At 44.1% G+C, this 267,059-nt stretch overlaps 4 protein-coding genes across 20 annotated transcripts; 2 read left to right on the forward strand and 2 right to left on the reverse strand.

Annotated features, from left to right (window-relative positions):
• Nucleotides 1-694: 694 nt before the first annotated feature.
• On the reverse strand, nucleotides 695-28,792 carry SPOCK2 (SPARC (osteonectin), cwcv and kazal like domains proteoglycan 2). 2 transcript variants are annotated; one of them, XM_023547059.2, is made up of 10 exons: nucleotides 28,589-28,792; nucleotides 13,264-13,309; nucleotides 12,902-13,016; nucleotides 11,254-11,368; nucleotides 9,191-9,305; nucleotides 8,637-8,753; nucleotides 7,951-8,169; nucleotides 6,410-6,472; nucleotides 4,730-4,867; nucleotides 695-4,597 (listed from the first exon to the last, which is right to left on the reverse strand). In XM_023547059.2, the coding sequence occupies exons 1-10, from the start codon at nucleotides 28,775-28,777 to the stop codon at nucleotides 4,452-4,454; spliced, it is 1,263 nt and encodes a 420-aa protein (XP_023402827.1). In that variant the 5' UTR covers nucleotides 28,778-28,792; the 3' UTR covers nucleotides 695-4,451. The 2 variants fall into 2 exon arrangements, with proteins under 2 accessions (XP_023402827.1, XP_064125772.1); XM_064269702.1 differs by lacking the exons at nucleotides 695-4,597; nucleotides 4,730-4,867 and adding an exon at nucleotides 4,878-6,135.
• A 157-nt stretch (nucleotides 28,793-28,949) lies between these two features.
• On the reverse strand, nucleotides 28,950-180,064 carry ASCC1 (activating signal cointegrator 1 complex subunit 1). 15 transcript variants are annotated; one of them, XM_023547052.2, is made up of 14 exons: nucleotides 178,266-180,064; nucleotides 176,155-176,311; nucleotides 174,877-174,909; nucleotides 174,648-174,747; nucleotides 173,097-173,194; nucleotides 165,642-165,820; nucleotides 142,070-142,180; nucleotides 119,063-119,199; nucleotides 103,266-103,385; nucleotides 99,853-99,906; nucleotides 73,704-73,828; nucleotides 59,705-59,790; nucleotides 35,662-35,820; nucleotides 34,496-34,900 (listed from the first exon to the last, which is right to left on the reverse strand). In XM_023547052.2, exons 2-13 carry the CDS (start codon nucleotides 176,264-176,266, stop codon nucleotides 35,704-35,706), a joined length of 1,272 nt encoding a protein of 423 aa, XP_023402820.1. In that variant the 5' UTR covers nucleotides 176,267-176,311; nucleotides 178,266-180,064; the 3' UTR covers nucleotides 34,496-34,900; nucleotides 35,662-35,703. The 15 variants fall into 15 exon arrangements, 14 of the variants coding, with proteins under 14 accessions (XP_023402819.1, XP_023402820.1, XP_023402817.1 ...); XM_023547049.2 differs by having other exon boundaries at nucleotides 176,155-176,299; nucleotides 178,266-180,063; XM_023547053.2 differs by lacking the exon at nucleotides 178,266-180,064 and adding an exon at nucleotides 177,768-178,042 and having other exon boundaries at nucleotides 176,155-176,299.
• ANAPC16 (anaphase promoting complex subunit 16) lies at nucleotides 178,066-189,861 on the forward strand. 2 transcript variants are annotated; one of them, XM_003408887.4, is made up of 4 exons: nucleotides 178,066-178,197; nucleotides 182,976-183,144; nucleotides 187,961-188,035; nucleotides 188,957-189,861. In XM_003408887.4, the coding sequence occupies exons 2-4, from the start codon at nucleotides 183,003-183,005 to the stop codon at nucleotides 189,064-189,066; spliced, it is 327 nt and encodes a 108-aa protein (XP_003408935.1). In that variant the 5' UTR covers nucleotides 178,066-178,197; nucleotides 182,976-183,002; the 3' UTR covers nucleotides 189,067-189,861. The 2 variants fall into 2 exon arrangements, with proteins under 2 accessions (XP_003408935.1, XP_023402829.1); XM_023547061.2 differs by having other exon boundaries at nucleotides 178,190-178,291.
• A 31,841-nt stretch (nucleotides 189,862-221,702) lies between these two features.
• On the forward strand, nucleotides 221,703-224,430 carry DDIT4 (DNA damage inducible transcript 4). The gene is made up of 3 exons (XM_003408888.4): nucleotides 221,703-221,836; nucleotides 221,934-222,195; nucleotides 222,468-224,430. The coding sequence occupies exons 2-3, from the start codon at nucleotides 221,994-221,996 to the stop codon at nucleotides 222,959-222,961; spliced, it is 696 nt and encodes a 231-aa protein (XP_003408936.2). The 5' UTR covers nucleotides 221,703-221,836; nucleotides 221,934-221,993; the 3' UTR covers nucleotides 222,962-224,430.
• Nucleotides 224,431-267,059: the final 42,629 nt, after the last annotated feature.

The raw sequence follows: 267,059 nt of genomic DNA on the forward strand, positions 1-267,059 counted from the left end.
AAACCAAATCAAACCGGTTGGTGTCAAGTCAATTCCGACTCATAGCCATCCTACAGGACAGAGTAGAACTGCCCCACTGAGTTTCCAAGGAGCGCCTGGTAGATTCAAACTGCTGACTTTTTTAGTTAGCAGCCGTAGTTCTTAACTACTGTGGCACCAGGGTTTCCAATATGGGGTGGGGAAGGGAAAGGTTCATACATAATATGTTCAATGAAGAAAAGCAGGATAAAAGTTTGATCTCTGCTTTGTAATGTAGATGTGTTTATTTGTACATATACAAATAGAGATTGCATGTCGTTGTGTGCCAACGAGCAAATTTTCGGCTCATGACAATCCCATGTCTTACAGAGTAGAACGGCCCCATAGGTGTCATCTAGCTATAATCTTTATGGAAGCAGATCACCTGGGCTTTCTCCATATTGTTCCACTGGGTGGCTTTGAACTGCCAACCTTTCCATTAGCAGCCAAGTGCTTGACCTTTGAACCACCAGGCCTCCTTAGAGATTACATATGTTTTCAATTATACCAAAACTATGTCTAGGCTGTTCCTGGTCCTCCCCTTGCTAAATCGGGCCCTCCTCCCACCCCTCCCTCTCCCAGGACTCACACATAAAGGCAAATAGGAGAAATATGCCTTGAGAGACTGTCTATAGGACCTCATTTGTGAAGGCCATTTTTTGAAAAATAACTCCAAGGGGAAGAAAAAGCAGAATTTTGCCAGCAGGTGGTGTTTATAAAGTTTTTATTTTCTGTTTTCTTAAAAATAACATTTGACTTCTTTTATGCATGTGTGGAGTGTACTTGTTTCCTTAGGCTGAGTAATAGGCAGATAAGACAACACGAGGCAGGGGCCCCAAGTGGAGGCGTGGATGGAGCGTGAGGAGGGGGCGCAGGGGAAAAAGGAGAGGGTCAGGTGATCCATAGGATGCTTGAATGCCCATCAATGCACACACACGGTCTAACAGTTTGTTCTTCAATTTTTTTTAAACATCTAAAATTACTGAAAGATACTATTTCAGCACTTAAATATACAGACGGAAATCCAAGCACGTGAACACAATTCTTAACTCTAAGCTCAGTTATTGCACATGACACAGTTTAAGTAGGCTTCAGGCTAGAAAGCAGCTTGCTCTGCTTGGGACTTCCTTGGGATGTCTCCCGTCTTGTTTTGCACCCCTAGTGTCTCTTCCCTTTGACCCCTGCCTGCCCACAGCCTGACAATGACTCCAAGGGTCAAAGGTCAGCCATGCCTCCTCCTGAAGGGCTGAGGGCTCAGAGCTTTGGTGAAATGGAGGGTTCTGATGTTGATACCAATGGGTCCCACTCAGAGGTGAAGTTGGAAGCAGGCGGAGATCATGAAGGGCAGAATGGGGGGGAAGAGCATGTCCACCGTTGCGACACGGGTCAGGCACAATGTCCCTCATGCCATCATCAGCTTCACCTCCCTCCTCTGTCCTCCTGAGCTCTCTTGCCACTACTCCTTCCCTGGCACCCTTGGGCTCTCTCTGAGTGGTCCCTCAAGGCACATTTATTTTCTCAACCCCAACCAGACTCTTAGACACGCCCACCTCTCCCAGCACCTGTGGGCCAGGGAGGCCTGGGGCAACCAGGGGCAGGTCAGGGCCAGCCAAGAAACTGTTCAGTAGGATTTGGTTGGGTTCTGTTCCATGCAGCCTACTTCCCCTGCCTGCCTCACAGAGGGCATCTGTGTAGGGAGCATGGAGGGGTGGGGGCTGGCAGCGAGGTCAAGGGCATGAACCCACTTGCTGAGGAAGAACTGACCTGGAACTTTCTTTATGAGGACACCTCAAGCTCTCAGCCAAAAAGTGACTTGGATGAATAGCTGTTTGTGTCTACCTTTGGGGTGGCCTCAGTCTCAGAGCTGGGGGAGAGCAAAATGGGAATCCAGAGATGGGGCGAGCTGCCCCACCAGGGTCTAGTTCAGTGCCTTTCGCATTCTTCCTAACACATATTTACAAGGTCATAGGAGGTCATAGAAACGTGCACAACCAGAAGACCCGGAGCCAGCCAGAGCACATGCGCCCCGGGGTGGGGGGCAGTGAGAGCACGGGCGTGCCCTGTCTCTGCACTTCTCCCCACCCAGGCTCCCCACCATTCTCAGCAGCTGCTCCGAGAACAGTGCTAGTAAGTCCAAGTAGGGCAGAGGGAAGAGACAGGCAGACTCCGATCCTAGCGAGAGCAGGAGGTTTCAAGTAGCTCCGGTAGTGGCAGTGGAGCGGGCTGCTCCAGAGAGCGGAGGGCTGACGTGAAACAGGTTTCCCTGGACGAGCCTGGGGCCGCGGGAGGGAAGCCCGAGGACAGGGGAGGGGCGAGGAGGGGGGCAGGGGGGCTGTGGGGGGTCTGGGACAGCGCGACACCGTGGGGGTCAGAACTGTGCTGCGGAATGACAAGCAGTTTACAGGGCTAAGTGGACCTGCATAATTTCCCCCAAAAGAGGACTGGGAAGCTGTTGACTCCAGGGTGGATCAAGGGGCGGACAGGGTGAGGGTCTTCCGCGAAGTCCCGTAGGTGCTGGCGGAGGCTGGGAGATGCTTGGGGGAGCCAGGCTGTGATTCTTGCTCAGGAGCCTCGTCACACTGACCCCCACATCCCATACCCCACCGGCACAGCCACTCACCAGCCTACAGGGTGTCCCACCACACACGCATAGGCCACTCAGGATAGCCCCCAGGCACGCACATACACATGGCCCGCACACATGCACACACGCAAACTTACACACACACACACACACACTCACAGTGCTCACTACCCCAGAAGGTATCAGGGGCCCAAGTCTGGGTAAGAAATCTTTTGCCAAAGTTGTTCAGGAATTTGCCTCAACAGGGACAGCTGGACATATAAGAAAAAAAAAAAGGGGCTCCTTCTCATCAAACCTGGCTCCCACCTGGTAAGGAGATTTGGGGGAACAGTGAGGTGTGGCTTCAGAGCCCAGCTTTCCTCAGTCCTGCCCCCTCTAACCTGTCACTGCTCCCAAACACTACACAGATTCAGAACAGAGCTGGGGAAGCCCATCACTAGAGCAGTCCTAGGGAGCCTCAGAGGGGAGAGAGGAAGACCCCAAGGGCTGAGAGGAGGGGGCTGGCAATGGCCACTGGAGTCTCTCCCTTGAGGAAGGGGAAGATGGAGGAACAGCAGGGGCTCCAGAGCAGGAAGGCTGCAGCTCTCAGCTGCTCTGCTAAGGGGTCTCAGGGACAGCCCTTCTTGTGGGTCTGGGAGGGCAGGTGCATTTAGTTAAGGGGTCAGGGAGGAATAGACACACACAACCCCCCGAGCCAAGACCCAGGCCCCTCACTTGCCATTTCTGATCATCAGACTCCCTTGAGTGAACAAGGGGACCCCCAGCACGGGGCGGAAGGAGGAGCAGCACCTCACAGATATACCATGTGGGAGCCAGTCAGCCGTCACCTGCATGACCCCTGCCCATTCCCCTCCAAGAGGGCAGCCCCAGTCCAGTGCCCCCATCCGAGACCCCAAATCAATCTCTAGCACAGAGAGGGGTCAGGCGATCCCTGGGTGTGGCATTGGGGCTGGCCCCACCTCCACTCCTAAAAACTCCACCCAGTACCTGCAACTGTGGACCCCCCCTGCTGACCTGCCCCCCCCTTCTCACCCCACTCCACCTTCTCTCATGGGAGGGTCCTCAGCCACTCTGCAAGGCCTTCCCCTCCACTCATCTCTCAGCTTCTGTCCCTAGCTCTTTCTTGGCACCTGTGGTCACCCTGCCTTGGGATAGGAAGGTTTCTCCAGTGCTTGGGAATCGAGCACAGGGAAGGGGCTTGCTGTGGGTGGGTGTCCTTGCGGGCCTCATCTGAGGCAGGCGAGGATGTCACAGCCACGTTGGCCCAGCCTGTGAGGACACCCAGACAGCAGAGAACTCCCTGCAACCGGGACACTCTCTCAGGCCAGAGCTTGACCTCAGAGGAGGGGGGAGAAGGGCAAGCATGGACAGGAGGAGGCAGGACTGTGGAGCCACCGTAACAAATCAGATCAAGGAACCCCAGGGTGTCAGGTAGAGCTGGGCTTGGTTAGGGGCTGTGACTGGGGGCATCTCATTTCATCAATTTTGGCCTTGTGAGTGTATGGGTACAAATGTATGTATTTTGAAACCAACAACTAATGGAAAGGAAACAGTATGTGGAGACCAAAGGGGTTGTTGGGTGGCTCTCTGCCAGGAGCAATGTGGGCCAAGGACACGTTTTCAGCCGAAGCCGCGCACATGTGCTCACACACACGCACACTCACGCACCCAGGCACACATGCCACACGCATGCCATGCACACTCACACGTCCAGTCTCCCCATTGGAGGCAGGTCCTTCCACCGTGTTTTCTGGATCCGTTCGGTTCACTAGGCTGCCTGCATCTGTCCAGGTCTCTGCCAGCCCATCTGCCCCAGCCGTCAGCACCCTGCCCGGCTCCCCGCAGACATCTACCAGATGTAGCCTCCGTCATCGGCCTCACCAGCCTCTCCTTCTTCCTCCTCAGCCTCCTCGCCGGCTTCCTCCGTGTCCTTCTCCTCCTCGTCCTCCCAGCCAACGCCGCTCCCAAAGTCCCCGGAGAAGCCCACGATGTCATCTGTGATGTGGACACAGAAGAGGCAGGTTAGGAGCCGGCTCACTGCCAACCCCCACCCCACTTAGCTGGGACTCCCCCCACCCTCACAAGGCCCACAGGAGCCTCCACAGACTCAGGCCCTGAGGCCCTTACCACAGTCAGGGCTCCCGTGCATGCGGCTGCCTGTCAGCTCCAGGCCCAGCTGGTCCACACACCAGCAGTCGCCGCTGCTCTGGTCACACTGCATCTTCCGGTAGTAGCCATCCTCATCACAGCTTGGGATGAAAACACCTGAGGGGGCACACCCAGCAGGATCAGAGCGTGAGCCCTTCAGGGCGGCCCAGGGGCTTGGGTACAAGCTGTCCACACCACAGTGCCCAGCCACTCCAGGTACTGACCACGCAGGGCCCACACACTGGAGGTGAGGAAACCCCTTTGCTAAATCTCCTGTGCCAGCCCCTGTGACGCTGCCTCTCCATGGGAGCTCCTTTGCCTCCAGCCTCCTTGACTCCTGCCCCAGGTCTTCTAGGACAGCCAGTGTGATCTCATGTCCGACGCCCCCAATTCCTCCTCTGTGCCATCATCCGGCTGCCACCTGCCTTGAACGCCCAGGCCTCTCTCCTCAGCCCCTCTGAATCTAACCTACCTCAGGCCCAGCCCACCTTCTTCAGGCCTCAACCTACTGCTGCTCCTCCCTCCAGTCACCAGGTGTCTTCTGCAATCAACACCTCCAGACCAGGGGTGGGGGATGTGACACATATAAAAAACAACAGTTGCCGTCAAGTGGACTCTGAGTCATGGCAACCCCATGTGTGTCAGAGGGGTTTTCAGTGGCTGATTTTTCAGAAGGAGATAGCCAGGCCTTTCTTCCAAGGTGCTTCTGGGTGAACTTGAACCTCCAACCTGTCAGTTAGCAGCCGAGCACATTTGCAATGTCCAGGGACTCCTGAGATACACATACAGACTTACAATGCCACGTAAGGATGGGTGCCATAAGGCACAGGAGCAGGCTTGGGGAATACGGATGAGAGGGTTGCTTCCAGGGGGAGGATTGTGGTGGCTTCCTTGAAGGCCACGGGGCTCACAGTCAGTGCTGGGTTTCACGTGTGCTGGTCTTGTTGTCCCTGCTAAATGCCAGGCTGCTCTCAAGGACGCAGAAGTCCCTGCATGATGTGGACTCCCAAACTCCTCTGTCCATCAGCCTTGGACCCTTTTCTCTGTCCCCCAAGAACATACTTTCTCCCGCCCTTGGCTCTGCCCTCAGCTGTCTCCTTCTCACCTGGCATGTCTCCCCTTGAGCGCCAACTCCTCGGGACTTTGCTGACCCCTTAGACTAACTTAGACCCCCTTGTCCTGTCCCCAGCACCTGACCATCTCCTCCATGCATGTCCCAGTGGGTCATCTGTATTTCTGTGTGGGTGTTTCCCCCACCAGCCTATGCACGCAGTGAGGATGGGGACCAGTCTGCCTTGCTCGTCACTCTGCTCGGCTGGGCTTGCTGCTGCTTCTCTCCCGGGCTGCCATTCACGTGGCTGTTGACCCCATGAGCGAGTATCTGCCTGCGGAGGGGCCTGGCTCAAGCTCTGCCCACAAGCAGGGCACAGTAAGCACTTGAATGGAAGGTTCTGAATTCCTTCTGCATCCCAACCCCCAGCCTGGCATGGCTGGGCACCAAATTAGTGCTTAAAACACACTTTTCAAAGGGCTAATTGGGAGACCCTGCCCACCACAAGGATAAAACCAGGGAGGAAGGTTCGCTCTTCTGACTTCCTAGGCACCCTCAAGCACCCCTCCCTGCCTCCTCGTCTGAGCGCCCCACCCAGGACCGCTCACCTGGCCTCTTCTTGGCAGCTTCCTGGATCTGGATGCGCTCCAGCTCCGCCAGGCAGGGGGGCTCTGTCGAGAGAAAAGCAACCTCTGACAGGCTATCCCTTGGTGCTGGTGGGTGCACTGAGCCCTCCCCCTCCGCCAAAGCTTAGAAACCCAGGCAAGATGACACACCCAGGCACTGATACAGGGTGCCCCAGGGTGATGTTGGGAAGCACTGAGTCCTCTCAGGTCCCAGAAGCCTGTACGGGGCTCTGCGGGACGAAACACCAGCCTCCAGCTACAGGAAGCCACCCACATTGCTGTGGGATGGGCTGAGGGCTCCCAAGAGCCAAATGCCCCAGGCTCCCTGAGGGTGCTGGGGGCCCATGAGTGAGTAACCAGGATTCAGACAAGGTGGGTGACCGCACAATACTCCAGGGTGAGAGGCCCCAGGGGAATGTTGGACAGAACACCCAGGCCTAGAAATAACCAGCGACAAAAACCTCAAACTTGGCTGTGACCTTGGGAAGCCCCTGGCCCCCCAAGCTGGAGGCCTGACTATTCAATGAGAGCAAGTCGCAGCCTCCTGCCCAGGAAGGCCAGTGAACAGAATGGATGCAATGCGTTTCAGGGGCCTTGAGGGTAAAAGTGCTGGCACAGTGCAGGCAACAGGAAGGTTGGGCAGTTAGGGGCGACAAGGCTGATCAGAACACCTCATGTTTGCAAGGGATTTGTGATGTACACGGTGCTCTGCACACAGACGATCTCATGTCACCCTCACACAGTCTCCGAGGAAGGTATTGTTATCTCCCAACTCAGACGAAGAAACTGAACCTGGGAAGATTTGGTGACTTGCCCAGGAGCCCAAATTAGCATGTGTTGGAGCCCAAGCCAAACCTGGAGATACTGTACAGCTTCCCCTCTCAACAGCAGGGCAGTTGGTGAGGCAGGTCACCGGGGCCAACCCCACTCCAGGCCGGTCGGCTGACCCCTCGGGAACCTGTTTCCCCACCAAGGACGTTGTTGCTTGGTCCAGATGATCTCTAAGCCCAAGGGTGGCCCTGGTCTGAGGTTTACACAGCTAACAGGTGGCCCACATCTCTAACGCTGATGATAGCCTACGTGATCACTTCTTTGGGGCAAAGAATGTGAGCTGGGTCCAGAAGTGGGATCACTGAGAGGTTCGTGTCACTTCAGCTTCAGGTCCTCTCACTTACACAACTCCTTCCAAGGCTCCCGAAGAGCCCTAGGCATTTTATTTTGGTAGTTTTTAATATTCTTTCTTAATTTAAAAGTGTATAAGCTTCAGGGCCCACAGAACTTGGATCCACCTGGGAGCATGCCAAGAAAGGGAGCTAAAAGTGTTGGCTTCTCTGGGCACTAAGAGACTTGAGAGAGTGCCGGGTGGGCAAGCCAGAAAGTTCTGGGCCTGGTCAGCTGGCCCAGAGGGAACTTCTCTGACTTTAGGTCTTTCTCCCCATCATTGGTTCTTAGGCTGCCGCCTGGAGTAGCGGCAGAGCCCACACGGGAGGGCTGGGGGCAGCCGGGCGAGGGGACACACTCACTCTCCCTCCAGAAGCAGAAGCACCACTCGGCAGTGGAGACCCGGCCATCCTTGTAGGTGTCGCAGGAGTTGAAGAAGGGACGGATGCAGACCTCGTACTTGTCCAGGTTGACGGCGGCCAGCTCCGTCTGGTCCAGGAAGAGGTCGGCGCTGGTGTCCAGCTTGGAGAACATCCAGCCAATGGAGTCCTTGCAGCTGGCCCCCAGACTTTTGTCCAACCCTGGAGAGAAGGCCAGGGCTCAGACAAGGTTGAGGTAAACTGCTCCGTCCATCTGTCCCTCCATCCGTCCACCTCTCTGTTAGCTCCAAGGCTCTGCTCAAAGTCAAGGCAGCTCTGAACCTACCGTGGGATTTAGAAACTCAAGAATGGTGGAAGGTCCATCCCTCTACCTCTAGATCGGACTGCACCTAAGCAATTTGAAACTCTGCCTTGAAAGCCCTTCAGCAAAAACAGCTCCTACCCTTCCCCTGACTACCCATTTCAGGGTTTAAGCTTCCTCCACCCATCTTAAAAAGTTCTTCCTAATAGCTAACCCATATCGCTCCTTCTGTAGTTGAAGTCTACTTCCCCTGTTCTGGGACTGGACTCTTTACGGGCCGAGAGTCTGGCAGAAGGGAGCTCAGAATTGGTGGGCCCCAGTGCCCCTTCCCTCCATCTTCCCAGGCAGAGCAACCCAGCTCCTGTACCAGTGGTGGGGCTGGCTCCGCTGCTGGAGCCGTTCTGCTTGGAGTTCTCGTGAAGGAGCTGGAACCAGTCCCGCAACCGATCCCCCAGGTCTGCCAGGTCCTGACCAGTGCAGGTCTCTGCAGGGGGCAGAACAGGGACAAGGGGGTGGAGGGTGAATATGGGGTGACACCACAAGTCTGATCTCAGCTTGGGATGCTGCTCCCAGGCCAGGAGACTGTGCAGTGGTCAGGGACACAAGGTGCGGAGGGAAGTTAGACCTCAGGTGTGTCTTCTCCTATCCTCCACCTTCCTAGCCCTAGGAACGTTCAGCTCCAGCTTCCTGTGGCTGAGCCCCGCCCTCCACCCCACCTTCCAGATACCCAGGGAGAAGAAATGAGGCAGAGACCCCAAGCTCTCCTACTCTGTACTAGCCAGGCCCTGCCCCCAGCCTCAGAGGTCCCTCAGGCCTTTCCCTGTTTTGACCACTGGTCCCTGCAGAACCTCTCTTGCCATCCCTGAGCCCTGAAGGAGGCCCCGCCCCGGCCAGCTGTGGCCCACACTCGCTCTTCTCTACCTGGTTTGCCATCAGTGGTGGAGGTGGCAGCCTGCTCCGTGGGGCAGGGGCAGGGGCCCTCACATCTCACCGCCAGCTGCTTGCTGCTCAGGCACGCCTGCTGCTCCAGCTTACACTGCGCAAGAAGAGAGGCCGGGCTGGGTCCCGCAGCTGGGCACCTCAAGCCTACCACAGCAGCTGCATCTGCCTCTCCGTTGGAGACAGGAGGGAAGCACCCATGAACAGCCCTAGAGACAGCCCTTCTACCCTCTACAGACCAGGGCGCACAGTAGTAAGGGGCAGTAGGCCCCGGAAGGGGGCCAGGGAACAGTCCTTGCTGTCGAAGAGCCCAGAAACCCCACTCTGCACCTGCCCACTCTCTCTGAATAGTTTTCTTTCCCAGGACACCCATCTCCCTATCACTCCACCAATCCACTGCCTTCAGGGCCTATCCTACTTCTCATCACGTTCCCTTACATCCTTGTGTAATCTGCTGTTGACCCCTCCCTTCTGGAACCTTCCCTCAGTGGCCTCCCACAGTCACCTCCAGCAGGCTCTTCTCAGTTCTCTTAATAACAAACAGCCACCGTCTATTGGGAGCCCTGGTGGTGCAGTGGTTAAAAGCTACAGCTGCTAACCAAAAAGGTTGGCCGTTCAAATCCACCAGCTGCTCCTTGGAAACCCTATGGGGCAGTTCTGCTCTGTTTTATAGGGTCGCTATGAGTCGGAACCGACTCGACAACACCTAACAACAACAACAATCGTCTATTGAACATTTGCCTGTTCCCCAGCCTTCACCAGGAGACGCTTCTGCCTCAGTTGTCCCCTGCAGCTGGCTTCTGAGAGAAGCTCCTCCATTCCTGCCACTCTTCACCTCCCTACATGACAGCAGCCATAAACCTTGGACCACAAGCTCAGCCCAAACACCCCCTGCCCTGGCTGTGTTGTGTGACACAGCATCCTTCTGCTTCTCCTTCTCCCTCTGTTGGCTCTGCCTCTGTCTCCCTTTTTATCTCTCCTAAATTTAGCTTGGAGTCCTTGGGTGGTGCAAACGATTAAGTGCTCAACTACTAATTGAAAGGTTGGTAGTTCAAGCCCACTCGAAAGAAAGGCCCAGAGATCTGCTTCCAAAAGGTCACAGTCTTGAAAACCCTATGGAGAAGTTCTACTCTCCACACATGGGGTTGCCATGTGTTGGAATCAAATAGACTCCACGGCAACTTTTGTTTTTGCTTTTAAATGTAGCTTCTGCCCTAGATTCATGCTGTCTCGCCCCACCTTCCTAGAACTCAATCCCATCCAGCTGGCTGCTCCCTAACAGCCAGCACCCTCTACGGCACAAGCTACTCCCAACTCCTCACTGCTAGTGCTACGCTCACAATTACAACCTGCATCTCAGTGCTTATAAAGCACTTGCACAAATATTAACCAGTTGCCCTTGAGTCGATTCTAACTCATGGCAACGCTGTGTGTTTCAGAGTAGAACTGTGCTCGAACTCACTCACAGGAGAAAACCCTACAGAGCTCGAACTCATCGACTTTTTTAATTTTGTTTTTTCACGAATATTGTCTCATGAATATTGTCCTCACAAAAATCCTGTAAGGTGGGAATTTGTTCCCCCAAGCACTGCTCCTCCCACATCGTCATCTCAGAAAGGATTCTTTTCTCCTTCCCCAGAACAGCCCGTGCTTGCTGGGGAAAACCAGGCCAACATGTAGAAGTCTGCCTGTGGAAAGGTTTTCCATCCTGTCTTTACCCCCCAACAAGTGGGTCTTCCCTTCCATAGCCCTCAGGACTTTCCTGAGCCCTTACCTCACCTACTCTGACTTCAGTTACCAGTCCACGTGTCTCCTCCAGGCCCCACCCCCTACCTGCACCTGTCCGAGGGCAGCCCAAGGGCAGGAACGCGCAGGGCCTGAGCCGCAGGTGACCCTCCTATGGGTGTCCCTGCAGTGACCAAGCCTGTCTAGCTCTACGTTGACACTGGGAACCCCCCAGGAGACCCAGCTGAGTCATCCTTTCTGCTCCCTGTGGTCTCATGTATGTCAACTGCCCCACCCCACCTGGGGGCAGGGCTCCTCACCACTGAGCTGTAAGTGTGGCCATCAGAGCCGCAGACAGAGGCAAGATGGGCCATGTGACAGGGCTTGCAGACAGTGTCTTTGTTTCCATGGAGTTTCAGGGTAGGCTGCTTGATCCTACAGAAGGAGAAGGGTGGGGAGAGGGCAGGGAGGGAGGCAAAAACGAGAGAGGGACAGGAGAAATGAGGATTTAGGGGACCCATTCCAATAAGAAGTTGGTGTCAGCAACCTATACCAGATGCAGCCGGCTCCTGGCCCCTGCCCACAGGCAAGACCCTCCCCCAGCTCATACGGGTAGAACCAACTAGGCGGGCACAGACCCCCTGGTCACTCTTTTCCAGGGTGTTACTGAGTCCAGCAGAGCCTTGAGGTAGAATGCCAAGTCCAACTGTGAGAGGTAAAGGAAAGTCGGGCTTTGCATATCATACCATTTCAGAGGTCACAAACCTGGGGGCCACGTCTGGCCTGCAGATCTGTTTTGTTTGGACACCAAGGTTGTTTTTTCTTTCTTTCTTTTTTTTTTAATTGAACTATTTGCCAACATTTACAAAACGGGAGAGCTAACATAAAAATCTGGATGTCTGGCCTTTCTTAGAAAATGGAAGATTTGCCCATCATGGCCCTGCCATCCAGCTTCCCTTTACATCTGGCCTGCGCTCTCCAGAGTATCCCTCACCCATCCCTCCTCACTCATTTACATTACCTGCCAGGCCCCTGTTGGCATCTAAGATTACACTCCTCAGTCTCTGTTCTCTGATTCTATGATTTAGGAAAGAGGGGAGGAAAATCGAGCCTTTTCTGGGGGTCTTGGAGTCAGGCAGGTTCTTGTCATTGGACTGGAGCCAGGGCCTCCTCAAATGCCCCTCGCCTTCCCCCTTCTGGGAGTCTCAGAAACTATAACCTTAAATATGTCATGACATCATTGCATGTTAGAGGTAGAAGGAAGCTGAAATGATCTGGTCCATACCTACTTGTCTTACAGACATGGATATCAGTGTCCAGGGAAGAGATGGGACTTCCCTTGGGTTCCACAGTGTCTAGGGATTGCTGTCATAGGGGGTGGTGGTTTTAAAATACATGCACAGATTCTTTGACATTTCTCTCTTCAAAAGATGGAGCCTAATGCCCCTTCTCAAGAATGTGGGCAGTACTTAATGACTCGCTTCTAACAAATAGAATATGGCAGAAGTAATGATGTGTGATTTCCATGACTAGGTCTCTCTTCCTTGCTCTCTGTCATATCACTCCTTTCAGGGAAAGCCAGCTGCCATGTTGTGAGGATACTCAAGCAGCCCTATGGAGGGGCCCATGTGACTAGGAACTAAGGCCTCCAGCCAATAACCAGGTGAGTAAGCTTAGAAGCAGATCCTCCAGCCCCAGTCATGCCTTCAGACGACTGCAGACCCAGCCAACATCCTAATCATAACTTCATGACAGACCCTGAGCCAGAACCATTCAGCAGGGCCATTCCTGGAGTCTTCACCTTCAGAAACGGTGTGAGATAATAAACAATGCTTTAAGCCACTAAGTTTTGAGGTAACTATGGTTTGTTTTGCAATAATAGGTAACTAACACAGAAGGAGAGGATCAGTCAAGACTTTACTCTTTGGGCAAATCCTCTCAGGAACTCCCAGCTCCCCAGCTCCTCACCTGTGCTCCAGCTTCTTGCGGCTGATGCACATGGCCCGCTGGTAGCCCTGGGCGATGCACACCTTGTGGCGGCTGCACTTCACCTTCTGGCAGGGATCCTTGGTGGTGTCCAGGGCTGTAGGGTGGGGAAAAGGTCACCTGGGAATCAGTGCCAGAAAACCCAGGAATCCCCAGCCCCACTTTTGAGCTGGAAGGCTCCTCCCTCCAGCAGCCCTTGATAACCAGAGCCTCGGCTCAGAAGTCCTGCCCCATCTGGGCCTGGCTGCTCAAGGAGCCCCCAAAGCCAGGGTTGGGACCTGCCCACTGGTCTCATGTCCTCATGGGTGCCAGCAACCTTCCCCTACCAGAGAAGGGCACGTTACCTTCATCTCCCTGCTGATTGTCCTCCCAGCTCTTGATGTAGTCATCCTAGAGAAAGACAGAGTTGGGGAGGAGGAACGGGCACTTGAGGGGTCAGCCCAGCTCCAAGGCCAAGGAGAGGAGGGCTGGGCCACCACTCCCACATGTAAATCTGCCCCCGACCCTGGTGGCTTCCTGGATGTCCCCTGTCCACCCAGGCCCTGCCAGCTGCCTCCTCCAACATCTCTCTCTCTAAGCCCAGGTCCAGAATCCCTTGCAGTCTCTCCCACAAGTTCCTCATTCCCCCTACCCCATATTGGATACTGGCAGGGAAGAAGTCAGGGCAAGGGTGTGGAGGGAGAAGAGGTGAGAGTGGGGTGTGCTGTACTCACCTCCACCTCCTGGGGATCAGGAACCACAGCAGGTTATGGTAAACGGAGCAGGAAGAGAAAGGGAGAGAGACGGGGATCTTAGTGGGAGGCCCACCCTCGGACCACAGGATCCCAGGGTTCCCCTGGCCTCACCATCTGGCTGTGCTGCTGGGCGATGGCCTTTCGTTACTGTGATGGGTTGAATTGTGTCCCTCCAAAATATGTGTTGTAAATCCTAACCTCTATGTCTGTGGTGGATACCTGGTGGCGTTGTGGTTAAATGCTATGGCTGCTAACCAAAAGGTCGGCAGTTTGATTCCACCAGGCTATCCTTAGCAATTCTATGGGGCAGTTCTACTCTCTCCTACAGGGTCACTCAGAGTTGGAATTGACTAGAAGGCAATGGGTGTATCAGTGGTTATAATCCCATTTGAGAATGGGTTTTATTTGTTATGTCAATAAGACAGAATTAGTGTAGGGTGTGTCTTAGATCAATCTCTTTTGAGATATAAAAGATTAAACAAGCATGTGAGAAGCAAAGATGGGGGAAGAGAGATGCCAGGCCACATGGAGACAGCCCAGGAGCACAAGTTCAGAGACAAAGACCTTCCTCCAGAGCCAACAGAGAGAGAAAGCCTTCTCCTAGAGCCGGCACCCTGAATTTGAACTTCTAGCCTCCTAAACTGTGAGCAAATAAATTTCCCTTTGTTCAAGTCACCCATTTGTTGTATTTCTGTTATAAAAAACCAAACAAACCAAACCCGTTGCCATTGAGTCAATCCTGGCTCATAGCAACCCTATAGGACAGAGTAGAACTGCCCCATAGAGTTTCCAAGGAACGCCTGGTGGATTCAAACTGCTGACCTTTTGATTAGCAGGTGTAGTTCTTAACCACTACGCTACCAGGGTTTCCATTTCTGTTATAGCTGCACTAAATAACTAAGACAATTACTACTGTCCTCTGACGAGCCGCCAATTGGGAGCCAGTCTTCCTGTCTTCACTGCTGACGGTTTAAGGCCTGGGCCCACTCAGGGCCTGGCCCAGGAGCAGTAAGGATGGGGCTGTGGTTTTGAGAGTGTAAGACCCCCTTCCTCTACTCCTGGCCCTGCAGCTGGTCCTAACAACCCAGCCAGACACCACCACCAGGACAGGTGTCTGCAGGCCCGTATTGCCCCAGAAGCAGTGATTCTCAATGTCTGTGCCCTGAATGCCCCAGAAATGCCTCTCTCCCCCTTCTGCCAGGGTCCCCTCTGGCAGGCCCCTTCCTGACACCTACCCCCCACGTGAGTGCAGGGTGGAAGGACCCCCTCCTCAGGCTGAACGGGGCCTCTTTATCACTCAAGGGCTAATGCTGCTGATGGTGGAGCTCAGATGATGGCGAATGGTGGTGGTGGGGGCATGCTCCCTCCCAATGTTGATGGCTCCCCAGTAACCACAGTCCTGCTCAAACCATCAGATTTAGAGGATCCTGAAAGGCCCTCAGAGCTCATCAGGATGCAGGGGAGGCCAGAAGGCCCAGAGAGGGAAACAGCCTGACCCAGGTCCCACGTCACAGAGTCCAGGTCTCCTGGCGCCGGGACAGGGTCTCACCACAACACACTGTCCCAGCCTGAGGCCCCTGGGAGACCCGGGGGAGATGGCTTCTCACCTGCTCTGGCTGCAGGGCCTTCCCATGGGCCCGTGGACTCCAGAGTGGCCAGAGGTAGAGCAGCTCCCACCCGACCTCACTCCCTGGCATGAGACCCTCAACTCCTTCTGGTTCCTCCCCCTTTCCCCTATGAGTCGGGAGCAGTTGCTAGAAACCAGCCAACAGATCCAAGAGTACTCCTGGTGGAGGCTCTGCCAGCTAGGCAAGAAAAGGGCTTCTGGGGCCTGGAGAATGGCTAGCTGCTGCCACCTCTGGATCAGGCTTCTGGAGGGGGTATGGGGGCAGGAGAGAGAGGGAAGCCATGCTCAGCTGAGTGCCATCCCCACCCTAGGGTCAGAGATGTGCAAGGGCAGGGGGCAAAGGCAACACTGTGGGTGGAGGTGTGATACACTGCAAGGCTCCTACACCAGAGGGCACCCACATGGGGGCAGCCACTGGCACAAGGAAGGACACCCACAAGGGCTTTGGGGCCACTGAAGCTTCCCCTAGAAGTTGGCAAGCATCAGAAGAGCAGGAAGGGAGGAGGGCATTTGTTAACACGGCCTCCACAATATGTCCCAGCCTGGGCAAAGGCTGGAAAGGGGCAGAGCCATGCAGGCTGATGGAGTGCACTGTGTAGAGGTGGGTACCTGGGTATGTGCCACGCACAGGTGTGCAAGTGCATGTGGGGCTGTGGTGCACGCAGGCACGTTCATGGGCATGACTCATACAACATGTATGTGTAGTTACATGTGCATGTGTGCACAGGTGCCCACTGACAAGCGTGTGTATACGCACAGTGTGCACAGCAGTAGTGCATGCTCAGTGTGCGTAGGAAAATAAGGACACTTTGAGGCAGTCCCCCCAATGCCAGATGGTTCTTATCCAGGAACGAGGTAACAAAATCCACTTCTGTGAGCAGCCTCCAGTTTTTACACGTGGGCACCAAAGCCCACTCTCAAGCTTGGCCTTCCTGCCTTGTCCTCGGTGAGAGATGAGGGGCGGGGGCAGGGAGCCACAGCCCATTTCCCTGTGACAGCCTGGCTTGCCTGGCCTGGGTCTCTATTTCTGCTCCTCCCTCTTGAAGTCTGTAGCTTTCATGTGCCTCTCTGTGTGTTTCTTTTTCTTCCTCTCTCTCTCTCCTCTGTCTCTCTCACTTAGTCTCTCTCCCTATCCCTTTACCCTACACAAACATGTCCAAGGAGTCCTTAAGGCACAAGACCCAGCAGACAGGAAGGCCTGGGACGGCACTTCTGGGCGCTGGACACACCAGCCTGGCTTCCTGGGCACCCACCCAGATTCCATAGCACTTGACCTGAGCCCTCTTGAGCTTCTGGGCAAGCCTCTGAGGAAGTGACTTGAGACACAATTTCCCTCGATTCCCAGTAGGAGGCAAAGGCAGCAGCTCAAACTCAGCCTTCTCCAGGAGATCCTCAGAGATGGAAGGGTCCTCACCCCAGGGTCTACCCCAACCCATGTGGGGAGCGGAGGCTGAGAGTGGCTGAGGCCAGGGTTACAAGGGCTGGTGCAAATGTAGGGCTGGACCTCCAGAAAGTTGGGATCCCCTGGGAGGGCGGTGGTGATGAGGTTGTAAAGAAGGCAGCAGACGTGGCTGGATTTTGTGAGGCTGGCATGAGTCTCCTGCCCTCAACCATCAAGAGTTGGGTGCCCCATAAACCCTACCGCCAGCACTGGAGTAGGGAAGGGCCATGGCCTGTGCTCCAGGCTCTGACCCGAGGCTGTCAGCCGAGTGCCTTAATGTCTTCTCACTCCCTACTCTGGCCCTACCCTGGGCCTTAACCTCCCACCAGGCTGTGAGCAGAAGCCTCTGGGGCTCAGTATAAAGTGGGTTCTCACAGGTCAAGACCAAGAATTTCTGACTAGAAATTCAGGGGAGAGAAGGAGTTCTAAGAAAGGCTTTTCACCAGCCTGCTCCTTTGCTAGATGCCTTGTGGTGAGTGGTCTCCTTCCCTCCCCCCAAACCCTGAAGCATCAGCAGGGTAAGATGCCTCTCCCTGATTCAGCAAGAGTAGGTCATTTGCCCCACCCACCTGCAGGGATGGAGCCCCTTCTCTATACAAGTGCTGTCCTGGGTCCTAGCTAAACTCTTTGTCCCTGCCATGGTGGAACTGCGGTGAGGACTGTGGTGGACAGGGTGGAGCAAAGCCTAGGCGTTTCTTGACCCCAGGACCCTCACTCCCAGGAGAATGGGAGCAGCCAGCCAGAGAGAGGGCCGAGGAGGAGAAGCAACCCCTGGCGTCGAGAGTCCCCTGTTTCCCCTTACTAGTTGACCATGAGCAAGCACCTTGACCTTAGGCGTCTCAGCACCCAGCTCATAGGATTACTGGGAGATTAAAAAAGATGGTGTCTGGGAGGGGCTGGTGTCCCAGAAGCACTCAATGATAAAAGTTGTTATTACTGAAGAAGAGACAGTGGACTTCAGGTGGAGAGCGCAGGGGAGGAACAGGAACATGGGGATAGGAAGCGGCCACGTGAGGAGCCCCTGAAAAGTGAAGGCGAGAGGCCATGGGGAGAACAGAGACCGTAGGGTTGTGATGAGAATTGGTCTTAGCAGTGAGGGGAGAGGGGCCATAAGGAAGTCCTGGGGCAGTCTAGGAATGGCCCTCTGGGGGCAAAGCCCAGAGACACACTTAGGGGACCCTGAGGTCAGGTGTGGGCTGGTGGCATCCATAAGGTGAAAAAGAGGTGTTTGCTGGCAGGTGTGAATAATGCCTCTCAATGCAGTGATGTCTATTTATGGCACCCAAGTGGGCTCATTAGCAGCTGCGAGAAATGGCCTGATAAGGGCACCAGGGTCCCCTCAGGAAGCAGGAGCCCTGGTTCTAATGCTGGCTCGGCCGCCAATTGTGTCCTCGCCTGAAAAACAGGGATTTGGCAGGGCTCATATCTGTAGTGCTCTGAGCAAGAGCCAGACCAGAGGAGGGTGGGCCATGGGCTGTGACCCACAGTTCGGGGATAAAGCAGGAGCATGTCTATGGACCCGGTTAGTGTGGCCCATCACTAACTGCAGCTGTGACACCATAAACCCAGCAGTCTCAGAAAGAGCAGACACGTGAGGGAACTTCTGGAGTGTACTGATGCACCGTGGCATGGATTTAACGGTGCTTTTAAATGAAGTCCTCTCCAGGTTCTTTCACTGGCTGTCTTCATTTCGTCCCCATGATCCTGCAAAATAGGCAGGGCCAGTAGACCATCTCTATTGAAATTGAGAAAACAGGCAATTAAAACAAAAAAAAAAGTTTTTTCTAAAAAAAAAATGTTTTTTTAGAAAACTGAGGCTCAAGAAGCAGAGCAACCAGCCAAGGGTCACAAACCAGATGAGTAGTCGAGCCAGGACTCTCCTGTCTGGGATCTGACCCCACATGCGTGCTGCGGCCCGTCTCCCTCTGGCCTGGGTCTTGCTCCAGAGCACTAGAGATGGGCCTTCCAGAAGAGAGGAGCAGCGTCTCATACTGAGAAGTGGTGGGCAGAGGTGGAGAGGATTTTGGACCAGGAGTTCACTTCTTTCCTAGCTCTTTGTACGTGTCCTTGGGCAAGTCACTTCCCCTCACGGGCTTAAGTTTCTTTCTCTGTGTCACATGGCTCTAGAATCATCTTTTTAAAACTTCCAATGTCCAAGGGCCCTGGCATCAGCATCTCTTGGGTGAGGCCTGGCATTGGTAGAGTTTGCACTGGTTCTAAGGAGGCAGTGGAGTGAGAACCACGGCACCAGGTCTCAGGTCTAAGTCCCCCCAGTCTGCATCCTGCATCTCCACCCGTACCAGCTGCCGTCAAGTCGGCTCCAACTTCTGCTGACCTTATGTGTGTCAGAACAGAACTCTGCTCCACAGGGTCTTCAATGGCTGATTTTTTTTTCAGAAGCAGGTCACCAGGCCTTTCTTCCAAGGTGCCTCTGGGTGGACTCGAACCTTTAATTGTTTGGTTAGCAGGCTAAGTGCATTAACTGTTCACACCACCCAAGGATTCCATCTAATACTTTGCTTATGTTCCTGGTTTCTTCTCCTCTAAAATGAGCCCTCGGGGATGAAAAAGAGAAGCTGCCCTTCCTCCCTCCAAGCATGCCTCAAGCAAAGCAATTGAAGGATTAAAAACCACAATGTGAACAGTGGTTTCCTCTGAGGAAACACAGAGAATACAGAGAATTTTGTCACCTTTTTTTCTGCCTTTCTCCCAATTTTCTAAAATTTCTATGGTGGACATGTAATATTTTTGCAATGAGGGAAAATACAATGAATACTGTATTTTAAAAACCTTTCACTGGTTCCCTAGTACCTACAGAAGGAAGTGTCTTCTCTTGATTGTTCCTGGTTACCCCAGCTCCAGGTCCTCTCACGGCATGTTCTGGCACGTCCTTCTTCCCCTTCCGGAGTGAGGGTTCACATCCATCCCCAGAAATTCTATTCATCTTTCAAAACCCGGCTTAGGCACCACCTTCCCCAGCCCCTCCCAAATCCAGTTTTCCTCCAGGCCAACTGTGCCTTGTGTAAATCTATTATGACTGGTTATACTGCGAAGCTATGTTGTTGCTTCTGCTTCTGTCTGTCCTGTTTAGGTAGTGTGTTCCTCAGGGCAGAGATCCTATAAAGTCCATCTCTGTATGCCCTGTACCTAGCACATAGTAATAATACTATAAATTACAGCTAATATCTTTTCAGCATTACCATGTGGGAGCCATTGGCCTAAGTACTATACATTCACTCTTACGCTCAATCCTCACAACAGCCTTCAGGGAACTTGTTATTATTCCCATTTTTCAGGTGATAAAATTAAGGCTTGCAGAGGTTAAGTGACTTATCCAGGCACAGCAGAACAGTATTGGTACCCAAAACTGTGATTCCAGAGTCCAGCTCCTAACCAGGACTCTGTACTGCTCCATGTTAGCTGATGACAAAAGTCCCGGGCTAGGGGCTGGACCCAAGAGGCCCAATGCCGAGCCCTTGGGTGGTTTCTCCCACTACACCAGCTCTGTCTCAACCTCCAGACAGGAGTCCCCTAGCAAGGGAGAGGAGGGGCTGACTGTGGTGGTGGGAGACACCTGGGTCCTCCCTTCTCCAGGCACTTTCCAGAAACCCCTTTGCACACCCCTGGTTGGGCTGGTTTGTAGCTAACCCATCTCCTGCTTTGATCTCTGCTGCTCAGCTCGGTTGCTATGGAGACAGGCCCACTGCACCAAGCTGGGGAGAGATGGTGGTGAGTGCGCAGGCCTAGTCCTGCTTAGGGGGCACATGCTGGGTGATTCCAAGCGCTGATTACTTCCTGTCATTTTAATTAGCACCCAAATCACCCGCTCACTTCACAGCTTGAATTAACCCAGTCTTTACCAGCCTTTCCATCTGGTGGGCAGGAGGGGACGCAGCAGTGAATCACGCAAAGGAAGAGCAGCCTGCAAGGCCCTGATTTATTGGGGAAAGATCTCCACCTGCCCCTTTGCAGCACAGTCAGGTGGGGACTGAACCCAGGCATGGAATCAGGGCACGGGCTTCCACTTTGCCCTGGGCAGTGAGACTGCAGGCTGGAGAGTCACTTGCCCCGCTGGACTCCACTTCCGTGTCTATAAAAACAGGGCTAACCCCCTTGCCTTCCTCACTGGTGATGGAGGGCCCAGTGCAACAATATCTGAGAGTACTTTGTAAATTGTGAAGCTCTGTACATTGAAAAGACACAAAACAGAACCGCTGAGCGCTGGGTTCTTAGGCGCACACAGTGGGAGCCTGGAGGGAAGTGTGAGCTGAAGGCATTTTTGGGTCTCATAGTCCACAAAAGGCCTCCCATACAGGCTTTTGCCATTGTCTCCAAAGGAGGATATAAGGCTGGAGGCACACTGACAAGACTGAGAGAAGACAATCTTCACAAGACTTTAAATAAACTACAACTTTGTAACCCCACTATGGCATCACTTTATTTTTTAATAGATCAAGAACCTCTAAAAATGGAAGTGGGCCAGGACCCTCTCAATCTCCCAGAGGCCCTGTAACAACAACAACAAAAAACCATTGTCCCAGAGTCAGTTCCAACCCATAGTGACCCCATTTGTTGCAGAGCAGAACTGCACTCCAGATAGCCAGGCCTTTCTTCCAGCGTGCCTCTGGGTGGGTTCGAACTTCCAACCTTTCGGTTAGTAGCCCAGCACTTCACTGTTTGCATCTGTTCCTGGAGCTATTTCCACCTCATTCCTCAGGGAAGGGAGCCTCTAATCAAGGATGGAAACCTGTGGCTGGGGCCTCCTCCCACCTTCTGGAAACAGCAGCAAGCACACAGAGAGAGGGAACGGGGTGAAGCAAAGTGGGGGCCACTGAGGACCGGCACCCCCAAGACATATCCAAATGCCCAGACAGAGTGCCCTTGAGGAGGCAACTTTCCCCCTGAGGGAGTGCTAAGGCCCCCCTACACCCACAGCTCCTCTGACTGCCACAGGCTGAGGAGGGGCAGTAATTAAATATTTGCTTCTCTCTCACAGAGGGAGGGGCAGCGGCTGTTTGTCAGGCCTGGACAAACAGAAGGAGGCTGGCATCTGGGAGACTCTGACCGGCTCCCACCTCCTCTCGCCTCTGAGGAATTTCCTTGGAGGCCAAAAGTGCGTCTATCACTCCCTGCATGCCAGCAGCTCTGCCGGGCTCAGGTATGCCCAGTGCCAACGCCCACCCATACTCCCCTGCTCCTAAGCTCTCAAGCTACTCCAGGGACAAAGCTATGGGTGCCATGGGTAAAACATCTCGAGCTGCCTCAGGACCTCAGGGACATGGCGGTGGGGGTGGGGGAAGGGCAGGATTTCAATCCCAGGGATCTCTGAGGAAGGTCCCAGGGACTAGAGCTGAGGAAACCTGGACACCGTATAGTGGAAGAACATTCGACCACAGGGAAGACAGGTTCTCAGGGCCTGCCCTGCTGTGGTCCTGTTTCTTTATCTGAAAAACAGGGTCGGGGCGGGGGCGAGAAGGTGGTTAACCTCCATTGTTCTGTCCGCCCAGCTCTACCAAACCCAGAACTTTGAGAAGAGTGGACAGGAGTCTGAACAATGTCAGACCGATTCTCTGAGCTGTGCAAGGGGACACAGGGTCAGGGAGGGAGCCAGGCAGAGGGAAGACGCAGAGGCTGGGCTTGTTGTGAGTGCTGAGTGCAGCCTTCTCCTCTTCTCTACCTGAGGGAACCCGTTCTTACTCACCCCACAGGTATACTGGGGTAGTACCTGCTCTGAGGGCACTGAGGTGGGGAAGGGGCGGTGACCTCTGAGCCCCCTACCCCAGGAGAAAGGGGAAGAGGGCTGTAGCCAGACGCAGGCCCACAAGGCACATGTGCTGAAGGACAGGGAGCACAGGGGACAATCTTCCTTGGAGTCCTTGTTTGCTCCTACAAAAAAATCCTACAAAAGAGTGATTGGAGAGTTAGGGGTCCTGGGTTCTAGGCGTATCTGCCTCAACTTTTCTCGGATTCAGAAAGAGGACAAGATCTTCTCAAGTAACCAACAGCTCAGACCAGAGCCCCATCCTCCCTTGACCCCTACGGCCTATAACATTTACCTCCAATGCCCGAACTCTCAGTGTTGCTACCTGGAGCAGAGACCACCTAGAAGAGGAAGGCCGGAGGAGATGACCCCTCAGATCCTTCCTTGCTCTCATGTTCCACAGTGCACACATTTATATTGAGCACCTACTCTGCGTGCAAACACCCTGTGCAAGGTTCTGGGGATAGGATGGTAAGGTATCTATACCCAGCTCCTGCCCTCAGGAGCTTACCATGGGTGGAGCATGACACACAGACATTAAAAATCACAGTCAGAGAACTCTGAAGATACAAGCCCACAGCACATGTGATGCCTCGAGGCTGCACCCAACATGTGCCAAATGAGTTTATGGCCAATAAAAACTACAGGAGCCCTGCGGAAGGGGCTATCTCTGCAGCTGCGTGCTGGTCAAGTCTCTGGGAGGTGCAGGGGTGGGGTTCAGAGGCCAGCACGCTTCAAGAATCACGTCACCCTATAGCCATCAGCTGGGCCCAGGGCCGCCCGCCAAGTTTAGACTCTACCATGTATCTAAGGCCTAGGCCTGGACACCTATTTCCCTGTCCATGGCCCTAAGAAGACTCACATTGCACCTGCAAAGAAGCATAAGCAAGGTGGCACGCCCAGCCCCCACCTGGTGTTTGTCCCGAGGTGCTGTTCAGGCCCCATTTCCCAGGTTTCTCAGCCTCTAGCTAAAACATACCCCACCCTGATGTGGTCACAGATACTGAAACCGTATCTCCTTCCTCAGGAGTAAAAGGGCAATCCCTTCCTTAAACCCAAAGGCTTGCTGGCCAGCTTGTGGTGGTGGGGTGGGTGAGGTGGGGTAAGTTTACAGCAGAGGGGCAGTTGAAGGGCTCTAGTGCCATCCTCCAGAGTCACAGAATGCCAAGGGCGCAGGAAATTATTTTGTTTATCCTGCCCATTAACTTGATGGGAAGACCAAGGCCCAGAAATGGGAAGTAGCTCGCACAGCTAGCTCTTTCCTCTCACTAGGAAAACAAGTAGAGCACTCTCCCTGGGCCCTTGGGGACTTGGGGTTCCATAGAGCTCCACTGCTCCTCCTGACAGCCTTCTGTCTTCTTAGAAAATGGGAGGGGATGTTGGCTTTCCAGCCTCTTCAGACTGTCAGGAAGATAAGAGGCACATATGATAGACCTCCCCATCATTAGGCAAAGAGTGTTTTCTTCTTGCCCTCTCTTCCCAAGGCTTGGAGCACCGCACTTACTCTCTAACCTTTGCCTCTGGGATATGCCAGCCCCTCCAGTGTAGGAGAGGAGTTAGACACCAGGGCGGTGGAGGAGGCCAAGTAAGGACCTATCCTCCTATCCCAATTGTGGAATCCATTGTGGCCTAGTTTCAGGTTCTTGCACACCCACATTCGTCCCCAAACATCTGCGCAGCTCACTCCCACAATTGCATGTGTTCAGGTGTATGCTGGGGAAGGGAGAGGGTGGTGATAAGGGGCCCCTTTGGGGTTAAGACTTGCTATTGGCCTACTTATGTTCATAAAAGCATGAGAATTATTACAGGTGGCCGGCAGGCAGTGGTATCCCAGGGCCAGACCACAGGATGGTAGTGAAGCACCTGGCACACGGTAGGTGCTCAAATCTGCTGCATATGAGTGAATTAGTGCACATGACTGGAGACTGAGGCATGGGGTCGGAAATGCTGATCTGTCCAGTGGTTTCTCTATGGGGCTGGAGAGTATTGCCTGGAATGGCTGCCCTCTGACAAGATGCCTTCATGTTTATGCTTTCATTCCAGACTCCCGTTCTGAAACCAAAGCTCAGAGGGGTTATGTGATGTGCCCGGCATTATGTAGCCAGACAGGCAGAGCCAGAACTTGAACCCAGACCTGCCAACTCCTAGGCCAGGCCTCTCCTGATCCCACTGTACGCCTTGGCTCTCTTGGAGTGTCACTCAGCTGGGGACTAGGGGCAGGCTGGTGGCAAACTGCTGAAGATGATGGGGGCTTTGGCCTACCTTCCTAGGAGGTGCTGCTCTTGCCCAGGGCATCCTTGGAGGCTTACCTGGCACAAGCCAAGGCAGACTTTTTTCTTCACGGTAGACTCATCCTTCCCACTTTCACTAAAGGTTAGGCCTAGTGTTCCCGGAAAAGCAAAGCTGAGTTAGACAACATGGGTTCAAATCCCAGCTCTGCCACTTTCTAGCTATTGACTCTTGGCTAATTACCTAACTTCTCTGTGCCTCCATTTCTTCAACCATACAAAGGGTAGACTAGAAAGTAAAGGGGAGTTCCTGAGTGGTGCAGTTAATGTGCTCGCCTGCTAACTAGAGGTTGGAGGTTTAAGCCCACCAGAGTCACCTTGGAAGAAAGTCCTGTGGTCTACTTCTGAAAAATCAGCCGCTGAAAAGTCAGTTCTACTCTGGAGCACATTTCTATTCTGACACACGTGGGGTCGCCAGGAGTCAGAGTTAACGGCCACTGGTTAACTTGTTATAAAGGTAACTATCTCACAGGTTGTTGAGAGGCACAAGAGAGGCTTCCTGCAGGGACCGGCAGATGTAAGTGCTCACCACAATCAGCGAGCCAGTGTATAGGAACAGACTGCCTTTTGGTGCCAAGCACTAGGCTGGGCACTCATAAATGTTATTAAAACTTAATGGAAATGGAGTACAAAGTAGAAAAGAGCCAAGAAGAAAGAGAAGAGTCCATTTTTCCCAGCCAGGCTCTTTGGAGACTGCCCTGAAGAACACTGTGTGATGGGCCTGTCTCCTCTCCAAGGTTTAGATGCTTTGTTACAAAGACCTGCAGTCAAATTCTAGCCAGCCCTGCGGGGAATGAATCCAGAAATGGGAACATTGGGGAGGAGGGCTCAGAAAAGCCCAGACTGTCCAGGGCAGGGCACAGCTAGATCTGTGAGCCAAGGAACCTGGCCAAGCCTGGCCTCACCCACAACCTCCCATCTCCTGACATGACAGTCCCTCCTCCGTCGCAGCAGGGCACCGGCATTAGAAGAGATCTGCCCAGGCACAGGATGTGAGTGCCCTGTGCCCCACTGGAGGGAGGATTACTCAGTTGCTCAATCCTGCCTCCCTAGAATCCTAGTACTCAGAGAAAGAATGCTGAATTGCACTCCCCCCTAACCAGCTTTGACCAGTTCCACACTGGAGCAAGTCCCAGGCTTTCTTCCTCTTCTCCATTCTCCTGGACCCCTTTGACATGACTCCTTCCATCTTCCCCCCTCAATTCTGTCAACACCATTTAATGAGACGTTTCCCTCACCCACGCTTTCGACTCCCTCATTCCTGTTCCCCAAGAATCTCCCACTCCTGCCTGGCTCCTTTCTACCCAGCCAAACTAGGGACCTTGTGTCACTTTGTGATTAAGAACAAGGTTCGGACTCAAACTGGCAACCACTTGGGGGTTCAAAAGAAACTCCTAGCTGTCATTTGAGGAGCCAAGGAGCACATTTTTAAGAGAGCCAGCTGTTTGAAATGGAAATGTATATAAAGTCCGTCATTACTGTGCACATGGAGGGCCTTCAGGTCTTAGTGTAGGAAGCAGGGCTTCCGCTGCAGAGAAGGGAGAGCAGTGTGTCCTGCTGGCAGGGTCCCTGTGTCCAGGTTATGCACTGCACAACCCCACATCGTGGCACCCTAGAGTTATGCCTGCAGTGACTCTGAGCTAGCAGCCTTCTGCGTTTCTGCAGAAGCTGCCAACCCACCCCAGGGCCAGGCCCTCCTGCTCAGCCTCCCTCCTCTTCCTCTTCTCCCTGCCCCTTATTCCTACAACCACAACCAAGGCTACCTTAAATGGGTTTCAGAGGAAATCTGCCCTACAAACGGCGGAGCCCACCTAAAATAGGAACACATGCCCCAAAGCTTTCCATGAGTCTATGCAGGTTCGGCAGAATTTGGGATCTGGAATCTGGTGCCTTTCTTCTGATGAGCTGGGAGGAAGGGGAAGTGGCTGGCATCCATACAGGGAGACAGGTGGGCAGCCCTGTGCCGTGGGGTCGGGCAGCCCGTCCTTCATCCTCACCCGCAGAGTGGGCTACGGAAGCAGGTGGAGGGAGGGAGGAGGGGAGGAATCTTTCATTTTTAAGCCTTTACTCTTCTGATTAAGCATCTCTTTTTCCTCTGACCTTCACCGGTCCCATCAGCCAGCGAATCGGCAGGAGGCCTGGGCCAGTGACACATGGATTCCTGATGGGCCAGCGTGCTGCCGCCCCCTCGCTGCGGCGGCCCGGTGCTTCCAGCAGCGGCGGGAGACTGCGCTCATCTGTGCTGGGCCTGCAGGTGCCGAGGCCAAGGCCTTGCAGGAGCGCCGGCCGCTGTGGGTGGGGCCGAGCGGAGGCCAAACCGCCCTCTCTGCGCCCAGACCACTCAGCTGGGAACCCGGGCCCCGGAGTCGTGCGTTTCCGCCCTCCTGCCCCCAGGAGTTACAAGCTGCCACTTTGACTTCTGAAACAGTCACTTGGCTCACGGTAACAGAAAAATCGTAGCTCTGCCGTTTGGCAGCGTTTGGCTGGGTAGCCTGCGAGCGCCTTAAGTACACTCCTAAGAAACGCCTGGAGGCACGTAATTTGGCAGAGAAGACGAGAAAGGGCACGGTGTGGCCTGTGTATGAGCAGGGTCGGATGAGAGGGTTTGGGAAGTGAGCGGTGAGAACCCGGGTGGTCGAAGAGGCTGCCTGGGCGCAGGGCGTCAACCAGCACCAGGTCGCCGGGATGGGCCTGCAGCACCCGTGGCCACCCCCCACCCCCACCCCCGGTCTCGGGGTCCCGGCCCCGCCCTCTGCCCTCCCCCGGCCCCACTCCCCCGTCTCTCCCCGGTCCCTCCCCGGCTGCCAGGCGGGAGCGGCCCTCTGGGAACGCCACCTTTGATTTCCCGTCTGACCTACAGGTGCCGTAAACAAAGTGCTGCAGCGACGCCGGCTCGGCCGCAGCCGCCGCCCCGCCCCCACCCCGCAAAGTTCGGCCCAAGGTTAAGCTGGGGGCTCCGGCAGCCGTCCATCAGGGGGCCCCGGACCCAGCTTCTGGGCTGCTCTCTGCTTTTCCAGCCCACCAGGCTACCGAGTCTTCCCTCCGGCTCAGAACCGCTCCTCTTTCTCTGGGCCGGGCTCCCCCCTGCACGGTGGGTCCTGCAAAACCGGCCCCCGCTCGCGCTCACCCGGGTGCACGGGGACTCCAGACCTGGTTCTGGCGGCCACCCGGAGGTGGCCTTGGGCATTTTTACCGCCGTCGCCCGCCCCCCATCACGGACACGCCTTTCACCATCTCGCCTTATGAGGGCCCCCCAACTCAAAGCCCCGACCTCTGTCCGCCCTCCCCAAAGCCCAGGTAGGAAACAGAGGGCACCGGCCAAGGCGATGCTACAGTCCCCTCCGGCCCCACCCAGACCTGCCCCTCTGCAGTGTCCCGTATGTGGAGCCTGCAGCATCCACCCAGCTAGGGGCAGGCACCCAGACCGACGACAGAAACCTTGGGGAGCAGGTCTGGGGGCCCACCCTGCACCCCCTCTGCATCCCGCACCCCTTCTCCGCCCCCAGCCAGCTGGGGAGACCCTGTTGCGAGCGCGCGTCCCCGGAGCGTCGTCTCCTCGCCCGAGACTCGCTGGGGACGGCGTGTAGGATGGGAGGTCCTGGGAGGTGAGGACACTGGTAGGGGGCCCTGCGCTGTGACGGCGGCGGCTGGCCAGAGCCGGGGATGCGCGTTGTTTACCCTCGGTGCAATTAGCTGGCTGGGCTGCGGGAGCCACCGGCTGCGACGTGCAGCGGCCGTCCCCGAGCCCAGAGCTCTGCCCGAAGCGCCCTCCCCGACCCGCGCCCCGGGCCCCGGCTCTCGCGCGCCTGAGGACTCACGTCTCGGAAGCGGTTCCAGTGCTTGATCTTGCCGCTGTACTGCGAGATGGACGACAGCCATTGCTCGTCTTCCATGAAATTGCCGGGGGTCTCGCCCTCCTTGAGCCCTTTGGCGTCGCCTTCTGCCAGGGCGGCCGCGGCAAGGAGAAGCAGCGGCAGCGCCAGCCGCCCGCAGCTCGGGGCGCGCATCGTGGTCCGGGTTCGATCTGGAGTGTCTTGACTTCTGCAGTATTTTAATGTCCTTCCTCCCACTCCGCGGTTGGCTCAGCTTCCTCTGCCCTCCTCCTGCGGTCTGACTCCGGTGAGAGATGGATGGTGGGTCGCAGCTGAAATGTGACCTGGTTAGGAGATGCACTTGTCTGAAAAAGCCCAGTGCTGGACGCGGAGAGGGAGAGAGAATCAGAGAGGCTGCGCCAGCAGGGGCTGTGTCTGTAACTGTAGCATCAGCATCACGTTTGACATCATCATACCTGGTTAAAAAAAAAGGGGGGGGGGTTAGAATTCAAAGCGAAGCACTAGATCAGAGCGCCAAACGCCAGCCAGCTGCAACTGAGCCCAGCTCAACCCTCAAGGAGTCGCAAGCCAAGGAATCAGAATCCCGAGATGTCCCTACTGCCTCTTCAAGGGTGGAGAGCACGATAAAGGGACCCAACGTGTCCCCAGGGAAGATGGGAATTGGGAGAACACACAACTCTCAGTTACAAAATCAACCAGGCTCAGGTGTCTTTTTCTCCCCTTCCCTCCTTCCCAGAGGGGGCCTCACCACAGCCCTGACAGCTGGCTTCCTGCGAGTTATGGCTCCACGGTAATGGGTGGCTTCCTTAAGACAAAAGCCACAGAACAACTGGCTGCCTCAGACGCTTGCTCCCCAGCCCCACATGCTCTTTTCAAGGGAAGGCCTGAGAACTGAATGGCTGCTAAAACAGACAGATGTCCTCCTCCCCAAGCAGCTGGTTAGGGCTGTCACCCCTTTTGTTCCTCAGGCAACCCTAAAAGGCAAAATGTCTGACCATTTCATCTGCCTTGAGGCTGCAAATCTGGAAAAGGTACATTTACTCATGGTTTTGCCTTCAAGTTGATCTTAGTAAGACACTGAGGGAAGGGAGGGCTGTTTGGGGGTGTTCAGGTTTTTGTGAAAACTGTGACCCTGGTGATTGCCTGTAGAAAGTGTTGACATGCCAGCTGGGAAGGCTGGAGGCTGGGCGCAGTCCCAGAATCAGAACAGAAGTGGGGGTGAGGTTTACATTACAAATAAATTGAAGGGGAAACAGAATCTGACAGGACAAGACACTGAACTTTTGGGACCCAAGCCCTAGATTGTGTTTTTATAAACAGGCTTGGATGAAGTGTTCTTTAAAAAAAAAAAATTGAAGGCGATGAAAAACATGATCTTACTCAGTAGGAAAAACACCGGTTACAAGGTTCATAGTCACTCTGAGTCCGGCCTGCCTGGGAATTTTGAAAGCCTCGGTGTCTTGGGCTGGCATCCCCTTGGGAAAATAGAAAACAATAGCTCCTTTTCCTTGTTTTCTTTTTTCCTCTCCAGTTGAATTTAGTAGGGGTGCTGCAATGAGGCCTGGCCACTGATGTCTTCATCTCACAGTAAATAAAGCAGTCTTACTGGGTTGGGAGGTGGTACTAAACAGCAGAAGAGCACAGCTTTGCTGGCATATAAACTGGTGATGGAATTCCACTTACTAGCTGGGTTCTTGAAAAGGTACTTATTTCTATCTATAAAGTAATGGCAATACCACTTATCTCACGAGATGGCTGCAAAACCACCTACTCAGCACAGTGCCTGAGGACAGTGGGCATTTAAAAATGTTAGTTCTTCCCCCCTTAGGTGAGGAAGAGAAGGCTATGGTGTCCCACAGTTTTGAAGATTTACCAAAGTTTGCCATCTTTTTCCCACCATCTCATTCCTAGTCTTTTAGCAAAGGTAATTATCTATCTTCAAAGCAGTGAGGAGATAGATCCATAGCTCTCCCGTTCCAGTACTATCTCATAAACGGAAGCCCCTGGTCTTCTATAGTTACCAAACTTGCCCAATCAAGAGTTTGGAAAGGTGCTGACCAGATGGCCCATCAATAAGACAATACTTGTTTCCAAACCTTTGAAGGTCAAAATGCTTCCCACACTACCGGGCAGCTCTTCTAACGGAGCTGTCTTCAGTTATCAGGCCTGTGCTGAGAGCAAGTCAACAGCAGCAGCCCAGAACTGGTAGCTAAGCTAGAAGTGAAGCAAATAGGAGGCAGACTCCAAATTTCCCAGTGATAGAGAGAACAGTTGCAGAAAATGCCCAATGCTTTTGGTTTATAAAGAAGAAGAGGTTTTCCTAAATTTTGAGAGTTATAGTGGATCAGACATGAAGGAGCTGCTGGGTGTATCTGTTAAATGGTATATATGTTCTATGCATTTTTTGTTTGTATTTAATATTTAGCAATGCAAAACAGAGGAAAAGAGAGCTTTTGTTTCCTAATAAGAAAATCTAAGTTTAACCACATCTTTAAAACCACTTAACTCCATTGCTGGATGACCCCACAAGCACAGAGAGATAAATGCATAAAGATGTTCACTCTAGAGTTGTTATAAATAGCCAAACCTGGAAACCAACTCAATGACCATTAAAAAGAAAACAAACTCAAACTCACTGCTGTCGAGTTGACTCTGAGTCGTAACGACCCTTTAGTAAAGAACTCATTAAATATATATATGCAATGGAATACTGGTCAACATTAAAAATAATGATGTAACTCTGTGTCTGTTGACAACAAATGTGATCCACTGTGTATGGCTGGGTGAGAAAGCCTGTTACAGAGGACCACATACCATGTATCCATTTGGAAGTATAACATAGTGCAGCAGTTCTCAAACTTTCTGGTCTTGGGAGCCCTTTATACTAAAAAAACCCCCAAAACTAAGATGTTTAAAATATTATTTTAAAACAAAAATGAACCCATTACATATTAACGATATATTTCATGAAAAATTATATTAAAAAAAAAAAAAAACTAGTGACAAGAGTGGCACTGTTTCACATTTTTGCAATCTTTTTAAAGTCTGGCTCAATAGAAGACAGCTGGATTCTCCTATCTGCATTATAGCTGGTAGAATCAAAAATAGTGAAGAGTACATCTGTATACTGACAACAGCTTGAGTTAATCTCTAAACACACATATTTATACCATAAACCTACCAACTTAGAAAATTCAAGAAAACACAAAATATACAAGCACACATTCCATTAACCATCAGAATGATGATGTCACTACGTCGTAACTTCTGGAAAACCCTCTGACTCCTGAGGCAATGAGAGCGAAAAAGGCAAATAACACCTTAGTATTTTTATGAAAATAGTTTTACCTCACAGACCCCCCCCCGCCCCCCCAAAAGTTTCCTAGACACTTTCAGGGGTCTGCAGGCCACACTTTGAGAAACACTGGGACAGTGGTTAAGAAAAGCACTGTTACCAGATATATGACCTTGGGCAAATGTCTTAACCCTACTAAGCCTCAGTTTTATCACCTGTAAAACAAGTATAATAACACCAACCTCAGTGGGCTGTTATACAGAATAAATGAGTTAATACTCAAATAAATGACAAATGTGAACACTCAACTATAATAATATTAACTATTATTTGTGAAAAATTTCTTAATGATATGATATATGCATAAATGCACAGAGAACAGTTGCTTCTTGGTGATGAAATTTATTTTTTAAATGAAGATTTAAGTATAACATACATAAAAAGTATAAAGTATAAATTTATAGCTGTATACAAAGTATAAATGCATGGCTTGATGATTTTTCACAAAGTGAACTTCTCTTTGTTTAAATGAACATTTTCAAAAATAAAAAAGTTATTGAAAAATTCAAGCTCACAAAAAAAAAAAGTCCAGACTTACTGGTCTGACAGACTGAAGAAACCCCGAGAGTATGGCCCCTAGACACCCTTTTAACTCAATACTGAAGTCACTTCTGAGATTCACCCTTCAGCCAAAGATTAGACAGGCCCATAAAACAAACAACGGTGCAGGTAGCTGAGCCATGCAGAGGAGACTAAAGGGGCACACCAGCCCAGGGGCAAGGACAAGAAGGCAGGAGGGGACATGAAAGCTGGATGAACGGACATGAGGAACCCAAGGTCAAGAAGGAAAGACCGTTGACATGTCTCGGGGTTGGCAATGTCACAAAACAATATGTGTATTAATTGTTTAATAAGAAACTAACTTGCTCTGTAAACCTTCATCTAAAGCACAATTAAAAAAAAAAATTATTAGAAAACAACTACAACAGCAGCCACTTGACTCACCTGGGCTTTCACAGCCATGCTCCCTGCTGGTATCAAGGTGAAACCTGAAAGGTGTTCCACTGACTCGATACATTTCTGGTACCATCAGGTCCCCTTTGGCTCCAGGAAAAATCGCACAGTGCAAAAGTAAACGGGAACCACCCTGTGTGCCATTATGACACTGAATTCTAGTCAAAGTCTAGTTTGGTAAACTCTGGAGCTCACTTAAAAAATTAGTCATTGTAAGTAACATTGGTAATGTCTCTACCATGGGCATGGAGTTCATTTGGGAGTAACTCATTGTGGCCCCCTCAAAAACGGTCAAAATTACTTTCCATAACAAAGTTCCTTGTGCAACAACACAGGTCTTGCATAAGTTCAACAGTAGTGGGAGACTGTTCCCTCCCTCTCTTATAGGGTGAAGTCTGAGGGTGAAGTCAGTGCCTGAAAAGCCAGCTAGAGCTATGGTAGGGGCAGTTTCACTCTGTCTCAATGTGCAATGTATGGGAAGTGGTAACATTCAAAGAAGATTCTATTATAAATACGGTATAAAACCCTCCAACATTTACCCCATTATAATTTTATAAGAAGAGCCCTTGGAACTTAATTCTTTTAGTTCCGTCAAAAATGATTTGCTCTGAGAAACCCTAAGAATATGGTCCCCAGACACCCTTTTAGCTCAGTAATGAAGTCACTCCTGAGGTTCACCCTTCAGCCAAAGATTAGACGGGCCCATAAAACAAAAAGAGACTAAATGGGCACAAAAGTCCAGGGGCAAAGCACCAGAAGGCAGAAGGGACAGGAAAGTTGGGAATGGGGAACCCAAGGTTGAGGAGGGGAGAGTATTGACATGTCATGGGGCTGGCAACCAATGTCACAAAACAATATGTGTGTTAATTGTTTAATGAGAAACTAATTTGTTCTGTAAACCTTCAACTAAGTACAATAAAAAAAAACTACTCTCCATCACTGTTGCTTTTTCATAGAAATTCTATACCAAAACTACCTGTTACTCCCCCTCCTACAGCTGTAGTTAAAACTAAATTTTCTTTAGAACTACATTGTCCCAACGATTTGTCTACAGACTTCCGAAAAGACAATTTAAAATATGAATTTTAAAAATCCCAAGTAATGTCCCCTTAAGAATTTAGTATCTGATACATATAAGTTACATTTTCTAAAGAAAAAACTTCTTAAATTTCCTAAAAACATGAGTCTTAAAGCTCTGACACCCAAAAGAAGGCACCTGACCAAGACTGCCCAATGGCAGTTGTCAGGAAGAAACTACTGAGAGAGGCAGCACCAAGATGAGGTGAGGGGACTGAATTCCACTCTCAGCTTACTAGTCAGTAGTATCCCTGGAGCACTCAATCCCACCTGCCATCTAGCAGCGTGAGCTGAGGTAAAAATCTCAGTTTACGAAATGAATACCACCAGAAGAAAGCAAGCCAAGGCCTCCGGGAAAAACTAATCTTACTGGCAGCTATGTGAAAATCCTGAACGAACCAGGATAGCGAAACTGGTGAATAAGTGGTGGCAACATTGTATCCCAACAGGCACGGACAAAGGGGGTCAAATTAGGACCATGTGATAATAATAAAAGAAAAACACAGTTACTTTGGAATTTCATTTATTCACAAATGATCTGTGCACCCACACTGATAAACAAATCTCTGAGTGTTACACACAGCCCTCACAATAGAACGACCTTGACACATAGGGTTCAAATCCAATTTATCTAATAGGTAAGAATCCAGTAACAACCAGGAATGAGGGAAAGGGGACATGGAGGGAGGAAGAATGTGAGGAGGGAAAAACAGAGGCAACGGAGAGGCCGGAGGTCCCCAGGAGGAGTACGTAGCGGGGCGCGGGGGCGGGGCGGGGGGGGCAAAGCTGGAGCTGGGAGCACTCCGTCCCTCCTCTGGTCTGCAGCAGGGAAGGAGTACCTCTGTGACTGACACTCTTCAGACAACGTTGCATAGTTCTGCTGATATCATGGCTGTTCTACCGCTGCTGCTCTGAGAAGTAAACAGAAAAGAGCTACAACATGCGATTCTGTCAGCAGCATGGGAAGGCGAGGGTGGAGGAAGGTGAAGGAACAGGGATCTAACAACTCAGAGGGTATCAACTTTAGAAAAAAAAGGTCAGATCAAGCAAGTAAAAGGTAAAAGCTTGAACAGTTGTTTTGCTAAAGATAAAATTCTTACTATCTGGGTAGAGATGAAAAGTTAGGGTATAAAGGGAAATGAAAAATGCAAACCTTCTAGAAAATGTAGATAGTCCATCTAGGTTGAGAGATTAGTAAAACCATGTCTTTAATTCTCTATTATAGTAGTGATACAAAATAGCTTAATGCCTTGGGCAAAATCATAGGTACATAAGAAATCAAGTGATTCTGACCCGCAGTGGGCTTCAGAAGTAAATTTCCAGAGAACGGCTTCAGAAAGAAAGATTGTTGTTGTTGCTGTGTGCTGTCAAGTCAATTCCGACCCTAAGGATGGAGTAGAACTGCCCCAAAGGGTTTCCCTAGGCTGAAATCTTTATCAGAGCAGATAGCCAGGTATTTTCTCTTAAGAAAGAAAGGTAGACCCTGTTACGATGAACAAGGGTCATGAGTATAAGTTCTCCTGGTGCCCACAACCATCTTAACTGATGATTTAATGACTGTGGACAACCATCAGAGACCATGTGAGTTCATGGGGAAACCACCCAGGAAGGCCACCATCCAAATTTCCACACCCCTCTTTAGCAATTAAAACGAAGACATTTTCCTCAGCACCTCATGAGGATATTCAACTTCTAGTGCTTTCCATGATCCACGTCAAGAGAAGTCAATCTGTCCGCAGGAGGCGTAGTTTCCAAAGCTGTCTGCTGTGAACCTCTGAGAGACGTGAATGGAGTTGAGCTTTAGGGCACCAAAGTAGAAGTTCTCAAACAGCTAAAAAGGAGAAATAAAAACCATAATGAATATCTAAAGAAAATCACGTCTGAAATACTAATCATTAGATTCTCTAATAGAAACACCAAACCACAACGACCCCAACAAACCTCTCATGCTTGTTCTTTTCAGCATTTATTCTGAATAATGATCCTGGAGAGTAGGATTAGGGGTGGGGAAAGAACAGCCAGGCCTTCCTCTGATTAATTTTAAAGTCTTCCCTAATAAGATGCACTACAGAAAGGTCTGGAAAGTCAATTTTAAAATTAATCTACTGAATGTATATGACCAAGAACTTGTAACAAACATCCTGGGGCTACACCCCAAATCATAGGGCCTGGCAAAGCTGCTTCTATGACTTTCAGTTACTGACCATGAATACCCCCGATCAGGGTACCAGCTTTATTACAGTCAGGATAAAAGTCAGGTATAACACATACCTCTACCTAGTCAACAGCATTTCTTAGGAGCACTGATCAGATATAAAAGTAAATAGAAGATAAGGCTGCTGACCCACAGATGATTCTAACAACTCAGTGAGGCATACAGAACACTTAAACACACAGAACAACCAGAGGGACACTTCTACTGGGCAGCAGAAAAAATGCAAATGATAATGTTTATCAAAAACCTTTAATTAGCCTTGGATTCAAGCCAGTGTCCTAAAGTAGGTGCTCTTCACTGCAATGCTTCACTTCAGAAAAGCTTTCAAGTTGTCAAGGGAGGGATGAGCCTTACTCTAGAAGGGACCTGCCCTTGTGGGGATTAGCACATTTATAAGGCAGAACCCAAAATGACATCAGAATTCATCCCAGGAAAATTAAGCCACATTGCTAGGATAAGACGTGTTAAAGAGACAATAAAAAAACGTATTAAAGAGAAAAGGGCTTACCTTCTTCTGTTAGGATACAAAAGTTGCTCTTTTTGGAAATGTCAGTAAGATCCCAAGAAAGCCTTTCAATACATGTACCCAACAATGCTTGAGTAGAACCTAGGGGTGGGGTCTTTCTACTCCAGTGCGTGACTGTCTCTTCATTTATTTTTATACAGGCTGTACAGACACATACTTTGGCCACTGTCGCCTTTCCTTTTCCTGCAATTAATGGCCTACCAAAACGCCTGGGGTTCAGTAAAGGCTAACTTTATAAAGCCCAGTAAATATCGATTCTTCAACATGACATCAACTTGACCCCAAAGATCTACTTAGAGGCTGTGTGCTGCGTTGTCTGGTCTTTCAGAAAGGTGATCAGCTCCTGCCTCCGCTGATTTACACAACATCTCTTGCTGGGTTTGGCAGCCCACTTAGACCATATCCACCCCTTTGTGTAAAGAAATTCAGCCCGAAACGGTTATCTGCTAATCCCTTTGCTGAACATTAATGTGGAGTGAAAGCCACGTCCATGAGACTGACAGATTTACAGCTTGGCAAACTGAAACCTCCTCGGCACATAAAAGACATAACCAAAGGGGCAATAAAATAACAGACAAAACAAAACTAAAAGGGAACTCATAATACTTTCAACAAGTTACTTTGGAAGGATTGGCAGCCTATGACTCCTCCACCATCTCTTCGTGCCTGTATTTCCATGTGATGGAGATGCCACAGCGGCAAGCAGGAATGGCCTACATGTGACTTACCTTTGCTTATGGGGATCACCTTCAGATGGCAAGATTCTCTTGGTTTAGATTTAAATGTGGCAATAATGGAGTCAGCTGGGATGTAATTTAAATGCAGTGATTACAAAAAGTAAGAGAGAAGACTGAACAGAAATTCTCATGCCCCACCAAGGCTGTGGAAAGAATACTGAAGTCAGAATCTAAACTTCCTCCCAGAACGTGGCAGCTGACCTTGAACAGGTTATACCACGCACCATCGTTGCTGTTAGGTGCCATCGAGTCAATTTTAGACTCCTAGTGACTCCATGTGACAGAGCAGAACTGCTCCATTGGGTTTTCTAGGCTGTAATCTTTATGGGGGAAACCCTGGTGGCATAGTGGTTAAGTGCTATGGCTGCTAACCAAAAGGTCCACAGTTCAAATCCAACAGACGCTCCTTGGAAACTCTATGGGGCAGTTCTACTCTGTCCTATAGGGGGTTGCTATGAGTCGGAACTCACTCGACGGCAACGGGTTTGGTTTTTTTTTGGTAATCTTTATGGGAGCAGATCTCCAGGTCTATCTCCCGCAGAGCCACTGGGTGGGTTAGAAATGCAACCTTTCGGTTAGCAGCTGAGCGCTTAACTGTTGCACTTACCACCTACTATTTTTAATATTTTTATCCCTATCCCATAAGGGTTCTGCATAACAAATGCAGATGATGGTAATGGGGAAAGATCAAATATGACAAACAAGTCGAAGTGATACTGAAACATCAGGTGTTTCCTATTATTGTGTTTTTTAAGATCTCTCTGTTCTCCTTAGGAGCCCTGGTGGCACAGCGATTAAAGAGCTTGACTGCTAACCAAAACGTCAGCAGTCCGAATCCACTAGCCACTCCTTGGAAACACCGTGGGGCAGTTCTACTCTGTACTATAGGGTCACTATGAGTTGGAATCGACTCGATGGCAACAGGGTTGGTTTGGTTTGGGTTCTCCTTATCCTTGTATTTCTTTTACCTAATAGGTTGCCATCTTCTCTTGTACTTTTTGATAATGTCATATTTAAATGGATTTCTTGTCCACGAGTCCCTAGTGCAGTGCCAATCTTCATTTTAGCCTTTCCTGTCTCCAAGTTCTTGTTCTCCCTGTGTATTTACACTACACATGATTTAGAAATAATTTTTCATGGCTATTATTTAGTAGTATTATAGCTTTGGTCTTTAGCCTTTCTTTTAGTTCTATCAATTATTTCTAGTGACTCATTAGACCATAAGCTACTTAGACGGAGAAGCTTTCATATTATTCACAGTGGAATCCCCAGCACCTGTAACAGTATCTAGTAGATTGGATATGATCAATATTTGTTGGACGTAAGTGATGACTAAAACTAATGTTGTAGATGTCTGTATACCTTATGTCTGAAAAGATAAAACTATGTCATGTACTTGCTGAGACTGGATTTACAGGTCTAATTTATAGGTCACCATCTAGGAATCCCTGAATAAGACTTACCAATATTAGATTACCTCTCTTCAAGAGAAAAGGGGTGTATCTCAAGTCTAGTTAGTTCTCAAGAATCTGTAGTTAGTAATGGAAGTTTCACGCACTCCAAATTTCTGTGTGTTTCTTACTTGCCAAAGCCTAGATCCCTTCCTTAGCTCTAGTTCCTGATCTGGAACGTCCCGAGCACTTGATGTTATGCATCCGCTGTGCAAAGAGGCAGGTCATGTGGTTCCTGACTTCCGCAAGCTTATGTACCTGCTTAGGGGGTAACCATCAGTGCGTATCAGAAGACAAGAATGCTGATGGCACGGGTGTGTTCACACTGCGAAAAGTCACTAAGTACTCTGTAATTTGTGCATTTTCCTATATGCATGGTCCACTTCAACTAAGAGTTTACCTAAAACAATAAGGGGAGCAAAGGTCAAGTGTGAGGAGGGAAGTGCAGGCACTAAATAAGTGCAGTGAGAGCTAAGGAAACAGTGGACACTGGGGCACCTAGGAAAGCCAGGGGAGGAGATAGGAACTGAGCTGGACCTGGTGCCAAGTACAGGACTCAGGGAAGAGGCAGAGGGTGGGCAGCATGGAGGAGAAATGGGCGTGGCTGAGATGTATGGAGGGCTCCCAGAAAGAAGCAGTGAGAAAGGCTAAGGCTAGAGACAAATGGAGAGCAAATCAGGTTAAGAGGGGCCCTGAGGACCAGGTTCAGAAGTTAGACTTCATCCTAGACAGAGGGGAACCACTGAAGGTTTTTGGGTAGGATGATGGCCTGATAAAAACCATGTTTAAGGGAGATTAATCTGGGTGTGGCATACTGTGCTGACTGGAAAAGGGACAAGAGAAAGGGAAGGAAAGGAGATCACTGCAGCAGTGCAGTCATGAGGGAGATACTGAGTGTCCCCAGACAGCAGCAGTGGGCCTGTGGAGATGGAGGCACATGTGAGATGCTATAAATGAAGCCCACACAGGACTCGGTGACTTTCTGGATGAGGGGAAGGGAACAGGGAAAGCAGATGAGAAAAATCATGGAAGACAGGGTAAACGCGGGTATATAAGGATATCACTGATAATAAAAGAAAGTTTCTGAAGGAGCTATTTCATGGGAAAAAACAAAAAAAATTCAGGTCTATTTACACACACTCATGGCTATTTTTTTTTTTTTTTTATGGCTATATCCTTAGCTGTATGTGTCCCAAGCACTTCGCTAATCTAGGGTTTTCTGGAAGGTTCTGAAGGTCTGTATTAAAGACAAGAAATCTGTAGCACAGTTAAGTGGAAGTATATCACAATAAAGGCTTTACAACCAGCCATTTTTCTATTGCATTGTAGTTTTTTTTTTTATCTATTAGGGAAATGAGCCCTTTGTGTTAAGAACTGCAAATATATTTTTCTCCTAGTTTGCCATTTGTCTTTTGACTTTGCTTACGGTGTTTTTTTTTACTATCTGCCATGGATTGAACTGCATCCCCCCAAAAACAACTGTCAACTTGGCTACGCCATGATTCCCAGTATTGTGTGACTGTCCACCATTTTGTCATCTGATATGATTCTTCTATATGTTGTAAATCCTGTCTCTATGATGTTGATGAGGTGGGATTAATGGCAGTTATGTTAATGAGGCAGGACTCAATCTACAAGATTGGATTGTGTCTTGAGCCAATCTCTTCTGAGATATAAAAGAGAGAAGCCAGCAGAGAGACATGGGGATCTCATACCACCAAGACAAAAGAGCCAGGAGAAGAGTGCATCCTTTGGACCTGGGGTCCCTGCGCTAAGAAGCCCCTCGACTGGTGAAGACTGATGACAAGGACCTTCCCCCAGCTCCTTTCCCTGGAGCTGGCACCCTGAATTCGGACTTCTAGCCTACTGGGCTGTGAAGGAGTAAACTTCTGTTTGTTAAAGCCATCGCTGGTGGTACTTCTGTTGTAGCAGCACTAGATAACTAAGACACCATGTATATTTAAAATTTTAATTATAAATTCAAATCTATCAAACCATGAGATTTTTTAAAACAAAGTTTACCCAGTGCCAGTACTGCCATATATTAAAAGACCAAGGTGAACAATAAATACAGAAGCACCGACAATGCTAGTAAAGCCAGTAACAGCCAACACTTACTGAGCAAGCTTACGTGCCAGGAGCTATGCTGCAGGATCTATGTGGTTACCTCACTGCATCCACACAACCCCAAGAAGCAGATACTATTAATCCCCATTTTAGAGTTGAGGAGTCTGAGGTTTGGAAGGCTTACATAAGTTGCCAAAGGACACACAGCAAGTAAAGGGTGGGAAACTGAGGTTCAAAGCCAGGCAGTCTAACCCTCCCCATTCTGAGTTCTTTAGCCTCTACCCTCTGTCGGCTCTTAGTGTCGGTGTACCCCTTAAAACATGGCCCTATTTAAGCCCCAGTGAGGAATCCTGATGCAGACAACTCCCAAAGACTCAAATGAACATATTCTTTCACTTTTTATTTCTGTCTCCACTGCCACCTCTTATCCTGGACACGGTTTAAGAATCGGATGGCTCTAGCTCAGCTGGAAGAATTTTAATTGGATTCTGGATGGTAAAAAAGCACAAATCAACTAAAGCGCTCCATGTAATTAGGTACCTGAATGGGAAAAGAGGAAAAAGCTTAGCTACAAGTTTAAAAAAAGACACTTGGTTGCTCTTTCTAGCCTAAAGTAGTTCATGAAGAACAAAGTGGTCTATTGTTTAAAAAATAATAGCCCTAACAGGAAAATTTTTAAATTAACAAAGAATCATGTCGAGGTATTTAAATCATGTTGAGTTTTTTCTCCTTATTGTTGTTTTGTAACAATTCCCTTGGGGGTTTTGAAACCAAAACCATTTTCTATCTGGAAACATTTTGTCTTTGACACACACACAAACACAGGGAGCCTGACTGTTATGGAAGCTGGCATTTTTTAAAACCTGCTGTAAAGGAACATAGCAATAAGCAGCTACACCAAACTTTACAAATATTTGATAAAGAAATAAAAATAGAATTTAAGACTGCCAAAATTTGTGTTACCACCAGTAAATCAAAAGTACTGACTTGAGTGATTTAAGAAAAAATTTTAAAACCTAAGCAAGACATTTGAAAACTTATGTACACAGTTGCTACCTTTTACGGAGCACTCCTGATACCTTTAGAGAGAAATAACAAACTTTTCCTATCACCAAGTAACAACAGAAATGTGGACCCTCAGGATGAAAGACGTTTGGTCAAAGCCAAGGCCTCCCTGGCAGAGGATCCCCAGATCTTATCCAACCATCCTGCTGTCTCCTGCTTGCAGGGCTTGTGAAGCCTACCATTTTCAGCTTGGACATGCTTGTTTCCTAGGGAGAACACAGAGGGAATTACTGATTTCTGGTTACGTAGTAGTATACACCAAAAGAAAACAAATTGCAGGATTTAAGGGCTAACTGTGCTCATTTTTCTTTGCCTTCATTTCAGATCTTTTACTCCTTCCTCCAAGCATAACCACCAAAGACCAGAAATAACTCCAAATGTGACTAGGCTGCAAAGATGAGACAGAAAATCTCAGACAGAGAAGGGCAGGGGAGTGGAGAGAAACCTTCTCCTACCTGTGGCCTCAAGCCACAAAACTGAATGAAGGGCCAACAACATAATGGCAAATGTGTGGGGATCCCTGCCCATCTGCTCCCCAAATGAGGCTCATTCTTTCTTCAATCTTAAGCAATGCAGGGTCACTCTCTTCAAGGCAATCTAACTACTTGTGCTGGGTAGCCTCAGTGAACTACTTGCTGTCCAATACGATTTCTAATAAGAAGAAATTGAGTTTTGAAGTCCAAAATGAAGATTTAAGATATACAATTTAGAGTCACTCTTGGTATAAAAAAAAAAAAAAAAAATGAGTTAAACTAATCCTTGTTGTTGTGTGCCACTGAGTTGGTTCTGACTCATAGCAACCCTACAGGACAGAGTAGAACAGCCCCATACGGATTCCTCCGCTGTAATCTTTACAGGAGCAGATCCCCAGGTCTTTTCTCCCATGGAGCTGCTGCTGGGATTGAACCACTGAACTTTTGGTTAGCAGCCACACACTTAACTCACCCTTAGAACAGAAAACTCAAAACCAAACCAGTCGCTGTTAAGTCAATGCCGACTCACAGCAACCCCACGTGTTGCAGAGTAGAACTGTACTCCAAAAAGTCTTCAAGGCTGTGACCTTTCAGAAGCAGGTTGCCAGGCCTTTCTTCTGAGGTGCCTCTGGGTGGGTTCAAACCAACAACCTTTCAGTTAGTAGTTGAGTGCTTAACTGTTTATGCCACCCAGGGATTCCTCCTTAGAACGTAATCTGGTGCAAGTGAAAATAAGTACTGGTTGTTTGATTAATGCAAGCATTTAGAAGGATGTTCTGGGTCACATTTCTTCCAAAGAAAGGATGGTTTCTATTGTCTTCCTGTATGCAACTGGGCTTTTTCTTTTTTTTAATGAAACCCAAAGTAAACAGGAACAGCACATGAATGCTACTTTGATGTTTTCCCGGTGCTTTTCTTCCATAATCTGTTTTTCCAAATTTCATGTCTCACAATTATCCCCATTTACAGATAAAAGTAACAGTAATAACACTATTTTGTACTTAATAATAATACTTAACCACCTACCTCCCTACCAGGGATGGTACGAGATGAACTGAAGACAGTCTGACAAGTACTTCGAGCTCTTTGGGGAGGCACTCCCAATATAAAACTGTGCTGTGGTTAAATAACACCTTTCATCTAAGGATCTAAGTGTTTCAAAAAGCCCAGCTCATTAACCACTCAAAAAATGGCCATGATGTCTACAAGGGCTGAGCATTATTATCCCCATTTAAAAGATAAGAAAGAGAGACAGGCTAGGGCCACTCATATCCTGATGTAAATGTAAGATACAGGCCAGTAGTATACCCTGATTTCTTGACTGCTGTTTCCACGGGCATTGATTGTAGATCCAAGTAAAATGAAATCCTTGACAACTTCAAGTCTTATGCATTGGGCAAATGTGCTGAAAAAGACCTCTTCCAAGTGTTAAAAAGCAAAGATGCCACTTTGAGGACTTAGGTGCACCTGACCGAAGCCATGGTATTTTCAATTGCCTCATATGCACGTGAAAGCTGGACAATGAATAAGGAAGACTGAAGAACTGATGCCTTGAGAATTATGGTGTTGGTGAAGAAAACTGAATATACCATGACTGCCAGAAGAATGAACAAATCTGTCTAGGAAGAAATGCAGCCAGAATGCTCCTTAGAAGCGAGGATGGCGACACGTTATCTCACGTACTTCGGACATGTTATCACGAGGGATCTGTCCCTGGAGAAGGATATCATGCTTGGTTAAGCAGAGGGCCAGTAAAAGAGAGCAAGACCCTTAACCAGATGGACCAACACAGTGGCTGCAACAACGGGCTCAAGCATAGCATTGATTGTGAGGATGGTGCGGGACTGGGCAGCATTTCATTATGTTGTACATAGGGTCACTGTCTTAGTTATCTAGTACTGCTATAACAGAAATATCAGCAGTGGATGACTTTAACAAAGAGAAATTTATCCTCTCACAGTCTAGTAGGTTACAAGTCCAAATTCAGGGTGTCAGCTCCAGGAGTAGGCATTCTCTCTCTGTCAGCTCTGGAGGAAGGTCCTTGTCCTCAGTTTTCCCCTGGTCAAGGATGCACTCTGCTCCTGGTGCTGCTTTCTTGGTGGTATGTGGTTCCCAACTCTCTGCTTGCTTCCCTTGCATCTCTTGAAAGATAAAACATGGTGCAGGCCACACCCCAGGAAAATTCCCTTTACACTGGATCTGAGTAAGGGTGGTATTACAATCCCACCCTAATCCTCTCAACATAAAATTACAATCACAAAATGGAGGACAACCACAGAATACTGGGAATCATGGCCTAACCAAGTTAACACACACATTTTGGGGGGGACATTATTTAATCCATGACCAAAAACCAAAACCACTGCCGTCAAGTGGATTGCGACTCATAACGACCCTATAAAGACAGAGAAGAACTGCCCTACAGAGTTTCCAAGGAGCGCCTGGTGAATTTGAACAGCAGACCTTTTGGTCAACAGTCATAGCTCTTAACCACTACCCCACCAGGGTTTCCCAATCCATGACAGTCGCTGTGATCTGGAACTAACTCAAAGGCTCCTGACAACAGTATGACAGTCGCTGTGATCTGGAACTACCTCAACGGCACCTGACAACAGTATGACAGTCGCTGTGATCTGGAACTAACTCAATGGCACCTGACAACAGTATGACAGTCGCTCTGATCTGGAACTAAGCCAACGGCACCTGACAACAGTATGACAGTCGCTGTGATCTGGAACTACCTCAGTGGCACCTGACAACAGTATGACAGTCGTTGTGATCTGGAACTAAGTCAACGGCACCACACAACAGTATAACAGTTGCTGTGATCTGGAACTAACTCATTGGCACCTGACAACAGTATACCAGTTGCTGTGATCTGGAACTAACTCATTGGCACCTGACAACAGTATACCAGTCGCTGTGATCTGGAACTAAGTCAACAGCTCCTCACAATAGTATAACAGTTGCTGTGATCTGGAACTAAGTCAATGGCACCTGATAACAGTATGACAGTTGCTGTGATCTGGAACTAACTCATTGGCACCTGACAACAATATACCAGTTGCTTGATCTGTAACTAACTCAACGGCACCTGACAACAGTACACCAGTTGCTGTGATCTGGAACTAAGTCAACAGCACCTGACAACAGTACACCCTGAGAAAGCACTGGCGGGTCAGTGGCACAATTCTTGCCTTCCACACTGGTAGTTCCCAGACAATACTCGTCATGCACAGCCAACACCCAGCTTGTCAGTGGAGCCTTGTTTGTTGCTATGATGCTAAACAGTTTTCAGTGGCACTTCTAGACAAAGACAGACTAGGAAGAAAGGTCTGGTGACCTACCTCTAAAAGTCAGCCAATGAAAACCCTGCGGACCACGATGGTCTGATCTGTAACTGCTCGTGGGGATGGCGCAAGACTAGGCAGTGTTTTGTTCTGTTACGCATGCGATCACCGTGAGTTAGCAGCCGACTCACGGCAGCTAATAACAGCAGTTTACCGTGTCTACAGGGCAATTCAAATAACAACTCTGTACCAAAGAATGCCTAGTGGGGGAGACTGCATATACGATCAGAGAGTGAAGAAAGTGTGTTCCCTTGGTTTGTGGCTGAGAATGAGAAACAAACAACGTGAAAAGCTATAATCACAGCCCTTGGAAAATCCTAATTGAAAAACGACAAAACAAATAATGGTGCATATCAGAGGCATTTATCGTGAAAGAGACCTTTAAGTACAGGATCAATAAGACTTTAGGTAGTAGACAGAAAGGCATGGACACCAGACTAGAGATATAACGGACTGTGAAAAACATCAAGGGCCTTTGTCACGTTGCTAATCTGACTTAGAATTAGGATCGCAAACAAAATTTCTTCCAGAGCTTTGTTTGTTAAAATTCCCTACATCTAAAAAATGATTCTGACCTCATCCCAAGGTATCACGCAATTCAAATTCTCGAGCTTTCCTGAAGCTTGCATTTTTCTTCTGGCCATATCAGTGATTACTTCTGAAGACAGCAAATGTAGGGGGTATGACGAGGCAAGGAAGAAAATGAAGCTCCAACACATCCAGGGGTCAGAAACGCCTCCCGTCGGTTTTTAAAATATTCATATAGGCTGGACCCATGTGGAGCCTTTCTAAATACCATCACAAAGAAGCATAGCTGAACCTGTTCACCCTAAAGTGCGCCATGTTCCTACACACAACTACCTGGAAACCAAAAATAGAAATTTCTTTTCTACGGAGATAGGAGACAAAAGATTGTTAAACGAGGCTTTAACGCTGTCCCATCAATGACTATGGTACACAGTCACTCCTTCTTCAATTTCTGCATCTTTAAGTAGGGCGATACTTTACAGGGATGTTCTGCAGTTATAGTAAGATAAATTATAATTTGAAATTCTGTGCTCTGATTATTATCATCACTCACTGACTATAACCTCCAATGCATCAATCCAGGAATCACAGAGTTCCCTTAAAAGAAAAAAGGAGGTTTATTAGGAACTCTGACAGTTTACAGTCTTTGCAGTCATTATCTAGTCTCACAGGGCTATAATAATTTTAAAGACTGAAAGAGGAACACTGTCAGGGATTGAATTGTGTCCCCCCAAATATATGTGTCAACTTGGTTAGGCCATGATTCCCAGTATTGTGTGGCTGTCCTCCATTTTGTGATTGTAATTTTATGCTGAGAGGATTAGGGTGAGATTGTAACACCACCCTTACTCAGGTCACCTCCCTGATCCAAGGCAAAGGGAGTTTCCCTGGGGTGTGGCCTACACCACCTTTTATCTCTTAAGAGATAAAAGGAAAGGGAAGCAAGCAGAGAGTTGGGGACCTTATACCACCAAGAAAGCAGCACCGGGAGCAGAGCGCATCTCCTTTGGACACGGGGTCCCTCTGCCTGAGAAGCTCCTCAACCAAGGGAAGATTGAAGACAAGGACCTTCCTCCAGAGCTGACACAGAGAAAAGGCCGTCCCACGAAGCCAACGCCCTGAACTTGGACTTTTAGCCTACTTTCCTGGGAGGAAATAAATTTCTCTTTGTTAAAGCCATCCACTTGTGGTATTTTGTTATAGCAGTACTAGATGACTAAGACAAACATCTACTTCAGAATGAAAGAAAATATGGTCAGCACATAGTTGTTACCCGGGAATCATCTCCAAATACAGCCCTGCCTGTCAAAGATGCCACTTATGATAGTGTATAACAGCCAATAAAAGAGGGCAGAATGTACACCCAGGAGGCCTGGGGCACCTCAGAGCTAAGAGGCAAGGTCCAGGTCATTTTGTGGGAGGAGTAAACCTTACCATCTTTGCCTCACAAATTTTCAGCCTATCAGCATGTTAGTCCTGCCTGGAGCCTCTCCACTGAAAAAGGACCAAAGATCTTCTGTCTAGCTAGAGCAAGTCCTTGTCTTCACCAACTGAAACAGCGCATGACGTGACAGAGTCCCTTTCACAGAATGGGAACAGGAACCCCCCTGACTCATTCTGCTCCCCCAAATCACCTGTCCTGCTTGCAGGACAAAACGAAGAACGTTAAGGGCCTGACCTAAGGAGGTGCCAGGCAGAGTCAGACTAACAGAGCCAGAGAATGAAGGCTCTAAAACTCTCTTCAAATAATCACTCAGGGTTGCACTTTTTGATGTTTGGCCTGAGCTTCACTGCTGACGTAAGGATTATCAAGTTTAAGACTCTGCTGGCAAAGCCAAATGACCTATTAGAGAGTAAATGAAAACCGCTATATACAAACGGCACGCCAGGCAGCTCTGCTGAGCTCAATACTCAAAAGGCCAAGGGACCTCCTCTCCCTGCCGAGCCTTTCAATTAAAAAAAGTAGCAAGAAAAAATATGAGGTGGGGGTAGTCAGGCGCACAGACCTGAAGAACCTGTACCCAGTCTTGGCACACACCAGCACTCTCAGCCTGTTTCCACAGCAGCACGTAGAAATTAGCATCAGAGATGGGCCTCCGGGAGTTCAGTTAGGTGCAAAGTTCCTTCCAGAGAAAGTCTTGCCTGGGGCATAGATAGCACTACTTTACCAGGACAAAACTGCCCCTGGTGGCTGCTGACCTGCAGAGGCACTTCAACGTCCTGAGTCTGTGACCACCAGCCCTAAAGCAGGTGCCCTTTCAGAACCAATTTAGGTAATGTTTCTGCAGATAAATTATTTCCCTCAGAAGAATGCCTTTTAATGCTCATCAAAATTAGTTACCACTCTTGTATTTTCAGTTTGGCCATCTTCCCTCAGGCATTATTCATAATGGTCCCTCAAAGAAATTCAACAAAATATAGAGGTTTGATCGGTTGTATTATGTGTTAGAAATGAAGTGCAAGTCAGAAGAAATGCATCCCTGAAGGGCCGCGCTGGAGACGGTGGCAGAGGTGCAGTCTTCTCTGCCTGCAGGTCTGTCGCTAAGAGATCTCAGGGAGGCCAGGCATAAAAAGGGCTGACTACCGTGCCAAAGCAACAAATTCAGATAAAGAACAAGGTGAGAGAGGAGAAAGCAAAGTCATCCAGCTCTCTCCATTACCGCTCTAACTTTTCCAACTTGGAAATAGCATCTAGGAGTCAGAGAACAGATTCGATGGCCCAAGGCAACATCAGGCACCGGAGGAGTATACATACACATAAATACCAGCTGTCCAAACAATAGCTGGTCTGCAATAGCTCCGTGAAAGATGGGAGAGAACGCCACATGCTACGGGAGGATTTTCAACTAAGTCACCTCATTAGACAAGACATGAAACACCTCGTCCTCTGATCCACAGTAAGCACGCCTTCTGCAGAAGCACTGAAGCACTGAATGTTATGACACGAACTTGCTTTTTTATAATCCAGTACAGATGGCCTCCTTCCCCCTTTGCAAAGGTGTGGGCTAAATGTCAAGCAAGCAGAAGGCCTTGGAAAAGGGATAGGGCTATCAACACTCCACACACCGTACGAGCTGCAAAGCCACTGATTTAAGAGATTGGTATCAATGTTTTAACCTAGAGCTCTGCCTGGAGTTCAGGTTGATTTATACCATGACTTTTCTCACTTTCAATCTGTAGCAATAATGTTCACATTTGAGTATTAACTCAAAAACTGTGTCATCACTGGGATATGGGGAAGAGGGCATCACTTCTTCATAAGTCATCACAGCTTCACGGCATAGTGGACTTTACCCTTGTTTCTTTTCTCTATTCACCAATGTCTTCTAAGATTTGGAATAACATTTAAGCATCATTGGCACCAAGCCACCCAATCCAACACGGTTTGTTTGGTCTGATCTCTGAGCAACAGGCTGCCTCCAAAAGGACAGTGCCCTGTCACCATCTCTGGGTTCAGATTTACATCCTGCTACTTGTCTGTTTAAGAGCAGTGGTGTTCAGTGTAGAATTCTCTCCTTCCATGTGGGAGACCCAGGTTCAATTCCTAGCCGATGCACCTCATGCATAGTGACCACCCATCTACCAGTGGAGACCTGTAGGTCGCTATGATGCTGGCCTAGTTTCAGCGGCGCTTCCAGACTAAGACGAACTAGGAAGAAAGGCCTGACGATCTACTTCCAAAAATCAGCCATGAAAACCTTATGGATCACAACGGTCTGACCCACAACCACTCATGTGGATGGCACAGGACCAGGCAGCATTTCGTCCTATTGTGCATAGGGTCACCACGAGTCAGCAGGCCGACTCGACAGCAGCTAACAACAATTGGTCTGTTTCTGCTGTAGCTGAATACACACAATGGGCCCAAAGCGAACCTTAATCCAACTCATCTCATTCGTCAACTATACCCAGAATGATATGAAGGGACCCCTAGAAATGAACACATAAAAAAGATAAATATTTCTCACAACAGAACAAGCACCCCAATCAAAGAGCTCATAGGAAGGAGATCAGAGGGGCCAAAGACAATTGACTATTTATTCTCCCCCAGCCCCATCACACCAAGCATCTAGCTCAGTGTTTTACATTTAGTAGGTATTCAGTAAATATTACCAAATACTGACTTTTCATTCTGATGAAAACAAAATGATTTTAAGAAAAGTGATTTTAATCTCTTTATTTTTTCTACTCTCATTGTCTTTGCCAAACCATGGCTTATTTCCTGTTATTGTAGAGGTTAGACCTTTCCAAATCAATCATTACCTGCCTGAGCCAAGACAACACATGGAAGTATTCCAGTACTGCTGCAAAGATGAGTAATCAATAAACACAAATTTAAAAGAAGAAGGAGAATGGAAGGGAGAGAAACACATCATGTATGAGCAGCCAGCCAAGCGACAGGCCAGGGAAGGTACATCCTTCCAGAATGGGTGCTGGCTTCTGTCAAAAAGCAGCCAGTTGCTGATTTTTCAGTTCATTTTAACAATGGTTTCACCCACTGACAGCCATGTCTTTGGCTGCCCTCATCAGTGTTTTAAGACTTCACTCTCCAGGCAAAGTGACACGTAAAGCAAATTCGGAAGGAAAGCTCTAGTGAAATACTGCCTGGATTTGAATCGTCCCCCTTCACAAACAGCCTAAAATAAGGACTTACAGAATCAAACTGAAGCATTTCAAACCGCACTTTGTCCTTATATAACCGATGCTCTGAGAAACTGCCCAATCAATTGTCAGAAACCTTTCAGATGGTTTCACATTCAGTATGTTGTTTCTATTGTTGGCAAAATACAAACAGTCCGTAATAATTTTCTATAATTTCCCATTTTTTATGAGCTTTGTTTTATTTTTTAATCATCAAGAATGGAGGCAGAGCCATATTTTATCAGGAATATAGCAAAGCAAGTAGCAGCCATATTTTGGCAAGGTTTATCACAGGCTCCTTCCTAAACTCTACATTTTTCCAATATCCATGCTAATTGTAAGACTAGCACAATTTACTTACAAGGTCAGTGTTCCCTATTTTTGGTTCAATAATTTTTTATTAAGATATTCTCTAACAGGCATAAATGAAATCGCAAAAGAAAAAACTGTTAATGTTTCAAGTTAATTACTGCATACCACAGTGAAGCACACAATTAGTTTTGGATATATTTTGAAATAAAAGGAAATCATACGTAAATTCAAGCCCATTATTATCCATATCAGCTGAGTCTTGCTATGTGGAGTAATAAAGCTGCAATTGAATTTAATTGAAAAATAAACTTTCCTTACTAAAGAAGGACTGTGAGTGTGAGCTACAGGTATATTTAATTGGGACTCTCTTTCTTGACCTGAGTAACTTCATTTTAAAAAAGGAAATAAACATTTGCTAGAAAAGAAATCAAGTAAACAGAAATTCAATAGGATTCACTGTTGTTAACCGAATACTTACGATATAATTAGTGTATCTTGAGGATCTACTGAATATCAGCATCATATCTAATCATAAAGCATGAAGTTATGTCAGGCAAAATAAAAGAAGGTTAAACTAAGCTCTAACCTCTAAGACAGGGGTCCACAAACTTTTTTTCTAAAGGGCCAGGTGGCCATATGGTCTCCATCACAGCTGCTCAACTCTGCCTGCTGCAGTGACAAAAGTAGCCATAGGCAATAGATGAATGAATATGGCTGTGTTCCAATAAAGCTTTATTTATGGACCCTGAAATTTCAATTTCCTATAATTTTCATGTGTCATGAAATAGTATTCTTTTGATTTTTTTTCAACCATTAAAAAATTTAAAACCCATTCATAGCTTGAGGGCCATATGAAAACAAGTGGCAAGCAGTATTTGGCCCTTAGGTGGTACTTTGCCACCCCTTGCTCTAAGAGTTTTCAATTTGAAGTACTGGGCAAAACATATCAGCTCTGATATTTGTTCTACTCGTGACACACAACAAAATCTTCTTCCTCTCACCTTCTAAAATCTGATTTCTGTGGAAGACAATTTTAGTCAGTCAGTCAATCCAGAAAATTTTCCTGAGTGCTTGCCAGGTATAAGACACATTGCTAAGCACACCAAGGGGCACGTAAGAGGTCTCTGCACAAGCCAAGTGGGGAAAGGAGGGAGGGAGTTCAGAGATAGAAGACAATGCCATCAACTGGGATGGTTGGTTGTTATCTTCATATAGGAAATTATTAAACTTTGAGGAATAGGTAGGATTTGGTCAGAAGAAGATTATAATAAAAGAAAAACAGAGAGAACAAAACCTTAGGGAGTAGACTTTTTAAGGAGTGAATAAAAAAAAAGGAGACCCAGAGACAGGAAGAAAACTAGAACAACAGAAGCAAAGAGAAGAGAGCATCTGAAGGAGAAAAGGGCTTAACAGTCTCAATGAGGTTACTGGGGAAAAAAAGGAAAAGTAGGCCAAAGCACTGAACAAACTGGGGCTACTGATGACTTGTGACGGTGCTGTTTGGTAGAAATGGGAGAGAGACTGCAGGGAATTAAAAAGGGAATAGTTTGAAAGGGAGGGTGACAGGAAGAATGGCTTTATAGTATTCAATCAGCTTACAGAAATGGATTCTCATTTCTTAAAATAAAACAAAAACCACTCTGAGAGATGCAGCTACCTTCTTAGTAGCTTGCTCTGAGGTAAAACATTTTAATCAGGAAGTCGGTACCTTAAATGAATTAAATTCTTATATCCTTTGAAATCAAATGGCCCAACTTTTATGGTAAGATCAGCAGTTAATAAAAGCTGCATCTATACTAAACACTGCAACAAAGCACAGCCAAGACTTTGATAAATTTTTCCAGAAGGTGGTTATTAAAAAACACACACACACACACACACACACACACACACACACACACACACAACAAATGGTCAATGTATCATTCGTCTCTCAAGGTGTGCCTGACTTTCTTTGTTTTAAAAAATGTTTTTTTTTTTGGACGTAGTTTCAAACTTACAGCACAGTTACAAAAATAGCACAAGGAATTCCTGGGTACCTTTAATCCTTTCCTTTTTATAACCTATTTTTATTTCAAACTTTAAGGATCCTTTGGCTAAATTTTCTCTTTTTGTTCTTTCTGACATGGATACTGCCAATAAACTTTAAACTTTGGTCATTAAGTTTAAAAATTGTAGGAATCCAAACAGTTTAGTTAATACTGTCCATCATTCATTCATGAGTTGTAGGAAAGAAAGTACAATGTAAGTTCACTTAGCAGAAACTATTTGGAATTCACTGAGCTTACACCCTCAGCGAGATGGACTGACACAGTGGGTACAACAATGGGCTCAAACAAGCAACAATTGTGTGGATGGCACAGGACCAGGCAGTGTTTTATTCTGTTTTGCACAGGGTCACTATGAGTCGGAACTGACTCAACACCACTTAACAACAACATTTAATCCATGGACTGTCTGTCATCGGTTCCACCCCATTCTCTCTACCCTCTCCTTCTGAGACTCCAATTACATGTATGCTAGATCTTCTCACTCTATATTCTTCTATATTCTATTTTCTCTGTCCATGCAGCATGCTGGATCATTTCTTCTGACCTAATTTTCAGTTCACTATTCCCCTCTCCAGCTATGCCTAATTTGCTGCTAAACCTATTCACTGAGCTCTTAATTTCAGTTATTGCATTTTACAATTCTATCATTTCTATTTGGTTCTTTTTCAAAACTGCTGTATCATTAAAAAAAAAAAAAAAAGGTTTCTAATTTCCTGATGAAAAGCTTTAAGTTTAGCTTTTATTCCTCTGAACATAGTTGGCATAGGTGTTTTTGGTCTAAGTCTGATAACCTAGTATCTTGGGTCTTTGTGAATTTTGTATGCCTGCTTTTGCTTATGTTGAGTGGTTTTCTCATATGCCTAGTTATCTTTGACTAGGTACTGGCCATTTTGGGGGGGGGGGAATTTCTTGGAGGAATATTTTTAGGCAGAGGATGATGGTACCTTCTGCCAGAGAGGACTTTGGTACGCTACTGCCAAGTTCTTGGGAATACTAACAGTCCAACACCCCCTTAATCTAAGTTCAGGGCCCAGGGTCTCTCCATTTTATCCTTTTAGAAGCCTAACAGTCAATTTTTGCACCACATGAGAATCCTCTTTGTCATACTTTCCCTCACATTTTCAATCAATTTGTCACTTTTTCCTGGACTTTATCTTCCAATCCTTTACTGAATGCGTGTGTGTGTAATTTCCAATGACTCTCTCATTCTCTAATTAATCCTTTTCCATAACATCTTATTTTTATTTTTCATGTAAAGTTCTTCATAAAGCTGTATATTTGCTTCTCTAACAAGCTGCCTCTTTCGTGTGATTGCTAAGAATAATGTGATTGCTTTCAATGCTGTGGATAAAAGCTATCACAAAATATTAGTATATATAAGTGAACTGCATTTAATAAGTGTCAGTAGTGTATAAGCATTCAAATCTTAGTGAGGAAGTTGTTACCTGCTTAGTGATTTTATTTAAATAAGATAAAAATTTCAAATCATAAAAATACCAGGTAGTCAAAACGACACCATAGCTGCTTGTGATAATGAGAAACAGTGATTTTATTCTAAATTCAACTTGCTGCTATTTATCTTGATACAACAGTGCAATGGAACATTTAGCGATAGACATTCAAGAAGCCCACTGCCGTCAAGTTGATCTCGACACATTGTGGTCCTATAGGACAGAGCAGAACTACCCCATAGTGTTTCCAAGGAGCAGCTGGTGGATTTGAAGTGCTGACCTTCTGGTTTGCAGCCATAGCTTTTAACCACTGTGCTGCCAGGGCTCCATCTAAAAAAGTTGAATTTTGAGAAACAAATCTAAAGGAAAGCCAGGTGACAGAGAAGTAACTCCTAAGAATGGTATATGATATGGCTAAATATTGAATTGGATAATGAAAAAAAAAGTTTTATTTCAATTGAAATAACACTTTTTAAATTCTAGTCTTCCTTTGTAATCATTAATATCTTAAAAAAAAAAAGTTACGACACAGTTCTAATTCTTACATCTCTTACCTAGAAAAAATAATTAATTTATCTTCTGAATACTTTTCTAATACTTGAAGCAAAGTAATCATTCAAAGTAAGTCTCTTCACTGAGCATGTTTAAGAACTCAACAGCCTTTGTTATTTTAAAACAGACTAAAGAGTTGCCCAAGGAGGGACATGGGAAGCAGGTTCCACTTTCCGACCTTGGTAGTAGCCACAACAATGGACTTAAACATACCAACCATCATCAAGATGGCATAAGGTCAACATGAGTTGAAGCAGACTTGACAGCAGCTAACAAGTAGTTACATTGTTCACTTTCTAATTATTTCTTAAACTGTATATGATGTTTCATAAATTTTTCTATAAATATGCTATATTTCATCCCAAAGAATAAATAGTATGCATTTTTAAAAAGTGTCCTTTATTAAAATTTCTCTAAGTAAAGCAAACTAAATAAAGATCTCATTTAAATTTATTCACTCTAAGACTTTAGGGGCAGAGATGGGGCAAAAGCAAAAAACGAATGAATGAAATACTTGATTTACTCTCATTTAAATCTTTCAAGAAAAGTCCTAGTGTGGCTAGACAGATTTAAAACATATTTTCATATTTAAAACATACTAAAAATTAATATATCTAGTATTGCCAAGTCTCTCTCTAAATTTAAACATTCTTTGATATAAAATGGAAAAAGCACAAATTCGTCTCCCTTTTTTATTGGATTCTATTTTCCAGGAATTTTTTTAAAGTGTCTAGAGAAATGGCATTGCTATGGTACCCTTTGATTTTGGACCTATCGTACTTTTTATTCCTTCCCAAATATATCACTATGCCTTGATTTGAACCAAATCACCCCCTCGGGGGATTACAACCTAGGGCTCTAATCCCGTCTCTTTCCTCTGCTCTTAGGAGCTACGCTTTTGCACAGTTAATACTGTACCCCAGTACCATCTGCTGATAGCACAATCTTGGAACATTGATTCTGTTATTTCAGGCCATGTCATATGTCCCCTAAATGGACTGTCATTAAGATCACTTCTCTCTCCAGAAGCTGATAGTTAATGATTACTGTACATCTAGCTAGCAAGTGAGCAGTTATTTTCTGGTGGTATATCTTTAGGTCAAGCATGATTTCTCCAATTACAAGTTTATCACTGCCTTATGGATATACAAACAGAATCTTTACTGCTATCTCTTAGATTCAAAATGGAAACTCTCTGAGGAGATGCTAACCTATTAATCTGGCCTGGGTCTTCATTCATACATTCTCCTTCAGAGCTATCTGTCAGTTTTCCAGAAAAAAAAACTACTATAACAAAATACTTTTGTTCCCTTTCTGGCTTGAAAGAGAGAGGAGACAGTTCTTGCAAAGTCCTTTTTAGGGTAATAAAATTCTTATTTTAACTAGGAATTACCAGACACTCGTCTATTATAGCTGCAACAACCCTCAAAAGAGTTGTACAAAAGAAAAATGTGGCTTCCACTTCCAAGTCACCAGAGATTTTTTTTTTTCTTATTAAGGCACCCAGAACACATAACATTACACTGAGCCAAAAGGACCGATCCTTTGTGGAGCAGAATAGCAATTGGCTGTTACTCATTAGATTCTTACAGCAATGAGCAATGACTTTCTTTTTCATTTTGTTTCTCTGAATAGTAGATGAAGGTGATTTTTTGTTTCTAACACTGCTTCCCATCACCAGCGCTCCTGATCCTTGGCCTGTGTAGCTATTAATATGCTACACACACATGCTTGGGCTCCTTAACGGCCAATACATTTAACCTTTCTGTTTACTCCAAGTCAGTTCCCATCATGTTAGTGAAATTGATTTTTTTTTTCCTTCTGTACATAGTAATCTTATTTGGTACAAAAACAATATGTAATCTACTGATTTTCTGAATCATATTTTTATGTCAAGAGTTTCAGGGGCCGTGTGTTCTCACTGAGCAAAACATGTTCATTTGTGGTAATTCCAAAAGGTGAGCTGACTACAGTGCTTCACAAATACAGTTTTTACCTTGTGAGTGTGTTGGGGCGGGGTAATTGTTGGAGCCCAAAATTTACCTTTTATTCTCAAAGAAAAGTTAATTTCCTTGACTGAAAAGGTAAAAGACGGTATTTTGTGGAGATAATGACTAAGCGGTAGAATAGCGGATACCGTATCAAAGGACGTGCTGTCGTAACTACCTGTGTTCAGAGGCATTCCCCTCTGTACTCAGAACTCGCCCTCCTCACTTTGTATTGTGACTGCCTATCAACCATCTGCACCTGCAGAGACAGGGAGCTCCTGGTGGAAGGCAGGGGTGGTGTCACAATGATTGCTTATCTCCAGGGCACATGGCCTGGCAGGTGATATACAGCCAGTGAGTATTTCTGTTGCTGTTAGTATTACATTCAACTCAAAAGTCTAATTCTTAATTGGCCACAGTTTTAGACTAACTGATACTCCCACTGCCCTAACATTTATGAAACGAATTTTAATGAGACATTATACAAGTCCAGACAGATATGCCCAATTTCAAATGTCTAATGAACTCTACCTAAACATTAAACACCTTTATGGAAGGCAGCAAAAACAATGCTAAATTTGCAAGTTGTGAGTCTTTTTGCTCTGATTCAGACTCTGCTACTAACTAGCTGGGTACCATTTGATAAGTCTCTATAACTGCTTTGGATCTTGTGTCATTAGAGATTAAAGTAGAGAATTCAGTGCCCTGGTAACACTAGTCTCCAAGTGCCCTGATGGGCCCAGCTCTAAATTCTGACGAGGCATGAACCAGTACGGGTACTACTGATATAGCAGGTCCCTGCCAACACTAGAGGGAGCTACACTCATGTCATCACTGGGGCGGCTCAGAGCACCTCAAGGCAAAGCATCTTGGAATGGAAAGCTGATTTTCCAGACTGAGAGAAATTAAATATCAAGTGAGTGATCATAGTGTTCACACAGCCACCCCACAGGCTCTTTGCCATCACCTCTCTCTACCAGATGTCAAAGCACCTCACACCTGAGCTGCACCTTTTGGGCTTTAATTCTAAGAGAACCAAATTGGCTTTGAGTCATTCCCACCTATTTCTTCCCCCATTCAGACTACTGTCTTTCTGAATCAAAGTTAATAATGACAAAAAAAAAGCAAACTAATTAATGATATTACTAGAAAAGCTGCAGGGGAGGGAGATGGAGGAAGATAAAGTTCTTATTCTCATGTGACACTAAAGTTGTGGCCTGGGAACATCAGTCAAGTTAACTGCAACTGAGTTCAACAGCAGCCTGCCATGCAAATCCAAAGCTATCAAAACTACTCTGGAAACAAGAGAAATTACTTCACAGGATACCAAGGAAAGGAAGGGACCACATGCAATGTGGGGGCTGGAATGTCTGCCCCAGTGAGTGGCTGTCACCGCCATGTTGGGCTCTGTGGTAAGAAGCTCAATTAATTAGAGGCAATGATGTCACATTAGGCATTTGGCAAGAAAACTGCCAAGTGACAGGTTAAGGGAATGGAGGATGGGGTAGAGAAAGAAAAAAAGCATTTCCAAAGCTGAAGCTTATTCTGAAGTTATTATATTCATACTCTCTCCCAGCTCCGAAAACAACCTTGGCCTTGAAAATGTCTCACGTAACCTATTAGAGAAAAAGTGAAATGAAGAATCAAAAACCTCTCCAATAGTATCAGCTTGTTTCCCTTTGCTCAGAGCACAAAGGCATGTTAACCTGATAAAGAAGGCATAATTTTTGGATATTACAGAATGTGGTCTGTGGGAGAAAGATAAACACGATCCAGAAATATTTCTTTTATTTAAGTTTCACATTTTAGCTCAACACTCGGGAAAGCAAAGCCTCAACAGTCAGAAATGGGCCACCTAAAATTTAGGACATGGGCTGTTCTTGAGTAAAAATAGACTATAAAGCAACTGTGGAGAGTAACTTTGTGGGTGAAGAGAAAAATCTACTAGGAAAAAAAAATTCGTTTTCACTTGAAAACATGCAAACTCAACCTTCTAGAGGTAAAATACAACATAACTCACCAGGTTAAAATCACCTTGTTCCTATGGATCTGAGTAATTGGGATATATAATTCTTTCTTAAATCATCAATTTCAAGTACTCTAGAGGGTCACAGCCTTAATAGAGTCAAGAGGATTTCTTTTTTCTTATTAAAGGTTAAAAAAAAAAAAATTAACAGCACTGTCAATCAATAATCCTCTCAGGAAACAAGGAAAATATACTCTGTTGTGGGAAGGAGGATGACTGATTTTCCACCCTTATTCAGGATACCTGCCGAAGGATTTCCAATTCCCTCGGCTTCATACTGACCTTTAAAATGTTTCGGCCGTCAAATGATTCCCTTTCCTTGAAGATACATTTGCCATCCGGTGTGTAAAAATTGTACCTGCCTTCAGCTGTAAATATTCCAAATACAATGTTAGAAAAGCAGCTTGGGTTATTTTATCTATTTGTTTTCTCTTGGACTTCTATAGGTCCAGTTATCACTATCTTCATCAACTGGCAGAGCGACACGTAGAGGAAAAAACATCAGACTATGAATCAAGGCCCTCAACAAGATAGACTGACACAGCGGTTGCAACAATGGGCTCAAACATAGCAACAACTGTGAGGATGGTAAAGGATCAGGCATTGTTTCGTCCTATTGTACTATAGGGTCGCTATGAGTAGGAACCCACTCAACAGCACCTAACAACAACAACATAAGTCAAGAGACGTGATTTCTACTCCCAGCTCTGTCATCAACTCATTCACTACCATTTATTCATTCAACATTCTCCAAGTATTCACTGTGTGTCAACTATGTAATGAGCTACATTCTTTGGCAAACTGTGTCTCTTTTATGGACCACAATTCCTCATTTACAAAGTTAGAGGTCAAAACTAGGTGCTCTCCAAAGGTTCACTGAGGTCTAAAAACTCAAGATTCTGTATAAACTGCATGCAATTTTAAATACATAAAAATACATAAAAGTTCACACATTAGTCAAAAATGCTAGCAACTATGTTTTGTGCTGATTTAAGAACTCCCCCAAAATAAGAAAGATACCTTTAGTTACAATCCTTACAGATATTCTATACAAAGATGCAGCAAATCTATGGCCTTCACCTAACCGAAGCTGCACTTTAGCTCCTTGCATTAATTTAATTTGCTAAGAGCCCTGGTGGCGCAGTAGTTAAGAGCTCAGCTGCTAACCAAAAGGTTAGCAATTTGAAGCCGCCAGCTGCTCTGGGGGAGAAAGAAAAGATTTACAGCCTTGGAAACCCAATGGGGCAGCTCTACTCTGTCCTATAAGGTCACTATGAGTCGGAATTGAATCAATGGCAATGGGTTTTTAATTTAAAAAAGGTCCTTAAAGAATAGCAAAGGAAAAATATCAAAGGAAAGGGATAACAGGAAAGAAAAAGTGAAACATTATTCCCTGTCCTTTCCAAGAAAAAATTAAAAACAAAGAAAGTCTACAGTATAGAAACTTCACAGTATCTGCAAGAATTATTTAAACTCAGGATATTTTCTGAAATATTAACCCTTTCCTGTCTACCAAGAGACTCTCAAATATATTTGTATGCCATTTTTAAAATTTTTTTTTATTGCATATAAGCATGGAACTACTAGGTCAGGACTGATAAAAGTACACTTGGAGTTCTAACAGCTCTATGGGTGTAATATATTTTAACCAGCCTATGGGAATTACACATGAGTAACTATGGGACTGTTTGATAAGAAGCATTCTCTTAATCAAAGGTCTCAATCCCATACATATTTTGCAACTTAATATTTTGCAATTGGTCCCCTATTAGGAGAAAAAAAAGAAGTTTTGAAAGAGGATTAATACTAAATAAATAACAGAAAAGGAAAAAAATCATTTCTGAAGACTGAAATCTTTAATGACAGCTTCAAAATCTACAAGTAGCATTAGCCATCAGAGAAATGCAAATCAAAACCACAGTAAGATACCACTTCACACCCTCAATGCTTAATGCTCTCTGCTGCCAACCAAAAGGTTGGAGGATCGAGTGCCAGTGGCTCCTCAGATTGACTACCAAAAAATCACCCACCGAAAACCTTGTGGAGCACAGTTCTACTCCGACACACCTGGCGTAGCCATAAATCAGAGATGACTCAATGTCAACTGGCTTTTCACACACACAAGGACGGCTAAAATTAAAACGACAGACCATAACAAGTTAACAAGTTTTGGGAAGGATGGAAAGAAATCAGAACCCTCGTATACTGCTGGTAGGAATGTAAAATGGTACAGCCACTTTGAAGTCTGGCAGTTCTTCAGAAAATTTAAATACAGAGTTAACCATAGGACCCAGAAATTACACTCCTAGGCAACAGCCAAGAGATAGGGAAACACACCCTCACCAAAACTTGAACACAAATGTTCACAGCAGCATTAATCATAACAGACAAAAAGTGGAAACAACCCAAATGTCTACCAACTCATGAATGGAGAAATAAAATGTAGTATAGTCATTTTTTATTTATTTATTTATTATTTTTTTATAGTCATACGATGGAAATTTTTTTTTTGAGGTAAAATTCAGATACTATACAATCAACCATCTTTAAGTGTACAATTCAGTGGCATTTAGTGCATTCCCTGTTGTGCCAACGCCACCTCTGTTTTCAAAGTTTCTCATCATCTCACCTCAGAGCACCTCATGCCCACCAAGCAATCACTGCCTACGCCCTGGCGCACTGCTCTGCTTTTCCTCTCTATGGATTTGCCTAATCTGGATACTTCATATAAAAGCAATCATATAATACGTAACTTTTCGTGTCGAGCTTCTTTCAACTGACAATATTTTCAAGGTTCATTATAGTTGTAGCACATGCCCCTACTTCATTCGTTTTTACGGCTGAATTATTTCATTGTATGTATATACCACAATTTGATTATCTATTCTTCCGTTAACGGACATTGGATTGTTTCCACCCTTCAGTTACTATAAATAGCGCCACTATAAGCAGTCATATACAAGTTTCTGTGTGAATATATATTTTCTTCTCTCTTGGGTATTGTCATGGATTGAATTATGTCCCCCCGAAGTATGTGTCAACCTGGTTAGGCCATGATTCCCAGTACTGTGTGGTTGTCCTCCATTTTGTGATTTTCCTATGTGTTATAAATCATAATCTCTGCCTGTGGTTAAAGAGGATTAGGGTGGGATGTAACATACTTGCTCAGGTCACATCCCTGATCCAATGTAAAGGGAGTTTCCCTGAGGTGTGGCCTGCACCACCTTTTATGTCACAAGAGATAAAAGGGAAGGGAACCAAGCAGAGAGTTGGGGACCTCATACCATCAAGAAAGCAGTGCTAGGAGCAGAGCGTGTTCTTTGGACCTGGGGTCCCTGCGCAGAGAAGCTCCTAGTCCAGGGGAAGACTGATGACAAGGACCGTCCTTCAGAGCCGATAGAGAAAGTCTTCCCTGGGGCTGACACCCTGAATTTGGACTTCCAGCCTACTAGACCATGAGAAAATAAATTTCTCTTTGTTAAAGCCATCCACTTGTTGTACTTCTGTTATAGCAGCACTAGATGACTAAGACAGGTATGTACCTAGAATCAGAATTTCTGGGTCATATGGCAATTCTATTTTAAGTTTTTAAGGAACAGCCTGTTTTCCAGACCACTGGCACCATTTTACATTCCCACTGGCAATGTACAGTGGTTCCTATTTCTCTATACCCCAGCACCACTGTTATTTTCCATTTTTATTATTATAGCCATCCCATCCCAGTGGATGTGAAGTGCTATGTCATATTGTGTTTTGGTTTTTTAATTTTATTGTGGTAAGATACACATAACATAAAATCTGCCATTTTGATCATTTTTAGGTGTACAATTCAGTGACATTAATAACATTCACAATGTTGTATAACAATCACCACTATTTCCAGAACATTTTCATCATTCCAAACAGAAACTCTGACCCATTAAGCAATATCTCCTCCTTCCCTCAGCCCCTGGTGACCGTAATTCTTTCTGTCTCTATGAATTTGCCTATTCTAGATACCTGATCCACCCCTCGTCTGTCAGTCTGTCATACTGTCACAGCTTGTGTGTTCCTGTGCTGCTGGAAGCTATGCCACCAGTATTTCAAAAATCAGCAGAGTGACCTATAGTGGACAGATTTCAGAGGAGCTTCCAGACTAAGACAGACCAGGAAGAAGGACCTGGTGGTCTACTGCTGAAAAAACTGGTTAGTGAAAACCTTATGAAGAGCAGTGGAATACTGTCTGATATAATGCCAGAAAATGAATCCCTCAGGTTGGAAGACACTCAAAATATGACCAGGGAAGAGCTACCTCCTCAAAGTAGAGTTGACCACAATTATGTGGATGGACTAACGTTTCAGGACCTTCATTTGCTGATGTGGCATGACTCAAAACAAGAAGCAGCAGCTGCAAACATCTATTAATAATCAGAACATGGAATGTATGAAGCATGAATCTAGGAAAATCAGAAGTTGTCAAAAATGCAATGGAATGCATAAAGGTTACAACCTTGTAAACCCTATGGGACAGTTCTACCCCGTCCTATAAGGTCGCTATGAGCTGGAATCCACTCAACGGCAACAGGTTTGGTTTAGTGAGCTGGACTGGACTGGTACTGGCTCTTGTGAACTGGAATAATCATACGGTCTACTATGCCAGGAATGACAAATTCAAGAGGGATGGCATTGCATCCATCACCAAAAAGAACATTTCAAGATCTATCCCGAAGTACAATGCTGTCAGTGATCGGATAATATCCATATGCCTACAAGGAAGACTGTTAATACGACTATAATTCCAATTCACGTACCAACCACTAACGCCAAAAATGAAGAAACTGAACGTTTTTTACCAACTTCTGCAGTCTCAAATCGATCAAAGATGCAGTCAAGATGCATTGATAATTACTGGTGATTGGAATGGGAAAGATGGAAACAAAGAAAAATCAGTAGTTGGAAAATATGGCCTTGGTGACAGAAACTACGCCAGAGATGGTACGACAGAATTTTACAAGACCAACAATTTCTTCACTGTAAATATCTTTTTTGGAACAACATAAATGGTGACTACACATGTGGACCTCTCCTGATGGAATATGCAGGAATCAAATTGACTACATCTGTGGAAAGAGATGATGGGAAAGCTCAGTATCATCCATCAGAACAAGGCCGGGGACCGAAAGCAGGAAAGGCCATCAATTGCTCATATGGAAGTTCAAGTTGAAGCTGAAAATTAAAACAAGTCCACAAGAACCAAAGTACAACCCTGAGTACGTCCCACCTGATTAGAGACCATCTCAAGAATAGATTTGACACACTGAACACTAACAACAGAAGAGTTGTGGGATGACATCAAGGATATCATACATGAAGAAAGCAAAAGGTCATTAAAAAGAGAGGAAACAAAAACAAAGACCAAAACAGATCTCAGAAGAGACTCTGAAACTTGCTCTTGAATGTAAAGTAGCTAAAGCAAATATAAAAAATGATGACATAAAAGAGCTGTATAGAAGATTTCAAAGAGCAGCTCAAGAAGACACAGTAAAGTACTATAATGAAATGTCCAAAGACTTGGAGTTTGAAAACCAAAAGGGAAGAACACACTCAGCATTTCTCAAGCTGAAAGAACTGAAGAAAAAACTCAAGCCTCGAGTTGCAATACTGAATGATTCTATGGGCAAGATACTGAACGATGCAGGAAGCATCAAGGGAAAATGGAAGGAATACATAGAGTCACTGAACTAAAAATAACTGGTTGACATTCAACCATTTCAGGAGGTAGCATACGATCAGGAACTGATGGTACTGAAGGAAGAAGTCCATGCTGCACTGAAGGCATCGGTGAAAACCAAGGCTACAGGAATTGATGGAATACCAATTGAGATGTTTCAACAAATGGATGCAACACTGAGAAGTGCTCACTCATCCATGCCAAGAAATTTGGAAGACAGCTACTTGGCCAACCGACTGGAAGAGATCCATATTTGGCCCATTCCAAAGAAAGATAATCCAACAGCATGAGGAAATTATCAAACAATATCATTAGTGTCATAGGCAAGTAAAGTTTTGCTGAAGATAATTCAAAAATGGTTGCAGCAGTACATTGACAGGGAACTGCCAGAAAATTAAGCTGGATTCAGAAAAGGACATTGCTGATGTCAGATGAATCTTGGCTGGAAGCAGAGAATACCAGAAAGATGTTTACCTATGTTTTACTGACTACGAAAAGGCATTCAACTGTGTGGATCATACCAAACTATGGTTAACGCTGTAAAGAATGGGAATTCCAGAACATTTAGTTATGCTCACATGGAACCTGTATATAGACCAAAAGGCAGTCATTTGAACAGAACAAGGGATACAATGTGGTTTAAAATCAGGAAAGGTGTGCGTGAGGGTTGTATCCCTTCACCATACTTATTCAATCTGTATGATGAGCAAATAATCTGAGAAGCTGGACTATACGAGAAGAACATAGTGTTGGGACTGGAGAAAAACTCATTAACAACCTTCAATATGCAGATGACATAACCTTGCTTGCTAAACCTGAAGAGGACTTGAAGCACTTAATAATGAAGATCCAAGAATATAGCCTTCAGTATGGATTACACCTCAAAAAAAGAAAACAAAAATCCTCTTAACTGAACCAATGAGCAACACCACCATAAACGGAGAAAATATTGAAGTTGTCAAGGATTTCACTTTACTTGGATCCATAATCAACACCCATGGAAGTAGCAGTCAAGAAATCAAATGGCTGATTACATTAGGCAAATCTGCTGCAAAAGAGCTTTTTAAAGTGTCACTTTAAAGAGAATATCACTTTGAGGACTAAGGTGTACCTGACCCAACCTACGGTATTTTCAATCGTCTCCCAACCCAACAACCCAGTGCCATCAATCGCCTCATATGTGTGGAAAAACTGGACAATGAATAAAGAAGACCAAAGAATTGATGCCTTTGAATTATGGTGTTGGCAAAGAATGCTGAATATACCATGGACTGCCAGAAGAACAAACAAATCTGTCTCGGAACCAGCCAGAATGCTTCCTAGAAGTGAGGATGGTGAGACTTCTTCTCATGTAAATCAGGAGGGACCAGTCCCTGGAGAAGGACATCATGCTTGGTAAGGTAGAGGGTCAGTGAAAAAGAGGAAGACCCTCAAGCAGATGGACTTGACACAGTGGCTGCAACAATGGGCTCAAATATAGCAACAATTGTAAGGATGGTACAGGACTGGGCAGTGCTTTGTTCTGTTGTACACAGGGTTGCTATGAGTTAGAACTGACTAACAATAACAACCTCAAATAAATGGAATCATATAGTATTTTTCCTTTTGCACCTGACTTATTTCACTCCACATAATGTTTCCAAGGTTCATACATGTTGTTTCACGCATCAGAACTCCATTCCTTTTTGTGGCTGAATTACATTCCATTGTATGTGTATAGGGTCTACGCAGTCGCTACTGAGTTGGAATTGACTCAACGGCAATGAGCTTGGGTTTTTTTTGGTATGTATATACCACATTTTGTTTATCCCTTCATCTGTTGTTGATGGACATTGGGTTGTTTTCTACCTTTTTTCTATTGTGAATAACGCTGCAATGAACACTGGCATACAAATATCTGTTTGAGTTCCTGCTTTCAATTCTTTTGGGTATATGCTTAGGAAAAGAATTGCTGGGCAATGTGGTTTAAGTTGTGTGTGTGCTTCAGATGAAGGTTTACAGAGCAAATTAGCTTCTCATTAAACAAATAACAAACATATTGTTTTGAGGCATTGGTTGCCAAACCTCCAACAAGTCAACACTCTCTCCCCTTTTAAAAATTTTTATTGTGCTTTAAGTGAAAGTTTACAAATCAAGTCAGTCTCTCATATAAAAAACTTGTACACACCTTGCTATATACTCCTAGTTGCTCTCCCCCTAATGAGACAGCATACTCCTCCTCTCCACCCTCTGTTTTCATGTCCATTCGGTCAGCTTCTGGCCCCTTCTGCCCTCTCATCTCCCCTCCAGACAGGAGCTGCACACATAGTCTCATGTGTCTACTTGAGCCAAGAAGCTCACTCTTCACCAGTATCATTTTCTATCCCATATTCCAGTCCAATCCCTGTCTAAAGAGTTGGCTTTGGGAATGGTTCCTGTCCTGGGCTAACAAAAGGTCTGGGGACTATGACCTCTGGGGTCCCTCTAGTCCTAGTCAGACCATTAAGTCTGGTCTTTTTATAAGAATTTGAGGTCTGCATCCCACTGCCCTCCTGCTCCATCAGGGGTTCTCTCTTATGTTCCCTGTCAGGGCAATCATCAGTTGTAGCTGGACGCCATCTAGTTCTTCTCATCCAGGCTGACGTAGTCTCTAGTTTATGCGGCCCTGTCTCTTGGGCTCGTAATTACCTTGTCTTTGGTGTTCTTCATTCTCCTTTGTTCCAGGTGGGTTGAGACCAATTGATGCATCTTAGATGGTCGCTTGCCAGCGTTTAAGACCCCAGACACCACTCTCCAAAGTGGGATGCAGAATGTTTTCTTAACAGATTTTATTACGCCAATTGACTTAGATGTCCCCTGAAACCATGGTCCCCAAACCCCTGCCGCTGCTATGCTGGCCTTCAAAGAGTTCAGTTTATTCCGGAAACTTCTTTGCTTTTGATTTAGTCCAGTTGTGTTGACCTCTCCTGCCTGTGTGTTGTCTTTCACTTTACCTAAAATAGTTCTTATCTACTATCTAATTTGTGAAAACCCCCTTCCCTCCCTCCCCACTCTTGTAACAATCAAAGAATATGCTCTTCTCTGTTTAAACTATTTCTCAAGTTCTTATAATAGTGGTCTCATACAATATTCATCCTTTTGCAACTGGCTAATTTCACTCAGCATAATGCCTTCCAGATTCCTCCACGTTATGAAATGTTTCATGGATTCATCACTGTTCTTTATCAATGTGTAGTATTCCATTGTGTGAATATACCATAATTTATTTATCCATTCATCTGTTGATGGGCACCTTGATTGCTTCCACGTTTTTGTTATTGTAAACAGTGCTGCAGTGAACATATATCTGTTCATGTAAAGGCTCTTATTTCTCCAGGATATATTCCAAAGAGTGGGATTGCTGGATCGTAGGGTAGTTCTAATTTCTAGCTTTTTAAGGAAGTGCCAAATCGATTTCCAAAGTGGTTGTACCATTTGACATTCCCACCAGCAGTGTATAAGTGTTCCAGTCTCTCCGCAACCTCTCCAACATTTATTATCTTGTGTTTTTTTGGATTAATGCTAGCCTTGTTGGAGTGAGATCGAATCTCACTGTAGTTTTGATTTGCATTTTTCTAATGGCTAATGATCATGAGCATTTCCTCATGTATCTGTTAGCTACCTGAATGTCTTCTTTAGTGAAGTGCCTGTTCATATCCTTTGCCCATTTTTTAATTGGGTTGTCTTTTTGTAGTTGAGTTTTTGCAGTACCATGTAGATTTTAGAGATCACGTGATGATCGGAAATGTCACAGCTAAAAACTTTTTCCCAGTCTGTAGGGAATCCTTTTAATCTTTTGGTGAAGTCTGGATGAGCATAGGCGTTTGATTTTTAGGAGCTCCCAGTTATCTAGTTTCTCTTGTGCAATGTTAATAATGTTTTGTATACTGTTTATGCCATGTTGTCCCTATTTTTTCACCTGTGATCTTTATCGTTTTAGATTTGGTATTTAGGCCTTTGATCCATTTTGAGTTGGTTTTTGTGTATGGTGTGAGGTATGGGTCTTGTTTCATTTTTTTGCAGATGGATATCCAGTTACGCCAGCACCATGTGTTAAAGAGACTGTCTTTTCCCCATTTAGCTGACTTTGGGCCTTTGTCAAATATCAGTTGCTCGTATATGGATGGATTTATGTCTGGATTTTCAATTCTGTTCCACTGGTCTATGTATCTGTTGTTGTACCAGTACCAGGCTGTTTTGACTACTGTGGTGGTAGAGTAGGTTCTAAAATCAGGTAGAGTGAGGCCTCCCATTTTGTTCATCTTTTTCAGTAATGCTTTTCTTATCTGGGGCCTCTTTCCCTTCCGTATGAAGTTGGTGATTTGTTTCTCCATCTCATTAAAAAATGTCGTTGGAATTTGTATCGGAATTGCATTGTATCTATAGATCGCTTTTGGCAGAATAGACATTTTTACAATGTTGAGTCTTCTTATCCATGACCAAGGTATGTTTTTCCACTTACGTAGATTTCTTCCAGTTTCTTGCAGTAGTGTCTTGCAGTTTTCTTTGTACAGGTCTTTTACGTCTCTGGTAAGATTTATTCCTAAGTATTTTATCTTCTTGGGGGCTACTGTAAATGGTATCGATTTGGTGATTTCCTCTTCGATGTTCTTTTTGTTGGTGCAGAGGAATCCAACTGATTTTTGTATGTTTACCTTGTATCCTGATACTCTGCTGAACTTTCTATTAGTTTCAGTAGTTTTCTGGAGGATTCCTTAGGGTTTTCTGTGTATAAGATCATGTCATCTGCAAATAGAGATACTTTTACTTCTTCCTTACCGATCTGAAAGCCCTTTATTTCTTTATCTAGCTTAATTGCTCGGGCTAGGACCTCCAGCACAATGTTGAATAAGTGTGGTGATAAAGGGCATCCTTGTCTGGTTCCCGATCTCAAGGTCTCCCCACGTCTTAGACACATGTTGAGATTTTCGATTTTTGACCCAGTTTTGGTAATTTGTGTGTTTCAAGGATTTTGTCCATTTCATCTAGATTATTTAGTTGTTTTTTTTTTTGCATATAATATTCATAGTTATTTGTGTCTTCAATTTTTTTCTTAGTTCTTCTAGCTAAAGGTTTATCAATTGTGCTGATCTTTTCGAAGAAGCAACTTTTGATTGCATTGATTCTCTCTATTGTTTTTCTCCCCTCTAGTGCATTGATCACTATTCTAATCTTTATTTTTTTGGCTTCTACTAGCTTTGGATTTAGTTTGCTCTTCTTTTTCTAGTTCTTTAAGGTCTAAAGCTAAGTGGCTGATTTGAGATATTTTTCCTTTTTTAATGTAGCCATTTACAGCTATAAACTTCCCTCTTAATAATGCTTCTGCTGCATCTCGTAAGTTCTGGTGTGTGGACCGCTGTCCCCATGGGCTGGCGGATGGTAGCTGCTAACGTGAAATGCCGAAATTCACCAAAATTTACCAGCCTCTTTCTTCATCAAGCACTCTCCCAGATGCCACCAGTATCTGGGCAGACTCCAGGGTTCTGAAACAGTTGATTCTCACAGCTCTTGCCAGCTCAGCAGTTGTTCAGTGTAGAAGCCTCCTACTCTACCATCTTCTGTGACATCACTCCCATGCAACAGAATATTATTTAGTAATAAAAAGGAATAGGTTCAGATACATTCTAAACATGGATAAAACTCAACAACATTATCCTAGTGAAAGAAGCCAGTTAAAAAAGTCACATATTGTATAACTCCATTTATATGAAATGTTCAGAACAGTCTATTGAAAGTAGACTGGTAGTTGAATAGGGCTGGGGCATGGGGGCTGAGGAGAAATGTGGAGTGGCTGCTAATGGGTACAGGGTTTTTTTTGTGGCGTGATGAAAATGTTCTAAAATTGATTGCTGTGTTGGTGTTGCAGAACTCTGAATATATGAAAAACCACTGAACTATATACTTTAAATGTAAACAAGTAAATTGTATGGTATGCGAATTCTATCTCAATAAAGCCATTATATTAAAAATAGCCATAAGTAGAAAGGGATAACTAGACTCTGAACAGAGAATATTTTCTTATATGAAACTGCAGTGCTACCTGAATATATATTTAGATCAACACAGTTTAGACGATAGAGATTCCTGCAAGATTCACTCATGCTATGTCAAGAGATTAGTCAACAATGGGGCATGGGACAGTGGGGAGAAGTTGAACCAAAAATTAAGGACTAGAAACCAAAACCAAAATGCAATAATGATAGCTATGAAGTATCTAATAAAATATTGTCTATACCTGCACTGTCCAAAACAGTAGCCACTAGCCACATGTGGTTATTTAAATTAACTAAAATGAAAAGTTCACTTTTTCCATTTCACTAGCCACCTTTCCAGTGCTCAATAACCACATGTAGATAGTGGCTACGGAAACCCTGGCGGCGTAGTGGTGAAGTGCTACAGCTGCTAATCAAAGGGTCGGCAGTTTGAATCCGCCAGGCGCTCCTTGGAAACTATGGGGCAGTTCTACTCTGTCCTATAGGGTCACTGTGAGTTGGAATTGACCCGACGGCACTGGGTTTGGTTTTGGTTAGACAGTGGCTACCATATTGGACAGCAAAGATACAGGCTATGTCCATCACCACAGAAAGTTCTATTGGATAGTATTAGATACATCTTTTGAACCAATTAATTTGGTGTGTACTATAAAGATCTGTGAAGCCCTGGTGGCAAACTGGTTAAGCGTTTGGCTGCTAACCAAAAGGTCGGCAGTTCAAATCTACCAGTCACTCCTTGGAAACCACATGGGGCAGTTCTACTCTATCCTATAGGGTCGCTATGAGTTGGAATCAACTCAACAGCTACGGGTCTTGGGTTTTTTTTTGGTTTTACAGAGATCTGTAGCTCTTTGTTTACATAATAATGTTAAAATATACATCACGTCAAGGTATCTTACTGTGTTTTCTAAAATTAAAGCTGATGTCCAAAGCAAATACTCCAAACCCCTTTAAACATTTTCATGATATAGGGTAAATTATAACACATAAATATCTTGAATATTCCAGACTTCTGCAGTACTATTCAAATAAAAGAAATGTACTCTATCAGAACAAGAACAAATCCAGAGCTTTGGATTCTATTAACTACTCAAACAAGAGTCTATTGGTTTTGACCAGGTTCTTTGAAACTTTTTTGATCTCAATGTTCCCAAAGGCAAAATAATAATTTATTTAGAAAAGTTTTAAATAAAATACAATCTAGTATCACAAAACATTAAATACTATAGAACTGATAACTGGATAGCTACATATGTCTCTCGGAGCCCTGGTAGTGCAATGGTTAAGAGCTCGGCTGCTAACCAGAAGGCTGGCAGAATCCACCGGCTGCTCCTTGGAAATCCTGTAGGGCAGTTCTACTAGATGGCAATAGGTTTATACGTCTCTTGGTCTTACAAGGCTCTAACCAAATGGGGCTATCATTAAATGATTTCCAGTTGGGGTCTCTGGTATATCTGAGAGAAATAACAACTTTTGCCTTGACAAAAAAAAGAGCACGTAAATTTTCATAAACTATAAGACTACAAATCATACATGAGCTCAAGTCTTGATGGAGTCCTTTTCCAACCTAGATTTCTAAAACCAAGGTAAGAGTCCTAACAGACTAAATAAAATCTAAATATGGGATTATGGTGCTATATGCTTTAAACAACAGGCCTTGGAAGAAAAACCCACGTGAAGCTTGAACGTGTGGCTTCTAACCAGATGCTGAATTGTGCTAGAGAAGCTCTCGCTTGGGGGTTGGGGATAGGAGGAAAAGAAGAACTCCTTTTGAAAAGCAGATTATCATCCAAAATCAAGGCTGAAAACAAGACATTCTTATATGAAGGCTAAGATTCTAAGAGAAAAAATTATCACTCTAACCCAGGGTTTCTCAACCTCGGTGCTGTTGACATTTTACGCTGAATAACTCCTTGTTGTGGGCGGCGGGCTGATGCACTGTAGAATGTTCGGCAGCATCCCTGGCCTCCACACACTAAATGCCAGCAAGAACTCCCCCTGCCCCGAATCATGACAACCAAAAATGTCACAAATGCATAAATGTGCTTATGGCACACCATGTATTGAGACGTAATTTGTGATAACAAGAACTTAAGAACTAACTACTAGCTAACCTTTTTTTTTTTTTATCTTCCCTCCTTTTAAAAAAGGCACAAATGGGACAGACGGGAAAGGGAAATGGGGAGTAACTGCTTAAGAAGTGCTGAGTTTCTGTTAAGGATGATGAAAAAAACTGCAGGAAAAAAAGGCACCAGTATTGCACGGAACATCCTCTTATTAAAAAATGTTTTGTTGTTTACCTGAAATTCACATTTAACCACACATTCTGTATTTTTATTTGCTAAATTTGGCAACTCTATGTGTGACAGAAGCAAAAGGTCTGGAATACCACATTACCTTGCTAGATATGTCCCTGCCCACTTCCACTGGGCACATCAAAAAAAGAGCTAAAAAACAAAGTATATCCGAGCTTCCTTGACAGCCCATTCTATTTAAACCCCAGGGATACCACAAGGCCTTGCTGTTCACAAACTGTGTTGCAGTCCTATGGAGGACTTACCATTGGGGTCTTTCCTGAACAGCGTATTCATGACTGTAGCGTGGAGTTTCACACTATTCCACTCTTTCACTATTAGTCCGGATGACTGAAAACGTTCCAGCACTCGGTCAGCTAATTCCTGAAGCCTAGAGAAATTAAGGAAAAAATTACAGAAATCTTAACACACCCCTGAACCCCTGATTACTAATTTAACAATATTTATGGAACATCTAAGGATCTTTGGTGGCACAGTGGTTAAGTGCTCAGCTGCTAACCTAATCCAGTTGGAACCCACCAGCTGCTCTGCAGGAGAAAGATGTGACAGTCTGCTTGCATAAAGATTACAGCCCTGGAAACCCTATAGCGGTTCTACTGCATTTTATGCAAATAACACGCGCCTTCTGTGTTTGTTTGCCAATCTTGCCTCTCCCCCGCAAGGTATTTTCATAAGTGCCACTATGCCAATTTTTTTTCACATGTTGCTGTTAAAAAAAAAAATTAGCATAGCACACTTACGAAAATACCTCATGAGAGGAGGGCTCAATTGGCAGACACAGACGGTGTACGTTATTTGTGTAAAACTATGGTCCTCTGTCTTACAGGGTCACTATGAGTCAGAATTAACTCAACGGCAACAGGTCTGGGTTTCGGTACTTGGTGGAGCATCTACGTACTCTGTGCTATCACCATACAAGACCTTGCATTTAAGAGTAAGAAGAAAACGCTGCAGCTCCCACCATCATGGAGCTCACAGTCTTGTCAAGAGGACAGTCACAGAAACAAATAATTGTAATATATCATGGCGAGTGTTATGTGGCACAACAAAAGGAGTGATCAGCTCTACCTGGAGAGGGCCATGTTTTCACAGGAGGTTTGAACTTGGTCTTGAAAGATTATTAAAGGCTTGTGGATAAAACCAGGAAAAGAAGGAAAGAAGGGCCCTCAAAGCAGAAGAAACAACATATGCAAAGATGGCCAGGCATATAAAACCATCCCACCTTTGGAAAACTGCCAATTATTTATTATGGCTGTAATAGAATGGAGATGAGCTGCATTATAAGTAGTGATCTGACTTGAGAAGCCACAGAAAGGTTACTGAAAAGGGAATGGTGTGGTCAGAAGTACATTTCTGAGAGCCGACTCCTGTGGCAGAGTGGAAAGTGCATCAGAAGCGAAGAGGCCAGCAGCACAGAGGTCATCTAGGCAGCTACTGCAACAGTAGGAAAAACAACAAACGTTTATTACGCGTCAGGCACCGTTCTGAGCACTTTATAGCTATTAAATCATTTCATCCTCACAATAAATTACCCTATTTTACCAATGACGTAACTGAGGCACACAGCGGTCATAAAACTTGATCAAGGTCACGTAACTAATAAGTGGTTGAGAAGAATTAGAACCCATACAGTCTGGTTTCAGAGACCATGCGTGTCTTAATGACTGCAGTATAAAGGGGAAAATGATGAAGACCTGCACTACAGCAGGGACAGTGAGAACTGAGACAAGGGGATGGATTCCGAAGAGCTAGGTGAGAGAGAAGCTGATAGGTCCTGGTGTTTATTCAGATGCGGCAGTGTTAGCGGAGAGGAAGCTGAGAATGACTCTCAAGCGTCTACCCTAAACGACCAGGTGGTCACTGACCAAGGTGAGGAGTTATGGAGAAGCAACTGCTATTGCTAAGTTGTGCTGTGTTGTTGTAGGAAGGTTAATACTGTGTATGATTTTGCATGTGTGGCAGGATGTCAGGAAGGACATGTCCGGGGAGAGATGGAAATATGAGTCTGGAACTCAAGAGAAAAATCTGGGGAGTAGATACAGATCCTGGAGTCCTCAGTGCAAAAACAGTGGTTAAAATCATGGGATAGAGGCAGTCATCTGGATGAATTCAGACTAAGCCAAGATGAACGCTAAGAACAGAGCCCTACGGGATACTTCTATTTAAGGGGCAGAGAAGGAACCAGCAACGACAATTGATAAGGACGAGGGAAGAAGAAAAGAGAGACCAGGAAAGTGTGGTATCAGAGAGGCTGAAAGGAGAGTTACAAGGTTGGGGGGCGAGTGATAATCAGTACAATACTACAGAAAAGCAAAGTAAGAAAGGGAGCAAAAACTGCCTATTTATTTCTGACAAACAGAATGTTGAATTGAGGAAAGGCTGTATTTTTCAATGAGAACAAGAATTAAAAGTGCTTACTGACAATAAATTATCCAAGAGAGGAGAAAGATGAAATTTTAGGCAATAGAGGAAATTAATAGAGGACAACCTCAAAGGAGACAGGAAGGGTTGATGTCCTCATAAAAACCCAAAACCCACTGCCGTCAAGTTGATTCCAATGCATAACAACTTTACAGGACAGAGCAGAACTGCCCCATAGAGTTTTCAAGGCTGTAATTTTTACGGAAGCAGCCTGCCACATCTTTCTCCCATGGGGCAGCTGGGGGATTGGAACTGCCAACCTTTTGATTAGCAACCGAGCGCTTAACCACTGTGCCACCTCAGTTCCTGATGTCACACCAAAAAAAAACCCATTGCCATTGAGTCGACTCAGACTCATAGCAACCCTACGGGACAGAGTACAGCTGCCCCCCAGAGTTTCCAAAGAGTGGCTGATGGAGTCAAACTGCCTTCCTTTTGGTTAGCAGCCGGGCTTTTAACCACTACACCACCAGGCCTCCTAATGTTCTTGTAGGTGGTGGAAATACAACAAAACCTGTGCAAGCAGGAACTTGATGGGACTGTCTTGTTTTTCCGGGTCTTGCAAGTTTTCTGCCTTTGACAGAGTGCAATCTTACCACTTTTCTGTTGCTCCCTATTAGTGGAAAATATTTGCGTTTTCCTTCTTTGACAGGTTTCTGTCTTACACACATTTTGGCTTTCACAGGTCTTACTGTATAGAGGTAAACAAAACAAATGACTGCCCTTTAATGATAAACTAATTTGCTCTGTAAACCTTCTTCTAAAGTACAATTAAAAAAAAAAATCCCTGTCCTTAAGCAGCTCACATTCTAGTAGGAGACAGATAGTAAGGAACTACACATACACTCTGTCAAGTGGTGGTAAGCACCATAAAGAAAAGGGAATAGAAAGGAGGGAGCAGACTGTGATTGGGGAATGAGTGTGCTATTTTATCCATTTACTTATTTTTCAACTTTCGTATTTTTTTTATTGCGCTTTAAGTGAAAGTTTACAGTTCAAGTTAGTTTCTCATACAAAAAATTTATACACATATTGTTATATGACCCTAGTTGCTCTCCCTATAATGTGACAACACACTCCTCCTTTCCACCTCGGATTTCCTGTGTCCATTCAACCAGCTCCTTCCTGTCCCTTTCTGCCTTCTTATCTCACCTCCAGACAGGAGCTGCCCATTTAGTCTCATGTATCTACTTGAGCTAAGAAGTACTCTCTTCACAAGTATCATTTTATGTCTTACGTCTTACAGTCCAGTCTAATCTTTGTCTGAAGAGTTGGCTTTGGGAATGGTTTCATTTCTGGGCTAACAGAGTCCGGGGGCCGTGTCTTCCGGGGCCTCTCCAGTTTCAGTCAGACCATTACATCTGGTCTTTTTACTAGACTTTGAGTTCCACACCTCACTCTTCTCTTGTCGAGGACTCTCTGTTGTGTTCCCTGTCAGGGCAGTTGGTGGTGGTAGCTGGGCACCATCTAGTTCTTCTGATCTCAGGCTGATGGAGTCTCTGGTTTATGTGGCCCTTTCTGTCTCTTGGGCTAATATCTTCCTTGTGTCTTTGGTGTTCTTCATTCTCCTTTGCTCCAGGTGGGTTGGGATCAATTAATGTATCTCAGGTGGCCACTTGCTAGCTTTTAAGACCCCAGATCCCTGAGTGTGCTATTTTAGATAGAGTGACCAGGGAAGGTCTCTCTAATAAAGGAGGTGACATTTGAGCAGAGACCTGAGGGAACAGCATACCAGAGAAAGGGAACAATAACTATAGACATATGAGGCAGGCATAGGTGAGATATGAGTGAGGAATAGTGGGGAAGCCTGTGTGTGGAGTGAAACTGGGGAGAGGGGTGATGATACCGGAGAGGTAAGGAGGACCACATAGGGCCCTCAGTCTCTTGCAAAGCTTTTGCTCTAAGTGAGCTTTTAGAGGACGTTTGGCAGAGAAATGACAATCTGATTGACATTAAAAAAAAAAAACAACTGTGGCTACCATGTAGAGGGCAGACTGTGACGGACGCAAGGATGGAAGCAGGAAGCCAGTTAGGAGACTATGGAGGTGGTAGCAGTGGAGGTGGTGAGAAGCGGTAGATTTTCTGATACAACGGGGTCAGAAGTTGAAGGAATATAAAAGAATTTTGTTCTGAGCAACTAACAACTGAATGTCAAAGAACACAACGCATTTAAGGATTTGTGAGAAATTTCAGAGAGAGAGAAGGACAGCGACAAGATGGAAAGGTAGGCTGAAACCATGTTTTGAGGGCCCCGTGTGGGCCAGGAAGGGTTGGAATCTTATTTGGTCAACATAGAAAGCCTGCGAGGGTTTTTAAGAAGTAACATGCACAGGAAAAATAGAGGCATGGAAACCAGTTAAGAGAGACGTTGTATCATTTCCTTCTTCCTTACAGAATTATCTTTTTTTCCTGAATACAAAAAAATGTTCATCGTAGAAGTTATGGAAAATGCAGCAAAGCATAAACAGGAAAATATAGCCTCACCATCCACAGATACACACTGTTAACTTTTTGACATGTATTCTTTCAACCTTTTTCTATGCATATACATCAATTTTAAAAAGACTAGAACATACTTTTCTATCATCTCCTTATGTCACTTAATATACACCGATTACTTTTCCATGTCATTAACTTTTTTTCTAAAACATCATTTTAAATAGCTTTTAGAGTAGTTTAAACCAGCAATGAGAAAGGCTAACCAACAAAATATTGGTAAGGGAGAAAGAGGACTGATTCCTGAAAACGGGCATGTCCCTAAATTCCGAAGGGGAAGATAAAATACTCTCATGCTGCCGGTAACTCTAAACCAGTTAATTACACACATGGATTTCCAGACAAAGGCCTACATTACAGGGGGTCTAAAAGTTTCTGTTACCACCACAAAACTGTAGAGATTCTGAAATGTTTCTAACTAGTACAACACCGCGTTTAAGTCTGAACATGAAGATGACACTGCAAAATCCACCTCAATCACAAATCACAGCAGAACGATGCCTCACTGTTCTCTTTATTAAAAAGAAAAGTGGGCAGGAGTACAGCTATGTAGGAACAGGGAGCAGGAAATGCTAGAAGAGGAAAATTAAACGGATTAAATTCAAGAAAACCAGCTTTGTCCTTCTAGAAAACTAGAGTTTCTGCCCAATATATTGATTTAGAACTTTAAAGAGATTAAAGTCCTTTAAAAAGTTCTCTTGTAGCTTTCTCAGTTTACACAGGAGGATATGAAGCACCGACAGGCAAGGAGCAACATGAGGGAAATTTCAGCCACAAGAAAAGATATTAACAAAGACACAAAGGACCGTCAACAAGTAGTGAAGCTGGCTGGAACCTGGAGCAGGTATAAGAAAATGGAAGATAAAACTGAAATACTGAGTTGGTGTCATACTGGAAGGTCCTGAATGTTAGACTGAGGAATATGAATGTGAGACCAGCTTGAGACCAGAAGCCAAGTCCCCTGGGCACCCGGGTCTGCTGTTACCAATTCACTATACCCTCCGTGAAGGCTAGGTCTTCACCTCATTCACTGTACCAGTGTACCCCATATACACCTGCTGCATGCATGAATAAATTCACAGGGATAGCTATTTTGGAGTTTAAGAGAACTTAAGGGTACTTGGGCATAATCACTAAAATCTGCAGGTCAATGTCATGGATACTATATTTGACAACACATCACCATATTTCTGTTCCTTCAATTCTCACTTCATTGACCCCTTCCTGTTTGACTATGAATGAGTCACAAAGTTTCTCTATGCCTTTGCTTCCTCATAAGTGAAGTAAAAGTAATTCAGGGCTGCTGTGAAAAAAAATAGTAAATTATTCCCAAGCAGCTTGATCATTTAGGCAGTTGCATTAGGTTTGAAAACAGAAGCCAGTTCTTAATTTGTGAATCTAAACTCTCATTTTAAAGGCCTCTAAGTACTACAGAGCTCTGGCACTCCCGAGCGATCTCCAGACATGGAGTTGAGCTGCACAATGATTACTGAGTCACCAGAAAGTGCACAGTCCGGGCTTCTGTTTATTTTTTCAATTTAATACAGTTGTATTCAATTAATACTTCTGTGTACACAGGCATTATGCTAGTCGCTATAAGAATAAAAAATTAAACAAGCTGGACTTGTTCTTAAACAGCTTATAATCTGTTAAGATAACAAAATTTTTGTTTTTATTTTTATATGAGACTATACATAGACTTTGGTCATGACATAAGCAATACAAGGCGCTTTGAGTAATTTAAAAGTGGAAGAGATTACAGCTGCGTTGGGACCAGAATAGGATACGAGGAAGATGGGCTTAGAACAGGAGCTATCTGTGCTGAAATCATCTTTGTATATCAGCTGAATGAATAAATGTCTTAATAAACATTCAGTGAACATCTACTATGAGCCATATGTTGTAAAAGGCCCTGGGTGAACGAGGCTAAAAAAGACATACGCCCGTTCTTGATAATCTTACAGTCTACTGGAGAAAAAAAGGAAGGACAGGAAGAAGGAAAGACAGACAGCATTTGGGCACAAACAGGCAAGGAGCAACATGAGGGAAATTTCAGCCACAAGAAAAGATATTAACAAAGACACAAAGGACCGTCAACAAGTAGTGAAGCTGGCTGGAACCTGGAGCAGGTATAAGAAAATGGAAGATAAAACTGAAATACTGAGTTGGTGTCATACTGGAAGGTCCTGAATGTTAGACTGAGGAATATGAATGTGAAATGATGCGAGATTTTTGAACAAAGAAGTCTTATGGTACAATGGCTGTGGCTCAGAAGGACTGATCCAGCAGTATCTCACAGGATCTGTACACACTGAGGAAACCCTGGTGGGGTAGTGGTTAAAAGCTACAGCTGCTAACCAAAAGGTCAGCAGTTCAAATCCCCCAGGTGCTCCTCGGAACCATGCGGGGCAGTTCTTGACAGCAACGGGTTTTTTTTTTTTTTTTTTTAATACACACTGCCATAAAAGTAATGGCCAAGCTGTATTTCACAAAAGGAACAAACTGCAGAACAGAATGCATAATGTGGTCCCATTTGTGTAAAATAATATGCATACAAAATGACTCTTCACAGTGTTTGCTCTGGAGAGGAAAACTGGGAGTCAGAACAGGGCGCAAGAGAGTCACTTAATTTTCACTTTAGCCATTTTTAAGGCTTGATTTTTATAAAACAACATAAAAAGAAGCTTGGCTATGAAAGGGAGATGGGAAACTATTCGTAATGATGTTGGCTGCATAACTGTGAAATTCAATTCTGATATATACCTACATACCCATAAACTCGTTGCCATCGAGTCTATTTCAACTCATACTGATCCTATAGGACAGAGTAGAACTGCCCCATAAGGTTTCCAAGAAATGCCTGGTGGATTTAAACTGCCAACCTTTTGGTTAGCAGCCAGGGTCTCAACCACTTTGCCACCAGGGCTCCATACATACATATACATATATATGCAAACACACAAATCTATCCACCTCTCATCTTCTTTTCATCAAACTTTGTAGAAGAGTATATATCCACTTTTTTTAAAAATAATTTTTATTGTGCTTTAAGTCAAAGTTTACAAATCAAGTCAGTCTGTCACATATAAGCTTATATACACCTTACTCCATACTCCCACTTACTCTCCCCCTAATGAGTCAGCCCACGCCCCCCTTTCAGTCTCTCCTTTCGTGACAATTTTGCCAGTTTCTAACCCTCTCTACCCTCCTATCTCCCCTCCAGACAGGAGATGCCAACACAGTCTCAAGTGTCCACCTGATACAAGTAGCTCACTCTTCATCAGCATCTCTCTCCAACCCATTGTCCAGTTCCTTCCATGTCTGATGAGTTGTCTTCGGGAATGGTTCCTGTCCTGGGCCAACAGAAGGTTTGGGGACCACGACCACTGGGATTCTTCTAGTCTTAGTCAGACCATTAAGTCTGGTCTTTTTATGAGAATTTGGGGTCTGCATCCCACTGTTCTCCTGCTCCCTCGGGAGTTCTCTGCTGTGCTCCCTGTCAGGGCAGTCATCGGTTGTGGCCGGGCACCATCTAGTTCTTCTGGTCTCGGGATGATGTAAGTCTCTGGTTCATGTGGCCCTTTCTGTCTCTTGGGCTCATAGTTATCGTGTGACCTTGGTGTTCTTCATTCTCCTTTGATCCAGGTGGGTTGAGACCAATTGATGCATCTTAGATGGCCGCTTGTTAGCATTTAAGACTATATCCACTTATTCTTAATCCCTTTTTCTGGTCTGTCATGAGCACAGGCTTGTCAGTCAACCAGAGCTGGTCAAACCATTCTACCACTCACAGTCACATGCTAATTACCATTGCCCGTGATGACCTGACCAAGTATACCTGAACAAACGCAACACTTGCCTCTTATACCAACACTATAAAAAAAACAAAACCAAAAACAATAAGCTGAAAGCAAAAATACTTGGTATCAAGACAAACTGCTGATAAGTTTATATATCCAGACTGACTGGCTTATTGCTCTCCTGTTCTCTCTTCACATGTTTTGGGGGGAAAAAAAGTAAATATATATTTACAAAGTGTTTCGTAATCTGCTTTTAACACATAATACTCTTTGTGAACATTTTCCACTTTATTAAATACTCTTCCAAGACGTAATTTTTAGTCACTCCACAGCATTCTCTACTTCTATAGATGTTTATTTCCCATCAATTTCATTTTGATGACTATTTAGACTACTTCCAATGCTTACTGTTATACACAATACTCCAATAGATACCTTTACATATAAGTATTTGTCCACATTTCCAGTTAATTCCATTAGATAAATTCCTAGAGGGAGAATTACGGAATTAAAATGAAATTCTTGGCACAAAATGTCACCCTGCTCTCTGGGAAGCTTGTATTAATTTATATTTTACCAGCAGTGGCCTTTTCATGTCATCATATTGAACACCTACTTAGTGTTGTTCTACTTTTAAAATCTGTCTTCTTTCTTTCAACAGATTTTAAACTCCTTAAGGTTAGGGCCATTTTACCCATTTTTGTATCTCTTATGGTGTCTAATACAGGGCCTGGTACTTTGTAAGTACTTAGTTATTCTGGGGTATTTATCTTTTTTTTTTTAAATACATTTTATTTTTTAGAGCATTTTCAGGCTAACAGCAAAATTACACAGAAAATACAGTTCCCATATATACCTTCTCCCCACTGCATACCATTTCTCCTATTATTCATATCTTCCATTCATGGGCACATTTGTTACAACTGGTGAACCAATATCAATATGTTATTATTAACTAACGTACACAGCATGTGTTCAGGGTTCACTTTTTGTGTTGTACAGTTCTTTGGGTTTTGACAAATGCATAATGTCATGTATCAATTTTAATTCAGTCTTTTAACTCTGACATTCGTAAAAGATATTGGGAAAAAAGTTTCCTTTTAAGTATTGGCATTATATCTTGATTCCTTACGTAATCTCCTTCTCCAATTACAGTTCACAATAGGCCGGGTGAGCAGTTGCTTATTTTGATATCTTTGCCTGTACTGCTGGATAAGATAGTAACAGGCTTTCCTTTGGTCTCTGCCTTCTGTTGGTTTATAGTTTGGATATTTATCTTTTGTCCAGCCACTTGTTAGCACTTTTACTGACCTCTTATCAATTTTAAAGTTTTTAGCAAACTGTTATGTTATCTGCAAATAATGACAATTATATCTCCTTTCAAACATGTTTTCTTTCTGATTGCAATGAGAATAAACCAGTATGTTATCATCCAATATGACTGTTGATTATTGCTTTAAACAGATATTTATCTTATTAGGACACATCTATTTCTAGTTTTCAATTTAAAAAATGGGTTGAATTTTGTCAAAAGCCTTTTACACATCTATCTTAGTTATCTAGTGGTGCTATAACAGAAATACCACAAGTGGATGGCTTCAGCAAAGAGAAATTTACTCTCTCACAGTCTAGTAGGTTACAAGTCCAAATTCAGGTCATCGGCTCCAGGGGAAGGATTTCTCTTCTTGGCTCTGGAGGAAGGTCCTTGTCATCAATCTTCTCCTGGTTGAGGAGCTTCTCAGCACAGGGACCCCAGGTCCAAAGGAAGTGCTTTGTTCCTGCTCTTTATTCTCGGTAGTATCAGGTCCCCAAGTCTCTGCTTGCTTCCTTTTCCTTTTATCTCTTGTAAGGTAAAAGGTAGTACAGGCCACACCCCCAGGGAAACTTCCTTTACATTGGATCAGGGATGTGACCTTAGTAAGGGTATTAGAATCCCACCCTAATCCTCTTTAACATAAAATTGCAATCACAAATTGGAGGACAAGCACACAACACTGGGAATCATGGCCCAACCAAATTGATACACACATTTTTGGGAGGACATAATTCAATCCATGACAACATCTCTTTAGATATTTATTTTTAATTTGACCTATTTGGGAGTATATTATTAGATTTCCTGGTTTTTACTCATCTTTGCATTCCTGAGATAAATCAGCTTAATCACGATGGATCATATTCACCTACTCCTATCTTCCACTTTCAAAAAACTGCCTAATCAAAAAGATGTTACTATTCTTGCCTCCATGTATTGATTCCCATTGCTGCTGCCCTAGTTCAGGCCTTTTTTGCTTCTTACCTGAACCACTACAATGGCTTTTAAATACTTTCCCCTCCTGTTCCTGGCTCTTCACTTCAGTTACATACTTAATATATAATTGCATTTAATCTATATAGATCCCTTTGAGTAGAATCACTTGCTCATGAAGCTGAGCCTTTGTATCCTTGAATGCAGGTAGTCTCTCAATTTATAATCTTCTGAAAAAGGTCTTGCACATAAAAAAAAACTTTGCTATATTTATTCCTAAGAACCTTATAGTTTTTGTTGCTACTGTAAATGGATGGCATCTTTTTAAAAGTGATGTTCTGTTTATTGCTGGTATATAGAAAACGGACTAGGAAGAAGGACCTGGCAGCCTACTTCTGAAAAGAATTAGCCAGTGAAAACCCTACGAACAACAGCAGAACATTGTCTGATATAGTGCTTGAAGGTATGCCCCCCAGGTTGGAAGGCATTCAAAACACAAATGTGGAAGAGCTGCCTCCTCAAAGTAGAGTCGATTTTAATGACATGGATGGAGGAAAGCTTTTAGGACCTTCGTTTGCTGGTGTGGCACAACTCAAAATGAGAAGAAACAGCTGCAAATATCCATTAATAGTCGGAACCTAGAATGTATGAAGTATGAATCTAGGAAAATTGGAAATCATCAAAAATTAAATGGAATGCATAAACATCGATATCCTAGGCATTAGTGAGCTGAAATGGACTGGTATTGGCCATTCTGAATCAGACAATCATATAGTCTACCATGCTGGGAATGAGAACTTGAAGAGTAATGCTGTTGCATTCATCGTCAAAAAGAACATTTCAAGATATATCCTGAAGTACAATGCTGTTAGTGATAGGATAATTTCCTTATGCCTACAAGGAAGACCAGTTAATACCACTATTATTTAAATTTACGCACCAACCACTAAGGCCAAAGATGAAAAAACAGAAGATTTTTATCAGCTTCTGCAGTATGATATTGATCGAACATGCAATCAGGATGCACTGATAATTACTGGTGATTGGAATGTGTAATTGGAAACAAAGGATCATTAGTGGAAAATATGGCCTTGGTGATAGAAACAACACCGGCGATCGAATGATAGAATTTTGCAAGATCAATGACTTCTTCACTGCAAACACCTTTTTTCACCAACATAAATGGTGACTACACACATGGACCTGGCCAGATGGAACACAAAGGAATCAAATTGACTACATCTGTGGAAAGAGATGATGGAAAAGCTCAACATCATCAGTCAGAACAAGGCCAGGGGGCTGGCTGGAACAGACCATCAGTTGCTCATGTGCAAGTTCAAGTTGAAGCTGAAGAAAATCAGAGCAAGTCCACAAGAGTCAAAGTATGACCTGGAGTATATCCCACCTGAACTTAGAGACCATCTCAAGAACAGATTTGATGCATTGAACACTAATGACTGAAGACCAAAGGAGTTGTGGAATGACATCAAGGACATCATACGTGAAGAAAGCAACAGGTCATTGAAAAGATGGGAAAGAAAAAAAAGACCAAGATGGATGTCAGAGGAGACTCTGAAACTTGCTCTCAAAAGTCAAGCAGCTAAAGCAAAAGAAAGAAATGATGAAGTAAAAGAAATGAACAGAAGGTTTCAAAGAGCAGCTTGAGAAGAAAAAGGAAGTATTATAATGACACGTGCAAAGATCTGGAGATGGAAAACCGAAAGGGAAGAACACATTTGGCGTTTCTCAAGCTGAGAGAACTGAAAAAAAATTCAAGCTTTGAGTTGCAATAGTGAAGGATCGTATGGGGAAAATATTAAACAATGCAGGAAGCATCAAAAGAAGATGGAAGGAATACACAGAGTCATTATACCAAAAAGAATTAGCCAACGTTCAACCATTTCAAGAGGTGGCATATGATCAGGAACCGATGGTACTGAAGGAAGAAGTCCAAGCTGCACTGGAGGCATTAGCAAAAAATAAGGCTCCAAGAATTGATGGAATATCAATTGAGATGTTTCAACAAACGAATACAGCACTGGAACTGCTCAGCCGACTTTGCCAAAAAATTTAGAAAACGGTTACCTGGCCAACCAACTGGAAGAGATCTATATTTATGCCTATTCCCAAGAAAGGTGATGCAACCAAATGCGTAAATTATCGAACAGTATCATTAATATCACACACAAGCAAAATTTTGCTGAAGATCATTCAAAAACGGCTGCAGCAGTATATCGACAGGGAACTGCCAGAAATTCAGGCCAGATTCAGAAGAGGACGTGGAATCAGGGATTATCATTGCTAATGTCAGATGGACCCCGGCTGAAAGCAGAGAATACCAGAAGGATGTTTACCTGTGTTTTATTGACTATGCAAAGGCATTCAACTGTGTGGATCATAACAAACTATGGATAACATTTTGAAGAACAGGAATTCCAGAACACTTAATTGTGCTCATGAGGAACCTGTACATAGAACAAGAGGCAGTTGTTCAGACAGAACAAGGAGATACTACGTGGTTTGAAGTCAGGAAAGGTGTGCATCAGGGTCATATCCTTTCACCATACCTATTCGATCTGTATGCTGAGCAAATAATCCGAGAAACTGGGCTATATGAAGAACGGGCATCAGGATTGGAGGAAGACTCATTAACAACCTGCGTTATGCAGATGACACAACCTTGCTTGCTGAAAGTGAAGAGGACTTGAAACGCTTATTGATGAAGATCAAAGACTACAGCCTTCAGTATGGATTACACCTCAACATAAAGAAAACAAAAATCCTCACAACTGGACCAATAAGCCACATCTTGATAAACGTAGAAAAGATCAAAGTTGTCAAGAATTTCATTTTACTTGGATCCACAATCAACACCCATGGAAGCAGCAACCAAGAAATCAAAAGGCGCATTGCACTGGGTGAATCTGCTGCGAAGAACCCTTTAAAGCGTTGAAGAGCAAAGATGTCACCCTGAAAACTAAGGTGTGCCTGATCCAAGCCATGGTATTTTCAATCGCATCATATACATGTGAAAGGTGGACAATGAATAAGGAAGACCGAAGAACAAGTGACACCTTTGAACTGTGGTGTTGGCGAAGAATATTGAATATACCACGGACTGCCAAAAGAACGAACAAATCGGTCTTGGAAGAAGTACAACCGGAATGCTCCTTAGAAGCAAGGATGCTGAGACTGAGTCTTACATACTTTGGATGTGTTGTCAGGAGGGATCAGTCCCTGGAGAAGGACATCGTGCTTGGTAAAGTAGAGGGTCAGCGGAAAAGAAGACGATCCTCAAGGAGATGGACTGCCAAAGTGGTTGCAACAGTGGGCTCAAGCATAACAACGACTGTAAGGATGGTGTAGGATCGAGGAGTGTTTCGTTCTGTGGTACATAGGGTCGCTATGAGTCAGAACTGACTCAATGGCACCTAATGACAACAGAAAAGCAACTGATTTTAGTATACTGACTTTATAGCCAATCACCTTAAACTTATCATTTCTAATAACTTAATCTACAGAGTCTTTAGGGTTCTCTACATAATCATATCATCTGTGAATAATGACAGTTCTGTTTTCTCCTTTGTAGTTCTTGTGCCTTTAATTTCTTATTCTTCTTGCCTTACTGCACTGGCTAAGTCCTTGAATAAAAGTGTTGATAGTAGGTGTTTGTGTCCTGTCACTGATTTTAAAGGGAATATTTCCAACTTTTCCACATAGAAAGTGGTATTTTTCTGAAGACATTTGTGAATATATCTTTCATCAGAATGAAGAAATGCCCCCATCCCTTGTCTGCTCAGAGCTGTTTTTTTAATTATGAGTACATGTTAAGTTTTATAAAATTCTTTTCTGCATACATTGAGATATTACATGCCTTTCTGCTTCAATCTTTAATGTGGTTAATTTATAGATTTTCTAATGTGAAATGACCCAAGATGATATAAACCCAAACTGATCATGGGTGTTTTCTTTTTTATATACTACTGTATTCAGTTGGTCAATATTTTGTTTAGGATTTTTATGTCTGTTTATAAGTGAGGTTGACCTATAATTTTCCTGTCTTATACTATATTTAATTTAGGTATCAAGGTTATAATAGACTCAAGAATAAGCTGAAAAGAGGCTGGAATTTTTCTATGCCCTGGAAGATTTTGTATGAGATTGGAACAACCTGTACCTTGAAAATTCAATATTATTCATTTGTAAAACCATCTAAGCCCAGCGATTGTTGTGTTTTTTGGTTTTGTTTTTTGTAGGAAATGTCAAATTTCTTTAATATTTATAGGACTATTAGGCTTTCTATTCTTCTTGAGTCTTTTTGATAAGTTACTTTTCTGGGAATTCTCCTCATTTTGTCTTAAGCTTTCAAATTTCTTGGCATGGAGTTGTTCATAATATTCTCTTATTTTTAAAATTACTTACTAAAATTTTTTTCATTCCTGATATTGTTTAGTTAGACCTTTCTCTTTTTCCTTGATCAGTTTTGCCAGAAGTTTTTATTTTTTATTAATCTTTTCAAAATAACCAAACTTTGGCTATATTGGTTCTAATTGCGTATTTGTTTTCTATTTTATTAATTTATGCCCTTACCTTTATAACCTTCCTTCTTCTTTTTGGGGGTTTATTCTGTTGCTCTTTTTCTAATTTCTTCAGTTAGATACTTACCTAATTTTCTTTTCTAACATAACCATTTAAGGCTATAAATTTCCCTTTAGATATCACTTTCACCATACCTCAAATTTTGAATTACAGTATTTTCACTATTACTCAGTTCTAAATGTTATAAATCCTCATTATGATTTCTTCTTTGACACATGGGTTATTTAGAAGTGTTTTCTTAATGTCCAAATACACGGGGATTTGAAAAAAAATAATCTTTTTCTGACAGACCTCTCATTTTGCTGCATCATGGTAAAGGAAAAGCGGTCTATGAAGTACCATCTCATTGAAATTTATTAAACCTTACTTATGATCTTTTTTTTTTTTTTATGATCTAGGATGTGGTCAACTTTTTTAACTGTTCCATGGGCTTGAAAAGGATATGAATTTTCTAATTGCTGGGTATATAATTCCATAAATGGCTATTAGATTAAGCTTATTAATTGTTAAAATCCTCTACGTCTTTACTGAATTTTATCTATTTTACCTATCAATAATTAAGACATGTTGCAGTCTCCTCCTATGATAATGGACTTCTCAATTTCTCCCTAATAAAAAATTAATCATACAAATTTTGATTAATCTACTATGTTTATGCAAATTTATGAGTGGTATATCTTCCCAGCAAATGGAACCTTTTATCATTATATAATAACCTCCTCTATTGCTAATAATACATTTTTTCTTTAAGCCTATTGTATCCGATAATAATTCTGCTATGACAACTTTCTTTGGGTATCTGCCTACTATATCATTTTCCTCTCTATTATTTCAATCTTATGCTGTAGATGTGTCTCTTGTAAAGGGCACATGGCTTAATTTTATTTATATCTAATCTTACAATCTCTTAACTGTTGAGTTTATTCCATTAACATATATTATACTTATACATCTGGACCTTTCTGTATTACTTTTTATTTCTATTCCTCCTATTTTTTCTGTGTGTGTAGTCCCCCTCCCCTTTCTGGACTGAATTTAAGTTTGTTCCTTTTTTCCTCTTTTCCTTCTACTTGTTTGGAATTTATACATCCCATTTCTCAACTACCGTATGTGGAAGTTCTACTTTGTCCTACAGGGTTGCTATGAGTTGGAATCGACTTGGTAACAGTGGGTTTTTTTTTAATTACTATTTTTATACTTACCCTTAAATGTTTACTATGAGCATTTTGCTTAGCTAAGTCTAACATTAAATAATATCATCTTTGAAATTAAAAAAAATTTTTTTATTGTGCTTTAAGTGAAAGTTTACAAATCAAGTCAGTCTTTCCCTACATCTAAAGTAGTTCTTATCTACTATCTAATTTTTTTTTAATTAGTGAAAAGCCCCTCTCCCTCCCTCCCTCTCCCTTCTCGTGACCATCAAAAAATATTTTCTTCTCTGTTTAAACTATTTCTCAAGTTCTTATAATAGTAGTCTTATACAATATTTGTCCTTTTGCAAGTAATTTCACTCAGCATAACGCCTTCCAGATTCCTCCATGTTATGAAATGTTTCACAGGTTCATCACTGTTCTTTAACGATGCTTAGTGTTCCACTGTGTGAATATACCATAATTTATTTATCCTTTCATCCGTTGATAGGCACCTTGGTTGTTTCCACCTTTGTTGCTAAAGAGTGCTGCAATGAACATGGGTGTGCATGTATCTGTTCGTGTAAAGACTCCTATTTCTCTAGGACACATTGCAAGGAGTGGGATTGCTGGATCCTATGGTAATTCTATTTCTAGCTTTTTAAGGAAGCGCCAAACTCATTCCCAAAGTGGTTGTACCATTTTACATTCCCACCAGCAGTGTAGAAGTGTTCCAGTCTCTCCACAACCTCTCCAACATTTATTATTTTGTGTTTTTTGGATTAATGCCAGCCTTGTTGGAACGAGATGGAATCTCATTGTAGTTTTGATTTCCATTTCTCTAATGACTAATGATCATGAGCATTTCCTCATCTACTGTTAGCTGCCTGAATGTCCTCTTTAGTGAAATGTCTGTTCATATCTTTTGCCCATTTTTTAAATTGGGTCATCTTTTTGTAGTTGAGTTTTTGCAGTATCATGTAGATTTTAGAGATCAGGTGCTGATTGGAAATGTCACAGCTAAAAACTTTTTCCCAGTCTGTAGGGAATCTTTTGATGAAGTCTTTGGATGAGCGTAAGTGTTTGATTTTTAGGAGCTCCCAGTTATCTAGTTTCTCTTCTGCATTGTTAATAATGTTTTGTATACTGTTTATGCCAGGCTCCTAACGTTGTCCCTATTTTTTCTTCCATGATCTTTATCGTTTTAAATTTTATATTTAGGTCTTTGATCCATTTTGAGTTCGTTTTTGTGCATGGTGTGAGGTATGGGTCTTGTTTCGTTTTTTTGCAGATGGATATCCAGGTATGCCAGCACCAATTGTTAAAAGAACTGTCTTTTCCCATTTGACTGACTTGGGGCCTCTGTCAAATATCAACTGCTAATATATGTGGATGGATTTATGTCTGGATTCTCAATTCTGTTCCATTGGTCTATATATCTATTGTTGTACCAGTACCAGGCTGTTTTGACTACTGTGGTGGTATAACAGGTTCTAAAATCAGGTAGAGTGAGGCCTCCCACTTTGTTCGTCTTTTTCAGTAATGCTTTACCTATCCGGGGCCTCTTTTACTTCCATATGAAGTTGGTGATTTGTTTCTCCATCGCGTTAAAAAATGTTGTTGGAATTTGAATCAGAATTGCATTGTGTCTATAGATCACTTTTGGCAGAACAGACATTTTTACAATGTTGAGTCTTCTTATCCATGAGCAAGGTATGTTTTTCCACTTATGCACTTCCCACTTTTGGTTTCTTGCAGAAGTGTTCTGTAGTTTTTTTTTTTTTTGTATAGGTCTTTTAAATCTCCGGTAAGATTTATTCCTAAGTATTTTATCTTCGTGGGGGCTACTGTAAATGGTATTGATTTGGTGATTTCCTCTCAATGTTCTTTTTGTTGGTGTAGAGGAATCCAACTGATTTTTATATGTTTATGTTGTATCCTGATACTCTGATGAACTCTTCTATTAGTTTCAGTAGTTTTCTTGAAGATTCCTTAGGGTTTTCTGGGTATAAGATCATGTCATCTGCAGACAGAGATATTTTTATTTCTTCCTTGCAATCTGGATGCCCTTTATTTCTTTATCTAACCTAATTGCTCTGGCTAGGACCTCCAGCACAATGTTGAATAAGAGTGGTGATAAAGGGCATCCTTGTCTGGTTCCCAATCTCAGTGGGAATGCTTTCAGGCTCTCTCCATTTAGGATGATGCTGGCTACTGGCTTTGTATAAAGGCCCTTTATTATGTTGAGGAGTTTTCCTTCTATTCCTATTTTGCTGAGGAGTTTTTTTTATCATGAATGGGTGTTGAACTCTGTCAAATGCCTTTTCTGCATCAATTGATAAAATCATGTGATTCTTGTCTTTTGTTTTATTTATATGATAGATTATATGAATTGTTTTTCTCATGTTGAACCATTCCTTCATACCTGGTATGAATCCCACTTGGTCATGGTGAATTATTTTTTTGATATGTTGTTGAAATCCATTGGCTAGAATTTTGTTGAGGGTTTTTGCATCTACATTCACGAGAGATATAGGTCTGTAATTTTCTTTTTTTGTGGTGTCTTTATGTGGTTTTGGCATCAGGGATATGTTGGCTTCACAGAATGAGTCTGGGAGTATTCCGTCCTTTTTCTATGCGTGAAATGCCTTTAGCAGTTATTAGTGCTAACTCTTCTCTGAAAGTTTGGTAGAACTCTGCAGTGAAGCAATCCGGGCCAAGGCTTTTTTTGGGGGGGAGTTTTTTGATGACCTTTTCAATCTCTTCTTCTGTTATGGGTCTACTTAGTTCTTCTACTTCTGTTTCTGTTAGCTTTGGTAGGTAGTGTGTTTCTTGGAATTCGTCCATTTCTTCTAGGTTTTCAAATTTATTAGAGTATGATTTTTCATAGTAATCTGATATGATTCTTTTAATTTCAGTTGGGTGTGTTGTAATGTTGTCCATCTCATTTCTTATTTGGGTTATTTGCTTCCCCTCCTGCTTTTCTTTTGTCAGTTTGGCCAGTGGTTTATCAATTCTTTCAATTATATTTCTGTTTTCTATTTCATTTAGTACTGCTCTCATTTTTATTATTTCCTTTCTTCTGGTGCCTGAGGGTTTCTTTTGTTGCTCTCTTTCTATTTGTTAAAGTTGTAGGGATAATCCTTTGATTTTGGCCCTTTCTTCTTTTTGTATGTGTGCATTTATTGATATAAATTGACCTCTGAGCACTGCTTTCGCTGTACCCCAAAGGTTCTGATAGGAAGTGTTTTCATTCTCATTGGATTCTCTGAATTTCTCTATTCCATCCTTAATGTCTTCTATAATCCAGACTTTTTTGAGCAGGGTATTGTTCAGTTTCCAAGTGTTTGATTTCTTTTCCCCGCTTTTTCTGTTATTGATTTCCACTTTTATGGCCTTATGGTCCGAGAAGATGCTTTGTAATATTTCAGTGTCTTGGATTCTGCTAAGGCTTGCTTTATGACCTAATATGTGGTCTATTCTAGAGAATGTTCCATGTGCACTAGAAAAGAAAGTATACTTGGTTGCTGTTGGGTGGATTGTTCTGTATATGTCTGTGAGGTCAATTTGGTTGACTGTGGCATTTAGATCTTCCATGTCTTTTCTGAGCTTCTTTCTCGATGTTCTGTCCTTCACCGAAAGCGGTGTGTTAAAGTCTCCTACTATTGCTGTGGAGCTGTCTATCTCACTTTGCAATGCTGATACAGTTTGTTTTATGTATCTTGCAGCCCTGTCATGGGGTGCAGATATATTTAATATGGTTATATCCTCCCGGTGTATTGTCCCTTCAATCATTACATAGTGTCCTTCTGTATCCTTTATGATGGATTTCACTTTAAAGTCTATTTTGTCAGAAATTAGTATTGCAACTCCTGCTCTTTTTTGATTGTTGTTTGCTTGATATATTTTTTTCCAACCTTGGAGTTTTAGTTTGTGTCTCTAAGTCTAAGGTGTGTCTCTTGTAGGCAGCATACAGACAGATCTTGTGTTTTAATCCATTCTGCCACTCTCTGTCTCTTTATTGGTGTACTTAGTCCAGTTACATTCAGTGTAATTATGGATAGGTATGAATTTAGTGGTATCATTTTGGTGTCTTTTTTGTGTGTGCTGTTGACAGTTTCTTTTTCCCACTTAATGTTTTGTGCTGAGTAGGTTATCTTTATAATTGTCTTTTCCTTATATTCATTGTTGTTGATTTTGTTTCTGTTGAGTCTCTATTTTGTTCTTCTATTTTATTTTGAGGTGTAGGACAGCTTATCTCCTTTGTGGTTACCTTATTATTTATCCCTATTTTTCTAAATTTAAACCTAATTTTTATTTCTTTGTACCACCTTGTCTTCCTCTCCATATGAGAGACGTAGGACTACATTTCTTAGTCCCTCTTTATTGTTTTAATGTTGTCTCCTTTTAAATAATAACATTGCTGTCTCCCTGTTTTGAGAGTTCTTTTTAATCTTGATTTATTTTTCTGATCTCCCTATCTGGGTTGACATCTGATTGCTCTGTCCAGTGTTCTAGTCTTGGGTTGATACCTGGTATTATTGATTTTCTAACCAAAGGACTCACTTTAGGATTTCTTGTAGTTTTGGTTTGGTTTTTACAAATTCCCTAAACTTCTGTTCATCTGGAAATGTCCTAATTTCACCTTCAGATTTGAGAGACAGTTTTGCTGGATGATTCCTGGCTGGCAATTTTTTCCTTCAATTTTTTATATAAGTCATCCCATTGACTTCTTGCCTGCATGATTTCTGCTGAGTAGTCTGAGCGTATTCTTATTGACTCTCCTTTGTAGGTGACTTTTCGTTCATCCCTAGCTGCTCTTTAAATTCTCTATCTTCGGTTTTGGCAAGTTTGATTATAATATGTCTTGGTGACTTTCTTTTAAAATCTACCTTACGTGGAGTTCGATGAGCATCTTGGATAGATATCTTCTCACCTTTCACAATATCAGAGAACTTTTCTGCCAACAAATCTTCAACAATTCTCTCTGTATGTTCTGTTATCCCTCTTTGTTCTGGAATGCCAGTCACTTGTAGATTATTTCTCTTGATACAGTTCCACATGATTCTTAAGCTTTCTTCATTTTTTAAAATTCTTTTATCTGATTTTTCTTCAAATATATTGGTGCCAAGTGCTTTATCTTCAAGTTCACAAATTCTGCCTTCTACTCACTCAATTCTACTCCTCTGACTTTCTACTGAGCTGTCTAATTCTGTAATTTTATTGTTAATGTTCTGAATTTCTGATTGCCGTCTATGGATTTTTCCAGCTTGTTAAATTTTTCATTATGTTCCTGAATAACCTTTTTAATTTCTTCAACTGCTTTATCTGTGTGTTCCTTGGCTTGTTCTGCGTATGGCCTGATTTCCTTCCTCGTGTCTTGAAGAGTTCTGTGTATTAATCTTTTGTATTCTGCCTCCGGTAATTCCAGGAATGCACTTTCATCTAGAAGATCCCTTGATTTTTTGTTTTGAGAGTTTGTTGAGGCAATCATGGTTCTTTATGTGACTTGACATTGATTGTTGTCTTTGAGCCATCTATAAGTTATTGTATTAGTTTATTTTATGTTCGCTTATTGTATTGTAGCTTCTTTGTTTTGTTTTGATACACCCAAATGGGTTGCATGAGTGAGCTAGCTTGATTATTTTCACCTTTGGAGCTCTGATGTCCTGTCCCCAGGTGGCTAGAGCTGTTATAAAGTGTATTAGTTTAGGAGTCTATTCACTTTTCTTATATGGATTCAGCTTAGGTGCCCAGGTAGCTGATCATCAAGTGTGTGGTATAGGCTCTGTCCTACAGTCTTAAGAGGGGCAGGGGTGATTGGTGTAGGTACCAGTGTCTTACTGCAGCAGGGGGTCACACTCTGAACAAGGCAGGAGGCTGAGAATCATCCCCAAAGTGTCTCTGAGGAAAGCTTGTCCTTGTTCCCTAGAGTGTACAGGTGGGTGGGTTCTGCAGACGGACCATGGGCACCCAGTGTTTTTTGGCTTTAAGGACTGGGAGGTACCAGTTATCCTTGGACCCCTGTCGCAGGTGGCTGGGTGACCTGAGTGAAGCTACCAGTCCTTAGGCCCCTTATGTGGGTAGGAGAGGACCCTGTTTAATAGGCAAAGTGGTGTCAAACATCAAACACCCACCTCTCCACCGCACAGCTGAAATAGTTGTAGTCTGCCAACAAGGGCCTATTCTCCTGAAATAGGCCCACGCAGGTCCATGCAGAGGGGAAAACCACTCAAAGTCCACGGACTGTTTATGCCTGGACAGGAGCCGCTTCTGTCCTGAGCCCCCCCATTAGTGGAGCTGACAAATTATCTTTTACCCCAATTGGCAATTTATTCCTTCTCCAGAGCCTGGAGGATGGCTGTAGGCGTTCAACAGGGCCTATCTCAGGCCCAGGAAAATGAACGGCTGCTGAAGTCGGCTTTGGGATGAGGGGCGCAGTAAAATATACACAAGTACTTAGCTTTTGCCGAGAGCGCCGTTCTTCTCTGGTTCCGGAGGTGTTAGTAGGCTGTGTGGCTGGCTGCTTCTCCCTGAGGAAACTGCGGCTGAATACTAGTACCAGCCTGCTGTAGCTGCTCCCGGGAATGGTACCTGAGGGCTTCCGGAGATTCAGGTCCGGTAACTCCTCTCCACTTCTGAAACGTCTCTTCCTCCCCCTGCCCCTCAGTTCATTTTCTAATATTGCCCTGTTCAGGGCTCCTAGCTTGTCATAAATATATTCATTTCACTTGGTTTTTTGGGTCTTTGTTGTAAGAGGGCTCACTGGAAGCGTCTGTCTATTCTACCATCTTGGCCCCACCTGCCTTAAATAATATCTTAACACTCTCTCCCTCAAAAAAAATAAAAAGGCCCTAGAACACTTCAACTCCAGAATTCCCCCTTAGTCCTGATTTACATTGTTTGTTGATAGTTTTAGACCTTTCACTTTTTTAAAACCCTATGAATAGAGAATAGCTACTACGTTCAACACATAAACCTCAATAAGAGCTGACTACTACGTACTGAGTAAAACATTGCCACAAATTCCTTACCCAATCATGCTTCACCAAGCCCAGGGATGCATCAACAAGTGTAGCTACACTGTCCCAGTCTCTGTTTCCAGGGAAATTATCTGACCTAAGTGGTGCCATGCTTCTAAAGGTCAGGCACTTCACATTCAATCATTTTAGGGAATCCTTCATTTAAAATAAAATCACACGAAGAAAGCTGAATGTTTGTATTTTTATTACCATGTGGCTTCTCCCCATTGCCTCTTGTATTGAGCAGTGTCTCTTCACATAAAGAAACACAAAGATGAATGGTCTTTAAAAACAGGGCCATGTCTTACTCAACTCTGTATCATTTGCACAGCCTTGCAAAATACCTCGCACAAAGGAAGCATTCAAACAGTTCTAAAACTGAATTACATAAGAGGTGAACAAGTCCCTTTGACGCTGTAGATTTGGGGAGTGGAACTTACAAACGTTTCTGAAATAACACAAACATGTCTCTTCTTGTGAAAGAGGAATGGGCAATTGAAAAGGGAAAAACAGAGCAGTTAAGAGGGATGGGAATTACTCCAAAATGTTCTTGGTTGATGCACACTAATGTATTCAGTGGACATTTCACAAGACCTTTTAACTTACAAAGCTTTGACAACAGGAAGTATACAGTGTAAGGGTTGGATATGTGGGAAAATAAAGGGTGTATTCACCTTCTGAGCACTTACCCTTCCATTAGTGCGGGTACAAATTATGTCTGTGCACTGTCTTCAAAAGACATTGAGCTTCTACAGCCCTTATCTTCTTCCCATCACAAAGGTCTATTATTCTCTAAACCTGAAAACCTTCTATAGAACTGAGGGTCTAACCATTGAAGCAAAAGGTAAACATATCCATCAGAAACACTCAAGCTAATTACCCTTTCCCAGGGAGCACTCTTTTTCCCTCTGGAGCCTTAAAAACAGAGAAATTCAAAACTGTGCAGTCCATGCCACAGAAATGCTAAAAGAGACCTGAAGCCTTAGATCAGGAAAAGTTCCCTTTTTTGTTTGCTGAAACATTCTAACCCCATGTAAATTTTCCATAGGGTTTCATGTTAATTCCATGTTTACAGGCTATCATAGATTTTAGTTTTACAATAGTAAGGTTTAAACAAGTACTGACAACAATTAAATAAGTCCCATCACAGAGGATACTGAAACAAATTAACAGAGGGCAGGCTGAGTGCCCATGATGCCCTATAAAAGCATAAGCTCTATTTCAAGGGAATAGAAAACTATGACATTAAGACATTGTGAAAGTGGGTCATCATCAAAAAACAAATGGATAAACAAAACGCAGTATATACATACAATGGAGTATTACTCAGCCATAAAGAGAAGTGAAGTTCTAATACATGCTATGCCATGGATGAACTTTGAAAACACTATGCTGAGTGAAAGAAGCCAGATACAAAAGACCACACATATAGTATGATTCCATTTATATGAAATATGCAGAACAGGCAAATCCACAGACAGAAAGCAGATTAGCAGTTCCCACGGTTGGGAGGAAAGGTAGAATGGGGAGTGGGTGCTTAATAGGTACGGAGTTACCTTTTGGAGTGATAAAAAGTTCTGGAACTAGACAGTGGTGATGGTTACACAACACTGTGAATGTTCTAAATGCCACTAAAAAACACTGGTAAATGGTGAAAATGGTGCCTTTCATTTTATGTGAATTTTACCACACACAAAAAAGTGGGTCCAGATTTTCCATTTTACTCTAAGACTAAGATGGGAGCACAGTCTATCATACTCAACCTAGCATATACACACTGAAAGCCTTCATCGCGGCATAGGCAGGGCAGGGCTCTGTTGTCTAAGTGTTCCTGAGCCAAGCTACTTAGCTCTCTGTACCTCCCTAAACTATAAAATGGGCGTAATAACAGTACCTATCTTATACAAATGCTGTGAAGATTAACTGTAAGCTATACATACTAAGCATGATGCCAGGCAAGAATAAGTGCTAAGCAAAAGTAAGTTGTAATTTCCCTGGAAACTATAATCTTAAATGTTAAAAATAAAACCTTAACTAGATTAGCAGTTCTCATACTGTGATCTCTGGACCTCCGGGGGTCCCCAAGACTCTTTTAGGGGGTCCGCAAGGTTAAAACTGTTTTATAATAATTATATGACATTATTTGCCTTTCCAACATGGTACAAAAGCAATGGCATCAAACTGTACTGGTAATACTATATTCTTCACTACACATTCACAGTTTAAAAAAAAAAAAGCCACTTTCATTTATCCTTGATGAAACAGTAAAAATTGCAAATCTTACTAAATCTCACTCCGAGTATACATACGTCTTTTTAATGCTTTGTGTGATGAAATTATATATGTATATACAATATTATATATATAATATATATAGTTGTTAAACCGTACACTTAAGTAGATGGCTGTCTAAAGGAAAAGCATTTGTGAAATTGACTTGTAAGCTGAACTAGCCTCTTTGTTCTTGGAACATCATTTTTACTTGAAAGAATGCCTGACAGACAAATTATGGTTATTTAGATTTGGGTATTTGGCAGACATTTTCTCAAAAAAGAACTTCAAGGAAAATGACTGTCGGCATTTTTTGCCAATAATAAAATCCAAGCTTTTAAGCAAAAATTAGAATTTTTGAAAACTTGTATCTGCCATGATGAGCTTAACAGCTTCCCAATACTTACAGGTTTTCTGATGAGACTGGTGGCGATAATGGTAAAACCCGCAAAAGCCAGAACCTGTGTGAGGCAGTAACCTGTTAGAGAAGGACAACACAAATATTGTCCACTAAAATGAGGGATAGAAAAGTGGTTAAGACTGCACTGTGTCAGAGGCGGAAAGCTTGCCAAGACCCAGAAAAACAAGGCAGTCCTGTCGAGTTCTGGCTCTCACAGGTTTCACTCATAATACATTAATTTTTATATTGCACAATGAAATGTGTCAACATTTGAAAGATCTGCGTAACTCACTGAGCTAATATTTTCCAATCGACCAATGTTACAAAATCACCCGTGGGTAAAAGATGCAGTCAAAATGCAAGCTAGGCCAACGGGTTTTAGGGTAACAGAGAAGGAAACGGTCACTGATACGGTTTCAGATTCCACATTGCAGCCGACCTTTAAGAAACTATGACTTTTCAAGTTTTAGTATAGTATCAAAGAATAGCCACAATTATCTGAGAAGTTCGTTAAAATACTCTCTTCTAACTACGTATCTGTATGAGGTCACGCCTTCTTATAAACTTGAATAAAACAACATATCAAGATGGACTGAATGGAGAATCCGATATGAGAATCCTCCGCCTTCTGTTATGTCAGCCATTAAAGAGATTTACAAAAATATAAAACGATGCCCTTCTGCTCACTTAATTCTTTTTCGATTTGGGAAACAAAGTTATTTTCATTAAAAAGATGCTGTTTATGTAAACAAGGAATGTGTTTATTACTATTTCTTTTAATGAATTAATTCTTTTAAATTTCTCGGTTTTAATTTCCAACAAGGTAAATATTGATAAATATAACCCATCTAAACAAAAGCTCTTTTGTTTAAGAATGTAAAGGAATTATAAGACCAAAAACGTTTGAGAACTGCTATCTTAGTATCATTCCTGGTTTCTGTTCATGAAGTTGACAAGTAATCTACCCCATACACAGCAGTTCTAGAACACAGTGAAAGCATCTGGATAGTTATGACTTAGAAAACAAAGTAAATGATCCATATTAGATTTCAAATTCTAACCAGTAGATAAGTAGCGTCTTGGGGTCTTAAAAGCCTGTGAGTGGCCACCTAGGATACTCCACTGGTCTCACCCCTTTGGAAGCAAGGAAGAATGAAGAAAACTAAAGATACAAGGGAAAGATTAGTCCACAGGACTAATGGACCACATCTGCCATGGCCTCCACCAAAATGAGTCCAGTGATACTAGATGGTGCCCAGCTACCACCACTGACTGCTCTGACAGGGATCACAATAGAGGGTCCCAGACAGAGCTGGAAAAAAATGTAGAACAAAATTCTAACTCAAAAAGAAAGACCAGACTTGCTGGCCTGACAGAGACTGCAGAAATCCTGAGAGTAATAAGGTCACTCCTGAGGTTCACCCTTTAGCCAAAGATTGAACAGGCCCATAAAACAAAACAAGACTAAAGAGGCGCACCAGCCCTGCAGCAGGGACTGGAAGGCAGGAGGGAACAGGAAAGCTGGTAATAGGGAACCCAGGGTTGAGAAGGGAGAGTGCTGACATGTCGTGGGGTTGTTAACCAATGTCATACAACAATGTGTGTACTGTTTCATGAGAAACTAGTTTGTTCTGTAAATCTTTACCTAAAGTACAACGAAAAAAAAATCCTAACCTAGTAGAAATGTTTTGAGACAGTGAAGAACAATGAGCCCCTGGTTTTTATGGCAGGATCATGAATGTGCTTTTTAGGCACATGCTAGGTTTCCAGGGGAAAAAAATCTGGTCCAGAACACAAAACACTAATTTTATGCCAGTGTTTTCCTCCCTCCCTCTCAAAATTCACTACCCGCTGAATTAAGATTAGAAACATTCAATTACAACTGAGATAAGAGAAACCCAGTAAGAGATCCGCTAGGAAAGCAAATGAATTAATTTGGGGATCTGCCTAGAGACTCAAATTTTCTCTACCAGGTTTCTGGTTCAGTGTGAGCCCTGTTCTGTCCTGTCCCAAATGAAAAGACCACACAAAATCGCCCAAATCAAAGTAGGCTCCTCTGCTCACCAAAGGCCTGAGTCAACTAAAAAATGGTGTTAACAGTAGAAACGGCTCTGGATGACTAGGCTAGTCTCAGAAATAGCTTGGGTTGCAAAATGTCAATGCCTAGAATGGATCTAGGGGTGGCAGTAACAACAACAACAACAAAATAGCGAACATTTTTTGATGTATATTTTAATGATGTTAGTATGTGTCAAACATTGTTTTAAACATTTCACATAGATTAATTCAATCCTCATAATCTTACGAAGTTGGTGCAGCTATCCCCATTTTGTCCTGGTATTCACAAGATCTACATTACATTACTTTTAAAAGTACTAAACTGTCACCCTGCCTGTCTCCTGTTAACCTCAAAAACATGAAGGAAGCACTGATTTCTATGAAAACTAGATCGTTACTACCAACACCCTCTGTGATGGCTACGATTGTGTGTCAACTTGGCTGGGCCATGATTCTCAGTGTTTTGGCAGTTGTATAAAGTTGGCAGTTCGAATCCACCAGGCGCTCCTTGGAAACTGTACGGGGCAGTTCTACTCAGTCCTATAGGGTCCCTATGAGTTGGAATCCATTCGACAGCAAAGGGTTTTTTTTTTTTTTTTTTTTAATAATCTGATCACTTCCTTGTTGAAATTCAATACATGATGGCCCCCGTGTTGGGATCTGTTGAGTGGTACCGGTGGGGGTGGGGCCTGTGGCAGCTCATTGCCCCCTCGGGCTTCATCTATGTGGCCTTCACCACCTAGTCCCTTCCTGCTCGCCTTGCTGGGGCTTTTGCTTGTTCTAGATCCTGCTGCTGGCTCCTGTTCGTCCGACCTCTGGTTCTTGGGACCAGATCTTGAGATTCGTCAGTCTTCACAGTCTACTACAGCCCTGCTCTCTAGCCTGCTGATCTTGGGTTCATTAGCCCCTGCTGCTATGCAAATCAGGAGAAGTCGCTATCAGCACTGCTTTCTGGCTTGCTGATCTTAGGTTCACCAGCCCCTGTGGCTACGTGAATCAGCAGAATTCTCTTTCCTGCCCACGGACGTCACAGCCTCTAAAAAAACATATGAGCCATTTCCTTGATATAAATCTCTCTCTCTTTCTCTCTATAGGCTTTACCGATTTTGCTTCTCTAGCGAACCCAGCCTAAGATACCCACCATCCAAACAGTTCAGCAGTTATCAGACTAAAGGTCTGACACTTTTTCCTACAACCAATTCCTCTTTCAAGATACTGGCTTCCTATTAAAAAGAAGAAGAAAAATTGACACACTCTTTCTAATAATAAGATCCCAAAGAAAAGGAATCAAAACTAATTGAACACCTAGGGATGCTTTTGGGCACCTCTCAATCAAAATAAAGAAGCATTCCAGAAACACACCTGTTGGAGCCATCTTTCATATGGACTTTGGCGTAGAGAACATCAACCATGCCAGGATCATCATTCATGTATTCTATCCCTGCCATCTCTGCTTCCAGGGGTTGGCCTCCACAAATGTCCCTGCAAAGGAAAGAAATTAGGTTTTTATAATTGTTTAAGCTAAGAGGGCTATTATATTCTGAAACATGGTTAAAATACACAGTAAACTATTACAAAACTGAAGTTTTTAAAAAATAACATTCTAATTATCCTTCTAATTTCAAAATTAATAGGTTCAATGCCAAAAAACCTAGAAAACACAGGAAAGTATTTCCAAAGTCACACTGTATTTATCCCAATACTGGTTTATGATCACTTTCTAATAGAAAAAGTCAAAGGGAGATAGTTTTGATTGACAAAGACATTTACTGTGTTGGCTCCTGTCTCAAGTCTTATTCCATTATTTCTGAAAGCTGCCAACAGTATTTCACTCATATACCAATGGTAGAGGTGTAAAACTGGTATCATAACTTTAAGAGTAATTTGGCAATATTTATTAAGAGCCTTCAAGAATAGAAACCCTTTGCCCAAGGAGCTCCATTTCTGGGATCCATGCTAAGGCAACAACTAAGATTTCACCTACATAACCAAATAGCTGATGAAAGAAATTGCTTCTTTACAGAATTCCAGCTAATAAATGCAAAACCAAAAACCAAACCCATTGCCATCAAGTCAATTCCGACTCATAGTGATCCTATAGGACAGAGTAGAACTGCCTCATAGGGTTTCCAAGGAGCAGCTGGTGAATTCAAACGGCTGACCTGTTGATTAGCAGCTGAGCTCTTTACCAGTGTGTCACTAGGGCTCCTATAAATGCAGAAGGAATGATAAAATCAGAATATCACCATTTTTCAAAGACTAATAAAATAATGGATCTAGGCAATGATCACCAGTGACTGCTAAAACTTAGAGGCTATGGGAAAATATAAAGGCACCTCTATAAAGGGAAGATTTATAAATGACGGATCACGTCGGCCACGCCTGAACCCACCGATCAAGCCTAAGATTACAATGAGAAACAACCAGAAGTGGTCTCGTCTAGAAACTGAACTTGAATCAGGCTGGGCTTCTAGGCCTAATACAAGACAATCAGACAAATTCTGAACGTAGGAAATCCTATGTGACAAATGACCTGATTTCTTCAACAAATAAACGGTAATGGGGAAAAAAAAAGAAGAAAAGAGGGAGGATTTATTAAAGATTGAAAGAGATTTAAGAAATGCATGAAAAAATCCAATGTGTAGACCTAATTTGGATTCTGATTCAACAAATCAATGGTAGAAAGAGAATTATGAAAATGCATAAACGACACTGAGACAGCTGGCAACACTGGAATATGGACTATAGAGTAGATCAAAGCATTGCACTGATACAGCTATACAGTGGAATATTACTCAGCAACAAGAAGACATGACGTGCTGACACATGCTACGGCACCTTGAGAACATGATGCTAAGTCAAAGAAAATAATCACAAAGGATCACATATTATATGATTCCTTTTACAGGCAATCCCCAGGTTACGAACATCCAACTTAAATACAACCTGTAATTAAAAACCAACTCCCGTAAAGCCCATTATATTAAAAATTTGAGGTAGACACTGGTTCATAATAACAAATGTGTGCTACTTTGAGACATGCACCGAAACATTATTATTATTGTCTTATTATGTAAAAGATGCTTTAGTGTATGCACGTCAGAAGAGACTCTGAAACTTGCTCTTGAATGTCAAGTAGCTAAAGCAAATGGAAGAAATGATGAAATAGAAGAGATGAACAGAAGATTTCAAAGGGTGGCTCAAGAAGACAAAGTAAAGTATCATTATGACATGTGCAAAGACCTAGAGTTAGAAAGTCAAAAGGGAAGAACACCCTCGGCATTTCTCAAGCTGAAAGAACTGAGGGAAAAATTCAAGCCTCGAATTGCGATAGCAAAGGATTCTATGGGCAAAATACTGAATGATGTAGGAAGCATCAAAAGAAGATGGAAGGAATACACACAGTCACTGTACCAAAAATAATTGGTTGACTTTCAATCACTTTAGGAGGTAGCATATGATCAAGAACCAGTGATACTGAAGGAAGAAGTCCAAGTGCACTGAAGACGCTGATAAAAAACAAGGTTCCAGAAACTGACGGAATACCAATTGAGATGTTTCCACAAACAGATGCAGTGCTGGAAGAAATCTGGAAGACAGCTATCTGGTCAACTGGAAGAGATCCATATTTATGCCTATTCCAAAAAAAGGGGATCCATCTGAATGTGCAAATTACTGAACGATCTCATTAATATCACACGCAAGTAAAATTTTGTTGACGATCATTCACAAGCAGTTGCAGCAGTACATCGACAGGGAACCACCATAAATTCAAGCTGGATTTAGAAGAGGATGTAGAACAAGGGAAAGATATCCTTGCTGATGTCAGATGGATCCTGGTTGAAAGGAGAGAACGATGTTTAACAAAGTTTTACTAACCATGCAATGACATTTGACTGTATGGATCTTAACAACTCATGGATAACACTGCAAAGGATGGGAATTTCAGAACACTTAATTGTGCCCATGAGGAACCTGTACACCGACCAAGAGGTGATCATTTGAATAGACCAAGCGGATACTGCATGGTTTAAAGTCAGGAAAGGTGTGTGTCAGGGTTGTATCCTTTCATCATACTGATTGAATCTGTATGCTGAGCAAGTAATTCAAGAAGCTGGACTACATGAAGAAGAACAGAGCATCAGGATTGGAGGAAGACTCATTAACAACCTGTGTTATGCAGATGACACAACCTTGCTTGCTAAAAGTGAAGAGGACTCGAAGCACTTACTGATGAAGATGAAAGACTACAGCCTTCAGTATGGAATATACCTCAACATAAAGAAAACAAAAATCTTCCAACTGGACCAAAAAGCAACATCATGACTGCCGAAAGAATGAACAATTCTGTCTTGGAAGAAGTACAGCCAGAATGCTCCTTAGAAGCAGGGATGCACCCAGACTTCGTTTCAAGTACTTTGGACATGTTATCAGGAGGGACCAGTCCCCAGAGAAGGACACCATGCTTGGTAGAGCAGACAGTCAGCGAAAAAGAGGAAGACCCTCAACGAGATGGATTGACACAGTGGCTTCAATAATGCTTTTATGCTTTATCAAGCATAAAAACAATCATGAGGTTGGCACAGGTCCGGGCAGTGTTTCATTCTGTTGTATACATGGTCGCTATGAGTTGGAACTGGCTCAACAGTACCTAACAACAAAAGCTGCTATTAAAAAAAATGTTTTTAAAAAGGAGTCAACCAGTCATTGCTGGCTTGGAAGATGGAAGGGACCATGAGCCAAGGAGTGCAGGCAGCCTCTAGAAGCTAGAAAAGGCAAGGAAATGGATTTCCCTTAGATCCTCCAGAAGGAATGCCTCCCAGCCAAGACTTTAATTTTAGCCTAGTAAGACATGTTTCAGACTTTGACCTTCAGAACTGTAAGATAATAAATTTGCATAAAGTATTGCATTTTGATATTGTGAACTGATATTAAAATTTCCTGAGAATATCCCTGCTTCTTGGAAATATACACTAGGCACTAAAAGGTAAAGAGAGAGGCACTGAGATAAAGGCACTAAGAGGTAAAAACAAACAATAAAACCACTGAAAATTATTTATGAGGCAAACAGGGAAATCTGAACGCTGACTGGTGTTCCTTTTTCAAGGTGTGATAATGGTTTTGTTGATATTTTTAAAGAGAGAAAAAGACAGCCGTTTATTTTTTAAACATATAGTGAAAAAATGAAGTATTTTCGAGTAAAATTATCTTCTATCTGGGATTGATTTTAAAATAATTCTGCAAAGAGAAAAAATGTAAGAGTATAGATGAACAAGACTGGCCATATGTTGATAACTGCCAAATCGCATGAGGTGGGTTCATTATATTATCCTCTACTCCATGACGTATGTTTGAAATTGTCCACAATAAAAAGTTTTTTAAAAAGTTAAACTATAACAACATCAACAAAAGTTTCAAAGAAGAGTTTACTACGGATTCACTGTGGTATCTTTATGTGTTAAACAAAACAACAAAAGGAAACAATTTAAATGCGAGTTAAAGGGGAACTGTTGTCAACTGCATTTTATCCATAGGATGTACTATTACAGAGTCACTAAAAACACAGAAGTAAATGTGTTGACAAACAGAAATGTTCACAATATGTTGTGAGACAAAAGCAAGTTCTAAAATCGTATGTGGAGGGTAATCTAATTTTTGTTTGTATAAAAATATGTATATACACTACTAGGAATTTATTCCCAGATATATTCACATACCATAAGAAATAATCTGTGGACAGGGTTTTAACTGGGGTATTGTGTGGAGTAATGATAAATTAGCAACACACTAAATGTCCAATATCATGGGACTGATTAAATAAACTGCAATACTATGAGCAATAAATAAGCCACACATATGACCGGGAGAAGCTTTTTAGGTACTGACATGGAACAATTATATTTTAAGTTTTAAAAAAGAGTATCCAACCAGACTTAATGGTCTGACTGAGACTAGAAGGACCCCAATGGTCACGGCCCCCAGACCGTCTGCTGGCCCAGGACAGAACCATTCCTGAAGCCAACTCTTCAGACAGGGATTGGACTGGACAATGGGATGGAGAGGGATGCTGGTGAGGAGTGAGCTTCTTGAATCAGGTGGACACTTGAGACTATATTGGCATCTCCTGTCTGGAGGGGAGATGAGAGAGTAGAGGCGGTTAGAAGCTGGCAGAGTGGACACGAAAAGAGAGAGTGGAGAGAGGGAGTGGGCTGTCTCATTAGGGGGAGAGCAACTGGGAGCATGTAGCAAGGTGTATATAAGTTTTTGTATGAGAGACTGACTTGAATTGTAAACTTTTGCTTAAAGCACAATAAAAATTAAAAAAAAAAAAAAGTATCCAACATACAATACTGGGGAAGTCAGCACAGCTTAACCAAGACAAGGTCATAGAAGCTTCACAGACACAGTCAAACTCCCTGAAGGACCAAATTACTGAGTTGAAGGCTGGGGATCATGGTCTCAGGGGGCATCTAGCTCAATTGGCATAACATAGTTTGTAAAGAAAACGTTCTACATCCTAGTTTGGTGAGTAGCATCTGGGGTCTTAAAAGCTTATAAGCAACCATCTAAGATAGTCCCCTGGTCCTACCCCATCTGGAGCAAGGGAAAATGAAGAAAATCAAAGACACAAGGGAAAGATTAGTCCAAAGGACTTAACAGACCACAACTACCACAACCTCCACCAGACTGAGTTCAAAACAACTAGCTGGTGCTTGGCTACCACCACCAACTGCTCTGACAGGGATCACAACAGTGGTCCTGAACAGAGCTGGAGAAAAATGTAGAACAAAATTCTCACTCACAAAAAAAGACCAGACTTACTGGTCTGACAGAGACTGAAGAAACCCCAAGCATACGGCTCCCAGACACCTTTTTAACTCAGTACTGAAGTCATTCCTGATGTTTACCTTTTAGCCAAAGATCAGATTGGCCCATAAAACAAAATGAGACTAACTGGTCACATCAGCTCTGGGGAAAGGACAAGAAGGCAGGAAAGGACAGGAAAGCTGGTAACAGGGAACTCAAAGTTGAGAAGGGGAGACTATTGATGTGTTGGGGGGCTGGCAACCAATGTTACAAAACAATATGTGTATTAATTGTTTAACGAGAAACTAATTTGTTCTGTAAACTTTCATCTAAAGTACAATTAAAAAAAAGTATCCAACAATGTACATGCTGTTTGTGCAAAAGATGGGGGGAAGAAAAGATAATATATATACACATTTGCTTGAACATTCATAAAGTCTCTGGAAGGACACCAAGAAACTGGTAACACTTGTTGCCTCCAGAGAGGAGTGCGTGGCGGTTGGTGGGACAACAGTGCAAAGGAAAAGCTTCACTGCATATCCTTTGTACCTTTAAATTCTGAACCATGGAAGTGTACTATCCATTAAAAATTTTTTTAATTAAAAATACATATATGCAAAAGAGGCCAAACACAAAAGTATACACACTGAATGATCCCATTTACATGCTGCTAAAGGACATGCAAACTATGGTAACGGAAATCAGAACAAGGGGTTGCTTCTGGGGGAAGTAAATGTATTGGAAAAAGACATAAGTGAGGTTTATAGGGGTGAAGGGAATGTTCTACATCTTGATCTTGGTAAGGTTACACGTATACATTTGTCAAAACTCATCAATACACTTAAGATCCGTGCATTTTACTGTAAGTAGATGATACGTCGGAGGAAAAAATACATACATGTATCTAAAGAAGTATGGGAATATATACTCTAAAATGTTAATGACAATTATCTTTAAGTGGTAGGATTAGAAGTGATGTTTTATTTTTATTTATCTGCATTTTTTGGCTTTTCTAAAATTAACACGTATTACTTTTATGTTAATTAAAACCCCACCATCTTGCTATCTTCTCCAATCCCTTGAACAGACCTGGACTCAACCAGGAAAGGCCTCATGCCAAGCTGAAATCTAGCTAAGTATCGGCCTTCTCCAAACCCCACGAGGGCAGGAGCTCTGTCTATCTTGTCCACTCTGATATCCTCAGCGCCTGGCATGGTGCCTTAAATGTAAAGGGCACTCAATAAGTCTCTGGTAAACAATGACTGGATGTTCTCCTATAAAAGGAGAAGCCGTTCTGGACAATTTTGAGAAAATTTGGTCATATTCCCATATTACTATTGAATAAAATGTGGTACTGGTTCAAAGACAAAAGGATTTCAAGAGGATCCATCAAAAGACAATTTCAAGAAACAACAACCAAAAGTTCCCCTTGATATTGAACCTAGGATCTTGGTGCCCTAGGAAGCCATTAATGGCAAACGTTCTCTTAAAACTTCTAGGCCTAGAAGTTCTACATATATTGTATGAGATCATATTTTTTCTCTCGTACGAGATCATAATTTTTCTCAAAAAGAAACTAAATATACTCAACTATGTTAGACAGATGTTTGACTGAGAGAAATTATAGTCCTGATCATAAATATCCCTGTAGCCTGAGGCCTACAGATTCAATCAACAATACAGTATTATATTCACTCCAAGAACCAGCCAAAGAATTCAGTCTGAACAACTGCCATTCAGGTCTGTCAAAGCACAGTGGAGATACTTTACTTGAAAAAGGCAGTTTAATACTAACCATACGTTCTACATTTTTTTTAAGCTCTAACCCTGCATAGTTGGAGCACCAGCAAGTACCATACCATTGGTTTGCTTTCCCACAAAAATGTTTTTCCTGGGGGTCAGTACAAGAAAGAGCCACATAAACAATGTTTTTTTCCATCTTCTGCAAACGTCTTGTTAAAGACACGGCTCATCATCATCTGTGATGCTGTGTTCTTTGTGTTAAAGTTCACGTGACAAATTTTTCTTGGATTGAGAACTACAAAAGGTTTTCTCTCCTAAAAAAGCTCTTATGTTCCTTTTTATCAGATAAGAACTAGATAAATCAGTGTGCTTCTGTTCGGAATTTAGTTTTAGTATACTGGTGCAAACAAACAGTACTCAATTTTAATATTCAAATAAATTATTATCTTACTTTGGTTTTCAGGTTGAATTTTCTCCCTGTTCTACCTGTATGTTATCTGATCTGATTTTAGCATTTTTAGCAGAGATTTTTGCATATATGTCCTCGCTATAAAACCAAAAACCAAACCCAGTGCCGTTGAGTCGATTCCGACTCATAGCGACCCTATAGGACAGAGTAGAACTGCCCCATAGAGTTTCCAAGGAGCACCTGGTGGATTCGAACTGCTGACCCTTTGGTTAGCAGCTGTAGCACTGAACCACTACGCCACCAGGGTTTCTGTCCTCACTATAAACTACCTCAAATCTTTGGCTAAATGGAGTAAAAACCAAGGGCGAATTAATAAATGAAACAATAAAACAGGATCAGAAGCCTGTTTTACAAGTAAAAACACAAACTCTTTCACCCTACCCCTGGGATTTATCAAGAGGGAGATTAAAGAGCAGGTAAGAACTATCCAGTGGTTTGCCTGACAGGTGCTCTTTGTCATAGTGACTAAACCATGTGAGTTGGCATCCCAACCGAGTGACACCTGAGGAAATAATTCAGACTTAGCATTTGTGCATAGGTATTTCTCTTTCCTCCTCTTCTCTCTTCCTTCTTGTTCCTTCTTAGCTTCTCATTTGGTTTTTCCTTAGGCCTATCAGGGACACTTAGGTATACGAAGGGCAATACTGGCGCTAAAGAACTGCTGTGTATCTGCAGGGTACACACTCAAAGCCACTGCACTGTGTATTCTCCATCTCACAAAGAAAAGCCACAAGGGACACTTTAGAGCTTTAGAGTTCACTAAACATCGTAAATAATTCATCGGAAATCTGCTGCTACGTGAGCCTTCAGTCTAAGCAGTGAAATAAAAGTTCCCACTTCTGCTCAGGTTTCATCCTTTAAACTCAAAAACCAACCCAACAGAGTGGCTGGTGCACAACACTGTAAATGTACTAAATGCCACTAAAGTGTTCACTTTAAAATTAGTTGTATGTTATGTGAATTTCACCTCAATTTAAAAAAATAACCATGGTCTGAGGGAACATCTAGCTCAACTGGCATAATATAGATTATAAAGAAAATGTCCTGCATTCTACTTTGGTGAATAGCGTCTGGGGTCTTAAAACCCTGTGAGCAGCCATCTAAGATACTTCACTCGTCTCACCCCTTCTGGAGCAAGAAAAAATGAAGAAAACTAAAACATACAAGGGAAAGATTAGTCCAAAGGACTAATGGACCACACCTACCATGGCCTCCACCAGGCCAAGTCCAGCGTAACTAGATGATACCCGGCTACCGCCACTGACTGCTCTAACAGGGATTACAATAGAGGGTCCCAGACAGAGCTGGAGAAAAACGTAGAACAAAATTTTAACTCAGAAAAAAAAGACCAGACTTACTGGCTTGATAGAGACTAGAGAAACCCCAAGACTATGCCCCCCCCTACACACCCTTTTAGCTCTGTATAGAAGCCACTCCTGAGTTCACCCTTCAGCCAAAGCTTACATAGGCCCATAAAATAAAGCAAGGCTAAAGGGGCACAACAGTCCAGGGGCAAGGACTAGAAGGCAGGAATGGACAGGAATGCTGGTAATAGGGAACCTGAGGTTGAGATGGGAGAGTGTTGACATGTCGTGGGGTTGTTAACCAATGTCATACAACAGTATGTGTACTAACTGTTTAATGAGAAACTAGTTTTGTTTTATAAGCTTTCATCTCAAGTACAATAAAAAAATAAAGATTTTCAATATATATTTTTTAAATCTTAAAATTTAAAACAAATATTCAACTCAATTTTTAAAAAAAATCTGTGTAAATCTCCACTGTTTTAATTAAATTCCAATATAACTACATTTATTTAAATGTCTGTTTTTTTAAATAATTTTTATTGTACTTTAAGTGAAAGTTTACAAATCAAGTCAGTCTCTCACACAAAAACCCATATACACCTTGCTGCCCACTCCCAATTACTCTCCCCCTAATAAGACAGCCTGCTCTCTCTCTCCACTCTCTCTTTTCGTGTCCTTTTCACCAGCTTCTAACCACCCCCTACCCTCTCATCTCCCCTCCAGGCAGGAGATGCCAACATAGTCTCCAGCGTCCATCTGATCCAAGAAGCTCACTCCTCACCAGCATCCCTCTCCAACCCATTGCCCAGTCCAATCCATGCCTGCAGAGTTGGCTTCGGGAATGGTTCCTTTCCTGGGGCAACTGTAGGCTGGGGACCATGACCACCGGGGTCCTTCCAGTCTCAGTCAGACCATTAAGTCTGGTCTTTTTACGAGAATTTGGGGTCTGCATCCCACTGCTCTCCTGCTCCCTCAGGGGTTCTCTGTTGTGCTCCCTGTCAGGGCTGTTATCGGTTGTAGCTGGGCACCATCTAGTTCCTCTGGTCTCAGGATGATGTAGTCGCTGGTTCAGATGGCTCTCTCTGTCTCTTGGGCTCGTAATCGCCTTGTGTCCTTGGTGTTCTTCATTCTCCCTTGATCCAGGTGGGCTGAGAAATGTCTCAGTTTTAAAAGCCATCCAGTGAAACTAAAGCATGTGATGTACTGGTTTCTTCGTTTTCAATTCTTTCCCTTTTATATTTTAATTTGGGATGTTTATGCCATAGAAATGGGGGCACTGGTGGTTCCGTGGTAAAATTCTTGCCTTCCATGCAGGAGATGAGAGTTCAATTCCCAGCCAACGCGCTTCACGCACAGCCACCACATGTCTGTCAGTGGAGTCTTACGTGTTGCTATGACGTAGAACACGTTTCAGTGGAGTTTACAGAATAAGACGGACTAGGAAGAGAGGCCTGGCTATACATGTCCAAAACTTAGCCAGTGAAAGCCCTACGGATCACAATGGCTTGATCTACAACCGATCACGGTGATGCCACAGGACTGGACAGCGTTTCATTCTGTTGCACATGGAGTCACCTTGAATCAGGGGCCAACCCGAGGGTAGCTAACAACGACAACTACACAGTATAAAAAGTTGAGGTTAGAAATGCCATTATTCACTGACATCCTTTCAAAGTATACCAAAATGCAAAGGCAATCAAAGAGCAAGAATAAAGAAGAAAAAAAGTCAGATGCCACATTTTACTTCCAAACCAAAGCAAACTCGATGCGCCAAGTCAATTTTGACACATAGTAACCCTACAGGACAAAGCAGAACTGCCCCACACGGTTTCCCAGGAGCAGCTGGTGGATTCAAACTGCCGACCTTTTGGTTGGCAGCTGAGCTCTTAACTTCTGTGCCACCAGGGTTCCATGTTTTACTTACTAGGGTATAAGAGAACTTTTTTTTTTTTTAAGGAGAAGTAGCTTTTTTTAATGGAAACAAGCCACCTCTAACCAGTCCAAACAATCTATTCTGATTCTCATCCTCCTCAGAAATAAATTAATTTTGCACTGTGTACTTTTTAAATAAGTGTTTATGGCAGCGGGGAAGGAGAGACAGGGAGGCTGGCTTTATTTGCTTTTCAAATCTTCCCAGCCTTTTTGAAAACAGCATCTTCAAAATAATTTTTGCACGCACTGCAGATTTTTGGCAGGGTAACTTTGTGCTATTTCAAAAGCTTTGCTGAATTTGAAAAACTACAATTACTGTTTTCATCCTGTCATGTCAGAAATTCTTGGGAACTATTAAGTCTGCTCTTCATTCCCTATGCACACCAACCCTGACATGCTTAAAGGGCTCAGATGGGGCATTTAGTCACAAAAGACACCAACAGACACAAAAGAGAGCAAGTCCGCTAAATCCTCACACAGCTCAGGATAAGGCTCTGGTGACTAAAAACATGTGACCTGATTTTCATAACGTAGAAAAAACAAATACCTCTCTAAACAAATGTTTAATCTGCCTTTAAATTTTTCATAGCAGGATTATCCCAATGGCGGCCAAACAAATGAAGCTGCTTTCCGTTTAGGTTAGCAAAAGGTGATGTGGCAACACGTGATATGATCAGAGCGGATTCTTAAACCAGGGGAAATGGCTCTGCTTTGTAAGGCAAAGCATAAAGTTTTATTGTGTGCAAGGAAAACTGCAAGTATAAAATTGTGAACACCAAATTATTCTGAATTTTGGGTAAGATTGAGAGAAACAGACATGTCCACCACTGAGCAAAGAACAAGACAAAGAAGTGTTCTTTGCTGTTTGAAATTCAGAAAGGACAGGCAGAATGCAAACTCAACTCACTTATAGATTTCTTTTTTTTTAATTTTATTGTGCTTTAGGCAAAAGCTTCCAGCTCAAGTTAGTTTCTCATTGAAAAATTTATGTACATATTTGTTTCGTGACATTGGTTACAATTCCCACAAGGTGACAGCACTCTCCCCCTTCCCACCACCTCAGGTTCCCCGTGTCCATTTGTCCCGTTTTCCTGTCCCTTCCTGCCTTCTTGTCTTCCTTTGGGGCAGGAGTTGCTCATTTGGTCTCGTATATTTGGTTAAACTAAAAAGTATGTTCCTCACCTGTGTTGTTTGTTTTACAGACCTGTGTTATGGATTGAATTGTGTCCCTCAAAACTGTGTGTCAACTTCGCTAGGACATGATTCCCAGTGTTGTGTGTGTCCTCCATTTTGCGATCTGATGTAATTTTCCTATGTGTTGTAAATCCTAACCTCTATGATGCTAATGAGGCAGGATTAGAGGCAGTTATGTTAACGAGGCAGGACTCAATCTACAGGATTAGATTGTTCTCGAGTCAATCGCTTTTAGATATAAAGGAGAGAAGCGAGCAGAGAGGAGAGAGACGTCATTACCATCAAGCAAGAAGAGCCAGGAGTGGAGCACATCATTGGACCAGGAGTCCCTGCGCTGAGAAGCTCCTAGGGGAAGATTGATGACAAGGACTTTCCCTTAGAGCCAACAGAGAGAAAAAGCCTTCCCCTGGCGCTGGCACCCTGAATTCAGATATCTAGTCTCCTAAACCATGAGAGAATAAACTTCTGTTTGTTAAAGCCATCCACCTGTGGTATTTCTGTTACAGCAACACCAGATAACTACAAAAGCCTCTCTAATTTTTGTCTGAAAAGTGGGCTTCAATTCTGAGTTAGCATGGTTTCTGGGGGCCATAAATTTGGAGATGCCTCCAGTCTCTACCAGACCAGTAAGTCTGGTCATTTTTTGTGAATTTGAATTTTGTTCTACATTTTTCTCCCATCCTGTCCAGGACTCTATTGCGATCCCTGTCACTGCAGCGGTAGTCACAGCAGGCACCATCTAGTTCTTCCAGGCTCTGGCTGGTGGAGGCTGTGGTTCATGTGGTCCTTTAGTCCTTTGGGCTACTATTTTCCTTGTGTCTTTGGTTTTCTTCATTTTCCTTTGCTCCAGATGGGACAGGACCAACAGACGTATCTTAGGTGGCCACTCGCAAGCTTTTAAGACTCCAGACACTACTCACCAAGGTAGGATATAGAACATTTTCTTTATGAACTATGTTATGCCAACTGACCTAGATATCCCCCAAACTATGGTCCCCAGCCCTCAGCACTAGCAACTCAGTCCCTCAAGGAGTTTGGACATGTCTAGGAAACTTCTATGACTTTGCCTTGGTCAAACTGTGCTCTCTCCCTTCACCCAAGTTGATAATTGCCTACTATCTAGTTAGTGATTTGCCCTTTCCATCCCTCTCCACCTTCGTAACCATCAAAGAATGTTTTTTTTTCTGTGTGTAAACCTTTTCTTGAGTTCTTATAATAGTGGTATTATACAATATTTATCCTTTTGTGATTGACTTATTCCACTCAGCATAATACCCTCCAGATTCACCCATGTTGTGAGGTGTGTCACGGATTCGTCATTGTTCTGTATTGCTGGATAGTATCCCTTTGTGTTTATCCATTCATCTGTTGATGAACACTTAGGTTGTTTCCATCTTTTTACTATTGTGAACAGTGCTGCAATGAACATGGGTGTGCATACATCTATTTGTGTGATGGCTCTTATTTTTCCAAGATATATTCCTATTAATGGGGTTGATGGATCATATGGTATTTCTATTTCTACCTTTTTAAGAAGGCACCATATTGTTTTCCATAGCGGCTGTACCATTTTACACTCCTACCAGCAGTGCATAAGAGTTGCAATCTCCCCACAACCTCTCCAACATTTATTACTTTCTGTTAGTTGCTTATGATTTTTCTCAAGAAAAAGATCTTGTCTCAGAGACCCTTAATGGAAGAGGAGAACTGACCCACGAATATGTCATCATATTACAGTTTCATATACAACATGAACAGGAAAAAATTTTAAATCCTTTTACCTTGTGGGCAGTTCAAACCCGTGGGATAAAGATGTGGCAGTCTGCTTCTATAAACAGTTACAGCCTTGAAGTCCTATGGAGCAGTTCTACTGTCCTGCAGGGTCACTATGAGTCAGAATCAACTCGATGGATATGGGTCTGATTTTGGTTTTCTAACCTTATTGTGTCTAATATAACCAGCTAAGCCATTTCTACAAACACGTTAGAATACTCCATTGCCAGCGAGTCGATTACAACTCATAGTAACCCAACAGGACAGAGTAGAACTGCCCCATAAAGTTTCCAAGGAGTGCTTGGTGGATTCAAACTGCCAACCTTTTGGTTAGCAACCATAGCACTTAACCACTATACCACCAAGGATTCCCTTATTAGAATAGTATGCTACTTATACATCATAAAGGAATTTAAAAACTATTTGAGTAGGTCAGTTTTCAAATTTCTCTTATTCATCATCAGTCTTAAGTGAAAAAGAGTAATGGGAGAGGGGAAGAGATAATTCTTTAAAATAAAGCTGTTATGTCAGGTATATGTGTAAATTGGAATTTGATAGGAAAATAAAGTAACTGTCCCCAAAATAGTAATGTTTTCCCTGAGTCAAACAGAATTGCTTAGATAGTTCCTGGTATCCTTACTGACTCAAACAAAGTCACCTGTATTTAAAAAAAAAAGTCTTTTCTGAAAGACTTTGCTTCTGAAATACAAGGACGCCTTTTCTAGAGAATCGTGTTATAATGTTTGAGTAACTGTGGTAGGCAGAATAATGGTCTCCCAGAGATGTCCATGTCCTAATCCCCAGAATCTGTGAATATGTTACCTTACATGGCAAAGGGACTTCTGAAGATATCATTAAGGTTATGGAATTTGAGCTGAGGAGATTATCCTGGATTATCCTGGGTGGACTCAACCAAATCATGTGAGTACCTAAAAAGAACCTGTCTCTGCTGTGGTCACAGACAGATGTGATGACAGAAGAAGGGTCAGAGAGATGCAACACTGCCGGCTTTAAAGATGACGGAAGGAGGCCGCAAGCCAAGGACTGTAGGCAGCTTCTAGAAGCTAGAAAAGATGGGAAACAGATTCTCCTCCAGAGCTCCAGAAGGAATGTGGCCCTAAACACACCTTGATTTTAGCCCAATGAGACCTGTATCAGACTTCTAACCCACAGAACTGTAAGATAACAAATTATGTTGTTTCAAGCCCCCAAGTATGTAATGGTTTGTTATAGCAGCATAGAAAACTAATACAGTAGCCTGGATTCTTTTTGACAGAGATAGTAGCTTATTCTCTTTTTCTCAAAAGAGAATTTCCTTTTGGAGAAAATAGAGAGATGTCCTATTTAAATGTAAAATTCGCCTACTGAGCTAATATAATTCAAAGTAGAGTCTTCCCATAAAAATTTGTAAATATATACAGGTACTCCTTGATTTACAACATATTTGAGTTATGATGAGCCACACTTACAAACTTCCATTTTCTTCGTTTGCTTTTGTACATTTTATCATTACCGATATGTACGACATACAATGTTGCAACTAGTAATTTGCTGATGTCATTGTATCTACAAGTTTATATGTAATGTTTCCAAGCCCCAAAAACAAGTAATGATAGGATTTATAAAGCTATTGATAATAAAAAGCAGTAACAATGAAAACTAAAAAAAAAAAAAAAAAAATGAGGTTTTCAACTTACATCAGAACCAACTTAAGACAGTCACTGGAATGGAACCCCATCATAAGTCGGGCACTACCTCTACTTTCAGCTCATCTGAAACCTTTCAGACAATGTCCAATGTTAACTGTTACAGGTGGCTGAGCCAACAAGCCTTGTTCCCATGCCACCTAGCTCCGTAGTCCAAAAACAAGTCTGTGTACCACAAAGATGGCAGTACAGCGTGACCACCCCTCCTCATTCCTACGGATTACTCACTCAATGAACTCCTCTTTACACTGCTGTAACATCTCACATGTCTGTTGAATCTCTTGCTCGCTCAGAAGCACCAGCATCCCAATAGTCAGGTGAAGCTTTTTCGGTTTCTGGAAAATGGAGCCATCGACTCCACGATCCTGTTATCGACAAGAGAAAAACAAGAAACTCAGCCCACCAAATGGTCAACAATTACTTTAAAACAAGGATAAGAATGTAAGGGGACAGGGAAACTAGATTGATGGAAACAGAACATCAGAAAGGAAATATTGAGAATGGTCACGTGTTGTAAAGAATATAACCTGTGTCATTAAGCAAGCTGCACAGAAATTGTTGAATGGGGAGCTAAACTGCTGTGTAAACCTTCACCAAAAACACAATAAAATATTATTTAAAAAGAAACAAAGAAACTCAGCCCATACAAAAGTAAACTGTAGACTAATAGAATGGCATGGCCCAGGAAAGAGAGAACGCCATCCAAATATAAGTTCTAAGAATATCTTTAGTTTCTTAAAAGCTTTTGTTAGTTTCAGAGCAGCTGGGCCCATAATGAGTAACATGCTCTTTATAAAAACACAGGGCTCTCTCTATCCTAAGAAGCCCTGGAGGTGCAGCGCTCAGCTGCTAACTGAAAGGTCCGTGGTTCAATCCCACTAGCCGTTCCATGGGAGAAAGATATGGCACTCAGCTTCCGTAAAGATGAAACCCTATGGGGCAGTTCTACCCTGTCATATAGGGTCACTATGAGTCTGAATCAACTTGACAGCACACAACAACAACATTTCTATCTTAATGGAGACTGCAGTATTTTCAGGTAGAATTCTGTATGTTAACTGTAAATTCTCCCAAGCAAAAAGATGTGTGAAATGTGAATCTGGAGAGATACCTAGACACTTCAGCTGCCACATCAAATATGGTCACCCTTTTCTGGCATCATCATTGCTTCACTTTAAAACCTTCGCATCTAGGAGATGCAAAAGGTAAATATACCTTATGAATCCTTTTTTTTTTAATTGAGATAAAATTCACCGTTTTAATAATTTTAAAGTATACGATTCAGTGACTTTTATTATTTCACGATGTTATGCAGCCAACACCACTATCTAGTTCCAGAACATTTCCATTACCCCAAAAGAAACCCTGTACTTCCCAATTTCCTCTTACCCTCTATATCTTGGCAACCACTAATCAGCTTTCTGTCTCTATGGATTTGCCTATTCTAGAGGTTTCACATAGCTGAACCATATACTATGTAGCGTTTTGAATCTGGTTTCTTTTATTTAGCATGATGTTTTCAAGGTTCATCCATATTGTAGCACGTGTCAGTATTTCATTCTTTTTTTTTAAAGGCTGACTAATATCCCATTGTATGGATATACCACATTCTGTTAACCACTCATGAGGTGACGGACATTTGGGTTATTTTCACTTTTTGCTTAATAATGTCTCTATGAACACTTATGTACAAGCTTGTCTATGCACATATGTTTTCAATTCTCTGGACCATGTGATGACTCTACGTTTAACTGTCTGAGGAGCTGTCAATTTCCACAGCAGCTGCACCATTTTACATTTCCATTAGCAATGTATGAGGGTCCTAATTTCTCTACATTATTGCCAATACTTGTTATTTTCTATCTTTTTCACACGGTCCTAAGAGGGATGAAGTGGTATCTTATTGTGGTTTTGATTTGCATTTCCCTAATGACTAATGACATTGAGCATCTTTTCATGTGCTTATTAGCCATTTGTACGTGTTGTTTCAAAAAATGTCTATTAATATATCTTGCCCGTTTTTTAAATTGGGTTTTAGTCTTTTTATTGTTGGGCTGTAAGAGTTCTTTATATATTCTGGATACTAGATCCGTGTCCCTTTTGCAGGTAAGTAGCTCTCAAGTTTCATCAACATCATTCTGCAAATGGAGATAAGAAAAAATGCTGAGACTCTTCCCCTCCAACAGGAACAATGCAGCAACTTATCTTTGAATTCCAAGTTCTTACCCCGTAATCTGATCTCGGGCCTAATGAACCACCCCAAAGGCAGAGAAATATATTTATCAAGTGAGGGTAACTTAAATCCCATTCTTGGTTTTCCTAAGACTTACTGCCTAATTTTTGCCTTGGCAATAGGAGTTAATAGGTTAATTCGTTTTCTAAGTGTTAATGGAACTTCAGCTATTTTTATATCTGATGAAAAGTTCTGAGATTCTACACATCAACCCAAACTACCCCATTTCATGAAAGTGATTTTTAAGGAGCAATCAGCTTTAAATGTGTCAACAAAGGCAAAGTGCAAGCTGGTCGCCTCAGCTGCTCTAACCCACGGCAGAACTTGTCACTTAGAAAATGCATCCAAGATGTTAAAAAGCCCCCAAGTGATTCCAACATTCACAACTCCATCCCAAACTCCAGGTGAGAACTGCTTCCGAAGCAAGAATGGCGAACATTTGTTAAGCCCTTTCTCTGCCCCAGGCATTGCTCTATGCACTTTACAGGCAAAAACCCCATGAAGGAAGTGCTATTATTATCCACACTTTATAGATAAGGAAACTGACGTACAGAGAAATAAAGCCACTTTCCCAAAGTAATACTGCTAGGAAGCAATGAAGTCAAAGTTCAAACCCAGGCAGTCAGGCCCCAAAGGCTGCACTTTTAACCAACATTATATTGCCTTCCTAGTAACAACTGTCTAGAGAAGGCTGAAATAATAAGAATACCACCCAGAGGCAAGTCCTCACCCATTTCAACAAAGTTCACACGATAAGTACGTATGATCACTAAACTAGCCCTGGGAATAAAGCAAATCTCATACTTCTATGAAAACAAGTGTTTTTAATATTTGCTTTTCTTAGATATGACAGCAAAAGTAGAATTCACGGAAGAAAAAAATTGATAAATTGAACTTGATCAAAATTGAAATTTAAGATTCAAGAAATCTTTGAATTTTTTAATGGTGCTTCAAAAGACACCATTAAGAAAAGACAAGCCACAAACTGGGAGAAAGATATTTATAAATCATATATCTGATAAATGTAAATATATAAAAGCTCTTTAAATTTAATGATAAAAAATACATATAACCCAACTAAAATATAAGCAAAATATTTGAATAGAAATTTCACCAAAGCAGATATGCAAATGGCTAACCATGAAAAGATCCGCAACACTGTAAGTCATTAAGAAAATGCAAATCAAATCCATGAGATATCACTAGAATGACTATAATCAAAAAGATAGGAACGCGTTGGCAAGGAAATGGAGAAACTGTACTGCTTATACATTGCTGGGGAAACGTAAAATGGTACAGTCACTTTGGAAAACAGTTTGGCAATTCCTCTAAAAGTTAAACATAAATTTAAAATACAACTCAGTCATTTTACTCCCAGGGCTCTACCCAGGAGAACTGAAAACACAGGTCTATATAAAGACTTACAAGCAAATTTCATAGCAGTATTATTAATAACAGTTCTAACAGGGAAGCAATGCAAATATCCATCAAATGGTGGATAGATATATAAAACGTAGTGCATTTACACAATGGAATATTATTCAATAATAAAAGTAATGAACTACTAATACATACAACAATCTGGATGAACCTCAAAAACACTATGCTAACAAAAAAAAGCTAGGTACAAAAGACTACATATTGTATGATGCCATTCATATGAAATGTCCAGAAAAGAAAATCTACAGAGACAGAGAGATGATTAATGGTTGCCTGGGGTTATGGGTGGAACTGCCAACAGGCATGAGGGATCTTTTTTGGGGTGACAGAAACGTTCTAAAACTGAATTGTAGTAATGGTTGCGAAACTCTCTAGATTTACTAAATTTCATTAAATAACACACGTAAAATGGGTACAATTTATGGCATGTAAATTATCCCTCAATAAAGCATTTTGTGTGTGTGTGTGCACATGTGTGTATCTTCTCTTCTTAAGAGCATCCTAGCAACCATGAAGCAATTTTTCACCTATAACTCAACCTACCGAGAGCTATCTTTATGGAATAATTTAAGAGTAATTGTCTCATATCCAATCTTTCCTATTTGATGATCTCCCAGAGGTTTTTATAACGTTAAAAACACTACTCGCACACGGTATGAGATCGACACACAAAAACTAGACTGGTTCCTTTACACTAAGACGGAGTATTCTGAAAAGGAAATTAAGAAAACAATACTATTTACATTAGCCCCCAAAATGATAAAATACCTAGGAATTAAGCTAACCAGGTACATAAAACACTCATGCACTGAAAATTGTACAAGAGACTAAAAGAGACCTACATAAATGGAAGGACATTCGGTGCTCATGGATTAGAAGGCTTAATATAATGAAAATGTCAATACTACCTGTCTTAGTCATCTAATGCTGCTATAACAGAAATACCACAAGTGGATGGCTTTAACAAAGAAAAGTTTATTTCCTCACAGTAAAGTTGGCTAAAAGTCCAAATTTGGGGCATCTGCTCCAGGGGAAGGCTTTCTCTCTGTGTCGGCCTTCTCATCAATCTTGGACTCGGAGCTTCTCTGCACAGGGACTCCAGGATCTGCTCTGCTCCCAGCAGTGCATTCTTGGTGGTATGAGGTCCCCCTGTCTCTCTGCTTGTTTCTCTCTTTTATATTCAGGAGATGGCCTCAAGGCACAATCTAATCTTGTAGGCTGAGTCCTGCCTCACTAACAACTGCAGCCCATCTTCCCTCATTAACATCACAGAGACAGGCTTTACAACATACAGGAAAATGACAAAATACTAGGAATCATGGCCCAGCCAAATTGATACATACATTTTTGGGGGGACATAATTCAATCCATGACACTACCTAAAGCAATCTATAGATACACTGTGATCTCAATACAAATCCCAACAACATTCGTTACTGAACTGGAAAAACGACCGGCTTTACATGGAAAGGAAAAAGGGTCTGAAAAGCCAAGGCAATATTGAAGAAAAACAAAATAGAAGGCTCTCATGCTCCCCGATATCAAAATGTAGTATACAGCCACTATAATCAAAACAGCCTGATATTGATTCAATTATAGATACATAGACCAATGGAACAGAATTGAGAACCCAGAAGTAAATCTATCCATTAAGAACAAATGATTGTCAACGAGGGTTCAAAGTCCATTCAATAGGGAAGAAACGAGCATCTTTAATAGATGGTGCTGGCATAATTGGATATTCACTTGCAGAAGAATGAAGCAGGACCCATACCTCACACCATACACAAAAATTAACTCAAACTGGATCAAGACTTACATTTTATATCTGAAACTACAAAGCTCCTGGGAGAAAACTATGGGTTCTAATTTCTTAAAAAACAGACTAACAAAACTACAAATGCATGAATAGCAGGAAACAAATTAGATAATTGGGATGTCATAAAAGTTAAATACTAATGTTCATCATTGGAGCCCTGGTGCTGTAGTGGTTAAGAGCTTTGCTGCTAACTAAAATGTTGGCAGTTCAAATCCACCAGCAGCTCCTTGGAAACCCTATGGAGCAGTTCTGCTCTGTCCTGTAGGCTAAGAATCAGAACTGACTTGATGGCACCTAACAACAACAACACAATGCTCATCAAAAGATTTTATCTGAAGAGTAAAAAGACAACCTGCAGACTAGGAAAAAATCTTCAGAAAAGACGTATTTGATAAGGGTCTAACCTCTAAAATACAAAAAAAAAACTTCAACAGCTCAATGGCAAAAAAAAAAAAAAAAAATAGCCCAATTAAAAAATGGGCAAAGGACACAGACACTTCACCAACCAGGACATTCGAGTAGTCAACAAACACACAAAAAGATGTGCACAATCATTAGTCATTAGAGAGATGCAAATCAAAATTACAATGAGATACCACCTTGCCCTGGCTCAAAAGGCACTGATTTTAACAAACAAAAAAAAAACAGGTAACGACAAATGTTGGTAAGGATGTGGGGAGTTTAGAACACTTACTCATTGCTGGTGGCACTGTAAAATGGTACAATAGCTATGGAAAATATTATGGTGCTTCCTCAAAAAACTAGAAATAGAAATTCCTTATGATCCAGCAATCCCACTCCCAGGTATATACCCTAAAGAGCTAATAAAACAGACACGAATAGATATATGCACACCTATGTTCATTGCAGCATTATTCACAATAGCAAAAAAAAAGGAAACAGTCTAAGTGCCCTTCAACGGATGAATGGATAAGCAAAATGTGGTAGATACATACAATGGAATATTATGCAACCGTAAAGAAGAATGATCAGTCCACAAAACATATTAAAATATTGATGGACCTGGAGGACATAATGCCAAGTGAAATAAGTCAATCACATAAGGACAAATATTTTATGATCCCACTTTTATGAGAAGAATAAATATATATACAGAGATCAATGATCATTGGTGGTTACCTGGGGTGGGTGGGGGTGGGGTAAAATCATTCTCTAAATCCTAGATACTTATTACTTCTTATGATAGGGAAAGTAGCCTGAAATACGTAAGGAGCACAGCTTGATCAAAGTAAATGATGCCACTAAGAAATGTACAAAAGGATGTCTGTGCTAAAAAACAAACCAAACCCATTGCCATCAAGTTGATTTTGACTCATAGTGACCCCAGAGAACTGCCCCATAGGGTTTCCAAGGAGTGGCTGGTGGATTCGAATTGCAGCCATAGCTCCTAACTACTACACCACCAGGGCTCCATTTGTGTAAAGAACATGACATATATTATTTGGTAGCAACACCGACAATAGCCAAAGAATGAGTGTATGGTCACATACTCATGTGTAGAGATGTCTTAGTTATCTAGTGCTGCTGTAACAGAAATACCACAAATGGATGGCTTTAACAAACACAAGTTTATTCTCTCACAGTCTAGAAGGTCGGAAGATTGAATTCAGGGTAAGGCTTTTCTCTCTCTCGGTTCTGGGGGAAGGTCCTTGTCATCAACCTTCCGGGGTCTAGGAGCTCTCAGAGCAGGAAACCCAGTCCAAAGGACTCACTCTGCTCCTGGCACTGCTTTCTTGATGGTGTGATGTTCTCTCACCCTCTCTGCTTACTCTTCTCTTTTATATCTCAAAAGAGATTGACTCAAGACACAATCTAATCTTATAGATTGAGTCCTGCCTCTTTATCATAACTGCCTCTAATCCTGCCTCATTAACATCATAGAGGTAGGATTTACAACACACAGGAAAATCCTATCAGGTGACAAAATGGTGAACAATCACACAATAGTGGAAATCATGCACTAGCCAAGACGACACATATTTTGGGGGGACACAATTCAATCCATAACATTCCACACTTTGACCCCCCAAAATTCGTGTTCTTGCCACATATAAAACACATTCATCCCATCATATCATACCAAAAGTCTTAAATCACCTCCAAGTCCAAAATTCAAAAACTCCTTTTCATCTGTGAAATCTAGAACACAAGTTATCTGCTTCCCAAGTACAATGGTAGAACAGGTACAAGGTAGATATTTCCATTACAAATGGGAGAAACTGGAGGGAAAGAAGGGATAACAGGTACCAAGCAAGTCAGCAGAACATATTACTTTAGCTCTTAAGGCTTGATAATAATCCTCTGTTCTCTGAGACCATTTAGGCAACCAACGGCCTTGCCCTCCAGACTCTGGGTGTTGGTCACTCTGTCTGGATCCCGGGTGGAGGCCCCTCGGCCCTGTGCTTCAGAGCTCCTCCTTACAGGCCAGTGGGCCAGCAACTATGCTCCCTCGCATTTGGGTGGTTCCATTCTCCTAGTCTATCTCAGTGGCAACTCCACACCCTTGGTCCCAGCCAGGCCCATTCTTAGGGCCCTTAAGCATGGCAGCCCTGCCCCCTCAGCTCTGGCAACAGATCTGGCCCCATCCCACTGGCACTCATGAATGGCAGCCCCACACTCTGGAACCAAGCTGGTGAAGATCTGACTCTTTGAGACCCCAGAGGCTATGGCCCTACCCTTTGAGACTAAGGCAGCTCTGCTTCCTCTGTTCCTTGTCTCTTCAGCTTCTGCTTTCTGGTTCCTTGGCCTTTCGGGCCTCCCCCGGCTGAGGCAAGTGTTCCAAAGCTCTTTAGCTCGATCAATAAGTGCCTGGAGGTACCCCACTTTGCCAGTAAACTTCAACCAGAAGGCACTCAGCTCTCTTTTCCATGGCTTAGCTCCATTGCTAAGTGCCTGCAGGTACCTGTCTTGGTCATCTAGTGCTGCTATGACAGAAATACCACAAATGGATGGCTTTGACAAAGAGAAATTTACTCTCTCACAGTCTAGTAGGTTACAAGACCAAATTCAGGGCATCAGCTCCAAGGAAAGGCTTTCTCTCTCTGTCGGCTCTGGAGGAAGGTCCTTTTCATCAGTCTTCCCTTTGTCTGGGAGCATCTCAGCACAGGAACCTCAGGTCTAAAGGATGCGCTCTGCTCCTGGCACTGCTTTCTTGGTGGTATGAGGTTTCCAACTCTCTGCTAGCTTTCCTTTCATCTCTTGAGAGATAAAAGGTGGTGCAGACCAAACCTCAGGGAAACTCCCTTTACTTTGGATCAGGGATGTGACCTGGTAAGGGTGTTACAATCCCACCCTAATCATCTTAAACATAAAATTACAATTCAACCCTAATCCTCTATGACAAAAAATTACAATCACAAAACAGAGGACAACCACAACATGAGGAATCATGGCCCAGCCAAACTGTTACATACATTTTTGGGGAGACGTAATTCAGTCTGTGACAGCACCCCACTCCGCCAGAAAGCCTCCTGCACAAAGGCACTTAGCTCTCTTGCTCTGTGGGTTGGCTGCCTCACTGTCTTGCCCTGGTCTCCTGGTTCTGCTGCTGCTTTTTGCTGTTTGCGCCGTCTCCAGTGTAACAGTTTTCTTCACTTCCTTCTGAGTCCGCACCAGAATTGTCTTTGATGTGCATAATTCCACCCACAGTCTCTTCAAGGCAATCTAGACTTTTACTATTAAAAAACCATTGCCGTCAAGTCGATTCCAATTCATAGCGACCCTATAAACCCTATAGGCACTTTAAAATTCTTCCAGCCTCTACCATTCCATTTTAAAACCGCCTTTGCACTTTACGTATCTGTTAGAACAGCATCCCACTCTTTCGGTACCAAATTCTGTCTTAGTCATCTGGTGCTGCTGTAACAGAAATACCACAAGAGGATGGCTTTAAGGAAGAGAAATTTATTCTCTCACAGTCTAGGAGGCTACAAGTCTGACTTCAGGGTGGTAGCTCCAGGGAAAGGTCTTCTCTCTCCGTCAGCTCTGAAGGAAGGTCCTCATCATCAATCTTCCCCTGATCTAGGAGCTTCTCAGTGCAGGGACCCTGGGTCCAAAGGACGTGCTCTCCTTCTGGTTCTGCATTCTTGGTGGCATGAGGTCCCCCCACCTCTCTGCTCTCTTCTCTCTTTTATATTGCAAAATAAATTGACTCAAGATATCATTTATTCTTGTAGATTGAGTCCTGCCTCATTAACATAACTGCTCTAACCCTGCCTCATTAACATCACAGAGATAGGATTTACAACACATAGGAAAATCACATCAGATGACAAAATAGTGGACAATCATAATACTGGGAATCATGGCCTAGTCAAGATGACACACATTTTGTGGGGACACAATTTAATCCATAACAATAGGCATGTATGTGTAGAGGTAGGTCCATGTGTGTACAGATGTGTACACAGATAGAAGTATCTATATGTATGTGTATGCAAGATATGTGTGGAGAACATAGTTACGGATACTTCTCAGACATAACCAAATACCTCAAGAGATTGGTTTTCTGGGTTTGAGGGCTCAGGACCTCAGTCTCATGGGACAACTCAGTCAAATGGAATAATACAGTTCACAAAGTTCATGTTCTGCAGCTTAGTGAGGTAAGTAGCATCTGGGGTCTTAAAAGTTTGTGACCAGCCATCTAAGATACAACTACTGGTCTCTACTCATCAGAAGCAAAAGAGAAGGAAGCCAAAGTCTCAGAGAAGAAAATAATCTATAAGGCTAATAGCCTACACAAGCCATGGGCCCATCTATCCCAAGACCAGCAAAACTAGATGGTGCCCGACTACCACTACTGACTGTTCTGATCAGGGCTACAACAGATGGACTCTGAGAAGAATGGAAGGAAAACACAGAACTCAAATTCTTAAAAAGTCCAGACTTACTGGACCAGTTGAGACTAGAGGACTCCCTGAGACTATTGCCCTGAGATATTCTTTAAACCTTGAACTGAAACTATCCCAAGGTCATCTTTAAGCAAAATGACAGACTAACACACAAAGTAAAGTATATTAACCGTGAATACAGTGCTTCATTAAAAAACCATCTATATGAGACTAAAAGGTCAACATTTACTCTAAAGCAAAGACAAGAAGATAAGCGGGGGGAGGGGGGTGGTGGCAAAGGAGGGACCTCATACCATCAAGGAAGCAGCACCAGGAGCAGAGCGTGTCCTTTGGACACGGGGTCCCAGTGCCTGAGAAGCTCCTCAACCAGGGGAAGATTGTGGACAAGGACCTGCCTCCACAGTTGACAGGGAGAGAAAGCCTTCCCCTGGAGCTAATGCCCTGAATTTGGACTTGTAACCTACTAGACTGTGAGAAAATAAATTTCTCTTTGTTAAAGCCGAGAAAAAAAAAAAAAAAGAAGGGGGCAGGGAAACTATAACACTGGAAACGGAACAACCAGAATGTAACTGGAATGTTGACACACTGAGAAAAATGTAACTAACGTTATCAAACTATTGGTATAGAAATTGTCAAATGGGTACCTAATTTGCTATGTAAACTTCCACCAAAAACACAATAAAATATTATTAAAAAGAAAAAAAGGACCTGCTGGTAAATTGCTAAGGCACATACAGTTTTGAAACAGCAAAAACAACCAAAATATATATATGTGCAGATATTTATGTATGTAGGCATATATGTATAGAAGTATGTATATATATGTGTATGTGAGTATGCATATATATATATATATGCATCTATGTGACTATACACATATATATCCATTTATATAATAAAGCACATGGGGGCAAAATTACGGATACTTCTTAGACATAACCAAACACCGCACAGGATTGGATTTCTGAGTTTGAAGGATTAGGACCATAGTCTCACGGAACATCTCAGTCAATTGGTATAATATAGTTCATAAAGTTATGTTATACATCCTAGTTTGGTGAGTAGTGTCTGGGGTCTTAAAACTGTCCAAGTGGCCATCTAAGTTACAACTATTGGTCTCTACTTGTCCGGAGCAAAAGAGAGGGAAGAAAATCAAAGACTCAAAGAATAAACTAGTCTATAGGACAAATAGTCTATACGAACCATGACCTTATCTACTCTGAGACCAGAAAAACTAAATGATGCCCGGCTATGACTACCAACCATTCTAATCAGGGCCACAATAGATGGATCCTGATAAATTAGGAGAGAAATACGGAACAGAACCTCAAATTTCTAAAACAGACCTCCAATTGGACTGGTTGAGACTGGAGGACTCTTCAAAACTATAGCCCTGCAATAATTTTAAAACCTTAAACCAAAACTAACCCCTGAAGTCACCTTGTAGCTAAACAACAAATAGGCTCAAAAAATAATGAATATAATCTGTAAGTACTGGGCACCTTTAAAAAATCACCTATATACACCAAAGGATCAACAATTACTTTAAAATAAAGATGAGAATGTAAGAGGGCAGGGAAACTAGATAAATGGAAAGGAACAACCAGAACAGAAATCATGAGAATGTTCGTGCAATGTAACCAAAGTCACTGAACAACCTGTATAGAAATTTTTGAACAGGACCCTAAACTGCTGTGTAAACCTTCACTGAAAACACAATGTTACTTAAAAATAAAAAACAAAACTATGCACACACAGAAATCTTTGTACATGATAAAAGTATCTCAAATTACTGGAGTAAATATGGTCTTTTTTATAAGTTATTAAAAACAAAAGAGAGGAAAACCCTCAATGAGACGGATAACATGGTGGCTACAACGATAGGCTCCGGCATGGTAACAATTGTGAGGATGAGGCAGGACGGGGCAGTGTTTCATTCTATTGCAGAGCTGTTATGAGTCAGAATCGACTCAATGAGTTGATCGGAACCAGCTCTACAGCACCTAACAACAAGAAGTTATTCTGAAAGAACTAAGACGGCCATTCGGAAAAAACACACCACACGTAAGAATAAACTCCAAATAGAACAGGGACTAAAATGTAAAAAAATTAAACTATACAAGTAGTAAAGGAAAACATGGATGAATTCCTCTTAACTGAATTTTTTAAACCATGACTCAATATTCAGATGTATGAAGAGAGAAGACTGATAAATTTAACTACTTAAAAATAGGAAACTTTTATATGGCCAAAAAAAAACACAAGCAAAGTCAAAAGGCAAATGTTAAACAAGGAGAAAGTATTTATAACATATATCAGAGATAAAATTTTTTTTTTTTTATCTCTAGAATGTTGGGTTGACACAGTGGCTGCAAAAATGGGCTCAAACATAGTAACGATTGTGATGATGGCACAGGACCAGGCAATGTTTCATGCTGTTTTCCATAAGGCTGCTATGAATTGGAGCCAATTCGACGGCACCTAACAACAGCAATCCCTACTATCCAAAGAATCATTAAAAATCAAAGGAAAAAACACCAAAAATCCTGTTGAAAAATACACAAAAGACATAAACAGACACTTCACACAAAAACAGAGATTTAAAAATGGCCCTTGAACACATGAAACGATGTAAAGGACGCTCATAAAGGACGCAGATGAAAACTACACAGAATACTATTCCTCACCCATTGAACTGGTAAAAATTCAAGAGCTTGACTATACACTCTGCTGGTGAGACCATGGAGAAACAGACAACTCTCACACATTGCCAACGGAAATGAAAAATGGTACAATCCCTATGGAGGGAAATGTGGCAGTATCTAACAGAACAAAGGGTACCTAAGTATGACCCTTTGATCCAGCAATCCTACCTCTAGGAGTTTATCTTGAAGACACACTTCCAACAGTGTAAAATACATGCATACAAGGCTAGTTGCTGTGCCATTACTACAAAATACAGGAAACTACCTAAATGTCCAAGTATAAGAGACTGGTTGAAAACCATATATAAACACGCAATGGAGAGGAAGCACTCTATATACTGAGACGGGGGGATTTTCAGGACATACTGTTACGTGAAAAAAGCAATGTGCATAAAAGACGTCTTTACAAACCGACAGCCAACATCATTCTCAACAGAAAGAGGCTGAAAGCATCCCCCCTGAGAATGGGAACAAGACAAGGATGCCCTTTATCACCACTCATATTTAACATCTGGAAGTCCTAGCTAGAGCAAGAAGGCAAGAAAAAGAAATAAAGGGCATCCAAATTGGAAAGGAAGAGGTAAAATTATTCCTATTTGCAGATGATATGATCCTGTATATACAGAACCCCAAAGATTTCACAAGAAAACTACTGGAATTAATAGAAAGATTCAGCAGAGTAGCAGGATATAAGATCAACATGCAAAAATCAGTTGGATTCCAATACACCAACAATGAGAACATTGAATAGGAAATCAGGAAAACAATTCTGCGATGGTTAAGATTGTGTGTCAACTTGGCTGGGCCATGATTCTCAGTGTTTATATGTGATCACTCCTATGATAGGATCTGCTGAGATTAGCCAATCAGTTGAGAGGGCGTTTCCTTGGGGGTGTGGCCTGCATCCAAATATAAGCAGAAGTTCTGGCTTTTTGCTCGCTCTGGATCCTACGGCTGCCTGCTGTTCATCTGACCTCCAGTTCTTGGGACTTGAGCTATCAACTTATCCGCTGATCTTGGAATTTGCCAATCCTCACAGCCTGTGAGCAGAGCCCTGCTCTCCAACCTGCCGATCTTGAGTTCACTAGCCCTTGCAGCTACGTGAACTAGAAGACCTTCCGTCTTGCCTGCCAATCTTAGGATTCATTGATATTCACAGCCTGTGAGCAAGAGCCCTGCTTTCTGACCTGCCGATCTTGGGTTCACCAGGCCCTGTGGCCACGTGAATCGGGAGAAGCCTCTATCCTAATCCACAGACTTGGGACATTCCAGTCTCTACAATCGCGGGAGCCATTTCTTTAAGTCTCTCTCTCTCTATATTTATATGCTTTACTGGTTTTGCTGCAAAATCCAGCCTGAGACAAATACCATTTATAACAGCCCCTAAAAAGATAAAATTACTTAGGAATAAATCTAACCAGGGACATAAGTGATCTATATAAAAACTATAAAACACTATTGTAAGAAACCAGAAAAAAATTACTTAGGAATAAATCTAACCAGGGACCTAAGTGATCTATATAAAAATTATAAAACACTATTGTAAGAAACCAGAAGTGACCTATAAAAATGGAAAAACATACCATGCTCGTGGATAGAAAGACCCACCATTGTGAACGTTCCGATTCTATCCAAAATGATCTATGGATATAATGCAATCCCAATTCCAATACCAACAGCATTAACAACATGGAAATGCTAATCACTAAATTTATATGGAAAAGAAAGGAGCCCTGGGTAAGTAACACATTACTGAAGAAGAAGAGCAAAGTAGGAGGCCTCACACTACCTGATCTCCGAACCTACTATACAGCCATGGTAGTCAAAACATCCTGGTACTGGTACAATGACAGACACGTAGATCAGTGGAACAGAATGAAAACCAAGACACAAATCCATCCACGTATGGTCAGCTGATCTTTGACAAACGGCCAAAGTCCATTAAATGGGGAAAAGGTAGTCTTTAACAAATAGTGCTAGCAAAACTGGATGTCCATCTGTAAAAAAAAAAAAATGAACCAGGACCTATACCTCACACCATGCACAAAAACTAACTTAAAATGGATTGAAGATCTAAATATAAAACCTAAAATGATAAAAATCATGAAAGAAAAAACAGAGACAACACCAGGGGCCCTAATACATGGCATAAATACAATACAAACCATAATTAACACTGCACAAACACCAGAAGATAAACTAGGTAACCGGGAATTTCTAAAATTAAACACTTAAGCTCATCAAAAGACTTCATCAGAAGAATAAAAAGAGAACCTACAGACTGGGAAAAACTTTTCAACTACGATATATCCGACAATGGCCCAACCTCTAAAATCTATAAAATACTTCAACACCTCAACAACAATAAAAAAACAAATAATTCAATTAAAAAATGGGCAAAACAAATATCATATGAGACCTCTATTATAAAAACCCAAGAAAACGCTAAAAAAAAAAAAAAAAACTTACACACCAAAAAAACATTCTTTGCTGGTTATGAGGGAGGAGGGGGGTGGAGAGGGGAAATCACTAACCAGATAGTAGGCAAGTGTTAGCTTTGGTGAAGGGAAAAATAACACACAATATAGGGGAAATCAGTACAACTTAAACAAGGCGAGGTCACAGAAGCGTCTTAGATACATCCAAACACCCTGAGGGATCAAGTTAGTGGAGTTAAGGGCTGGGCACCATGGTATCGGGGGACATCAAGGTCAACTGGCATAGCATAGTTCATAAAGAAAATGTTCTACATCCTACTTTGGTGTATGGGGTCTTAAAAGCTTGTGAGCAGCCATCTAAGAAATGTCTACTGATCCATCATGTTTGGAGCAAAGGAGAATGAAGAAAACCAAAGACACACAGAAAATATTAGCCCTAAGGGCTAATGGACCACATGAATCACAGCCTTCACCAGCCAGGGCCCAGAACTAGATGGTGCCCAGCTACTACCACCAACCGCTCTGACAGGGATCACAATACAGTGTCCCAGACAGAGGGAGAGAAAAATGTAGAACAAAATTCAAATTCACAAAAAAAAGACCAGACTTACTGGTCTGACAGGGGCTGGATGAACCCCCGAGATTATGGCCCCCAGACACCCTGCTAACTCAGAACTGAACCCACTCAGGAAGTCCACCTTTCAGCCAAAGATTGGACAGGCCTATAAAACAAACAATAACACACGCGAGGAACACGCTTCTTAGTTCTATCAAGTATACGAGACCAAATGGGTAAAACTTGCACAAAAGCAAAGATGAAAAGGCATGAAGGGACTCCGTGAACAAACGGACCCAGAGAACTTACAGTGGAAATGGAAAGGGGGAGAGTGCTGACACATTGAGGGGGTTACAATCAATGTCACAAAACAATTTGTGTACAAATTTTTGAATGAGAAACTAATCTTCGGTGTAAACTTTGACCTAAAGTACAATAAATTTTTTTAAAAATAAAGCAATGTGCAGAAGAGCATATATACTTTGCTATCTTTTGTGTAAGAAAGGACGGAATATAAGAAGACATACATATATCCGCTTATCTTTACGAAAAGAAATACAGGACAAATAAACCATAAAACAGTGAAGCTGGTTACAAACAAGGAATGAAGAGAAATGAGGCAGAAAGGATACAGAAAGAAATAGCACTTTTCTGAGTAAGCCTTTTTGTATAGTTTTGACCTTTGGAAACATGGTGATGCTCAACATACTCAAAAATAAAAGTAAACTAAGAAGGATGGGAAGGGAGGTGTCACGGATTGAACTGTGTCCCCCCAAAATATTTGTAAACTTGGTTAGGCCCTCATTCCCGGTATTGTGTGGTAATATTTCATTTTGTGATTTTCCTATGTGTTATAAATCATAATCTCTGCCTGTGGTTAAAGAGGACTGGGGGGGGGGGTGGGGTGGGATGTAACACCCTTGCTCAGGTCACATCCCTGATCCAATGTAAAGGGAGTTTCCCTGGGGTGTGGCCTGTACCACCTTTCATCTTACAGGAGATAAAAGGAAAGCGAAGCAAGCAGAGAGCAGGGAATCTTCCAGGGGAAGACTGATGACAAGCTTCCTCCAGGGCTTAGAGAGAAGGCCTTTCCTTGGAGCTGACACCCTGAACTTGGACTTTTAGCCTACTTTACTGTGAGAGCATAAATTTCTCTTTGTTAAAGCCATCCACTTGGGGTATTTCTGTTACAGCAGCAGTAGATGACCAACACACAAAGCAAACTCTTGATTTCTAAAATATGTATAGGTATACACATGTGTGTACTTGTATATGTATATATGTATGTGTGTATGTATAAAAAAATTTTTTTTTTTTTATACACATGCATATTTTTCCACGTTGTCTGTTGAACGGGCCTAGAAGCAAAGACATCCCAACCATACCTAGCACCCACGTTTTGATTTTTAAAACCATTTCCCTAAAAGAAACCAAGGTTTGTCGGAGAAATGGCTGATTCCAGGTCCGGGGCATGGATGTACAACATAAGCCTGGAACATCTTGTTATGCCAGAAAATATAGAGGGACTAAAAAAAAATGTAGGCATGTCACCAATACAGGAACCAGTTTAAAGGGGCTCCCACTAGCTAAATCAGGGACAATTTGAACACCAAAATAGTTAAAAGAACGATAATTTATAAACCATTGAAAAAATAGGAATGTGTGATCCAGTATCAATAATAGGGAGGAAGGTGGGTGGGCAGATACACAGACGATAGATGGAGAAGGGAGGGCTGTTTCTTAACAGTAGAGTAATGAATATGAATGTCAATTGGTAAGTACAGAGAAAGCACTGGACTTATAAAATCATAATTTTCCAACTATCATAGTAAAGATTGGTCCAGGCCAAAATCATCAGGGGATGCTAAATCGAAGGGGAAATTTTGTTGAGGGACAAAATATTTGCATAGTCTTAAAATGCCTCCCCACAGATTGCTTATAGGTTGTAAGGAATAAAAAAGAGTAACTATAGAGGGGAGAAATCAAACAATACCTTGACTGGATGATCAAAATTACCACCACCAATGAGGGAGAAACGGACATCATGGAGCTCGAGACACGATATCCTGAGAAGGACACATCATCACTTAGGCAGTGCTCTAGCTAGGAATACATAACCTGAACCTATTCATGAGGGAACATCAGACAAACCCAAAATGAGAACCATTCTATTAAAAAAAAGAGTCAAGAAAGACAAAGAAAGGCTGTGGAAATGTTCCAGACTGAAGGAGACTAAAGAGGCATGACAAGTATAGTACCTGACCTCGACCGGATCCTGAACTAGAGGAAAGGAAAAAAACGCCACAAAGGACATTACTGGGTTAACTGACAAAATTCTAATGTGGACTGTAAATTAGATAAAAGTATCAATGTTAAATTTACCGAAGTTAAGAACTTTACAGTTATTATGTTAAAAAAAAAACCAAAAAAACCCATCCTTGGAAAATATGTATTGAAGTATTTAGAGATAAAGGATCATGATATATGCAAATCACTCTAAAGTAATTCAGAAAGAAAAAGTATCTAGTTATGGGGGAGGAAATGATAAAACATTAACACTGGGTCAACCTGAGCAAAGGGCACACGGATGTACTACTTTGTCCTACTTACAACTTTTCTGTGTTTAAAACTATTTCCTATATTGGTTTCCTATTGCTGTTGTGTTAGGGGGAATGGTCTGCCCCTATACCTCCCAACCAGGTTGCCTAAGTAAAAGCCTTGGGCCCAGAGCATTCTCTGACAAGGAGGCTGGGAATTGGGTCACCTTCTCCTTCTCAATTCCTCCTCCTTATCAGCAAAGGCGCCCCCTGTTCTGGGCACATGGTAATTTTCTGTCTCTTGAACATGCACAGGTACCACACAGCACCTGGCCAACCCATCTATACATCTCCCGGGTGGGAAGGAAATGAGCTCCACACTATAGCACGAGAGGAGGAACATGCCAGATTGTAAGAGCTGGCCTCTTACTGAAGGGGAAACGCGCTTTGCCAGGCCAAAGATGAGCACCCTCATGTGGCCCTCTAGTTCACTACAGTTTGAATTCTTACGCATGAAGCCACCATTATCCACCACCACTATAAAACCTCTGCCTTTCCACCAAAGGACACAGAGATCTTCACTGGTCCTGCTGCTGCCCAGGGCTTGCCTCATATGTAAGTCTCCCTAGTAAACTTCTTTGTTGTCACCGTGGAGTTGCCCACCTCTTTCTTCAGTCTCTTGGCACCCTCCAATTTTTGGAAGCAAATTTCAAGTTACTGGTCCATGCCTGGACATGCTGTTATAAAGTACCACAAAGTTAGCAGTTTAAAAAACATAAACTTATCTTATTTTCTGGAGGTCAGAAGTCTAATACAGGTAAGCAGGGTAGTGTTCTTTCTGGAGGCTCTAAGAGGAGACTATCTGGAGTGCTGTTAACGTTGTATCTCCTGGCCAGTGTGGTGGTTGCAAACACGTTCGCTTTATAAAATTCACTAGACTATACATTTGTCCTACCCACTTTCCTGATCTATGTTATATTTAACAATTAAAAAAAAAAAACTCTAAGCACAAATATAAGAGAAAACAATTTGTTTTCAAGGTTTAATAGATGTTAGATCTTTTTAAAGGTAAAATTATACCATTTTCTCTTTTAAAAAAAAAAATGACTAGAGAGAGGAAAACCAGAAGAGGGGAAGAAATGCCCCATCATTGGCAGGCCAAATCAATACGTCACTTTAGGACTAAACTTAATTCTAAATACCTGACAGTGCATCCAGTGCCTTCCCAGGTCAATTTGAGAAGACTGGTCATGCAGTAAAAGGAAAATGACTAGCAAACTAAGGGAAGAAATGCACCTAATGGTTTAAGTTGTTGCTGCTGTTAGGTACCATCGAGTCAGTTCTGACTCGTAGTGACCCTATGTACCACAGAACGAAACACTGCCCAGTCCTTCACCATGCTCACAATCACTGTTATGCTTGAGCCCATTGTTGTAGCCACTGTGTCAATCCACCTCGTTGAGGGCCTTCCTTTTTCACTGACCCTGTACTTTACCAAGTATGATGTCCTTCTCCAGGGACTGATCCCTCCTGACAACATGTCCAAAGTATGAAAGACACAGTCTCACCATCCTTGCTTCTAAGGAGCATTCTGGTTGTACTTCTTCCAAGGCAGATTTGTTCGTTCTTAGTTTAAGAGTCCCAGTTAATTATCTCAGTCACTTTCATATTTCATTGCTCTTTCCTCCTTTCTCTTTCTCCTTATTCTTCAGGCTTTTCTCGAACAACCTCGCCAGAAAAACGAAGCTCACAAACTCTGCTTTCCTTCCTCTTAGGAAACATACTACTTAAGTCAATTTAAGTTCACTTGCCTAGAAAGCCGTGAATACAGGGAAACAACACACACAGAATGCATAAGAGCAGAAAGAGGAAGAGATGGGATACCTAAACGCCACACAATCTGACGTCTTTTGGGGAACTTTGAGTCACAGGAGTTCAAATAGCCTTTAACTCTATTGAGGTTTATATAATGTGTAAGTAACTCTACTGGGCAGTCTTTTAAAGAATAGAGAAACATCTTTAATTTTGTCCTGCCTAGCGATGCCATCTATCAAGAAAAACTTATCTTTTACTGAATTATCTCAATTTAATGTGGAACCAATCTTCAAGGCAATGGCATAAATCTCCACTGTTTTCTTAGCTCAGAATATATCATATTCCCACCCACAAGCTTGTTCACTGAAATGAATAAAAACATCAAATTCTTTACTTCAGGGGCTTAATTACACTGGGCCCTGCTCCAAGTTTGCAATTACTCAGAGTTGGAACTATTTCACTCCATTAGGTTGGCCACCCAGGCTGGCGCCTGAAAATTCTAATGGTGTTGACCTTCCTCCCAGCAGGGAAAAGCAAAGGGTTAAGTTACAGGAATTCCCCAGGGCAGTTTTGTTCGGATGGAAAAAAAAAAACGCGTCTTATAGCTAAGTCACAGTATCTCTGAACCTCAGTTTATTTACCTGTTAAATAAGGTCTCATCCAAGGAAAAAAATGCATGCAAAAGCTATCTCCATGGAAAGCTTATGTGCAAGCTTAAACTGGTGGCCCGTGGTTAATAGTTTGGCCGTGAACCAAAACGTCAGCAGTTCAAATCCACCAGCCACTCCTTGGAAACCCTATGGGGCAGTTCTACTCTGCTCTGTAAGGTCACTATGAGTCGGAATTGACTCAACGGCAATGGGTTTTTTTGTTTGTTTGTTTAAACCAAAGTTCAGAGTTCAAAGTCATGTCCAGACCCAGCAGTCCCAGGTCCAAGACTTGAATCCTCTGGTTCAAGCTGCAGCTCCATGATTTACCACTATCAACCCTTATATTATCACACCGATTTCACCTTTAATCCAGCACTCGGGCTCCACTGGGGCAGAACCACTGGCAATGCTTTCAGCACGAACAACTAACAAGGAACAGGGAAATCTAAAAACGTCAAGCTTGAGGGAAAAGGCCAGTAGAGAGAAGTACTGATTAGTCACCCTGGGGCATTCACTCTGGTTCCCTAAAGCTCCCATTAGAACTCAGCCATCCTCTCCCTGCAGATGGGGCTGGACGTAACCAGGTGCATCTGCCAGTGCGGTCAGCAAGCAGAAAGGACTTAGACCCTTAAGGTCATGCTCCATTACATGACAGTTTCAAAAAGAACCCTAAGGATCTGACGCAAACGTGCAGCAGTCAGAATGCAAACACCTTACAGCACTCTGCCTGGATGGTACACGCTGAGAACCGGGGACCAAAAGATAATCCTCACATCATAGTCACATACATCACTGCTTGGCCACTCCAAGCGTTACAAAGGTTTATGACGCAGCTATAGAAGTCCTCTAACCTGGAACATACAGTCTATGGCTCTAACTCCAGCTGTAATTAGACTAGTCACTTCACTTCTCTAGGCCTCAGTTCCCTCCTCTGTAAAATGAGGGAGGTGGTCTGGTTCACCTCTCAGTCAAAGGTCCTAAATTTTTTCACACCCCCACGAAACCTATAATTAAGTACCTGCTAACAAATTTTTTAACAAAACAGGTATTCGTGAGGGACCCACCAATTCACTTCCTGATATCTTCTGTAAAGAAAAGAGGAAATAAGCATGGAAGCCTTCTACATTCACTGTATTTTTTTCTTTTTTATAAAATCACTCCTGAGCAGGTGGAAAAAAACCCCATTCACATGTGAAAGTTATTCAAACAAGGCAGGGGGGTGAAAAGAGCCATCGGCTTCCAACCAGACAGGCCTGACTTCACACTCTAATTCTGCCAGCTTTCAGAGATCCTCGATTGCTCTGAAACTCAATTTCATCATCTGTGAAACAGGCAACATTTCCTTCTCAGGTTTGGTCTGTGGATTAAATGAAATATATGTAAAGCTTCTGGCACATAGCAAACCCAAACCCATTGCTATCGTGTCAACTCCAACTCATATCGACCCTACAGGACAGAGCAGAACAGCCCCATAGGGATTCTAAGGGTGTACCTAATCTTCACAGAGGCAGGCTGACACATCTTTCTCGCGTGGAGCGGCTGGTGAGTTCCAACCGCCGACCTTTAGGTTAGCAGCCGAGTACTTAACCACTACGCCACCAGGGCTCCCCAGGCACACAGTATTATGGAATAAACACAGGCTTCCCCTGTTCCTGCTTTTTACATGACCACGCTACACTCTAAACAAACATCATCTTTGCTCTCCCTTTTAATGCAGCATTGGGAGCTAAATTAGGCTCTGCTGAGTCACTCCCATTATTCTTTAAGAATGCTCAGAAAAATGATTTTAATATGACAGTCTATACTTTATTAATAAAATATCTCGTTAAGTTGCATAAGCTTCAGAAAAAAGGGTTTTCATTCTTCTGGCTTATAAATTCTATCTATTCAGACATAATTATAGGAATGTGGAGTGGTTCTTAAAGCAAAGGACAAATATTCAAGCATCAGCCTTTATACCTACCAGAGAAAAGACTTTTCTTGTACACTGTCCTCAAATATTATCCTTACCAATTAAAAAGGAGTAAAGAGCACCTCCCCTTCACTAAAAAATGCATCCCTCTTACCTTTGATGAACGCAATGAATAGTTCCAAGCCTACTTTTCTGAAAGCTTAACTACTCTTCCACAGGTTACTTGAAGGCACTAGAAGCAATTCATCTACCAACTTACCTTTATTCCCAAAGACAGGGTGCTGACTGCAACGTTTGTGTTAACACTACACCACCTGTTCAACCAAGCCCTCAGAGTCTTCTTGATGCCATTTGTCTTAGTTTCCTGGGGCTGCCATAACAAAATACCACAAAGAGGGTGGCTTTAAAAAACATTTATTTTCTCACAGTTCTGAAGGCTAGAGTCTAAATCAGGTCTCCACCATGTCAATTCCTCCAGTGGGCCTCCCTCCTAGTTTCTAGTGACAGCCACCAACCCTTGCCATTCCTTCACTGCTAGAGATGCATCTGCCTCCCACGGCACATGGCGTCTCCCCCGTGTGTGTGTCTCTGTGTCTGTACTTCCCTTGATAAGACACCACTCAGAAGGGATTATGTTTAGGACCCACCCTGCTTCCCATGGCCTCATTAACATAACAAACGAAACCCCTATTTCCAAACAGGATCACATGCACAGGTACAGGGGAGGGGGTTAGGACCTCCATCTGTATTTTGGAGGGGGGAACACGATTCAATCCATAACATCACTCTCTCCCTCACCTCCCACACTGAAATCCATGGCATTATCACAACAAATCCTATCTGGAATAACAATAAGAACAGCTAACACAGCACACTAGCTACGTGCTGTGCTTTACACGTAACTCATTTACTCTTCATATTAACATGATAAGGTAGGTACTGTTAGCGTCCTCTCTGTACCAATGACCTCCTAAGTATCTCAGGAACATATATCCTCCTGAACATGCCACCTTTCAATAAACTATTGATAGCCTCCTAACTGGTACATACCTCTTATCCCCCATCTTTAACTCTCAACCCATCCTCTACACCACCTCCAGAATTATTTGTCTACGATGCTAAGTTGATCTCATTAAAAAACAAACAAAAACAAAAACCAAACCCACTGCCACCGAGTCGATTCCAACACATTATGACCCTACAGGACAGAACAGAACTGCCCATAGGGTTTCCAAGGTGGATTCGAGCTGCCAACCTTTTGTTAAGCATCTGAGTGTTTAACTACTGTGCCACCAGGGCTCCTTCATCACATTAGTTCCTCGATTAAAATCTTTACTACTTCCTCACCATCTGTCGGATATATTGAAAATCTTTAACCCACACAAGACTTTTTAAGACCTGGATGCCATTTACTTTCTGCTGTTAACCCCCGTCTCTTCCCTTCACTATCTACTTTTAGGCTCAAATCTTAACAAACTCCTCACTCTCCCCTGACCACAGGCGACTAGAACACCTCTATGCCCTGCAAGTGCCATTTCCTCTCTCCAGAATCCTCAATCCCCTCCTGCTAGCCCGGCTCAAACTCCTGCTCTTTCTTCCAGGCTCAGCTCAAGTGTCACCTCCCCTCTTAAGCCTTCTCCACCTGCTACAGACTCTCTCCTTGGGGACCCACCACACTCCCCCATATTCTAACAGCACTTACCTCATGGGACGATAGCTATTTCTGTTAAGACTACTTCCCCCACCACGGTATGGGACCCTTAAGGGCACAATCATTGTCAGTATGTAATATATAGCTTGGCATATGATAAACATTTAATAAATAGTGAATGAATGGATAAAAAACAAACTTGTTCAGAACTACTCCCACCCACTGCCGTCTAGTCGATTCAGACTCATAGCGACCCTATAGGACAGAGCAGAACTGCCCCATAGAGTTTCCAAGGAGCACCTGGCGGATTCAAACTGCCGACCTTTTAGTTCGCAGCCATAGCACTTAACCACTATGCTACCGGGGTTTCCTTCAGAACTACTGTCTCCATCTAAATGGAGCAACATATGAATCTTACAAACATCTCCTTTTCTTACTTTCCTACCCAACTTCAGCGGGTCAGGTGTTTACAACTTTTCTTACAACCAAAGATAACTAGCTCATCTTCATTCTAAATTAGTCCATAAGATAACTATAAATCCTACAACTCCCCTTGTACAGAAAGAATCCTAAATTACACACTAAAGCTTTTATATATAAGTTTTCTTCAGTAAGTAATCCTAACTGGGGAGAGCCCAAATCATTAGCCATTTCTGCCCACTGTCAGGCCCTCACACTTCGATCAGAGCAGAATTAATGTAGTTTCTGGAGCTATAACCTATTCGGGAGGAGCCCTGGTGGCTCAGTGGTTAAGAACTTGGCTGCTAACTGTAGGTCGGTAGTTCAAATCCACCAGCCACTCCTTGGAAACTCTACGGGGTAATTCTACTCTGTCTATAGGGTCGCTATGAGTTGGAATCAACTCGACAGTAATGGGTTAACCTATTGAGGTTCTATCTAGGCAGCTGGAAAAATCCCCTGTTGCTTCAGACAGATCTATAAGCCTTCAGAATGCTCCGGCAAACAATTTTGAATTACTGTTTTTCATTACTGACGTGATTTCTCCTGGACCCTGCTGTGAGATAAAGTGGAATCCTAGCAGCATTACCAGCTGCGGGATGACTGAGAGATACACAGGGTTGTAATATACTTCGTGAACTCACAGACAGTGAGACATCTTTGAATCATAACGTCAGAGAGGAAAGCGTGAAAAAATAAGGTGCCGTTTATCTGCAGATCACATAGATGAAAAATACCTTACCCATGACTATGGGCAGCTAAAGCCTACATTAAATACTCGGCTCAGGGAGCTGAAGCACAGGGATGATGGTGATAATGTCTACAGTCAAACGGCATTTCTTATATAACTGATAAGCACAAAGGAAAGTGATTTCAAGAGAGGCTATTGTGAAACGTAAATTCAAGTCTCCTTGGCAAGTCAAGGGTGAGGTCAAGGACAAGCATGCTACCAAACAGAGAAAAGAGACCGACTATTTTAAAGAAATAAAAGAGAAGTTCAAGGAAGGCTGAGGGAAAGGAAGGGTGAGACCTGAGAGCAGAAAAGGGATCTACTGTACCAAAAATGTGAACTTCAAGACAATGTTTCAAAATGAAAATTTATAGCTGTGGTAGGCAGAATTCTAAACATGACTCCCAATGACCCTTGCCTTGTATAACCCCCTTTGAATGTGGATGGAAACTATAGCTCCTGTGATTGCATTATGTTATATGGCACAGTTGACCTTAAATTAGGAGATTATCCAGGTAAATCTAAATCTATATACATGAGCTCTTTAAAAAGCAGAGTTTTCTCTGGCTGGTGGCAGAAGTCAGGGATTCAAAGCACAAGAGAATTTGATGGAAGCCAGAGGGGCCACATCGACGACAGTGGGTTTTTGGGTTTTAGAGGGACCACAAGTCTCTAGGAAATGGAGACTTCAGACCTACAGCTGCAAGAACCTGAAGTCTGCCAACAACCTGCATGAACTTAGAAGTAGGTTCTTCCCCAGACACCAAGTAAGAGACCAGTCTGGCCAACACCTTGATTTTGGCTGGTGAGACCCTAAGGAAGAGAACCCAGTGGAGCCTGCCCAGTCTTCTCACCTATAGAACTGTGAGCTAATCATGGGTATTGTTTTAAGTCACTAAGGTTTCTGTAATTTGTTATACGGCAATAGAAAACTAATACATTAGGGTAGGGTACAAAAGAAAATGAATAAACTTGTATTTCAATAGTACCTTTCATCCCAAAGATCCCAAAAGTACCTGACAAATTTGCCATGAGTTGTAAAAGAGGATAAATTCACCCATTCAGAAAAAAACAAAAAAAGATAGGAAGGAAACAAAATATTAGTGGTGGTGGTGTTGTTAGGTGCCGTCAAGTTGGTTCCGATTCACTGTGACCTGATAGGACAGAGTAGAACTGCGTCATTGGGTTTCCAAGGAGCAGCTGGTGGATTTGAACGGCCGACCTTTTGGTTTGCAGCTGAGCTCTTAGCCACTATGCCACTAGGGCTCTAAAATATTAGTAATAATATCCGTTAAAGTTTTTTAGAAGATGAAGAGTGTCACTTTCTTCAGTCCTGGCTCAGGACTGAAGGTGTATGCCCCTAATAAGCAAAAGTCCTATTAATGTCTGGCCCATATATCTCTTTTTAACAATTAGGAAATAGGATGTGATTTGGAGTTGAAAAACCCAAGCACAACTGGGAAAGCTTCACTGCTCTGTTTTTAGTCCTCAAATACTATGCAGTATTCTCCAGGTCTGGTCTAGGCTTGTCCCACATGACAATACCTGCGGCAAGAGTGGTGCAGCTGGGTAGCAGACAAACGTCAAAATATCTTCAAATTAAACAATATTTTTTCCTTTCAAATAATTTTCCCTCAGTGACTCCCAGGACTAATTTCATCTAGTTGTTCTACTGGACTGTATAAATTAGAGCAGGTAGTAGTCTTACACAACTTTGTTATCTTCTACTCTACTTAGCACTGTGGCACTCCCTAGCTGTGGCATCTTGGGCAAGCTGACTTATCTAAGCTTCTATTTGTTTATTTGTAAAACAGGATATAAATACCTACCTCACAGGGATGGACTAAGGATTCAACAAAATAAACAAAGGAGGCACTCAGAACATTGCCAAGCACATAGCAATCATTATTTGCTAGTTTATATATTTATATCACTCAATACCTTTGAGTGAATGAAAACAGTGGTCAACTCTATTCGCTTTACATTACAAAATTTTAGTAGAAAAAAATGTATGAATTGCAGCATTATTCATAACAGCCAAAAAGCTGAAACAACCCAAATGTCCATCAACTCATGAATGGATAAACAAGATGCGGTTTAGCCATACAGTGGAATATTATTCAGCCATAAAAAGAATGACGAACTGATACATGCTACAACATGAATGAACCTTAAAAATACTATGCTGAGGAGGCGGGGCCAAGATGGCAGACTAGGTGGATGCTACCGCGGATCCCTCTTGGGACAAAGACTCGGAAAAACAAGTGAATCGATCACATACATAACAATCAACGAACCCTGAACAACAAACACAGATTTAGAGACGGAGAACGAACAAATACGGGGAGGCAGCGATTGTTTTCAGAGCCTGGAGCCAGCGTACCAGTCAGCGGATTTTCTGGAAAAACTAGTTTCCCAGTGATGGCTCGGAGACAGCAGTCCATACCAAACCACATAAAGAAGCAGACCATGACAGCTTCTACAACCCCCCAAACAAAAGAATCAAAATCTTTCCCAAATGAAGATACAATCCTGGAATTATCAGATACAGAATATAAAAAACTAATTTACAGAATGCTTCAAGACATCACAAACAAAATAAGGCAAACTGCAGAAAAAGCCAAGGAACACACTGATAAAACTGTTGAAGAACTCAAAAAGATTATTCAAGAACATAGTGGAAAAATTAATAAGTTGCAAGAATCCATAGAGACACAGCATGTAGAAATCCAAAAGATTAACAATAAAATTACAGAATTAGACAACGCAATAGGAACTCAGAGGAGCAGACTCGAGCAATTAGAATGCAGACTGGGACATCTGGAGGACCAGGGAATCAACACCAACATAGCTGAAAAAAAATTAGATAAAAGAATTAAAAAAAATGAAGAAACCCTAAGAATCACGTGGGACTCTATTAAGAAGGATAACTTGCGGGTGATTGGAGTCCCAGAACAGGGAGGAGGGACAGAAAACACAGAGAAAATAGTTGAAGAACTCCTGACACAAAACTTCCCTGACATCATGAAAGACGAAAGGATATCTATCCAAGATGCTCATCGAACCCCATTTAAGATTGATCCAAAAAGAAAAACACCAAGACATATTATCATCAAACTCGCCAAAACCAAAGATAAACACAAAATTTTAAAAGCAGCCAGGGAGAAAAGAAAGGTTTCCTTCAAGGGAGAATCTATAACAATAAGTTCAGACTACTCAGCAGAAACCATGCAGGCAAGAAGGGAATGGGACGACATATACAGAGCACTGAAGGAGAAAAACTGCCAGCCAAGGATCATATATCCAGCAAAACTCTCTCTGAAATATGAAGGCGAAATTAAGATATTTACAGATAAACACAAGTTTAGAGAATTTGCAAAAACCAAACCAAGGCTACAAGAAATACTAAAGGATATTGTTTGGTCAGAAAACCAATAATATCAGATACCAGCACAATACAAGGTCACAAAACAGAATGTCCTGATATCAACTCAAATAGGGAAATCACAAAAACAAACAAATTAAGATTAATTAAAAAAATAATAATAATAACAATACATACAACAGGGAATCATGGAAGTCAATAGGTAAAAGATCACAATAATCAAAAAGAGGGACTAAATACAGGAGGCATTGAACTGCCAGATGGAGAGTGATACAAGGCGATATAGAACGATACAAGTTAGGTTTTTACTTAGAAAAATAGGGGTAAATAATAAGCTAACCACAAAAAGGTATAACAACTCCATAACTCAAGATAAAAGCCAAGAAAAACGTAACGACTCAACTAACATAAAGTCAAACACTATGAAAATGAGGATCTCACAATTTACTAAGAAAAACGTCTCAGCACAAAAAAGTATGTGGAAAAATGAAATTGCCAACAACACACATGAAAAGGCATCAAGATGACAACACTAAAAACTTATTTATCTATAATTACGCTGAATGTAAATGGACTAAACGCACCAATAAAGAGACAGAGAGTCACAGACTGGATAAAGAAACACGATCCATCTATATGCTGCCTACAAGAGACACACCTTAGACTTAGAGACACATACAAACTAAAACGCAAAGGATGGAAAAAAATATATCAAGCAAACAATAAGCAAAAAAGAAGAGGAGCAGCAATATTAATTTCTGACAAAATAGACTTTAGACTTAAATCCACCACAAAGGATAAAGAAGGACACTATATAATGATAAAAGGGACAATTGATCAGGAAGACATAACCATATTAAATATTTATGCACCCAGTGACAGGGCTGCAAGATACATAAATCAAATTTTAACAGAACTGAAAAGTGAGATAGACACCTCCACAATTATAGTAGGAGACTTCAACACACCACTTTGGGAGAAGGACAGGACATCCAGTAAGAAGCTCAACAGAGACACGGAAGACCTACTTACAACAATCAACCAACTTGACCTCATTGACTTATACAGAACTCTCCACCCAACTGCTGCAAAGTATACTTTTTTTTCTAGCGCACATGGAACATTCTCTAGAATAGATCACATATTAGGTCATAAAACAAACCTCTGCAGAGTCCAAAACATCGAAATATTACAAAGCATCTTCTCAGACCACAAGGCAATAAAACTAGAAATCAATAACAGAAAAACTAGGGAAAAGAAATCAAATACTTGGAAAATGAACAATACCCTCCTGAAAAAAGACTGGGTTATAGAAGACATCAAGGAGGGAATAAGGAAATTCATAGAATGCAACGAGAATGAAAATACTTCCTATCAAAACCTCTGGGACACAGCAAAAGCAGTGCTCAGAGGCCAATTTATATCGATAAACGCACACATACAAAAAGAAGAAAGAGCCAGAAGCAGAGAACTGTCCCGACAACTTGAACAAATAGAAAGTAAGCAACAAAAGAATCCATCAGGCACCAGAAGAAAACAAATAATAAAAATTAGAGCTGAACTAAATGAATTAGAGAACAAAAAAACAATTGAAAGAATTAACAAAGCCAAAAGCTCGTTCTTTGAAAAAATTAACAAAATTGATAAACCATTGGCTAGACTGACTAAAGAAATACAGGAAAGGAAACAAATAACCCGAATAAGAAACGAGAAGGACCACATCACAACAGAACCAAATGAAATTAAAAGAATCATTTCAGATTACTACAAAAAATTGTACTCTAACAAATTTGAAAACCTAGAAGAAATGGATGAATTCTTGGAAAAACACTACCTACCTAATTAACACATTCAGAAGTAGAACAACTAAATAGACCCATAACAAAAAAAGAGATTGAAACGGTAATCAAAAAACTTCCAACAAAAAAAAAGCCCTGGCCCGGACGGCTTCACTGCAGAGTTCTACCAAACTTTCAAAGAGTTAACATCACTACTACTGAAGGTATTTCAAAGCATAGAAAATGACGGAATACTACCCAACTCATTCTATGAAGCCACCATCTCCCTGATACCAAAACCAGGTAAAGACATTACAAAAAAAGAAAATTATAGACCTATATCCCTCATGAACATAGATGCAAAAATCCTCAACAAAATTCTAGCCAATAGAATCCAACAACACATCAAAAAAATAATTGACCATGATCAAGTGGGATTTATACCAGGTATGCAAGGCTGGTTTAATATCAGAAAAACCATTAATGTAATCCATTACATAAATAAAACAAAAGATAAAAACCACATGATCTTATCAATTGATGCAGAAAAGGCATTTGACAAAGTCCAACACCCGTTTATGATAAAAACTCTTACCAAAATAGGAATTGAAGGAAAATTCCTCAACATAATAAAGGGCATCTATGCAAAGCCAACAGCCAGTATCACTCTAAATGGAGAGAACCTGAAAGCATTTCCATTGAGAACGGGAACCAGACAAGGATGCCCTTTATCACCGCTCTTAGTCAACATCGTACTTGAAGTCCTAGCCAGGGCAATTAGGCTAGACAAAGAAATAAAGGGTATCCGGACTGGCAAGGAGGAAGTAAAGTTATCACTATTTGCAGATGACATGATCTTATACACAGAAAACCCTAAGGAATCCTCCAGAAAACTACTGAAACTAATAGAAGAGTTTGGCAGAGTCTCAGGTTATAAAATAAACATACAAAAATCACTTGGATTCCTCTACATCAACAAAAAGAACACCAAAGAGGAAATAACCAAATCAATACCATTCACAGTAGCCCCCAAGAAGATAAAATACTTAGGAATAAATCTTACCAAGGAGGTAAAAGACCTATACAAAGAAAACTACAAAGCTCTACTACAAGAAATTCAAAAGGACATACTTAAGTGGAAAAACATACCTTGCTCATGGATAGGAAGACTTAACATAGTAAAAATGTCTATTCTACCAAAAGCCATCTATACATATAACGCACTTCCGTTCCAAATTCCAATGTCATATTTTAAGGGGATAGAGAAACAAATCACCAATTTCATATGGAAGGGAAAGAAGCCTCGGATAAGCAAAGCACTACTGAAAAAGAAGAAGAAAGTGGGAGGCCTCACTCTACCTGATTTCAGAAGCTATTATACAGCCACAGTAGTCAAAACAGCCTGGTACTGGTACAACAACAGGCACATAGACCAATGGAACAGAATTGAGAACCCAGATATAAATCCATCCATGTATGAGCAGCTGATATTTGACAAAGGACCAGCGTCAGTGAATTGGGGAAAAGACAGTCTTTTTAACAAATGGTGCTAGCATAACTGGATATCCATTTGCAAAAGAATGAAACAGGACCCATACCTCACACCATGCACAAAAACGAACTCCAAGTGGATCAAAGACCTAAGCATAAACACTAAAACGATAAAGATCATGGAAGAAAAAATAGGGACAACCCCAGGAGCCCTAATACAAGGCATAAACAGAATACAAAACATTACCAAAAATGATGAAGAGAAACCAGATAACTGGGAGCTCCTAAAAATCAAACACCTATGCTCATCTAAAGACTTCACCAAAAGAGTAAAAAGACCACCTACAGACTGGGAAAGAATTTTCAGCTATGACATCTCAGGCCAGCACCTGATCTCTAAAATCTACATGATTCTGTCAAAACTCAACCACAAAAAGACAAACAACCCAATCAAGAAGTGGGCAAAGGATATGAACACACATTTCACTAAAGAAGATATTCAGGCAGCTAACAGATACATGAGAAAATGCTCTCGATCATTAGCCATTAGAGAAATGCAAATTAAAACTACGATGAGATTCCATCTCACACCAACAAGGCTGGCATTAATCCAAAAAACACAAAATAATAAATGTTGGAGAGGCTGCGGAGAGATTGGAACTCTCATACACTGCTGGTGGGAATGTAAAATGGTACAACCACTTTGGAAATCTATCTGGTGTTATCTTAAACAGTTAGAAATAGAACTACCATACAACCCAGAAATCCCACTCCTCGGAATATACCCTAGAGAAACAAGAGCCTTCACACAAACAGATATATGCACACCCATGTTTATTGCAGCTCTGTTTACAACAGCAAAAAGCTGGAAGCAACCAAGGTGTCCATCAACGGATGAATGGGTAAATAAATTGTGGTATATTCACACAATGGAATACTACGCATCGATAAAGAACTGTGACGAATCTCTGAAACATTTCATAACATGGAGGAACCTGGAAGGCATTATGCTGAGCGAAATCAGTCAGAGGCAAAAGGACAAATATTGTATAAGACCACTATCATAAGATCTTGAGAAATAGTAAAAAACTGAGAAGAACACATACTTTTGTGGTTACGAGGGGGGGAGGGAGGGAGGGAGGGAGAGGGTTTTTTATTGATTAATCAGTAGATAAGAACTGCTTCGGGTGAAGGGAAAGACAACACTCAATACATGGAAGGTCAGCCCAGTTGGACTGGACCAAAAGCAAAGAAGTTTCCGGGATAAAATGAATGCTTCAAAGGTCAGCGGAGCAGGGGCGGGGGTCTGGGGAACATGGTTTGAGGCGACTTCTATGTCAATTGGTAAAATAATTCTATTATGAAAACATTCTGCATCCCACTTTGAAATGTGGCGTCTGGGGTCTTAAATGCTAACAAGCGGCCATCTAAGATGCATCAATTGGTCTCAACCCACCTGGAGCAAAGGAAAATGAAGAACACCAAGGTCACACGACAACTAGGAGCCCAAGAGACAGAAAGGGCCACATGAACCAGAGACCTACATCATCCTGAGACCAGAAGAACTAGTTGGTGCCCGGCCACAATCGATGACTGCCCTGACAGGGAGCACAACAGAGAACTCTTGAGGGAACAGGAGATCAGTGAGATGCAGACCCCAAATTCTCATAAAAAGACCATACTTAATGGTCTGACTGACACTAGAGGAATCCCGGCGGCCACGCTCCCCAGACCTTCTGTCGGCACAGGACAGGAACCATCCCCGAAGACAACTCATCAGACATGAAAGGGACTGGTCAGCGGGTGGGAGAGAGATGCTGATGAAGAGTGAGCTAATTATATCAGGTGGACACTTGAGAGTGTGTTGGCAGCTCTTGTCTGGAGGGGGGATGGGAGGATAGAGAGAGAGGGAAGCTGGCAAAATTGTCAGGAGAGACTGAAAGGGCTGACTCAATAGGGGGAGAGCAGGTGGGAGTACGGAGTAAGATGTATGTAAACATATATGTGACAGACTGATTGGATTTGTAAACGTTCACTTGAAGCTTAATAAAAGCTAATTAAAAAAAAAAAAATACTATGCTGAGCGAAAGAAGCCAGACACACAGGCCACATATTGTATGATTCCACTTATATAAAATGTCCAGAATAGGCATATCCATAGAAACAGTAGATGAGTGGCTGCTAGGGGATAGACAGAGGGGAGAATGGGGACTAACTGCTAATAGGCAGTGGGTTTCTTTTGGGGTGATGGAAATATTCTTGAATTAGACAGTGGTGATGGTTGCACAACATTGCAAATATACTAAAAACTGCTGCACTGTATGCTCTTAAATGGTGAATTTTATGTTATGTAAATTATGTAGTGCAATTGGTTAAGCATTTGATTCCTAACTGAAAGGTCAGCAGTTCAAACTCACCCAGATGTACCTTGAAAGAAAGGCCTGGAAATCGGCTCCTGAAAGGTCACAGCCTTGAGAACCCTACAGAGTGTATTCTACTATGTACACATGGGGTCACCCTGAGTCAGAATGGATTTGACAACAACTGGTTTGTTTTTTATCCTTATTCATAGGAAATACACACTGAAGTATCTAGAGGTAAAGGGCTATGATGTATGTAACTTATCCTCACATGGTTCAGAAAAAATTATGCATATAAAGAGAGACAAGTAATAAGAGAGCATATAATGCAGCAAAAGGGATAAAATCTTAACAACATCTAGACCCAAACCTTACTCCACATGAAAATGAACTCATAATGGATCACTAATCTAAATATAATAAACAATACCATAAAACTCTTTGAACAAAACATAGGGGCAAAACTTCAGGACCTTGTTTTTCACTGATAAATTCTTAAGTACGACACCAAAAGCATGAGCAAAAAAAGAAAGTAGATAAACTGGACTTTAACTTTTGTATATCAGAGAACTTTACCAACAAAGTCAAGAGAAAACCTAGAGAACAGGAGAAAATATTAGGGAACCGTATATCTGACTTTTGTTGTTGTGGTTGTTAACTGCCATCAAGCCAATTCTGACTCATGGCAACCCACGTGTGCAGAGTAGAGCCGCTCCGCGGGGTTTTCAAGACTGTGACCCTTCAGAAGCAGATCGCCAGACCTGTCTCCCATGGCACCTCTGGGTGGCTTCAAACCACCAACCTTTCAGTTAGCAGTTGAGCACTTAAATATGTGCACCACCCAGGGACTGCTTATATATCTGATAAGGGTTTAATATCCAGAATACATAAACAACTCTACAATTCAACAACAAAAAGACAAGCAACCCAATTTTAAAATGGGTAAAAGACTTGAATAAACATTTCACCAAAGATACCCATATGCCCAATTAGCACATGAAAAGATGTTTAACATCATTAAAAAAAAAAAAAAAAAAAAAAAACCACTGCTATTGAGTCAATTTGACTCATAGCGACCCTACAGGACAGAATAGAACGACCCCATAGGGTTTCCAAGGAGTGGCTGGTGGATTCAAACTGTCGACCTTTTGGTTAGCAGCCAAGCTCTTAAACACCAACATTAGTCATTAAAAAACCCACTGCCGTTGATTCTGACTCACAGCAACCCTATGGTACCACTTAAACTCAGTTAAGGTGGCTATATCAGAAAAACAGAAAATAACAAGTTGTTGGCAAGGATGTGGGGAAGCTAGAACTCTTGTGCATTGCTGATGAGAATGTAAAATGGTACAGCTGCTGTGGAAAACAGTTTGACAGTGCCTCAAAAAGTTAAACACAGAATTACCATACGGCCCAGCAACTGCATTCCTAGCTATATCCATGGTAGCATTATTCCCAACAGCCACAAGGTAGAAACAACCCAGACGTCCATCAACAGACACACGGATAAACAAAATGTGGTATATACAGGCAATGTACATGTTCTGTCATAAAGAGAAATAAAGTTCTGAAATATGCTATACTGTGGATGAACCCTGAAAACAATGCTAAGTGAAAAGTCAGACACAAAAGGATAAATACTGTACGATACCACTTATATGAAATATCCAGAACAGGTAAATACATGGGGCAGAATTATTAGTGGTTACCAGGAGCTGTGATGAAAGGGGGAGGGGGTATTATCGCCTAAGAGGTACTGGACTTCTACCCGGGGTAACGAAAAGTTTCAGAAGTACATAGTGGTGATGGTTACACAACACAGTGAATGTAATTAATGTCACTGAATTGTATACTTAACGACAGTTAAAATGGCAAATTTTTTGTTTTACATATGTTACCACAATAAAAAAAAATTTTTTTTAATGTTTATAAAAGGTCAGTTTGGGAAAACAGCATAAGGTATTCCTTGTACTATTTTTTTTTTTTTTACAACTTTTTGTAAATTTGAAATTACAGTTAGCTCTCATCATTTGTGGTAGCTGTGTCCTATAAAGTTGCTGTGAACACTGAATTAATGAATATTGAACCATTGCTCCTAAAGGAAACATAGGGTTAGGTTCCTGCAAGCCTCGGATCACATTTTCACCAACCGATTAACACACAATCTTGTTTCATGTATATTTCTGTTTAAAGATGCCTTATTTAACATAGATTGCTGATGCATTACCATTGAACTCACAGCCAACAGCACTACAACTCACGCCTGAACAAAACTTATCTAACACATATTTTCTCTGTAATCCACATCACAGCCTTTTTGCACTTGGTAACACTAGGTAACACTTCAGCACTACACTTGCTGATCATTTTAAACAGCAAAAGCACAAATATGCAAAACCATGGCACTAAAAACAAACCACAGACTGACAGAAAATATCTAAGAAACAGGTATCTGATCAAGGATGTGTATCTAGAACATATAAGAGCTTTTATAACTGTAAGAAACAAACAAAAAACTCAATTTAAAAATGGACAAAAGATTTGAAGAGACACTCCATACAGGCAGGTATAAAAATGGCTAATAAGCACATGACAAAATGCTCAGCAGCATTAGTTACCAGGCAAATGTAAATTAAAATGAGATACCACAACATGCCCACCAAAGTGGCTGACATTGAGATAAGGTAGACGCCACCAACTGTTCGCAAGAATGTGGAGCAACCTGAGTTCTCTCATACATCACGTGTGGCAGTGTAAAAAGAAAAACAACTACTCTGAGGGAAAAAACCAAAAACCAAACCCACCACTGTCAAGTTGATTCTGGCTCATAGCAACCCTTCAGGACAGAGTAGAACTGCCCATAGGGTTTCCAAGGAGCGCCTGGTGGATACGAACTGCCGACCTTTTGGTTAGCAGCCATAGCTCTTAACCACTATGCCACCAGGGTTTCCGTCTGACCATTTTCTATAAAACTAAACATATGTCTGTATTTTATCTAGTAATTCTACTCCGAAATATTTACCCAAGAAGAAAAAAAAACATACACTTACCTAAAGATTTGTGCACAAATTATTATAATAGCTTTATTTATAATAGCCGAAGACTAGAAACTACCCAAATGTCCATCAACAGTTGAAAAGATAAACAAATTGTGGTACATTCATGCAAAGGAATACTACTCAGCAATAAAAAGACAGAAACCGTTGCACACAACATGAAAACTCTCAAAAATATTATCCTTTATGGCTTGAATTGTGTCCCCCCAAAATATGTGTTGTAAATCCCAACCTCGATGCCTATGGTTATAATCCCATTTGGGAAGGGGTTGTCTTTGTTATATTAATGAAGCAGGATTAGCGTAAGGTGTGTCCTGAGTCAATCTCCTACAAAATATAAAAGAAACAGACTAAGGAAGCAAAGATGGTGGAAGACGAATGCCAAGCCACATGAAGGTAGCCCATGAGCAGAAGCTCAGAAGCGACAAGGACCTTCCTCCAGAACCAACAGAGAGAGAAAGCCTTCCCCTAGAGCCAGCACTCTGAATTCGGATGTCTAGCCTCTTAACTGTGAGAAAATAAATTTGTTTGTTAAACTACTCACTTGTGGTATTTCTGCCATAGCAGCACAAGATAACTAAGACGTATATTGAACAAAAAAAGCCACATAAAAGACTGTATACTGTATAATTCCATTTGTATGAAATTTTTTAGAAAAGGGAAATCTAATAGTGACAGAAAGCAGAGTAACGATTGCCTAGAATCAATGGTGGGGAAAAAGTGGGCAGCGAGTGGGGACTGACTGCAAAAAAGAGGAAGCTTTTTGGGGTGATGGAAATGTTCTATATCTCCTTTACAGTGGTTGTTACAATGATGTAAAAAATGTTTTCCAATCATTTCAATCATTTCCCTAGGTGCACTACAGGGCCCTGGTGGCACAATGGTTAAGAGCTAGGCTGCCAACCAAAAGGTCAGCAGTATGAATCCACCAGTTACTCCCTGGAAACCGTGTGGGGCAGTTCCATTCTGCCCTATAAGGTCGCTGTGAGTCAGAACCGACCTGGCAGCATATAACAACAATAGGTGCATTATATGGTACGTAAATGATAATTTAATAGCATTGACTTTAAACAGAATATGGAGAATTTTAAATGCGCCTCCCCTTGACACACATAGTCTACTTCTTGGAATTCCCCTCAAAGAAAGATGCATGTACAAAGAAGTTCATTACACCATTATTTAATGGAAATAATTTCCTTTATGTTCCATCAATAGGGGATGGATTAAATAAATAAGTTACGGTACATTCATAGAATACTTCGCAGCAATTAAAAATGGTAGCTAGTAACACAGCCTCCACCAGACTGAGGCCGGTACAACCAGAGGGTACCCAGCTACCACCACTGACGGCTCTGACAGGGATCACAACAGGGGGGTCCCAGACACAGCTGGAGAAAAATGTAGAACAAAACTCTAACTCAAAAAGAAAGACCAGACTTGCTGGCCTGACACAGACTGGAGAAACCCTGAGAGTATAGCCCCCAGACACCCTTTCAGCTCAGTAACGAAGTCACTCCTGAGGTTCACCCTTCAGCCAAAGATCAGATAGTCCCATAAACAAAATGAGACTAAAAGGGTACACCAGCCCAGGCACAAGGACTAGAAGACAGGAAGGAAAAGGAAAGCTGGTAATGGAACCCAAGAGAGAGTGTTGACATGTCATGGGGTTGTTAACCAATGTCATAAAACAACATGTGTACTAACTGTTTAATCAGAAACTAGTTTGTTCTGTAAATCTTCATCTAAAGTACAATAAAAAAAAACGTTATTTAGATTTGTATGTACTGACCGAGCCAAAGCAAAAACTCATTGCTATCAAGGTGATTCGGACTCATAGTGACCCTGTTATAGGGCAGAGTAAAACTGCCCCATAGGGTTTCCAAGGCTGCAAATCTTTAAGGAACCAGACTGCCACATCTTTCTCCCATGGAGCACCTGGTGGGTTCAAACCGCTGACCTTCAGTTAGCAGGTAAGTGCTTTAACCACTGTGCCACCAGGGCCCTTATTAACCTAAAATATGTTGTAAAGTAAAAAAGGGGGTTATAAAACAGAGTATATAATATAACCCTATTTTAATAAACATATACAGGTAGTACCTGACTTACGACTTGAGTTTCTACGGATCACGCTTACAAACTGTCCGTTTACTTTTTTGTACATCTTCTCGTTACTAATATAGACTACGTACAGAGGGGAATTTGCTGGTGTTTCATACTCATGCCAACCCCGCAAAAGCAAAAAAAGTTGTATTTATAAAGATACCAATAATAAAAGGCAATAATACCATTAAACCCATTGCCATCAAGTCGATTGTAACTTAGAGCAAACCCTATAGGACAGGGTAGAACTGCCCCACTGGGTTCCCAAGGCTGTAAATCTTTACAAAAGCAGACTGCCACATCTTTCTCCTGTGGTGCAGCTGCTGGGTTCAAATCGCCGACCTTTGGGTATGCAGCTGAGAGCTTTAACCACTGTGCCACCAGGGCTCTGCAATAATAATGAAAACTTTAAAAGAGGTATGCGACCTATGTCAGAACCGACTTAAAATGGAGTCCTGGGAACAGAACCTGCCTGCGTAACAAACACATAAATAGATTTTAAAAATTTATAAGCCAACTTTACAGCAAGATGTGTCATATTTTCCCTATGTTACAATGAAGAGAATGTTGAAGCCATTCCTAATTTAGAGGTAAAGAAACTATCTCAGAGATGATAAATGGGTTTCAGAGGAACAAAACTAGGCTGAATACCACAGTTTTAAGGAAACCACTGCTATCTCAGTGAAGAGGGATATGTTTTTCAAGCTTGTAGTGTAGTGGTTAAGAGCTAGGGCTGCTAATCAAGAGGTCAGCAGTTCAGATTCACCAGGTGCTCCTTAGAAACTCTGAGGCAGTTCTACTCTTTCCTATAGGGTCGCTGTGAGTTGGAACCGACTTGACGGGCAAAGTGTCTCTGTCAGAAGGGGACTCACCTAAGTCAAGTTCATAAGTGCAGACTACTACCAGAAAATACCTACAGGCTTTTGTAGCCATCTGCAAGTCATCCTAACATTAGAATAGAATTCACTTAAAATCCCCTCCATATAATAGGTAGATAATGGCCCTTTACTTATTTCCTCTTTTATACTGTGCTTACTTCCTGCTGTTATCAGGCCTGATTTAAAGGCAGGAAGCTGGCAATGTCAGTATGGAGTCTCCCTGAGAGCAGGAAGAAAATACTCCAGACTGATGAATGCCAGCATGATGTCTACTGCGGCCATCTCATTCTGGCTGAGGTGAAGTCATCATTCCAACATCCGTTCCCTGTCCGCCCATGTCAGCAGCCAAAAGAAGTGGAAAGCACGTACATGCACCACGAAGAGAAAAAAGAATGGCTCATTTATTACAATCTGCTTGTTGCATACCAGATATCTCTAATATTCCAAAGAAAATACAATCACTGAGCTTCAACTAGTTGGTATTTACAAGGCAAAATAATTACAAGCCTAAAAACAGCAGCGACAAAAAAATGCACCAACCTGTACTGAAGCTTCAGTGTTCTTGATCTTCTCCTACCCCACCCACCACTCCTACTGAGAATAAAATCATCTTGCTACAAAATATTAAGGAGAAAAAAGATGTTCTGTTGGTTCACTAATTAACATCTACGTAAAAACACACAGTATTTGACTCATCGATGTGCCCACGCTCAAGCACGTAAACTAGTCGCTTAGAAGTGGGTTGCGTACTTCTATACCAATTCTGTATTAAGTCCAGACTGTCCACTCGTTTAGCCAGTGTACATCTACTCACCTTCAGGGCCTCCTTTTTATATAACCGATTTTATCAGTCTCTTACTTCCTACAAAAGTATTTGGTTTCTGATATCTCTATACCCGCTATCTACCTCTCACCATATTCTAACACCTAAGACCCAGCTTCAGCAATGTCAATAAGAAAAGGAAAGGAACGAGAAAGGGAAAGGAAAGACAGAAAAAGGGAAAAAGAAGGGAAAGAAAATGATGAGTCTTGTAAAAATATTCACCCAAAAACATTTTCACCAACTTTGCCCACAACTATCACAGCTTTACTTAACACTCCAAATAATGCTGGTAACTTTAACCTAACCAGCAACAATAATAGCAGGAGTAGCAGCTACCATTTATTAAATGTATCAAGCACCATGCTTAGTATTTTATATTAATCTCATTTAATCCTTTTTTTAGAGCCCTGGTGGTGCAGCGGTTAAGAGCTTAGCTGCTAACCAAAAGGTCGGCAGTTCAAATTCACCAGCCACTCCTTGGAAACCCTAAGGGGTAGTTCTGCTTTGTCCTATAAGATCATTATGACTTCGAACCAACTCAACAGCACCCAGAAACAGTAACAACAGAGCCCTCTGAAGCAGGCTGTAGGATATGAAGAGGCTAATTTGCCCAAACCCACAGAACAAGGAGCCCAGAATTAAGCCCAGCTCCATCTACTTCAAGAGCCAAATATATTAACCATTGTTCAATTTTATTCCAAATGCTTTTATTCCTCCTTTACTATGAGATGAGGAAAGCACAACCATTGACATGCAGATGCAAAAAAATGAGTCTCAACCTAACTTCACACCTGACACAAAAATTAACCCCCCCAAAAATTATAGATTCAAAAGTAAAACTATAAAACCTCTAAAAGAAAACCTAAGAGAAAATCTTTGGGACTTGGGGTTAGGCAAAAAGTTTGCAGCCATGACACAAAAAAACATAATCCATAAAAGAATTAGTAAATCGGACATCATCTAAATTAAAAACTTTTGCTCTGCAAAAGGCACTGATAAGCAAATAAAAAGGGAAGTTAGACTGGGATTTGCATTCCTTGAGAGAACTCGTATCCATGAAAAATAAGGTGGCTTTGAACCACCAGCCTTTTGTCTAGCAGCCAAGAGCTTTAATCACTGTGCCACCAGGCTCCTTCATTAGCCCTCAGAAAAAAAAAAAAAAACATTTCTGTTGAGTTGATTCTGACTCATAGTGACCCCACAGGACAAAGTAGAACTGTCCCATAGGGCTTCCAAGGAGCAGCTGGTGGATTCAAGCTGCTGACCTCTTGGTTAGCAGCCGAACACTTAACCAGTGTGCCATCAGGGCTCCTCACTAGCCATTAAAAAAAAAAAAAAAAGCCATTAGGGAATTGCAAATTAAAACCATGATAAAATACCACTATACATCTATTAGAATAGCTAAAATACAGCTATCTAAGATGCATCAATTGGTCTCAACCCACCTGGAGCAAAGGAGAATGAAGAATACCAAGGACACAAGGTAATTACGAGCCCAGGAGACAAAAAGGGCCACATAAACCAAAGACTACATCAGCCTGAGACCAGAAGAACTAGATGGTGGCCAGCTACAACCGATAACTGTCCTGACGGGGAACACAACAGAGAACCCCTGAGGGAGCAGGACAGCAGTGGGATGCAGAACCCAAATTCTCGTAAAAAGACCAGACTTAATGGTCTGACAGAGACTGGAAGGACCCTGGTGGTCACAGCCCCCAGACCTTCTGTTGGCCCAGAACAAAAACCATTCCTGAAGCCAACTCTTCAGACATGGAGCAGACAATGGGTTGGAGAGGGATGCTGGTGAGGAGTGAGCTTCTTGGATCAGGTGGACACTTGAGACTATGTTGGCATCTCCTGCCTGGAGGGGAGACGAGAGGATGGAGGGGGTTAGATGCTGGCGAAATCGACACGAAAAGAGAGGGTGGAGGGAGAGAGCGGGCTGTCTCATTAGGGGGAGAGCAATTGGGAGTATGTAGCAAGGTGTATATAAGTTTTTGTGTGTGAGACTGACTTGATTTGCAAACTTTCATTTAAAGCACAATAAAAATTAAAAAAAAAAAAAAGAATAGCTAAAATAAAAAATAGTGATTAACACCAAATGCTGGTGACGATGCAGAACAACTGAAATGCTCATAAACTGCTGGTAAAAATGCAAAACAGAACGGCCGCTGTGAAAAACGGTTCGGCAGTCTCTTATAAAGTTAAACATACATCTACTACGCACCCCGGCAATCCCACTCATAGGTGTTTACCCTAAGAGAATGAAAACTTATGTTCACACAAAAAACTATACACAAATGTTTATAGCAGTTCTATTCACCATTGCCAAAAATTGGAAACAACCCAAATGTCCTTCAATGGATAAATAAACTGTTGTGCACCCATCAATGAAATACTACTCAGCAATTAAAAGGAGGAAACTACTGACACCCATGACAACTTGTATGAATGTCAAAGACATTATGTTGAGTGAAAGAAACCAGACTCAAAAGGATACATACTGTATGATTCCACTTACGTAACATTCTCGAAAAGTCAAAACTTTAGCGATGGAGAATGGCTCAGTGGTTGCCGAGTTAGGGAAGAGGTGGCTACAAAAGGGATAGCACAGGGAAGTTTAGGAAAGTGACAGGACTATCCTGTATCCTGATGTGTAGATGGTTATAGAAATCTATACATCTGCTGTCATGGACTGAATGGTGTCCCCTAAAAGTATGTGTCAACTTGGTTTGGCCATGATTCTCAGTATTGTGTGGTTGTCCTCCATTTTGTGACTGTTAATTTTATGTTAAAGAGGATTAGGGTGGGATTGTAACACCCTTACTAAGGTCACATCACTGATCCAAAGTAAAGGAAGTTTCCCTGGAGTGCGGCCTGCACCACCTTTTATCTTACAAGAGATAAAAGGACAGGGAAGCAAGCGGAGGGTTGGGGACCTCATACCACCAAGAAAGCAGCACCGGGAGCAGAGTGCATCCTTTGAACCCAGGGTTCCTGTGCAGAGAAGTTCCTAGTCCAGAGAAAGATCGACGAGAAGGGCCTTCCTCCAGAGCCAACAGAGACACAAAGCCTTCCCCTGGGGCTGATGCCCTGAATTTGGATTTCTAGCCTATTAGACTGTGAGAAAATGAACTTCTCTTTGTTAAAGCCATCCACTTGTGGTATTTCTATTATAGCAGCACTAGATGACTAACACGTGGTAAAGTTCATAGAAATGTATACCCCCAAAAAGTTAATTTAACTGTATGATTATTTTTTAAATAAAATAACATAAAAATCCTTCTAGAGGACTGGTTAACTAAATTGATTAACATAATAGCATTTAAAAAAAAAAAGCTAAAACCTTACCTCTTACCATATATCAAAATACATTCCAAACGGACTAAAAGTTTACATATAAATTATGAAAAAATGCTGATATTTGTAATATGTATAAAGCTCTTACAAATAAACAAAAAATGAACACTCTCAGAGAAAAGTAGGTCAAGAGGTAAACAGACATTATAAAGATATGAGAACTTCTTATCTCACAAATAATCAAGTAAATGAACAGTAAAGCAATGAGACGGAGCCCCGGTGGCACAGTGGTTTAGTGCTCAGCTCCTAACCTAAAGGTCGGCAGTTCAAACCTACCAGCTACTCCACGGGACAAAGACATGGCCATGTGCTTCCAGAAAGATTACAGCCTTGGAAACCCTACCAGGCAATTCTACTCTGTCCTATAGGGTCTCTATGAGTCGGAATTGACTCGACAGCAATGGGTTTGGTACTTGGGTAATGCAATGAGTTAATGTTTTTTGTCAAATGGATTGCAAAAGAATGATAGTGCCCCGTATTGGCACGGGTGGAAAAAAGAAACCTAAAGAAAAATTATAGCTCAGTGGGCAAAGTGCTATAACATTTCCAGAGGGTAACTTCGGTATGTATATCAAAAACCTCAAATACACACATACTCTTTTCCACTTCAGGAATTTAAGTAAGAAATTAATCAAACTAGCTCAGAAAAATGTATGCAGTAGGATACTCATAACAGCATTATTAATAATAATGAAAAACAGAAATAACAATGAAGAAAAGGTGAAATAAATTACTACACAGCCAAACAAGCCATTAAAAATCAGATCACCTGAACAGTTACTGAAACCCATTATGTGGTTTTAGTTATCACTGTTATAGCTTCCTTCCTGGTCTCCAAAGCAAAAAACTTTAAGTTTTTGTTCTATAACATAAAATAATGCTCACGGTATGCTGGCAAGCTTCAAAGAAAGGAGGATATAAAACTGTGCAAGCCAAATTTCATTTTTTTAAATGTGTGTGTATGTGTACACACACATACACAAACATATGTATTAGAAGAAAATATGCCACAATCAGTGGTGGGATTATGAGTGGGTTTTTTGCTAATCTTTTCTGCATTTTCTAAATTTTCTAGAAGACATATTGCTTCCATAATTTAAAAAAAATCAATAAACATTCTTTTAAATCACCTAAAAGTATATCCAAAAGGAGTTTTAAAACTTGTTTTCTAATCTGGATTCGCTGCTATTATGCTGGTTACAAGCATTTCACTATGACAATTCTACATTTAAATTTGTCTTTTAATTACTAACCCCAAGTGAGCCACGACTGCCCAAAGGCAGAAGACTACAGGTAATGACATCACATTAACATTGCTACCCACAGGGTGGGGTCCTGGTGGTGCAGTGGTTAAGAGCTATGGCATGCCACGGCTGCAAACAAAAGGATCGGCAGGTCAAATCCACCAGCCACTCCTTGGAAACTCTATGGAGCAATTCTACTCTGTCGTATAGGGTCACTATGAGTCGAAACCAACTCAGTGGCAACAGGTTAACAGGTTACCCACAAGGTAAACAACAGTGGGCATAACAGGGTGATCCTTTTGTGTCTCAAAATTTTTTAAGGGTATTTCTCTAAGATACAGAGACATGTGCTAATATGTCTATGCATTTTTTTCAGTCCAAAATTATTTTAAAAAATCAGAAATGGTAACTTTTTTGGTGAGGGAAGAGATTTGGGTCTTTCTACTGTTTGAATTATGAATCATTTTTGTACCTTTCTGTATATTTAACTTTTTACTTGTTTTGTTTGCAGCTTACCATGGAGCACTTCTCCAGCACTTCCTCCTGGAACTTCAGGAATCGTTCCTGAACCTCAGCTTCATTGAGGAAAAAGGCAAGGAAGTGAGTGAAGGGTTGCTTCCTTCTAAAGGTATGCAAAAGAACATCAATCCGAGTTCGGGCTGAGATGACACCACTTCGATGCTGTCCAGTAATCACTGCAAGCAAAGAAAAAAGTGTTAACATGACCGAAGAGCATCAAATTCTTGTGAAATAGGTGAGCTCTTGACACTGTCATCTCTAGGGAGCTAAAACAGTCCTGTTCGTCTACATAAACCTGAACTTGGGACAGTGTCAAGTGTAAGAAAGCTGCTAACGAATTCAATCTTAGCAGAAAGTAGCTGAAAAAGAGAATCTCCTGAAGACGAGCTGACGAAGTAAAAAACATGAGTTCAAAAGCCACGATACAAACTTTCGTACATTGCCGGTGGAATGTAAAATGTGCAGCCGCTATGGAAAATGATTTGGTGTTCCCTCAAAAAGTTAAACAGAATTACCATGTGACCCAAAAATTCTACTGCTAGGTTAACACCCACAAGAATGGAAAAGAAGTGTTCAAATAAAAACTTGTACACCAATGTTCACAGCAGCACTATGTGTAACAGCCAAAAGGTGGACACAACTCAAATGCCCATCAATTGACGAATCAATAAACAAAATGTAGACTATCCACACAATGAAATATTATTCGACAGTAAAAAGGACTGAAGCACTGATACATCCTAAAATGGGAACAACCCTGAGAGCACTATGCTAAGGGAAAGAAACCAGGCACAAAAGGCCACATATTGTACAACTGCATTTATATGAAATCGATCCAGAATAGGCAAATTCATAGAGACAGAAAGCAAGTTAGTCCAGGGGCGGGGGGGAGTAACTGCTTTATGGGTACAGGGTTTCCTTTCGAGGTGATGAAAATGTTCTACAAGTAGATAGTGGTGATGGTTGTACAATACTGTAAATGTACTAAACGCCACTAAAACACACTTTAAAATGGTTAATTTTATGGTGTATATTTTACCACAATAAAAAAAATACAAACAAAACACTGTATAGAAATTAAATAAAAAATTACTTAAAAGCAAAAAAATGGTGAATTTTATATTCTGTGAGTTTTACCTCAAATAAAAAAAAAAACTGTTAGTAATTCGCTACAGTAAAAGAGCAAAGGAGAGTGTACTACAATACAACCCTATTCTGTGTACGAAAACAGAAAGTCAAAGTTAAGTAAAAAAGTTTATCTATATCCATATCGGAAACGTTGGCGGCATAGTGGTTAAGTGCTACAGCTGCTAACCAAAAAGTCGGCAGTTCGAATCCACCAGGCGCTCCTTGGAAACTCTACTGGGCAGTTCTACTCTGTCCTATAGAGTCGCTATGAGTCGGAATCAACTCGACGGCCGTGGGGTGGGGATATCCATATTACATTTATGGATATCAAATTTCCATGTTTGGGTGTAATCTGGTTTCTTTTATCTGAGCTATGTCTTTAGAAATAAATAAAAGTAGGAAAAAAAAGGCCACAAAGTCTGGACCACTGACTGAAAAGGAACAAAACCATTTAGGGGTTCCGTAATCTCTGTTTAAACAGAAATCAAACCTCCAGATTGTAGAACTGGCAGGGCTTGGTTCAAAACAGAAACTAAGAAAAGGTGGAGAAAATAGAAACAATTAACAAAATCAGCATTTCAGTGGACTTTATTAAAAAACAGTCATTTCCTAAAAGCAAAGAGGTATCCGGGATAAAATGAAAGCTTCAAAGGTCAGCGGAGCAGGGGCTGGGGTCTGGGGAACTTGGTTTGAGGAGACTTCTAAGTCAATGTGCAAAATAATTCTATTATGAAAATATTCTGCATCCCACTTTGAATTGTGGCGTCTGGGGTCCTAAACGCCAACAAGCGGCCATCTAAGATACATCAATTGGTCTCAACCCACCTGGAGCAAAGGCAAAGGAAGAACACCAAGGTCACACGACAACTAAGAACCCAAGAGACAGAAAGGGCCACATGAACCAGAGACCTACATTATCCTGAGACCAGAAGAACTAGTTGGTGCCCGGCCACAATCAATGTCTGCCCTGTCAGGGAGCACAACAGACAACTCCTGAGGGAGCAGGAGAACAATGGGATACAGACCCCAAATTCTCATAAAAAGACCATACTTAATGGTATGACTGCTACTAGAGGAATCCCAGAGACAATGCTCCCCAGAACTTCTGATGGCACAGGACAGGAACCATCCCCGAAGACAACTCATCAGGCATGAAAAGGACTGGTCAGTGGCGGGGAGAGAGATGCTGATGAAGAGTGAGCTAATTAAATCAGGTGGACACTGGAGAGTGTGTTGGCAACTCTTGACTGGAGGGGGGATGGGAAGATAGAGAGAGTGGGAAGATGGCAAAATTGTCACGAAACGAGAGACTGAAAGGGCTGACTCAATAGGGGGAGAGCAAGTGGGAGAAGGCAGTAAGATGTATGTAAACCTACACGTGACAGACTGATTGGAATGGTAAATGTTCACTTGAAGCTAAATAAAAATTAATTTAAAAAAAAAAAAAACAGTCATTTCAGTAGACTTTATTAAAAAATAGCCATTTCAGTAGACTACTGAAATGCTGATTTTTTTTGTTCAAGGAAACCCTGGTGGACTAGTGGCTAAGAGCTATGGCTGTTAACCAAAAGGCTGGCAGTTCATATCCACCAGGTGCTCCTTGGAAACCCTATGGGGCAGTTTTACTCTGTCCTATAGGGTCGCTATGAGTCGGAATCGTCTCGACGGCAACAGGTTTGGTTTTTTTGGGTTTATTTATTAAAAAGTAAAGAATAGACTTCTGAATACGATATAGTAAGATGTGCTATATACTTTAAAGACCTCAAAGCCCGTTCCCTCTAGTTATGATCACTGCCAAAGTAAAAGAAATAATTCTGTTTATTTGTCCCAAAAATTTCCACTAAAGCACTTGAAATTTTCTGTAAGAACCACCTTTCCATTTCACACTATCTCTTGATAACAATGAATGCCTTATACCCATTTTGTTGCAGAGAAACAAAATGGAAATTTCTAGAAAAAAAAATTAATTATGAATGAATGCATCAGTAGGAGGCCTGAGAAATGTTTGCTAAAGTAAAAAAAAGCTGACATAACTAAGAACCAGAAGACGTAAAAAAGGACAAAAAGTGAATATAATGATGTTCTTGATGATATTATTTATATCATCAGATAGAATACTTCAAGGATCCAAAAGACTCGAATGCCAGTGAATGGAAATATCCATAGTAGATCCTTACCTAGAGGACAAAATATAACCCAATAGGTTATGTTTTGTGTTCAAATACTGTACTAGAGAAATACTGATAAAGGAGGGCACAAAGGAAAACCAAAAAACCAAACCCATTGCCATTGAGTCCATTTCAACTCATAGTGACCCTATAGGACAGAGTAGAACTGCCCCATACAGTTTCCAAGGAGTGCCTGGTGGACTTAAACTGCCAACCTTTTGGTTAGCAGCTGTAGCTCTTAACCACTACACCACCAGGGTTTCCAAGGGCAAACAAGCAAAAAATTAAAAGAAAGGAGAAACTATAATCATCTCTGCCAGAGATGAAAAACCCGGTGATAATCTAAAAGGAAAATGAAAATACGAAAAACACTTAAAACCGATAACCCCTTAAAACTGATACTTATGTTTTATTTCTGTAAAAGTTTGGTACAAAATGTTAAATGTGTTATTTTTCATTAAGAATGTGGTATAGTAAGATGTTTTTGCTTCTGTAACACAGAAACCAGAAAAGGGCACTTGAAAGGTACTTAGAGAGATTCCCAAGAAAAATTCAATGCTGATCAAACAATGACTAAAGAGCAAATATGACTGAGCTTAGACATAGTCCACAACTACAAACATCCAAGAGGGCCAGAATCTACAAGGTGTGTGTCTAAGAACTACAAAAAGGGATATCTAGGAAGAAAATAATTAAAGGCATTTAGGTTAAACTTTAAAAATCCAATTCCCTATCTGCAATGACAACATAATTCTGAAAGCTTCTCTTGATATCCCATTGCCTAAGACTCCAAAACAGACTAGAGAGATCCTTGTCTGGAGGACAAAACATAGCCTACTAGATCATTCCCTTCTTTGGTTTCTCAAAAATAGGAAAGGCAACCACCTGCAACAAAGGAGAATGAAGAACATCAAAGATACAAGGACAAAAGGGCCACTTAAACCAGAGACTCCATCAGCCTGAGACCAGGAGAGCTAGATTGGTGCCCGGCTACTACAATGACCACCCTGACAGGGAACACACCAGAGAGTCTCTGACAGAGCAGGAGAAAAGTGTGGTGCAGAACTCAAATTCATGTAAAAAGACCAGAAATAATGGTCTGACTGAGACTAGGGGGAACACCAGGAGATGGCCCCAGACTCTCTGCTAATCCAGAACTAAAACCATTCCCGAAGCCAACTCTTCAAACAAAGACGAGACTAGACTATAAGACCAAAAATAATACTCATGAAGAGTGTCCTCGTTAGTTCAAGTAGATACACGAGACTAAATGGGCAGCTCCTGTCCAGAGGCGGGATGAAAAGGCAGAAAGGGATAGGAGCTGGTTGAATGAGAAACCCAGGCTGGAAAGGGGGAGTATGCTGTTACATTATAGGGACTGCAACTAGGGTCACATAACAATATGTGTATAAAATTTTATATGAGAAATTAACTTGAGCTGCAAACTTTCACCTAAGCACAATTTAAAAAAATGAGAAGTGGCAAAAGAAAGTGAATAAATGACAGCAAATACCACACCATTGCGACTGCAGTCTTGATCTTATGTCTCATCTCAACTTACTCTAACCAATAAATTTGATTTTTCTACATACTTTACTTACCTACAACCTGTAAATCAGTTTATTCTCTTGCTTTTCAATTAAATTACTTCCACTAAATTCTTGGTTTTAACAATTAGACACATTAGATTTTCACACTGAAATAACTGTGCTTTCTAAATCAAAATGAGACCTATATAGACAAATATTGTATGAGACCACTACTATAAAAATTCATGGAAAGGTTTACACACAAAAAGAAACAAGCTCTGATGATTATGAGGAAGGGGAGAGATGGGGCTAGAAAAACACTAAACAGACAATAGGTAAGTGGTAACTTTGGTGAAGGGTAAGACAGTACATGATACTGGGGAAGCCAGCACAACTTGTACAAGGCAAGGTCATGGAAACCCCATAGACACATCCAAACTCCCTGAAGGACAAAACTGCTGGGCTAAGGGCTATGGGGACCATAGTCTTGAGGAACATCTAGCTCAATTGGAATAACACAGTTTATAAAGAAAATGTCGTACATGCTACTTTGGTGAGTAGGATCTGGGGTCTTAAAAGCCTGTGAGTGGCCATCTAAGATACTCTACTTGTCTCATCCATTCAGGAACAAGGGAGAACGAAGAAAACTAAAGACACAAGGGAAAGATTAATCCAAAGGGCTAATGGACCACAACTACCATGGCGCCCACCAGATTGAGTCCAGCACAACTAGATGGTGCCCGGCTACCACCACCGACTGCTCTGACAAGGATCACAATAGACGGTCTTGGACACAGCTGGAGAAAAATACAGAACAAAACTCTAACTCACAAAACAAGGCCAGACTTACTGACCTGACAGAGACTGGAGAAACCCGGAGAGCCTGGCCCGCAGACATCCTTTTAGCACAGTAATGAAGTCACTCCTGAGGTTCACCCTTTAGACAAAGATCGGACAAGCCCATAAAACAAAATGAGACTAAATGGGCACACTAGCCCAGGGCAAGGACTAGAAAGCACGGGGACAGAGAAGCTGGTAACAGGGAACCCAAGGTCAAGAACTGAGAGTGCTGACACGCTGTGGGGCTGTTAACCAACGTCACGAAACGAAACATGTACTAACTGCTTAACGAGAAGCTAGCTCGTTCTGTAAGCCTTCGTCTAAAGTTCAGTTAAAAAAAAAAGACCTATACAACTCGCCTACCCTTTTCTGAATAAATTCTGAACGGCTCCAGTATCTTAAAACAGCAAGAGTCTCCATATTTACTCTATTTTATAATCTTTACTGCAATAAAAATTATTAAGTATGCTAGCGTACAAACAGAAAAAATGGGGAACGTACACAATTGTTAACAGTGATTACATCTGGGACTAAGATTACAAAAGACTTCCCTTTTAAGCTTCATACATAATTTCTGGCAAACTTCGATTTTTTTTTTTAAAGCAGGTATTCTTTTTATAATCAGAAATTAACTAGATAAAGAAATAAGCTTTAATAAAATTATTTCAATATTTGTAGCTCGAACTCTACAGCTTAAGGAAAGACTTAAGATTCTGTAGTTGTAAGTTTAATGAAGTGACTATTTCTTGTAATAAAAGTCCTTCAAAAGCATTGTTAAAGTTCTTACGTTAGAGTCTGCTGACCTTCCTGGGGGCTGGGAAAAACTCTAGCCACGAGCCACAGTTGGCTAGTTCAATAAAATTTGAAACAAACCAGTTCCTCAGTCACACCAGGAACATTTCAAGTGCTCATAGCCATGTGTGGCAAATGGCTCCCATACCAGACAGTGCATATACAAAACATTCCCATGGTCACAGACAGTTCTTCCGGACAGCACTGCTCTAAAGCCGGCTGCTATTTACCTACCAAAGTGATATTTCTTACAAAGCAAAAAATTAGAAGAGTACTTGTAATTTTTTCTGCTGAAACATAATACAATTTATAGGTGTTTATGGAAAATGGATTATCGGAGCTGCTGCACTCTTTGACTGTGAGAAACTCCTACAGTTTTGGAGTTTCTCAGTTTTTTAAAACTTTGTGCTGACAGTGCCACTCACTCAAGCCAGTTTATAACACAAGCTCTGCCCTTGGGCCACGCCGATGCGTACTACGGAGACTTGCGAACTTGATTTACACTACCAAACTATGTTTTCTCATCTGAGCAGTTATTTAAATTCGGTTATGTTATTTTAATCATTACTGTTATAACTTCCTTCCTGGTCTCCAAAGCAAAGATAAAACACTTAAGAGAACACTTACGGAAGGGGCTGAACTTTATTACTGCAAATTCACTGATCTCACTCATTTTCTCTAATCCTAACTGGAAACAATTTACACGTTCCATTTCAAGCTATTAAAGCAAAGCAGAAATCTCCCAATACATGGAGAAACCTGGAAGCTTTATTCCATCGGCAGTGATTGGTAAAATATAAAATGAAGGTCCAGGTACTCAATCAAGACATGGTTGTATAACTGCATCTTTCCTCTTTTGAGAAATTGATATAATACACCATAACAAGGTCAACAGTCACAGAATCCCACAAAGAATATAGTTGCTAAACACCTCAGTTGGCTTACATTACTCTATACATCTGCAAATGTGATGGCAAGTGTATACTGAGTCTCACCAATATCTCCTTCGTGTCCAGGCTTAGGAATGCTAATAGAAGTTTTGGTCTCCATTTCCAGTTTCTTCTTGGTGTCCCCTCTCTTTCCAACTATATGCCTATAATATAAAAACAAGTCTGTAAACAGAGAGTCCCTGACGGAGCAGGAGAAAAGTGGGGTACAGAACTCAAATTCTAGTAAAAAGACCAGACATACTGGTCTGACTGAGACTGGAGGGAACCCCAGAAGACATGGCCCCCAGACTCTTCATTGGCCCAGAACTGAAACCATTACCGAAGCCAACTCTTCAGACAAAGATTAGACTGGACTTTATAAGACGTAAAATGATACTTATGATGAGAGTGCTTCTTAGTTCAACTAGACACATGAGACTAAATGGGCAGCTCCTGTCCGGAGGCAGGATGAAAGGGCAAAAACGGACAGGGGCTGGTTGAATGGACACGGGAAATCCAGGGTAGAAAGGAGGAATGTGCATTGTACCCTGTACATTGTAGAGAGAGCAACCAGGGTCACACGACAATGTGCGTATAAACTTTTGTATGAGAAATTGACTTGAACTGTAAACTTTCACTTAAAGCACAATAAATAAATAGATAAATAAATGTTTGTAAATGGAAAGAGATTAACTTAAAATGTACCAGAATAAAGAATCCCACCATGTTTAAATCATATGTGGCCAAAGATACTCCCTTACAAAAAAGCACTTCAATAAAAGGTCAATATCTATAGACAACTAGAGGAAATTACAAATCATTTAGCTTTATGAATTTGGATTTCTTGCCTCTCAAACTGAGACTATAAATTTCTGTCATTTTAAGCCATCCACTTGTGGGGCTTTATTACAGCGGCCCCAGGAATCTAATACAGTGGGTATGATGGTGTCAAAGCAAGCTTCCCTGAGGAAGGAGGATGTAACTAGGCAAGGAGAAGGAGAGGCTCTAGGCCAAAGGGACCAGCACCATGCGAAGGCTCTGAGGCACGGAGGAGCTTGGCCTATTTGAGGAACTGAGGAAAACCAGCTGGGTTTGAAAACAAAGCCAGGGAAAGAGTAGTGTGATTTGAGGCTAAAGAAATGCAGGGCCTTCTAAATCATGTGCAAGATTTTGGCCATTATTCTAAGAACAATTGAAAGCCATTGGCAGATTTTAAACAGAGACAGTAAAATAATCAGATGTGCCTTTTACAAAGCTCACTCTGCCCTCATTGTGAAGAAATGATTGAGAGTGGAGCAAAAATCAATGCGGACAGGCAGTAAGTAAGCTCTGTGAAGTAATCCACAGGGAAGGCAGAGGGGGGCAGTGAGGCAGCAGTGAAGAACGAGATACGTGATGGATACAAAAGGTATGTATGAGGAAAAATCAACATGACTGAGCGATACATATGGAATGATGATATTTAACCTGTAATCAGTCCTCCCAAACTCTAGGACATAAAACACTAAATTATCATTAGTAATCAAGTATCTCAGTAAGAGTGGAAGAGAGAGGAATCAGCTTCTTGCTGAGTCTTCTGGAAGTGTCTCTACGCGAGGTGGCTGGGGCCTTACTTACTTGTACAGTAGACTGGGGGCACTCACAGTACACTGGAAACCTTGCTGGGTCTGCACCACCACATAGGCGTCACAGGGCTCTTCCGTACACTCCATGGAGCCTGCACAGAAATCAAAACATCTCCTTCAGAAGCTGCTGCTCTGGGGACCACAGCCTTTTCCCCAGCTGTCAGCCACTTTGAGGGTTTGAAAGAAGCAATACACACACTCAAAGAAACCCAACATTTCACCTTGCAGCATAGTGCTCCGATATTCCTTCTGATCTGCTCTTAGAAGAAAAAAGAAAAAAAGAATTAAAAACACAAAATAACTATTTTCAATCTTTCAGTCTTAGAACCTTGGAAAAGTGGCAATATGCACACCACTGTTTAAATATTTTCTCTCAGAAAGCGAGGACTCAATGAAAAAGCTTTTTTACTAATTTTTTATTAAGATACAATTCACATACCATACCATTCACCCCTTTAAAGTGTACATTTCAGTGGTTTTTGGTATTAAAACACAAAATTACTTCAGCGAATGAAGGACTAATACGGAGAACTTACTCCACACCACAAAGACGAGAGAAAAAGAAGGGTGAAATAAAGGAACTCAAGACCCCAAGGCTGAAGGAAAACAACGGGAAGGACCAGAGCGAAGACTAATCCCCAAGGTTTAGGACCTGATGGAAAGCCTTATAAACCAAAGAAAAGGTAGCAGAGAACCTAAAAGGCCCTGTTTATGCATTAAACCCAAGGCCAAGTTAATTAACTTGAAAACATTTATAATCCATCTCAACGGTTCGAAACCACCAGTGGGTCCTCAAGAGAAACATGTGGCAGTCTGCTTCCACAGAGATTTACAGACTTGGAAACCCTATGGGGTTACTGCGAGTCGGAATCGACTTGACAGCAGTGGGCTTTTGGTTTATGCTATAAAAAAGTTAGTTGTACTTGGAGCTGCCTGTATATGACTGTACAAGACAGAGAAAAATAACAACAGCTAACGTTATTGGACACTGGACTAAATGCAATATACTAATTTATCTCAATAATTTATATATATTGTTTTACAACTTTACAAGTAAAGGAACTAATTTCACCACAGAATAATAATAGTTAACAACTAAAATTACCCCTCATTAAATTTAAGTTTTTATGCAAAGATGGGAAACCCTGGTGGCATAGTGGTTAAGAGCTATGTCTGCTAACCGAAAGGTTGGCAGTTTGAATGCACCAGGCGCTTCTTGGAAACCCTAGGGGGCGGTTCTACTCCGTCCCATAGAGTCACTATGAGTCGGAATCGACTCGACAGCAACGGGTGTCCTGATGTATGAACTGCAACCGAGAACACCTCAAACTTAAATGTTTATCAGTGCTCTTAGACATCAACACAAACGGGCCTATGAGAGGCCAAATACCTCAAATTTAGGTGCTGATGTAGAAACACACTGAAGCAAAACAAAGAATTACTCCTACAATACAGTGTACATTTTACTTTCAATCTGACCAAAGGGCAACTAGAATTACCTTCATAGAAGTCCTCATCATCTTCTTCATGCTGACAGGTCTGTTCTTGGATGGGATTCTTCCTGTAAATTCGTCCCTCAATTCTTAGAAGCTGTGGGCGCAGAACATCCATGGTACTTTCTCCTAATAATATTCCAGTGAAATCCTGAAAAATAAACTATCACCTTACCTTTCATTTTAGTCAGAAATAAAAACCCTTTCTCTAGTATATGAATCATCATGGCGACCTGAAAGGACACAATTGAGCATCAGCTCACAGCACATCCGAAACAAAATAAACGCTGCTTAAGACAATTCAGGATTCCACTGCCATTAGATTTCCTCTATCTGTAAGCTTCTTTGGGTCAGCTCTGCATTTTCTACCACACTATTCCATTCCTGGCTCACTCTATACAGAAAAGTAATCTGTAAACTATTTAGTCCCCTCCCCCAAAAAAGGCTGATTAAAAGATGAGGAGCTCTTTTCATACAGCCTGTTCATGATTTTTAAAGAAAAAATAGAGATTTTTTATTAGTTTAAACTAAGGGGGCTAAAATGCAACCTTCTGCATTTACCTAGCCATTTGCAAAGTGAAAAAGTGTTTCACCCTTTCTAACCAGCATGGTGATTCAATTAGGGATGTTTAATAAACTTCTCTTTGGAGGAAAAAAAAGCCCCTAAGTCATTTTGGAAACGCTGGTGGCATAGTGGTTAAGTGCCACAGCTGCTAACCAAAAGGTCAGCTGTTCAAATTCACCAGGCACTATTTGGAAACCCTATGGGGCAGATCTACTCCATCCTTTAGGGTCACTATGAATCAGAATCAACTCGATGGCAAGGAGTTTTAAGTAATTTTAGAGGCGCTAGACATACACAGCCCCTGGGTAGTACAAATGGTTAACGCGCTAACCCAAAGGCTGGCAGTTCAAGTCCACCCAGAGGTGCCTCCTAAGAAAGGCCTGGTGATCTACTTCTGAAAAATCGGCCTCTGAAACGTCATGGAGCACAGATCTACTCTGCTAAGTGGGGTCACCATGGGTCAGAACCGACTCCAGGGCAAGTGGATGATGCAAGAGGTACACGCTGGACACTCAGACCCAGGCACCTGTCAAAACAGTTAAAATATGACTTAAACTGTCCTTCAAACCAACACGTCTGAAGGGCGGAAAAGGAATACAGACCCACGAAGCGGCCAAGCTAAGAACCAAGAATTCAGGAAACAAGGGTTCCTTATGAGCTAGTTGTGGTGACGTTCAACCCACGCTCCTGCCACATAGCTTGGATAGTCTTGAAGCCCAAAACACTTAAGAGTTCCAAAAAAACCAGATCAACCTTTACTAAATAATACTCAGTCCAACCCTCAGCAAGTAAGTCACTTTAATTGGTAGTTGGCCTGCTTAAAGAAGCGAGGAGAGATCACATGTAAGAAATAACGATGCAGAAGGCAAACTGATTTAGATGAAGAGGGGCCGTAATTAGCAAGAGTCTAACGTCACTCCACCCTAGTGCACTATTCCCCCAGGACCTCTCCCAAAAGACAAATGGCTCTCCACAAAAGTTGACGTCGGGCCCCCAGAGAATGGACTCCAGAATAAGAGGCCGTTGTCTCAGAGACAGCAAATTCATCATCCACCTTTTCTGCTTGGCCCTCGGCTACCAGACTGTTCACGAGGGAGAATAATCAACGCTGCCTCGAGGTGACTTGGAAAGGGAGAGAATAACAGAAGGCGTGCCAGACCGAGGAGGAAGCAGAAGCCCTGAATTATAAAGCCAGCAGAAAGATCAGTAAACCAAAACGAGTGACCATAATGAGACTCATTGCGCCAGACAAACTGAACCAGAGAGCTGAAGAACCCGGAAGCGCTCCGAGCAAGCGCGTTCCCGCACCTGCTCTTCTCCGCCCCGGCCACGCCCACCGCGGCAGGGGCGCGCGCACGCCGCCGACGCCGCCACGGGATCCCTCCGCGCGGGCGCGAGCACGCTGCCGTCCTCGTCGTTGCGAGCGCGGCCGCCCCCGGGGCCCTGAGGGCGGGGCTGTAGGGGCAAGTGCCAAAGCCGCTGAGGTAAGTCAGCGAATGTACAGGGACCCTCCGGAGCTTGTTGGGGAGGAAGTTGATTTCTAGGATCCTACCTGCAGGGACTAGGAAAATGGAGAAGGTAGGAGGAGAAACAGGAGGCTGCCGCAGTGGACGTGTGAGGAATTTTCCTCAGGCCGGCGTCGGACTTGAGTGCGCATGCGGGCCGGGGGGCGGGGCCTGCGCGGCGGATGGCGCCGATGGCGTCGCCTGTTTGGGGCCGTTGCCGGACGGCAAGCGTCGCTTGGGGTTTGTGAGCAGCTGGCGTTCTGACCCCTCCCCTCTCAGCTCTTTTCACTCCACCTCTCCTAATTTTAGCTGCAGCATTATTATGTTTGGATTATAACCCAGCTGTTTTAGGTTAATGTAGTGGAACAGTTTGTCGATGGTGGAATTTAGTGATTATAATGATTTGCTTTGAACGACAGTAGGAACTTTTTCAGTGTCTATTATTTTAGAAGATTTTTTTTTGTTGTTTAATAAGGATATATCTATTAGGAAGAAAAGTAGTTTGTGAATGCGAGATCATCCCTGTCTTACATGAAATAAATGTTTAATCAACTTATGAGTTATGGACACAGTCGTGCTGTGTCCCCCCAAAATATCATTGCTCTCATGTGAGTGTCTCTACTGCCAATAGTCCCAACTTCCCTGATAGGGCCACACCAAGTTACATCATCATCAATATTTATTCAACAGAATTTTAGTGAATACCTCCCAGGGGCGTGACAGCTTAGTGGGAGAGTTGTTGGGTGCTGTCTAATCAGTTCCTGCTCACAGCGACCCCATGTACAACAGAATGAAACGCTGCCCGGTCCTGGGCCATCTTCACAATGGTTGCTATGTTGGAGCCCATCGTAAATGTAGCCACTGTGTCTGTCCATCTCGTTGAGGGTCTTCTCTTTTTTGCCGACCCTCTGCCAAACATTATGTTCTTCTCCAAGGATTGATCCTTCCTGATAACATGTCCAAAGTATGGGAGACAAATCTTGCTGTCCTTCCTTCTAAGGAACATTCCGGTGGACTTCTTCCAAGATAATTAGTTCATTCTTCTGTCAGTCCATGGTATATTCAGTATTCTTCACCAATATCATAATTCAAATGCCTCAGTTCTTCTTTGGTCTTCCTTATTCATCGACCAGTGCGAGAGAGAGTTGTATAAATAGATCTGTAGAATGGGGAAGAAAAAGAAAACAGTAAAGGACCAACCCTCATGACGCCAAGCTTCTCTATGGCGTGGATAACTTTTGTTGAGCTGCTAGCCCTGTGATGTCATTTGTTCATTCATTCACTCAGGAAATGTTGTGGTCCAGGGTCTGTGCTAGGCCTTCAGGGAGAAAGACAACTCTTTCCCTTTTTCCTAGGTCACAGAGATTCTTCCTAAGATCATGAACCTTAAAATGAAAGTGTAAAGTGCCTTAGTGGAGAGCATTTTCCCTCTTCCTGAGCCAACCCTCTCCTCTCTAGGAGCTTGCTGTTAGTTGGAGAGAATTAGAACTACTGTGATTAAGTGTGATGGGACATAAAGATGAAAAACCAAGAGCTGTATAGAAAAAAAAGAAATACAGAAATATCCCTTTAGAGATTTTGGATAGCCAGTTATTAAATGCTTGCCATGCCTGTAACTCTTCCAAATGCTTTACATGTATTAACTAATTTAATTTTTTTAATACATCCATGAGATATCCTTATTTCACAGAAGAGACAGCTGAGGAACAGAGGTTAAGTGATTTGCCTAGGGCCATACAGCAGGTAAGCAGCAAAACAGGAGATGAACCTGGGCAGAAAGGACTCAGAGTCTGAGCTTTTAACCACTCTGCTGTTGCCTCTCATCGTACATGGCATGCCAGCAAAGACATTGCCTCAAAAATGGCACAGCAAATGAGCTAAAAATCGTCTCTGCACCTCAGTTTTGCTTTGTCATCTGTAAAAAGATGACCTTTATGCAATCCTGTGGTTCCTGTGAAAAGTTTAGTTCGTTCGGCAAACATTTACTTAAATAAGCAGCTACTTACTATAAACCCACCCTGTAGGCTAGGCATTATATTTGACTCTGGTGATCAGAGTGCCTACCCTCATAGGGAAATTATAATCTAGGGTTTATTGTTAGTTTAACTCCTTTTTATCACTTGCTGATAGCGTGCAAAATTTAACCTCAATCATATGTTTTGCTCTGTATATTCTCAGCAACAACTAAATGAGTAAAATTTAAATTAAAAAAAATTTTTTCAATATAAATCCTCAGAGCTAGAAATTACTTAGGTGTATCTTTCCACCTCAGCAGAAAGTTAAAGTTAGCGTTGTGCTAATTCTATATTCCAGTCTTCAACGCTGGCTGTTCTACATCTTAAATAACAGTAGTTCTGAGAGTTTGAAAGAAAATAGGATGAAAGGGAATCCCTTTGATTATATTCAGTGTAGAAGTCACTGTGGCTGGCTTTTGAAGCCATCCTCACTCCAGCAGTTGCTTGGGTGCTCCGCTGAGCTACTGATCTCAAAATTTGAAGTATCTTTTGCATGTGCAATTGAATAGAGCATTCATCAGGGTGTAAAAAAAAAGTTAAAGAGTTCTGAGTGCTAGGTGAGATATATAAACAATTCCCACCCAGTAGGTTCCAAGGTGAACTGATGGAAAATAAAGACTACCACACTCCAAAAGATGGATAAATCGTCGTTTGAATCTCAGCAGGAGTTCACTTAGAGATTTGTACCTTGTCTGTTGCACCTTAAATTCTCTTTAAAGAGCGTTTAAAAACTTGTCAAGCTGTATTTTGACCCAAAACCTGTTGCTGTCGACTCTGACTCCTAGTGACCCTATAGGATAGAGTAGAACTGCCCCATAGCATTTCCAAGCAGTGGCTGGTGGATTCGAACTGCCAACCTTTTAGTTAGCAGCCGAGTTCTTAACCACTGCGCCACCAGGGCTCTGTATTTTGACCCAGTGTTGTCCAGAGGATTAAGTATGAATCTAACTTGGGAAGTTGTCTCCTCTAAGGAATGAATACAATTTGGAAAGTTATCAGAACTTAGAGGAAAAAGGAAATGTGATCTAATGGTAAGATTGAAAATGTCACTAATCAGTTTGCATTTTTAATAGGCTGACAGTCTAATTATAGCGTTTGCCTTACTGTTCCCATAGCCTACTTTCAGTATTAATCCGTATTACTTGCAGACATACAATGAAATCAGAAACCAAGCTCTGCTTCCCTCACTGCCTTAAATCTTCATCACAAAATTAAGGAAATAGAACAGTGTTTTAGAAACGCATAGTATCATTTTCCTGGCAAAGAAACGGTTCTATATACATAAAATTTATATCTACATAGCATTCCCTCATGTTTTCTATTTTTTCTCAAAAATAAGTTTCAGCTTGCAAAAAAATTAATGAAAAATATTCAGCTAAAATTCTCTCTGGCCATTAAGAGGGAAATTCATTTTAAAAATCCTTTTAAAGTCTTCTTTATTATTTTTTTTATTGAGGTAAATGTCACGTACCGTAAAATTAACCATTAACAGACATTTTAAAGTGTACGATTCAGTGTAAAGTCATTTATTAACCTAAATACTAGTCTTGCACTATCCCGTATGGTAACCACTAGTCACATGTGGCTATTTAAATTTAAAGTAATTAGCATTAAATAAAATTTAAAATATAATTCTTTAGTCACACTAACTTGGTAGCCACATGAGGCAAGTAGCTACCATATTGGAAAGTGCAGAAATAGGACATTAGAGCATTGCATTATAACAGGAAGTTCTGTTAGACAACATGATACTAGACCATTCTTTTTAGGTAACACACACTTAATAATCTCTTGTTATCGTGTGTTATAAGCTTCTGTGGCAAAGAGTACCTTGAACTTTTGTAAGGAGTCATGTATTTATTACAAATTGTTCCATTTACATTTGGTCTTTTTGATTTTTTTATGACATAGGATTAAACACTCACAGCTGCTGTATTCATAATAAAACAGTTGCCTTCAAGTCAATTCCGACTCGTAGTGACCCTGTAGGACAGATTAGAACTGCCCCACAGGATTTCCAAGGAGTGGCTGGTCGACTCAAGCTGCGGATCTTTTGGTTAGCAGTTGAAAGCTTAACCACTGCGCGCCCCCCCACCCCGCCCCCCGCACCACCTTCTGTTCATAACAGGCTGTGGTTTCCAACAGTTATTTCCTGAGCTTTTTGTTACAGTTTTGGGACGCCATCAAGTGACAAATTTGGGTATTACATTTGGAAGGAAAAGTTAAATTTTTTTCAAGAGAAAGGCCAATATTTCCTAACCAGTTCCCCTTCTTTGGGAACAGAACACAGTGTTTTTCTGGAATTTTATTTGGAAATTTTTAGAAGTGAATTTTTTGGTGTGGCTTGGTCGGGATGTATCCAAGATGAATTGCTGTGGAGCCTGGTTGTTTTATCTTCATATAATTTCTTTCCTCTGTAAAATTGCTGCCTCGGTACTGCCATATCGCCCCTTCATAGCCCATAAATCACCCACAGTCAGTCCCATGCATGACATAAACAGTTTGCTAACGGTAGGAGGTAGTGTTTTAAGTAGACAAACTATTCTTAAACATATTTTCACTTAAAAACCTAAATGGCATTTTGACCCAGGGATATCACTAAAAGGTTGTAAGGGTAGAGAGCGTGGACAAAGGGGAAGCTAATTCTCAAAAAAACTGTACACTGGCCCTTACGGCAGCCGCAATGAAATGTTGCCGATCTCACTTCCATAAACTTGCCAGTTGCTGTTTCTTTCTCTGCAGTGAAGGGAGAATTCCACTAGAGAGGAAATGGCTGCGTCCTCATCATCCTCCTCGGCTGGAGGGGTCAGCGGAGGCTCTGTCACTGGGTCTGCTTTCAGCGTCTCAGACCTCGCCCCACCGCGGAAAGCCCTTTTCACCTACCCCAAAGGAGCTGGAGAAATGTTAGAAGGTGATGTCATGCTGCTTTTTGCTGAATAATTGGTTTCAGACCTGCAATGAATATTAATTGTGAAAGAAGCTGTTAAGTGGATTAGGACAAGTTTGCCCTGATTTCAGCTCCACATTTCATATCTTGTCCCCATCTCAAAATAGTATCTTTAAAGCACTTACACGTATTTCTCCAGAATCAGAATTTTGGAGCTGAAAAGACATTGGAAGTCGAGGAAGTCATCTAGAGCTATTTAGAGACGGAGAAGTTCAGTGATTTGACCCTGTTAAAAGCAAAGTCATCAAGCAGGGATTCTCTTGACTTCCTGCTCCATTTTGCTTTATCCTGCCACTGGTCTGCCTCACTATGGTCAGTAGGGCTAGTGTATTTTTTCTAACATAATTTGTGTAAAGGTTCTAAGAAGAAACGAGAACTAAAATGCTGCCCTTATATGCAAAGATGACTCCCCTGGCCCACTGCAGACAAGCTGTGTGGCTTTTTTGTCACTGGAGCTGGATTTACATCATTCACATTCTTACTCCGCACACGTTTGCAGGCTGGCTGGACAAGATCAGGTTACAGACTGCACGCATGAAACAGCATTGGCGTCTAGACTTCATCAGACTCATGTACACTGTGATGGAACCAACTGAACTAATGACCTAAGACACAGTGATTTAAAAAAAAAAACTAAAAATCGCTGCTAGTTTTATCCTTGGTATTCATTAGATCCAGGCCCTTGGAAGTCACTCTTGGAGCAAGACCAATAATTTTTAATAAAGGGCACCTGAGGATCTTATTTAAAATGCATGTTTCTGGGCCCACCCTAGAGATTCTAAATAAGGCTAGCGTACAGCACAGGAATCTTCATTTTTGACCAAAATTCAGGGAATTCTCATGGAAGTAGTCCTCTCATCATACTTTGAGAACATTGACAAAGAACCTAGATCAGCTTGATTCTGGCACCTTGTGCTTAATTATATGTTGGCCTTTTTTGCTTTAAATATTGCAAATTTAAAAAAACTGAAAAGGTATATGAAAAAGGTATAAACTGTGGCTGGGAATGGGTGTTTTAGGATGATCTTTGTTCATTTATATCAGGCATAATAAAAAGCAGAGGCTTGGGTTAAGCCAGGGCAAATGGGAAGAATCATTTCTGACAAGAAAACAAGAGAAGACTCTGGGACCATAAGGCTTTCTAGGATTGGTTTGGGTCACAATTAGTAGTTAAGCAGACAACCAGGTAGTATAATAAGGTACATCTGAGGTGTACGTACTTCTGCCTTTGCCTTTCCATTTTCTTCAGTTGTCTTAACTAAATACCTGGGCTAGGATCACTGAATCTGCAGGGAGTGAACAGTTGAAGCCTTGTTTATTTGGCACTAAAAATACAATTTCAGTTATATGCAGCAGAGACCTGGTATTAAATAAGTTTCCCACAAAACAAATCGAAAGTTGGAAGCACTTAAATTGCTTAATGAGTTTTATAGCAGCAGAAGAGGAGTCAGTGTTTAACAATGGAGCCCTAAGATCCAAGTCCTTTAAAGTCTAGCTATAGGAGGAATTTAATACGGGAGGTACCTCCATAGTCTCAAAGCTGTCACCATTCTGTGTCAGTGCACACCAGAGTACCTGAAGACATTGAAGATGAAATTCTTCTGAGATTAGTCTGCATGTTGATGTTCTAACCAGTTCTATCTGGATCCATCCGTTTTTATTCCATTTCAGTGTGCTTCATGAAAGAATGTGGTGGTTTTCTATTGTAGGATGAATTTATATTAAGTTTAAATTCACAGTGCAGTTTTGAATGTTCACTTCCTTAGGTTAGAGTTTCATCTGTATCTTAAAGCTGCTTACCCTTAAAGACAGACTATGAAAAGTAATACAGATATTGTAACCCCTGAACTCCCTTGGTCAAATCAAGAATTTTAAGTTAAAAAGAGAACTCCTAAATGTGAGTTTATGTGTTAGATTTGGAAGCATTTTCTACTATGTTTATAAAACCAAAAAAAACCAAGTGCCGTCGAGTCAATTCCTACTCATAGTGACCCTATAGGACGGAGTAGAACTGCCCCATAGAGTTTTCAAGGAGTGCCTGGCGGATTCGAACTGCCGACCCTTTGGTTAGCAGCTGTAGCACTTAACCACTACGCCACCAGGGTTTCCATCATGTTTATAGGTGGTACTATACAGTTTAACGCACACGTCCCTGACCATTTTATTAAAACTGTTTAATAGAACATGAAAATAGAATAGGAAGGTTTGCCTGTTCAGAGTAAGGAACAAAGATGAATCGAGGTTGGAGATGCAGTTTATAATCATAACAGGCTCAACTTGATTTTACATCCTCCTAAGCCTGGGCTGATAAACCCAAATAACCTGTAGTTAACCTTGTGAGTTAACTTTTTGGTGCAATGTATCTGCTCTCTGATAACAAACACTTCACATAAGCAGTATACAGCAGTTTCCAGCACTCTCCTGCTCTTGGCTAAAATTGTCCTCACCCAGTGATTAGTGAGCAAATTAGAGATGGCCTTCCAGCCTAGAAGTGGCTATATTTTAGTGACATTGTAGGCCACTGAAGCATAAATTATCTGGCATTGTCTAATTTCCTGCTGTGAGGTAATATTCTCTTAAATGAGTTTATTAGCATCCTGTTTATTGGAGTTGGCAGTGGTGTTAGATGTAGACAATTTACTGAGCTTTTTGCTATTTATAACCTTTGCTTGTCCCTTAAGAGGTAAGCTGATGTAGTGCTACTTGGTGTGTTTCAAAGGTCTTGATTACAATTTCTAAATGGAAGACAGATTACCGTTTTCTAACTCCTCTGTGGAGGAATTCCAGACTTGAGGTTGGTACAGATACCACATCTAATAGGATGTGGCTAAGAAGCAGTGGACTTTGTGGTTAATACACAGTTTCAAATCAGCGAAGCTGTGTTCCATAGGCATGTAGGGTGGTGGCGTGATACGCAGGTGCCTCTTTGAAAGATTAGCTTACAGTCCTTTTGCTCTGAAGTTGATTGCCAAGGAGAATATGCAGATATCATCACTTAAGCATTTTATTCTAATAGCACCTGTGATTAAATGTAAGTGGGAGGTGGCACTTCCAAGAGCTCCCATATATACCTTGGCCTGATCCCTATTGCCCATAATCCCATTGCCTTGTGTGAGATCCTGAAGTTCAAGATCCAGCCACCTGGGAGGTAAGCTCTAATTCTTTTATATTTTGCTCTTCCTGAAATAAAGCTTGAGTTAGACTCGGACTGTTTAACCAAGGGAATGAATAGGATAACGAGTGCTGGCATATCATTTACACAGAAGAGCTATGCTAAATTACGTCATTGGTGTCAAATGTTCACAGCAGTCCTTCTCCCCATAGTGCGCTCGTAGTTGTTTGCTGCTATTGCCTCTATCTAAAAAAAAAAAAAAACTCAGTAATATCATTAGCGTGCCTAGATCTTTAAACTGGACAGTCAGTATAATATTCAGTTAATTGAAAATAAAAATTTCTGTTTTTGCTGACTTTAAATGATGTGTCAGAGATGGTCTACGTTTAGCCAGAGGCATAAAGAGGGGCGGAGGGAACAGGATCATATCCGCTGGATTTCACAATACCTAGAAAGAGGTTGGAATGTCGCATCTTCCCTAAAGTTTACATCCCAGTAATTATTTTTTTTTTCTATCAGTTTTGAAGATAATACTGGGAGGAAGCCCTCCTCTTTGTGTAGTCAAGCCATTTGTATACAATATCTATACAATATTTTATAGATGGCTACCATGACTTCTGAAAAGCAGGGAGAAGGATAAACACATTTACTTGGTTTTTCAGAAGCCAGAAAATCCTTAGAGCAGATTAAAACCTTTTCCTCTTGTGTGAAACTCAGCACGAGCTCAGAATGTATTGGTCCCTCCTCCTTGTCACTTAATACCTGGCCAACACACCAGCCTTGCCCCCCAGGAGTGCTGGCACGAACTATCTGAAAAGACAGCTGAATCTTTTCTCTCCATTTCTATCAGGATTTTGCAGCAAGATACCTGCCTCAAATTTTTTCTGCCACCCTTTTAAAAACCGCTCCTCCCTGTATGAGCTCCATGTCTTCAGGTGTGTGTGTTGCTGATCAGCCCTTACACGGCAAGAAATAACATGAACTAGCTTATATTTCACAGGCATCGTCCAAGTGCTGTGGTGGCCAAGTCAGCCACCTTCTTCTTGGCAGTTCTTGGCACCAGTACAATGCTAGGCTCTGAAATTGCACCATACTTTTATCACCATCCAAATTGCAATGTTTTGGTTCAGTTAGAAAATCAAGGTTACAATTTGCGTTTACAGAATGAGATTTCCCAACAGTGTTTTGTGATGGTCATAGTGATGTAATTTGATATATTAAAAATCAACAGCAGCTGTTTTTTAGACTGAAATGATTTGGAGTTTTGGTGTACTTTTGTATTTTGACAGCACGAAGACCACATGGCCAAATGTGTCAGCTGTCAGTGTTTGCCTGATGTACAAAATAGGAGAACATTAAGAAACGCTCAGGCTGTAAGGGAAGAAATGTTGACCAGGACATCAGGTTGAGGCTTCTTGTTTTTTTAAGCACTATTTTTAAACTCTTCAACAAGTAGAGGAACTATTTTAATATTCTAGGTATAGAAGAAATAGCTTTTATAACAGCAGTAATAGTTCTAAGTGAAAAGTAACAGAAGCCCTCTTTGTAAACACTGAAAACTAAACCCTGAATGTAAAAGCAGGGAAAAGAACAGACACATTTACTTGGTTTAGCAGAAGCCAGAAAATCCTTAGAACAGACTAAAACCTTTTCCTTTTTTGTTTGTAGATGGCTCTGAGAGGTTCCTCTGCGAATCCGTTTTCAGCTATCAAGTGGCATCCACACTTAAACAGGTGAAACATGGTGAGCACACGAATGTTGTGTACTTGACTATGAGAGTAAATTTACTGAGGAGGACTCAGAAAGATCAGTGTGTTCTGTGACAAAAGCCATCAAAACTCAGCAAGGCTATTTAAGTGAACTTCTGAAATTACCTACAAAAAAGAACATTCTAAGGCTTTAATCCAGACATAATATTCATATTGAGGCATAAAGTTGAAAAGAGTTTTCTAGGCGAGTTAGTGATGTCTTTCGCCTCTTATGTTGTTTTTTCCTCTTCTTTCTGAGACCTTCTTTTGCTGGTGTCTTCCACTGATTATCTTCATCTTCAAGTGTTTATGTAATACCTCACAGTCTGTCTGGCCTCTTGAAATCCTGGTACCATCTTTTCTATTCCTTCCTGTCTCGTGAGGCCTTCATTTATGCCTCAGGGAACTGCATTCCCCCACCAGACCGTTTCTCCATGGAAAGCACTATGTGGGGGGAAAGCTGCAGCTGCCTCTAACCCTAGGATTTTAGGACACAAATCAGTGTGGCATGGAGAATGAGTTTTATTTTTTTTTATAAGAATAGAGCCCAGAAGTTGCCTTCTATAAAGAAAGCTGGTTGTTGAGGCTGCTATGATGTAAATGAAGAAGGGAGATGGGGTTCATATGAAACCAAAATGATCAGGTAGATGTTTATTTTAATCTGGAAGGTTTTAGTTGTGTAGTCAAAAGCACCGAAGGGGAACAGTAAGTAATTGGAAGTGTTCTTTTTTTTTTTTTTTAAAGATTTAGTCTTCTAACTAACATAGAAACTAGTATAGAATAGGACCCCATTCCTAGAATATTGAGGACAAATCCTTCCAGAGATTATTTTTTAAACCAGTCATCGTGTTGGTTGGTGACAGTCTCGTGGGACACGCTCTGTGGTGTTATATGCCACCACCTTGACTCTTGACAGATCAGCAAGTTGCTCGGATGGAAAAACTAGCTGGTTTGGTGGAAGAGCTGGAGGCGGATGAGTGGAGATTTAAACCCATCGAGCAGCTGCTGGGGTTCACGCCTTCTTAAGGTTGACATTGCCTCTGGAGCACAGCAGGTGGAGAGCCGCCAAGGGACTTTTCCTACAGCTTCCATAGCCGTCCAGAGAGTCACTGCTACATTGCTGAATTGTTTATTCACATCCATACTTGGCTTATCTGTATCTGTCTATAAGCAACAAATACTTAAATGTGTGATCTTGTAGGGAAAGTTTTTGTTTATTTGTTTTAAAAAGTATTGGGAATCAGATCAAGATAGTCAGTGTCAGAGAATCAGGAAGTTTGGGTTTAAGAGATGTTTATAAAACTTCTCAAGCCAGGTAGGCCACATGCCAGAATTGGCCATCTGAATGGCATCTGTGTTGTCCACCCAGTGCCTGGAAATCCTCCGTAGTCAAGACCAAGGTCAGGATCTGTAATTATAAAAGACAGTACTTCTGACCTAAACCAGTTCTTTTTGCAGATGAATGTGATTTCAACTCAGGACCTGTCTAAATGAGGAATTTTAAAATGTGCTTGTTTTTTTCCTATGTTTATACATCTAATTCTATAGTTTCTAGCTTTTTATAACCTCTTCTAAACATGGCAGATGCTGGCAAAACGAATTGCTTTTTGAATATTAGAGCACCGTAAGAATAAAGCAGTGAGCAAAATCCTTTTAAACAGAGAAATCCTGAGTTCATCTTGTTGGTGGGTTCAAGCAATTCTGTAGCAAATAAATCCTTTGAAAGAGCACCCAAATTAGTTTCTTTATCCTTTCAAAGTCTCAGAGATTTGGATGGAGGAAGATCAAATTGCTTTTTATAATAAAGGAATCCAAAAACTACTTATCCTAAATGGTAGCTTGGATGTTTGTCTTTACAGAAGTATATGAATTTCTCCTACCAATATCTGAGTAGATTTTTATAACCATGATAGGAAAAAACCTGGAAGGCTGAGCAGGTATACTTAGTTCTCCCTCCTGGAGACCTCATGGTCCACACTGCACAACTAGAAGAATCATCAATTAGTTTATATGCAAATTTTGCCTTAGACAACATTTTGCCTTCATTCATAACTTGCCCCTGATCTGCTTAAACCAAAAAAAAAACCCACTGCCATCAAGTCGATTCCAACTCATAGCAACCTGACCTGCTTAGAGTTGCTTAATTATAGATATATATAATCCTAGTAACAATTGGCCTTAATCTCAGAAGTCAAAATGCTTGTCACGTACTACCTGACAGAGAGGTGGTGACCTCATTCAGTACGTAAATCAGTTGGAGCACACAGTAAGGTTAGAGACCTGCTCATGATCACATAGGTCAGTTAGGAAAATCTTGGGATTTGGAAGAGGTCTTAATTGATAATTTAACCCACTGTTCATGTCTCTAAAGCAAATCAGAGCACAAGAAGTACCAGCCCATAAACTCACCTGTTTTCGTATTAGTGTTTCTCAACCAAAACAAACAAGTTCCATATTTGAAAGCAATTGAGTTTCCTAACATTGTACTTTTTAGCATCAACCATCTTGATGATTACCAAAAGGAAAATTAAAAATACCTCAACTGTGATAAACCTTTAAATTAGATTTTCAGCAACAGTTTAGAAGCACCTGCTACCTTTCTCTTGTTTCATTGCATAACTGTACAGCACAGACAGTGTTACCTCATCTTTATCTTCTGGTATTTGTGCTTATAGAGTTTTTTTACTTTAAGTTGGACATTTATTTTTATATAATCTTTGAAATTGAAGAGATTTTAGGATTGAACAGAAATCTTTCTGAAGTACTTTTCACATTGATCGTTCAGCTGCTGTTTGAGTCTGTTTGAGTAACAAGACCTTCACTGTCCTTTGAAGATAGCATCTCCCTCCCTGTACCTTTCCAATAACCCTGCCAAATGCATAATATCCCCTAAAACAGAAGAAGAACTTGAGGTTCAGAATAAGTGTTACTTGCCAAGGCTGCCCAACTAAATAATTGGCCAGATTTGAATTTAAACTCAAGTCTACCAGACTCCAAACGTTAGATTCTTATAGATGCACCATGCTGCAACCCACTGAACCCAACTCAGTGCCTTGTACAAAGGAAGATCCTAAAACTTTTTTTTTTTTTAATGATAAAATGAATTATCTGGAAGAAATAATCCTTATCACTACCCTCCCTTCTTCCTCCCAGTGCTTGGTGATAAGGCGTCTCAAGCATAATGAAGGAACAGTTTCTTCTTTAAGGAACTGATGAGGATTAACTATATGTTAGTTTCTGTGTCTCTTTTAAGATTTGGTTTGGGAAGAATGTAGTTGCTTCAGGAAAGCTGTTCTTTCTCTGGGGACACCTGAGTGACACCTGAGTGACAAGGACTATAAGAGGGTAGATGGCAGCTACTGACCAGTACTGTGCAAACAGCCATGTTCAGACAGCTGATGATAACTTCTGTGCGTAAAACACTTGGCCATTTCCAAAGCATTTTCACAGTGTTATCCTTGATCTTCACACCAACCCTGTGAGATAGACAAGTATTAATTTACAGTTGAGGAACAAAGGAGATAAGCTGCTTAACCAAGACTGTAGTTAATAAGCAAGGGAGCTGTCTTTCAGATCTCTCTCTCTCTCTGCCTTCAGTTCTATCATATATTTCAAAATCTGAAAGCAGAGTTTGCTGATTGTAATAAAAAATTTTCATGTCAGTCTTATGTTTAATTCCATATTACTGTTTTGTGTCATGGTAATGAAACATAAATAATAAACTTAAATAGCTGCCTTTATTTTACACAGTCACAATTTTTACTTTTTGACTTCCCGTTTAATTATACAGAATCAGCGGTGAAGCCCAGAGTTTTTACTGATACACTTCAGTGTGTTATTTTTTAGTGCTGTCTCACACCTGATACCCACCTAGAGTGATGGTGGTCTGGAACTCTAAATCAGGTTCTGGACCCAGGGACCTCTCTCGTTTTGCTCTGCCCATTTACTTGCAGTCTCTGTTTTCCCTTCCACCATGTGGTTGGGGAGTCCTTGAATCCCCTTCTCCCGGTCAGAGCACCAGATACTGAAGGGCTTTGTATCAGTAGAAACTCTGGACCTTAAGGCTAAGTCAGAGGTAAAGGAAAGGAGATAGGACCAGGAGGTGCCTATCATCCAGAAGGAAGAGAAGGAACCTGCCTAAGGACCTGAGAGGTACTGCACTTTCAGGGTAAACCTAAAAGGTACTACACTTAGAGGAGAAGAAGGCCACGCTGCCTCTCCCTGCCCCTTTGTCAAAGCACCTAACTTTGCCTAAAATATCTTGCTAGGTCTCCTTGTAATTACCTGAAGTTCCAAACAAGACAAAGCCTTTTATTCGACCATTAGAGATAAAAGGCTTAAACAAAAGACACTCGAGGAATTAAATCTTCAGTTGCAGGCAGAGTAAATATTATTAGACCTTTTTCTGTTTTGATAGCAGAGACAAGCTTCTAGAACTGAGTTTGGGATGGAGATGGCACTAAGGGAGACAAAACAGGAGAAGGACATTAGACTTGATGCTTTGCCACTAGCCTGCAAATAGTCAAGGAGGGAGTCAGAATTTCAGAGTTCCAAGAGACCTTAGATATCATCTAGTTCTCCCTCGGGACCTTGTCTGCTTCATTCACTGCTGTATCCTCAGTTCCTAGAACACTGCCTGGCACACAATAGGTGTATAAGATATTTGTTGAGTGAATGAATATATGAATTTGTTGTATCTTTACCCTATTTCAGGACCTGTGCTAGCTCTTTTCATAGTGCAGTGATGCCTAAGATAACTCAGTCGGCAGAGCCAAGATTAACCCAAATCTCAGCCCAGAGCTCTTTCTCTAAAGCTACACTGACAGGTAGAAGGAAGCTGAAGGACAAATGGAAGCTGCCAAAGCAACCGTACCCTGTGTGATCCCATCCATGTGAGGAGCCAGGGAGAATGATGTTGATGGCTCCCTGCCCTCCTTATAGGTTGCTTCACATGTGGTGCCAGTGGGCGTGCCATGGGTCAGCATCCATGACCTCCCCAGAGACTTTAATTTCCCCAGTCTGTCAGGTTTCCCTAGTGGAGTTGTTTTCCAGAATCAGCTTATTTAGAGCAGGTAATTAAACAACATACAGTTGATTACCATCAAACATAAAGGGCATATTCCTTTCCAGCCATCTTTTATTCACTCAACAAACATTTACTGAACACCTTCTGTGTGCCTGGTGTCTGCTAGCTGCTGGGAATATGCTGTGAAACAAGGCACAGTCACCGCCCTCAAGGAGTTTATATCAGGAGAGACGAAAAAGTAATACAGTGAGAAACTGTTCTGATGGGGGAAACATGAAGTGCTGTAAAACCCCAGAGCAGAGGTTACTAACTCACCTGGCAAGGGATCAGAGAAGGCTTCCTGGAAGGGGGATTTTTAGGCTGAGACCTGAAGGACACATAGGTGGTGTGGGAAGGAAGGACTCTTCAGGTGGAAGGAATGAAATGTGTAAGACCCAAGGGTGAGAAAGGGCATCCTGCTTTTGTGGGACTGCAGGTGGTTTGTCGTGGCTGGTTCATAGAATAAGAGTGCAAGAGATGAGACAGAGGATACAAACAGGCCAGGTCATGATGGGCTTTGTGTTTCATGCTGAGGAATTTGAACTTGAACCTGAGGATAGTGGGAAACCGTTAAAGGGTTTGGAGTTGGGGAATGAGAAGATCTCGTTTCACTTCAGAAAATTTAGTGGCTGGAAATGGTGGAGAATTAATGGCAGTAAGATCCAGATCCCTTAGGAAGTTATGGTGGTAAGCCGGTGCAGCCTGAAGTAAGTATGTGAAGAGAAGGCTGAGCATAGTTTGATGGAATTATGGGATAACAAGAGACCTAATGTACACATGATGGGAATTGCAGAAGGTCAAGCTACCAGCTGGGAGAATATATTCAGAAACCATATATCCAGCAAGAATCTAATAACCAAAATGTGTATAAAACTTTGACAACAACAAAAAGACAAATCATAAAATTGGGAAAGGACTCAGACATTTCACAAAAGAGAGCATTCAAATGGCCACCAAACATGTGAGAAGATGCTCAGAATCAATAGCTAGCAGAGAGATGCAATTAAAAACCACAATGAGATACTATTTCACTCCCTTGGGATGGCTAAGACTTAAAAAGCTGAAAATAAATGTTTGTGAGGGTTTGAGGGAATTGGAACCCTTACCCATTGCTGGTGGGAATGCAAAATGGTACAGCCATTGTGGAAAACAGTATGATGATTCCTCAAAAAAACAAAAATAAAACTACCATATGACCCAGCAGTTCCACTCCTAGGTATATACCCAAAAGACTTGAAAGCGGAGACCAAACAGAGACTTGTACACCAATGTTCATTGCAGCACTGTTCACAATAGCCAAAAGGTGGAAACAACCTAAATACCCATCAACAGGTGAATGGGTAAAATGTAGTATATAATATATACAACGAAAAAATAGTCAGCAGGAGAAATGAAATCCTTGTACATGTTACAATATGGATGGAACTGGAAGACAATATGCTGAGTGAAATAAGTCAATCACAAAAGGACAATTATTGTATGAAGTCACTTACATAAAAAGACAAGAAAAGGCAAATGTATAGAGTACAAAGATTACTAGTGGTTACCAGGAGCAGGAGGGAGAGGGAAAGGGAGTGTTAACGGTGATGGAAATACTGCATGGATTAAGGGAAGGGTTGCACTGCTGAATATTATAATTGCTGTCAGTAAGTTGTACACATAAAAAGTTGAATTGGCTAAAGTTGTGTGATAGACATATTTACAACAATGACAAAAAAAAATTGCTGCTGAGGTTGCTTATGTACAAACAAAATCCTCATGGGATTTGGTTTCTTGGTTTGGAGTTTTAGGGTCATGGTTTCATGGGATGTCCCAGTTAATTGGCCTAATAACTTGTTCAGTGCTTCTGTTCTGCATCCTAGCTCATTGCACAGTGCCTGGGGTCTTAAAAGCTTGTAAGCGGCCATCCAAGGCACAACAATTGGTCTCTATTTACCTGGAGCAACAGAGGAACAAGGAGCATCAGGAATAGAAGGAGGATATGGAATGTGTGGTTAATGGCCTCCATGAACAACTGCATCTTTTGCCATGAGACCAGAAGAACTAGATGGTGCCCAGCTACCATTACTGAACATTTTGATCTAAGTCTGTAGAAAAATTCTGAACAAAGGGGGGAAATGCAGAACAGAATTTCAAGTTTTTGGGAAATCCAGACTTCCTGAAGATACAAAGGTTGGATGAACCCCTGAAACTATTGCCCTGAGATAAACTTTAAACCTTAAACCATAAATATTGCCTAAAGTCTTATTAAGATCAAACAATAGTTTAGCTTAACTAATAAAAAAAAAAATGTCTGTCTTGAGCATTATCCTCTTTTAAGAACTTTCTATATGGGATAAAACTGACAACAGCAACTTAGAAAATTAGATAGGAATCTTAAGGGGCAGTGAATTTATGTTAATGTGGAAACAACAACTCAGAAAAGGAGGGTGTGACCATTAAAGTTGTGTGCCAACTTGCCCGGGCCATGATTCTCAGTGGTTTAATAGTTATGATGTGGTTTGGCAGTTGTATAATGATGTGATCACCTCCATGATGGAATTTGCTGTGTATAGCCAGTCAGTCGAAAGGGAATTTCTTTGGAGGAGTGGCCCGCATCCAAAAAGGTGGACTTTCTGGGAAGTTTGCTCACTCTGGATCCTGTAGCTGGCTTCTGTTCTTCTGACCTCCGGTTCCTGGGACTTGAGCTAGCAGCTTACCTGCTGTCTTGCCTGCTGATCATGGGATTCATTGGTCTCCGCAGCCTGTGAGCCAGAAGCATCCAGTCTGACCCACAGACTTGGGACTTTCCAGCGTCTGGAACCATGTGAGCCATTTCCTTGATATTAATCTATATCTATCTATCTATATCGATCTAACTATATCTATCTATCTATCTTATCTGTCTGTCTATCTGTCTAATCTATCTATCCCTGGTAGCACAGTGGTTAAGAGTTTGGCTGCTAACTAAAAGGTCAGCAGTTCAAATCCACCACCCACTCCTTGGAAATCCTACAGGGCAGTTCTACTTTGTCTTATAGGGTCGCTATGAGTCAGAATCTACTCTAGATGAAGGTTTACAGAACAAACTAGCTTCTCATTAAACAGTTAGTACACATATTGTTTTGTGACATTGGTTACCAACCCCACAACATCTCGACAACACTCTGCCTTCTTGACCTTGGGTTCCCCATTACCAGCTTTCCTGTCCCCTCCTGCCTTCTAGTCCCTGCCTCTGGGCTGATAGTTTTTTTGTGTGTATGTGTGTATACATGCACACACACACACACACACACTTCACACACTTTACTGGTTTTGCTTCTTGAGAGAATCCATCCTAAAATAGGATGAGAATGGTTGCACAACTAAAAAATGTAATCAGTGTCACTAAATGGTACATGTAAAAACTGTTAAATTAGTGATGTTTTGCTGTGTATTTTCTCAATAAGGAAATAAAAAAAAGATGTGACAAGGATGGATTTGGTTTGAGAGTTACTCAAGAAGTATCATATACAGAACTTGGTAACTGGTAGGACAACTCAGGGAGGACACTCAGGTTTCTTGTGTCAGAAGCTGAGGGAATGGTGGTACAATATTCACTGATGCAGGGGTACAGAAAGGAGCAGGTTTAGGGCATGTGGCTGTATAGGTCTATAGCTCAGGAGAGTGAGCTGGGCTGGAGTTAGATTTGGGACTCACCAGCCTAGCGATGCTTATTAAAGCAAGGTTTGGGTGTGGATGGAATTGCCCAGGGAGAAAGCCCATGGAGTGAGAAGAGAATCAGACCAATGAGGGATCCTTGAGGGACCCTAGGCATATAAGGAACTGCCAGAGGAAGAAAAGACCAGGAAAGCAACTGACAGGAAGTCACCAGAAAGACAGCAGGAAAACCAGGAGTGTGGCATGAAGGAAACCAGGGGGAAAGGACATTTAGTGAAGGAGGCTGCAAACAGCAGTATGTAGTGCAGCCAAGCAATTAAGTGAGATGAGTGTTGGAGGAGATCTTTGAGTTTTACCAAGGATATCGTTGGTGACCTTTTCTTAAGAGCAGCAGTCTCAATGGTTTAGTGGAGGCAGGAGCCAGGCTGCTATGGGAGGGAGAAAAAGAAGAAAGTGAAAAAACAGAGCCAAATGTAGGCAACATTTTCAAGTAGTTCAATGGGAAGGGGAGGCAAAAATGAAGCACAAAGAGGGTGACAGCTAAAGGAGGACACAGAGCCAAAAGCTTTTTTTTTTTTTTTTAAGATGGAAGGACTCGAACAAGTTTGATGCTGGTGGAAAAACATCAGCAGGGAGAGGGCAAAGAGAATGAGGGGATAATTGAGGGCATTGGGTCCCTGAGGAAGTAGGAGGGGATGGGATCCAGAGCCCAGTTGGAGTGATTAGTCTTAGGCAGAAGGGAGGGAGGGAGGTGAACACAGTGCTGATGTAAGGTTGCAGAAAGTTGAGGAAGTTCCCATCTGATGGCTTCTGTTTTCTGTGTGAAGGGGAGGGCAAGTTGGTCTACTGCCTGTGGTGAAGGGCAGGAGGAAGTGGTAAAAGTTGGTCAGGAATAATCACTGTGGAGAATGGAAGAGAATTGGCTGGGCCAGAAGAATTTCCGAGTACATTCAGGGTCTTGTTGCAGTTAGAGTCCATGAATTACATATAATGGCGCCAATCTTTAGGGAGGTCCACCAGCAGCTCCCAGCAGCCTGGCATAGGAATGGAAAAAATGACTAGTTGGTTAAAGTTTTGCATGCTAAGGGCAGGAGGGTAAGCAAATTGTTGGTCTAGGCTAGAGAGGGAAGGAAGTGAAAACAAGAGGTTGCCCGAGAGAAGCTAGAAGGGTCAAACATCAAAGGCCTACTGTGGCTCTGGCAATATTTAGAAAAATAGAAATAAAAAGATAGGGCAATATTTCCCAAACCTGGTTGTGCCTCAGAATCAAGCTTAATAAAAATTCAGACTCCCTGGCCTGAATAAAGATACCCACTCCCAGCGGGCCCAGAGTGGTGGGCCGCATGTGATTCATATATAGCCAAGTTTGGAAACCACTTGGACCAATGGAAGAAACAGACATACGGACTGTATACAGTGATGTGTCACGTAATGTCCATGATACACTGTGAAACAGGGCATTTTGTGATTTAGATGTTGTGTGAACACCATGTTCTATACAACATTGCCTCCTAACAGTACGGTCACTCTGTCTTTAAAAGCCTTAAAACCTAGCATTGACTTGGCCTCCTTATGAATGAAGGTGCTTTCAGGCATTCGCTTCCAGAATTAGGACATTTTGTCCATATTAACAATTTGCTGGGGCAAATAACCTACCTCTACAATTAGTTTACCTACGGTTTCAAAAATTCTTCTGCCTTCACATCAGCACTCGAAGACTCACTGCTCGCTTTCACGTTACGCAGCGGAAAACCCAGAGCTATCACTAAACTTGATATCATAGTCTGGTCCTGCTTTTTCTTTAAGCATCTTGATCAAGCCTCCTGCCTTAGCAATGATCGCCAAATTGCTGAGAGGGATTCGCTTTTGTGTTTGGTTTTAAATCTATGTCATTAGCGATTTCTCCATATCTGACATATGTCCCTCTCAGTTTTTTGTTAACCTTGTAGCTTTCAGTGGAGCCGATCTTTTAACAATTCAGAGAATTTTTTCTTTGTTTTTGAGAATCTTTGTGATTTTCGAATGTGACATGCCTAAATCGTGAACGATAGCATTCACTGATTTTCTGCCTCCCTGTTGTTTAATAACTTTTTTTTTTTTTTCACTTCAAATTGATACTTCTTTGCCTCTTGCTGCTGCTACCGCTAGCACTGGTTTTGCTCTCTTTGGGAGCCATGATGTACTTTGCGGTAACATTTTCGAAAGGAAACACACAACACTACAACACTCAAGAGACACTCAATACACAAGATTGGATGCTGCTGCCTACGAGTCAAAGCATACACTGTTATATGGGAAACTTTTTATTTGTAAGCAGAGAAAGTTCACATGAAAATAATGATAGAAACAGTACATACATAAGGCAGTAACATAGCCGTTTATTATGGCTATCAAACATGTATTATAGGTTATGCACGCCTGACAGAGCAACCGCTTTGTATACAAGAAACACTGAGATACATGTGTTGCATGCAGGAAGCTGTTGTGTTTGGTACATCCCTTACATCAAACCACGATACATCTTATTCTCCAATAGGGATTTCTGAACTCAATTTTTTTTTATTATAACCTTATGGGACCACAGACATATATGTGGTTGGTTGTTGGCCAAACAGATGTTATGTGACTTGTGATTGTACAAAGTTCATGGCACTGGTCTGTACTGGATGCTGTGGAAGCCTAGAGGGCTTGGAGTAGGGATGATGAGAGGATGGCAAGAAAAATTTCCTAGAGAAAGTGAGCCTATGCTTGAGTGTGACTGACGAATCAGAGTTAGGCCAGCAAAGAAAGGGGAAGAGGCCAAGTTAAGCATTCCAGGCACCGGGAACAGCATGTGCAAAGACAGGACAGCACAAAATCACTCGACTGTGGAATTCCAAGTCATCTTGCGTGGCAGGAGGAAAGGCCGTAAACGGGAGTGGTGAGATCTCTCCAGAGAAGGAAGCAAGATCCAGATTGTGTTGAGCCATGTTCACCGTCCTCCACTTGCCATCAAACGAGCATTTCTCTGAGAAAGAGGCCAAGAATCCTGATTTTTACAACAAATAACTTGGAAAGCAGGCTCCTCAGGGCCTGGAAGGGTTAAATTCATAGGCTGACTGAATGCAACAGATGTGATCTTGGCAGGCCACTAGGTGGTGAAAGTATTTTTGCTCTGACTAGAAACTAAGCCTTAGCAGATTTGTGTATATTTATTTATTTATTTTTAGGGAAAGGCATCTGCCCTAAGCTCAGAGAGAATTATTGAAGGAGCCTCCCTTCTGGGCTCTGTGCCAAAAACCAGGATAAGAGGCAGCCTGAAGTGATTAAATTTAAAGTACATGGATTTTGTGGAGAGATTTTTCCCCCAAAATTGTTTCTCCTCATTCCTTCCCTGGCCATGAAAGCCTGAAGTAAACTCCCATACCTTCTCCCCTCCTTACTCTCAGAAATCTTCAAGCATATATTTGAAGATAAACCACATAAGCACAGACATTTCATTTGTTTAGCAAATCCAAAGGTCATGTTTGGGAACTAGTCAAGTTAGACTCTGCCTACTTTCTTCAGAGTCTTCAAAATATAGGGAATCTGGAACATTCTACAAAGTCATAGCTACTTAGCTCTTAAAACAAACACAAACTGACTGGAGGACAACTTGGGACTTTGCCATCCTGGACCAGTGCCGTTGCCCAGAGAAGGCTCAAGGCTCGTTTTGTGATCTGCTTCAGCTCTCAAGGGTAGAAAGTAAGTACTCCTAATAATGAAAAGGAAAATCAGACTCTGCCAGCCAGCCTGAGATCACAGCTGGAGTACAGGGCGCTGTGGCCTCTAGAGACCTATAGACTCAGGAGCCAGGAAGAAAGCAGGACATCGTCCCCACACCATTTCAGAGCACTGAGGAATATTCATTCCAAAAGCTAGAAAAGTGCTAGGGAGGGAGGATGAAGGATCAAGGAGGAAGGCAGCGCCTGGATTTCTGAAAGGACAAGCCCGATACCACCTGCAGTTAAGCCCCATCCAGTACCCAGCCAGCCAAGCAGTGTCTTCATTAGGCAAATAGGAAAACAGGCTTATCACCGACATTCTGCAACTCTACGTGATCTGGGGATCATCTTGTCCAACTGGAAAGAAGAACTTCTTGCCCAAGGACAGAAAAACAATCTCCCGTTCTGAGCTTCCACAGTCTCTTTTTCTAGCCACACCACCTCTGTGGCCAAATGAGTTTTCCATTAAAAAGCAGTAGGCTCCTGAAGGTGCCAGTTTACTGCCATTACTGAGGGGGAGGAGAAGGGCTTCAGTAATGATTCTGGAGGGCCTGGGCTCAGCCCACACCTGTCATTTTGGCACAGAGGATCTTGGGGAAGGTACAGGTAGTACTCAGGCACTGGAAACCCTAAGATGCTTCATCGTTAACATATATTGAAGAGTTACTCTATGTGATACACTACTGAGCACTTTCCATACAGTCATTTACACTCTTGGGAGGGGGTAACAGAAAGGGCATTTAACAGGAAAGAAAGGGACCTCAGGAAAGAATCCTAGATCCTAAGAGCAGAAGGGGCCTTAGGACATCTAACCCATCCCTCTCCTTTTATAAAAGAGGATATTGATGCCTTGAGACGGAAAGTGACTTGCATAGAGTCACGCAATAAGTTGGCAAAAGTAAGACTACAGCCCAGGTATTTTGGAGCCCCATGCCTTGGGCGGAATCACCCAGGAGTAGCAGCAATGCCTGCTTTAGGTATCCTCTTTCCAAGAGTGCAATCCCTGGGCTTGGGCAATCCTAGCAAAAGCCCAGCCAACCCAACTGGACCTGGGGTGAGGACAAACTCGGGCTCTCTTACCAACCAGTATTTGGGGAAAGACTCCAAAATGTCAGCGTGAAATAGCCCTATTAATGAAGATTAATACAAGCACCCAGTTTTATTTTCAATGACCAGGCCCCTCATTAAGGAGGCAGAAATGTCTGTCACCCAGAGATCTGCTCCTTCATGGCAGCCTCCAGCAGCAATGCAGCTCACCAGAATCTGACTGGGAATGTGCGGGGCTTCTCACACTCTCTCTTGTGGTTCACTCTCTCAGTGCCACCTTTCCTGGGCCTGGCACCTGGCCTCCGTACATGGTCAGGGGCTGGTAGGTCTCCATTTTGCAATCTATTGTGAGAACTCAACAGGGTTGAGGGTTCCTTTGAAAGCCTCATGCAACATGCAGTAGCAACAAAGGTTCCAGAAACTTGCTCTCGCAGCTTCAAAAACAAGGAGGCAAAAATCGAGATTGAATATAGCACACACGTGGGTGCCACCAAACCACACATGAGTTGATAGTCTGGAGGGAAGGAAGTGAAAAGTTCACCTTGTCCTTCCCTGGAACAGGGAGCTGTTGATTTTGCAGAATTTGGGTTTTTTTTTTTCATTCAGTAAAAATAGCTTGATGGGACAACATATTATAGCACTCGTGGAAATAAAAACGAGGAACTACATCATAGGATGTTCTGCTCCAAACTTGGCTCTGGTTCCCCAGGCAGCTCCAAGTTCTTTCTGATTTATGCCGCAGGAGCGGTGGGGCCCTCGCCCAGTCCCAGGTGGGCTGCCCCAGGGAGGAAGGGAGGAGGTACAGAAGCCTCAGCTGTTTCCCTTGCACGCTGGCCAAGACCCTCACCTCAGCTTGAAACACAGCCTTGTCCCCTGTGTCTGCCTTCCGCACTGTAAAAAGTTTCCGTCACAAAGGGTTGATTCAGGAAGCCAAGGTTAGAGGCAAACGGGTCTTATTTGAAAAATGGTGAAACCCAGCAAGGCCTTGGGCTTCCTGCACTGATTGCTCCCCCGGCCTGGGACCAGCCAAGCAGGGTGGGGTGGGCCAGCCTTGCAGGTTACAGGATGTGAAAGTGGGGACTGAGGTTAGGAAAAAGAATCAAAGGCTGAGGCCAGAACACACCCAGCAGAGGGCCATGTGCCATTCTCTTCTTCAGGGTTTCCTGTGGGTATGCTGAGAACATTGTGTTCTGGCTGTGAACTCCCCGGCTGAGGCCGATTCTTCGTACTCCACCCCCGGGTCCTAGTGCTACCTCTCACCAATCCTCAGCCCTCGCTCACTCGCCTGCACTGTGGGCCCCAGGGAAGCCATTTCGCTGATGTCCCCCGTCCTGGGTGAGGCCCCCAGTAACCAAACCGTGAGCACTTATCCCACAGTTCCAAAGCATCTTCGATGTGCATGGTACAGTCATGATAGTATCTCATGTCCCTCATGACATATTTCAGGTAATAATACTGAGGCTCAGAGAAATGGGGAGGAACAACCAAGGTGAGTTATTTATTAAAGGATTTTGGACCCAGGTCTCCTGTCACCCCAGGGATAACTGATTTTGAGACATCATGTCAAATCTTTGAAATACATGAGAGCCTTTGCCTTCAAAGTGATTTTCAAATGAGAATAAGGTGTTTTCTTGGTTGATCCTCCAAACCTGGGAAAAGCGCAGGCACAAAGCTGTGCAGAGGAATGTCACCTGACTCCTGCTCTGCCCCAAGCCTGCAGAGCCCGAGCAGGAGCCCCCTTGAACAGCCACACCAGTCCCTGTCCTGTGCCTCTGTACGGTCCTGGAACTCCACGTCATGCACTGGGCCCTAGCCAGGTCACCAAGATCTATGGGTCAGCAGAGAGGGAGCAGGGACTTAGAAGGGATGGAGGCTTTCTGGTTAGAGGAGGGGTTTTTTAAGTGGGTCCTGGATTATAAATTCCTCTACTAGATTGTAAGCCTCTTTTTCCAAGTCATCTGTGTATCCTGCTACCCACATCCTTTGCCTGTGTGTGCTGGGTCCTTGATAAACAGTTGTTGAATGCTGAATGACAGTCACTCACTGGAAAGACTTGTTTTTAGCCATGAACCACAGCCATTCAACAAGTGTGCATTGAGCACCTATTGTGGACTAAGCACTAGCTGAATAATAAGCATATAACTGCTAAAAACAAATATATAAACAAAGAAAAGGCAGCTATAGTCTGCCCTTTTGGGAGATCACAGTCCAAGGGAAAGAAAGACATTAAGTAAGAACAATCCCCTGGGCCCAGAATGAGTCCAGGGTGCTGTGGGTGAGCAAAGAGCAGGAGGACCTAATATAGGCTGGGGACCCAGGAACATCTCCTTGAAAAAGAAATCTTAAAACTCAGACCCGAAGGGGAAGTAGACATCAGCCAAATGAAGAGAAAACAGTGCTTGTGAAGGCCTAAAACTCAGAGAACATGCAGCTCATTGAAAGAACTCTTTGAAGTCTTCTAAGCTTTACCAACAGGACCGTCTTCTAATCTTCATGCCAGGGAGGACTCAGGCATTGTTAGTGCCAGTGAGAAAGAAACCTGGTATTTCTCTGCAGCCTACCTCAGACTGCAGTCCTGAGGAAACTGGAGCAATCCTGAAAGATGACTGGGACTTATAAAGTATTAGGAGGCAGAAAAGCCATGGGTGTCACTGGAAGGGGTAGGTATTGGGATTCCTGGGATACCGGGAAAATCATGTCCCATCTATCTCTGGACCATGGTTTTCATGCTTGATGTATTCTCAGTATTTAGCGTAATGCCTGACACTCAAACATTCTTGAATTAATGAATGACTACTATTTCCATCTGTAAAAGGTTTTCTCCCAATGCTAAGGTTCTGGGTCTGAGACCTACAGTCACTTCCTACCCAGGGATGTTTTAGAACAGAAGCGCCATGAAAGGAATGAGCACAGTGCACAGCCCACCCACAACAAATGCTTGTTGAATGAGTGAACAAGCAAATGAATGAATGAAACCCTTCCTGGAGTCACTATAAAAGGTTTGATTGATCCTAGCTTCTCTCAGCTACTGTGGTGCCCATCACTCCTAACTGTATAGTTATTATCATCCACCTCATAGGCAGACACCAGGGTTAGTGGTAGAATGAACCCTACAACTTGCCCTTAGTATTCCATCCTAGAAGAAGGAGGTGTAAGATGACTCTGTACAGAATTGAGAGGCAGTGTAGGGAAGAAGGAAACCCTGGTGATGTAGTGCTTAAGAGCTATGTTTGCTAATTAAAAGGCTGGCAGTTCGAATCCACCAGGCGCTCCTTGGAAACTCTATGGTGCAGTTCTACTCTGTCCTATAGGGTCACTATGAGTCAGAATCGACTCGACAGCAATGGGTTTGGCTTTTTTTTTTGTTTGGTAGGGAAGAAAGGAGAAGGACTATGATTTTGATTTTCAGAGTCCGAAGATCAATGCACATTGTTACATAGCACTCCCTGTCTTATAAGCATCAAACCTGCCACATGCCCTGCCCCATTCCTGTGAACAGCTAGAACTCACCAGGGCTTGCTGGCAGAGCTCTGGAAATGGACAAGTGCCCCCTGAGCCACCATATTCCCTGCTTGCCCTGAGCCAGGCCGCTACAGTAAGGGCAAGAGTTCCCAGCTGGGCACACCCTCAAATGCATTTTTCCTCTCCTGTGGGTTTCCAGGCTAGCCGCCGAAGCCTGATTCATGCGCAACCACAGTGAAACATAGAATTAATTCTGGCTATACCCTGGGTAAGCTAGGCATTATGGCAACCAAACCACCACTTACAGAATTATTTTGATGGGAAAATGTGATCTGAGCTCCAAGCAACCAAGGTATAAGCGGGACATAGGCACACCCAGGTTCGAATCCCAGTTTTAACACTTCTTAACCATGTAGTCACAGGTACCATCTCCCACAGTCTCACTTCCCTACTTTGTCAAAGAACCTCCTTTAGAAGGTTGTTGACAGGGAGATTGGAACTCTTATACACTGCTGGTGGGAATGTAAAATGGTACAACCACTTTGGAAAATGATATGGTGTTTCCTTAAAAAGATAGGAATATAAATACCATATGATCCAGCAATCCCACTACTAGGAATATACCCTAGAGAAATAAGAGCCGTCACACAAATAGATATATGCACACCCATGTTCATTGGCAGCACTATTCACAATAGCAAAAAGATGGAAACAACCTAAATGCCCATCAACAGATGAGTGGGTAAATTATGGTACATACACACAATGGAATACTGTGCAACGATAAAGAACAATGATGAATCCACAAAACACCTCACAGCATAGATGAATCTGGAGGGCATTCTGCTGAGTGAAATCAGTCAATCACAAAAGAACAAATATTGTATGAGACCACTGTTATAAGAACTCAGGAAAAGGTTTATACACAGAAAACATTCTTTGATTGTTACAAGGGTGGAGAGGGATGGGCAGGGCAAATCACTAACTAGATAAGTAGCCAAGTGTCAACTTTGGTGAAGGGAAAAACAATGCACAACATAGGGGAAGTCAGCACAACTGGACCAGAGCAAAACACAGAAGTTTCCTAGACACATCCAAACACTTTGAGGGACCGAGTTGCTGAAATTGGGGGCTGGGGACCATAGTCTTGGGGGATATCTAGGCCAATTGGCATAACATAGTTCATAAAATGTTCTACACCCTACTTTGGTGAGTAGCATCTGGGGTCTTAAAAGCTTTTAAACAGCCATATAAGATACATTAGTCCCATCCCATCTGGAGCAAAGGAGAACAAAGAAAGTCAAAGACACAAAGAAAAGATTAGCCCAAAGGACTGAAAGACCAAACAAACCTGAGACTCCACTAGCCTGAGCCCAGAAGAACTAGATGGTGCCCAGCTACCACCACCAACCTCCCTGACAGAGATCACAACAGAGAGTCCCAGATAGAATGGGAAAAAAATGTAGAACACAATCCAAATTCATGAAAACAGACCAGACTTACTGGTCTGACAGACAGAGACTGGAGGAACCCCCAAGACTATGGTTCCTGGACACTCTGCTAACTCAGAACTGAAACCACTCCTGAAGCCCACTTTTCAGATTAAAATGAGACAGGCCTCTAAAACAAAAAACAACACCCATGAGGAATGTGCTTCTTAATCAAATATATGAGACTGAGTGGACAACTCCTGACCAGAAGCAAGAAGGCAAGAAGGGACAAAAACTGGACGAATGGACATGGTGGACCTTGGGGTGGAAAGGGGGAGCGTGCTGTCACATTGTGGGGATTGCAACCAATGTCACAAAATAATACGTACATAAATTTTTGAATGAGAAATTAACTTGAGCTGTAAACTTTCACCGAAAGCACAATAAAATAAAGGTTGTTGAGTGGATTAAATATACCTGAGAAAGTACCTCAGGTGCCCGTGGTACATGGTAGGTGTTTCCCTCCATCCTTTCACGGGGGTTTTCCCAGAAAAGAGCAGCCCAGGGAGAGAGGGCCTGGAGACAAGACTCTAAACACACTTCCTAGGAGGAGGGAGGGTCCTTAACCAGCTCTGCCTGGGGGCAATATTACCACTGGACTCAGAGGCTCAGAGCAATTGTTGATGAGATAAATATGAACTGCTGTCTTAGGAATCACAGAACAGTCCTCTATCTTTGACTTTCTCTAGGCTTTTACCGGCTTATCTGGACCAAGAAACTTCTCCAGCCCCTACTTGGCCGCCCTCTTGCCCCATCTCTCCACGAACAGCACTGCTCTGGCTTCCTTTGCTCTGTGTCCTGGGAAGGGGGCTTCGCCTTGCGATTGGGCCAAGAGCCCTACCCTGTCACCCCGGGGCCTGTGGATGTTAGCAGCCTGCCAGCAAACAGGAGGACGACGGCTGCGCGCCGTCGGGGCGGAGACTGGGCCGGCCACCGCCGGGGAGGGCGGACCTCCACTTGCCTGGGCTTGGGCTTCGGCCCCTCCCGGCTCTGTTTGTTTCCCAGCTGCAGCCAGAACCGTCTGTACCCAAAGGATGGTGCGAAACAGCCAAGGAGTCCGTAGGGTCCTAAAGGTCGATGGTCCTCTCCTTGCCATTGTTCCACTAAAAGCCGGGTCTCCTGGTCTTGGGCTCCTTGCCCCCTGCCCAATGTCACTGGTGCTGTGGAGGTCAGTCACCTTCAGTGAGCCTCCCCTGGCTGCACCGAGCCTCCACAACGCCCCATCCGTTTGGAAACACAGAGCCTTTTCCGACCTTTCCTCCATATCCCTCACTTCAGTGGCATCACTAGGGTTGGTGTCATCTCCCCCCACCCCCATGCTAATTAACACAATATTGTGCTAAAGCACCAGAAATTTTGACAAAATCAGCAGCAATGAAAACAACAGTGCAGGCCTTTAGCACCCTGCAGGCGAAGCCACGTGACTCAAAGCGTCATTGTAATTGGGTAATAATGACAGCTCTGACCAAGCACATTAGAAGGTTCAAAAATTAGCGTAGAGTTTACCCTCCTAGGTATATTGACACGTGTAAGCTGGGCTTACAAAAAATATTTTTATTGTTATAACTACAGCATATTTTTATAAAAAATAATAAATTCCTGCTGAAACACTGCCCAAAAATTTTATAGACTGTCATTTTGGTGTCGCCTCCCCTAACAGTGTCACCTGGTGCTGTCCCACCGCTTTAGTAACGCCCCTGCCTGATTCCAGGCAGTGGTGGGTCACGTCAAAGTCCCCTCACTCTGCACTGCTTCTCCCTGGGTCTCCAGGGCTCCAGCCCACCCCACCTCCTTATCCACCCCTCCAATCCTGCAATAGCAAAAAACAAAAAACTCCTGTGAATATGCGCTCATGACAAAAATCCAACAGTGCAGAAGGTGTGAAAAGAAAAACTAAAAGCCTCTCCCCCCCTCCCATCCCTCAGAGATAACATCTGTGAACAGTTCCTTCAGGATCCTTCTAGATGTTTTCTCTGCAGGTTTCAGTGTGTGTATCTTCGTATCTGCGGGTCAGTGTCCTTTTTTTTTTTTCCAAAAAGGAATTATAGTATACAAATTGTTCTGCAACTTGTTCTTTTTACCTAACAAAATATCTTGGACATCTTTTGGGAAAATTTACCTCATTCTTTTTAGCGCATAATATTTAGATGGACTACAACTTAACAATTCTCCTACCATACCAAACCAGCTGCCATCGAGTCAGTTCTGACCCATGGTGACCCCATGTGTTGCAGAGTAGAACTATGCTCCATAGGGTTTCCAAGTCTGTGACCTTCCAGAAGGAGATTGCCAGGCCTTTCTTCCAAGGCACCACAGGTGGATTTCGATTTTTGCAATCATCCTCAAATTGATGACCTGTCTCTAGTCTCAAACCTCCGATCCATGGTCCAGAGTATGCTGTCAGAGTAACATTTCCAACATCCCATCTGACTGTTACTCCCTGCTTAAATATCTTCCCTGTGTTAGGGTATTCACTAGGTGTCTTATCCTCCCTCCTAGACCTTTAGTTCTGCAAGGCAGAGCCCAGGCTGTTTGCATTGGAGCTCCTGGCAAGGGGCTCTCCAGGCTGGCCACTCTGCAGTGTTTAAACCAATCTCAGTGCCTGCCCTGCGGAAATGTACGAGGTTCTCACCATGTGAGAATCTCATTCATTTATTTAGGAGCACTCGGTGGCTGGACCTTGTGCAGGGCACTGGGGGCTCCAGGATGAAACTGATACAATCCCTGGCCTCCTGAGGCTTGCAGTTTATGGGAAAGACAGGCTTTGGACACCCACACAGATAAATACATGTATAATTACAAACAGAATGAGTGCTTTGAAAGGAAACAACAAGAAAGGCCTCTCTGAAGAAGTGAGGTGCCACAGGGAGGAACCCAGTGCAAGCCAGTAGACCATGGGATCTGGTTCCCACTCTGGACCAACCCTGGGTACTTCCCCTTTAGTCTCCTCATCTGTACGAGAAGGGAAATCCCCCTTCCAGTTTTAACTTTCTCAGACAATAATAAATGCCATCAAAGTTCAAGGGAAGCAGAGTTCCCAGTGCCTGGGAGGGGTCGGGGAGATTTCTTGCTGATTTCACTCATTGACCTTGAGTCATGTGTAGGCTCTAGTCCAATCAATCCTGGGCCAAATACTTGTTCAGCGTATACCATATGTATCTAACACTAGGATAGGTAGGGGTGTGTGTGTGTGTGTGTGCACGCGCATGCACTCCTGAAGGGGAGTTGTGTAGTATAGTGATCATAGGGTGTTTGAAAATGAAAAATACATGATCTCTGAGGGAGTCTGTAATCTGATGGGGGCACGAGAGCAGGATAGGATCACTTCAACAGACACTGTTGAGAGAGAAAGCTGTGTGGACTGAGCACTGGCTCCAAAGTCAAACAGGCTTGGGCTGGACTCCCCACCCTGCACTTCTTTTCAAGGAGGCTCCCTGGAGGACCTCATGCCTGAGACAAGCTTGGAGAGTAAGCGGAAGCGAAAAGATGGAAAAGGCATCCAGGATGAGGCATCAGGGTAAAGATGGGAGCAGTGCTGGCTGGAAGGGACTTAAGATCCCTAAAGATCACCTAAGAATGGCATTCTACAGGGCACAGTGAACCTGGATGAAATGTCACTAAAAAAAGAAAAAACTCCCAAGCAAAAGAGAACCGTGCAAGCAGTGCAGGTGTCCCCTTTCTTCTCTAGGGCCAAGGATTTCATGCCCCAGAGTGGGCGCCAGATGGGAGATGAAGAAACCCGTTTCCTCTGTCAGCCTCACCTCCAGGCTGATGTGTGTTTCTCTGAAGCGTGATTAAAGACACTGGAAAATTATATGCTTATGTTTTGCTGGTGTCCTCTTTATGGCCCATTCTATGTGGCTGTATGTGTTTTGCACATCTACACACATATTACTGTGCAAAGTTGTATACACAAAGCCATGTATACTGTACTTGATGGGAAATTTAAGAGCGTTTCAGAGGTAATTAGAACCATATGTGATTTTCCCTTCCTTGGCTGTGGGAGGGAGATGAAGCTAGAGATAGTCAAGGGCCTGCCCTGGAGTCTTGGTAGGCCAAAGCAAAGGGCCAAGCTTGCCCTAAAGGCAATGGGGAGCTATTAAGAGGTTTCAGGAGGCAGGCCCTAGAGAAGCCGAACAAAAGGTAAAATAAACAGAAAGTGCCAGGCTCGTCTTGCTTCTACTAAAGAAAACAGAGTTGCCTCCACAATCTGAGCAGTAAATCCCAAACCAGTCCTGCCCACAACTCAACTCTGTGCCTTAGTTTCCCCACCTATAAAGGAAAACCTCGCCTGCTGCAGTGAAGCTGTCAGAGAACCAGGTTAACACTGTGAAGCAACAAGGCCCAGAGGCTGAAACTTTTGGCCAGCCTTAGCAAAAGCCAGGACACCTGTCCAGTCTGAATAGTCGTCCCTGCCTGCGTTGAAGCTGGTACATCAGGGTTAGGAAGAGCTTGGTGCAGGCCTATTGATGTCCTTCTTTCCGTTGCCACTGAGTCGATTCCAACTCATAGCAACCCTATAGGACAGAGTAGAACTGTCCCGTAGGGTTTCCAAGAATGTAATCTTTACAGGAGCAGACTGCCACATCTCTTTCCATTGGAGCAGGCTGGTGGGTTCCAATCACTGACCTTTTGGTTAGTAGCTCAGCCCTTTAACCACTGCACCACCAGGGATCTTTTTTTCCAGGGCCAGACTCTGAAAACGTGCTAGGAGCGTGGAGCTGCCCCTCACCCGCAGGCAGCTCGCCTCATTGTGCAGTCCTCAGCAGACGAAGCAGCTGCACCGAGTGCTAAAGAAAAGCTGCCATAATAACCATGTGTGATAATAAAAAGATAAAGAGGCAAATAGGTATGTAGGTCAGCCTCAAAAACAGCCACCCGCCCACTTGGCCTGGGTAACCATTTGTGCCAGGTAGGTACAAAGGGCTCTCTTCCTAGCCCTCCCAAGCTGATCTTCCCTGCTCTTTTCAGGGCTGCCTTAAATAAAAGTCCCTCCCTGCACTAGCTGGAGGCGGCCTGGGCCAATTCTAGAAGACTGCCCTACGGGGGCGGAAACTGCTCCCTGCACCCCTCTCCACCAAACAAATCTTGGGGTCAGAGGGCACAACGGCTCGGCCTCTCTGGCGCGGGTTCTTGGGACTCAGTCAGGGTTTAGGGCGGTGACTCACAGACACTGCCCCGCTCTCTCCCCTCATTAGGTTTTGCTTGCACCCAGGAGGCCTCCCCCACCCCAACAGAGACCCCTTTGTTAACACGACCCCATCCAAGGAAAGTTACAGCCTCAGGGCAGTCAGGGCCTCCTCAGCCTCCTCCCCCTCTCCTCCGCCCTCACCAGAAAGGCGACGGGCCCGCCGCCCTGCCCCCACCCAGCTGCCGAGCGACCCAAGCGCTGAGCTCAGCATCTCCGCGGCCCGGCCACCTCCCCCCGCCCCGCCTCGCCCCGCCCCCACCCCCGCCCCGCCCCCACCCCACCCCCACCCCACGGTGGGCGGGGCGTCGTCCGCTCGCGGGTGGGCGGGGCCGGGGCTAGCCGCGCTCCCCCGTCCCACCCTCGCTCTGGCCCCCTCCTGTCCTCCAGACGCACGTTTTCCAAGTCACGTCCCCGCTGCCCCCCCTGGGGTTCCTAGAAGACAGAGCCCCTCCCCTCCCACCCTCACCCGCGGTCAGCTGCTCGGCATCTGTCACCTCCGCGGCCGGGCTCCCCTGAGAGCGCACCTCGGCTGTGGGGGAGGGGAGGGGGCTGGGGGTCTTCCCTTCATCCCGGCCAGCTGCAGGCAGACCACCGCAGACCGCGGGGAAAGTGGGCTCAGCTCTTCTGTGCACCGGCCAACACAACAGACTCTAGAGGGGTTTTGTGCTTCTCTCTGCCTTTGTTTTTCAAATACAAAAAGATTCACTAATGGCTCCTGGGTTCCTATGCCCGAGTCTGTCCCTTTGTGGATTAACGGGAGAGGAGGGGCCCCTCTTTTGGCGGACCCTTTCCTAGTTTGGCCTTCCCAAGGGAGAGCAGCGCTCTCAGGGGCCGGGCACCCCGAGGGGGGAGGTGGTGACAGAATCACTGTCACTTCTTGGACTGAGGGTGTCCAGCTAAAGGGAAACAAACTCCCTTGGACATCCGTCTGCCTGCCATTGAGTCAGCACTGCTGGGCCCTGCTAAACTCCAAAGGGACAAACCTGTCAGATAAAACAAGGGCCAACTTGGAGAGAAAGTGTCTTGTGTCAACAACGCCATAGTGACTCCAGGTGTTCACTCCACCTGTTCTACACACCCACCCCTAAGATGCACTGTCCCTCCTAAGTGTGCAGTCCCCTTTGGTTCTCAACTACAAGTACTGGTGGCTTGGAATCAAGGAAATGAGCCTAGATGTAGAGTCATTGACTCCAGCCTGCTGACTTCACCTCTCTGAGCCTCAGGTTTCTCATCTGTTAAGTGGTGTTGATGAGCCCTGTCCTGCCTACACTACACAAATATTAGTTGTTATTTTTACTGACAGCGTTGATGTGAAAATCTTAGTGGATACAGAAGTGTTTTTTATAGCATGAAGAACTCCATAAAGATCAAAGTTCATTGTGAGAAGGTGGTGAAGTTACTAGGTGGGGCTGGCAGCTCCCATCACCTGCCAGCCAAGGGATTGCAGAGAAAAGCCCAGGATGCAGACCCTGGGTAGCTGTCTTTTTAATGGATCTGAGTTTCCCAAGTCTTTGGCTACTAAGCCCGTGGAGATAAAATGCACGTCTGAGTGAGGTTAGAGGCTTGGCAGAGGGGCAAGAAAGCGGTTCCAGGCCCAGGAAAAGAAAGTTCCCAAGGGTTGAGTGAGGCCAAACTGCCAGGAAACAAGGAAACAACAAGAGCATGGGCAACCTCACTCACAAGGCTCCCACCCTCCAGGTCCCTTTCCTTGTCTATAAAGTGGAGAGGAGGAGGGGGCAGGATGAGGTGCTCTCCCGGGGCCCATCCGCCCTAACACTGATGGGGGAATCCTGAGAGTGAGAGAGATGACTCCTCTTTCCTGAGCACCATAATTGATTCCTGCTGGCTCCAGCCCTTAGCCCCTTAGGTTACCCAGTGGCTAGACAGACCTCCTTGGTCTCTCTTCCCAGAGTGGGGGAGGTGAAGTCATTCTGCTGCCCAGGCATGCAGTGAGCCTGGACAGGGACTGCCTCTGCCGTATCAGCCCCCAATCATTCCTGCCATCCTCCACACCCCACCAACCCAACCTGATCAACAGAGCCCTCCCCGCAGCCCTCCCCACTGCCCCCCCACCTTTGATATGTTGTTGTTAGTTGCCATTTAGTCACACCAACTCATGACAATCTCATGTACAACAGAACAAGACGTTGTCTGGTCTTGCACCATCTTTGATACAGGGCAAAACCCTCAAAAGGCAAAAACAGTCAAAATAGCTGAAAAGTCTGTTTCGACTTTCTCTGTCAGGCCTCCTCCAGCCGGCGCATTCCCCTACAAGCTAAAAAAAAAAAAAAAAAACAATAAGCTAAGCCTGGGATTTTTGGAAAAGCACGGAGCTTACTCCCTAAAAGCCTTATGGAAGTTGAAGGGGACTTTAAGATTCTCTAGTTTTGGGTTAAAAACTGGGATATGAAAATCCCAATGCTACCTGAAGCCACAGGATAAATGTACTGTATCATTCTTTATATTAAGTTGGTTTATTATTATTATTATTTTTTTGGACAGGGAAAATTAAGTAATTTAACTACTAAATAATTTAAAGTTTGGTATTAAAGGTAAGAGATAAAATGTAAAATAGATTGCAGAATCTCCATTATTTATAGTAAAAATAATCCCTTGCCGTCAAGTCTGTTTCAACTCATGGTGACCCCATGTGTTACAGAGGAGAACTATTCCAGAGTTTTCTTGGCTGTAACCCTTATGGAAGGAAGGAGCCTGGGTGGCACAATGGTTAAGCGCTCAGCTGCTAGCCGAAAGGTTGACTGTTTGAACCCACCCAGCAACTCCTCAGGAAAAAGACCTGGTGATCTGCTTCTATAAAGATTACAGCCAAGAAAACCCTATGTGGCAGCTCTAGTCTATCACATGGGGTCGCTATGAGTTGGAATCGACTCCATGGGACCCAACAACAATCTTCATGGAAGCGGATCTCCAGGGCTTTCCTCCGCAGTGCCTCGGGGCAGGTTTAAAATGCCAACCTTTAGGTTAGTAGTTCAACTCAAACAGTTTGCACCATCCAGGGACCTAAAAAAAAAAAAAACCATTGCCTTTGAGTCAATTCCAACTCATAGTGACCCTACAGGACAGGATAGAACTGCCCCATAGGGCTTCCAAGGAGCAGCTGGTTGACATGAACTGCTGACTTTTGGGCTAGCAGTCACAGCTTTAACCGCTACGCCACCAGGGCTCCCCTAGCCAACAACCCCAAACCTGTTGCCATCGACAGTCGATTCTGACTCACAGCGACTCTATAGGACAGAGTAGAACTGCCCCATACGGTTTCTGAGGAGCGCCTGGTGGATTCAAACTGCCGACCTTTTGGCTAGCAGTATGGCTTTAACCACTACTCGACCAGGGTTTCCAGCTCCCCCAGGGACCTAGTGTAATAAAAATACTGGATTTTAAAGATATGTGCTTTCTGGGCACTGCTTCAGGCCATAGACCAAAACCTGATTCATCTTTAGTGGCCACGTAGAGCCTAGAACTAGGTCTACTGACTCCAGTTCCCTCACCCCACAGGACCTGGGCTTGCCTGAGGACATCAGGAGGATTTAGCCTAGGCTTCAGGTAATTTTTTTTTTTTTTTTTTAGAGAAAGTGTTGCTTAGCCCTCTCTCCACTTCATTGTTTCTTTTCTTCATAAGCGTTCAGAACTCAGGATGGGACAGGAACCCCGGGAAATTGGCAGAAAGCTGGCCTTGAGCAGACAGGAATCCTTTCTGAGAGGCAGTGGGTAGGTTAGTGTGAAAAGAGTGAGTCCTGGAGTCAGCAGGACCCAAGCCTGGCTGGCTCGCCTGGGACAACTCCACTTGACCATTCTGGCTGTGGGAAAACATGCATGGGTGAGCAGCCTGAAGTCTGGGAGGCTGTTTGTGCCTTTCAGTACCAGTGGGACAAATGGAGGTCCCTCAGAATCCTAAAGCTACCCTCTCAGCTCTCAAAACCCCAGCCCTTGTCATGGCTAGTTCATTAACCTAGCTCTTTGTGAGGTTCCCACGACCCCCTGCTCTGTCCCCAAGAGGAAATGACTTCCTGTGAAACCTAGGACCCCAGCAGAATTGGCTACCTGTGAGCTCAGCATTATCACGTGTGGGCCTTGTCTCCAGACCTGCCCTGATCCACCCCCCACACGGAGGCCCTTGAATTGATGGGAAGTCGATCTAGCATTCTTTCCAGACCCTATCTTTCCTCCACGAGGTCAGCTGATGTCCGAGCAAAAGATGAGCATCAGAATTGCCCTGAGAGCTTTTGTACAGAACAGCTTCTCAGGTCCTGCCCGAAACCTACTTATTCAGAATGGAAGGTGGGGAATGAGAATCTCTGTTTTACAAACTCCCAAGACAATTCTAATTATGAAGCAGGCTTGGGAGCCACTGGATGATGGAAAGACTGCTGGACTCTCACTCTGGGCCTCAGTTTCCTCATCTAGAGAATGGCACTGTATTCATTTATTCATTCATTCTACATATAATACATTAATTCATGTATTATAAGTAGATAATAGATGTTAAAAGCTTTTTGAAAGGCTGCAAAATACAATGTATTGTTAGAATTCCTATTTCAAAAGAGCGGCTTCATTTGCACCTTAACTCCAGTAGAAAATCAGAAAACCAAACCCATTGCCCTGGAGTCAATTCCAGCTCATAGCAACCCTATAGGAAATCAAAGTCCTACATAAAACCCTGAGTTGTCAACAGTTTTTCACAACCTTCCCAATAAACCAGGTGCATTTATAATCCTGCTATTTTGAACTAGCTGTTTGTTGTTTTTCAAGTAAAAAAGCCACAGAAGTCCTGGGAACATTTTTGCTGGCTTCATTGTCCCCACCTCCTACCACCACTCAACCCCTCCCCCCACCACCTCCCTGACACACTGGCTCCTCCTGCCACCTCCACTAGCGCAAAGGAGATGTTTCCAAAGAGCTTAAGAGGTGCCCCAGGCAGAGCCACGCAGGCAAGCCGGCTGGCCTTCAGGGGTTCCCATCCTGAAGTTTGGGGTTCTCAGAATCACACCCCTACCCCAAGATCTGGTTTAACTCCTCAAACCTGACTGGGGCCACTCACCAGACTGAAGCCTTGGGAACGGGTGTACAGGACAGAAACTGCCTAGACGGGGAGAGGCAGGTGGCTGGGAGTCAGTGCTCACTGACTTTAAATTGCAGGCTTTGGAGGGTCCCACGGGAATACAGCAGAGTCAGAGAAGAGGCAGGGTGTCTGTATGGTCAGGGGCCTGGCCACAGAGATTGGGACATGGGGCCTGGTCACCAACTCCAGAGACCTGAGTCATCTGGGACGTGCCACTTGCCCACTCCATGCTCGGAGTTCAGCCAGTCTCCCCACCAGAGTTGGCTTGGTGCATATTCCATGATGCATTTTGTGGTCTATGTGATTTGTGCTCCCTGGAACCCCACTCCCTAGATGACAAATGTAAATGCACAGAGCCTGCTGGGATTGGCACCCTCTGGAGTTGTGCAAAGAGGCAGCCTTGCTCCCCACCAACAAGGCAATGAACATGAACAATGACTTAAAAAAGTATGTAGAGGGAAGTGACTGCTTGATGGGTGTGGGGTTTCCTTTTAGGGTGCACAGGCATTGTGAACATACTAAATGCCGCTGACTTGTTCACTTTAACATGGTTAATTTTATATTACGTGAATTTCACCTGAAAAAAAATTTTTTTTGAAGTGTTTTGAGGCACTTGAAAAGAAAGTACTGGCTGCTTTAAAAGATTTCTTATAACAAATGAGCCCTCTGCACAACATGACCTCTCTTCCCAGCTTCCTGGATTTGCTGATCAGATCCCAGAGGGAAGAACTGGGTTGCCTTAAAAGCCCCTGTTATGTACATTATGCAATTTCTGTCATGTTCTCAAGCCACATATGTACAAAAACCCCTTTGTTGTTAATTCTGACTCATAGCGATCCTATAGTGACCCTATAGGACAGAGTAGAACTTCCCCATAGGGTTTCCAAGGAGTGGCTGGTGGATTTGAATTGCCAACCTTTTGGTTAACAGCCAAACGCTTAACCACTGCTCCACCAGCGCTCCTCACATGTCCAAGGCAATGTTATACATATCCCTGTAACATGTATAAGGCATTGTTATGTTTGCTTCTATAAATACTCTTAAGCCACAGATGCACAAGTCACTTATAATGTAACTTAAAAGTAGAAAGTTTCTGAATTTAAAAATAGAAGTATGTGAAGCATGTGAGATATGTCATAAACAGCCTCCCTAAATTGGCTTGACAGCTACATGATGTGATAAAAGAAAATGTAACATAAAGTTATATCTCTGTAAGGTGGCTTTGAGCCATTAGGTCAGTCCTAAATAACTTCTTAATCTCTAAAAGATGCAGCACTGGGCAAATGTCTGACCTTGAAGAAAGGATGTAATACACTAAATATGACATCACCTAGCCCTTATGGTGTAAGGCCAAGGTTAGAAAATTGTATATAAGCACTGGACTTCTGTGCATTCCTTGAGAGAAGACAGAAGCAAGAAATCCCTTTCTAGACTCTAACACTCTCTGAAGAGGAGACTCTGCCAAAGACTAAGACTGATACTCTGCACACTGCCCTCAGATCCCAGCTACAGGGAACCTCCACTGAATTCGAAATATGGTCAAGTTTTCTTCCTGAGACCATTCATAAAAGGTAGAAGCCTGAAGTCTAAAGATTGGGGCTCTAACCATTGAACTAACATTGTAATTGTTAATTTTGATTGTCCTTGTTAAATGAATGTCTTGTGGTCTTACCTGGGTGCCTTACCATGACTACCTTGCAATAAACTAAATGAGTTTATGCATGATAAACTTAAGCATTTTTTTATTCATGTTTAAAATTAAAGCCACACAGCAGCCTCACTCCCACACCAGAGTTGAGGAGGAAGGGAAGGCGTTTGGCAGCACTGGTCAGAAAGGCAATAGAAAGGTAGCATCAAGGACTTCTAAAGGGCCATCCATAGGCCCACCCAGATCCTGGGAATCCAGATGCAAGTCTGTGCAATTCTGGGAAAAACAACCTTCTTGCTTCATCCAACCATCCGTTTATCTATTCATTTATTTATTTATTCAAAGAACATTCACTGAGTCTCTACTAGGTACCTGATACAGTGCGGGCTACTGGAGTTACTTACAGTCTAATGGAAACAATGATTCATATCAGAGATGTGCACAGGGTATAAGGATGTCCCCCAAGAGAGGCACTAAGGGATGGAAGTTGGGAGGGGGAAGTGTGCTGGGGAAGGCTTCCTGGAGGAAGGGATACCAGAGGTGAGTCTCCAGGGTTGCTGGTGAGGGCATGTCCAGGCAAGTCTGACCTACTGGTGGGGCATGTCCAGCCTTGGCCCGGGAGGAGCAGGAGAGGGAGGAGAGGACAGCAAATGCCAGGGGCTCTCAAGAGACCTGGCTCAGAAGCCAGCAGATGGAGCTACCCATTCCAAGGAGGCCCACATTGTGCCCCCACCCCCACCACAACCCTGTGGGTTGAGCCCAATCAAGGCTGCTCCTGTGCAGGATGAGGTGCATGAGGCAGTAACCAAGTCTTTCCAGCCCTTGACCCCTTGAAGGAGCCCCAGCCAGGTGGGATGGATTCTACCCTCCACCTCACAGGATGAAACTGGCCTTCATGTTGCCCCCGAGGACCCCTATTTTGGCTATCCAGAGGGGTGAAGGATTTAGAACCTCCTCTTCTAGGCCAAAGATTCTCCTGGTGGACCCCAGTGGTACGGAGGCTCTCCCCAGTCCTTCATGGGGATGGGGGTGTCAGGAGGGCAGCCACACAGGTCCCAGGCCTCTGCTAATCTGGCCCCTTGCAGGAGGTTGTTTACGCTGGAGTTTACATCCGACTCCCTCCTACTCTGGGAAACGTCTCCAGGGCTACAACTTCAGTCTTTTTTTCTTTATGTTTAAAAAACTCTTAGAGAACTCAATGAGACAACAATATTAATGGATTTCTCTGGAAAAGAAACAAATTAGTGTCCATTAACACAGTCCTTCCCATTTGGAATAAGTTGTCTTATTAACAGAATGACAGTGAACAAAGGGTGCTCAGCACAGTGCTGGGCACGTGGCGACGGTGTTTGTTGAATGAATGAATGATTCCTAATAAACTGATCTTTCTAAACTGGCTCTGTATTCTTTTGCTTGTCAGTATTCATTTATAAAATAAATCTCTGTTTTTCTTAGATCAATATTTGATATTTTTCTGAAATCCTTTCTTTTTTCTTAAAAAAAGAGAGAGAGAAAGGAAGAAAGATGAAAGGGAAAAAACTCTTAAATCTATCTCACTACTCCTCAGCCTGGTCAGAGGATGAACCCTTGATGGATTAACTCCCTGATCTTTTCTCCTGGGCCACAGGTCCACATCCATATGGGACACCCCCAACTCTTTTCTCCCCACCTCAGTAAGGTGTGTTTTCACCTTGACCCCATTAGGGCTTTCTGAAAGTCACTGGAGACTGGAGGATGGGAAGACAGGGCTGGTACTCAGGCCTTGAAAAATGCCAGTGGTCTAAGAGACTATTCAATTCTACAGCTGTCTTTAAGACAGCTTCTAGTGTGAGTCCCCTAATTTTTTTTATTCACAAACTTGTCCTCAAAGGTGGTTGTCCCATCTGTAAAATGGGGGTGGCTTGCAGAGTTTGGGTTCTGGTCCTTTCCGGTTCTAAGCCAGGGTTTGCCTGCATAACCCTGTGGGTCAGCCTTTTTTTTTTTTTTTTTTTTTTTTTTTAATGGAGTGAGTTCTGATGAGGATGGCAGTGGCCTGACCTCTCCTCTCTGACAATTGTCATCAGTCACGCGCAAGCCTGTCCACAGTAGGCCAGGCCTGCTGGTCGGATCTGGTTTGGCCCCTGCCCACCCTGGGGGTGGGAGCGTCTGATGTAAGTTTGGTTCCCTCTTCCATCAGGGTCCCGTGTACTAGATTAGCAAACTTTACGAAAATGAAGATCGAGTGTGTCGAACCTCCTACCACCTTCAGGAACCACTGTCCGCCCCAGATCACCAGGTCAGACTTCCTGTGAATGACGAAACAGGAGACGGCTATTGCACTCTCGGCCCTTTCTGGAGGTCTAGGTCCTTCGCTTGGTCCTGATGCAACTCTCTGGGCCTTTTACACAAAGCGCCGAGACGAGCGGGGCGCTAGGACCCGACGGACGCCCGGGCTCCAGGCCGCATCGGGCAAGGAAAAGACCGCTGGGCGGCCGTCTGTCGGTCTGTTGTGGGGCCGGGTTCTCAGCCCCAACCAGACGCTATTAACCTGGGCTTGGCCAGCATCCCTCTAACCACTCTCCCCGACCCCTCTCCTTTGAAGCAGTTAGGGAGTGGGAGCGTGCAAGGTTTGGGGACCAGGCTCGTAAAAGACACAGACCCCTGAATTAACCCATCTCCTGGAGCTGCTGAGTAACAGGCGGGCGGGCAGGTGGGGCTGCGGGGCCGGGGGTGCACAGGGCCCTGCCTCGTGCTCAGAGCTGCCCGCTCTTTGCCCTCCGCCCTCATCTTATGTCCCGACCCTTCTGAAGGCGGGATGGCTTGGCGTGCGTGCACGAGGGCCAGCCCAGTTAACGTCCGCTCCCCGCGCGGCGGTCCCACGGGCGAACACCCGTGCGCCCAGATGTGAGCGCAGCTCGCAGGCGCCCAGACGCTGAAGGGCAACGGTTTTTCCCTGCCTGGCTACCCCTGGTGCTTCCCTGCCTCTCCGGCTCGCGTGGTCACGGGCTACCCCCTCCCCCAGCAACGCGACCCTATAATAAACAAGTCTTTCCTTGATCCTCCCCTGCCGCGAGCGCCCTCGGGGACCTCGGCAGCTGCAGCGGCGGCGGAGCCCTTCCAGAAAAGGGGAGTGGCCGCGGCTCGGCCGGGGATCGGGGGGCGGGGCCAGGGTGCTGTCACCGGGCAGGAGAGAACGTTGCGAACGTGCGCCTGGAGCCCATTGGCTGAGCCTAGCCACACTCCCGGGTCCGGATAGGGCCGCCGCGCGGAGGGGGTGTGGCCGAGCCGCGCTAGTCCTTATAGGTCTCTCGGCGGCGGAGCTGGGGATCTCAGTAGGCCGAGGGGAAGAGCGGGCGGGTCGGGGGACAAGTCCGAGCAGAGCCGGGGGTTGGCAGGGCTTCGCGCACCCCTCCGAGCGGCGGTCCAGAGGCTCTCGCTGACCGCGCTAGCTGGTGAGTGTCCATTCTGTCTGCTGAGCTCTGCGTGGGCGGCCGCACGGTCTGGTCCAGCCGCGACTGACGCCCGGTCGGTGCCCCTCTTGTCTTACAGCGTTTCCTGTGCTCCCGCACCCTGAGCTCATCTGCAGCCGTCCTGGCGACCGTACCCACCATGCCTAGCCTTTGGGACCGTTTCTCGTCCTCCTCCTCCTCGTCGCCCTCGTCCTTGTCTCGGACTCCCACCTCAGATCGGCCGCCGCGCTCAGCCCGGGGGTCGGCGGCCCGAGACGAGGGGCTCGGCCGCTGCGCGAGCCTGGAGAGCTCGGACTGCGAGTCCCTGGACAGCAGCAACAGTGGCTTCGGGCCGGAGGAAGGTGAGCCGTGGTCCGGGGCCGGGGAGGTGAGGGAGCGACGGGCAGAAAGGGGTTCAAGACACCTAGGCTTCCTGTAGCCTCGGGACAGGTGGCCGGAGGACGGGGGTGGGCGAGGTGTGTGTTGCTGACTAGAGGGTTCGAACGCAGGGCGGAAACTGAGGCACCGAGTGGGAAGGAGCGCTGGTTTGAGTGGAGCAGCTCCTACCCCGCCTCTACGTCTCGGTTCACGTCCGCGCTGACACAGCCCGGCCCCTGTGTGTTCTCCCTTCCAGACTCGGCGTACCTGGATGGAGTGTCGCTGCCTGACTTCGAACTGCTCAGCGACCCGGAGGACGAGCACCTGTGTGCCAACCTGATGCAGCTGCTGCAGGAGAGCTTGGCCCAGGCGCGGCTGGGCTCGCGGAGGCCCGCGCGCCTGCTGATGCCCGGCCAGCTGGTGAGCCAGGTGGGCAAGGAACTCCTACGCCTGGCCTACAGCGAGCCGTGCGGCCTGCGGGGGGCGCTGCTGGACGTCTGCGTAGAGCAGGGCAAGAGCTGCCACAGCGTGGGCCAGCTGGCCCTCGACCCCAGCCTGGTGCCTACCTTCCAGCTGACCCTCGTGCTGCGCCTGGACTCACGTCTCTGGCCCAAGATCCAGGGGCTGTTCAGCTCTGCCAACTCCCCTTTCGTCCCTGGCTTCAGCCAGTCTCTGACGCTGAGCACCGGCTTCCGAGTCATCAAGAAGAAGCTGTACAGCTCGGAGCAGCTGCTCATTGAGGAGTGTTGAACCCACGGCAGAGACAATGGAACTTTTTGGGGTGGACACTGGGCAGGCAGGAGCTGAGGGACTGCTACGCCTGTCCTTAGAAAACTGACGACAGCCACCTGAGGGGAGGAAGGCCGATGTGGGGGAACATAGCGTTTCCTAGGAAAGCTCATTGAGGTGTGTGCAGGTGGCTCCCTTTTGGAGGTACTTGCCCCTTCAGTACTGTAGCATGAAACAAAGGCTTAGAGGCCAGCCAGGCTCTGGCCGGATGCGTAGCATGTACCTTATTGTTTTTATTATTACTGACAGTTAGGACAACAGTGGTGTAACAGGGCCAGGAGAGCAGCTGGGCTGCGCTGGCTTCTGCAAGGGGGTGTGTGCTCATGATAGCTGGCCTTGGTGGGAGGGGGGAAGCCATCGAGGGTGGTTTTGTGTGTCTCATGGTCTGAAGGGACCAAATGTGTTTGTTCTTTGTTTTCGTATCATTTGTTTTTCTGATAGGAGCTTCACTACTGACCTGTTCTAGGCAGCTATCTTACAGACGCATGAATGTAAGAGTAGAAGGGGTGGGTGTTGGGATCACTTGGGATCTTTGACACGTGAAGAAAAATACACCTGGAGCTGCATTCAGCTCATCCCCCGCTGTGTACTGAGGAGTTGAGCTTGGAGGTGATGGGGCTGAGTGGAGGTGGGGGCCGGACCTCCCTAGGAGTGCCATCTGGGTCTTCCATCTAGAACTGTTTACATGAAGATACTCGCTGTTCATAAATACACTTGATGTTCAAGTATTAAGACCTATGCAATATTTTTTACTTTTCTAATAAAAAATATGGTTTTTAAAAAAGAGTCGTCTCTGTCTCTGTGCCCTGAAATAAAGAGGGAGGTGGGTGCTGTAAAAGGTGGATTTCATCTGACACTGGGATCCACCTGTGTTTTTCTCAGCCCCTTTCCCAGAGCGCCCACAAACCTAGAAAGGGAGGTATGTGGACTGCCAAGAGCCCTGGCTCCCTTGGCTCTGTGCTGGCTGAGGCTGGCAGGGAAAGCACTGGATGGTGAGGGGTCAGACCACCCGCTGAGCCAGAGCCTCTGTAGGGAGAACTCACCTGGCTACGCTGGCTCAGAAGGCACAGGGGCTCTGGAGCCCAAGGTCCTTTCTGGCACTGAAGGTTAGGGCTGGAAGAGACTTTTTTTTTTCTGTTAAAGTCACAGTTCTATTTTTCTGCCATCATATGAAAATTGCAAATCTTATCTCTGAGCATAAAAGGTGAGAGACCAGGAGCACCAAGAAAAAAGGTTAGAGAAGGATGACTTAATCCACGCCTCCCACTAGGGCTCAGAGAGGGGCGTGACCTCCACCCTGAGGAGGTGTGGCCAGGCCAGGGGCAGACCACTCCCAACAACCCACCACACAGGCGCACAGTCACTCAGAGGTGAAACAAGGAAGGCAGGAGACTGCAGGCCTGTCTTAAAAACACCCTGGGTGAGGTGGACTCATTGTGCTCCCTGGGCCTCAATTTCCTTATCAGTAAAATGGGGGCTGGGCTAAATGAGGGCCAAGGCCCTTCCCACTTCTGTGGCTGTTGGGGCAGGTCCTCCCACACCAGCTAGCCTTTGGAGAGTTGTTATCTTCCTTGTTTCTTTTCCTGGTCCCAGACGGGCCCTGTTTGCCCAGCAAGACTAGAATTGTGGTTCTTCCACCTGAGTGTGTTGTCAAATCACTTGGGGGGTCTGGTTAAAACACAGATCCCTGTGAAGACTCTGATTAAGTGGGTCTGAGGCAAAACCAAACCAAAAAACCAACCCAGTTGCTGTCAAGTCAATTCCAACTAGTGGAGACCATATGTGTTACAGCAGAGCTGTGTTTATCAGGTTTTCAAGGCCTTTGGGGAGCAGATCATCAGGCTTTACTTCCAAGGTGCCTCTGGGTGGGTTCAAACTGCCAACCTTTTAGCTAGTAGCAGCGCACTTCACCCTTGGGGCCACTCAGGACCCTGTGGGTCTTGGGCAGAGCCCCAGAAATCTGCGTTTTCATCACCTTCCCAGAAATTCTGACACAGAGTCCTGACCTTTAACATGGCTTAGAAGACCTGCATCTTTTTGGTAGAACTGAGCGACTCATTCCCCTAAATGAATGAATTTGGGTTAGAACTAGATTTGAAAATAGAACAATGAAGATGCCCAGAGCGTAGGAAAGTCCTCACCATAGCTGCCTAGTGAAGGGTGGGCAGGCAGGGGTTTGTAATGTTTTACAGATGAGTAAACAGAGGCCAAGCCCTTGAATGACCATTTTCTTCTGACCATGGGCTGATCTTGTCAACTTTCAACCCCTCAGTGTGAGGATGGGGAGTTAAGGAGGCTTGGCCTTTGGGTGATGTCTGGGAGCACTTTCCCAGGAGTTGAGACAGGCGCCAATGCTCATGGCTGTGCTTCCCCAGCCCCCACAGAGTAGGGGAAACTGTGTCAGCCTCCATAGTAGAGATCTTGTTGGCGTTGGGAGGAATGAGTTGGATGGCTTGGTAAGCATATTAACCTCTCAACAAGTCAAGGATCAGCTGAGCAGACTCAGTTTCTTTCCTTAGATAATAAGACTGAGGCCAAAACAAGGCTTGGGTTACCAAAAAGCTCAGCTGAGATGCCCTTTCTTGAAGTCACACTGGCTTTTTTTCAGCCTCACAAGGCCTAAAAATCCCCTCAACCAGGACAGAAGGATCTCAGGATAGAGCTCTGTAGCTTGGTTTCTCTATCTCCCTGAGGATGGGAAGAGGCTTGCTGAGGCCCAAGCCAGTTCTGGTCCTTAACCCTCCCAAGACGTGGCTGGGAGCTTTGGCCCAGGTATTAGTTTCCCTAAGGGAAGATGGGGGAGGCTCTTTTGTTGCTAGCTAATAAAACCCAACTTGGGAACACCCTGTCAGAAATTGTTCTATTTAGCCTCTAAAATTTTACTGATTACCTTCCTCTGTATAGGATTCCTCTCCCTTATCCCTTTCCCCCACTTTATCAGGCTAGAATCTGCAATAGCTCCCTATTGTCAGACTCCATTGTCTGCCTTTCAAGAGCTTTAGTATGGGGTCTTATTCCCCTATCCAAGCTTACTTTCCACCCCTCCCTACCACTCCCTTTACTTCAGTATGGGTCAGCATGGTCTGCCTACTTCCTTAACCCCAGGTAATGCTCATTCCAACCTTTGCTCAGACAATGCCCTCCACCAGGGATGCCCTCTCTCTGTCTTGCCTACAAACCCTGCCTTTCCTTTAAGGCCTAGAGCAAGTTCCAGCCCTCTTATGTCTCCCCTCTGCCTTCTCCCTGCCTCATCCTTCAATCTTTTCTTGATTTATTATGATGTTGCTTATTGGTCCACTTGTAAGGATTTTTGTTCTCTTTACGTTGAGGTGTAATCCATAGTGATGGCTGTGGACTTTGATCTTCATCAGTAAGTGCTTCAAGTCTTCTTCACTTTCAGCAAGCAAGGTTGTGTTATCTGGATATTGCAGGTTGTTAATGAGTCTTCCTCCAATCCTGATACCATGTTCTTCTCATATAGTCCAGCTTCTCAGATTATTTGCTCAGCATACAGACTGAATAAGTATGGTGAAAGGATACAACCCTGATGCGCACCTTTCCTGATTTTAAACCACACAGCGTCCCCTTGTTCTGTTCAAACGACTTGCCTCTTAGTCTCTGTACAGGTTCCTCATAAGCACAATAAAGTGTTCTGGAATTCCCATTCTTCGCAATGTTATTCATAATTTGTTATGATCCACACAGTCGAATGCCTTTGCATAGTCAATAAAACACAGGTAAATATCTTTCTGGTATTCTCTCCGTTCAGCCAGGATCCATCCGATATCAGCAATGATATCACCCCTTGTTCCACGTCCTCTTCTGAATCCGGCTTGAACTTCTGGCAGTTCCCTGTTGATGTACCGCTGCAACTGCTTTTGAATGATCTTCAGCAAAACTTTACTTGCGTGTGATATTAATGATATTGTTCGATAATTTCCACATTCTCCATTTAGTATAAATATGGTAAATTTTTCACTCAGAGAGAAGAAAAGCAAAGAGATGCCATGAGCACTTTGGCTCAAATGTTATTACTGTCTGTCTCTGCCAACAGAAAGTCGGCTCCAGGAGAGCAGAAAGTTTTGTGTGTTTTGTTCACAGCTATATATTTTCTTTTATATCCCTGATGCCTAGAATAGTTCCTGGCATACAGGAACCGCTCAGTCAACATTTGTGGAAGGAAGGCTGGAAGATCCATGACATCTCAACCCCACCATCTCCTGGAGAGGCCCACTAGGACCACTTCCAGGCACTTTTATGTCTCTTCCCACTCTGGTCCCACTCCAAATACCCTACCATTCGAGCCCCGCTACACCCATGCCTTCAGAGTGGGCTAAGTGGTGAAGGGCCTGGATGAAGGCTATGTTTCTTCAGTATTCTATGATGTACTAGGAGAAGAAAGGGTATCAGTGGCCAGAAAACACTAGGCAGGTTTCTAGAAAAGGAAGAATGAGACCTTAGTTCTGAGGATTAGAGGCAGAATGCCCTCTACATTGTCTCACCGGGCCTTCCCTCGGCACACTAGGCTTCCCTGCCTGAGCCCCTCTGGGGGATATTCGGAGGGCTGGGGACAGAGTGCAGGCACCAACCTAGGCTGGTCCATCTCATGGGACAGGAGGAGACCACCTTGTTGCAGAGAAGACTTCAAGACTGGTGTGCCCTTCTCAGTGGACGCCAAACCATTCTGAACCACCAAAAATTTTAGCTGACTTTTGCTATCATTGATTGAGCAAACATATGACAAAGCTGTGACTTCAGTAACAATGTTAAATGAGTATTTATTTGCCATTAACTGCATCTATATACATTCAAAAAGCAGCAGTGCAAATATGGGCCAGACACGCTGTTGAAACAGTCTACAGACAGTGCGTGGGCAGGTTCCATTCCTGCCTGCCCCTGGTAATAACTCCAAGCCTTCATTCAAGGCCCCCCAGGTCCGCTGCCCACAGAATGGGAACTGCACACTCCACCATGAGGTTAGAAGGAAGGGCAGGCTCAGGCTGGGGGTGGATAAGTAGCTCATATTTAGCAAATGTTTTATATCTTTAACTCACTTAATATCTCACCAACCCTATGAAGTGGGTAAAAACCCACTGGTGTCAAGTCGATTCCTCTTCATAATGACCCTGTAGGGCAGAGCAGAACTGCCCCATAAGGGTTCCAGGGCTGTAATCTTTATTGAAGCAGACTACCACATCTTCCTCAGCCACATCCTTCTGCCGCACAGACAGCTGGCTGGTTTGAACCGCCAACTTTTCGTTTAACAGCTGAGCGCTTAACCGCTGCATGACCAGGGCTCTTACGAAGTGTGCACTATTATTATCTTATGACTCCTATTTTACAGATGAGACAACTGAGGAACAATGGAAAGAGCCCTGAGCTGGGAGTGGGGAGACCTAGTAAGATTTTTGCTCTGGCCCTTGTTTCTCCATCTTTGAAATGAGGGGGAGGGACTGGGTGACATCCTGGAGGCGTTCTTTGGCAGAGCTCAGCTGCCAGCTGCTTTTCCCCAGCCCCGCCCCAGCACTGCTCCCTGGGTTCAAGGCTGGGGTTGGGGGAGGGGAGGAAAAACAGAGCTGCCTTGCAGGTCACTGGGCAAATGCTTGACTGCTTTCTGGGGCGCATCCAAGTCTGGGAAGAGAACGTTAAGAAGAAATTTCCACGGCCCTTCCCCCAGTGAGGGATTTTCCACTCTGCCTGGGCTGACTTGCCCGTTGGTTTCCCCAGTGCCCAGATCTGGCAATCCACAGGTTTTATTGAATAGCTCAGTTCAGTGCTGGGGGGTGTGTAAGACCTGCTTCTGGTTCCCGTGCTAGCAAAAGGGCAAGTTTGTTGGGGGGGCAAGGTTGACCTGAAAGACAGCGGGAGTGGGTGCAGGATGGAGAGGACCAGGACGGTGTAGAATAAAATATTACATGAGCCGAACATTGCAGTCTAGAATTCCCCCGCCCAGAGAGACCAAGGGGGACAGGAACCACCAGAGGGGTCTTCCTACTCCAACCCAGGGAGTGGGGAGATCTCCGTAAACAGAGGAGAGTGAGAGCAGATGAGAGATGGGGAACAATGAGGACCACCTTCACAAAGGTTGCCATGAACACAGGGACAGTGCAATGGCCAGGAGACAGCTGGATCCAAGACATGGAAAATTTAGTGAAGCAGATTGCGAAATACAGAAAACAGCCGTTGCAGAAACTTGCACTCGCTGTTCCTTCTGGCTGGAACATTCTTCCCTCAGAATTTCACCTAGGTGGCTCCTGACATTCAGGTTTAGCACAGTTGTCCCCTCCACAGGGAAGTCTTCCCCATCCACCCCTCCTAAAGAGCCTCCAGTTACTAGGATATCACTGAGCTTCATTTTCTCCACGGGACCAATCTCTCCAGGGCCTGGTCCTCAACAGATATTGTTGAGTTTAATTGGATTGCACTTTGGAGTACCATGATAAAAGAAAGCCTATAATAATAATAACTCTTTTTTTTCTGAGCACCTAATATGTGCCAGCCACCAGGCTAAATGCTTTACAAACATTATCTCATTTATTCCTCAGCACAATTCTATGAGAGGGGTGCTATCATTATCCCCATTTCATAGGTGAGGAAACTTAGGCCCAGAAAGGTTGGTTAAGTTTCTCAAGGACACAGAGAGCCAGAAAGAGCCCAAACACTTAGCCTCTAGGCTAGTGCTGTCCAACAGAAATATAAGTCACATACATAATCTAAAATTTTCTAGTAGCCACGGGGGGGAAAAATTGGTGAAATTAATTTAATAATACTTTCCTTAACCTGATATATTAAAAATTATCATTTCGACATGTAATCAATAGAAAAACTAATGAGGTATTTTACATTATCTTTTACTATGTCTTTAAAATCAAGTGACTATTTTACACTTAACAGATCTCAATCCAGACACTCAACTTTCAGCAGAAATATTGGATTTGTATTTAGATTTCATAAGATTCGCAGTTCAAAAACTAGATTCACATACCCACGTTGTTTCAAACAAACTTTTAAAAAAAGTTTTCCAATAACTGAATTGACTATCAGTTTTTAAACTTAAATTAAGTAAAATTTCACACGCAGTTCCTCAGTCGTGCACGCTCACGTGGCTATGGCTGCCGTGTTGGATCGCTCAGCTCCAGGCTGCACAGCTTCACCTGGCATGAGGCCAGGGTGGGTGCGAGAGGGGGTGGGGGCCCAGGAAGCCCATAGAGCGATCTGGAGCTGACTGGGGACCAGCAGTGGGTGGGAAAGGAGGGGAAAGCCCTGGAAATGAGACGGGCTGGCCAGACTTTGACTGCCACCCAGCAGCACCGTCTGGCCCATTCACAAGGTCAGCGCCTAGTATGGGCTTCCTGTGGATCTGGAGGAGTTGCTGAGTGGTGCAAATGGTTTACGCAGTGGGCTACTAACAGAAAGGCTGGTGGCTTGAACCCACCCAGAGACACCTCAGAAGAAAGGCTTGGTGATCTAATTCTGAAAAATCTGCCATCAAAAACCCTGCGGAGCACTGACACACACGGAATCACCATGAGTCCCAGTTGACTTGACCAAAATTGATTTTTAACTGGTGCGCCTGGAAGCTCCTCCTGCCAAGGAAGTGACACCCTGCGGACCCTGGGGTTGAGCAAGCGATGGCTCCTCGCAAATGCAGGGACCCAGAGGAAGCTAGATCTGAAAAGGCTTGCTGGGTAGAACGACTTCCCCTTCCCTGCCCATTGGTGGGCCATGGTGTGGGGCAGTGAGTGGCTAAGGAACTCTAGAGTCAAGTACACCTGGGTTCCAATCCCAGCTCAGCCAGTTCCTTGCTGTGTGATCCTGGACTAGTCAATGCCCATCTCCAAGCCCTGGTTTCCTCATTTAGAAAATGAAGACCGATAACAGTTTGTTGTGAGACTCTGATGATGTCTATAAAATGTTCAGCTCATAGTACGCAATCTATTGATTAGAGCTATTCTTCCTAGATACTATCTTCTTTCCTGGAAAGATGCCCTAACTGTGCTGTAGAGGGGATGAGTTAATCCTGGGTGGGCTGAGGGTTCCCTCCCTGAGGGCTCCCCCACACTCCCTGCATGACACACACCTGGTTAACCAGCAGGAGTGGGGAGGGGCCCCGAGCATGAGGTAAGAGTGACTGAGCACCGCCTTCCAGAAACGGGGGAGGGGGGGGTGAGTCAGACTGAATCAGGAGCAGAGGAGGTTACCATGGGTTCCTGGAGTTACTCAGAATGACACTGGTCCACTCCTGGCAGAAGTGATTACTGAACTGGGCTCCAGGAAAGCAGGAAGGGCTGGAAATCACCCAACACAAGGAAACTGTAAGGGTGGCAACTCTAGGCAGGCAGAGCGTGGCCTGACAGCCAGTAGGCAGAGGCCAAAAGTGGGCTGGGTCTGGGTTTTTTGGAAGGTGGGGCAGCTCCAACTCCCACCCAAGTCAGCACCCTGCTTCAGCCAGAAATACTGAAATCCCAGACCCCAGCCTTCTCCATATCAACTCCCCAGCCCTCTAACCTTTGTTCTGCTGGGTTCTCCGAAGTGCAGGAGCTGAGACAGCCCAAGTGGGGCATCTGTCCTCAGCCCCACCAACGTCTTCAAACTGCTGTCACCTTGTCCTGCCATCATTTTCTCACTTGTCTGTCACTCCTACTGGACTCAGCACTCCTAGAGGCCAGACAAGTCTGTCTTGCTTACTGCTGTCTCCTGGGCATAACTCAGAGCTGGCACGCAGCGAGTGCTTAATAGATACTTGTGGGTGAAGGACTCACAAAGACCTGGGTGGGTTCTCGGTGCGTTTCTAACACTTGATATGAGGTTGTGGGCCAGCCTCTCTGAATTCCTTTCCACATCTGTAAAGCGAGAAAAGTAATCTCTGTGTCTGTGCCCACCCCCAGGACGTCTCTGTTGGGGTCAGTGAGCTGATGGAGATGGTCTGTGGAATGCCAAGGCAGGTTCTAGACTTGGGAAGGGGCCCATGTCAACACTGACAAGGTGAAAAGGAGGAACCTGGAGGGACCATATCAGAAAGCAGGGAGGATGAAGCATCAGCTGGTTCTAGAAGTTTCTGATGGATAATACTTCAGACACAGTTTGTGAGCAGTCAGCTGACAGGAGAGGAAACTAAGGCACAGGGAATTCATGCTGAAAAGGCTGTCAGGGAGACTAGTGGAGATTTCCTCCCAGGCCTTGGTTTCTCTCTCTGAGAGCTCCGGTTAGGTCTCTGTCATTCAATTCCCCTAGGAGTTTCCATCTAGGAGTTCTGAAGTATGCCAGCTTGTCCCCACTCATCTTCCTGTTTGGGGTGGAGCCTGGCTCCTGGTGGTGGTGGTGGGGCAGGCAGGGAAGACAGCAGAAATGACTGCTTCAGGGTGCTGGAGTCGCAGAACCAGAGGGGTGTGTGTGCACGTGCGTGCCTGCACACACATGCACGCTACGTGCATCCAGGGAGGAGAACTGATCTGAGATGGAAGTACTGGGGCCAGATTCTAGATCTGCCACTCATCAGTTGACTGAATCTGGCAACCTCAGTCTTCTCCTTTATAAAATGGGGATGAATATACATGCCCACTACCTCAGTGACTTGTAGAAAGGACCCAAAGGTGCATATGAATACATTTCTAAATTGAAGACTGTTTGCAATTATCTTAGTAGAGTGATAGGCAGTGTAAGCTCTGGAACCACACTTGTTGTTGGGTGCTGAGTCTATTCTGACTCACAGTGACCCTATATGACGGGGTAGAATTGCCCTATAGGGTTTCCTAGGCTGTAATCTTTAAGGGAGCAGATCACCAGGTCTTTCTACCATGGAGCTGCTGGTGGGTTCAAACCACTGACCTTTTGGTTAGCAGCTACCACACTAAAAACAAAACAAAACCTATTGCTGTCCAGTTGATTCTGACTCATAGGGTTTCCATGGCTGTAAATCTTTACAGAAGCAGGCTGCCACATCTTTCTCCCGCAAAGTGGCTGGTGGTTTCCAACTGCCAGCCTTTCGGTTAGTAGCTGAGCACTCAACCACGGTGCTACCAGAGCTCCTTGCCACCACATTGCCTGGGTTCAAATCCCTGCTCCACTGCTTTTTTTAAAAAAAATTTTATTCGGCTGAAAGTTCACAGCTTGTTAGTTTCTCACTAAAAAAATTACACACATTGTTTTGTGAGACATTGTTTACAATTCCTGCAATGTGACAGCACTCTCCCCATTTCTGCCCCAGGTTCCCCTTGTCCATTCGTCCAGTTTTTCTGTCCCTTCCTAACTTCTTGTCTTGCTTTTGGGGAGGTGTTGCTCATTTGGTCTCCAACATTTGATTGAAGCACTCTTTTATAGGCCTGTCTAATCTTTGCCTGAAAAGTGGGCCTCGAGAGTGGTTTCAGTTCTGAGTTAGCAGGGTGTCCAGGGGCCATAGTCTTGCAGGTCCCTCCAGTCTCTGTCAGACCAATAAGTCTGGTCTTTTTTGTGAATCTGAACTTTGTTCTTCATTTTTCACCCTCTCTTTCTGGGACCCTCCATTGTGATCTCTGTCAGGGCAGTTGGTGGTGGTAGCCAGGCACCATCTAGTTCTTCTGGGCTCAGGCTAGTGGAGGCTGTGGTTCACGTGGTCTATTAGTTCTTTGGACTAATGTTTTCCCTGTGTCTTTGGTTTTCTTCATTCTCCTTTGCTCCAGACAAAGTGGGACTAATAGATGTATCTTAAGATAACCACTCACAAGCTTTTAAGACTTCGCATGCTAATCACCAAGGCAGGATGTAGAACATTTTCTTAACGACGCATGTTATGCCAGTTGACCTAGATGTCCCCCGAGACTATGGTTCCCAGCCCTAAGCCCCAGCAACTCTGGTCCCTCAAGGCATTTGAATGTGTCTAAACCCATTGTCGTCGAGTTGATTCTGACTCATAGCCACCCTATAGGGCAGAGTAGAACTGCCCCATAGGGTTTCCCAGGAATGCCTGATGAATTGGAACTGCAGACCTTCTGCTTAGCAGCTCTTAATCATTACGCCACCAGGGTTTCCTGAATGTGTATAGGAAACTTCTATGACTTTGCTTTGGTCAAGTTGTGCTGACTTCCCCCATATCCTGTGTTGTCTTTCCCTTCACCAAAGTTGACACTTGTCTATGCTCCATTGCTTTGACTGAGTGATCTTGGGCAAGATCCTTAACCTCTCTGGGCCTCAGTTTCCTCATATGTAAAATAGGGGTAATAATATCACCCACCTCATAGAGTTGTTAAGAAGATTAAATGAAATAATGCAGGAGAAGCTCTTAAATCAGTGTAGGGCACGTAGTTAGCACTCAGCAAATGATAACAAAGCCTGCCCTCAGGCAGGATTCTGTGAACTACTTAAGTGTGAGTGATAAGGCCTACTCTGCTCCCTCTCTCAAGGACATTTGAACTTAACAGGATTTAAAGGAATGCCTCTCTAAGTATGGGATTTAAAAAGTAAAGGAGGCACTTAGGGGGTGGAGAAGAGACTTCCTACCCAAAACCAAAACCAAACCCATAGCCTTGAAGTTGATTCTGTCTCATGGTGGGTGACCCTGTGTGTTATTAAGTAGAACTGTTCCACAGGGTTTTCTTGGCTGTAATCTGTATGGAAACAGATTGCCAGGCCTTTCTCCCGCAGTGCCACTGGGTAGATTTGACTCACCAACCTTTAGGTTAGCAGCTGACTGCAGACCACTTGTGCTGCCCAGAGGCCTTAAGAAGAGACTTCCCAGGGCCTCTCAAAATCTGTTACTGCCTACTACACAATGCTGCCTGGTTCCAGAGAGGGACCACACACAGAAGGTGAGGAACCTCCCCTCCGCTTGGAGAAACATGAAGTCAGTGGACCCCAGGACAGAACATAACTAAATGGCAGTGTGGCAGGCAATAGCCCAGGCTGCAACAATCAGAAAGGCTTCAAGGACTCCCCAGGCCAGGGGAACAACAGCAGCCAGGGCCTGAGGCGGGGACGGACATCAGATGTGGTGAGGACTGACCTGGGACCAGTGAATGATGGAGGGGTGGGCTCTCCCAGGGCAGGAGACTCACCCTCACATCTGTTTTCTCTACGAGGTGCTTAGCACTGGTCTGGCACCTGTGGCAGAAAGTGCAGAGTTCAGGATGGGGGTTCAGGAGTCAGACTGCCAGGGCTCCCGCTCTCATCCAGGCCCCACCTCTTCTCAGCAGTGTGACCTTGTGACCAGCATGGATGACACACGTCTAGTTAGTCACTGGCACCCATTCTCCATCTCTCTGTCCCTCCTCTGGAGAAACACCCTTCTCTCCCTCCCTTTTAGCCCATTGGTACTGGTGAGGCTGCAGACCTGGCCAAGCAGCTCTGAACCTTCCCTGGCACAGCACCATTGGTCTGCGTAGTCACACGACCCCCAACTGTCCCATTAGAGTGAGTCCTGGGGTTTGTGCTGAAAATTACCAAGAAGATATCCTTACCTTTACAGTGAACTCGAACATGGAATATTATGAACCTGGAGCTGCAGAAAACCACTCATGGAGCCCAAACTTGATGCCAAGACAAGCTAAGGCGGAGCCGAGTGATTTAAAGAAAACGAGTCTTTAGGACGTTTTTGATTCTCTGGATCAAGTCATGCTTGGATTTTTCAAGCTTCCAGTGCCAGTAAAGTTCCTTTTTAGCATAAAACAGTTTGAGTCAAGTTTTCTGTCATTTGCATCAGAAAAAGTCCAAAATTCACATGGTGAACTTTCTTAACCACTCTGAACTTCAGTTTCCTCATCTACAAAATGGGGATAATAGCAGTATCTCTCAGAGGAAAAGGAAGGTTGTCATGGGACCATCAAAAGGGTAGGTCGGGATCAAGCACTTAACACTGTGCCTGACACAGGGTAGGGTAAACCAAAACCAGTGCCGTCGAGTCGATTCCGACTCATAGCCACCCTATAGGACAGAGGCAGTCAAAAAACATCAGCTCTTAGGTGGTCTTTAAGTGTTTGCCAGTGACTAGACAGGCCAACTCCGGCCCCCTAGAGGTGAACTGCAAGGGCTTCTGGGCAGAAGCCACTCCCTGTGACTCTGTGGGGCTCCTGGAAATGCTGGGGGGGCGGGTGGTAGTGAGGGAGGGACACCCACAGAAGGGAGGGCTGCCTGAGCCATCCAGATCACAGGTGGCACCAAGGGTGTCTTCACTGTACCGTCTGACAGGAAGAAATACAGCATTTTACAGTTTATGGAGTCTGTGTCCACTGATCATTATTTTGTGTAATTCTACCAATTGAAGCAAGCCCATTTTACAGATGAGGAGTGTGAGGCTCAGAGACTGGGTGGCTGGCCTGCTCTGCTGGCTCAGCTCCTTCCTTGGAGCACACCGGTGCTGTCTCTGCCAGGCCTCGACCCCAATCAGGCTATGTTAAACAGGTCTGTTACTGTTAAACGGGGACTTCAGAGGAAACATCAAACGGGTTTCAAAGGCCAAAACGGAGTTACAAACAAGTAAGGCTTGGATCTCTTGAGCCTCTCCCCTCCTTCCCGTGTGACCTGGGCCGTATCTTCTTTAATCTGCTGTCTCCTGCAAAAGGAACCTTACCGAAAAGGTTCGGTTTCCCTTTTCTGATGTCATGTAGTAGTCCTGGCACTGTCACCAGCTCGCCGCGACTTCCTCACCCAGTAAGAGTCTGACGCAGTTTTACGAAAGGAAACCAGGCAAGTCTCACGGCTTGGCACGACCTTTCCTTCCGGCCAGGCCGGGATGCCTGGGAGTGGCGGTGGGAACAGCACCTCCCATTTCCCCCCAGATAACCACCAACCCTGCCAGAGCCTTCTCACGTCTGGGAACCGAGCTCACCTTGGGTTTCTCCCACGTAGCCTTCTTGAGCCTGTTTCCTTATCTGTAAAATGGGGATAAAGATAACGCTTACCTATTTCAGGGTTGTTTTGAGGGAATTAAGGAGGGAAAACTCTTAGGATGTTCAGCACGGGACCCAGCACAAAATAATGGGTGTTCTGCTCCCTGCCCTCAAGTAAACAGAGAGAGGACGGCACTTACGTGCGAGGTCACGCAGTCGATAAGGACAGAGTGGGGATTCGTACCCTGGTCTTATCTGACCACGAACCCAGATTCCTTCCACCTTCCGGAACTCGAGTGGTCTTTTGCTAGCGGGAACCTCTCCTCCCTAACGCTTTTCCTTCTCAGCCTCCTGCCCCGCCCCGCAGCACCTCGGCTTCTGCCTTGCGGCCCACAGGGGACCTCGGAGCCGCAGCCCCAAGGAGCCAGCCCCTCCCCGCCCCCTCCCCAGTGGCCTGAACGGCTCAGGAGAAAAACTGCTTCCTTCTCGGTTAGTTCACCCAGCTCAGCGTCTACCCAGACCCCGACCCGAGGAACCGTCCTGAGAAACGGGGCCCCCACTGTTGGACACAGCTCCTTATAGGCTGGGTGGGCATGAGAGATGGGATCCGCGTCCCAGTGGGTCTCCCTGGACACCGTACTGCGCAGTGGGGAGGGAGACGCGTCACCCCACGAATCCCCTAACCCAGTATCACCCAGTCCTCCTCCGGTTAGTCCCTTCTGACGACGGAGGCGGGATCTCCACCTCAATGGCCAATGAAGAGGCTCACGGGATGCTGTTAGTTGTCATGGCAACAGGGAGCTGCATCTCCCTTCCGCAGAGGGCAGAGACCTCTCTTCCCACCACCAGCGGGTCATAATATGTAGCCCCAGTTCTACCTTTGAGTGTGGTGGGGTCGTAAGTTGGGGGACAAATAGGACCCAGACCCCTGACGAATGTTCCAACGGTGTAGATGAGCCCCAGATGCCCAAGATTGATAAGAGGAGGTGGCCTGCAGAAGAGGCATTATGAGCATGCTTCTGTTTGAAGGGACAAAGAAACCCAATTTACTGCAGTGGAGTGGCCACAGCACTGCAGGGGCAAGGCAGGGGCTGGGCACACTTAGGAGGTAAGCTAAGTGAGACAGCAGGTGGTTAGGAGGCATATTAGGGCTTCCAGGCCAGACCCACCCAGAGCAGGGTGGGGGACCAACAGGAGCAGCTGCAGCTGAATTGTGGGTCTCACACTGTCCTTCAGTCCTGGGCAGGAAGGGAGAGCCAAGGGTTACCAAGGCCATTCTACAGCCTCAAGGCAGCTTGCACCTGGTTTTAGGTACAGTCACATCCTGTCTTGGGCATTCATTAACCTTTTACTCTTCCTAGGAAAGAGGAAGGTGATCAGGTTCATTGTCCCCATTTCACAGATGGGTAAACTGAAGTCTGACTGGTAAAGTGTCTCACCCTTGGGCCCTGGGGCCTGGTTTTGGGCCCAAGCAGGTCTCCCCAAGCCTTTAATTCCCTGGTGTGGTGGCTTGTCTGGAGAAGCTCCTGACACAGTCCTGACTTTGTCTACTCTTGCTGATGGTGCAGGGATGCCGGGGCCAACTGAGTTCCATGTTTAATGAGGCAGGTAAACCAGAGCAGAGAACCTTCCAGTGCCTCTGATGGCCCTGTGTGGGTGTGTGGTGAGACTCCCTCCTCCGTCACCCTGGAAGTGAGTCTAGTGGCCCCACTCCTGGCCCAAATAAGCCCACGGTCTAGGAGGAGACAGACCTACAATGACCATACAGTGTGATAAATGCTGTAAGGGGGATATTGACAAAGCACTGTGGAAACACAAGAGCCTGTAAGTCTGCCCAGAGAAGCCAGGAAGACCTCACAGAGGAGGCAACATTTCAGATGACACATTGGAGCTTCCTAGACAGACAAGCAAGGAGAGGGCCTCTCAGGCAGAGGGAAAGAACAGCAAAGACCTACAGGCATGTCTGAACATGGTGCATGGGGGAAACTTCAAGCCTGGGGTCTGGGGTGGGGCTGCGGGCAGAACCTGGACTGTGAAGTGAACACCCTAGACAGGACTATATGCCCTACAGTTGGGTGCTTTTGACTCCCTTCTGAACCCATCAGGCGCTCAAATAAGCCTTTCTCAAAGTAGTGGATTTATGAACCCCAAGGAGCACTTCTGAGGATCCCAGCGTGAGAAGCATTGGATTAGAAATTAGCCACTGTTGACTCCAGCTACATACAACAGCACGGATGAAGCTCTGGGCATGATGTTGAGAGAAAGAGGTCAGAGACCAAATAGCCTCCATGATTCTGGTTCCATAAAGTCCAAAAGCAGGCAAAACTGATCTGTGGTAGAAGTCAGGATGGTAGTTTGAAGGGTATGCTGACTGGATGGTCACAAAACGGGACCCTGGGGGGGCGAATAACGTTCTGTTTCTTGACCTGGCTGTTGGTAGCCCAGGTGTGTTCACTTTGTGAACATTCACCCAGCTGCATTTTTAAGATTTGTTCATTTTTTTTTGTATGTAGGTTCTACTTCAGGAGCCCTGGTGGCACAGTGCTTAAGCACTTGGCTGCTAACCAAAAGGTTGGCGGTTCGAACCCACCAGCCTCTTCACAGGAGAAAGATGTGGCAGTCTGCTCCCGTAAATATTTACATCCTTGGAAACCCTATAGGGCAGTTCTATTCTGTCATATAGGGTCGCTGTGAATTGGAACTGACAACAATAGGGTTTAAGTTCTACTTCAGTTTTTTTTTTTTTTTTTAAAAGCAGGCTGCTTCCCATAAATTTCCGTGCAAAGGCAGGCCCTAAAATTTTGTGAAAATATAATAAGTCAAGCATCCAGATGATGTAGAATATGTTTATATATGTGTATTTTAGATTATTACAAAATGAAAGCTCAAGCATTTTATTTAAAGTCTTACAGAGAGTGATCAGGAGTCTCTGGGTCGTGCAAATGGTCGATGCCCTCAGCTGCTAACCGAAAGGTTGGAGGTTCAAGTCCACTCAGAGGCGTCTCAAAAGTAAGGCCCAACAATTTACTTCCCAAGAAACCAACCACTGAAAACCCAGTGGAGCACAGTTCTGCTTTGGCACAGCTTGGGTTGCCACGAGTTGGCGTCGACTTGACGGCAACTGGTTTAGAGAACTCTTAGACTCCAGAGAACAGGTCTGCAGACTCCAGGTTCTTGCTCAAGATCCCTGGCTCAAGAGAAAGCATTAAAATATTAAGTCTTGGGGCTGGGAGGTAGAGGGTAAATGAGGGGCCTGGAGCCTCTTTCTGGGGCACAGGGAGGTCAACATCCTCTTTGGTTCTTCAGATAGATGTGCCTGGTCATGGGAGGTTGAGGACCCCAGGCAGAGGTGACTGTTCCTCCCAGACTCCTACTGAATCTTGACATAGCCCATCATAGCTGGGAAGGGCATGAGAGGCCGGTCTGTGTGCCTGGGGATCTTCCTGGCTCAGCTGAGAACTCCTGGAGGAAAGAGGTCTCTCTCGCTCACTCATTCTGTGTCCCTGGTGCCCAGTGCAGGGCGTGACACACCGAGGGTCTCAGAGGATCTTTCCTGTCAGAGGGCCCAATCTCACATTGAGAGTGGAGAAGAGGGAGCTCTGTCTGGGAAGTAGTGAGTTCCCTGTCACCAGGGGGTATTCCAGCACAGACTGGCAGACCACTGATGGGCAACATTGAGGGAGGCATTCAAGGCAGGGCTTCATGAGCACTGAGATATTAAACCAAAAAATCAAGCCTGATGTCCTTTGACTCATAGTGACACTATAGGACAGAGTAGAACTGCCCCCCAAAGAGCTGCTGGTAGATTTGAACTGCCGACCTTTTGGTTAGCAGCCTAGCTCTTAAGCCACTGTACAACCAGGGCACCAACTGAGATATTAGAGTTATCTAATTCCCCTTGCATGGGAGAGGCTAAGCAGGACAGCCCAGACCTGCCTGCCCATTGGTCTTGCTGGAACTGGTGACAGCCCAACTCTGGGGGAGACAGACTGTTCCAGAACTCAGGGAGGGCTGCATTGTGATGCATGGGTGCAGGACCCCCCTGCTCAGCTGCTCAGAATGGCTGCTCATTGCTGTCCTGCTGTCCCCTCCCCTCCTCTGGGACTTTGTTTCTTATCCCTCCCCTGGCTCAGAGCCATTCTTGCCCACTTGTGAAAACCAGCTTCCTTGTTTTCCTTTCACTGTCTCCACTCAGCCAAGTTCTTAGCCAATGTTTCTCAAATCACCTTCATGATGTCTGTCCTAGCTTTGTGCTACCTAGAATATTATTTACTCTATTTTTTTCTTTAAAACAAGGTTTTGTTTGGTTAACTGGGCCTTATTCTAAGCAATAATATTGGTGAAATCCTGGATTTGATGTGTTAGTTTTAATTTTTTCTAAGATGCATTACATTTTAATAGAAAATATTTGTTCCTGTGTCATCTAGCATTATCTCACGTCCCACCACACTTGAAACGATCATGCAACGGTCTGGCCAGGATGGGTAGTTACCATTTATTAATAATAATTATAGCCTCATGTTGGCAATGAGTTTGATGTCTCTTCTACACACCCATGGTTTTACTAGATCCTCTCAATTCCTGCACTATGGGCATCGCTGGCCTCTTTTTTTCTTAAACTTGGACAATAATGTTTATAGCAGTGTCTTAGTCATTCAGTGCTGCTATAACAGAATACCACAAGTGGATGGCTTTAACAAAGAGTTTATTCTCTCACAGTCCAGTAGGCTAGAAGTCTGAATTCAGGGTGCCGGCTCCAGGGGAAGTCTTTCTCTCTCTGTTGGCTCTGGAGGAAGGTCCTTGTCATCAGTCTTCCCTTGATCTGGGAGCATTTCAGAGCAGGAACCTCAGGTCCAAAGGATGCACTCTGCTCCTGGTGCTGCTTTCTTGGTGGTGTGAGGTCCCCAACTCTCTGCTTGCTTTCCTTTCCTTTCATCTCTTGAGAGATAAAAGGTGGTAGAGGTCACACCCCAGGGAAGCTCCCTTTACATTGGATCAGGGATGTGGCCTGAGCCAGCGTGCTACATCCCACCCTAATCCCCTTTAAGCACAGGCAGAGATTATGATTCATAACACATAGGAAAATCACAAAATGGAGGACAGCTGCACATGGACTAACCAAGTTGACACATATTTTGGGGGGATACAATTCAATCCATGGCAAGCAGCATCATTCACAACAGCCAAAAAATGGGAACAGCCCAAATGTCCATCAACTGCAGAATGAACAAACAAAACGTGGCACATCCACACAATGGGCTATTACTCAGCTAGAAAACAAAATGAAGCACTGATACATGTCGCAACATGGATGGATCTCAAAACCACCATGCTGAGTGAACGAAGCCAGACACAAGAGACCACATGTTGTCCGATTCCATTTACATGCAATGTTCCGGAATAGGAAAATCTACAGAGACAGAAAGTAGACGAGTGGTTGCTGGGGGGTTGGGGGAGGGGTGGCTGTGGGGAAGGAGGTGGTAGTGGGACCAGGCACTAACTAACGGGTATGGGATTTCTTGTTGAAGTGATGAAAATGTTCTGAAATTGTGGTGATGTTTGCACAACTCTGTGAATAGACTAAAAACCATCGGTTGTATACTTTAAATAGGTCAGTTGTATGGTATTGAATTATATCTCACTGAAGATGTTATTTTTTTTTTAAGTTTGGGGGGACGGGAAGGGAGAAAATACTCAGAAATGTTTGTTTCTCAAGTGTTCAGTAACAAACTCATGCCCACAAGTATTCACATTCTTGATGGGAAATGTAAGCCTCCCAGCTGGCAACAAGCACAAAAACATACCTAGAACCAGACTTAGTGCTAGAAGGTTCTAGAATGTGTTGCAAAGTCACTGCTGGGGTCAAGGGTGAAACTCAGCAGGTGCCCTGGCCCTCCTGGCACCTCAGGGAGCATGTGGGGTCTAGAATAGGTGCTCAAGTGAGCTTGGCCAGGAGTGGACATCGTCAGGCCTGAAATTCCTCAGCGGTCACACTCACCTACAACCTCTCCACCAAGGCCACCCGACCCACAGGCTGAAACCTGCAGCCACACCAACAGGGGAGGTTCTCCAGCTGCAGAATACACCTTTCCAAGAATGTCCTGTCATTTACTTTTTAAAAATATTCCCATAGTTCATGTGCTTTTGGTGAGAAGTTACCATCATTAGCGATGTCTTAGGATGTTTTGGAAGGAGCCCTAGTGCTGCAGTGGTTAAAGCACTCGCTGCTAACCAAGAAGTCGGCAGTTAGAATTCATTAGGCGCCCCAAGGAGGAAAGATGCAGCCTTGGAAACCCTAACGGGGCAGTTCTACTCTGTCCCATAGGGTTGTCAGGAGTCAGAATCGACTCATACGCAGTGGGTTTAGGGTGTTTTAGGTGATGGCTATTTGTTGTTGCCCTTTTTCCCCCCTTTGTACAGCAGCATGGAGAATGAGTCCCTGGGTGGTGTAAACAGCTGACACACTAAGCCGATAACTGAGAGGCTGAAGGTTGGAGTTCACACAGAGGCACCTCGGAAGAAAGGCCTGGTATCTACATTTGAAAAATCAGCCATCGAAAACTCTATGGAGTGCAGTTCTACTCTGACACGTGTGTGGTCTCCAGGATTGGAGTTGAGTTGACTGGAAAACTGAACATGCATATTTGGGAGGGAGGTAAATTCCATGCTGTGGATCAAAGGGCCTGGGTCTTGTCAAATAGCCCTTTTGGAAGGGTCTCATCAAACTACCTTCCCACCTACAGCGTGAGGCACTGCCAGTTTCCCCTGCCTCTCTCAAGCACTATTATCTGTAAATTTAAACATGTTTTACCAGCCTGATAGCTGGGGAACAAAACCTTGTTATTTGGATTTGCAGTCTAGTGAGATGGGATGTCTCTTCACATGCACTTGGGCTTTTCATTTCTTCTTGTGTAAAGTCTATACACATCTTTTGCTTGTGACTTGCTCTGTTGGTTACTCATATATATATATTTTTGAACATTTTATTGTGGTTTGGGTGAAAGTTTACAGAGTAAATTCATTTCTCATTCAAAAATTTATACCCATTTTATTTCCTGACATTAGTCACAATCCCCTCACTCGGACAGCGAGCGCTCTACCCACTTCCTCTGTGGGTTCCACATTTCCATTCACCTATCTTTCCTGCCCCTTCCTGCCTTCTGAACTTTGTTTTTGGGCAAATCCTGCCCTTTTGGTCTCATATTGCTGGTTGTTCTGAGGAGCACGTTCCTCACAGGTATTATTGTTCACTGTATAGGCCTGTCTATTTTTCGGCTGGAAGGTGATCTCCAGGAGGGGGTCCAGTTCCAGGTTCGAAGGGTGTCTAAGGGCCATAGTCTCAGGGGTTCCATCAGTCTCTATCAGACCAGTAAGTCTGGTCTTTTTTATGAATTTGAATTTTTGTTCTACATGTTTCTCCCACTCTGTCCAGGACCTTCTACCTTGATCCCGATCCTTTGGACTAATTGTTCCCTTGAGACTGATTTTCTTCAGTCTTATTTGCTCCGGAAAAGAAGAGATCAATAGTTTTATCTCAGGTGGCTGCTTGCAAGCTTTTAAGAGTCCAGGCCGGCCTCATTTTATGGATGAGGAAACGAAAGCTAAAAGAGAAGCAGCGACTTGCTTAGGGTCATTCAGCGAGTTAGGGCTTTGGACCTGACTCAAGGCTCTGGCGGCTCCTGGCCAAGAAGGGAGGCAGGGAGGCAAGCAGCGTTTCTGCATCTCCAGGGAGACCCAGAAGAACCACAGGGTGGAAACTCAAAGCACAGAGAGTTTGGATGAGACACGAGAAAGGACTTCCTGGCAAGAATTGTTTAGACATCAGAATGTGTGGCTAAGGAAGGGTGTGGAGTGCCCAGCTTCCGAAGTCCTCAAAACAAGATAAAGGTTTGCCCAGCTGGGGTAATTTGAAAGCGGTGCTGCCTGGAGGCAGGAGAATGGACTGAATGACCTCTTGAGGCCTCCTCCAGCCCCAAAGATTATACACACCTTGCCATCAAGACATCCTCCTCGCCGTTGCCCCAAAGCATCTATTAAGCAAGAAAGGCATGTGGAGGCTCCACAGCAAAGAAACTGGGAAACATCTTGTCTTGGCCCCTGCCCCCAAGAGGGGTGGTCAACAACAGCCACAGATGTAGGTAAGGTGGTGGTTGGGGGGCAGAAGCCCCTCAGGTAGGCGTGTACTGACTTAAGATGTTGCTTCTCTTGGGGGATGAATCTGTATTTTAAGAAAGCCCTCCTGAAGATAGTCCTTGGGTGATGCAAATGATTAAGCTAACAGAAAGGTTAGCGGTTCAACTCCATCCAGAGGTGCCTTGGAAGAAAGGCCTGGCAATCTACTTCCAAAAAAATCAGCCATTGAAAATCCTGTGGAGCACAGTTTTACTCTGACACAAGGAGTCGCCATAAGTCACAATCAACCTGATGGTAACTTTTTTTTCCTTGAAGATAAGGCTAATAGTGCAGCTTCAGACACGGTGATGGATCGGTGGGGGAGATGTTTTTGGGAAAGGGCCCTTCTGACATTCTTCAGATGGAAACACAGTGACTGGATGAGCAAGGTGATAAGATTGGTCATGTTAAAATATTAAAGCTAAGAGTAGTTTTTTTGGGTGTACAAGGGAAAGCTGATTCGTCTCCTGATAAGATCTCATGAGGAGAAGCAAGTGCCAGGGTTTCAGTAAACTTCCCTGACAGACCAGCCTGTCGGACAAGGGAGGTGAGTGCTCAGCCATCCCTGGGATGACTGTGATCATTCTGGCAGTGCCTCGGTCTATGGTGTTTCTCTCTAGCCCTGGCCTTTGGGATGAGCAGGGGCTGTGAACTCTGGTGGACGAGAAGGGCCGGGATGCAGCAAGGAGGCAGGAACTGATAACCAATCCTTGGGAGCAACAGGCCCTTGGCAGGAAGGCATCAGCTGCAGCCAAGTGGGGCAGGGAAGACAATGCCAGCCTCCTCCATCAGCCTGGCTCAGGCCATGGCTTCCCTCCTCCAACCCCACAGAGAGTGAGAGAGTCTCCAAGTCCCAAACGTGGATTTCAGAGGGTGTCTGGGAGACACTCAGTCATGAAACCACAGGCACTGGTTTAGCACATACTACATGCAGGCTGTAAAAGTTCCCTGAACTCAAGGAGCTAAAATTAACCAGGGCAGGGCCACCCCTCGCTCTGGTGTGTTGTTGACTGTCACCTTCCTTTTCAAACCAGGCATGGAGGCTCCTCTCCCTAACTCCCACTGCATTTGTTATGCACCCTTCACTTGGCCCTTATTACATTCTAACTAGTGTGTTTGCCCTCTGTGTACCCCAACTGAGCTGTAAGATCCTTGAGGGCGGCTACTGGATTTTTAGGGTCTTCATATCCCCCCATTGTGCTTAAGGCAACGCTGAGCCCAGAGCAGATGCTAAGGCAAGGTGATCATGGTGAGGGCTATGTGAGGGGTCCTGGCACTAAAGCAGCTGGTGTTCTGGAGAAGACAGTCCTGAGGCCCCCTCAGGTGGTTGGCAAGGCTGCCAGGAGGGGGTGAGATGTACATTGAGGTAACATCCCGCTCAGCTAGTCTAGAAGAGGACACAGGTAGGGGAAGCATTCTGACTGGGGACCTGCTGGAGGATGTAGGGTGGTGGCTGAGCCTCAGGAGGTCTCTCAAGGGTGATTCCCAGGCTCAGAGGCCCAGCAGGCCTGCATCTGTGTCTGCCAAAGGCGAAGTCGAGACACCGAGATACCGGGGCTCAGGTTACAGTCAGCAGCCGGGATAGTCTCAAGGGCACCACCTATTCCAAGAAGCTGACTTTTGAGGAATCTGCCGGGCCAGGGAATCACGATGTGTTTGCACCGTGTCAGCTGTTTATTAAGCCCTCACCTGTGGGACTAGCACCCCAGGAAGAACACTTTCTTCCTCACAGAGTGTCCCCACTCCTGTTTTTCATGGACATCAGGTGGTTTGGACATCAGGAATCCACAGCCAGGCGTGCGCACGGAGTGAGGTGAGCTGGGAAAACAACAGCCCGCGCTGCTGCAGTCCTGCTGGCCCTCGCTGGCGTCCCCCCGACGCGCCCTGCCCTCCCGCCTGCCTGCACCGCCCCCAGGGCCCCCCACCCCACCCCACCCCACCCCACCCCACGCCCACCCCCACCGCGCTTCTGTCCCTGCCCCAGCCTCTTGCTTGCCCAAACTGTTGTTTATCAGCACAGACCTGAACACTGGGCTGCCAGCAGAAACACAAGTGGAAGGCGCCGCCTTCCCACACCCTGCGGTCAACAGCTCCCACGCGCTGTTTGCCGCTGTCAGAGCTGGGCTCACGCGCACATTCCCACCGCGCCTGCCAGCACAGCTGCTGCCTCTGCCGGGACGGGCCCCCATCCCTCACAACACGCGCCTTCTCCACACACACGCGTACTCACAAGGATCGGCCGTGCACCCTGCACAAGGCCAGCACCCACGCTGCCCTCTCGTTCTGGATGCAGGTCCCACCACTTGCCAGCAAGTGACCCTCGGCGATTTTCTCAGCGGCCTCTCTAGGGAAAGTGGCGCCTATGGCAATTAGTTTTAAGTTGCTGAATGCTTTCTCACAGTTGCCAATGGAAACGGCGATGGCCAGTAACAGCTGCTCATTGCTCCCTCCTCTCCCCTTCGAGTGGCACCCAGGGCACGTGTCAGACCTGCCATACTTTAGATACACCCCTGAATTTACTTAACCTGTCTGGCATCAGATGCCTCACCTGTAGAATGGGGATAACCATTACCTTCTAGGGCTCCTTCCTAGGCTCCGAAGTTTGGGGGAGAGAGCAGAAGTGCAGCCAGTGCTCAACAAACCCCAGCAGTGGGAGTGGTGAGTATCCCTGGATGGTGCCAACAGCTAATGCCAGCTGGCAATGACTGAAAGACCGAAGGTTCAAGTCTACCCAGAGGTGTCTGGGAAGAAAGGCAATCTACTTCTGAAAAACTAGCCATTGAAAACCCTGTGAGCGCAGTTCCACTCTGCACACGTGCCATGAGTTGGAGGTGACTTCAGGGCAACTGTTTTTTTGGTGGTGGTGACAAGTGTTATTGTGTCTCTTCTGGAATCTGGCTGTTGGTTTTCCGTTCCCACGCCCTGCTGTCAACCTTACCTCCTGTTCCACACCTTCCTGGCTGTGTGACCTCAGCAAGGCCTGCAGGGGATTGCGGAAGAAAGGGATTTGGAGGGGGTAACAGCCACACAAGGAGCCCTGGTGGCGCAGTGGTTAAGTGCTTGGCTGCTAACTGAAAGGTTGGTGGTTCGAACCCACTAGCTGCTCCACGGGAGAAAGATGTGGAAGTTTGCCTCCATAAAGATTTCCAGCCTTGGAAACCCTATGGGGCTGTTCTACTCTGTCCTTTAGCATTGCTGAGTCTGAATTTGACTCCATAGCAATGAGATGGGAATAGCCACACGACATTTTTCAACACTTCCCAGTTTCCTTTGTCATCTTGGTCAATCTTCAAGCCTGGGTGGGTCTTTCTGGTTTGGCCTTGTGGGGCTCTGGCTTGGTGCATCCGCACAAGAGGCTACACAGGGTCCTTGCCCAAGCCATCAATCAGCCCTTCTGACCACCCCTTCTTTGGGCACAGCCACTCTTTGAGGCAGGACCTTCTCTAAGCTCCACTGACCTTCGGCCCTTTTCATGCTGCTAGTGACGTGCCCTCTGGCTTAACCCTCTTCTCCTGCTCCGTCCATTCCCTCAGAGGATAATGTCCCCTACCCATTCCCCACGTTAGGAGCCCCTTGGTGGCACAGTGGCTAAGCGCCCGGCTACTAACCAAAAGGTCAGTGGTTCAAACCCACCAGAGATGCCTTAGAAGAAAGACATGGAGACCTGCTTCTGGAAGGTCACAGCCATGAAAACCCTATGGAACACAGTTCTACTCCGATGCACATAGGGTCGCCATGAGTTGAAATTGAGTAGATGGCAATTTTTTTTGTTTTTTTTCCCCATGTTACTGTCCACCGTCATCTTCTCCCATTAATAGCCACTTTCTGTCTTGTCTCTTCAACCATGTCTTTCCTCCTCCTTAGCCAGCAGACCTGCTCTAGTCTTGTCTATCCTGGGAAACAGAGATGTGTATGCAGAAGGAGAACAGCGGGAGTGGGATTGAGGGTTTAGGAAAACCTGGGCTGAGTGGGAATGCACTGCTATAGAGAAGCCATTCTGGAGCTGGTAGGGCATTAAGTCAGGCCATTTTGGTCTTTTCCTCCCATCCTAGCAGCTTCCTGCCCTGCTGTGTTGATGGAAATGTATGAAATTTCTGGAGGGCAGATTCTGGCCTTGTCCATGCTAGGAGGTATGGCTTCTCAGTTTACCCATGTGGAGGGATTTTCAACCTCTGGCTTCCACTGGGAAGTCACTGGAGCTCTGTTGGCTCCGGGAAGCCATAGAAATGGGCCACCCCTAACTTTTGTGGGGCCAAAGCAAGAGGAAAAATGGAGGACCACACACTAATGTCTAAATATTCAAAATTTATAAATCAGGCTAATAGCCTGTCAAATAAAATGTTTTACCTTCCTACCTTCACAAGTGTACTTTCAGAATGATCTGGAAAGCCAGGTTTGAATTTAAAACTTTCAGACTCTTCAGAGTCCTTCCCCGAACCTGGGGTACGTGGAGAGAGGGTCTGGCAGTGTGCCCTGTGAAATGGAGGCTCATTGGGCGCCAACATGAAAGATGCTTCAATGCCTTATGCTTTTTATTTTCTCCTAGGCCAGTATACCAAAAGATCTAGAAGACAGTATGCCTAAGTAGCTAAGACCTGCATTCAAATCCCAATTTGTTGCTGTCTAGTTGTTTCTGACTCATAGAGACCCTACAAGACAGAGCAGAACTGCCCCATAGGGTTTCCAAGGAGGGGCTGGTGGATCCAAACTGCCGACCTTTTGGTTTGCAGCCAAACACTTAGCCATTACGCCACCAGGGCTCCATTCAAATCCCAGGGCTGCCAAAATTAAGCAAACCCCTTAATCTCTTTGAGGCTCAATTTCCTCATCTGTAAAATGGGACTAATGATACCTCCTTGATAAAGTTATTGTGATAATTAAAAGAGATAATCCTTGTAAAGCCCTTAGCATGGTTCTGGAACATAATAATTGCTAGTTAAATTGCAGCTCTTATTACTATTATAATTTCTCCACACAGGGACAATGATAGCATCGGAACTGGAAGTTGTCTACTCAGCCTCCTCATTGCACATGTGATGTAATGGGTCACTCAGCTAAGCAGAGGCACCTGCGGAACTAAGTCTTCCAACCTTCCCATCATCTTGGGTTTTGCTCTAGCTAAAAATAAAAAAAACTGTGGCTACCTGTACTCAATATCAAGGAGGAAAGCACATTTTGTGAAGTTTCAGGGCTCTCTCCTAGTTGGTCTTCAAATGTGTTTATTGACTTGGATTGAATCTGATTACAAGCAGTTGATAGGACTGGGGTCTTCCAGTTTCCAAAATGAGTCCTTTCCTGGCCTCTTCCCCTAACTAAAAGGATTTTTAACGATCATTATTATTTCCAGACAAATACTTAAAAAACTCTTGAAAAATGGTTGACTCTCTTTGGTTGGTTCAACCTGGCAGTCCTGGATGCCACCTTGTTTCTACTATTTCTGTCCTCAGTATAGAGGTTCTGCCAGACCACGCTGAATTCCATATTGTTTTGTTTCTGCATGTAAATAGCTTGTTTTATCTGTTTCCTCCCACACAATGTTTCATTAGGAAATTTTTTAAACATGCAGAAAAGTTGCAAGAATAGTACAATACCTAGATACCTTCCACCTAGGTACAATTGTTAATTTTGCCACATCTGCTTTATATATGTGTGTGTGTATATATGTATATACATATATACACACACACATTCTGCTGCCATTATGACATTTTGCCCCCAAAGACTTCAGCATGAATTTTGTAGGAATAGACTGTTCTAAGTAATCACGTTGCCATTCTCACATGTAAAAAAATTAACAATAATTTCATAACATCATCTTATTTCCAGTTCATCCTCAAATTTGACCTGATTTTTTTTTTTTTAATTCTGAATTTACTGAATTCCAAATCCATGAGGCTTAGGGTCTTGACAATATTACCCATTGTTGTTAGGTGCCGTCAAGTCAGTCCCAACTCATAGCGACCCTATGTAGAACAGAATGAAACACTGCTGGGTCCTGCACCATCCTCATAATTGTTGCTATACTTGAGCCCGTTGTTGCAGCCACTGTGTCAATCCATCTGGTTGAGGGTCTTCCTCTTTTTCGCTGACCCTCTACTTTACCAAATATGATGTCCTTTTCCAGGGACTGGTCTCTCCTGATAACAAGTCCAAAGTGAGGGAGCCAAAGTCTCACTATCCTTGTTTCTAAGGAGCCTTCTGGCTGTACTTTTTCGAAGACAGATTTGTTCATTCTGGCAGTCCATGGTATACTCAATATTCTTTGCCAACACCATAATTAAAATGCATCAATTCTTCTTTGGTCTTCTTTTTTCATTGTCTAGCTTTTGCATGCAAACGACGCAACTGAAAATACCATGGCTTTGGTCAGGTGCAACTTAGTCTTCAAGGTGACATCTTTGCTTTTTAACACTTTAAAGAGGTCTTTTGCAGCAGATTTGCCCAAAGCAATACATCGTTTGATTTCTTGACTGGTGCCTCCATGGGCGTTGATTGTGTATCTGGTAAAATGAAATTCTTTTTTTTTTTTAATATTTTTATTGTGCTTTAAGTGAAAGTTTACACATAAGTCAGTCTCTCATACAAAAATTTACATATACCTTGCTATGTACTCCTAGCTGCTCTCCTCCTAATGAGACAGCACACTCCTCCTCTCCACCCTGTATTCCCCGTGTCCATTCAGCCAGCTTCTGTGCCCCTCTGCCTTCTCATCTCCCCTCGAGACAGGAGCTGCCCACATATTCTCATGTGTCTACTTGAGCCAAGAAGCTCACTCCTCACCATTATCATTTTCTATTCCACTGTCCGATCCAATCCCTGTCTGAAGAGTTGGCTTTGGGAATAGTCCCAGTCTTGGGCTAACGGAAGGTCTGGGGACCATGACCTCTGGGGTTCTTCTAGTCTCAGTCAGACCATTAAGTCTGATGTTTTTATGGGAATTTGAGGTCTGTATCACACTGATCTCCTGCTCCATCAGGGCTTCTCTGTTGTGTTCCCTGTCAGGGCAGTCATCAGTTGTAGCTGGGTACCATCTAGTTCTTCCGGTTTCAGGCTGATGTAATTTCTGATTTATGTGGCCCTTTCTGTCTCTTGGGCTCATAATTACCTTGTGTATTTGGTGTTCTTCATTTTCCTTTGCTCCAGGTGGGTTGAGACCAATTGTTGCATCTTAGATGGCCGCTTGGTAGTGTTTAAGACCCTAGGCACCACTCTCCAAAGTGGGATGCAGAATGTTTTAATAGATTTTATTATGCCAATTGACCTAGATGTCCCCTGAAACCATGGTCCCCAGACTCCCGCCCCTGCTACGCTGGCCTTCTAAGTATTGGGTTTATTCAGGAAACTGCTTTTGGTTTAGTCCAGTTGTGGTGACCTCTCCTGTATTGTGTGTTGTCTTTCCCTTCACTTAAAATAGTTCTCGTCTACTGTCTAATTAGTGAATACCCCTCTTCCTCCCTCCCTCCCTACCCTCATACCATCAAAGAATATTTTCTTCCGTGTTTAAACTATTTCTCAAGTTCTTATAATAGTGGTCTCATACAATGTTTGTCCTTTGGCAGCTAATTTCACCCAGCATAATGCCTTCAGATTCCTTCATGTTATGAAAGGTTTCACGGATTCATCACTGTTCTTTATGGATGGGTAGTATTCCATTTTATGGATATACCATAATTTATCTATTCATCTGTTGATGGGCACCTTGGTTGCTTTCATTTGTTTGCTATTGTAAACAGTCCTGCAATGAACATGGGTGTGTATATATCTGTTCATGTAAAGGCTCTTATTTCTCTAGGATATATTCCAAGGAGTGGGATTGCTGGATCATACGGTAGTTCTATTTCTAGCTTTTTCAGCAAGTGCCAAATCAATTTCCAAAGCATTTTACATTCCCACCAGCAGTGTATAAGTGTTCCCGTCTCTCCACAACCTCTCCAACATTTATTATTTTGTGTTTTTTTGAATAATGCCGGCCTTGTTGGAGTGACATAATATCTCATTATGGTTTTGATTTGCATTTCTCTAATGGCTAATGATCATGAGCATTTCCTTACGTATCTGTTAGCTGCCTGAATGTCTTATTTGGTGAAGTGCCTGTTCATATCCTTTGCCCATTTTTAAATTGGGTTGTTTGCCTTTTTGTTGTTGAGCATTTGCGGTATCACGTAGATGTTAGAGATCAGATGCTGATCGGAAATGTCGTAGTTGTTTAGCAGCTCTTAACCACTGCGCCACCAAGGCCTCACAACTGCTGTCAGTGGTAGGATAATATCCATATGCCTGCAAGGAAGACCAGTTAATATGACTATTATTTAAATTTATACACCAACCACTAATGCCAAAGGTAAAGAAATTGAAGACTTTTACCAACTTCTGCAGTCTGAAATTGATCAAATATACAATCAAGGCGCATTGATAATTACTGACTATTACCTGAAAAACAAAGCGAAACAAGACAAACCCACTGATGTCAAGTTGATTCCAATTCATAGTGACCTTATAGGACACAGTAGAACTGCCCTATTGGGTTTCCAAGGAGCGGCTGGCAAATTCAAAATGCAGACCTTTTGGTTTGCAGTCATAGCTCTTAACCACTGCACCACCAGGGCTCTGAATATTACCTGAGTTAATGTGACATTTTGGATCTTAGAAAAATGTAACCTAACATCTAAAACTATCCCAGGCCACAACACATGGAATGTTTCTTTTCCTTGTTTTCCTTTCACCAGCAAGCTCTTTCAAATGCTCAAATGGGTGTGTAGGGTGGGGCACTCCTGGAATTCCTTTTATTCTAAGACAATGGTCTTTCAAGGGGCACCTGGCGGAAGACCTGTTAAGACTGGCCCCTGGCCTGGATGGTCTAGACCTGCCTGGGAGCTCCTGCAGGAGTTGGCCAAGGCGGGAGGATAAGAAGGCTTGTCCTTGACCCTGGCAGCGACTCCCAGACTGAGCACAGCCCCTCCAAAGCTGGCCAAGTTCCAGCCTGGAGTGACTGCTGCTGCTGCCATTGTCACTGGCGCTTTCTGGAGAGTTCCAGACCATGCTGGCCCCATAGAGGATTATGTTGGCTGCCAGAAAGGCTGCCCCAAATCAACAGGGAAGGAAGAAAAGAGGAAAGCTCTGCAGTGAACGTCCCTGAAGTTTTGGGGGAAAGATCCCCTCCTTCTCTCCCTTTTCTTTGCAAATCCAGGACTCAATATCAAGTCTTAGGTTTTAAAGACCATTTCATAACTGGGAATGGCATTAATTAGTAGAACTGTAGAAATAAAAAGGGGGCAACAAGGGCAGAGGAGCCGTGGAGCTTCTCTTGTAGGTGACCCGTGGCCGCCTTCCTCTTCAAGCCCCCACATTTGCTCCAAGCTCCCTTGAGTTCCAGCCAATGTATTTCTAGTTGGGATGGGAGCCAGGGGTCAGATAAAGTTGCAATGTATTTTGTAGCAGACCTGACACTTTGCCCAGTGCTGTGTGCCCGTGACAGCTGCCAGGATGGTGTGCTGGGAAAGGCAGGCCAGACAGAGCTGATTTAAATGGGTTTGAGGGAGCAGGCAGTTGACAAACCAGGCAGCTCAGCAACACTCAACTCGGTAATACCATCAAACCAGCGTGGCTACAAGGGCCCTGCTCTCCATCTCCGGGAAGCCACCAGCAGCCGCCATGCCAGTATCCCATCCCAGGGACCAAGATCTCTACCTCTTTCTTATCACCTTTAGTAAGACAAGTAAACGCTTAACCCAGCCAAGCTCTTTACTTGTATTAACTAATTTAATCCCCACAACAGCCCCGTGAGGATTTAGAAGCTATTCTCCTAGCCATGGAAACCCTGGTGGCATAGTGGTTAAGTGCTACGGCTGTTAACCAGGAGGTCAGCAGTTCGAATCCGCCAGGCGCTCCTTGGAAACTCTACGGGGCAGTTCTACTCTGTCCTATAGGGTCACTATGAGTCAGAATATCCTAGCCATACAGACAACGGCTAACACTTCCTGGGTACTTACTGTGTATAAGGCCCTTTCCCATACCTTTTACATGCATTAACTAATTAACTAAGGAGTACTGGTGGCACAACAGTTAAGTGCTCGGCTGCTAACTGATACAAAGATTTACAGCCTTGGAAATTCTATGGGGCAGTTCTACTCTATCCTTCACGGTTGCTGTAAGTTGGAATTCACTCAGCAGCAATGGGTTTAACTAATTGACTGGAGAAGGTGAGGCACAGAGAAGCGAAGCCAGTCAATCAGGATCAGTGGATGGAGGGTCCACTCCTGTACACTACCTCATGACTGGACAAGCAGGTTCTGAGACAGGCAGGGGGAAAAAGAAGAGGCTGAGATAGGTTACTTAAAATGAGGGTGAAGGTTTGCACTCTCTTCTGGTTCCTGCCAAGCATAACCAGAAGCACCCATGGGAATAGACGCTCAGACATCTGACCCTGAGCCCTTTGCAGCTCTTCCTTCCTCTCCCCCGGCCCAGTTGGTCTGAATCCTGGTGTCCCTGGTCTCGCTGGGAGCTGCTGTGGGACAGGCAGCGACAAATGAGCAGGCAGGCGGGCAGGAGAGCAAGGGGCTTTTTGCTCACCTCACATTGTGTCTGACCCGGCAGGACACCCAGGCACCCTCAGGGCAGTGAGAAGCTGCCCTGTGTGCCTCTCACAGCAGAGACTGAGTGTCCCAAACCCCGAAGTAAGCTGCTGGGCCCAGCCTTGCACCAAGGTCCGGCTTCCTGTCATGTTTTGGCTGTGCTGATAGTTCAAGGACACCTGTAGCAATGTCACCGGGCAGGTGGAGAAGGACTGCCTGGTGTCAGTCTGCCATCCTCATCGTCCTCACCAGCTCTGCCTTCACCTCTGCAGGTGGAAAAGCTCACACACCCAGAGGGGCTACTGCTCTCTGTCTCGGCTGCCTGCTTACACTTGTGGCCCTGGGACTGGATTCTAAGGAAGGAACACCAGGCCCTGCTGCAGAGTACCTGGCTCAATTTCCCATGCCTAGGGAGTTTTTTTTTTTTTTTTTTTTTAGGGAGAGGCACTGGGCTGCATGCTTAGAAGCAGCTCCTCAGACACAAGGGTAGGACCAGAGAAGACCAGAGATGATGTTTAAACAAAGTTTTGTTTAAAAAAATATATATATATATATATATATAAATATAAAATATGGTGCCGGGATGGTGTGTTGGGAAAGCCAGGCCAGCCAGAGCTGGTTTAAATGGGTTTGAGGGAGCAGACAGTTGACAAATTCTGGGCTCAAGATCAAGCCTTAGGATTTTAAAACCATTTCGTAACTAGGAACACCATTAATTAGTAGAACTGTGGAAATCAAAAGGGAGGCCAGTGAGGGCAGAGGGAAACTGTCCGTATCCTACTTGCCAGGGGTAATCAGTTCAGTGTATACCATCCTGACTTTTTCTTATGCTTACAGACATATCTATACCTTTATCTGACACTGGTTCCCCCCCCCTTTTTTTAATTAAAAAGATATCATGTTAAACCTGTACATCAATGTTCATTCCAACTGTATTCACAACAGCCAAAAAGTGGAAACAACCTAAAGGCCCACCAATACATGAAAGGAAAAACAAAATGTGGTCTATCCATACAGTGGGATACTACCCATCCATAAAGAGCAATGAAGTCCTGATCTATGGCTACAACATGATAACCCTTGAGAACATCATGCTGAGCAAAGTCAGTCAGTCACAAGAGGACAAATATTGTATGGTCCCACTTACATGAAACAGGCAAATGTATAGAGACCAAAGCTTATTAGTGGTTGCCTGGGGTGTGAGGGAGGGGGAAGGGGCAGCCTTAGCTCAGGGGCCACTGCGTTCTGTTAATAGTGGTGGGATAATTCCAAAAAGGATAGTGGTAATGCTGGCGCAACACGATGAACGTAATGTCATTGAATCATACACGTAAAAATTGTCAAATTGGTAAATATTTTTTTTTCTATATTTTTACCACAACTAAAAAAAAAGGCAGGGGGGATCATGTTAGTGGACCACAACTCTGTCTCTCTGAGGTGGTGACATTTAAGTGGAGGTCCATATAAGAAGGAACCAGTCATTCCCGGAGTACAGGGAAGAGCGTTCTAGGCAGAGGGAACAGCTTGGCTAAGGGCACAGAAGTATGAACATGGTATGGTATATTCAGTGAAGTCTGAGAGGCCTCCTAAGGCTGCAAAATAGGGTATAGTTGGGGGTAAGACTAGACAGGTAGGGTGGGATCAACATGAGAAAGCCTCAAATGCCAAGCTAAGGACTTTGGACTTGATTCTGTAGGCAACAGGGAGCCATTCACGGCACTCCATCTAGAAACTGCAGTACTACTCAGGCTCCAGCCTAAAAAGCCCAGGGGAATGTGAACGTTCAAGAGGAAATCCGTGCTCCCAATGAAGGTTCTTTCTCCTGCTTGCCAGGTCTTCAAAGCCTGCCCTGCGACTCTGAACCTTAGGGCCAGGCAGGTTACCTTACTGCTGGCTCCCCACAGAAATGCCACCTAGAGAGGCCAAGGGATTTGCCCAAGCGAACCAGCCAAGGCAGAACCCCAAGGCCTGATATGTTGGCCTCCAGCTTCAGCCCTAAACTCATCCCCTCTCACCTGGGGATTTTTCCTGGCAGCCACTCAGTGCAGGAGGAGGGGGCGGAAATGCAATTTAACAAGAATCCTGGCGCATCTACTAGTGCCAAGCACTGTGCCGGGCCTGGGGGTACAGGGCCTGGGGGGTCGCGGGGCCAGTAAGACCAGCTGGAGGGCGCTCACAGCTCCGAGGACTGCATTATCCTCAATCTCGGCAACTCCAGAAATTCCCCCAGGATTCCCTTCCTCCGCCCCCTCCCTCCCCCCAACAAAGGAAAAAAAAGTTGCCGAAAATCGTGAACAACAAAGTGGCCAGGAGTTTCCTGCCTTGCTGAGCTCGCTTACTCAATTTCCCCCATTTGTCCGCTCAGACCAGACGGAGCAAAGGGCAGCCATCAAACGTGTCTGGGACCAGGCCCGCCCGCAGCCGGGCTAATGGGCCGCTGGGGACTCTGCGGCCAGGCCTGGGGCCCGGGAGGGGAAGGGGCTGGGCCGGGGGCAGCCCGGGCGCTGTGTGCAACGTGCCGGGCTGCTAAAGCGGATGCAGCGCGATGGGGCAATCGCAGATAACGTGCAGCGGGGCCCGTCTGCGGGCGCTGGCGGGAGGGGCCCCGAGCCGGCAGGCCCCGCCCGCAGACACTTAATCCCCGGTTCTGGCTCCCCCGGTCCCCGAGCCTGCCCCGCCCTGGCCCGCGGCCGCGCGCACACAGTGGGCACGCGCGGAGAACAAGGCCTGGGCAGGTGTGCCCCAAGCCCCCCTGCGGGCCGGGCGCCCCGACCCGTTCTCCTCCCCTGGGCCATCGATGTTCTGTTACGCCCCTCCACCCCCGCACTGACAGACACAGGAGGATCTGGTGCCAACCCGCAGACACGCCTGGGCAGCCCCCTGTGGGAGCTGCACGCGCGGCACCCATCTGCCCTGAGCTTGAGATGGTAGTTTGAAGTCAGCCCCTGGATTTGTTGTCCAATGACTGTTGGAATGGGACTGAGCTGTGTGTCCTTGGGGAAGTTACTTAACCTCTCTGAGCCGCAGATAACTGATCTGTCAAATGGGGATGATGATAGTACATAATAACCTCATTGGGTTGTGAGGATTGAAGAAGATAGTGGATATAAGGTGTTAAGCCCCAGTGGTGATTAGGATTCACTTGATAAGTGATAGCCACTATGGTTCTCACAGAGTGGCAAGCTGTGAGCTACAAGTCAGGCTAGGGACTCAGGGAGTCTGTGTCTGGGGCAAGACTGAGTTACCGACTTTTTTTTTTTAAATTGTATGCATCCTTTCTGGGATATCACCCTTCACCTCTGCACCCAGGGCCTATAACATTCATTCTTGAATTTGTGCCTACTTTGTGGCATTAAAAACTGCTTAACTGAGTGTGTGGCACCCTGGGAACATTCTTCAGGCCCTGCCAGTCTCACTGGTGGCCTGCACAGGTTGCCACCAGCTCCGGCTTTTGACTCACTTCCTGCCTCAGTCTATCCATCTGTACAATAGGGATAACAGGATTCCTCTCTCTCCAGTCTCCTGGGACAGACTGAGGATAAGTCAAATAACGGCGGGGAAAGCCAGAGAAGCAGAAAGAGGCTCTTACTAGAGCCGGGGCCGTCTGGCTGATGCAAGGTTTAGGCTTTGCGTGTAATCCCGCAGCAAGTGGGAAATGGCATAGTTCAGGGAAGAGTGTGAAGAGCCCTGGGAGAGCAGAGGTGTCCCCACCCCTTCCCAGCAGGCAGCTGGGGTATAGGGATGAGAGGCTCTGCTTCCCTCAGCTCTGTGACCACGGGCAGGTTCTTGACTCCTTTGCCTTTTCCATCAAGTGGGAGTTGTGACATCTGTAAAGAGTAAAGTGGTAAACCCCAAGAGTGGGTGTAGAACTTTCTGTGTTTCTATCAGGGACCCTAAGGGCTGTTGGGACCCAGGGTGAAGGAGGTGCTTGTCAGATTCCCACAAAATCTGCCTGGGCAGGGTGTCCAAGGACCTCATCCCCAAAGAGTTCCCTCAACCAACACCAGACACAATAGACTCCTGCCTACACCCCATAATGCTCAAGGAGTTTGTACTCAGATTTGGGTTGAAATCAGTCTCTACCACATACTAGCCATATGACTTTGAGCAAGTTACTTAATGTCTTTGGGTCTAGATTTTTCCACATGTGAAATGGGGATGATAATGGCTATGTTGTAGGGCTGTCATGAAGATAACATAAAATAAGGTAAATATAAAGTGCCTAGCAGAGAGTAACAATTTGAGAAACTGCAGTATATGAAGAAGAACGGGGCATCAGGATTGGAGGAAGACTCATTAACAACCTGCGTTATGCAGATGACACCACCTTTCTTGCTGAAAGTGAAGAGGACTTGAAGCACTTACTGATGAAGATCAAAGACCACAGCCTTCAGTAGGGATTACACCTTAACATAAAGAAGACAAAGGTCCTCACAGCTGGACAAATAAGCAACATCATGATAAATGGAGAAAAGATGGAAGTTGTCAAGAATTTCATTTTACTTGGATCCACAACGCCCATGGAAGTCGCAGTCAAGAAGTCAGATGATGTATTGCATTGGACGAATCTGCGAAAGACCTCTTTGAAGTGTTAAAAAGCAAAGATATCACCTTGAGGACTAAGGTGTGCCTGAGTCAAGCCATGGTATTTTCAATTACGTCATGTGCATGCGAAAGCTGGACAATGAAAAAAGAAGATGGAACAAGAATTGATGCGTTTGTATTACGGTGTTGGCGAAGAATATTGAATGTACCATGGACTGCCGGATAAATGAACAGATGGGCCTTGGAAAAGCACAGCCAGAATGCTCCTTAGAAGTAAGGGTAGTAGGTAAGCTCGATTACTTTGGAAATGTTATCACAAAGGATCAGTCCCTGGAGAAGGACATCATGTTTAGTAAAGTAGAGGGTCAGTGAAAGAGAGGAAGACCCTCAACAAGATGGACTGACACAGTGGCTGCAACAGTGGGCTCAAGCATAACAACGATTGTGAGGATGGCACAGGACCAGGCAGTGTTTTGTTCTGTTGGGTCACTATGAGTCGGAACCTACTCAATGGCACCTAACAACTACAACAGCAGCAGCAGCGGGAGGTAGGTGTTCATAATGGTGGCCTTTGCTTTTGTTACAAAATGCAGCTGCTCTCCCCCTGGCCTTCACCCTTTACCTACCACAGGTGGGCCAAGTAGAATACTATCTTAGATCTTTGAGACAGAAACATGTTCTGAAATATTCAGGTTTTTTTTGTGTGTGTTTAGGTTTATAGACTCGTATCACAAGCTTTGTTGGAAAGGGCTCTCTTTGCTTGGGGACTTTATATACATTATTGTATTCGATGTGTGATAAAGGCCTTATGGCATCCATTATACAGATGAGGAAACTGAGGCAGGGAGGGGTCAAATAATTCTTCTCAGGTCACATGGCCAGAAGGTGGCAAGGCTGGGCTTTAAATCCAGGTCAGCCTGACTCAGGCCATCCCATAACACATGGCCTCCTTGCATCTTGTGTTTCTGCCCTGGGTGTTCTCCTGTCCCCAAGGCCAGAGACAGTCATGTGTGTTGCTTCCTTGTCTTCCAGGATGTGACTCCAGCACACAGTGGGTCCTCAGTCTATGCTGCTGACTGGAGAAACTGAGTCCCACTCAGGAGGAAGATGAGTCCTACTAGGAGGGAAGTGACTCACATGGCCGGCTGAGCTTGAGTGCTGTGTCTGTGCGTCTCTGTCTGTGTGTCTCTGTGTGTGGGTGGGGACTGAATTGTCCATGGTGCTGTGGTGGTGACGTGGGAAGGGAATCCAGGCTGGTGATCCAGTCCCTGCTGTCCCTGCCAGCCCCAGTAAGGGCCAAGCCATCCCAGTCATACACCCTCGCTCCCCCTTCCCAGGCCCTGGTGGCTCCAGGCCTCTCTTCTCTTTAGGCTCCCATTGTACCCAGGGCCAATGCTTGTGCCCCAGCCTTGGAACCTCCTCCACACCTCAGTAGTTCATGCTGAGTCTGGTGGGGGGGGGGAAGTTCTGCGGGTTTCAGGGCCATCCCCTTCCTTGGCCTAATGTGGGGGTGTGGGTGGGGGCCACAGCTGGCACCAGTTCCAGTGAGAAGCTGGCTCCTCCCTTGCCCAAAAAGAGCTCTTCGGGCATCTTCCAGCAGGCTGGGCCCTGCTATTTTTAGATGCCACCCTTTCCCTCCCACCCTCATGCTGAGGGAGGAAATGACTCACCTCAAACCCAGACAGGTAGAGGCAGCCTCAGTGGGCCCCAGGGAGGCCCTGCCTGACTCCAGCCCTGGTCACCCCACTTAGATCACCCCAAAGTGGCCTGCCCTCAGCCTGAGGACTGTGTTGGGTTGCGATGGAGGCCCAGGATCCCACCAGGCCTTTCTTGGGTGCCCTCTCTATTTATCGCCCAGGGCCTAGGGCAGGACTGGGCTGCCAGTACATTGTGGTCCCTCTGCTCAGCTTCTACACTCACCAGGCCTCTGACCACAGTGTGGGCCTGGGGTAGGTCCCAGTCCAACTCAAGGGGCCAGACAGGTTGAGGAGACTGACCTGGGCCCAGCCATCAGCCTCATCAGAGACTGGGGTTATGGAAAGAAGAAAGACCCTTTTCAGTCGGGGAGGGGAAGGTGTGATGAGTCTGGGTATCTGTGTGCTGAGTAGGGTGACCAGTTGTCCTGGTTTTTCCAGGCCTGAGGAGTTTCTTGGGACCTGGGATTTTCAGTGCTAACTAGGAGAGAGTCCTGGGCAAAGGCAGGATGGTTGGTCACCCTGGTGCTGAGCTGCAGATTGCATCCTAGAGAGAGGGCAGGTACAGGGAGCTTGTCTTGGTTTCCTTACCTAGTTAGGACTGAGGGACCAAGTCATCAGGGGTCTGATGTGTTCGCCCCCACAGGGGAGGGACTGGGCCACGGCTGTGTGACAGGCTGGGAGCTCTGGGCTGGCTGAGACACCTGTGAAGCCACCTTGCGGAGGGGGTGGCTCTCCTTGGAGAAAGCCAGTGAGGGGAAGGGTGGGCCAGCTAGCACAGGGTTGGGTGGAAGGGTAAACAGAGGCCAGTGTTGGAGGGAGGGGGCAACACCCACAAAGGGGTAGGGGCTGTGGAGAGGCATCCAGGAATAGCAGGAAGTAATGACAGGAACACAGGGTTTATACCAGGCAGGCTTGGTTCCAGGCCTACTTATTTCTGGGTGCCCCAGTGTCCCCAACTATAGAACGGGAGAAAGTGCCTGTCTCGTCTGCCTCAGATACTATAGGGAGGAGCTAGAAAGAATGCCTGGGGCAGCAGCTGGCAAACTGGAAAGCCGAGGCTGGGTTAGTTGAAGAGGTCTTGCCAGGGCTGAGAACTTGCAGAGCCCTTGGCTGGTCAGGGAAGGGGACAGGAGATAACTTTGCCCTCCAGCCCATCCCAGGTCAGGATCTGAGGCTGTCTTCCTTGGAACAAGATGGCTCCTGGCCCCGGGGCCTCCACTCCGGGGTCAGGTCAGGAGGGTTAGGGCCCAGGCCTACCTAGGGGCACCCCTATTTTGCCTTTGTCCTCCTTGTCCACTGGGCATTGGCTCTTTTTCCACAGACCAGAGGTCAGGAGCTCAGGCAGCAGTTCTGACACAATTGAGCTGGGCAACCTTGGGAAAACCGCTTCCCTTTTCTGAGTCTCAGTTTTCTCATCAGTAAAATTGTGGAATTAGGTTACGTCTCTTGTTTGTAAGGATTTATTTTAGTGGCAGAACACTTTCTCCAATCACAGTCCTAGCTGCACTAAATAAAGGCAGTAACAGCAGGTGATTGAAACAGGGGTAGGGCTGGGGCTTCACTGCCCTCTCTCACCCTCATCTTCATCCCTCCTGAGGGCCAAGGGCTCTAGAGAACACAGTTTGAGACCCGTTTTTCATAGTGCCTTCCGTCTCTAACAGTCTATTATGTATGCCTTGAGGGAATGATGTTGTCCTTGTTTCTCTCTTCAGGCAGCCCAGAAATTTTACAGCCCAAGCCCAGCAGCACCTCCTAGTACCTTCTACCAAGTGTTGAAATTGAATCCTCTACCTCCTGGTTTCTGCTGACACTGAGGTCTGTCTTAGTTGTCTCTACTGGTCAGGGATGTTTGAGGACTAAAACATGCTACACAGCTGCTAACCTGTGGTGCACTTTCGGACAGAGGACTTCCACATACTTCACCTCATGCGCCCCCCACAACAGCCTGTGGGATGGGTATGAGATTTGCATTGACACATGGAGGAGAAGGGGCTTGGGGATCCTGGGAGACTGACTCGGGACCCTGACCTGTGAGTGCAGAGCAGACATCAGCGGGAGTGCTGGTCTTTTTCTCGGCTCTGGTGTACTGGGGCACCTGGCCCAGCTCCTGGCTTTCCCTAGCTTATCCTCTCACGCTGGCACCTGCAGGCAGGACGAGGGAAACAGAAGGCAAGAAATGATGAGGAAGGCAGGAAAGAGGGGAACTCTGTGCCCTCCTCCTTGTCCTGGGGGTCTGGGGTGATCATTCTTCCCAGTTGACCAAGGAGGCAGGCTGTTCCCTGCCCCTGTCTCTGTGACTCCATCACCTTCTGGCTTCAGTCAGCATGGGGCAGCCAGGGTCAGCGAATGCTCAGGAGGGCAGTGGGAGGCGGGGGAGGCCAGGTCCTCAGAAGCCAGGACCGCACAAACAGGTACGGGCGGATGCCAGCGGCCAGAGAGCTGACCAGGGGTCAACCAAGGGCCCACAGGGGGCCAGGTGCCCTCACTGACATCAGCAGCACCTGGGAGGGACATTCAGTCTCCTCTGGCTCTCACACAACAGGCGCAGGCCAGGCAGGGACACTGCCCCTCTCTAGGCGCCCTCCCAGCTGCTGGGCTGGAAACTTGAGCCAAGTCAACAGTTCCTCGAATTGTGTTACAGCCATGGCCGCGCCGGCTCCGGAGCTAATATGGGCAGATGTGGGTCACGCAACTCAATTCCCTGGGCCCGAGTTCCACCCCATCCCGTGAACCCTAGGTTGGCCGTGAGTGGGTGGATGCTTGGGGTCCTGAGAGCAGAGCTGGCGTGAGGCTGGGTCCAAAGTGACCCTAACACCCGGGTTGGCCTGTTGTATAAGGTTGACCTGGGTCAGACTGGCAGCCTGGGATGACGCAGCAATTGGCAGAGGCTGACATTAAGGTCTGAGCTGGTGAGGTCTGTGGGATGAGGATAGTAATTACAATAAAAATTTAAAATAATAATAAAAATAAAGGGTGCTTCCTTTCATAGCCTGTCTTTCTGAGCTGGGGCTTGGACCCTGACCTCTGGACCCTGTGTCCAATGTGTGAGTGTGGGGGAAACAGGGGTCCCTCGCCACCTAGAGAGCAGCCCTGAGCTAACCGTACACTTGGAGGCCGGCCTCACACCAGCATGTGGGTGGCATTTGCAGTTACGCGGGGTGGGGGGTGTTGTCTGACATACTGCCAGAGGTGGAACTCGGGGCCCGGGATGCCATCCACAGCACCCAACTGGGGCTGGCAGCCCGCAGCAGGTGGCAAATCCTGCCACAGTTGACCTTGAGGCCTGTGGCCAGGGCAGCACCAGGGTGGCCACGGGACAGAATTGGGTCTGACTCCAGGAGTGGGTGGTGCCACCTGGCACAGGCTTGAGTGCAGGAGAGAGCATCTCCTTTGTCCCCTCAGGGGCTGTGACCTCTGTGGACAGGGATGACAGCCCCCTCCCCTCGAGGATGAGCACTGTTTGTGATCCTCACTGGTACCTCTGAACACCCGTCCTCACTCAGGGAGAAGCTTCTGGGGCATTTCAGCAGGACTCTGCTTCCCCCAGGAGGTGGGATGTCACCAGGCTGCACTTAGTGTTTGTCCCCACTAGAGATGGCCCCTGGGTCTGTGCCCTCTGAATCTGGGAGAAGTGTCCCTGGTTAGCTTTGTGGGTTTATGGCGGCAAGCTGCCCCCAGTGTGACCCTGGGCAGAGGAGCAGGTGAGCCTGAGGGGTCACAGAGGACAGTCAAGAGCAGCATGCAGAGAGGTGTCTTGGTGCTGAGGGGGCCCCTCCCTTCCTTCCTTCAGCAGCATTCCTAGCTGAGGAGGGGTGGGGAGGCCTCTGACAAGGGAGTCTGGGAAGTGGTGGCCAGGAAGGGTAGGTGAGGGGGTGGGTCAGAGCCCGTGGGCCCCGCAGGCCTTGAGAACCAGAAAAAGGACCTCACTAGAGGTGCCAAGCTCTGGTGAGCATTTGGGGTGGCTCTCTGACAGCTCGAGGGAACGAGGCCTGAGCCCTCACTCTGTCCCCTGGCCTCCACTTTCCCCATCTGTAAAATGAGGCCCCCCAGCACCCTCCTGCTCAGGCTCCCATCTCTTGGGCCTCCTCAATTGTGTCCATGAGAAAAGTGGGAACACTTGGGTTGGCAGTTGCGGGGGGCTGCCAACAAGAGGCCCTTGAAGGCCCTGGCCCAAACTCTTGCCCTTACCAGCACCAGATCCCTTCAGGGGATGCACCCTGTCCTCCCCCAGAAAGCCAGCCAGTCTCAGCTATCCAGGGTGGTGCTGCCCGCCCTCGGGCTTTGTTTACACTGAACTTGGCGGGGAGGGGGAAAATGCAGCAGCCAGAGGCCCTCCACAAAGCCCCAACTCCAGGCTCTGGGATGGCTGCTTGGCCTCAGTCCCATATCAGCCCTAGAGCTTTGTTTCCTGCCCAGCAGGCTGTAGAAGCAACAAGAGGCCTGGGTTTTGTCCCTGGGGAACATCCCTCCAGGAGGCTTATAAGCCGAGTCCCTGCCCCTGCTCAAAGCCCCCAGCAAGGCCAGGGTGGATACACTTGTTTTCTCTTCAGCCTGAGGCTCCAAGCACCTCTCTCAAGGCCCTTCCTGCCCTCCCCCTGGGCAACGTGCCCAGCTAGCCTTCCAGGGTCACCTGTTCCCATCAGCCTCCCTAAGGGAAGGCCCGGCACCTAGAAAGGCTGAGTGAGTAACTGGGGAGACAAGGTACAGCCAGGATTCTGGAACCTTGGGGTCTCCTGTTCATCCATCCCCTGTGAAGCTCTTTCCCTGTCCAAGGCCACTGAGTGTGACTGGGGACCTGGCCTTCATCTTGTTCCCTGAATGCATTCACTTGTGTACCTTCCCACCTGCTGGCCTTTGCTCACTGCTCCCTCTGGCTGGAGTGCCCACTCCACCCCCAGCCCTGCCGGCTATACCAGCACCTCACAGGGGCCAGGCCCCCTGCCAGAACTGTTCACACCTGCCCACACCCCCAGGGTTTTCATCACAGTCCTCTGGCCACTGGGGTCTGTTGAACATTGGCTCTTCCCCTCTCTCACTTCTCCAGAGTTCCTGTTACCTTGGTGGTTTCAGAGCCTGCAGTGGACATGACACACAGTGCTCAGTTAATCCGTGTCTAGTGACAATAACCACAAACACTATACCCAGACACTGTTTTCATCCTCCCAACAACCCAATGAGGTGGGTGTTTTTATTACTCCCATTTTGCAGATGAGGACACTGAGGCAGATGGCGGTTGAGAGACATGTCCAAGGTCACCCAGCCAGTAAATGGTCAA

The sequence above is a fragment of the Loxodonta africana genome, chromosome 16 (genome assembly GCF_030014295.1).
Source record: "Loxodonta africana isolate mLoxAfr1 chromosome 16, mLoxAfr1.hap2, whole genome shotgun sequence".
NCBI classification, from domain to species: Eukaryota; Metazoa; Chordata; class Mammalia; order Proboscidea; family Elephantidae; genus Loxodonta; species Loxodonta africana.

Bases quoted from the DNA above. Each gene is read 5' to 3' on its own strand.
- SPOCK2 (XM_023547059.2), bottom strand. From the start codon at position 28,777: ATGCGCGCCCCGAGCTGCGGGCGGCTGGCGCTGCCGCTGCTTCTCCTT. The intron at 13,017-13,263 runs GTAACGTGCCCT...CCCACCCTACAG, and splicing joins CAATCAGCAGGGAGATGAAG to CCCTGGACACCACCAAGGAT. The intron at 11,369-12,901 runs GTGAGGAGCTGG...CTCCTTCTGTAG, and splicing joins CGCAAGAAGCTGGAGCACAG to GATCAAGCAGCCTACCCTGA.
- DDIT4 (XM_003408888.4), top strand. From the start codon at position 221,994: ATGCCTAGCCTTTGGGACCGTTTCTCGTCCTCCTCCTCCTCGTCGCCC. The intron at 222,196-222,467 runs GTGAGCCGTGGT...TCTCCCTTCCAG, and splicing joins TGGCTTCGGGCCGGAGGAAG to ACTCGGCGTACCTGGATGGA.
- ASCC1 (XM_023547051.2), bottom strand. From the start codon at position 176,266: ATGGATGTTCTGCGCCCACAGCTTCTAAGAATTGAGGGACGAATTTAC. The intron at 173,195-174,647 runs GTAAGTAAGGCC...TTTATATTATAG, and splicing joins GCCCCCAGTCTACTGTACAA to GCATATAGTTGGAAAGAGAG. The intron at 35,821-59,704 runs GTCAGTATGAAG...TCTCCTTTTTAG, and splicing joins ACGGCCGAAACATTTTAAAG to CTGTTTGAGAACTTCTACTT.
- ANAPC16 (XM_003408887.4), top strand. From the start codon at position 183,003: ATGGCTGCGTCCTCATCATCCTCCTCGGCTGGAGGGGTCAGCGGAGGC. The intron at 183,145-187,960 runs GTGATGTCATGC...TTTTGTTTGTAG, and splicing joins AGCTGGAGAAATGTTAGAAG to ATGGCTCTGAGAGGTTCCTC. The intron at 188,036-188,956 runs GTGAGCACACGA...GACTCTTGACAG, and splicing joins ACTTAAACAGGTGAAACATG to ATCAGCAAGTTGCTCGGATG.